This window comes from Schistocerca serialis, chromosome 2 (genome assembly GCF_023864345.2).
Source record: "Schistocerca serialis cubense isolate TAMUIC-IGC-003099 chromosome 2, iqSchSeri2.2, whole genome shotgun sequence".
Taxonomy (NCBI): domain Eukaryota; kingdom Metazoa; phylum Arthropoda; class Insecta; order Orthoptera; family Acrididae; genus Schistocerca; species Schistocerca serialis.
Genome location: NC_064639.1, coordinates 411977523 through 412236208, shown reverse-complemented (window position 1 = coordinate 412236208; position 258686 = coordinate 411977523). Strand labels below are relative to the sequence as shown.

Below are 258686 nucleotides of genomic sequence, written 5' to 3'. Positions count from 1 at the left end.
TTAAGCCAGCTTAAACAGTGCGTGCTTGTGTTGTTAAAAGAGTCGTGTTTGAAAAAAAGAAAGAAGAGAAAACTATGAAACGGACAAGACAGAAATCCCTTCTGGTTTTTTTCCCTAAAAAAGAGACACAGAATTCTGATGCACTTGTTTCGAAAGAGAGTGGCATGTCACCACGTGATGCGGGATCCCAGCATGAAGAAGCGGGACCATCCAGGAAAACTGAGGATGAAGCAAAGAAGGACGAGTCTCCTATTTACCATTATAAAAAGGATTATATGATTTTGAGCCGGAATTTTGTAAAAAATAAAGAATAACCTTCTAGTTTAACATTTAATTACAAGTGAACAAATGGGGCTATTGCAAAATACGTTATACCAATTCTGTGTTAGGCTATTATATGAGAGAATTTGGTTATAATGTTTAATAACTATTTTCTATTTATATTTATAGTAACAGTTGCCTGGATTATGGGCGTTTTCCCTAGGAACTACTCACTTCAAAATTCTCGAAACGTGTTAGTCTGATGTTGATGAAATTGGCACATGTATTGGCAGTGTAAATCTCAACTTACAGAATTATTCAATCACTTATTGAAAGTTTCCTATAATTTTTCTAAAATAAGTTTTCCATGGCCAATATAAACATAGAAAGCGTGTGATTGTTTTGTTGCTCTCTTTTTTCGGTACCTCATCTTGAAACTACGATCACTGAGACTGTACAGTGTGATATAATTCTATGAAGTTTAATATTGAATAATGGTTTCAACTTTGTCCATGTTGAAGTAGCTTTTTTTTTTGCCTGCAAAAATGGTGACTGTTCATTGGCTGAAAAGTAAATGTGACAAACAGTGGCGGATAAAAAAATTTTGCAGCCCTGGCGGTAAGCTATATTGTGAAGAAATTATTAGTAAGTTAGCAGCAAGACTTGAAAGGCTAAATATAGTACTTTAAATTAAAGTAATTAATGTTTATTATTAAATTAACTTACGACTTGAAGTTAGAGCCATATGCCAAAGTGTCACAATTCAAATACAAAGACTAATATAATAATATTATTGCTTAATATAAATGATTAATGATGATATTCAAAAATATATAATTACCTCCAATGTTAGTTTACAATAATACCTCATCAGCTACGATACATACATTTTATTTAAAGACGCTTGAATCAATTAGTGTTTCTCTACAGTTTTACCCTCATGTAATATGAATGCTAACGTATTTGTGGGTTTTTTAAATTTCTGCTTGATTGACTCTATTGGCGTTAACAGCAAAACCTTTTTATATGGTGGGCGAAGACAGGTTTACCTTCCTAAATGATAGTCTTGGACCCCTCCCATGCAAAAGCTGTAGGTACGTTCCTGTATCAGTGCAATGATAGCAGCAGCTGCCGACGGCTCAGTCCTCCCGACATACACAGTATATAGGGCAAAACACCTCTACGATACTTGGGCTGAAGGGGGCATAACTGGTGCAGGTTGTAATAAGAATCAAAGTGGTTGGTTTGACCTAACAATGTTTTAATCATGGTTTGTTGAAATTGTCTTGCCTTATGCCCAGCAATTAGAGGAACCTAAAGTGATTATAAGTGACCATCTCTCGAGTCATCTGTTATATAATGTGATTAAACTGTGCCAGGAACACGACATTAAATTTGTGCTTCTAACACCTAATTCTACTAATTTGTGTCAGCCACTTGATGTGGCTCTTTTTACACCTTTAAAACTCACTTGGAGAAATGTGCTAGATGATTGGAAAAGGAAGAATAGAGGAGTGGTGCCAAAATCCGAATTTCCTATGTTGTTGAAAAAAACCTTTGAAAATATAGTTATCACGTCCAAATCAAATGCAATATCTGGGTTCAGAAAAGCAGGAATTTTTCCTTTCTGTCCAGCTAAAGTCATTTCACAGATTCTAGGAGCAACCAATAACAGTGAACATGGAACCAGCTCATCAGAAGTTTCTTGGGCAGCAGCCTTCGAAATGCAGTTGAAACAGGTTCGCTCTAGTGAAACAAAAAGAAAGCCACGCCAAGCGGCTTCAATGAAAATGACAGTGACGGGGCTGCAAGCAGGGAGTCCCTATCCGGAATAGCCAACAGTGATCTAGAACAGCACTAGTCAAATATAAATGAAGAAATGGACAAGGAGAAGGATGATGGTTGGCATAAATTTAAAGAAAATGATTTCACCATAGTAAAATTTCCTACGAAAAAAAGGTTCAGGTTTTTTATTGGTAATATTGAAGTCTAATGACATCTACGAAATGACATTTCTGAGAAAGAAAGTTCTCGATGGTAATGTTTATGTTTTCTTTCCAGAATCTGACGATACAACTAAGGTAGAAAGAGCACAAATTATTAAAAAAAGTTATTCCAGAACACAGAAGGCGAGGTAAATTTGTTTTTGAAGTGCTAGATGATTATGACATTGTGTAAATACTTTTCACATTGATTATGACATACAATAACTAAAAATAAATATTTGTTTGTCGAATTTGTTGATTTCAAGTGTTTTTACAGCAAAAATCTCAAGTTTAATGTGCTTGTAAAAATTTGTTATGACTAGAAATTGTAAAATTTTGTTGCAAATACAACAATATATCTTTTAAAAATCAAAATAGTGATCGGATTCACTCCACTGGAAGTCTGATTCCGTTCCTCCATACAAAATACAATGATGATCGGAATCGCCCCAACTGAGTAGATGAATCCGATCAACAATTAAAATAACAACTGCAATTATAAACTAAAAATAATGTAATACACGAATTTATCATTATCAAGGCTGTGAAATTAACATACTGAGTTTTTATTCCGATATCACAACAATAAATAAACGAAATTTTAAAAAAGGTACCGTTTTCGATCTGATATTTCTCATTTTACGGTGTGCCTCTCGCTGGACCGCGTGAAGCGCCGTCTGCAAATTTTCTTTTATCTCGTCTGTCATTGCAAATCTTCGTCCTTTCAACGGGATTTTCAACTTCGGAAATAAGAAAAGTCTGTCAGAGTCAGGTCTGGAGAGTACGGAGGATGACGCAGCACAGTGATTGCTTTTTTGTGTAATACTCACGCACCAACAGGGATGAATGTGCGTGTGCGTTATCGTAATGCGAGAACTGTGAATTGTCTCGACACATTCCCGGCCGCTTCCTTCTCTCAATTTCTCGCAGGTTCGCAACACGTCCCGATAGTACCATCGATTAACAGTTTGTCCCTGTGGCATGAAGTTACAATGAACTAATCCTTAAAAATCAAAGAAAATTATCAGCATGGCTTTGACGTATGACCTGACCTGACGAGCTTTTTTTTTTGGTCTTGGACAACCTTTCCCGACCGATTGTGAAGACTGAACCATGGTCTCAACATCATAACCGTAGACCCACGTCTCATCACCAGTTACGATTCTCTTAAGGAACATCTCGTTCTCATTTGCGCGATCCAAAAGCTCTTCACGGATTGCGAGGCGAATCTCTCTCTGGCCTTGACTCATGAGCCGTGGGGCGAACCTGACGGCAACACGATGCATTCCAAGATGCTGTGTCAGAATTTCTTGACATGATATAACTGAAATGTAACATTCTTCTGCAATCTCTCGGGCATTCAGTCTTCGATTGGCACGCCCAGTTTCGTTGACATTCTTCACTTGAGCCTCTTCGATAGATGTCGAAGAGCGTCTTGGACGAGGGTCATCTTTAATTTCTGTACGGCCATTTTTAAACCGTGTGAACCACTTGTAACACTGAGTACGGCTTAAGCACTCATCATCGTAGTCATCCTGCATCATTTGGTATGTTTCTGCAAAGGTTTTCTTGAGTTTCACGCTAAATTTAATGCAGACGTGTTGCTCCTCTAACTCTACCGTCTCGAAACTCACAGTGTGACACAACGTTCTGCTCAATACAGCACTGAACAATAACGAACAGACATACAACAATGAAAATTCCGGAAGTTACACATTAAACACAGGCGTGTGCATTGATGCCAACCGCATTTCGTTCCAACATACCATTGGCGCGAAATTACGAATGTTCGCGAATTTTTTGAACAGACCTCGCAAACGACACTTACGTCACGCAGTCAAAATGGTGCCAGTACGTCACAGTTTCCTTCACATTTGAAAACGCGAGAATGCACGGACAAAATGTTGACCAAAAACACACATAAACAGTACGCACCTATCGTTCTGGGGAAAAAAGCGAAGTGCCACAGTGACTAATGAAGTGAATATACTACCTCACCTTGTCTATCAGAACTTGGTCTGTCTCTAATGACATCGTCGTCGGTTGGACATGAAACGCTAATCCCCTATTTATCCTCGGAACTGACACATCAATAAATGTTATGACAAAAAACATCCGCAACAGTGTGTGTTCAGTTTCACCTAATCTACACTGTCCCTTAAAAAAAAAGTGAAATCCCCACAAGGAAAGGAGGAAACGAAGCTTCACGGATGGAGAAGATATGTGATGTTCAGGGAATGATTACAAAATCGAGTTGAATATGATAGCATTTGGCAGTATGAGACCACATATCAGTATGACGTTGCACCCTACTTGGTCTGGATGCATGCTCTGATTCGGTTGGAAAGTGTGTAATAAAGCCGTTGTATCCTCTCGAGAGGCGAGCTGGCTCAGAACGTTGTAACTGGTCCTCGATATATTGGATACTGGCACAAGGGCAGAGTTGACATCCGAGCTGGTCCCTGGATCTTGCTGGCTGCGAAAATACCTCAACATCGCGCAGACATTTCCTGGGGTCAAGAGCCAAATGTGAGCCATCACTGTCCTCTGGATATGTGACAGCACGATACTGTCGCATGTACGTGAAGATGCAGGATTCCAGGAAGTACCGTTGTGCCGTTACAGTTCCCTCAGTCACAAGCAGCCTGATCTGAAGTCATACTCTACAAAACATTGGAAGAGTGGAACCTTCACCCAGGTTGCCACCTACATGCCGATGATAGTCATCTGGGGTAGTGCAGAACCGCGATTCATCGCTGAACGTAATGCGACGCCATTCATCAGCAATTCATGCTTCCCAGTCACGGGACCACTCCATTCGCAGCTGTTAATAACGTGTGAACGGCAGGCAACACATGGGACTCTAATTCCGTAGTCCCGCTTATAATAGTCTCCGATCAATGGTGCAGAACGACCTGGAACGTTGCAAGGAGTCAGTTACTTGTTCTCGAATGGCAGGGGCAGATGTGAAGGAGTTATGATGTGCTCGGTGCACAATACGGACGTCGGACCACTTTCACATCTGAATGCTCCACAAATATGCGTATTGTTTGGTTCGACCAGTCGGTCACATAGAGATACGCACTGAGGTCCCTTTAAAACTCCGTCAGGTGCTGATAACATAATCTCACACGAGTACGTGGCATCTCTGTGTCCTTCGCAGTGGCCACTCAACATCTGACGCTGTTTATGCTCCTTTTATACCCAACCTAACTGGTAACAATACTAAACACGAACAACGCTAATACACACTGGCTGCCATTCCTCTTGTCACAAAAAACTACAACTCTAATCATTGACATACCCACTGATGGTGTGTACGTGTAGGAAGCTACATTGGGTACTACACCTTGTTTGTCAGCCAGTGTCAGCCAGTGTATACAGTTAAGAGTAGTAACGATAAAATCAATTTAAAGAAGATTCTCGCGTCCTACACTAATTACAGTTTCGATATGAACTGCTGCTGACACGTATGGTGCATCTGCAAGCTTCTTCATTTCTGTAAAACTACTGCAACCTACATGCACTTGAATCTGCTTATTGTATTCATGTCGTAGTCCCTACAATTTGGAGTCTCAACACTTCCCTCCCTTACCAAAATGACGATTCATGCTCCAGAAAGGATCAAAATGTGTCTGATCAGTCGAACCCTTCTTTCAGTCCAGTTGTGCTACAAATTTCTTCTCGATTCGATTCAGCGCTTACACATTAGTTGTCCGATCTACGCATCTAATCTTCAGCATTATTCTGTGGCACCACTTTTCAATAGCTTCTGTTCCCTTCATGTCTGAACTGTTTACCGTCCACGTTTTACTTCCTTACGAGACTACACTCCAGACAAATACCTTCACAAACGACCTCATAACACTGATATTTATTTTCGACGTTAACAAGATTTTATTTTTCAGAAACTTCTTGCCGGAGCCACTCTGCGTTGCAGTATCTACATCGGGTATCGTGAATTATTTTGTTGCCGGCATAACAAAACTCATCTACGACCTTAAGTATCGGTACCGTATTTCATCTAATTCACTCTACGACGCCTGATTAAATTCACCTATCTAACAAAAATAAGTGGTCAGAAAGAGATGACAACTAAATCATCGCCAAAATTCAACAGCAGTGGTACGCCGTCAACTGCACTTGAGGTATGGTATAGAAAGCGAAGTAGTCAAAATTAGTTTAAATTAACTATCACATTCGAAGCTACTCAGCACTACCATATGCACTTCTTACTGTAAATGAGAATGATCAAAACAATATGTCTCCTACACCATCTATATGGCACCTACAATAATTGAGAAAGCTCAGTTGTAGGAACAGATACTGTAAAAATTAGTTTCCTTACTTTGCTGATGAGGCGGTTTTGGATAATATGTATCACTACAGATGAATATATGTTCACTGGAAATATGGGACGAGGCAGTAATTATCGCATGAAGAAAAACTTCAGAATTTATTTCTCGTTCGTTCATTATGTTTGTATTGTATATGACACCACAGATAAAGAGGTCTAGTGAAATGGGAGCACAATACTGTGTATCTTCGTCGCGGGCTTTTGGGTACCATCACCGCGCGGGGTAGCCACGCGGTTTGAGGCGCCTTGCCACGGGTCGCGCGGCTCCTTCTTCGAAGATTCGGGTCCTCCCTCGGGCATGGTTGTGTGTGTTATCCTTAGCGTAAGTTATTTTAAGTTATATTTTAAAAAATTGAAATTTGTGGTAAGGCCTTATAGGACCAAACTGCGGAGGTCATCGGTTCCTAAGCTTACGCACTACTTAATCTAACTTAATATAACTTATGCTAAGGACAACACACACACCCATGCCCGAGAGAGGACTCGAACCTCCGACGCGGGGAGCCGCGCGGACCGTCACAAGACGCCCGAAACCCAGCGCGGCAAGTTAGGTAGTGTGTAAGCCTAGGGACCGATGAAATGGCTCTGAGCACTATGCGACTTAACGTCTGAGGTCATCAGTCGCCTAGAACTTAGAACTAATTAAACCTAACTAACCTAAGGACATCACACACATCCATGCCCGAGGCAGGATTCGAACCTGCGACCGTAGCGGTCGCTCGGCTCCAGACTGTAGCGCCTAGAACCGTACGGCCACTCCGGCCGGCTAGGGACCGATGACCTCAGCAGTTTGGTCCCATAGGAACTTACCACAAATTTCCAAATTTTGGGTACCATTACTGAGACAGATGTGTTGTACATTTGTGTGTTGGCACATTTCTTCACTCTCTGGAAAGTGTGAGACAAGATTGCCTTGCTCAGTGCATTATCGATGAAAGCCGACTGCTTTTGTACGATGACGTGCTGAAGAATAATGCTCTTTTTAAATAAAACTAACTTTATTAATATCGTACATCTTTGTACATCACATGTACATATTTGTTACTCAACACTGTTACCCTGGCAACGAACACATTCTTCCCAACCGGTGACCAGTTTGTTGCTGGTGATATTGCAGGATCTTCGCTTTATTGACGGAGCCGCAACCTCACCTCTCCGTCTACTGGTACATCACTATGAAAGTGACATCCTCGAAGGAGTTCTTCAGTTTCTGTAAATAGATAAATTCGTATGGAGCCAAATCGAGAGTGTATGTAGGATGATCGATGACAATGAACCCAAGATGTCGGATTATTGCACATGTCATACTGAAGGAGAGAGTGCTCCATGTGTGTGTTTAAATAAGGGTCAAGGATACTAAGATTAGGAAATGAATATGCCGAAACAAAAATTTTCTTTGCCTTAGTGTTATTATTTCTTTTCAAAATAATAAGTTACATCAACTTGTGCCACCTGTCCTGCTAATATATTAATGAAGTCAGTATAATAATACTGTTAAGTGAGCTAATCGAGAAATGTATAATTTCATCAGATTTGCCCAATGGCTGAAGAGAGAAGAAATACATAGCAACAAAAAAAAAAAAAAAGAATGGAAGTCACGCGAAAGATTTGATGGACGGATTTCCATCAGAGTGCCTCCCTATAAGCAGATACTGTCTGTGCTAATAAGTAGAGTGCTCGACGTAAATATTAGCTGTGGTTAATCAAAACACTAACGGAACAGCGGCAAATATTGTATTATGAACAGATACTCACGTCTTTACATGCACAAAAAACGGTGTGATATGAAACGTTACTTTCGCAGCTGTTAGACATTTCTTTAAAAATTATGTGTGAAACCTCCCCTTAGAAAAATTTATGAATGATTTTGCTGATAAACCCCTTACGTTATTTGATTTTCAAACAGCTAAGCAAAACTGAACGTACTCAGACATTTCTCTCTTTACTTATTCTGATCATCACTAAACTGACACACAATATTTTTAGCGCAACGCAATCTGACTTTCAATAATCCCTACAAAAGAATGGCCCTGACTAACAATAACCTATAACATTCATGAATCACTTACCTCACAAAAATCTTCGTTACTCGAACTATTGCAATACAGCGAGCGCCAATACTGCCAGCTAAATAAAAGATTCTGACTACTGAAGGCACTAACTATTGATATGCATAGTTAGCAAATGAAAGATTTCGATAGAGAACAAACAATGTATTTACCTTAATAATGTTCAAAAGTCATTATATATATATATATATATATATATATATATATATATATATATATATATATACTACGCGCTCTTCACATCCAACTGCCCAACACTACAATAGCGAATATTACAATGCCAACCAGCCACAGACTGCACACAGCACAGCCAGTGATTTTCATACACAGCGCTACGTGGCGTTACCAATATAAAAACCTAAACAGCCTACTTACATGTGTTATATTTTTACCAAAATTTTCAGTTCCCAGACTTTTTTCTGTTCAATGATTCATCTCTGATAGAGAAGAAGTCGTCAAAGAAAAGTCCCAATCTGCTTTTAGAAGTATTTCTGAGGCCGATCAGGTATTTTCGTTCCTTGAGCGGTACCTGTATATTTTGCTCTGCCGTGTAATTTTACAAGTGAAGAATATATCTTTAGACGTCGTGAGACAGTCAGTAAGTTTAGATCGAAGAAACTCTTTTCCTGAGAGACTGCATATTTTGTATACTCCTACGGTCGTTCTCTATGTTGACATGTAGGTGGGGTTTCTTAACCCTTTCAGTTAAAAAAAATAATTCGGTGTACTGCTCTGAGAACTTTCATTGCAATTTTTTCCTGTATAAACTGTTTGACGTTCTTGAACTTCCGTTTATATGGCAAACGTGCTAGTTTCGGTGTTATTTATTTTGCCATTAGGTCTTAACTGTGCTTCTGATTTTTGGGTGAACAGACGAAAGAAAGTTTACTTGCTCAGTAGTACATTTTGTACTCACGTCATGTTAGTGGCGTTACGAACCAAACCACGTACCGGTACGTAATATGACATTTTTCAGTCCGCGGGGGCGGAGGAGGCGCACTCGGTTTGCAGCCGCCCACGTGAGGTCGTAGCTGGTTGACGTGTCGCAACGCCCTCCCCTCAGCCGTGCGTGGCATCGGCCACGGGTATTCTCGATTACCGCCGGCACCCGTTTCGGCCGGATGACAAACCCACGAAAAGAGAACCGTGACAGGCCGCAAGCGTTGCAGCGCCAGGGCCAGCGTACAGCCTACCATCGGCCAAGCAGGTGTAGCCGAGTCCGGGTGTGACGACCGTGCAACAACGCTGCCGGAGTCTTGTCGCCCACAGGGGTGAGTTTATAAGAACGTTGACACATCCAAAACGTATTTTTTCGCCTCAGTCTTCAATGTTCGTACTAGTCGTTCTGCTTCGCCTCCTCACTGAGGATGTAAAGGATATGAACTGGGGGCCATTGTCAACAACTAACATAAACGGAAGACCTTCCATTGCAAAAATTTTTGACAAAGCGGAAATTATTGCTACTGCAGAAGTAGACAGACACTGCACCACACACAGAAAGCTAGAATAAGCATTAATTACAAGAAACCTGTAGAAATTCAAAAAAGGTCCCCCAAAATCTACATGAATTCGTTCCTAAGGCTGCTGTGGACCTGGCCACGGTAACAAAGAAGCACGGGGAGCCACCTGATGGGTGGCACACTGTGGACAGGCTCCAACAACTCGCGTATTTTCCCATCAACGCCTGGACAAAAATGTCTGCATCTATTGCTTTTGTAGGTGACACGCCCCAGTGGTTCAGATATAATAAACGCAGAATGTCACGCCGAAGGGCGGACGGGACTGCAACTCGAAGAGGGGTGTCCTCTGCAACTAACAGCAGCACTCTGTCCCAAACAGAAAGACGATTTTTGTAATGCAAAATAATTTCTCGAAGGATTAGAAGCAGAGCCTGGAGGTTTGTCTGGCCAGCTATGTTGCACAAAAGAATCAACTTTAGTTGAAACAGGATCCGCGGCTACTGCAGCTGCAATTTTAGTGCTACTAATAGAATAACCATCAACAACATTTTGAGCTTTCACGTCTACGTGCAAACAAAGTAATTTCTCTCTATCAAATTTTGGATCCGGGCCAGCCGACAAATGCTATAAGGTGTCAGCCTTTGCACGTTGCGTGGTAAATGGTTCAAATGGCTCTGAGCACTATAGGACTTAACAACTGAGGTCATCAGTCCCCTAGAACCTAGAACTACTTAAACCTAACTAACCGAAGGACATCACACACATCCATGCCCGAGGCAGGATTCGAACCTGCGACCGTAGCAGTCGCGTGGTTCCAGACTGAAGCGCCTAGAACCGCTCGGCCACCGCAGTCGGCGTTGCGTGGTAGGTCGAAGATGTATCTCATAATTGGATCGTGGCAGGAAAAGCGCCCACCACTGTAAGAGGTTTGTGACTTTGCCCAGCAAGGACATCGAAGATATAAAAAGAGACACCAGTTGTTTGTGGTCTGGGATCAGGTGAAACTTTGGCCTGTACAGAAAAACATGGAATTTTGTAGGGCACACACAGTAGCCAAATCCTTTATCTGAGAATAACGCTGTTGCGCTGTGTTTAAGGATACAGTACAGCATTCAGAACCGCGCCAAGACCAAACTGACACCCGTCCGACGCTAACACAAGGCGCTGGCCCGGCTGAAACGTGACCAGACAAGGGGCCGACTGCAGCTTACATTTCTACAACTTGAATGCCCGGTCACAAGCCGGGTACCAGTTTAAAGGTGCAGCTTTACATAAGAATGCGTAGAATAATTGTGCCACAGTAGCGGCGTCCTGTATGAATCTATGGTAGTATACAATTTTGCCTAAAAATGTCTGTAAGTCCTCGGCGGACGTGGGTTGTGGCAACGCGGCAGTAGCATCAGTATGCTGGCGCATTGGTTTAATGCCAGCATGCAACACTTCAAAACCCAAATACATAATGTATGGTGAAAAAAATGTGTCTTGTCAAAATTCCACTTTAACCGTGCCGACTGTAAAACAGAAAATAGAGCATGAAAGTTCTGCAAATGTTCCTCCGTAGAGGCACAAGACACCAGTGTGTAATCTAAATAGTTGATGTAGCCTGGAACTGATGCAAGAAGTTGCTCTAGAAGCTTTGGAAAATAGCTTGTGCGGTTGCCACACCAAAAAGCAAATTCTGATATTGATAAAGCCCAAATGATGTACTGAGAACTAAGAGACGTTTAGAGTCCTCTTCGAACGGCAGCTGTAAATACATCTCTGCCAAATCAATCTTTGAAAAATAATGGCCCAGCGATAATTTTGCTTGCAGCTCGCCAGGGAGCTGCAAAGGATAGGCATCAATGATTGACTGTGCATTAACAGATTTTTAAAATCACCTCAGAGGCGTAATTTACCGGTATGTTTTTGACTTCCACCAGTGGTGCTGACCGTTCACTGGAAGAAAGAGGTCGAATAACATCAAGGGACTGAAGACGATCTAATTCTGATTTTAGTTGATCCCGTAAAGCTACCAGTACCGGTCGGGCCCGGAAAAAATGGGGATGGGCAGATTGTTTCATCGTAATATGCGCCTGAAAATCTGTTGCACACCGGGTCCTGGAGAAAGTAGACAGAAAAATTCTTCACAGAGAGCATGTGATTGTCGACAAGGAACATGATGAGAAACCAAATGAACTTCATCATCGATGGAGAATCCAAGTAGTTTGAAAGCGCTTGAACGAAATAGATTTTCAGTGCAAGCACTGACTACAACCAGGAATATTAACGAACGAACCACAGCCTTGTAAATCACAGACGCAGAAAACTGACCAAGAATTGGAGTCTGTTGTTTGTTATTACTCACCAGCCTCCTTGACAGGTGGGATCACAGTGGGAGAACCAAAATTCACATGTCTGAGAATTCATTAACGTTCCTACTGGACCCTTGTCCACTTCCATTCTCAATGATTTGTTGAACACACGCACTTCGAGGTATAACTTGCTTCGAGAAACCGTCACTGCTGACACACAGTTCACATTTACGTTCGACTCATCCTCACTCAGGTTTGGAAAGGAGTTACATACAGAAGCAATGTGTACTTCCTTATGGCACCTATGTGGTCCGTTCGCGTTGAAAGAAACAGCATAGGCATGAAGGCAGCGGAGCAAGAGGCTGTCGCTGTTGTGCCGCTAACTGTTGCTGTAGTGAACGACAATTACCTATACGACGCTGAGACGTCTGTTGGACGGCTGCAATAGCTTCTCCGTTCCCTTGGAAACTGACTGAGGGCTGGGAGGAGCGACAGGAACTGATTTATGAAATTTGGGTGTTTCTATCTGACTACCCGCAGCTCGTGAAACTTCAAATGACTGAGCTGTTAACACTTCCGAAACGGAGGATTTTTCACACTGTAGAGCTCGCTCGCGAACTTCCTTATTAGGAGCAAGAGATATGAATGCATCTCGAACCACCTGATCTGTATAGGATTCCTTATGAACATTTGTCACAAAATTATAACGACGACTAAGTTCACGTAGTTCTGCTGCCCATGCCTTGTATAACCGTTTTGGCCGCTTTTGGCAGCGGTAAAACTCCACACTTGCAGCAATAACGTGTATACGTTTATAGGGATAGGTAGAAAGTAACCAACACATCTGATCGAAAGAAAGACTTGAAGGTCTTGTAAGAGGGCAAGCTGACACAAATACTGATACCCATGAGGTGAAATTCACAACAAAAAAAGGACTTTGCACTAAAACGTCTGTCACCCCAAACGCCTGTAAATGTTGCCGCAGGCGTTTTTCTTAAGTTTCCCAGTCTTCTGCTGCATCGTCGTACGCAGGGAACGGCGGCGGATGTGTTGTTGGCGGGGCCGCTGGTTTTGCCAATGTAGTCGATAAACTGCAAATAGCAGCTGTCAGCGTCTGCTGTTGCTCGAGAATGGATTTAAAAACTGCCCCCCTGGAAATTAAACTCAACGGACTAATGACGGAAACGGTACACGTGGAGTCGAATGTCGTACTCGTCGTTAAAATGTGTTCTTACACAAAACACTTTAATTTATTGCTCTAACAGTACACACTCACACACGCGAGATAAGTTACCATACAATTAGCAATACACAAGTGGCCGACGGAGCCTTGCGCTCCGGCCTACGTAGCCTTCAGTTCCAACAGTGGGCGCAGCCGGCAGACTGCGCACGCAACCGCTGTCGTACTAGCAGGCTGGGTGGTCTCTAGTGGTCGAATCAAGCATAAACTTCACGAACCAACTACACTCATGTTCATAAATTAAGGATAATTGCAGAATGTGGTGCCACACAACGTGGCACTACACAAAACTGGCGCTAATAGCATAGGCACATAGGGAACACACACGACACAGATCTGTAAGTCCACGGAATTGGTGATAAGTTGAGAAAACCGTCCCGAAACACACGTGCTACAAAACGCCACTGTTTCCTGCGCATGTACCCCGACATCAATATGGGATATGATCACCATGCACACGTACACATGCCGCACAACGGGTTGGCATACTCTGGATCAGGTGGTCGAGCAGCTGCTGAGGTATATTCTTGCACCAGCGCTTGTCGGAGCTCCTGAAGTGTCCTAAAAGTGTGAAGACGTACAGCGATACGTCGAACGAGAGCATCCCAGACGTGCTGGATGGGGTTTAGGTCTGGAGAACAGGCAGGCCACTCCATTCGCCTGATATCTTCTGTTTCAAGGTACTCCTCCACGATGGCAGCTCGGTGGGGCCGTGCGTTTCAATCCATCAGGAGGAACCCCTGAAAAGGCGGGCATACTGGTGCAAAATGACGTCCCGATACAACTGACCTGTTACAGTGCCTCTGTCAAAGACATGCAGGGGTCTACGTGCACCAATCGTAGTCCCACCCCACACCATCAAACCACGACCTCCATACAGGTACCTTTCAAGGATATTAAGGGGTTGGTATCTGGTTCCTGGTTCACGCCAGATGAAAATCCGGCGAGAATCACTGTTCAGACTATACCTGAACTCGTCCGTGAACATAACCTGGGACCACTGTTACAATGACCATGTACTGTGTTCTTGACACGCGGCTTTACGGGCTCTCCTGTGACCTGGGGTTAGTGAGATGCACCTTGCAAGTCACCGGGCGAATAAACCATGTCTGTTCAGTCGCCTGTAGACTGAGCGTCAGGAGACAACTGTTCCAGTGGCTGCGGTAAGGTCGCGAGCAAGGCTACCTGCAGTAATCCGTGGCCGTCTGCGACCATTGATGGTAAGATATCGGTCTTCTTGTGGTGTTGTACACTGTGGACGTCCCGTACTGTAGCTCCTGGACAAGTTTCCTGTCTGCTGGAATCGTTGCCATAATCTTGAGATCACACTTTGTGGTACACGGAGGGCGCGTGCTACGACCTGCTGTGTTTGACCAGCCTCCAGTCGTCCTAGTATTCTACCCCTCATAACGTCATCGATATGTGTTCTCTGAGCCATTTTCAACACACAGTCACCATTAGCACGTCTGAAAACGTCTGCACACTTACTCGCTGCACCATACTCTGGCATGCACTAACACACCCCTGCGTATGTGGACTGCTGCCAGCGCCACCGTGCGACGACCGCAGGTCAAATGCATCGCATGGTCATACCCCGAGGTGATTTAAACCCGCAAACCGCCCACCAGAGCGTTGTTTCACCATGTATCAGCATTATCCTTAATTTATGAGCATGAGTGTATGTAGCGGCGCACACACAAAATTGGTAGTTACAGCAGAAAGCATTTATGAAGACGAGAAGTTTATTAACATCGAACATAAATTTAAGTGTTAAGTAGTCTTCTCGAAGGTGTTTATGTGGAGAAGAGACGTGGTGCATAAGCATACCAGAAAGCAGGGAATTGAAGCTTTTGGAAAATAAAAAGAAAACAAACCATCTCCAGTCACAAATCATGATTTTTATTTCAATAAATGATGCATGATGACGGCTCATCTTCAGGTGCTTGATCAGACTACATCATTTTTTTTGGATTTAGGTTACTACTAGTTTGTTTCCAACAGTGCTCACACAGTTTTTAAGTTCAATATGAGCAGACACATTTACATACATATATACAGTTCTTGTTTTATACTGAAATAAAAATCACAGTTTGTGACTGAAGACGATTGGTTTTTATTTGTTACGAAGATTACGTGTTGGCCCGATAAAAGGCCGCCAATGCATGTAAGGCGCACCCCTTAATTTCGAGAACGAAATAAAAAGAAGTAATTTGCACGAAAATAAGTCGCACAATGATAAAGAGGAGAAAAATTAACAGAAATTTGTTTGTACTTACATGTACCTTAAACATTTGTACTACAATAAGATACAAGACATTTGCACTGTACAGGTTATGCCACTTTGATCTATGTAGAATGGCATGGCGAGACGAGGCTCTAATTTGTACACTGACGATAGCTCTGCCTCCAAGACTAGATACACTTCGTCCCACTTAAATTTTAGTCCAAAATGTTTAATCGTTTGAATGTAATAGGAACTGTGCACAAACTACACATGCGACTAAAAACAGAAGTACACAGGTTGTATGTCCCTATCATATCGTACACTCTCTGTCAGTACTACACTCGTCAATATTATTGCAAAGCGTTGAAGTGGTGAATGGTCAACACACTTTAATATCGGTACTTCTCGTAGGATTTGATTCAGTCTTGGGCACACTGCACGTTATCTGAAACATAAATAAGCTCGTTCAGTGAGCCTTAACATGGGTTGTTACTGACAACCGCAGTTCAAAAATTCTCAGTAAAACTGCGTACGTTATAACCCGTAACTTGCGCCGACTATGGCGTTATCCTTAACAGTTTAAATGATTAAGATCTCTTAATGATAGCAACTTTATGACCCCAAATAACTATAGCTATTGCTGGTTACTTACGTTATTCACGTTGACGATCGGTGTTTACTACACGAAGATCTTACACTTACTACTACAAAACAAAATTACCTATAAACGTGTAATTAATATTCACCGTGAGCAAAGTTTCATTTATTTACGGTAAATCTGAATTTTGTACATCCATGTTCAGTTAAATTTAATAAACCGTTTCTTCTTACGATAATTCCGAACGTAGCAACCAAAGTTATAATTTCATTGCAAACCAGCGATATAAGGATAGCTGTCTCTGCAATACTATTAAGTCTCTTACGATCTGTAAAAGTTATTTCTTGTTGCCCCTTTTTCTTATTTCTTTCTCTTTAAACCCTTGAAATAAACATTAAATGAATAAAGAAGTTAACACCGTTGTCCTTTCTTTAATGAAATCTAGTTAGATCCTTTTTCTCTAATTCTCAATTCCTTCTCTAAATCTCAATAAGACATTGATTCTTTAAGTCTCGTTCTTTGACCTGGAGTAACTGACTTATCTTTGTGAGACTGGCTTGTAATCACTTTGCATCAATGTAGCACTTTATTTTTTACTCGCGTATCTTGCAGTGGGGAGTCAATCCTTTCCACTGTAAAATTATACTCCGAACTCAGAATTCAGTTTGACCTTTATTTCTTACGATCAAATTATTATCTCACATACCTCTTTCATGTGAACTAGTGACGTTTAAACAGTCTAAACCCCACACAAATTGGGATGGGGAAGACAAAACAGAAACACAAGCAAAAATCCTGTGCCACCACCATTTTTTACTAACTTTAACGCAGCAATCAAGGCTCATATACTTCAGTTATTGACAATCGCGTTCCCTCTAACAGTTCCTAAATTACATTTGCCACTCGTCACCGTACCAAGTTATGGAACTGAATACCTTCGAGTAATATTAATTAGTTCCGCTAGGGTACGAAGCCTACCTTTAAAGATCAGTGTCACAAAATTTACAGGCAACAATAATTTTGTCCTCTTTTACATAAGTCGTGCCGATCCTGGTTCCTGACTGTATAAAACACCAATTGAGACCGAAACTCAATGGTGCACAAAATTACAATTCTTACGCCACTAACCCTATAGTGCGTACTCAAAATGTGAACCAACATAAACCGCTCAACTATCTTAGAGTGGGCGTCCAGAATCACACAAATACCGCAAACGCTCAATTACCTTAGAGCGTGCGTGAAAACAATATCCAACAAATTAAACCACGACTTCTAGAGCCATGTACGCACCAGGAATATCACAAAACGTACTGTAAGTCCAGTTCAATGACTAACACCTTCAAACATCAACTTCTCCAAATATGTAACAGTTTCGGCGAAATTATAGCGTAGCTTTACACCAGCACTGTAGCCCGTTACTTTCTACACAACATTATCCACACTATCGCATCGTCAATTAACCAACACCTCCACATATATGATCGAAGCTAAAATCTCTCAAGTGCTACCACTCAAAACAAACTCAAATCAATTACTTAACGCACCCTGCTTTCTCTCGCGGAAGACTATAAACTGAAGCAGATACACTGCTAAACATGTTTAATAACTCAGTCACACTAAGTTCTGATCTACAATACCGACCGAATACTAACTCAATAATCCAATAAAACTTCTTGACGATATTCTCACAAAATTTATTAAATTTAATAAATATAATTATGACATCCAGTTACTAGGCGTCACAGAACATGCTAATTCAGATCTTCTATCCTGATTATCAGTAGGTCAGGATCCAGAATTTGATGAGGACCCAGTAGTATGTTTCCACTTAGACAATGAGGCAGAAGAAACAGTAACCAGCCTTCCTCTGGACACTCTGCAGATGACTCAGTCCACAAGAAACTCCTTAGTTTGGTCGAGTGGGAGTGGCCCTCAGCTCGCAGACACATCAGGAACCCGGAAATACAGGCATACTGGCACAGAAAACACGATTTTTCCACCCTCCGTGGCATGATGCTCCTGCAGGACGAGAACGACAACACCAGGATGGTTATTCTGATGTCATTACGACAATGGATTCTGGCTCTCCTCCACAATGGATGCTGCGAGCTAGTCCTTACCAAATGATTGTCTCACCAACATCTATACTAGTCGGGTATCGATTCCATCCTTATGCAGATGGCTGTGACTTGTACCACCTGCCAGAGGAAGCAGACCACACTACCTTGCCGATTTTCCCCATGGTTGAGACTCCACTTAGAGTATGCTTCACCATTTCAGGGTAATACCTGGCTCATAGCCACTGATACAGGTACAGGTTTTCCATGTGCGTCCTGTATGTCGAACACTTCATCCAGTCAGACCATCAAGACCGTGGTCAAAATGTTTTCTACAGAAAGGCACCCAGAGATCTTCGTAATTGGTAATGGGCCACAATTCACTTCGTCCAAATTAGCTTCCTTTTGTGAAAATACTGCCATACAGTTAATACAAACAGCAGCTTACTACTCGGCTTCCAACGGCCTCGTGGAACGATTTGTTCACACATTCACAAATCAAACATCGAAATTACTTCGTCATCACTCTCTGGATGAGTCCTTGACCTTGTTCCTAGCTTTATACCGTGTCCCTCTGCAAGATGAAGCCTCGTCAGCAGAAGAATTATATGGTCGACCTCATAGGTCACAACTTTCAATCATCCATCCGTCAGTCAATCAGAAACCGTCGCAAAAAATCTATCACCACCGTTACACTCCTGAAGATTGTGTTTCCCCCTTGTTTTTTTCTCAGGGACGGCAAAAGCGTCTTCCTACAAGAGTAACAAAACTCCTCAGCAGGGCCATGGCAGAAGCCACCCTGACAAATGGTCTGCCAGAAACACATAAACCAATTGTGACCCTCAAATTCAAAATCTCAAATATGGAAGAATTACCTCCCGTTCTTTTTCCAGAGATGGGGATCCAGGAGAGACCACATCACATCAGCACAAAGTCTTCTCAATTGCTGCCAGCCTACACCTGGAGAACCAATGCCAATGGAAGTGGATGTCATTTGGCCCCCTTACTGCCCATCACTGAGGACCCACGCCAACAGATCTCGAAGTGAGCTTCACACTTTCCACTCCTCCCAGGTTGGAGGAGGGGGGGAGAGGAAGAATGATGTTTCGTGATTTTATGCCTGCAAGGTCGACAAGACATCATAGGTCCCAACATGGGGGGGGGGGGCCACTAGAAGGCCCTAGCAGCGCCGCTAGAGGTTATGGGTCATGAGTCATGGGAACCTACTTGCTTCCACAACACGCGTGTCTAAAAATACACTCCTGGAAATGGAAAAAATAACACATTGACACCGGTGTGTCAGACCCACCATACTTGCTCCGGACACTGCGAGAGGGCTGTACAAGCAATGATCACACGCACGGCACAGCGGACACACCAGGAACCGCGGTGTTGGCCGTCGAATGGCGCTAGCTGCGCAGCATTTGTGCACCGCCGCCGTCAGTGTCAGCCAGTTTGCCGTGGCATACGGAGCTCCATCGCAGTCTTTAACACTGGTAGCATGCCGCGACAGCGTGGACGTGAACCGTATGTGCAGTTGACGGACTTTGAGCGAGGGCGTATAGCGGGCATGCGGGAGGCCGGGTGGACGTACCGCCGAATTGCTCAACACGTGGGGCGTGAGGTCTCCACAGTACACCGATGTTGTCGCCAGTGGTCGGCGGAAGGTGCACGTGCCCGTCGACCTGGGACCGGACCACAGCGACGCACGGATGCACGCCAAGACCGTACGATCCTACGCAGTGCCGTAGGGGACCGCACCGCCACTTCCCAGCAAATTAGGGACACTGTTGCTCCTGGGATATCGGCGAGGACCATTCGCAACCGTCTCCATGAAGCTGGGCTACGGTCCCGCACACCGTTAGGCCGTCATCCGCTCACGCCCCAACATCGTGCAGCCCGCCTCCAGTGGTGTCCCAACAGGCGTGAATGGAGGGACGAATGGAGACGTGTCGTCTTCAGCGATGAGAGTCGCTTCTGCCTTGGTGCCAATGATGGTCGTATGCGTGTTTGGCGCCGTGCAGGTGAGCGCCACAATCAGGACTGCATACGACCGAGGCACACAGGGCCAATACCCGGCATCATGGTGTGGGGAGCGATCTCCTACACTGGCCGTACACCACTGGTGATCGTCGAGGGGACACTGAATAGTGCACGGTACATCCAAACCGTCATCGAACCCATCGTTCTACCATTCCTAGACCGGCAAGGGAACTTGCTGTTCCAACAGGACAATGCACGTCCGCATGTATCCCGTGCCACCCAACGTGCTCTAGAAGGTGTAAGTCAACTACCCTGGCCAGCAAGATCTCCGGATCTGTCCCCCATTGAGCATGTTTGGGACTGGATGAAGCGTCGTCTCACGCGGTCTGCACGTTCAGCACGAACGCTGGTCCAACTGAGGCGCCAGGTGGAAATGGCATGGCAAGCCGTTCCACAGGACTACATCCAGCATCTCTACGATCGTCTCCATGGGAGAATAGCAGCCTGCATTGCTGCGAAAGGTGGATATACACTGTACTAGTGCCGACATTGTTCATGCTCTGTTGCCTGTGTCTATGTGCCTGTGGTTCTGTCAGTGTGATCATGTGGTGTATCTGACCCCAGGAATGTGTCAATAAAGTTTCCCCTTCCTGGGACAATGAATTCACGGTGTTCTTATTTCAATTTCCAGGAGTGTAGATCCGAAGATAAACCTGCCACTAGACAGTATTTACGCCTGTGTATGACAATCCATCGCAGTCTACTCTGAGCCAGGAATCCAGCACACACCGAGACCACCATCTCTGCTGCAGAACAGCCTCTGCTACTGTGGATAGTGTGCTGGCTCGCTGTGATGCTGCTGATGGATATCTTCATGGCTGTAAATGTCATAAAACGTGGGCCAAATTATTCTTGCTTTACACTGGCTCGAACTTTAAATCTGTGTTTAGATGGAAGAACTTGAACATTTTGATGTACTTAACTCTATGCACTAAAGGAAGAGCTGAAAACTTAGTTGGACTTTGTTTCAAGACAGTCTCAATGAGTCCTGGCATTTTCATTTAGTGTAATCAACTTGTTTGTTCTAAACTATGGCTTTATCTTGTTAGTTTGAATTATCGTGTGTTGGAGAAGATAACGGTGTGTCATGATTTTGAACATAAATTTTTTGAAGAATTTTTGACATTGTTTGATTTTTCAGAAAATGTATGGAGTTGTTGATATTGAACCATGGATCAATGGAAACATGTCGCCTGGTCGGATGAATCACATTCCTCACTACAACAGGTCGATGGTTGTATCTGGTTACACCATCATCTAGCCAAACAGTTGCTTGAAAAATTTGTTGTACAAGGAACCTGATAGAGATGGTACTATGCTACGGTGGACATTCTCCTGGTGTTCCGTGAGACCTGTTGTAGTAATCGAATGCATCATGACAACTGTGGAGTATGTGGACATTATTCCAGATAACCTGCGCCCCTTCCTGTTTGATGTCTCCCCTGTTGGTGACAGCTTCTTTCAACAGGATAACTGTGCTTATCACAAATCCCAAGGCCAGAATCGTGGTGCAATGGTTTGATGAGTATGAAAGTGAGCTCATGTCAATGTGTTGGTCGACAAAATCGCATGATCTGAACCAGGTGGGACTCATCAGGGATGCTTTCGGACTCCAACTCCATGCACACGTAATTTACTGGGACAGTGTGATCTGTGCATAGGTATCTGGTACGACTTACCACTGGAAACCTACCAAGGACTTATTGAATCCATGCTGCACAATATTGGTGCTATGTTTCACTCGTCCTAATGTTTTGGCCCAACAGTGAGTGTTGAGTGATACAGGGCTTACACACTTACTGCTTGTAAATAGTAGTGGATAGTAGTGATTATTGGATTCTGTATCGTACTGTATGAGTTTTTAAACAGGATACTTGTATTGTATTGTGTGAAATCTTATGGGACTTAACTGCTAAGGTCATCAGTCCCTAAGCTTAAACACTACTTAACCTAAATTATCCTAAGGGCAAACACACACACACCCATGCCCGAGGGAGGACTCGAACCTCCGCCGGGACCAGCCGCACAGTCCATGACTGCAGCCCCATTAGACCACTCGGCTAATACCGCGCGGCAAACAGGATACTTAGCAGTACATAAATTTTAACTTTGTTTTCTCTGTACTGTTATGGCACTGAATAGTAAAGAGTAGGAAATTAGAAATTTTTATGAAAACTCATTCACGTTGCGCAGACAAACTCAAGTCACGCCAGAGACAGAGGAAGTACCAGGAAGCAAGCCAGTATGTTGCAGGTGGGTCATGTGTCAACACATGACGAGACTGTAGTAATGTGTATGCATTCAGCAAAATGGAGACTGTGATTGAAAACCAAGGAAGCGAGACAAGCATATTCATTAGCTTGTAAGACACGCTGCAAGAAACTCTACCTCTTTCACAAGAGCACATAGCAAGGAACAGACATAGCAGTTAACATCCTATTAAGTGAATAAAGCAGAATAAGGAAGGCTCCTGCACTCGTTGTGAACAGAGCCTCATGGCATAGCTTGATGATGGCTCCCTTTAAATACTCCACATTCTAGCTCTCATCAGAAGTTGATCATTGGGATCAATGGCATTGACACTAATAGCACTCAATTCCATGATTATGATACTGTAGTGAATCTTGTCCATGATGCTCCAGTACAGTCTATGAACTAGCCGAGATAATGGTCTTCACCTGGTGAACTTCATGCTGCTCACTGCCTACTGATGGAGAAACTGACCGTCTTGCAACAACACCACATCACAGGTTGCTGTCAGCACTGAAGTCCACAACAGGGCCTCTTTCTGTCCCCACTTCTGCTCATCATCCAGGTGTCTCTGGGTGCTGAAACCTACCAGAGAGTAGGGAGGAGCTCAACCGACCACACGACTACCAACACAGGCACAGAGCAGATGAGTCATCAAGGATCATTGTAGTAATCAGAGTGGGACCGAGGACACTCCAGCAGCCATCGTGAGATCACTTTGTGCTGAGCAATGACTGTTCCTCCTCACTGGCAACCTGATGTGTCGCCAGGGTCGCTAATATCTTCTCCTGGGCGTGCAACCATTGAGCTGATTCAACAGATGTCAGGTAGAATCCAACACACAGCCGACCGAGCAATAGCTGAGGCTAGTGCAGAAGAACAGCGACTTTTAAATATCGTGAATAAATGATTGAATTATAATAACGTTTTGGTAGCGTCTAAGACACTTTGCAGGTTCCCAAGAGCTATTCTAACATCGCACAGAGGTGTCTGCAGTACATAAATTTTAACTTTGTTTTCTCTGTACTGGTATGGCACTGAACAGTAAAGAGTAGGAAGTTTTAAATTTTTATGAAAACTCATTCACGTTGCGCAGACAAACTCAAGTCACGCCAGAGAGAGAGGAAGTAGCAGGAAGCAAGCCAGTATGCTGCAGGTGGGTCATGTGTCAACACATGACGAGACTGTCATGAGACTTAAGTTATATGAGAACGAAGTCTTTCACGACGACACTACCGTATAAAACACTTTCGCAACTCTCGCCGTGTAACTGTAGAAACTGTCGAAAGCTCGAGGTTTTATCCTGAACTGATGCATCAACAGGTCCGAGAATGTTTTATATACCTGAGTACTGATAAAATTTTCGTTGAATATACTTGTGTGTGATCCTTTAAGTGCAATTCGGTGATGTCATTCATCATTGAGAGTACTGTAGGATACTGAAGAATTAAGTCGAGTTAAGTATCTTATATTTCCATCACAACAAAAATTAAAAACTGTACATTGTTACAAAAATGAACAACATTCTGGGACGTTATTCTGGCTCCTGTATAGACAGGAGTTAGGGGGAACATAACGATCCTTACCAACATCCATATCTGCGTGTTAAAGAGTAGAATCACCACAGGAGTCTGCAGTGGATGAGCATTGTACTTCTACTGACAGCATAATACGTAAATAAAACTTTCTCGGTTTTCAAGCCGCATCAATTCGAATAAAATCCTCGAGCTTTCGATGACCATCACCGTCATCGTCGTCAGGAGTTCACTGACTGCCGGGGCTGCTATGGTTTCTCGTTTATATAGGCATAGTGACATCATCAGCAGCCATAGACCCAATGTGGCGCGCGCGCGGAAGTCGACCCGGGCAGCTAGCGGAGCTATTGCCCGTGGCAGCACCGGTGACGTCAGATGGCGCCAGGGGCAGGCGCCACGTTTGAAAATGTCGCTCCCGCGTCGAGCATCTGTCTTTGGTTTCTTTCGATGTCCAACGCCCGCCCCCATGCCCTGCTGAGTGTGTACCCCTGGTCTCTGTTGAAATTGTTGTTGTTTAAACGAATCTCGGCCGCTTCCTTTATAACGGAGTCCCAATATGTAGATGCAAGAGCCAACACTTTTGTATTTTCGATCTGTATTTTATGTCCGTTTTCTAGGCAATGCTCCGCTATGGCCGACTTGTCAAGCTCCCTTTGTTTTATATGGCGCTTGTGCTCAGTACAACGCTCCGCAACCGTGCGAATTGTTTGTCCGATATACATACTGCCACATTCACAGGGTACACCATACAAGCTGGACACTCGAAGAGCAATGTCGTCTTTAACAGGGCGCAACATATCTCGTATCTTGGGGGCGGGCTGGAACACTGGTTTAACCCATGTTTCTGCAGCAGACGTCCTAACTTGCTGCTAGTTGCTCCACAGTATGGCAGGAATGCAGTCCGTTTGTCCTCTTCTACTGATTCACCAGGTGTCTTTCGTCGGTGGCCCGTGAAAGCGTTTGCGGCGGTGGGGAGGGTGGACTGCTGCGGTCTATTATGGGATTGTGAACCACTGAGGGCTGTGGCAGGATGAAGACTCTTCGTCGTTTCTAGGTCCCCAGTCCAACACACAAAACACAAAGTGGGTTAACAACAAATATTAAATGAAGGTACCACATCTTAAGTGCCACAGGATCATATTAGGGGACAAATTGTGTCCTCGAGGTGCAACAGGATGGAAAATAGGGGGTGGGGGCGTTAAATGAAAGAAGTGTCAGGAAAAATAGGTTACTGGATTGAGATGACGCACTTCCCTCCTTCATAGGTCTGCAAACTGAAGAGTGAGCAAACGATTCCCAACTCTCTACGCTCCACTATGTCACAAGCTGCAACTACAGGGTGTTTCACAAAGTTATGCCAACCCTTACACAGCTCGCATTATGAATCACTGCTGATCCAGTGGACATGACTGAAGGTGTCTGTATTCCACTACGTTGAGTACATAAATGAATTACTAATAGTAGTACTAACACAAGAAACGCGTAAGTACAGAATCTATGTATATCTTTGTACACTGTTCTAAACTACTAGAGGGGAATTGATTCTTAATTATCCTTTACGGTAGCTGTAGCGTTCTTCTAGGACACGCAATTTCATCTAAATCCACGTCATACTCCACAAGCCACCTAATGGTGTGTGGCGGAGGGTACTTTCGATACCACTGTCTGATCGCTCCAACCGTGTTCCACTCGCGAATGGTGCGTGGGAAGAAGGATTGTCGGTAAGCCTCTGTATTGGCTCTAATTTCTAGAATTTTCTTCTCGTGGTCAATACGTGAGATGTATGTGGGGTGAAGTAATATGTTGTCTGACTTCTCCTGATAAGTGCTGTCCCGAAATTTCAGTAGTAAATCTTTCCGTGATGCACGTCTCTCTTGTAACGTCTGCCAGTGGAGTTTGTTTAGCATCTCCGTAACACTCTCTCGTCAGCTAAACGATCACGTGACGAAATGCGCCATTCTTCGTTGGATGTTCTCTATCTCCTCTATCAGCCCTACCTGATAGGAATCCCAGATAGATGAACAATACTCAAGAATCGGGCGAACAAGCGCCTTATAAGCCACTTCTTTCGTGGATGATTTACATTTCCTTAAGATTCTTAAGTTGAATCCGAGTCTTGTCTCTGCTTTTCCCACTATCCTCCACCACAAGCACTGCCCGCTTTTCGGTTTACAGAAAAGCTATATTTATCTAGCATTTTCTGTCCAGTTCTCTCAAGTGAGTAGACAAAAGATCTTCACTAAGCTCTTGTTTATATAGGGGAGTTATTTTCAGTTTATTAAGTGATTATTTATTTGCAGATATTAAGCGAGCTATTGTGTAAAAAAGTCCGCAACTGAAGCCATCAATGGTCTACCAGCATGAAGAACTGTCCCAAATATAGCATACTTGCAAAATGTATTCGACGATATTACATTGCCTCCACTATTAATGGCTGAAATACTTATTTGCAGCATGAGGGGTATCAGATGCATCACCCCAACATCAGCTTTCCCAACATCTAAATAGGTCCAGAGGTTTAAATCAGCAACCTCTGTAACAGAAATAGGGGTTACGGAACTTCGGATCTTCGGCATAAGTCCAGCAATGTATTGCAGCAGATTACTGCTCTCGATATGAATCTGATCAGTAGACCCCGGATTATATGCACTTGCATGTTGCACATACATTTGGATATTTGGCTCCTTTTCACCGGTTATTGCATATCTTAACTAAAAACTAGTGATGATGCATATTTTCGCTCTACGTTTAAAATATTTTAAAAATTTAGACTGGCGGTCTCTAGCTCGATCCAGTTTTGATGTCTCACACATAGACCGCGATCTAAAACTGCGTGCAGTCGCTAACCGAGAGGCCACTGCCTAGCGAAATCGTTACAGAAGAGGAACAGGAACAGGCAGAGAGTCAATGCTCCTGCACCCGCGCCCCAGGTTAGTCCTCTCCGCTGTCATACCGTACGCGTCGGCAACAATTAATTAAACTACGCAAACTTTTAGTCCCACGACCAGTGTTTCAGTTTAACTTTAAATTTTCTTGTACGAAGTTGAATGTCTTTACGACATGTAGTGTCTAACGTGTTGTGCGCCATGCTGCCCGAAAAAAAGAATTTCGTTTCGTGGATAGTTGACCATCCTAGAACATTTACATATGTGATAGAATTGTTTTTCAATTTGTATATTGAGCAAGCAGTGAAGGAAACAAAAGAAAAATTCGGAGTAGGTATTAAAATCCATGGAGAAGAAACAAAAACTTTGAGGTTCGCCGATGACATTGTAATTCTGTCAGAGACAGCAAAGCGCTTGGAAGAGTAGTTGAACGGAATGGACAGTGTCGTGATAGGAGGATATAAGATGAACATCAACAAAAGCAAAACGAGTATAATGGAATGTAGTCGAATTAAGTCGGGTGATGCTGCGGGAATTAGATTAGGAAATGAGACACTTAAAGTAGTAAAGGAGTTTTGCTATTTGGGGAGCAAAATAACTGATGATGGTTGAAGTAGAGAGGATATAAAATGTAGACTGGCAATGGCAAGGAAAGCGTTTCTGAAGAAGAGAAATTTGTTAACATCGAGTATAGATTTAAGTGTCAGGAAGTCGTTTCTGAAAGTATTTGTTTGGAGTGTAGCCATGTATGGAAGTGAAACATAGACGGTAACTAGTTTGGACAAGAAGAGAATAGAAGCTTTCGAAATGTGGTGCTACAGAAGAATGCTGAAGACTAGATGGGTAGATTATATAACTAATGAGGAGGTATTGAATAGGATTGGGGAGAAGAGAAGTTTGTGGCACAACTTGACTAGAAGAAGGGATCGGTTGGTAGGACATGTCCTGAGGCATCAAGGGATCACCAATTTAGTATTGGAGGGCAGCGTGGAGGGTAAAAATCGTAGAAGGAGGCCAAGAGATGAATACACTAAACAGATTCAGAAGGATGTAGGTTGCAGTAGGTACTGGGAGATGAAGAAGCTTGGACAGGATAGAGTAGCATGGAGAGCTGCGTCAAACCAGTCTCAGGACTGAAGACCACAACAACAACAGAATTGTTTTATATTGTTGAGTTCGCGAGAAAAACGTTTCGTGCAAAAAAAAGTACCAAATAGACCAGCATGTCACGACAAGTCTTCATGTCGCAGGAATGCAGAAGAAAGGACCACGAAAAAGAACTTCTGACACAGTAAGTTGCAGTAGCAGGTATTCGTCCAAAAGTTACCAAAAAAGTCGGTTTCACATGGATCTATGTGAAGCATTCATTGCAAACGATATTCCCATTCACAAACTTACAAACTCTATCCTCAAAAGCTTCCTGCGCAAATATTGTTTAAATCAAAATACCAGATGAATCAACATTGCGTAAAAGTTATACAAACAATTTACGTAAATGTTCTGGAAGAAATACGCAGTGAACTCAAGGACAGCATTATCTGGATTTCAGTTGACGAAACGACATATATTTGATGCCATTACATTGTAAATTTAATTGTTGGTGCTTTAAAGGAAGAGTCTTCTTCTTTCTATTTAGCGACCTGCATGAACTTTAAAAAGTAAATCATCCTACAATCGCCAGCTATGTGAATGAGGCTATTAGAAAAATATTTCCAGAATCTTCTGCAAATTAAAGGGCGTTATGGTTTATTTCAGATGCTGCTCTCTATAGTATTCAGGCAAGAACAGCGCTCCGAGTATTTTATCCCAGTTTGATTCATGTGACTTGCTTTGTTCGTGGAGTAATTGCCTTGCTGAAGAAGTGCGTTCCACATTCGTGAATGAAAATTAACTGATTTCATCCACAAAGAAAGTGTTTCTAAAGGCTCCTGCTCGCATGAAGACCTACAAAGAAAAACTACCAAATTTGCCTTTACCTCCCAAACCAGTGGTAAATCGTTGGGGTACGTGGATTGAAGCTGTGTTGTTTTACAGTGAGCATTTAGAGGCCATTAGAGGGATAGTAAACGACTTCGACAGTGCAGAGGCTTTGGCAGTTTGCAAGGAAGCTTTTAATGATTCCGGTCTTAAAAAAGACATTGCTGTGTTTAGCACTCGTTTTTCCCATATACCTGCAAGTATTAAAAAGCTTGAAACTCAAGGTTTGGCCTTAAATGAATCTATTCAGTTAATGAATAAAATTATTCTAGTGAACTTCTCATTGCCGGAGGTATTCCCAAGAAAAGTTAAAGAAATGTTTGAAAACATTTTAAACAATGACCCAGGCTTTGAACATTTGTGACAAAGTGATAGTTTTATTAACAGGGCGGATGAACTTTTACCAGAAACAATAAATGCCAACATAGCACCCAAGTTAAAATATTGCCCAGTTACCACAGTTGATGTAGAACGGTCCTTTTGTGCTTATAAAAATGTTTTGTGTGATCGAAGAGACACTATCGAATATATGGAACCGTACTTGGTCGTTTATGTTTACAACAGCAGAAAAACGTAAAATAAATTCTAAATGATTATTTGGTCCAACAGTATTAACTGCTGTTCAAAAAATTTATGATTGTATGTTGTTTTTTAAATAAAATATAACAGAATTTTTGAGCATGCCCCTCTGCGTGCGATGTATCTCGAAGTTGGTCCTGTACATATGGATTGTTTCGTTCCTAACGTCTACCAGGAAGTATCAGCGTTCTAAATGTACCGATTTTTCGCATGGCTGGCGCTCTTTCTCGTAACTGATATGCACAGGTTCGACTTTGAGATATAATGCATGCAGTAACTACCATGTTTTTTATGATTTGATCTTGCATATTTGGGCACTTTTCATGCATTTTTAAGAAATTTTCATGCATATTTGAAGGTTTTTGTGGTGCGTATAATCCGGTCTCTAATGATCAGTCTTATCCCATCAGACATATTGACACCCATCTTGCAAGATAAGTTGTGGATGTGTGGTGAGTGGCTCCACTCAGTGCAGCCCACTCTACAAGTGCCAGCAATTACTGAATTTAAGATATTTATAGTGTCTACCGGTAACACAATTAATGGTGATAGAACTGCAGAGTAACAGAGAAATGTGTTCAATGTTTATTCAAGAAAGGGGAAGTGGCCCTAAGATATTCAATTAAAATACAAACAGAAAATATCCTTATCAAACGCTGTGAAGTCACGTTGAGAGCATTACGAGAATGGTCGCAAAATCCCTTAACTAAATATTCATCATAGATATGTAAAAACTAAGTACATTTGGTAATCAAAATACAAGAAATATTCATCAGCTCAAAACAGTTCAGAGTTCAAAATGATTATTTACAAATTAACACACACGAGATGATGAGTGGAAACTCATATTATGTCTATCCTCAGTTCTGTACACAAGAGAAAGAGAGTCCTACTGTGAAGCACATCCAGCTCTTTCGAGATATAAAGTCCCTTCAAATGTTAGAGTAATGTAGCTGCCTTTCACTGCCCAAAATCAATCACCCACAAGCAGGTCTGCATCCTTCAAGCACACACGTAAAAGTGCCCTGAATCGCTTCCTTGAGCTCTTCGCTCAAAAAAGTCCCAGTCTCCACTTTACTCGTATATGTTCCGCTGCTGTCTGCTTTTCCATTGGCTGAAGGCCGTCCCCATAAAAAAATACATCGTTGTTGAATTCTACAGACATGATTTGACTCAACTGAGAACTTCCCAGACCATACTAACATATTACAACAGCATTTAAATGATGAAATATTCTAAGCATTCAGTCACACTCAAATCATTCACAATAAATATAAATGAAGGGTTACCCGTAAATAAATAAGCCAGTATTCTTGCACAAGTGCACTCATGATGAATGACAACAGTTGTCGTTAAATATTCTTTAAACAATTATTTAGGCCTGCTTGTCAGAAGTATTATTTGCACTCTTTTACAACGGTAGTGTCAGCTAATACACGCAGTTGACCACTTCTTAAATTACCATGATTTTTTATCATCGGTTATAATTAATATTTAAACAAATTTACTGGCAATATAGTAAACTGCTCTTTAAACACGCAAGTGTGATAAAAATTTGAGGTATTCATTTGCTGTGTAATTGTGGAGGATACGATGCTCTGAAAACATTTGCATAATGAAAAGATATAATAACGTAGTGAATCAAGAAATAAAGAAGATACAGATATGTAGCTTTCAGAGATGATAGCTGTAGTGCAATGCTGTCATCTGAGAAATCGCTTGAAGCATTTAAAAGATGTTAAGTCAGAGTTCATTGTGAAATATTAACTACTGTAATTTTAAAGTTATTGAAATATTGTTGTGTCATTTAATGCGCCACATTTTTCTGATGTCACAAATGTATTCAGGTTTGCTTTAATACTTGACTGTGAATTATTATTGATTCTTGAAGAGCTGTAAGAAGCCATCTTTCAGCTTGTCCAACACTCTGCCATTGTTTGAAGTGTTGTCTGTCCTCATAAGTGTCAAAATTCCCCATACTGGAATTTACCCATTTCGGACGACGTTGCTCGTCTTTGTCCCTGGACACGCCCATACCGATCACCTATCCAGAACGGCCAGAGGGCGCCCTGAGCCTTGGGCCCGGTAATGTTCAGCTGTACAACAATTTTATCTTACCTTCTACCAATACTGGGCGGCTGATTTGCTGGTTACATATATGTAATGTTACATGTTATTGCATCTTGCTGCTGTCTGTCATTGAAAGCATATTGTAAAGCCATGTAACTGTATTGCCATAACTTGGTGGTGATATAATAAATAATCAGAAAATTACTGCAGTTATATCACCATTAATTACAGCCGTTAGAACAAAACCTGTGTCATCAAATTATTCGTTTATCTAATACTTTGTATTTCTATATATTTCGATAACTCGTAGTTCCAACCAATACACAGACTATCTGACTGCAAGATCACAGCTACAGGTTATTATTTGGAGCGAATTAGTCGCATGGCTTGCCCCTATGAGTACATCTAACTATTCTTTTTAAACAGAGCCGTGCATAGCCAAGTATCTAGGTACAACCACCAAAAATTAAGCTTTCCTCTGCCACTGTTTATTGTAAGGCATTATTGCATGAAATCTCACTTGCCAACTGCAAATAGGTACTCAACTATTGAACTTTAACTCCTCAGTGAAGTTATTTTGTCTATTTACATAAGACAACCGGACAGTAAATTCTGGAGAGGGGGGTATAGCATAGACATCTATCCATAAACTGAAAACCGAGCAGTACTTGTGATGGGGGAAGTTGCGTTTCCCGGAAGAACCTTACAGCTGGAGCACAAGTTGACCAAGAATTAATTTCTTCTCTAGTACTGCAAAGAAATGTGCAGAGATTCACGTAGAATCTGTCCACCTGATTTTCTTGTGTTAGTATTATTATCCCACTTGACAACCCAAATCTGTATTCAATTCACTGTTTTCACACATCGTCTAAAATTTTCACAACTCCAACACGATACTGTCACCACCCTGTGCCGCCATAAGACGGGCTATGGAATGGTCGGCACAACAATGTGAAATACCCTGTTGTGGGTATGAGGCAGAGAGAGTGGGGAATCGCCTGCTTACTCTGCAGTTCACAGACATAGAAATGAACGACGTGCATGACAACAGTCTGGGGACCTGCCTTCCTCCACACATCTCCTCTGCACCCACTGCGTGCCCTCCAGCCCATCAGAGCTTCACAACGCAATTTATCCTTTAATATGGTTCTGCTGCACTTTCATGCGATACACGCATTAAACGATGTTCTTAACCATTTTCATTTAACAATACGTCTCAGTTTTATATCATTCAAGTACTATTTTTAATAATCTGAAATTTTCCCATCCTCTGCAACGTGGAAAGTATTAGTTCTAGAGAAAAAATGAAGATCTTCTTTGTAGGAAATTTAACGCAGTGTAATTTTGTTCTTGGAAATATTTTCGCTATAGGTCGTGGTTTTCGAGATATTCAAGAGAAACATGAAAAAGTGATATTTAAACACCCCCCATGTCCGCTTACACCCCAAAAGTAAAGCTTTTTTCTGTTTTTTTTTTATGATACTCTCCCCTACCACTGTATCAAAATTTGCGACTACACGAACGTTTCTCTCCAGCCGTCACTTTTGATTTTCGTTGACTGCGCTATATTGCCCTGTTGGACAGCGACCTGGCGAGCAAATGCTGCTTCACCGTCTTTACTATAATCCGTTCATCATAAGAATAAATCTGATGTAAACAAACACAAACGCGATGATTGGTCGGAAGAGGTAGCACACGTCCACTCGTGTTGTTACGCTCTTGGAAGTAGGTCCTACTTATGTGTTAGATATCGGTTTACTAAGTTACGTTAAATGATACGTAGTTTTTTTTAAAAAATCGTGTACAGTCATAGCCTCTGCAGGATGTACTCTGATTGTCGCACTGTTAATGCGCAGTATAAAAATGACTGAGGCTACTTTCTGTTTCGTAGAGAAACACGCGCGTGGAACACGGTTAAAAAGTGCCGTGAAATAGGCTGTTCTTAATATTTTTCATAAATTTACGGAGATAACCAATTCTGAATTTTTTCCAGCCTTGTATACAATGCAGTACAATTACAATTCAATATAGTTTGTAGCGCAGTCGGTAGCATAAAGGGCTGTGAATAAAATATGTTTATTCCTGCCTTGGTTCAAATCTCCACAGTACCACTCTCTATTTTCTCGTTCAATTTGAAATATCTACATCTCGTAATTATAAAACTTATCATCATTTTTTATGAATAATGCACGTCTTCTTGTTTCTAATTAAATATTTGACGCGAAATTCCTGTTTCCATTTCAAATACAAATTCTTAATTATCGATGTTTTATGAAAGACTGTTCATGAAAGTTTTAAATTAAGAAAACATAAAAATTTAATTTTTTGAGGTAAAAATGAAAAAGCAAATCCTCTTTATTTGGACTATGTCCATCGTTTTATACCACAGAGGTAGATAAGTATCGCAGAAACATGAAAAACCATCATTTTCACAGCATAGAGCACACCATACAAATGCCGCATTTTTACATTTGCTACTGTACCATTACAATACGAACCCAACAGAACTGATCTGGAGCCAAGCTGCGGGATTTGGCCCGAGAAGTAAAAGACTGTACGTTACCAGATGTACCACAACTAACGTACGCAGATTTTTCACACGTCACTGCTGAACGCTGGCGGAATATACAACGGCTCGCCATAAAAGAAGAAAATGTTGCGCCTGGTTGGCTTCGTGGATTCTGTTGTTGATAGGCTCGTTATCAACGTAGCAAGTGACACTTCCAGAACTGAAATGTGTTTCTCGAATTCGGATAAGGAAGGAGCTAAGAGATTACCAGACTGACTGTAAGTGATACGGCACCTTCAGTGGCTTCAATATTTTACTATACGGTGAAATCCTTCAATACTCTTTTACGTTACACGCATCTTATGCAGAAAAATTACCCTGTGGTTAAGTCAGGAATTTTCATCATTCTTGTTTTTGATTACAACAGTGCGTTAGCTAAAAACGATAACGTGTTGCAATTTTCGTCTGGTCGTCTACGAAGCGTATTGGTGGAGATTTGCAGTGTATTATTTCATTCTGCTTAAAAATTAAATGACATTCGAAGCTGTATTGTTCCTCTGCTCTTCTCTTTTTACGTGTGAAGTTCAGCTGGCCACGTCACTGCAGGCTAGCTGTACCAGCTGACCGGCCAGTGCTGTCCAAATTAATGCACCGGTAAAACTCTTGTTCCGTATTATCGCACACTTATTGTCGTACTTGACAGTACTCGAGACAGCTTGGCTGCAGTCCCATGTGAAATGGCAATCCAATGACCTTCCAGCAAACGCGAAAGAATACATACTGCAATGTTTACATCAGGTTTATTCTTATGATGAACGGATTATAGACACCAATGCTGAGGTATGATTAATGAAACATTCGTTGATTCACAGACAATTATCCAACAGCACAATACCTACGGCTTTCAGGCTGTTAAGGCACAGACCCTTTTGAGGAACACTCATGGCGCCACCATAGTGTCCCCGTAGTGTACACTTCGAACAACTGTATCTGTGACAGTTCATTTTCGTCTCCACTTCCCGCGGACTTGAAATCCCGCGGACTTGAAATCACGCTTGCGAGTTCAGCGCGGCGAGCGCTCGTCGCTGTACTGCACACGACGGTGGTAGTAGACGATCTGCATCCACACTACGTCATCAAAAGCATCCGGACACCTGACTGAAAATGACTTACAAGTTCGTGGCGCTCTCCATCGGTAATGGTGGAATTCAATACGGTGTTGGCCCACCCTTTGCCTTGATGACAGCTTCCACTATCGCAGGCGTACGTTCAATCAGGTGCTGGAAGGTTTCTTGGGGAATGGCAGCCCATTCTTCACGGAGTGCTGCACTGAGGAGGGGTATCGATGTCAGTCGGTGAGGCCTGGCGAGAAGTCGGCGTTCCAAAACATGCCAAAGGTGTTCTGTAGGATTCAGGTCAGCACTCTGTGCAGGTCAATCCATTACAGGGATGTTATTGTCATGTAACCACTCCGCCACAGGCCGTGCATTATGAACAGGTGCGCATTCGTGTTGAAAGATGCAATCGCCATCCCCGCATTGCTCTTCAACACTGGGAAGCAAGAAGGAGCTTAAAACATCAATGTAGCCTGTGCTGTGATAGCGCCACGCAATACAGCAAGGGGTGCAAGCCACCACAGTGAAAAACTCGACCACACCATAACACCACCGCCTCAGGATTTTATTGCTGGCACTACGCATGCTGGCAGATAACGTTCACTGGGAATTCGTCATACCCACACCTTGCCATCGGATCGCAACATTGTGTACCGTGATTTGTCACTCCAAACAATGTTTTTCCACTGTTGAATCGTCCAATGTTTACACTCCTTACACCAAGCGAGGAGTCGTTTGGCATTTACCGGCGTGATGTATAGCTTATGAGCAGCCGCTCGACCATGAAATCCTTCTCAACTCCCGCCTAACTGTCATAATACTTGCAGTGGATCCTGATGCAGTTTGGAGTTCCTGTGGGGTGGTCTGGATAGATGTCTGCATATTACACGTTACGACCCTTTTCAACTGCCGGTGGTCTCTGTCAGTCAACAGACGAGGTCGGCCTGTACGCTTTTGTGCTGTACGTGTTCCTTCACGTTTCCACTTCACTATCACGTCAGAAACAGTGGATCGAGGGATGTTTAGGAGTGTGGAAATCTCACAAGTGACACCCAATCACCTGACTACGTTCGAAGTCCGTGAGTTCCACGGAGCGCCCCATTCTGCTCTTTCACGATGCATAGTGACTACTGAGGTGGCTGATACGGAGTACCTGGCAGTAGGTGGCAGCACAATACACTTAATAGGAAAACGTATGTTTTTGGAAGCGTCTGGATACTTTTGATCACATAGTGTACATCTACATGGATTACAAATCACGTATAAGTGCCTGGCAGAGGGTTCATCGAACCACCTTCACAATAATTCCCTATTATTCCAATCTCGAACAGCCAACGGAAAAAAACGAATACATATATCTTTCTGTGCGACCTTTGATTTCCCTTATTTTATTACGATGATCGTTTCTTCCTCTGTAGCTCGGTGTCAACAAAATATTTTCGCATTCGGAGGAGACTAATGGCGACTGGAATTTCGTGAAAAGATCTCGCCCCAACGAAAAACGCCCTTGTTTTAGGGATGTCCACGATCAATCCAGTACTCTCCCCTATATCCCCATAATACAAAACGTGCTACACTTCTTTAAACTTTATCGATGTACTCCGTTAATCTTATCTGGCAACGATCACAGACCGCGCAGCAGTACTCCAAAAGAGGACGGACAGGTGTAGTGTAGGCATTCTCTATAGCAGATTTGTTACTTTTTGTAAGTGTTCTGCCAATAAAACACAGTCTTTGGTTTGCCTTCCCCCACAACATTTTCTGTGTTCTTTCCAATTCTGACTGTTCGTAATTGTAATTCCTAGGTATTTTGATGAATTTATGGCCTTTAGATTTGACTGATTTATCGTATAACCGAAGTTTAACGGATTCCTTTTAGCACTCATGTGGATGACCTTACACTTTTAATTATTTAGGGTCAATTGCCTATTTTCGCACCATACAAATATCTTTCCTAAATCATTTTGCAGTTTGTTTTGATCTTCTAATGACTTTATTAGTCGATAAACGACAGCGTCATCTACAAACAACCGAAGACGGCTGCTCAGATTGCCTCCCAAATCGTTTATATAGATAAGGAGCAGCGGAGGGGTCTTTAACACTACCATAGGGAACGCCTGAAATCACTTCTGTTTTACTCGATGACTTTCCGTCAATTACTACGAACTGTGACCTCTGTGAAAGCAAATCAGCAATCCAGTCGCGTAACCGAAACGATATTCCATAAGCACGCAATTTCACTACAAGCCATTTTTGTGGTACAGTGACAAAAGCCTTCTGGAAATGTAGGAATATGGGATCAATCTGAAATCCCTTGTCAACAGCACTCAATACTTCGTGTAAGTAAAGAGCTAGTTGTGTTTCACAACAACGATGTTTTCTAAAGCCGTGCTGACTGTGTGTCAGTTCATAAAATTCGAACACAATATATGTTCCAAAATCCTGCTGCATATCGACGTTAGTGATATGGGCCTGTAATTTAGTGGATTACTCCTATTACCTTTCTTGAATACTGGGGTGACCTGAGCAACTTTCCAGTCTTTGGGTACAGATCTTTCATCGAGCGAGCGGCTGTATGTGATTGTTAAGTTCGGAGCTATTGGATCAGCATACTCTGAAAGGAACCTAGTTGGTATGCAGTCTGGACCGGAAGACTTGCTTTTTTTTATTTAAGTTACTTCACTACTCGGAGGACATCTACTTCTAAGTTACTCATGTTGGCAGCTGTTCTTGGTTCGAATTCTGGGATATTTATTTCGTCTTCTTTGGTGAAGGAACTGCGGAAGGCTGTGTTTAGTAACTCTGCTTTGGCAGCACTGTCGTCGATAGTATTTCCATTGTTATCGCACAAAGAAGGCATTGACTCTATCTTTCCGCTAGCATACTTTATATACGACCAGAATCTCTTGAGACTTTCTGCCTCGTTTTGAGGAAACTGTTATAAGCATCTCACATTGCAGTCCGCGCTAAATTTTGAGCTTCTGTAAAAGACTGCTAATCTAGGAGATTTTGTGTTCGTGTCCACCTACTCCACCCCCCCCCCCCCCCCTCTGTCCGCAAACTTCACACCCCACGCTCTGTTCTGCTCCCTTCCCCCACTCTCTGTCCATCTTTTCCTCCTCCCTCTTTCTGTCCATTCTCCCTTCCCTCTTAATCTCCTCCTCTCTTTTTTCTCTGCCCATCTCCTCCTCTTCCCGTGCAATCCATTTCGCGCTCCCCCTCCCACTGTCCTTCCTCATGACCTGCGTCTATCTCCTAACCTCCCCGGCCCCCCTCTTTTGAGAGGTGGGTGGTTCTTACGTCACAATGGTTCTCTTCCATCAGTAAGTGATACGTGATGTGTACAAAATTTGTTCTAAATCGATCCAATGGTGTAGGAGGAGATGTGGAACAAACTTACTTACATAACTATAATATGTATGGATTCGTACAGACTTCCCATTGACATTTATTTGAAACACAGTTGACCACAGGAACGGAGCGCCAATGAAACACTGAAAACTGTGAAACTTTATTTAATTTATTGTGAATACTGTACGATTTGGGTATTGCAGTTGTGAAACTGAAGCTAGACGAGTGCACAATCCCGACGCTATCGTCGTCAACAGTACGCGTTGATCGACTTTTTCGGCCCATTGCTTAACCTGAAACAAGGAAAACCAAAGCATTAGTGTTGACAATAAATTTTCTTTGCCATATGACGAATCTGTATCAAACCTTTCTCCTCTGCAAAATAATGGAAATCAGAGTAGATTTTAAACGTCAAAACTGACGATTTCGAACTCACTGTCATTACTATGTTTGAACATGCCGTTATCATCTATGAAATTCTGTATCGCAGAAGAAAATGCTCGTTTATGGAAAAGTTGAGGTAGAAGATTTATGGGACAGTGATTAAAATTCCTGCCATTCCCATGAGGTTTAGGTTTTACATGGGTTTCCTTAATTACTTAACGTAAATGTCTTAATGGTTCCTCTGAAGACAAAACGGCCAATTTTCTTCCATACCCTTTGCCAGTCCGAATTTTCCTGTTCTGTAACAACCTCGCCAATCAGCGAAACGTTTCATGTTAACTTCTGTGGCCTAGTTGAACGAGCTTTAGTAGTGATATGTGATTGTTTGACAACTCTATCGACGGCAGGAGTGGATTGCAAAACATTTCCTCCTGATCGTGTGAGGGCCGGCTGAGCTATGTGTGTGAGGTTTAATTATCGATTATCAGTGATATTAATGTTAGGTTTGTGCATAAGTTAGAAGCTTTCTTGTTTTGCATGGTGGTATTCCAGTTGCTATGGATTTACTTGTCGACTGTCAGTTTTTATTTGTAGTTCACTGTTGCTACTTGAGTTTACGTGTTGTCAATTTGTCATTTGGAGATAGAGAGTGGAGCTGTGGACGCTAGAAAGTGGAGTGCCAAGTGGAGAAATCGAAACACTTCCGACATAGTCTTCTGTTTGAGTTCGATAGAGAGTTGACAGCTGTGGAGGCAGCCAGAAACATTTGCGTCCCGTATGGGGATAACGCCATTCGACAGAGCACAGAAAGTTATTGATTTTCTCATGTTAAGGGTGTAGGTTCACTCTGCAAGGACTTCACAAAGGAAGACACCGTGGTAATAGTGGGTGGGGCAGACAACAGCATAGACAGGGACCCTAATTATCAACTGAGAGTGACCTGGTGAAGAAAGCTTCAGCGACGAGACATATTGGTGTTGATCTTGTGTTTGTTCTGAGGCACCATGACTGGGCTCTTTTAAACCCGTCTGTTAGGAGAATTAATTTAGATGTGGAACGGCTGCCTGGATCAGGTATGAGATTTCGTATTGGTGTGGTTCCTATTGACCCTATCAATAGGTGGGAATATATGAGCTTCACCTCAGCAGGAAAGAGGAGGGAAAACTACATGGGATAAGCAAATTACTTAAGGTGGGGATCACTATCGCATGTGGTAAAGTATCAGTCTCTACAAGTGACAGAACAGCAGCTTTTTGGGGCAGGGAGGAATGAAACAAAAGATGATCAGAGATAGGTTGAAAATGACATTACATTCATAAAAGAGGCAACCAAAAAGCAAATTATTATGTATGCAGTTCATGCTAACAGCCCTTAATTGAAACTGGAGATGTTCAGAAACTGACAGAAAAATTAGGTTCATCCATTTGGTAACTCAGCCAGTGTAAAAACTCACTTATCCTTATTGCATCAGAGGACCGAAGGGTAAGCTTGATGAATTGCTTATTTGAGGTGAAGAATTAGAGTTGAGCAAACCAACTGATATAATCTGCCCCACTGAACATCATGTGACCAGTGGTATAGATATGTTAAGTATTACAGAATTTAAGTTACCCTCTTACTTCTGTAGAGAAAAATGGAGAAAGGTGGAGTTGCCACATTTGTCAGAAACTGTGTTTATTTCAAGAAGAATGATATTAATAAATTTTGCCCAGAGCAGCACTTGAAGCTTGCGCCACAGAATAGGATGTCACTACCAGTCCTTTATAATAGTAAGTTTTTACAAAGCACCTTCAGAAAACTTTAACCTCTTCATAAAAAATCTGGAATCTCTCTTGTCCCATCACACAGTAAAAAAGAAGGAAATAGTGATGACTGGTGATTTTAGAGCGTATTTATTGAAAAGCGCTCTCAGTGAACAATTATAGCTATCAGCAACATTGTCATTCAACTTAATTCCTACTCTGAACTTTGGAACTAGGGTACATAAAAGCTCTGAGATTGCTATTGATAATATCTTTGTAGAAAAATCTAGGAAAAAAAACTCATGTCACAAAACCAATAGTAAATGAGCTCACTGATCATGGCATGCAGCATCTTGTGTTAAATTTTGAAACTTGTTAGGATAAAAAATCTGTTAATCTGAATACAGGGGAGTAATAAATCAGTCAAACTTGAGAATTTTAGGAGGCTGCTCAAAGACATGAACTGGATGATAGATGTTCACAGTACTTCTGACTCAAATGGAAAATACGAAGCATTTGTTAATAAAGTTACTTCCTCTTCTGAAAATTGTTTTCCTCTAATGGTAACTCAAATCAAACAGAAGTCTAAAAATAAACCATGGATTACAGAAGAAATAAAGATATCATGTGGGACAAATAGGAGACTGTATCTACTATCTAAGAACAGCTCTGATGGTACCATTGTAATGCATTACAAACAAGACTGCAAAACACTTAAGCAGGTAATCCAGAAATCTAAGCATCTTTACTATGAGAAAAAATAGTTACATCAGGGAACAAAAGAAACTATATGGGATATAGTGAAGTCAGAGACAAGTGGGGACAAAAAGGAAAAGAACAGACATCTCTAAAAATAAGTGAGACATCAGTAACAGGTGCATACAGTGTTGCAAACATTTTAACCAAGTGCTTTATTTCTGTTACTGACAGGTTGGGGTTATCAGATTTAATAAACAGTGCAATGGAATATCTGAGACCAGTCTCTACAAATAATTTCAGCAAAATGGAAATGACACTCACTTCTTCCAAAGAATTAGCATCCATCATAAAATCCTTAAAATCGAAGTATTCTAGCGGTTATGATAATATGGTACCAAAGTTAATTAAAGGGTATTTATGTGAGTTGAGTTCTGTTTTAAGTTATTTGTGTAATTAGTCTTTTACCAGTGGAGCATTTCCATACTGGCTAAAATGCTCGTCTTCTGAAGGTAACCTTTATTACAAGAAGGGGGATAAAGAGACCAATTACACTTCTTCCAGCTTTTTCAAAATTGTTTGGAAAGGTTGTGTACAAGAGTCTTCTTAAGCATCTGACAGGAAATAATATATTTTCCAAGTCACAACTTGGGTTTCTTAAGAGTTTTGATATAGAGAAGGCTAGTTACATGTACAGTGTGAATGCAGTTAACTCATTAGATAAAAAATTAGAGGCTACTGGCATTTTCTGTGACCTGTCAAAAGCCTTTGATGTGTAAATCACAGCATTATCTTGAGTAAATTACAATATTATGGTGTCACTGACAGTGCCGCAAAATTGTTCAAGTCTTATCTAACTAACAGAAAACAAAGGCTGTCATTGCAAAACATCTGTGGAGTAAGCAACCAGTCTTCAGCTGATTGGGAATTAATTTCATATGGTGTTCCTCAAGGTTCAATCTTGGGTCCATTGCTTTCTCTTGTATATGCTAACGACATCTTGCCTGTTACGATGCCAGATGCTAAGCTTGTTTTGTTTGCAGATGATACAAACACTGCAATAAATAGCAAGCTAAGTACAGGTTCAGAAATGGCTCCTAATCAAATTTTCACTGAAATTAATAAATAGTTTAAAGTTTATTAACTATCATTAAACTGTGAAAAGTCCCATTATATGCATTTCAGAAACTGTAAGAGATTTCTGTTCAGAACATGTATAGCATACGAGGACAAGCAGATAGATGAGGTTGGCAGTATTAAATTTCTGGGATTACCACTTGATAATAAATTTAGTTGGAAGGGCATATTACAGAATTGCTGAATCGCCTAAAAGAAGTCTGTATTTGGAATGCGAATGACTTCAGATATAGGAGATACAAACATAAAAAACTTGCACACTTCGGCTGCTTTATGCCGTATGGGATTATGTTTTGGGGTAACCTGTCAAGGCAAGAAAAATTCTTTAGAGTGTAAAAGCGTGTAATAAGACTCATTTGTAGTGTAAATTCAAGAACACCATGTAGAAACCTGTTCAAGGAACTGGGTATTCTAACCACTGAATCTTAGTGTAATTATTCCTTAATGAAATTTGTTTCATGTAACATGTCTATTTTTTCAACTAATAGCTCAAGACGTAGTGTTAATACTAGGAATAAGAACAACATACGTAAAAACTTAAATTCATTTACTTTGGTCCAAAAATTTGTCAAATATTCAGGAACACACATCTTCTATAAACTGCCAGCAACTATTAAAAACTTGGTTCCAGATCAAGTTTGAAAAACTTTTTGGTAGGCAACAACTTCTACTAAGATATTCATCTACAGATGAATATCTTATCAGGGACTGTTACATAAGCTTAAGTAAAAATGTCTGTTAGATTTCAATTTTGACAGCACTTGGTCACAATAGTCAAGATTAGGTGCTCTATGTATGATAAATTTATTAAAAGTGCGTAACTACGTTTCATTGTGACAGTTTATTAATTCTGTAAATATTAGCAGTTCCAGTTTACTGTAATGTACTGGCATATTTTTACAATCTCCTGACAAATGATCAGGGAAGTGGGTGTTATTTTCAAATGTTCTATGTTTTTTATGTTATACTTTCGGAAATGTTCCATACCCACGAGAATCACCTAATTTTTTAGTATATGCAAGCAAAACTGAATCTAGTCTAATCTAAGGAGTGTGGTATCGACATTAGTGATTCTCCACGTTCAAGAAGACCTTCGGGGTTTGATGAAGATCGTTTAAATGCAATAAACCACAATGATCCTCGTCAGTGTACTCGAGAACTAGTAAGTGTGATGAACTCTGATCATGCCACCATCGTGCGATATTTGCATGCAATGGGGAAGGTTCAAAAATCGGTTGTGTGGTTACCGCATGCGCTAAGCCAAAATCACAAAAATCTGTGGGTGGCCATATGTGCATCTCTGCTTGCTCGTCATCAGTTGACTCGTGAACAACATCGAGCATTGCTAACCTGTATCGTTACGCGTGACAAGAACTGGTGTCTTTAAGTTAACATAAGAAAACTGAATTAAATGCTGAGTCCAAATAAGGCAACAACGTCCCATACAAAGACCTGTGCACATCCGCAAAGGATAATGTTATGAATCTGGTGAAACAGAGACAGTGTGGTGTTCTACGAATTGGTTCCCCAGGCTTTAACCACGACTGCTGATGTTCATTGTCAACAACTGAGACGTCTTGCAATGCAATCCAAGAACAACGACCAGGAAGACTGCGTGAAGTGATGTTTGTCCACGATAACAGCCGCCTACATTCTGCTAGACTGACAAAAGACACTATACAAGAACTGGATTGGGAAGTAATACCGCACTCACCTTATTCATCTGCTCTTGTTCCCTCAGATTTTCATCTTTTCCGCTCTGTATTGAATAACGGACAAGGACTGAGAGAGAAGGAAGACTAATTGAGTTCTATAATAAATTTCAGCTGGTGATAGCGAATATTCTGCTCAAGAATCATAAGAGGAGAAGGTATACTTGGAAAAGGCCGGGTGATACGTCAAGATTTCAGTTCGATTACATGATGGTGAGACAGAGATAACGAAGTCAGATGCTGGATGGTAAGGTGCACTCGGGAGCAGAGATAGACTCAGATCACAATATAGTAGTGATGAAGAAGAGGCTGAAGTTTAAGAGATTAGTCAGGAAGAATCAATACGCACAGAAGTGGGTACAGAAGTAATAAGGAATGACGACATATGCCTCAAGGTCTCTAAGGCTGTAGATACCGCAAGAAGGAATAGGTCAATAAGCAGTGGAATTGAAGAGGAATAGACATCTCTAAAACGGGAAATCACAAAAGGGCAATCACAGAAGTTGGAAAGAAAAACATAGGTACTGCGAAGAAACCATGGATAACAGAAGAAATACTTCAGCCGATCGATGAAAGAAGGAAGTGCAAAAATGTTCAGGTAAATTCAGGAATACAGAAATACAAGTCACCGAGGAATGAGATAAATAGGACGCTCAGGGAAGCTCAGACGAAATGGCTGTGTGAAAAATATGAAGAAGTCGAAAAAGAAATTATTGTCTTGTGGACTGATTCAGCATATAGGAAAGTCGAAACAACGTTCGGTGAAATTAAAAGCAAGGCTGGTAACATTAAGAGTGCAACAGAAATTCCACTGTTAAATGCAGAGGGGAGAGCAGATAGGTGGAAAGAGTACATTGGCGGCCTCAATGAGGGGGAAGATTTGTCTAATGTAATAGAAGAAGAAACAGGAGTCGATTTAGAAGAGACAGGGGATGCAGTACCAGAATTAGAATTTAAAAGAGGTTTGGAGAATTTAATATCAAATAAGGCGCAAGGGATAGATAACATTCCATCAGAATTTCTAAAATCATTGGGAGAAGTGGCAACAAAACGACTATCCACGATGGTGTGCAGAACGTATTGAGTCAGGCGACATACCATCTGACTTTCGAAAAACTATCATCCACACAGTTCAGAAGACTGCAAGAGATGGCAAGGGCGAGAATTATCGCACAATCAGTTTAGCAGTTCATGCATCCAAGTTGCTGACAAAAGTAATATACAGAAGAATGGAAGAGAAAATTGGGGATGTGTTAGATGACGATCAGTTTAGCTTCAGGAAATGTAAAGGTAGCAGAAAAGCAATTCTGACGTTGCGATTGACAGTGGAAACAAGACCACAGAAAAATCAAGACCCGTTCATAGGATTTGTCGACATGGCAAAAGCATTCGACAATGTTAAATGATGCAAGATTTTCGAAATTCTGAGAAAAACAGGGGTAAGCTATAGGGAAAGGCAGGTAGTATAAAATAAGTACAAGAGCCAAGAGGGAATAATAGGAGTGGACGACCAAGAACGAAGTGCTCGGATAAAAAAGGGAGTAAGACAGGAATGTAGTCTTTTGCGGCTACTGCTCGATATATACATCGAAGAAGTTATGACGGAAATAAAAGAAAGGTTCAAGAATGGAATTAAAATTCATCAGTGATAAGATTGCTGATGACATTGCTATCCTCAGTGAAGGTGAAGAAGAATTACAGGATTTACTGAATGGTATGAACGCTCTAATCAGTGCCAAATATAGATTGAGAGTAAATCGAAGAAAGACGAAACTAATGAGAAGTAGCAGGAGTGAGTATCGCGAGAAACTTAAAATCAGGACTGATGGCTAAGAAGTAGGCAAAGTTATCGAATTCCGTTGCCTAGGCAGCAAAATAACCAATGACGGACGGAACATGGAGGTCATCAAAAACAGACTAGCACTGGCAAAATAGGGCATTCCTGGCCTAGAAAAGACTATTGGTATCTACCACAAGCCTTAATTGGAGGAATAAATTTCTTAAAATGTCCGCCTGCCTAGCTACGTGGTAACGTGCTTGCCTCCCATGCAGCGGGCCTGGGTTCGATTTCCGGCCGTGTTGGAGATTTTCTCCGCTCGCGGATTGGGTGTTGTGTTGTCCTCTTCGTCATTTCATCTCATCACCGGCACGCAAGTCGCAAATAACACTTGCACTCGGTGGCCGAACTTCCCCGGATGGGGCCTCCCGACCAAAAATGGCACACGCTCATTTGATTTCATTTTTCTTAACATATAAGTTTGGAGCACAGCATTATATGGTAGTGAAACATGGACTTTGGGAAAAAAGGAAGAGAATCGAGTGATTTGGTATGTGGTGCTACGAAAGAACGCTGTAAGTCAGTTTGACTGATAAGATAAAAAATGAGGAGATTCTGCACGGAAAGTGAGAGGAAAGGGACATGTGGAAAACACTGACAAGGAGAAGGGACAGGATGATATGACATCTGTTAAGACATCAGGGAACAACTTCCATGGTACTAGAGGGAGCTGTAGAGAGTAGACAGAGATTTGAATACATCCAGAAAATAATTGAGGATGTAGGTTGCAAGTGCTACTTTGAGATAAAGAGGTTGGCAAATTCGTGGCGAGTCGCATCAATCCACTCAAAAGACTGATGATTAGAAAAATAGAAAAACGAACAACTTTCAAGGAATTTCCTCTCCGGATGAAAAAGCGCTGTGAATATGATTCGACGAGTTCTTCGTCTCAAAACCTTGTTATTTCTACAGTAGCGGAATAGAAAAGTTATCCCGGTGTTGGCAGACTGTTATAAACAGTGGAAGAGAAAGCATTATTGGTGACTAAAGTCTCTGTTATGTGTACCTGTTGTGTTAAATAAAGTTACCGAAAAACGCTACTAACTTAGGCACCAACCTAATACAATCAACACGCGAGAACTCTGTAGTCATTTTTTTAGGTTAGGTTCCTCCCCACGCTAAACAAACCGTTGGCCTCAAAAATTACCAGTTCATGACACTGATGTGGGTGTGCCAACTAAATGATAAAAGATCTTTCTTTCTGTGTATCCGCAGCACATTACACTTGTCTACATTGATACTCAATAGCCATTCCCTGCACCATGCGTCAATTCGTTGCAGATAAATGCAGAATATTGGAGCAACAACAAGTAGAGTAGAAAGGTGGTTGCAGCACCTAAGTTGCAGTTGATGTTTTTAACAATGTGTCACTTAAAGTTTGAAATATGTATTATACCAACTGAACATAGGGGAAAGGCCGAAATGCGGGATCCTATGAATAAAGATATACAAAATATGGTTGGTTGTTGTATTTTTTCAAGTAATAGATAGTGGGTTATGTTGCAACTATAATGGCCAGCAGTGTATTTGCTGTCGATTTAGATGCAGTTATGGTTTCATCTGGCCGCACTTGCAGTGGTATATCATGTCGATCACAGCGCTTAAGTGCCTGTAAAAAAGAAGCTAACGTAGTCTGCGAAGATCATGCTCACTGATTTTGGCTGTTATCGTGGTATGCTGGTATCTACTGACAGAACGTGTCTCCAAAGGGCACAGACCTCTACAAAATCTTAAGCTATCTACTACAATAGTGTTTTGTTTTTGTCTTCTGCTGCTATAATGTTACACAGGATATCCCAAAATCATACACACAGTACATACCCGTTATATTATTTGACACCAGATAATAGAATTTTAGTCCTCGAAAATGCGCAGTGCAAAGAAAATGTAATAATTTGTCATTGGTATAAGTAAACTTGCAATTTAAATTGATGTCAATAACAGCGGAGGAAAGCCTAAGCTATTGACAATCTACCCAAAGAAGAAAAATGTCTGGCACACAGAACAACAGTTTTCAGATGTAGATCACAAATGTTTCCCCTTAACAGTTGTTTCTGTGCCGCAGAGTAATTCTTGAGGAAAAATAATTATTTTTCCAGAAAAAGCTCTGTAAATTTTCAGCATATAGCCATATCAATAATTTTATCTTCTTTCCTTTTTAGATACGTACATGTGTCTATCTTTGGGACACGTTTCACATCGTAACGTTTATCTTAAATATGATCTATAGAACACTAGGGAGGTGGAGCAGTTTCCGGCGCACTGATTTGTGACCTTACGTAAACAAACACCATCTGCCGCTTTTAATGTTACCCCCATCCCTCTCCCCTTTCTGAGGAGCCCAGCTGCATCCTTCCTAATGAAAATAACATCAATGATGTGATTGTAAACGTGTAATTTACGACCCTAATGTTAACAAGCTGTGCACCATTGCTCTTATCGTTTATTTGTTTCAATCCAAGATGTTTATCTCTCTGACCCATTTCCAATTGACACTTAACACCCCCCTCCTCCATCCATTAGCCACTCCCCCAACCCCCCCCCCCCCCACACACACACACACACTGCTAGGCCAATTGGGTGATGTATAAATGGTATGGCAGGTTGAATTTCTGTGATTTATGACCCCAAAAAACAACCACTTTGTCACTACAATGGATATGGGACAATCATATGAGTGTTATCCTACAATTTATGACACAGTACGTTATTCCAATTATTTAATTAATGTAATTTATGATCCACTATCAATACACAGCTGCCTATATATTCATGTCGCCCTTGTTTACAGTTTGTAGCACTTTTGGGGAAATATATTGCTACTTAGCCGATTTTCTTCCAGTATTCCAAATATACACTTTTCAAGATTATCATCAGCAGACACGATTTGTATGTTCTGAAACACCAATTTCAGTTTTCCCTCCTAGTCAGCGCTACAGTTGTGGTACTGCAGTTGCGTTTTGGAGGAAAATAAAACATCAAAGATTGCAGGCGATTGCAAAATAAAAAAAATATTTAAAAAATCAAAGGCGTTAAGACGAAAAATTTTAAAATCGACTAGAGCAAAGGAGTATCAGTGCCCCAGTGCGGAGTGTGAGGGGAGGATGTACTGTTTTCCGCATATCTGGTCCCCTGACCGCTATCGTACCCTACTTGGTGGGTGATGTAGAAGCCATTCCATCACTTTCGTCATCCAGAGGCTGAAATAGGCGTAATCCACTACGGTAGCACTAGTGGTGCTAATGTGTACACAGAAAACTATAGATGCTTGGAACCTATCTGACATGTGAGGGGTGGTGACCCTTCCTGGGTTATGTTCGTTTACTTAAATAAATGTTCCTGTTCCATTGTGTCCTTTTTTTTTTATGGTCATCAGTCTACCGACTGGTTTGATGCGACCCGCCACGAATTCCTTTCCTGTGCTAACCTCTTCATCTCAGAGTAGCACTTGCAACCTACGTCCTCAATTATTTGCTTTATTTGCTTGACGTATTCCAGTCTCTGTCTTCCTCTACAGTTTTTGCCCTCTACAGCTCCCTCTAGTACCATGGAAGTCATTCCCTCATGTCTTAGCAGATGTCCTATCATCCCGTCCCTTCTCCTTATCAGTGTTTTCCACATATTCCTTTCCTCTCCGATTCTGCGTAGAACCTCCTCATTCCTTACCTTATCAGTCCACCTAATTTTCAACATTCGTCTATAGCACCACATCTCAAATGCTTCGATTCTCTTCTGTTCCGATTTTCCCATAGTCCATGTTTCACTACCATGCGATGCTGTACTCCAGACGTACATCCTCAGAAATTTCTTCCTCAAATTAAGGCCAAAAATGCCTTTTTTTGCCATAGCGAGTCTGCTTTTGATGTCCTCCTTGCTCCGTCCGTCATTGGTTATTTTACTGCCTAGGTAGCAGAATTCCTTAACTTCATTGACTTCGTGACCATCAATCCTGATGTTAAGTTTCTCGCTGTTCTCATTTCTACTACTTCTCATTACCTTCGTCTTTCTCCGATTTACTTTCAAACCATACTGTGTACTCATTAGACTGTTCATTCCGTTCAGCAGATCATTTAATTCTTCTTCACTTTCACTCAGGATAGCAATGTCATCAGCGAATCGTATCATTGATATCCTTTCACCTTGTATTTTAATTCCACTCCTGAACCTTTCTTTTATTTCCATCATTGCTTCCTCGATGTACAGACTGAAGAGTAGGGGCGAAAGGCTACAGCCTTGTCTTACACCCTTCTTAATACGAGCACTTCGTTCTTGATCGTCCACTCTTATTATTCCCTCTTGGTTGTTGTACATTTTGTATATGACCCGTCTCTCCCTATAGCTTACCCCTACTTTTTTCAGAATCTCGAACAGCTTGCACCATTTTATATTGTCGAACGATTTTTCCAGGTCGACAAATCCTATGAAAGTGTCTTGATTTTTCTTTAGCCTTGCTTCCATTATTAGCCGTAACGTCAGAATTGCCTCTCTCGTCCCTTTACTTTTCCTAAAGCCAAACTGATCGTCACCTAGCGCATTCTCAATTTTCTTTTCCATTCTTCTGTATATTATTCTTGTAAGCAGCTTCGATGCATGAGCTGTTAAGCTGATTGTGCGATAATTCTCGCACTTGTCAGCTCTTGCCGTCTTCGGAATTGTGTGGATGATACTTTTCCGAAGGTCAGATGGTATATCGCCAGACTCATATATTCTACACAGCAACGTGAATAGTCGTTTTGTTGCCACTTCCCCCAATGATTTTAGAAATTCTGATGGAATGTTATCTATCCCTTCTGCCTTATTTGACCGTAAGTCCTCCAAACTCCTTTAAATTCCGATTCTAATACTGGATCCCCTATCTCTTCTAAATCGACTCCTGTTTCTTCTTCTATCACATCAGACAAATCTTCACCCTCATAGAGGCTTTCAATGTATTCTTTCCACCTATCTGCTCTCTCCTCTGCATTTAACAGTGGAATTCCCGTTGCACTCTTAATGTTACCACCGCTGCTTTTAATGTCACCAAAGGTTGTTTTGACTTTCCTGTATGCTGAGTCTGTCCTTCCGACAATCATATCTTTTTCGATGTCTTAACATTTTTCCTGCAGCCATTCGTCTTAGCTTCCCTGCACTTCCTATTTATTTCATTCCTCAGCGACTTGTATTTCTGTATTCCTGATTTTCCCGGAACATGTTTGTACTTCCTCCTTTCATCAATCAACTGAAGTATTTTTTTGTTACCCATGGTTTCTTCGCAGCTACCTTCTTTGTACCTATGTTTTCCTTCCCAACTTCTGTGATGGCCTTTTTTAGAGATGTCCCTTCCTCTTCAACTGTACTGCCTACTGCGCTATTCCTTATTGCTGATCTATAGCGTTAGAGAACTTCAAACGTATCTCGTCATTCCTTAGTACTTCCGTATCCCACTTCTTTGCGTATTGATTCTTCCTGACTAATGTCTTGAACTTCAGCCTACTCTTCATCACTACTATATTGTGATCTGAGTCCATAACTGCTCCTGGGTACGCTTTACAATCCAGTATCTGATTTCGGAATCTCTGTCTGACCATGATGTAATCTAATTGAAATCTTCCCGTATCTCCCGGCCTTTTCCAAGTATACCTCCTCCTCTTGTGATTCTTGAACAGGGTATTCGCTATTACTAGCTGAAACTTGTTACGGAACTCAATTAGTCTTTCTCCTCTTTCATTCCTCGTCCCAAGCCCATATTCTCCTGTAACCTTTTCTTCTACTCCTTCCCCTACAACTGCATTCCAGTCGCCCATGACAATTAGATTTTCGTCCCCCTTTACATACTGCATTACCCTTTCAATATCCTCATACACTTTCTCTATCTGTTCATCTTCAGCTTGCGACGTCGGCATGTATACGTTAACTGTCGTTGTCGGTGTTGGTCTGCTGTCGATTCTGATTAGAACAACCCGGTCACTGAACTGTTCACAGTAACACACCCTCTGCCCTACCTTCCCATTCATAACGAATCCTACACCTGTTATACCATTTTCTGCTGCTGTTGATATTACCCGATACTCATCTGACCAGAAATTCTTGTCTTCCTTCCACTTCACTTCACTGACCCCTACTATATCTAGATTGAGCCTTTGCATTTCCCTTTTCAGATTTTCTAGTTTCCCTACCACGTTCAAGCTTCTGACATTCCACACCCCGACTCGTAGAACGTTACCCTTTCGTTGATTATTCAATCTTTTTCTCATGGTAACCTCCCCCTTGGCAGTCCCCTCCCGGAGATCCGAATGGGGGACAAATTCCGGAATCTTTTGCCAATGGAGAGATCATCATGACGCTTCTTCAATTGCAGGCCACATGTCCTGTGGATACACGTTACGTGTCCTTAATGCAGTGGTTTCCATTGCCTTCTGCATCCTCATGTCGTTGATCATTGCTGATTCTTCCGCCTTTAGGGGCAATTTCCCACCCCTAGGACAAGAGAGTGCCCTGAACCTCTATCCGCTCCTCCGCCCTCTTTGACAAGGCCGTTGGCAGAATGAGGCTGACTTCTTATGCCGGAAGTCTTCGGCCGCCAATGCTGATTATTTATCTAAATTTAGGCAGTGGCGGGGATCGAACCCGGGACCGAAGACGTTTTGATTATGAATCAAAGACGCTACCCCTAGACCACGGGTCGAACATTCATTGTGTCCTATCACGTAGTAAATGATAAACATTAAAAGTCTCTACTTGTGTTCTGAATGAGGATTTAGAAAAGTAGATATTTGGAATACTGGAAGAAAAAAGCCCTAAAACTATACGAAAATACCGCAAAACTGTTACAAATTGCACTGTTGAACATTAAACGATGGGACATAGATGGATTTCTTTAACTAACTTCAAGGGTGCTAATTATTTAAAATTTAAAGTTTCATGTTTATGTATGTCTTTCGACGACTGTAGGTTTGGTATGCACTTTCTGGAACAATAGTTGCAGTTTCTACTGGTAGTTTGTGTAACAGTTGTGATGCTGCAGCCACATCCGAGATGATGGATGGTGGGAAATCAACAAAAAAGGGCAAGAAATATACGCAATCAAAGATTGTTTTGGTGGAACATTTAAAAATTGATGAGAAAATATCAGACTATCCCAGTTGTGATTTATGCCCTGTTCCCCCTCCCCTCTCCTGTTTCCAAATGAACACAGTGTATTTTTGAAAATTAAGAAGCTAGTCAACAATCTGAGATGGCCAAAAACCCAAATATTTTAATGGGGAATTAAAATCCCTCTCCCTTCCTCATCCCACCACCCACTCCCCTCCCTTCACCATAGCTCCACTCAATCAAAAAATCCAAAATGGCAGAACTTGCTCAACTGTGCTTTACGCCCTACCCCAGCCCCCTCTTTCAACCAATCACAGTGAAGTGTTAGTAAGTATTAAAACGGTTCAGCCAAGCAGATTTCAGCTTCAATGAACAAATTAACAATAAATCAACTAGCCCAGCTGTGCTTTGTACCTCCACACTCCCATCTCTTTCTCTTGCCAACCAGTCAGTGTCTAGTATAAAATGTCTAAAAGTGACACCAACTTGCATTATTTCGATAACATTTATGTAGAGTTACATTTACAAACGTACACTGCGTTTTAGTACCTGAATAGTGTAAATTTGCGTAGTCGTCTGTCTTCTGTTTCTGTTTTGAACGGGCAATGTCGGTTGGTCACAGCCAGTGTGCTCCCTGCCGCCGTTGGATAAGCAGCTGCCAGCAGCAAGTCGTATACTCTTAGCTCACTTATTTGTTACATAGTTTAATTCTTAGTTTCTTTGCGCGTTTTTGGGTACTTTCGTTGTTTAATTCATAAATTTCGGGTGTATTATAGTATTTGAGAGTTGTAGCATCGCTTTTAGTACCTGAAGAGTGTAAATTCGCGTAGTCTCCTTCTGCCGCCGAGCAGTGTGTCAGCAGTGCGGAAGTAGCAGCATTACTGCACTTACTAGGTAATCTTGTATTTTAATAACCGTTTAAATTTTGTGTCGAATTGTTTGTGCTCTCTGTAGATGAGTTCAGACGTTCTTTGCACAACAGTATTTAGCATGGACAAGGACTGCGACTGCTGTGTTCGGATGCGGACTGATTTGGCATCCATTCGCTCCCAGCTTCAGGGAGTGTTGGCTTCGGTCACACAGCTTGAGGCTGTTGCCAACGGACATCACTGTAGGGGGCCGGACAGGGGTTTGTCGGGGACGGCCAGCTCGTCCCACACATCCCCTGATCGGACTATGGCTGTGGCTGCCCGGGATACTGCCCACATTGAGGCTGACCCCTCACCCATGGTTGAGTGGGAGGTCGTCTCGAGGTATGGCAGGGGGCAAAAGACATTCCGGAGGGCTGAACGGAAGGCCTCTCCAGTTTGTCTGACGAACCGGTTTCAGGCTTTGTCTCCGGCTCATTCTGATCTTCGGCCAGACAAGGGTGCTTGTCTTGTTCCAGAGGTTGCCCCTCAGTCTGTAAGATCCAGGCGGTCGCAGAGGGTGGGCTTACTGGTAGTTGGGAGCTCCAACGTCAGGCGCTTAATGGGGCCCCTTAGGGATATGGCAGCAAGAGAGGGGAAGAAAACCAATGTGCACTCCGTGTGCATACCGGGAGGAGTCATTCCAGATGTGGAAAGGGTCCTTCTCGATGCCATGAAGGGTACAGGGTGTACCCATCTCCAGGTGGTCGCTCATGTCGGCACCAATGATCTGTGTCGCTATGGATTGGAGAAAATCCTCTCTGGCTTCTGGCGATCTGATTTGGTGAAGACTGCCAGTCTCGCTAGCGGGATGAAAGCAGAGCTCACCATTTGCAGCATCATCGACAGGACTGACTGCGGACCTTTGGTACAGAGCCGAGTGGAGGGTCTGAATCAGAGGCTGAGACAGTTCTGCGACCGTGTGGGCTGCATATTCCTCGACTTGCGCCATAGGGTGGTGGGGTTTCGGGTTCCGCTGGATAGGTCAGGAGTCCACTACACACAGCAGGCGGCTACACGGGAAGCAGGGGTTGTGTGGCGGCGACTGGGCGGTTTTTTAGGTTAGATGGCCTCGGGCAAGTACAGAAAGGGCAACAGCCTCAAAGAGTGCAGGGCAAAGTCAGGACATGCGGGGACCAAGCAGCAATCGGTATTGTAATTGTAAACTGTCGAAGCTGCGTTGGTAAAGTACCGGAACTTCAAGCACTGATAGAAAGCACTGAAGCTGAAATCGTTATAGGTACAGATAGCTGGCTGAAGCCAGAGATAAATTCTGCCGAAATTTTTACAAAGGCACAGACGGTGTTTCGAAGGGACAGATTGCATGCAACCTGTGTGGCGTGTTTGTCGCTGTTAGTAGTAGTTTATCCTGTAGTGAAGTAGAAGTGGATAGTTCCTGTGAATTATTATGGGTGGAGGTTACACTCAACAACCTAGCTAGGTTAATGATTGACTCCTTTTACAGACCTCCCGACTCAGCAGCATTAGTGGTAGAACAACTGAGAGAAAATCTGGAATACATTTCACATACATTTCCTCAGTATGTTATAGTCTTAGGTGGAGATTTCTATTTACCAGATATAGACTGGGACACTCAGATGTTTAGGACGGGTGGTAGGGACAAAGCATCGAGTGACATACTGAGTGCACTATCCGAAAATTACCTCGAGCAGTTAAACAGAGAACCGACTCGTGGAGATAACATCTTGGACCTACTGATAACAAACAGACCCGAACTTTCGACTCTGTAAGCGCAGAACAGGGAATCAGTGATCATAAGGCCGTTGCAGCATCCCTGAATATGGAAGTAAATAGGAATATAAAAAAAGGGAGGAAGGTTTATCTGTTTAGCAAGAGTAATAGAAGGCAGATTTCAGACTACCTAACAGACCAAAGCGAGAATTTCTGTTCCGACACTGACAATGTTGAGTGTTTATGGATAAAGTTGAAGGCAATCGTAAAATGCGTTTTAGACAGGTACGTGCCTAGGAAAACTGTGAGGGACGGGAAAAACCCACCGTGGTTCAACTACAAAGTTAGGAAACTACAGCGAAAGCAAAAAGAGCTTCACTGCAAGTTTAAACGCAGCCAAAACCTCTCAGACAAACAGAAGCTAAACGATGTCAAAGTTAGCGTAAGGAGAACTATGCGTGAAGCGTTCAGTGATTTCGAAAGTAAAAGACTATGTACCGACTTGACAGAAAATCCTAGGAAGTTCTGGTCTTACGTTAAATCAGTAAGTGGATCGAAACAGCATATCCAGACACTCCGGGATGATGATGGCATTGAAACAGAGGATGACACGCGTAAAGCTGAAACACTAAACACCTTTTTCCAAAACTGTTTCACACAGGAAGACCACACTGCAGTTCCTTCTCTAAATCCTCGCACAAACGAAAAAATGGCTAACATCGAAATAAGTGCCCAAGGAATAGAAAAGCAACTGAAATCACTCAACAGAGGAAAGTCCACTGGACCTGACGGGATACCAATTCGAATCTACACAGAGTACGCGAAAGAACTCGCCCCCCTTCTAACAGCCGCGTACCGCAAGTCTCTAGAGGAATGGAAGGTTCCAAATGATTGGAAAAGAGCACAGGTAGTCCCAGTCTTCAAGAAGGCTCGTCGAGCAGATGTGCAAAACTATAGACCTATATCTCTGACGTCGATCTGTTGTAGAATTTTAGAACATGTTTTTTGCTCGCGTATCATGTCATTTCTGGAAACCCAGAATCTAATCTGTAGGAATCAACATGGATTCCGGTAACAGCAATCGTGTGAGACCCAACGCGTTTTATTTGTTCATCAGACCCAGAAAATATTAGATACAGGCTCCCAGGTAGATGCCATTTTCCTTGACTTCCGGAAACCGTTCGATACAGTTCCGCACTGTCGCCTGATAAACAAAGTAAGAGCCTACGGAATATCAGACCAGCTGTGTGGCTGGATTGAAGAGTTTTTAGCAAACAGAACACAGCATTTTGTTCTCAATGGAGAGACGTCTACAGACATTAAAGTAACCTCTGGCGTGCCACAGGGGAGTGTTATGAGACCATTGCTTTTCACAATATATATAAATGACCTAGTAGATAGTGTCGGAAGTTCCATGCGGCTTTCCGCGGATGATGCTGTAGTATACAGAGAAGTTGCAGCATTAGAAAATTGCAGTGAAATGCAGGAAGATCTGCAGCGGATAGGCACTTGTTGCAGGGGGTGGCAACTGACCCTTAACGTAGATAAATGTAATGTATTGCGAATACATAGAAAGAAGGATGCTTTATTGTATGATTATATGATAGCGGAACATACACTGGTACCAGTTACTTCTGTAAAATATCTGGGAGTATGCGTGCGGAACTTTTTGAAGTGGAATGATCATATAACATTAATTGTTGGTAAGGCGGATGCCAGGTTGAGATTCATTGGGAGAGTCCTTAGAAAATGTAGTCCATCAACAAAGGAGGTAACTTACAAAACACTCGTTCGACCTATACTTGGGTGTTGCTCATCAGTGTGGGATCCGTACCAGATCGGGTTGACAGAGGAGATAGAGAAGATCCAAAGAAGAGCGGCGCGTTTCGTCACAGGGTTATTTGGTAAGCGTGATAGCGTTACGGAGATGTTTACCAAACTCAAGTGGCAGACTCTGCAAGAGAGGCGCTCTGCATCGCGGTGTAGCTTGCTGTCCAGGTTTCGAGAGGGTGCGTTTCTGGATGAGGTATCGAATATATTGCTTCCCGCTACTTATACCTCTCTAGGAGATCACGAATGCAAAATTAGAGTGATTCGAGGACGCACAGAGGCTTTCCGGCAGTCGTTCTTCCCGCGAACCATACGCGACTGGAACAGGGCAGGGGGGTATTGACAGTGGCACGTAAAGTGCCCTCCGCTACACATCGTTGGGTGGCTTGCGGAGTATAAATGTAGATGTAGATGTAGATGCAGATAGTGAACCATCTCCCTCCCCTCTACTCTAATCAGAGCCTAGTACTGCAGCTGACACTGAACTGAAATAGCCAGTCATAATGTAGTCCTGTTTTGGCTGTGCTCAAACGTACCAGAATGACCTGAATTATTTATTAAAAAAAATGATTACACACTTACGACAATAGCTCATTTGCTTAAAATGACGAAATTGTTATGGATTACGTTTTCATTACTGACTTCGAACAATCATTTATAGACTGGCTTGCGCACTACATCTGTGAGTTTCATTTAAATCTGTATGTCATTCGCTATGGACTCATAGAACGAGTATAAAACATATTGTCCATAAAACCGACATTTGCTTGTACAAAGTAGTTAATGAACTAGTGTTACATAGTTGCTAAGCATGAGTTTTACTTTCACTTTTTTGCCAAACTCCCAAAAAATGCGAAATAAAATCAGTTGCTGTTTTATGTCTCCCTGTTGCTTATCTTCTCCAACAGATGGCAGCGTTGAAAGATCGATCTGAGTACCACACTTGGAGACAACAGAGCCTCAAATTAATAATATTCCGTATCTACTACATTATGCTTTTAAATGTCACAATATTGTAAAATTTCTGCAAAAACGCGTCAGTGACACAAAAATGCAATGTTTTGTGGTAACAGTGTATTCAAACTGATGATGTGTTCTTTTAACAAATAAAATGTGTGTTATTTCCTAAAGGACCAAACTGCTGAGGTCATCGCTCCCTAGACTTACACACTACTTAAACTAACTTATGCTACGGACAGTACACACACCCATGCCCGAGGGAGGACTCGAAGTTGCAGAGTTGCTAACTGCTGTCCACCGAGCACGTATGCCTGTTATAGCTATTACGAGACCAGATAAAGGCACTGCTATATTTATAACACCAAGTTTACTGGATTGGAGCAGTTTAGGCCTGAAGATGACGAAATATAACGTCGAAACTGGTTGCCTAGAAATAACCCTATACAACGTCGATTGGTATTGTTTTTATTAAACATGGGAAAGCCGTTACTGTTTCCGACCCCAACATGTTTGCTTGCTTTCTACACCCGTTCCAGACTTTGGGATTACAAAAGTATATGTATTTTCACATGGTTTACTACAATATCATACCATTTACGCGATACTCCTCGATATCAAGCACATAGCAGTATGCTACCGATCGCTTGCACAATATAATTCCGAAGATATAGACTGGAAATTATTTCTCTAGAAACCCCAAACTTTAGCGAGGTGCAGCGAGGTGGAGCGTGCTGTTAACCACTAAGTAACTAGAAACTTATCTCGTCTTCGAAGACCTTTACGTGAAAACTCAAAAAAAAAAAAAAAAAAAAAGAGGAAACTGATATTTTCACTCACGGATACCGATATTGGTGATATAACAGATTCCCCATCCCCCATGAACCATGGACTTTGCCGTTGGTGGGGAGGCTTGCGTACCTCTGCGATACAGATAGTAGCCGTACCGTAGGTGCAACCACAACGGAGGGGTATCTGTTGAGAGGCTAGACAAATGTGTGGTTCCTGAAGAGGGCAGCAGCCTTTTCAGTAGTTGCAGGGGCAACGGTCTGGATGATTGACTGATCTGGCCGTGTAACACTAACCAAAACGGCCTTGCTGTGATGGTACTACGAACGGCTGAAAGCAAGGGGAAACTAAAGCCGTAATTTTTTCCGAGGCATGCAGCTTTACTGTATGGTTAAATGGTGATGGCGTCCTCTTGAGTAAAATATTCCGGAGGTAAAATAGTCCCCATTCGGATCTCCGGGCGGGGACTAATCAGGAGGACGTTGTTATCAGGAGAAAGAAAACTGGCGTTCTACGGGTCGGAGCGTGGAATGTCAGATCCCTTAAACGGGCAGGTAGGTTAGAAAATTTAAAAAGGGTAATGAATAGGTTAAAGTTAGATATAGTGGGAAGCAGTGAAGTTCGGTGGCAGGAGGAACATTAGGAAGAGAGGGAAACGTAGTAGGTGAATATGGCGTAAGGAATAAAAGAGGAAGCCACCTGGTTATAAATACAAAGTCAAATAGGGGTAATGCAGGAGTAGGTTTCATAATGAATAAAAAAATAGGAATGCGGGTAAGCTACTGCAAAAAGCATAGTGAACGCATTATTGTGGCCAAGATAGATACGAAGCCCCCGCCTACCACAGTACCAAAAGTTATATGCCAACTAGCTCCGCAGATGATGAAGAGATTGATGAAATGTGTGATGAGATAAAATAAATTATTCAGATGGTAACGGGAGATGAAAATTTAATAGTCTTGGGTGACTGGAATTCGATATTAGGAAGAGAGGGAAACGTAGTAGGTGAATATGGCGTAAGGAATAAAAGAGGAAGCCACCTGGTAGAATTTTGCACAGAGCATAACTTAGTTCAAGAATGATGAAAGAAGGTTGTATACATGGAAAAGGCCTGGAGGTACTGGAAGGTTTCATATAGATTATATAATGGTAAGACAGAGATTTAGGAAGCAGGTTTTAAATTGTAAGACTTTCCAGGGGCAGATGTGGACTCTGACCACAATCTATTGGTTATGAACTGTAGATCAAAACTGAAGAGACCACAAAAAGATAGGAATTTAAGGAGATGGGACCTGAATAAACTGACAGAACCAGAGGTTCTAGAGGGTTTCAGGGAGAGCATTGGGGAACGACTGACAAGAAGCGGGAAAAGAAATACAGTAGAAGAAGAATGGGTAGCTTTGAGAGATGAAATAGTGAAGGGGGCAGAGGATCAAGTAGGTAAAAAGACGAGTGCTAATAGAAATCCTTGGGTAACAGAAGAGATATTGAAAGAAGAAAATATAAAAATGGAGTAAATGAAGCAGGCAAAAAGGAATACAAACGTCTCAAAAATTAGATCGGCAGGAAGTGCAAAATGGCTAAGCAGGGATGGCTAGAGGACAAATGTAAGGATATAGAAGCGTATCTCACTAGGGGTAAGATAGATACTGCCTACAGGAAAATTAAAGAGACATTTGGAGAAAAGAGAACCACTTGCATGAATATCAAGAGCTCAGATGGAAACCCAGTTCTAAGCAAAGAAGGGAGAGTAGAAAGGTGGAAGGAGTATATAGAGGGTCTATACAAGGGCGATGTTCTTGAGGACAATATTATGGAAATGGAAGAGGATGTAGATGAAGATGAAATGGGAGATATGATACTGCGTGAAGGGTTTGACAGAGCACTGAAAGACCTGAGCCGAAACAAGGCCCTGGGAGTAGACAACATTTCATTAGCACTACTGATAGCCTTGGGAAAGCCAGCCCTGACAAAACTCTGCCATCTGGTGAGCAAGATGTATGAGACAGGCGAAATATCCTCAGACTTCAAGAAGATTTTAATATTTCCAATCCCAAAGAAAGCACGTGTTGACAGATGTGAAAATTACCGAACTATCAGCTTAATAAGCCACAGCTGCAATATGCTAATACGAATTCTTTACAGGCGAATGGGAAAACTGGTAGAAGCCGACCTGCGGAAAGATCAGTTTGGATTCTGTAGAAACATTGGAACACGTGAGGCAATACTGACACTACGACTTATCTTAGAAAATAGATTAAGGAAAGGTAAACTTACGTTTCTAACATTTGTAGACTTAGAGAAAGCTTTTGACAATGTTGACTGGAATTCTCTCTTTCAAATTCTAAAGGTAGCTGGGGTCAAATACAGGGAGCGAAAGGCTATTTACAATTTGTACAGAAACCAGATTGCAGTTATAAGAGTCGAGGAGCATGAAAGGGAAGCAGTGGTTGGGAAGGGAGTGAGACAGGGTTGTAGCCTATCCCCGATGTTATTCAATCTGTATATTGAGCAAGCAGTAAAGGAAATAAAAGAAATATTCGGAGTAGGAATTAAAATCCATGGAGAAGAAATAAGGCCGGCCGCGGTGGTCTAGCGGTTCTGGCACTGCAGTCCGGAACCGCGGGACTGCTACGGTCGCAGGTTCGAATCCTGCCTCGGGCATGGGTGTGTGTGATGTCCTTAGGTTAGTTTGGTTTAAGTAGTTCTAAGTTCTAGGGGACTTATGACCTAAGATGTTGAGTCCCATAGTGCTCAGAGCCATTTGAACCATTTTTGGAGAAGAAATAAAAACTTTGAGGTTCGTCGATGACATTGTAGTTCTGTCAGAGACAGCAAAGGACCTGGAAGAGCAGCTGAACTGAATGGACAGTGTCTTGAAAGGAGGATATAAGATGAACATCAACAAAATCAAAACGAGGATAATGGAATGTATTCGAAGTAAATCGAGTGATACTGAGGGAATTAGATTAGGAAATGAGTCGCTTAAAGTAGTAAATGAGTTTTGCTATTTGGGGAGCAAAATAACTGATGATGGTCGAAATAGAGGGGATATAAAATGTAGACTGGCAATGGCAAGGAAAGCGTTTCTGAAGAAGAGTAATTTGTTAACATCGAGTATAGATTTAAGTGTCAGGAAGTCGTTTCTGCAAGTATTTGTATGGAGTGTAGCTATGTATGCAAGTGAAACGTGGACGATAAATATTTTAGACGAGAAGAGAATAGAAGCTTTCGAAATGTGGTGCTATAGAATAATGCTGAAGATTCAATGGGTAGATCACATAACTAATGAGGAGGTATTGAACAGAATTGGGGAGAAGAGAAATTTTTGGCACAACTTGACTAGAAGAGGGTATCGGTTGGTAGGACATATTCTGCGGCATCAAGGGGTCACAAATTTAGCATTGGAGGGCAGCGTGGAGGGTAAAAATCGTAGACGGAGACTAAGAGATGAATACACTAAACAGATTCAGTAGGATGTAGGTTGCAGTGGGTACTGGGAGATGAAGAAGCTGGCACAGGATAGAGTAGCATGGAGAGCTACATCAAACCAGTCTCTGAACTGGAGACACAACAACTACACAACAGATTCCAAATCATCCTTCTAATTTACAAAGTCAACTAACGCGTTTCTCATATCTAGAGAAACAGCAAACGTGTCTTCACCTGCCAGATGCACACAACATACACCACAATCGATGTTCTCTCAACCAAATAAAGACAGGAAATGTGTAGAAGCAGTCAACTGGACAGTTTGCAAGGGAAAAAATAATAGTCCAGCGCAAACACTCGTCCATATTAAATCTTCTCAAATTTCCATGGAGAACACACACTATTAAGAAGGTTGTCCAACACATACTGAGTATTAGTTTGCTATTCAGTCGTCTAGAGGGCGGCACGGTTAGGTCAGCTCTATTCCTACACTCCACTTGATCTCTTCATTTGGATGACTCCATGACGGAAACGTGAATCATTCCCGTCACAGGCCACCGCCACCACGCGCCCCACAGCCCCAGACAGAATCGTCTTAGGAAACCGGCCACATGTATATTTGATCGCTGTAATTACAGTTAGATATTACGATTGCAGCCTCAATCGGACGACGTTCAACATTGAGCGAAGAATCGGAATTGCCCCTTCCTGACGACTGTGGCTCTGGAAATAGAAATGTCTATACCATTCTTATGACAAGTAAATGAATCTTTCATTCCCTTTGCGGCTATGACATCACTAATTTACCGCTCCACCTCTAGCTAACACTGATTCTCTGCAGTCCATGCTCCGTAAGGCTTCCCCCAGACAATGCTATTGTCTACATGAAAATCAGATACCCAACACCTACATACCAGTTTATGGTGTGGTCATTCCAAAAGAAGTATATGCAAGGAAAAAATTCGTGGAAAGTTCCTAGGGGACCAAACTGCTGAGGTCATCTGCTTAATCTAACTTAATCTAACTTACGCTAAGGGCAAAACACACACACACACACACACACACACACACACACACACACACACAGACCGATGCCCAAGGGAGGACTCGAAACTCCGACGGAGGAGCCGTGGCAAGACGCGGCGTATATGCAAGGAAGTAATACAGTGTGTAAACTTTTAGATGGCAGACCTCTCCCCAGTCCTGAATCGGTAGAAGTCGGTAAACGTCGGGAGGCTTCGATAGGCACGCAGTTTCGACTGCTGCCAACATTATGTAGCTGACTGTGTTGTACAAGGTAGCCATTGTCGTCTGCTTCGTTATTGTTTTGCGCTGTACTGTTCTGCGTGTTTTTATTGTGCAGTTGTGCTAAACATTATAAAAATGAGTGAAGAGGCAGTTGCTGGCCCATCTCGGGAGTCGCCAACAACCCCTACCGGTAGGCCTACGGTTATAAGGAAACCAGTATTACGTAGCGATGCTCGCAAAATTATATTGCGTGTGACTGAATGCTGCGAAAGGGAAAGGGAGCAGAAAAAATTGCTTCACCCCATTTACAAATCTTCAGTGAGAGCTGCTACATACACAGGACAAAGCATGCGTAGCATTGGAAGATTCAAAAAGTTTTCCAAGAATCATCCTGGCGTATCACCACAAACGCCTGGCAAGAAATGGTGAGTTTCCATTTCAGATATTTTGTTCGCGATCACTTTGAAGGAGCCCCCTATTTCGTCGGAATTACCTTATATTTCATTTTTCCTTGCTACTGTATTGCTTTGTATGGAAACATCACTGGTTACTGTATTATTTCGAAACGCATTCATATTACAGTACATTTCCAAATTCAAAAAAATACATGCAATGCAGAAGGCATTTTCTTATAAATCTTTCTCTCTCTTTTAACTTAGGAAAAGAAGTGGAGAAATCGAAGTAATGATCGATGATTTCACTGCATTCGGATGAGTGGTTTGTGAGCGCATATATATATATATATATATATATATATATATATATATATAGATAGATAGAGAGAGAGAGAGAGAGAGAGAGAGAGAGAGAGAGAGAGATTTTAATGTAGATGACGATTTCAGTTTCGTTTACGAACAACATCTAAAGCGAGTTTTACTTCCAAGCCTTTCGTCTGCTTTCGTGTAAGCAAGACGTGTAATTTGTAGTGCCAGCACTGCAACTGGTAGGCGTGCCTTGTTCCCCCCCCCAACGGCTCCTCTCCCCCTCGCCAGCCAATGCTTGCTTCCTCCTCTCCCCGCACTCCCCTCTAGAGATGGGTCGAACTCGTTGATTCCCGTGAACTACTTCATTCATTTCACTCTTTGCCGTGAAGCGTTCAAATGAAGTAGTTCATTCATGAAGTACGAAGCCTGGCGAAGTTGCCCAGTTCGCCGCTCAGCCGCGGCTACGCTCGCTTCGCCTTGCTCGTACAATAAAGGTTCGTAATACTTCATAATTTTACCAACAGATGGCCAACTATGCAGTAATGTGCACGCAACGTTTTACGCTCTTACAGCGTCTGAACTAACTTAAATAGAGCGTGGTCGAAGGGGACAAAGGAAAGATAAACAGAGAAGCCTGTCACATAAGAATGTATTACATTTACTCTTGCTCGACATTTTCTCATGAAACGCCCAAAAAGTCTTTATCAGCCAAGTGAAACATTATTTGTTGTATTCATGGACTGAAAAACTAGGGCTACCAACAAAATGCAGTCCAATTTCATGTTCCTTTTAAAATTTAATTCAAAGTAGAGTGAGTATGTTTACCACTGTCACAAAGTCTATATATCTACGTTTAGTAATTAATCAGAAGTTTTCCTGTAGATTTTATTTTGTTGAGAATAATATAACCCTCCAAATTCAAAACGTAAACTGTCACCTGTAGTAATTGATACGATTTCAGGTAAAATCCCTCTTTCAGTGTTATTAACACTGCCATTTTCCTTAACAAAACTTTTATTTTCATGTTGGCTGTGCGTGCTCACACAGCCAACCTCTTCGTTTGTATCTGTAATATTAATTTGGGTAGACGCGAAGTATAACTGAACTGCACAAATAGTCACGGGTAATGATGTCAGCACTGCAGGAAGCAGCTGACGCTGCCTTCCCATCGCCCCTCACCTCCCCAACTCTTCGCAAACCTATAGTTTCCCACAAACGCCGCGCGATTCGTCGACAGGCAGTAGAGGGGGGACTGAAGCGAAGGGAGAATGAGTGACGTAACGCCGATGCAATGGGATGAGGGAGAGGGGAAGAGAGTGAGTGAACTTGAAGGAAGTGTGGAGTGTGTTATCTGTGAAGAGTTTGAAGTAGCAGTTCATTGAAATTGAGTGGTTAGTTCACACTTCAATGGAGTGAAGCGTTCATTTGAACGACTCATTCACGAGCTCCCCATCACTACTCCCCTCACAACTCTGCCATTGTACAGTTAACACACTGTACATTATCCACAACATGCTCCCTCCAACTTTTACAACAATAAGCCTCTCCATGACACACAGTGTCTCTCTTGCAGCGACTGTCACTGGAGTCTGTTCAGCATCTTGCACCGACTAAACGACCCCTTGACAAAATACAAAGCCGTTCGTTCGCTCTTGTCTGCTTCGTCTATTAATACGACCTAGTAAGGGCCCCAGACTGAAACTGGTCAAACATGTCTCTTAGAAGTCACTTCTTTCAAAAATGGTTCAAATGGCTCTGAGCACTATGGGACTTACATCTGCGGTTATCAGTCCCCTAGAACTTAGAATTACTTAAACCTAACTAACCTAAGGACATCACACACATCCATGCCCGAGGCAGGATTCGAACCTGCGACCGTAGCTGTCGCGCCGTTCCAGACTGAAGCGCCTAGAACCGCTCGGCCACACCGACCGGCAGTCAGTTCTTTCGTGAATAAGATTCCCATCAGCTTGACGCCAGCTTTTCCTACTATTTGTCCTGTTAGTCATTACGCCCTAGGTCGGTCCGGACGGTATTTTATAGTTGTTACTGCCCCCAGTGATTTATCGCGAGCGGTAGAACGGTAGTGGGACTCTTCGCGTATTTACATGCAGTGTGTTCCAGTAGTTTACATTCAGCTCCAACCGCCAGTTCTCTCCAAGTCTTCCTGTATATCGCTATGGCCTACTAGTGTTGCAGCCACCCTATAGAGAACAGCATCATCTGCGAACAGTCTACATCCAGTCCGCCCCCGGTAGCTGAGTGGTCAGTGCGACAGAATGTCAATCCTAAGGGCCCGGGTTCGATTCCCGGCTGGGTCGGAGATTTTCTCCGGTCAGGGACTCGTGTTGTCCTAACCATTATCATTTCATCGCGATCGACGCACAAGTCGTCGAAGTGGCGTCAAATCGATAGACTTTTGGACCCGGCGAACGGTCTACCCGACGAGCGACGGGAGGCCCTAATCACACGACATTATATTACAGTCTACATCCAGACATGTATTCCGCAAGCCACTGTGGCGTTGAGTGGGGAGTGGTGCATCATAACAATGTTATCGATTTTTGTTCCTGTTTCACTCATGTAATGATCGAGGAAGAAATGATTAACCATATATGTTCATACCCTAATCTCTTTAACCTTATTCCTATGATCGCTGTGCCAAATATATGATGGTGGCAGTTGGAGCTCCCAACCCTATCACTGAATCAGTTATATTGATGCAGCTGCTTCGCAGGTCAGGTACAACCAATCAGGCAACGCGATTGATCAGTAAAAGTGCCTTATTAATTACTTCTGTCGTGGATGAATTACATTTCCCTATTATTTCTGTCGGCGTGGCATCTACTTTTGCTTTATATAGCCATTTCACTTTACGTCACTCCTGATGCTTACTGTTTCCAGCAATAGCATAATAAAATAGTAATGGATTTCTTCTCCTGTGTACGCACAATATGTTAATACCTGTGGAATAAAAGAATTTTTGGGATCAGTTTACGGTGATTTTCTCCTCATGACCTATGAAATAACAAGATGTACAATATCCAGTCCACCACAGATTGTCTGACAAAATTTGGCGGTAACAGCCCTCCCAATACTGTTATTTAAGCAACTGGTGTGATATACTGAATCCATGAAGTCTGTAGTTTTAATGGAGCATTTGTTACTTACGATAATATAGGGAGAGGTGGATTAATAGTTCTCCATAGCGATGACGAAGAACACATAGCTGCCGCAGCTTTATTATACATTGCTTATTATAGGCGGTCTGCCTTTTTTTGCAGTAGAAGTTGAAAGGTGGCTACACTGAGCCACTGCGCCAGAGATTGCGCCAAAGAGTATTATTAAGCCGCCTCCACAGTGCTTGTCGAGAGCTCGTAGTAGTGAGTGCCTGTCGAGGTCTCGTGGTAGTCTGTACTGAGATGTTGTAGCAGAGAGTGTTTGTTGAGATGTGCTATTAGGCAGTGCTCGCTGAGATGTGATATTGGAGAGTTCTGGTTGAGATATAATGTAAGGATTAGAATGATTTTCAACAATATAAATGAGGTAACTAACTCAGCTTGTTTTTAATTTCAGTATCCTAAATAATGCGTCATTACAGGTTCAGTCAACAAAGCATCTGGCGTGTGTTCTTGTATTAGAGTTCAATTCTGCTTTCCTTACGCAATTATAGTATTTGTAATTTTCTTTTATCACGTCAGTAAAATTGGTATTTAAAAATTCTTGTCTTGTTGAAGAAGAACCGTGCCAGATGTGCGTTGAGTCATACTTCCACATACAGAACAGTTATACTTATGCTTTGGTTTCGTAGGTTTCATAGTTGCTGGGGACTTAATTAATTAATTGTGTTAATGAAAATTTTCATTTCATTCTTTGTTGTTGTTCTTTGTAGTCAGATAGCGTAATAATACTAGTCAGGGCCAACCGATTACGAGACACAGCGTAATCGGACATACAGCTACTAAAAAACCAAAAGTATTTTGAATCATATTTAATTAAGCCCCCATGCACGTGGCGACCCTGCCAGGATCGTCCCTTGGAATTCTTCTGATTGTAAAAATAGTAGACAGTAGTATTGTTGTAGTAATTTGAGTTTAGTAATTGTAGTCTATTTTGCATGTGTAGATTTGGTAATTGTCATTCTTCTAATGGTATTTTCCAAAATTTAAATTTGTTGTCTTGTCTATGGGTTTGACAATTTAGTGCAATTATTTCAATTGTTCGTTAATCGTGTTTGAGGGAAACATCTCGGGTGTATGGTATTGTTGGAGATAAAGAGTCGTTGTGTGTAATTTTCGTACAGTGACTAATTTTTTATGTTTTGTAAATGATTACGCGGTCAATGAAACAGGCAAAAATGATGAATAGTGAGAATGACGAAATTGTTGACATGGCGAACTCGCCAACACAGGATAACAGTATGATGAATAATGGTGTGGAAAACAATGTAATAAGTCGGGAAAATAGTCAGGAAACAGTTCAAAATTTTTCTCAATCAGAAAATTCACAGATTACGTGGTTAACGACAGAAGAAATGGAGCAGTTGATGAATGCAATATTAAATTTGGGATCTGAATTAAAAACAGGGTTAGACTCACTACGATCTGAATTAAAAACAGTGGAATCTGAATTAAAAACAGTGGGATCTGAATTAAAAACAATGGGATCACAGTTACGATCTGAATTAAAAACAGAGACGGAAGCAATGGCAACACGGTTAAGTTCACGAATAGAGACATGTTTCAAAAATACGAATGATGAATCAAAGAAAGAAATTAGAGAAGAAGTACAACCGATTTTGAATGCTCACAATAATAGTTTAATTTCAACAGAAATCAGACTAGAGGAACAGGACAGAGAACAGGAAGAAAAAGATCGCGTGATAGTACAAGAATTTTCAGAATTAAATTTACAACGCGCATACGATAAGGAAGAAATAATTGAAAGAATCGAGGAATCCGTACCAAATGACAGAATAAATAACTTAACGCAACAGTGTGAACAGTTAACTACTAAAAGTGACAACACCGAAACCCGAGTCGCGACATTTACAGAAGACGTAAATAAGCAGAAAGAACAATTAAGTGACTCATCGGAAAGAGTTGAGGAGATCTCAGATAAATTGACAAGTGTTGGTTTAGCAGAAGGGTTTGAAGAAAATAATTTGTTTCATTTACGTGATGCAACAAGAGAGCGCCAGGCGCGTGAACTTGACAATAATCAACATTCGGACTGGGACAGACGCGGTAGGTCTTTGTCGCCACGAGGCGAAAACTTTGACTATAAACACTTTTTGACTGTTCGGAAATTTAAGATCTCTCGTAATTCTAAGAATGAGATACATCCATGTTCATGGTTAGATCAATTTATGTACGCACTTCCGCCAAATTTGCCATTAAGTCACAAACTGGAAATTATGTGCGGCTATTTAAGTCCTCAGGGGATTCACTACTCTAAGTGAATACGTGCCGTAGCGAGCATAGGGCCCCGAGTTGTAGTGGTGCTATTTCTCTTTTAGTTTTCTGTACCGCTGCCTACTCTTTTACTATTCCTTGCATCTGTCAAAACAACTCTTCGACTATCAATCTATCTAGACAGTAGATAAACAATAACCGGATATGACTGTTTTACCCAAAAGTGACTTTGGAATTTACCGTTTGGACTATATTTTCTACGGCATTCATTCGTAGTTTAAATGAAATTTTACCTGTTTATCTTCGTGACAACATTACTTCATATGTTGACGATATTCTTATTGCTAAACATTCTTGGAGTGAGCACAACAAAATTTTGGATTCATTGTTACGTATTTTTGCAAGAGTTGGCATTACAGTGAACTTAGAAAAATCTGAATTTGGTCGTTCACAGGTGAAATTTCTCGGTCACATTATTTCTACAGAAGGTATTCTTCCTGATCCAGAAAAATTAAACGCTATTCGTAATTATGCTGTTCCTACTACAAAACGTGATGTTCGTAGTTTTCTTGGTGTCTGTAATTTTCTTAGACGCTTTGTTAGATTGGACGATTTGGCCACACCTCGTTTATGTGAACTATCTGGAAAGAAATCTAATTGGTGTTGGGATGAGGAAGCTCAATCAGAATTTGAACAACTTCGTGATGCTTTAGTTGCAGCTCCACTTCTTTTACATCCGGATCTATCTAAAGATTTTTGTTTGGCGACGGACTCATCGTACAAAGGCCTAGGTGCACACTTATTTCAAGAGATAGAAGAAAACGGCGTTGTAGTACAAAAGACTATTGCATTTGGAAGTCGCGTTCTCTCTAAATCCGACAAGAATTATTCGATTACGGAACTTGAAGCTTTAGCTGTTGTTTGGGCTTTCACAAAATTTCGCACATTTTTGTTTGGCAGACATACTAAGGTTTACACCGATCATCGAGCTCTGGAATTTCTTATGTCAACAAAATTAACTCACGGCAGATTGTCACGATGGGCGTTGTACCTACAGGAATTTACCGAGCGAGGTGGCGCAGTGGTTAGCACACTGGACTCGCATTCGGGAGGACGACGGTTCAATCCCGTCTCCGGCCATCCTGATTTAGGTTTTCCGTGATTTCCCTAAATCGCTTCAGGCAAATGCCGGGATGGTTCCTTTGAAAGGGCACGGCCGATTTCCTTCCCCATCCTTCCCTCACCCGAGCTTGCGCTCCGTCTCTAATGACCTCGTTGTCGACGGGACGTTAAACACTAATCTCCTCCTACAGGAATTTGATTTTAGTATTGTTTACATACAGGGTTCTTCAAATATTGTTGCTGATGCTTTATCACGTGCACCTGTGGGTTTGAAACAAAGTGCTGAAGAGGACTGCATAGAAAACAATTATTGTTTGATGTATATTCAAGGTGTTGCGTTTGAGAACTTTATTTCGTCTTCGCTCCAGGACATCGCTAAGGAGCAAAATAAGGATCCAATCTGGAAGGACATTAAGGAGAAGTGGAGGAGAAAGGAAAGCGTAGCGATTAGACAGCATTATTTAGTCCGCAATGACATTCTTTTTAAACGAAAATCGGTCGACAACTCCGTTTGGTTAGTTTGTATTCCTGATGAGTGGGTCAATAAATTGATTTGGTATACGCATTTCAGTTATGCACACTTTGGTTCCAGAAAATGCTTTCATAAATTACGAGAAAATTGTTATTTCAGTAATATGGAAAAACGTATTCGATCTGTTCTGGCCAAATGCAAATTATGTCAAAAGGCTAAGCCGCCAACAGTTTCTCACAGAGCACCGTTGTTTCCTATCATTCCAGCGAAATTAAAGGAGATGGCTGCAGTCGATTTGTTCGGTCCAGTGGTTCGTCCTACTAATGGTTTTGCGTACATTTTCGTAGCAGTGGAGTTGACATCAAAATATGTGTGTTTTACACCGTTACGCAAAGCAACAGCTCGTTCAGTATCTAATGCTTTCATCAAACATTTTCTTAAAGAAGTTGGTCATGTTGATAAGGTTATATCAGATAATGGATCACAGTTTCGTTCTAAAATTTGGCTTCGTACTCTACAGCGTCGTAAAATTAAACCAATTTTCATTTCACTTTTTCACCCTCAATCAAACGCTTCAGAGAGATGGATGAAGGAAATCAATAAATTGTGTCGTCTTTATTGTCATCAGAATCACAGAACTTGGGATCAGTATCTTCATATTTTTCAAAACATTCTGAATGAACTCCCTAATGATTCAACTTCTTTACCGCATTTACTGATATTAAAAAACAAGGCTCCGACAAATCGTATATCTGAAATAGTTCCTTTTCCGCCTTCACGGAAACTGCGGCATTCTGAAGTTGTCAACCTGGCTCTACGAAATATTGCATCTGCGGCTGCTAGAAGAGAGAAATCAGCTAAGCGTCCTGGTCGTTCAAAAATCTTGTCAGTTGGTCAAAAAGTGTTAATTAAGTCTCATCGTTTGTCGCACAAAGGAAAAGGCTTGTGTCGCAAATTTTTTCTGCTTTATAACGGTCCATATAGAATTCGTAAAATTATTCATGATAACACTGTCGAAGTAGAAACTCTTAAATCTCGACGCTCTAAAGGAATACATCATATATCTAACGTAAAAATTTTTGTAGAATGATATACTTTTAAAAAATTTTGTGGAATGACATACTTGTGAAAAACTAACAGCTAGATGTAAACATGCGGAGAGTACAAGGATACCGCGCTGTGTTTTGGCGGCGGCACATACTCAAAGCAACAGTCAAGTCTGCGCGCCGCACAAGGCAGTCGTTGACCGCGAACAATTGCTTCCTACGTCACGCGCCTACAGCTGATCGAGCGCTCAGTACGAATGCACTGACAGCCGTAAACAAATACACAGTTTAATTTCTCCGATTAAATTCAGTATAAAGCTATAGTGACTTGATGAATTATGTTATTAACATTCAGTATTTTTCAGGATACGGTTCTATAAAATACTTAAGAACTTCAGGTAAATTCTGTGTGTCTCCGACGTTAAGACGACTTGCTATCGAGAAATTTTCAGGAAGAATGTAATTTCGAAGAAGAAACTAATAAACTAAAAAGGGTAACTATTAATTGAGTTTATTTTTCAGGTAACATATTTCCACTTAGGTACGTACTTTAGACGTAAATTGCTGCTCGCGATTACGTGATTCATACTTTGTGCTAACTTCATGTTCTATGAATTTACGTGTGAAGCGACGTGCTTGCGTACATTTGCTGATTTTTGTCAATGTTTTATTAATGAACAGGATTGTTATTTGTATATATTATGCATCGCTTAGCTGCACTCCTTTTTCACTGATGTCATACTTTTTAATTATGTGCCTGCTGTGCTTATTTATTTAAATTATAATTGTAACCTGATTAATTGTGCTGACTGTGATTATGTATGTAAGTTATACTTTGTGATTTATCTGCTTGCGCCTTCATGTTTACTTATTAAGATGACATATGAACATTTATTTGCTTATGCTGATATGATGCTAATGACCTGTTTATTATGTTAGATAACATATGTTTACTGCTTTGCGTATGGATTGCATATTTATACATATCTGTTGTTGTCATAACTACTCTTTAATTTGGTGTATAGAAATGCTGATATACTGTGTACAAACAGAGAGTTTAGGTCACACTATTGGATTAATTATAGATTGTTCGCTTGGCAGAGCCTCGTTGTAAGGATTGTGCTGCATCCACATTTTGACATTCTGTTCTCTACTGGTATATTTACTCGCTATTGCTTGTTTTGCTTACGCTCAGTGCCTTATATTTTTAAGATAGGAAAATGAACTGCTATAATTCGACGAACGACATTGGTACAAAGAACTTCATAGAAGTCACATGAACTGAGGTTTTATGGAAGCTGTATAACTTTGTGCTAATAGGAAGGAAGCTAACGACATGACATACCATTACTAGGTTTAGACCATTAACAATTATTACACTGCATTCTTCGTGAGCAATTGAAATAGGAAGTGACACTTGACACAAAAATACTCCACATGTTTGCTTCTGCCATAATTCTTGAAGTGGTGTACACACTGTGAAATATTATGATCATTCACATTCCGTAATCGTACTTAATTACTGAGAGTTATTCGAACTAAGTCTGTTAGAGGTCATGTATGCATTTCTTTTGTTTATAATTCATAATGAGTAGAAGATTTGGCTCAGATGGATTACACAGAGGTTGTGTGTTGACAATGTGTCTTCGGATTGTATGGGATGATGAGGTTTGCATTAGGATTTTATCTGTACTTGTTCGAGGAGACTGACTAGAGGAAAGAGCTGTTATGGAAGTGAAATGATATTGGTAATAAGGTTTATATGTATCGACGCATTGAAGAGGTATTATTGAGGTATTATTGAGATTGTGTGAAGTTGATGATTATTGGAGTTTTGGTGGATAAGAGGTAAAGTAAGTGAGGAGCATATATTGGCAATAAGGTTTATATGTATCGACGTATTGAAGAGGTATTATTGAGGTATTATTGAGATTGTGTGAAGTTGATGATTATTGGAGTTTTGGTGGATAAGAGGTAAAGTAAGTGAGATGCATATTTTTTTTGTTGGTCTTATGGAACAAGGAGGATGAAGATAGCAGACTAGAACACTAAAGTAGAAGGAAGATAGTCTATACACACACTTTGTTAAATCACTAAGCAGTATATACTTTTTTTTTAAGAGAGGAAGTATTTGCATATCTTGGCTCACTGACAGTTGTTCAACAACAGTACATTTGATCTGGCTTGGAAAACATTGGTCTTGACATGATGACTATGACATTGACCTAACTATTATTGACTGTTATACATTGCTGCCACTACTACTTGATACACTTGATGAACATCAGATTTTGACAGAATTACATTTACACAGTTAACACCATTCAATTACACAGTAGTACTTAATGTGGATGAAAGATGAATGAGTGTGTTTTGTGTGTTTTCCTTTCCTAATCCTACCCACCTATCTCGTAAATATTATTTTATTTGTTTGTAGTGGCTTGCACTGACACCCATAAATATTATAGGTTTACTGATATTTGAGTATTTGTAATAGTTAATATGAAAATTATCTGACATCATTTGTGTGTTTGTTATGATTTGTATGTTTAGTGTAAAAGCATTTGTATGTGCATTCAAACTATTGTTCATGCCTGAACTGTCTGATTAGTGAGGGTAAATATTATGAACTGTTACCTGCACTTTTTCAACATAATGTGTGACACTTAGGAATGATTAATTTCTGCTGATGAACTGTGTGATCAGTGATAGTGAATATTATGGACTGTTACTTGTACTTTTTCTACATGATTGGTGCCACTAGGACATGTTTAATTTCTGCTGATGAACAGTGTGATTAGTGATAGTGAATATTATGGACTGTTACTTGCACGTTTTCTACATGATTGGTGCCACTAGGACATGTTTAATTTCTGCTGATGAACAGTGTGATTAGTGATAGTGAATATTATGAACTGTTACTTCTTGCTGTCTGCACCTGCTCAACATTACTGGGTGCACAGATGAAGCTACTTCCATGGAAATGATGTCACTTGTTGGTGTCTGCACCTACTCAACATTGCTGGGTGCCACTAATGGAACTGCTTCTACTGAAATGATGTCACTTGTTGGTGTCTGCACCTGCTCAACATTACTGGGTGCCACAGATGGAACTGCTTCTACTGAAATGATGTCACTTGTTGGTGTCTGCACCTGCTCAACATTGCTGGGTGCAACTGATGGACTGCTTCTACTGAAATGATGTCACTTGTTGGTGTCTGCACCTGGTCAACATTGCTGGGTGCGACAGATGGAACTGCTTCTACTGAAATGATGTCACTTGTTGGTGTCTGCACCTGCTCAACATTGCTGGGTGCAACTGATGGACTGCTTCTACTGAAATGATGTCACTTGTTGGTGTCTGCACCTGCTCTCAACATTGCTGGGTGCAACTGATGGACTGCTTCTGCTGAAACGATGTCACTTGTTGGTGTTTGCACCTGTTGACCATTGCTGGGCTGGAATTATCAACTATTTGTTTTTTTTTTGAATAATTAAAAGTATTTTATGTGAACATTTGTATAAACTGATTTTTTATGTATTGTGTAAACTATTATGTAAAGCCACATGTATGAAAAGAATTTGTATTGCCTACTGTATTTTATATATTAGGTTATTGAAAGGTCAGTGCAAAGCCAAAATTTTAACTAATTATGTGATATTTAGGTATTAATATTATCTTTTATTTTTGTCTGTATTTTTCTGGACGAATTTGGTGGTATTTTCACCACCAATGCTGGCAAAAATACCATTAAATTCTGGCCTGTAGAGGAGGGGCATATGAAAGGTGGCTACACTGAGCCACTGCGCCAGAGATTGCGCCAAAGAGTATTATTAAGCCGCCTCCACAGTGCTTGTCGAGAGCTCGTAGTAGTGAGTGCCTGTCGAGGTCTCGTGGTAGTCTGTACTGAGATGTTGTAGCAGAGAGTGTTTGTTGAGATGTGCTATTAGGCAGTGCTCGCTGAGATGTGATATTGGAGAGTTCTGGTTGAGATATAATGTAAGGATTAGAATGATTTTCATCAATATAAATGAGGTAACTAACTCAGCTTGTTTTTAATTTCAGTATCCTAAATAATGCGTCATTACAGGTTCAGTCAACAAAGCATCTGGCGTGTGTTCTTGTATTAGAGTTCAATTCTGCTTTCCTTACGCAATTATAGTATTTGTAATTTTCTTTTATCACGTCAGTAAAATTGGTATTTAAAAATTCTTGTCTTGTTGAAGAAGAACCGTGCCAGATGTGCGTTGAGTCATACTTCCACATACAGAACAGTTATACTTATGCTTTGGTTTCGTAGGTTTCATAGTTGCTGGGGACTTAATTAATTAATTGTGTTAACGAAAATTTTCATTCCATTCTTTGTTGTTGTTCTTTGCAGTCAGATAGCGTAATAATACTAGTCAGGGCCAACCGATTACGAGACACAGCGTAATCGGACATACAGCTACTAAAAAACCAAAAGTATTTCGAATCATATTTAATTAAGCCCCCATGCAAAGTTTATATACTTCTGTTACGGTAGTTGGTTTCGCCGTATACCCCAGTTTTCTTTTTTCCTGTATTTGCAGTTTTTTCCTGTACACATAACATGTTAACTGCACTTAAAGGAGCAATATATTTAATAGGGAACAGTTTCAGTCCGTTTGACACATTCTCTCTTTCTCTTAAGACCTGCGGAATAAAACTTTTTATGGGACCATTCATAATTAGGTAATATCTATATTTGACGGTATTGTGGAAAACAACGTCCTAAAGCGATACATACTGCAAACTCTCAATCAATCTGTGACGTTTCTGATGACTGTGATCCACGATTACAGATCTGTATTTCGTGTATTGTATTATGACAATGAATCTGCGTGTCTTGTGTCGGAAGCTACTACTCTACTTCTCCTAAACACCTTCTTCAGACGTAAATTTAATGGCATGTAGTTATTGCAGTACCAGACTCGGTGTCTTTTCAGTGTGAGACAATCATTACGCCTCATCCAGGCAACTGTCAGAGTCACGATCACCTCACCCTGTTTAATATGTGGTGCTAGGAGTGTGAATGGAGGGACAACATGTTCGGGGACAAACTCGGAAATGCTTCGCCTAAATTTTGTTCTTCTGTGCTTGAGAGGTTAGTCAGCAGTCTGTTCCAGCTTCCCAGTTCTATTCACCTTATACAGCGTCCCCCTAAATCCTTAAGAGTGCTTGGTGGTGTAGTTACTCGGATGTTATGGGTGCAGGCATGCTATGTGGAGTTTTTGGGTTACTGATCTGTTTTATGGACTATGTAGCATACAGTTACACATAAGAGCCTACGATGGTCTCTTACACAATGGTCTAATCGAATTTAAAATAGTTTTAGCACTGTAGTTGCAGGCAATAGTCAGTTCACTACATCACAGTCACCATTATGTTCACAGAAACGTTTCCAGTCATCAGCAGTCCAATATCGGTGTTGACGGGTCCAGGCAGTCATCAAGGGTACACGAGTGGGCCTATGGCTCCGAAAGCACATATCGATGATGTTTCGGTGAATGATTCGGAAGCTGACACTTGTTGATGGCCCAGCATTGAAATCTGCAGCAATTTGCGGAAGGGTTGCATTCCTGTTACGTTGAACGATTCTCTTCAATCGTCGTTGGTCCTGTTCTTGCAGGATCTTTTTCCGGCCAGCAATGTCGGAGATTTGATGTTTTACCGGATTTCTAATATTCACGGTACGCTAGTGAAATGGTCATACGGAACTCAGAGATGCTGTGTCCATCACTCGTGCGCCGACTGTAACACCACGTTCAAACTCATTTATATCTTGATAAACTGCCATTGTAGCAGCAGTAACCGATCTAACAACTGCTCCGGATACTTGTCTTACACAGGCGTTGCCGATCGCAGCGCCGTATTCTGCCTGTTTACATATCTCTGTATTTGAATACATATGCCTATACCAGTTTCTTTGGCGCTTCAGCGTAAAACATCTGCTATAGAGTGATACAACGGGAAGAAATTACCCGAAAGGGAGGAAAATTGGTAGATGTGAGGCGTATGTACAGACTAACAAATGAAAACAATTTCAGAAAAAATATGAATGACTTATTCAAGAGAAAGAATTTCACAAATTGAACAACTCAGTAACACATTGGTCCAAATGGTTCAAATGGCTCTGAGCACTATGGGACTTAACATCTGATGTCATCAGTCCCCTGGAACTTAGAACTACTTAAACCTAACTAAAATAAGGACATCACACACATCCATGCCCGAGGCAGGATCGAACCTGCGACCGTAGCGGTCGCGCGGTTCCAGACTGAAGCGCCTAGAACCGCTCGGTCACACCGGCCGGCACACATTGGTCCATCTCTGGCCCTTATGCAAGCAGTTTATTCGGCTTGGCATTGACTGGTAGAGTTGTTGGATGTCCTCCTGAGGGATATCTCGCCGAATTCTGTCCAGTTGGCGTGTGGGATCTTCAAACTTTCGAGCTGGTTGCAGGGTGCTACCCATAATGGTCGAAGCGTTCTCAGTTGGGGAGATATCCGGCTATCTTGATGGCCAAGTTACGGTTTGGCAAGCACGAAGAAAAACTGTGGAAACTCTCGCCGTGTGCTGACGGGCACTAAATTATCGAAATGTAAGCCCAGGATGGCTCGCCATGAAGGGCAACAAAAGGAGGCGTAGAACATCGTAGACCTACCGCTGTGCTGTAAGGGTACAGCGGATGACAACCAAAAGGGTCCTGCTATGAAAAGAAATGGCACCCCCGGCCATCAGCCATGGTTGTCGGGCCATATGGTGGGCGACAGACACATCGCTTCCCAGAAATGACACGAAAAGGGCTCAGGGGGGGGTACATAAAGCGTGTCACTGAAACCTTCCCTTCCGTTGGGGCGTTCATTCGCATCCAGACATTCTGCCACAGGACAGTGTTCTTGACAACCTTTGACACTGTTGATCCTCCCCCCCCCCCCCCCCACCGATTCACTCCTACTCTAATGTTATTGTAGGGCTGCAGCCCCACTGAAAGTGATCTCACCCCTTTGTATTGTAGCATGACCACAATTTCTACTCTTGTATACGAGGTGAAACCTATGGGAACTGCTCAAAACCATTCGACATAAGCTAAATTTGATTTATTTATGCTTTTTCAGTTCTTCTGTTGTACGTCCTCCTGTGGTGTGATCTTGGGGGTGGGGAGGGTGGAGCTATTACATTAACACATGCGTGAATAAAGCTGCAATGGGTCTCTCTAAGACCCCTGTTCAGCAAAACATTTGGTACCACTTACTCACTTTTGTTGAGCGCTTAAGAAATGTACATGTACAGAGACAACCTATGGCGAATTCCTACATTCCTGCAGGCAACCACTCGACACCCTACAGCTGAGTGCCGCTACGTTATTCTGTGTATGGGTTGATTTGTCACATAGGCCCCCAGGCTATGGTATTGGTTATGGGTAGCGTCCAAAGTTGGATCCACCAGCGTCACCTAAACACAGTGTTTGGAGATGGATACGGTAAAGTTATGTGCAGAGTTGGATTCGCCAGCATCAGATCTGTGGTAACGTCTGGAGGTGGATCCACCAGCGTTTGGTCTAGGTACAGCTTGGGGGTGAATACATCTGCACTATATGTGGATGTGGTTAAGAAATGAGTTCACCTGTGTCAGGTTCAGGGTAGGGTCTAGGAGACAGCAGCAACCGTAATATAGCCAGGAGTAGCCGTCTAGCCTGACCTAAAATGTAGCGACCACATCAGAGAAATAGTAGGAAAAGCTAGTTCCAAGCTGATGAAAATATTGTCTTCAAAAGAAGCGGCTTAGAAAACAGTTGTTTGACCGGTTCTTAAGGATTCCTCTGCAGTCTGGCTTCCTAATCATGTCTAATTGATATAAGATTTAGACAACATACAACAAAGAGTGTGTTTTGTCAAGATGTCATTTAGATGGTGCAAAATGCTAAACAGATCCCAGTAGCAGTCACTGTGTGAGAGGCATTGTGTATAATGGACAGGATTACTGTTGCCAAAATTGGGAAGAGTATGTTTTAGGTACGAGGGTTGTCCAAAACGTTAAGTTCCGATAGGTCGCGAAATGGAAACCAATGGGAAATTCCGGTAAAGCTTTGCACAGATGTGTTGGGCAGTGTCTCTTGTATGCCCGTCGAGCGCGTCGCGTCGCTCTTTTCAGTTTTGAGTGAACAGTGAGCACGTAAAGATGCGTAGGGTATAGCGTCTCCCGCCAAATATGAGTGTCTGGTTAGAGATTTCGCCTGTGTCATGCAGCCCACGTAACACAACTACCGAGCAGTTCCTTCTTCATGCCAATTCTCGGCCGCACGCTGCAGGACCAATGAAGACGCTCCTGCAGCGTTTCCGATGAGAAGTGTTTGATCACCCACAATACAGTCCGTAATTGGCTCAGTCTCATCTCTGCTCACAAGATCCGCTGGCTATGAAGACAAAAGTTTCCACAGACAACGAGCTGCAGACCAGTGCAGATAACTGGCTGAAAGCATAGGCGGCCGCTTTCTATGACGAGGATATTGAAAAGTTGATACAATACTACGACAACACTCGAAGTTGGAACGGCGACTATGTAGAGAAGTAGATGGAAGGTGTACCTAACTGTTGCAAATAAAACGTTTCTGGTTTTCACTATGGTTTCCACTTCGCGACCCATCGGAACTTAGTTTCTGGACAATCCTCGTAATATATCGTAAAATGGTATGCAGGTGTTGGGCAACTGATTTTCAGTAAAGACGATAGTATTGTCTGAGACAAGCTCTAAGGAGCATGTAATGAAGAGAATCTGTGTTAGCTGGAGGTGGAGGAGTAACTCAATGTCCTTCTCTCTAAAGAGACATCATACCATACAGCAATACTCTAAAACAGCACTGACAGGCATCCTGTAGGCTATCTCTTTAGCTATAGATTTTATGGTACATTTTCTAAGAGATTCAGTCTCTTTGGCTCCCTTTCCACATCTATTGTTCAGGGTTATTACCCCATTTCTGTCTATATGCAGATGTTAGTTAGGACATGAAACAAACCAAGTAATGTATTATTATTACAAACCTCATATGATGGAAATTAATATACAATGTGGTATTGATGAGAGGATATATTCTCAACGTAGTGCACAAAATTTATGTTACGCAACTGCTTATCGAAAGCATCTTCGTATAGAGCATTTGGGGACTCCATATGGCTCATGCGATGTTATAATTTACACATTTTGATTAGTTCTTAATATCTACAAGGTATAAGATATAAGAAATCTCACATGGTTGTTTGTTATCAACTATAACTGCAGCCTCCTTAGGGCGTGGTGCAGAAACCATTCCACCTCTCATCAGTTGCCAAGATGTTGTGGCAGCCCATTCACACTATGGTAGTGGTAGTGGTGCTTCAGGACAGCATGCGAAATGACATGCAGCTGGTGGTGATCCTACCTGGGTGGTGTTTGCATCGTCAAATAAACATTCCTGTTCATTGTATCCTATCATATGGCAGTTAAAAAATAAAAGTCTTGTATTTATATGTGTGTTTGAATGAAGATCTAGAAAACCGTGTATTTGGAATACTGGGAGAAAACTTCCTTAAAACTGTAACATATTACCTAAAGTGTAACAAACTACCATGGGATACTATGCATTTGTTTATATTATACCGTGACATAATTGTTAAACATTTAAAGCCTTGTATTTTAAGTGTCTCTGGATGACGATCTTGAAAAGGGGATACTTGGAGTACTGGGGGATAATCTGCTAAACTGCAACAAATTACTCCAAAATTGTAAATAACGTTGTACTGGTAACGTATGTTATATCGTGCAACTACTGCAGTGTCAAATTGACTGGTGTCAATTTTGGGTCATAATTACACTAATTAAAATAAGAGTGAAATAAATGTAGATTCAACAATATTTTGATAAGCAGTCATAAATTATGTTAACTAAGATGAATAACATTTTGTGTCATACATTATACTATATAATAACTGGAATAACATACTGGATCATAAATTATAGGATAACACATATTTGAATTTTTCACATCCACTGTAATGTCGACGTGTCCGCCATCATTTTTGGATCATAAATCATAGTAATCCAGGCCTGGTGGAATGGAGAAGAGGGGAAGCCGAGGAGAGCGGTGGCAATTTGAAAGAGGTTGGAGGGGTAAGCATATGAAGCTTAAATAAATAAACAATCAAAGCGTTGATGGACAGTTTGTTTACATTAAGCTCATAAATTACGCCTGCATAAATGTGAGACTGATGTCATTGCTTATGTTAGGAAGAGCCCAAATAAGCTACTCAGAGATGGGAGAGAGGTGGGCGTGACCTTCTAAGTTACAGGTGGTGTTTGTTTACGTAAGGGCCATAGGTCAGTGCACTGGAAACCGCTCCAACCCCTATCTGGGACAAATAACTAACTAAACTGTTCCCTGTGACTTCTTAATCTTACCTCATATAGAGAATAATGTCAATAGTAGGCATTAGTGGGACGGCATTCAAGTGAAAGGAGAAGTGGATCAGTTCCCTTGAAGCCAAATAATGGAGTTACCCAATCAGGAAATCCATCAAATCGTCCACAGATGGGAGAAGTATGTGTTTTTATCTTCCTCTAGTGATGATCATAGTAACTCCTTGGCCAAAAGTCGCATGTAAATATGTATTATTCTTTTTTAAACACGACACTAGTGACCCCATTAAAGCTTTTATTTAATAATTGCTGAAATTCTCGTTCCTTTCATAGTATTTTGTTATTTTGTACAACTTATAGGGAAAATTGTATAGAACATAAACTTTTGTGGTGATGGTAAACATGTTGAATGTTCTTGTGTAGTATTATCACATCATTCCTGCAGAATCTTCAGATCCAATGTTCAACCTTTCACTGAGACTTTCTTCTGGACTCCTGGTGCTTACTATGAGCAGTACGTAGAAGAAGACCTCAGCAAGAAGATCGAAACGACATATCCAAAAATTCGGCAAGAATGACACAGTAACAACAGAAGTTGACTTTTAATGTAAACTGATTATATGACATGTACACTGAAAGTGTATTTTGCACTATATCTCACATAACTAATATTACAAAGATTCTGATGTACAATTTAGGCCACATTCTCAATAATAAGAACAAAGTTTGAATGTACTGATATTACATACTTTTAGAAGGCAGGCTTGAATCCCATACCTGAAGAAAGAAAAAGAAATGTAAATATATAACGTCAACAAATTCTGCCATAAGTAAATATAAATACAGAAAAGTAAGTGAGAGTAGTACATTACAATAGTGTAATTCTAAGTTTCTTGAGCTACAGTACTCCCTATTTTTACAACACTAAACATGTAGTTTTCTCATGATACAGAAAAGAAGCCGTTTTCTGATATTTTACAGACGACACTGTGAACAGATTTCGACTACTAACTCTCTAATTAACTAAGTTGTTACCAGTCTTAAAGTAAAAAGCGTACAATAACAAACAAAAACAGAAATGAAATAAATATAGTAAGTGTTAATTATCACAGTGCATACCTGAACAAGCAAAAGAAGTTTTACATTCAGTTAACATAAGGCAATGGAATTTATAAGGAAATAGGTGTGTACGATGTGGTTCAGTGATTGGATTACGAGGCTTCCAGTCCAAAGGCCACAGGTTCGATCCCCAGTCGGTCCTCGCATTTTTTCACTCTCTCTTAGCTTATTTCCCCTCTGGCAGTAATTTGTTAATGTGGGAAACCAAGGTTGACCATGATTTGGAGACCATGTTAAGAAGCAGGTTGCCCTATGAGCGACTGTACAGGTCCTTATCAAAGGTCGGGGAATGGCAAGGGTGGATCACCTCCAGCAAGACGATAAATGGCAACGAAATGGGATGTTCACACCAACCTAAGGGTCGAGAACAGTTTACAGGTTGTAAAAAATCGTAGGGAATTAAATTTGAAACCATCCATTGTACAAAAGTATGTATGACCTACATTTAAGAACTTAAGTTCTACTACTGGTAGAGAGACTTAAGAAGAGCTCCCTATAATGCGTGAGATTTAAGTATGGGTAGAGTATAACACGTGACTAATTTCTTCGAAACTTTTGACTACGGAATATTGTGAATGGAAATTTCTTGGTACTGTTAATATTATTACTGAGCAAAGGAGGATCACACATTGGACAATGATTTTCATCAATATTTAATATAAAATCTGTTTGTCAGACACAATTAAGCTTTGTCTTACACATTATACAAGGGGCGTTAAATAAGTAATGCAACAATTTTTTTGTCCACTAATTTCGGTTGAAAAAATGTGAAATTGGTTGTGGGTCAGCGTGGAATGTTCATGCTTCTGCCCCTGTAATTTCATGAACTCCAACTGGTGGAGGCGCTATTCGTAGCCTTCAACATGCAGTCCGTAACTGAGGTGCGTTCCAAGCACAGAGCTGTCAGTGAATCACTTTTGGCGCAAAACCAGAGCATCTCAGATGCTCATAGGCGCTTCCAGGCTGTCTACGGGGACCTGGCAGTGAACAAAAGCGCGGCGAGCCGTTGGACGAGGCGTCTGTCACCGTCGCAACAAGGTTTCGCAAACCTTACAATCTCCCGCGTGCCAGCCAGCCGCATACAGTTGTGGCTCCTTCAGTGTTCGCACGTGCGGATATTCTGCCTCGAGGTGTTCGATGGATCACAGCCAAACACTTCGCTGTACAACTGGACGTCTCTGTCGGTAGTGCCGACACACCTGTCCACCAGTTGGATCGAATATCGTCACAGACGCTGAAATATGAGTTCATCACTTCGAAACGGAAACTAAAAGGCAATCCATGGAGTGACGCCACACCATCTCTCCTTCGAAGGAAATGTTCAAAGCCGCACGCTCATTAGGTAAAGTCATGGAGACTGCCTTCTGGGACTGTGAATGGGTTATTTGTTTTATTTCCTCCCTCAAGGTGCGACGATCAACTCGGAAGTGTATTGTGCTGCCCTTAGGAAACTGAAGAAACGACTTTTGTGTGCTCGTCGCCACAAAAATGCAAACAAACTTTTCCTTCCTCATGACAGCGCAAGGCCTCACACAAGTCTGCCCATCCGAGAGGGGTTCACAATACTTCAGTGGGCTCTTCTTCCTCAGCCACCCTACCGACCGGATCTCGCACCTTCCGACTTCCATTTGTTTGGCCCAACGAAGGGTGCACTTCGCGGGAAGCAGCACGTGGATGATGCGGAAGTTGTTGATGCAGAAAGACGTTGGCTCCGGCGTCGACCAGAAGAGAAGTACCACGCGGGCCTTCCCAGTAAGGTGGCGTAAGGCCGTCGCATTGAATGGAGAATATGTTGAAAAGTAGGGTTTTTTTTTAGCAAAAGAGTGGGGAATAATATGCTGTCTTGCAATTCTGAATAAAACCAACCTGCTTTCAGAAATAAATATGTTGCAATACTTATTGACCGTTCGTCGTGTCAATAAGCTAATTATTCATATTGAAATATCCCCTTTGAAAAATTATAAATGGCTGTGCTGGTAAACTTCTACGTTATTTGATTTTCAAACAGCCGAGCAAAACTCAACATACTCAAACAGTTTTCTATTTACTTATTCTGATCATCACTAAACTGACACACAATATTTTTAGCGCAACGCCATCGGACTTTCAAAAATCCCTACAAAAGAATGGCCCTGACTAACAATAACCTATACCTTTCATGAATCACTTACCTCACAAAAATCTTCGTTACTCGAACTACTGCAATACAGCGAGCCCCAATACTGCCAGCTAAATAAAAGATTCTAACTACTGAAGGCACTAACTAATGATGGGCGTAGTTAGCCAATGAAAGATTTGTGACATCCAATTAAACAAATTTCCTTTTTCTGATGGACTCACGTCCAGATCGTCCGCTGAAAACTTTGGCATCTCTCTCCCCACATCCACTATTGCTGGCGGCTCACCTCCAACTGCGCAACGCTACGCGTTGTTCCCATCCAACTGCCCAACACTACAACAGCGAATATTCCAACATTGCCAACCAGCCACAGACTGCACACAGCACAGTCAGTGATTTTCATACAGAGCGCTACGTGGCGTTACCAACATAAAAACCTAAACAGCCTAGTACAATATGCTTTTTCGTACCAAAAAAAAGTTTATCACCGTCATGAAGGGCTTGTTTGTTGGATCGATTTGAAGCATAAACGTCGACGCGAAACACGCACACATGTATAACTTCTGGATTTCCCCTTACATCAACAACTACTGTCTTGAGCTACGATGCCATTCACGAATGCTTTAGGAGGCGCAGTACCGCATTCTCGACGAAAATAATACTACGCAATTACAACTGATTCAACTTGTTGAGATAGGGATCACAGAACGTCTTTTGTTGTTGTGCTAACGCCGTCGACAACACGTACACTGGGTAATGAACTAGCGAACTACAGGAGTTGAACAAAAACATGGAAACACTGCGAGGAATGAGTGGCTGAGCATAAATCCGGATTCTAGCCAAGCCTGCAGGTTGCGCTTGGTTGTATCTAACTAAGAACGGCGATATCCTCAATATATTGCAAGTGTTAGTCGTTGTCGGAACAGTGTTTGTGTAGCTCTGAGTGCTAAGTGTTTTCGATCATAGGAAAATTGCCGGTACTCGTGTGGTGAGTGCTTTCGGGAGCAGTCGAAGTGGAATGGTTCAAGAGGCACCGAATCGAGGATATATACTGCATACTAGGAAATCGGAAGAATATCATCCACTAAATCACAACGCAGACGAAAGTGTGTCTTGAGTCTTCGTGACAGACGGTCATTGAAGAGGACTGTGACGAAAAGTAAGATGACATGTGCAAAAGTCACTCCAGAACAAAATGTGGCACTTGGCGGACCTTGTCAGCACCAAAACAGCGTGAACAGAGCTCCATACGCAGGAATTGCAGAGCGAACTGGAATTTCCAAACCACTCATTAGCGATACAAATGACCGTAGCAGGAAAATGTGGTGCCAGAGTCACAAAACCTAGACTGTGGAGCAGTGGAAAAATGTCATTTAGTCGGATGAGTCTTGTTGGACACTGTTTCCAACTTCTGGCCGAGTTTTCGTCCCAATAGGGTAATGATTTGGGCAACCACATCTCGGTATTTGATAGCCGCCCGTGGCTACTGTGCCAGATCACATTACTGCCAAGGCTTATGTGACCATTTTGGCTGATACGGTCCACCCCATCGCACAATGTTTGTTCCCCAACGATGAAGCTGTTGTCCAAGACGACAAGGCACCTGCTCACACAGCTGGCATCGACCAGACTGTTTTTGTGAGCACGAGGGGGAACTAACGCAGCTTACGTGTCCACCACAGTCACCAGATCATTATGCTGCTGAGCCTTTGTGGTCTACTTTGGAGAGAAGAGTGCCTGATCGCTATCCACTCCACCATCATTACCTTAACTTGCCACTATATACTGAAAATCATATAGGACCTGTACTTTTCCATTTCGAGGTGAATGGAAGCTGTTTGGAATGGCAACGGTTTTCCCAAACCATACTGGATATAGTAATGTGTTGTGTTTGTGATGTTTCAATATTCTTGTGCTGCAACTGTAGCTGCAACAAAAATACCCCAACTGACGTGAAGATAAACATCTAGTTTCGATGCGTAAGTTAGAATGGTCTCTCTAGTCACCCAGGCCTTCGCTCTCTCAGAAGATATAGTCCTGTGAAATAGTATAAATCTTTTTTATTCAACCCGTAATAACTACACAACACAGTTAGAAACCCCTTTTTCTAAATTCCGCACTTGCCCCTCATTGCGACACAGAAATTTGAAATTTGGCTCAAAGGTGCCTACAACACTCCTCTGAAATTGTACAAAATCTTGGCGTCATGCGACGGCACCCTCGGGATCGGCAACGTTTCAAACAGCGAATGGGAAAAAGAAGAATCCAGAGTTCGGAAGTTCATGTGAGGCGTAAGGTGGGTTAATGATGTCACATTGGCAGCAAATTTCCCCAAAATTCTGTAAACGTCACTGCAGAGTACTACAAGATGGGAAGGTCGCCACGCCCCGTCTTACCGACACTTTGCCTTTCTTTTGACGCCTCTGGGATAGGGGTCAGAACCGTGTCGCTCAGTGTTGAAATCACGAGTTTTTCTTGTGGGTGGACGACGGAAACGTTTCAGACACAGAGCCGCTCGATATCGATAAGAAAAGGTCTCAGGGAGTAGCATAAAGGGTTTCAATGAAAGCACGCCTACCCATGGGGAGTTGATTTCCATACATTTCGTGGTCGAAAACGACAGCCCGCAGTCCACTGAGAAACCGGACGACGTTCTTGACAACCTTCGACACTGCTGAGACCCCACGGACCATTCAGCCCTTCTCTAAGGACATCGTGGGCCTGCAACCCCACTGACAGTGACCGCACCCATTTGGAGTGTACCGCGACCGCAATTTTTTCTCTGGTACACAGAATGGACCCACTAGGGACCGTTCATAACCATTCGACGCAATTCGAACATCATTCGAAGGTGCAAAGGGTTTTTATGCTTTTTAAGGCCTCCTAAGGCGCAATCAGGGTTGGGGGGGGGGGGGGGGGGCGGGAGAGAAGAGGGGAGGGGGTGTGTGATATTGACATATGCATGAATAAAACAGCAAAGGTCCCCTCGCTGCCACTCTTCCACTTTTGCTGAGCACTTTAAAAATACCTCTACAGGGACAGCCAGTCACTGATTACTACACGCCGGCGCGACCAGCATCCCTTTCGACACCCCTTACGTATCACATGCGGCCACAGCGCCGCTAAGCTCAGGGGTGTTGAAATGTTTGCCGGTCACACTGCTTCTTAGTATAATCAGTGACTGGCTGTCTCGGTACAGGTATATTGCTAAAATGCCCACCAAGGGTGCGCGGCCGGCCGCTGTGACCGAGCGGTTCTAGGCGCTTCAGTCCGGAACCGCGCTGCTGCTACGGTCACAGGTTCGAATCCTGCCTCGGGCACGGATGTGTTTGATGTCCTTAGGTTGGTTAGGTTTACGTAGTTCTAAGTTTAGGGGACTGATGAGGTCAGATGTTAAGTCCCATAGTGCTTAGTGCCATTTAAACCATTTTGAAGGGTGCGCGGGTGACAGCGAAGGTGTTACCAAAGTAGTGAGGGGGGGGGGGACTTAGAGCGGACCCTTTTACTGTTGTATTCACACATGTGTCAATGTCGCATCCCCTATTGATCACGCCACGAGAGGGCACGAAACAGAAGGGCTGAAAAATCATAAACACACTTCCATGCTTTGGATGACATTCAGATTTCGTCGAATGGTTTTGAATGGTCCGCGCTGATTCGACCTTGTATACCAGAACACGAATTGCAGTGCAGTTACTCTTCAAAGGGATACGATCACGTTCAGTTAATTTGCAGGCCCACGATATCCTTAGAGATGGGCTGAATTGTCCAGGGAGTATCGGCAGTATCAAAGGTTGCCAAGACCATCGTTCTGTTGCTCATCGCACTCGGAATGTCGTTTCCGACGGCAAAATGTATGGGAATCAACTCTCCAAGGGAAAGAGTAGTTTGATCGAGGCGCCAATCCCCCCCACCCCCCACCCGAGGCCTTTCGACGTCGATACTGAGCTCTGGTCTTTTTCTTCCTGCCTGAAGCGTGGTCGAGACCGTGAGTGAAGTGACAGGGTGCCACGCTTTTGCACCATTATAGAGGGAAATTGTAGGCACCTTCGAGTCAAATTTTAATCTTCTCCGTCGCAGTGGGAGATAATTACAGGGTTCAGAAAAGATAACGCTTTAATTGTGTTGCGTAGTGTACTTACCTACGAAGCGACAACATATTCTAAGAGCTCGTTTTATAAAACCACCAGTATACACTTCTCAACAACTTCTTTTCTTCATGTTCCTACTACGTACTGTGCCACTAAAAGCACACGTACTCAGCTGTAGATGGTGTTTCAAATATTTAGGGTCAAAAACATTCAGATGGTTGCGGGTTCTCAACTGAAAACTTTGAGATCGGGAACTAATGGGTGGAAATGGATACAATTTTTTTTTTTTTTTACAACTCACTCGTTATAGCAACAACGCACACCCCCAACAACAGTTCATACTACTGAAATCCAATATCAACGCTCAAATTGCAGCACATAAAGTTTCGCTACACCCTCCCAAATTCCCTGCTGTTTGTTGTACTGTGTACAGTTGGTAACTGAAACCCAACCAACTGTTGCTTCTCCATATTCTGTTGTAGGTTCATACAAGAAGGACTTCGTGGAACCATATGCGAAAACTCCGCACTGAGCACACATTATGGGTGAGTGCGGCTTGTTTCTCAAGTACATGCCACCATTTTTGATGCAGAAACATAAACAGATTGAAAACACGCACTGCATACTCATTATCTGTTCGAGACCTTGTGCTGCCTGAAATATTCATTTCAGTTCACTGGCTTCTTACCCTCAAGACACTCAGTTTAGCATCTCCATCGTCTGTGTAATTTTCAACATAAAGTTTTAAAACACAGTTGGTACTATTGGACGGAAAATCGTGATAAATAGGATAAAAAACCTAATAGGAGAAAGTTCTCTCGAGCTTCCAGTCACGTTAAGTGGTGTAAAATTTACGAGATTTCGACCGAGTACTCCTCGGCCATTGTTAAGTGATGACTGTCCGTTGGTTGCTGCTACCGTTCCTATACAGCAGCGCTGCCTCCAATGAAGTCATTGGTATTCGCTCCAGCGCCATTTAAGTTAATGTGTTCGTTGTGCACCCGCCGCGCACGTTTCAGCCTTCCGATGGCCGCGTCCCAAGCCGCGTTTAGCTGCAGGCTGTCGTCTTTATTGAAGGTGTTGTCACAAGTTTTAATTTCAAACGTTTAATTTCAGTCGTTTCTTTTGTCCCGTAACTGACCACTTCCGGAAAATCTTCAAGGAAAATGGCTACAACAGTCGCCAGATTTTGCAAGCCATCTGTAACATAACAGGTGAAACTGTGTATCTAAACAAGAGCCATTCACAAGTACATAAAGCTATGAGCCTGCATGGGTAATTTGTACCGATATTTCACTGTCTCTACTCATTAAATAATAATTTTATGTATTAGTAATTGTAGAAGGATTTGAATAACATAATGCAAAATGGGCAAGAAAGAATTAAGTAGTTGTTTTGATGAGCGATTGTTATTGCGGTTCGTGCAATATATTAAAATTAAAATAATTGTAATAAGAAAATATAATAGTATGTGACAGAATAAGTGTGCCAGAACTGTGTAATGTATTTGGTTTAAGTATTTGTATATTGTAAAAAGTGTTTGTAACAGAAAGACGGTCAGCTATATGGATGTAAATTTGACTAGAGAAGTGTGTCACGTGACAAAACGCAGGACAGAGACGCAAGACAGAGATCGTGGTCTTTTGTATCTTGGGATCCGTGTGGGTAAGGTGGGCTCGAACGGCCTGGGGCCCCACGTGTTTTATTTCCGAGGTACACTGAAGCGCCAAAGAAACTAGTATAGGCATGGGTATTCAAATACAGAGATATGTAAACTGGCAGAATACGGCGCTGCGGTCGGCAACGCATATATAAAACAATAGTCTGCTGCAGTTATTAGCTCGGTTACTGCTGCTACAATGCCAGGTTATCGAGATTTAAATGAGTTTAAACATAGTGTTATACTCGGCGCACCAGCGATGGGACACAGTATCTCCGAGGTAGCGACGAAGTGGGGATTTTCCCGTACGACCATTCCTCGAGTGTATCATGAATATCAGGAATCCGTTAAAACATCAAATCTCCGACGTCACTGCGGCCGGAAAAAGATCCTGCAAGAACGGAACCAACGACGACTGTCGAGAATCGTTCAATGCGACAGAAGTGCAACACTTCCGCAAATTGCTGCAGATTTCAATGCTGGACCATCATCAAGTGTCAGCGTGCGAACCATTCAACGAAACATCATCGATATGGGCTTTCGGAGCCGAAGGCCCACTCGTGTTCCCTTGATGATTGCACGACTCGACTGGGCCTGTCAACACCAACAATGGACTGTTGATGATTGGAAACACGTTGCCTGGTCGTTTCAAATTGTATCGAGCGGACATGGAGACAACCTTATAAATCCATGGTCCCTGCATGTCAGCAGGGGACTGTTCAAGCTGGTGCAGGCTCTGTACTAGTGAAGGGCGTGTGCAGTTAGCGTGATATGGGACCCCTGACACGACTCCGACAGGTGATACATACGTAAGCATCTTGTCTGATCACCTGGATCAATTCATGTCCATTGTGCTTTCCGATGGACTTGGGCTAATCCAGCAGGACAATGCCACATCCCAGACGTCCAGAACTGATACAAAGTCGCTCCAGGAATTTGCAGTGACTGTGATGTACTGATGTGTTTATTGCCAGCTAAAACTATTTTAGATTCTATTTGACCGTTGTGTGTAAGACCATCGTTGATAGTAAAGCAATTTTCTATGATAAAGTAACGATATAATTACCGATTTCATTGCTCAGTTTGCTCTTATATATCAGTATTTCACTGACTGACCTCATAGGCGAAATTAATAATCGTTAATCGTGTATGTAAGGGCATAAAGAAACGGTGTGCAACAAAACCCCTGTGGAGACGAGTGGTATAACAGGCTGTGCACTGGCCCTCTGCTGGACTGCTAGCATCAGTAGTTACCGCTGACCGTTGGTATCGTTGCACGTCTTTCTGAAAACACGTACCGCTACGGTCGCAAGTACGATTCCTACCGAGGGCATGGATGTGTGTGATGTCCTTAGGTTAGTTAGGTTTAAGTAGTTCTAAGTCTAGGGGACTGATGACCACAGATGTTAAGTCCCAGAGTGCTTAGAAGCATTTGAACCAATATGAACTCCGAGGAGGACTCCCAGAAGATTGAAGTGTTTCCGTTCTGTAGCTCAGAAACAGAAAAGATTAGTTGGCTGTTAAAGAGGTATAAAATCAATTCGGTCTTCAGGAGTTTAGCAAGAAGGTTCAAATGGCTCAAGGCGCTATGGGACTTAACATCTGAGGTCATCAGTCCCCTAGAACTTAGAACTACTTAAACCTAACTAACCTAAGGACATCACACACATCCATGCCCGAGGCAGGATTCGAACCTGCGACCGCAGCAGCAGAGCGGTTCCAGACTGAAGCTCCTAGAACCGAGCGGCCACAGCGGCCGGCGTTTAGCAAAAATTCGTTACAAAATTGTTAAGGCTTTCGTGGCCACTTGTTGACAAACTGCCTATTGGCTTATGTCTCGGGTTCTTCGGCCGACGTTCATCTAAGGATTTTTCTGACGTTTCGCCAGCACGAGTGGCTGGCACTGTCAAACCTTCACCCTCCATTGCCGGTGGTGAACTGGAGCCGAGCTCGCGGCCGCAGACTATATGTACCTGGTGCGCCAACGTCCGAGGGCTTCTCCGCGGTCATTTAAGGTGCGGTTCTCCTCTTGCTACCTGCGACGGTCGTTCGCTACAGTACGGGAAGCCAGGATCCGTTTACCTTAAGGCTTTCCTCTTTCTTGTTGAAACTGTTCTCCTGTTTTTGTATTTCTACAGCTTCTCTGAACAAGCGCGTGTGATAGTGCTTCTCTACAGCCAGAACTTCCGTGAGACATGGCAAGAACAGATCAGGAACTTCTGGACATTTTCAATCAACTAATTTTACATAATGCATCGGTACGACTGGGACAAGATCGACAGCATCACTCACAGGAGCATGCAGAACGAACTCGAGCGCTGCACCGAGCGGCAGAAGGAAAAGTTTGAAAGATGCCGAAAGCAGACCGACAAGGCGATTCCCGACATGTCACACACAGTGGTGAACCTCACTGAACGACAATTGACCGAAGAGGAAGTGCCTGTTCTTCAAAAAGGAGGGAATTTCGCTATCATCCCGAGAACTATACCTATGGAGGACATCATTGCCAACACCGAAGCAGCCATTCGGACCCTCCCTTGTGAAAGAGCAGAGGAAATACGCACTGAAACAGCCAGGATACTCCCCCGTGCAAAACCACCAGCTTGCAACCTGAAGAAAGAATAGGCACAAGCCATTAAGAATCTCAACGCCGACAAGAGTAGATTGGTACTGCCTGCCGATAAGGGGAATGCGACCGTCGTAATGAAGACCGAAGATTATGTGCAAAAGATCCGAGACCTATTATATCCGTCGACATACCGAAAACTAAGCACTGATCCGACGCAGCGTATCACACGGAATACGAATCGATTAATCAAGGCGTCTTCTCTGCCGGCGGACATACAGAGAAACCTGCGCAACACAGAAGCCCTACCACCTCGGCTGTATGGATTACCCAAGATCCATAAGAACAACGTTCCACTGAGACCGATCGTTAGCGCTCCTGGCTCACCAACGTATAAACTGGCAAAACACTTGGCCTCTCTGCTCCAGCCACACGTGGGGAAGACCGACACATACATTAAGGACTCAGGACATTTCATTGAGAAGCTGAAGAAACTGAAACTTGCACCAAACGACATCCTGGTCAGCTTTGATGTTGTTTCGTTATTTACGAAAGTGCCACTCAGTGACGCTCTGGAGCACATCGGTTCCATGTTCCCGCAAGACATCAAAAAGCTCTTCCATGCATGTCTCACCACGAGCCATTTCACGTGGAATGGCGATTTCTACGAGCAGCTGGAAGGCGTCGCCATGGGTAGTCCTCTCAGTCCAGTTGTGGCCAACATCTTCATGGAACAATTCGAAGCACAGGCACTGGACTCGGCGACTTGCAAACCTAAGGTGTGGTACAGGTACGTCGATGATACTTTCGTGGTGTGGAGCCATGGTGAAGAACAGCTCGGTGACTTCCTAAGACACTTGAACAGCCTCCATGCCAACATAACATTTACCATGGAAGTAGAAAAGGACAAGAAACTGCCATTTCTAGATGTGCTGGTCACAAGGGACGACGAAAACCTGGGACACAGCGTGTATCGAAAACCGACACACACGGACCGATACCTGCACAAACTGTCAAACCACCACCCGAGCCAGAAAAGAGGCATGATTAGTACGCTCGTAACGAGAACAGGACGAATATTTGAGCCGCAACACCTCAAAGGAGAAATGCAACACCTGGAAACTGTTCTGAGGAGCAATGGGGTACTCCACAAATTACATTAGAAATGTAACAGAGCCAAACACTCGGCGAAGTAAGGAACCAGAAAAAGAAATGTCGGGTACGGCCTTTCTGCCATACATCCCCAGTGTAACGGACAGAATCGGCCGTATATTGCGCAAACATGGGGTAAAGACGATTTTCAAACGACAAGGAAGATCAAAGAGTGTCTTAGATCGGCGAAGGAGAAAAGAGACCCACTTGCAATGTCGGGAATATACCGTATACCCAGCACATGCGGAAAAGTTATGTCGGAATGACTGGACGATCATTTAACACCAGGATCAAAGAGCATAAGCGACATTGCAGGTTGGGGCAGGTGGAGAAATCGGCCGTGGCATAGCACGCACTGAATGAGACCGACCACGTAATAAAATTCGCCGACACGGAAGTTCTGGCTGTAGAGAAGCACTATCACACGCGCTTGTTCAGAGAAGCTGTAGAAATACAAAAACAGGCGAACAGTTTCAACAAGAAAGAGGATAGCCTTAAGGTAAACGGATCCTGGCTTCCCGTACTGCAGCGAACGACCGTCGCAAGTAGTAAGAGGAGAACCGCACCTTAAATGACCGCGGAGAAGCCCTCGGACGTTGGCGCACCAGGTACATATAGTCTGCGGCCGCGAGCTCGGCTTCAGTTCACCACCGGCAATGGAGGGTGAAGGTTTGACAATGCCAGGCACTCGTACTGGCGAAACGTCAGAAAAATCCTTAGATGAACGTCGGCCGAAGAACCCGAGACAGAAGCCAATAGGCAGTTTGTCAAAAATTCATTAACTCACGAAGCCTATTATAGACGTCGTAGGCGTCTGAACACCAAGGCTATATAAGATACCATGTTGGTGTGGACAGTGTTATGATAGATAGACTGTGTGTACTTACGAACAACGCCGTGTAGAGAACGAGAGATGCTTTCGCCGTCGGCACCCTAAGAAGTCAGCGGTAGCAGAGCATGCTCTAGCAATCGGACACCGTACAGCATTCGACAACGTTTGTCATTACACGGCCTAATAGATTACGGGATAGCGTAATAAAAGAAACGATCGAGATAAAAATCTGTGAGCCGGCCGAGGTGGGCGAGCGGTTCTAGTCGCTTCAGTCCGGAACAGCGCTACTGCTACGGTCGCAGGTTCGAATCCTGTCTCGGGCACGGATGTGGGTGATGTCCGTAGGTCAGTTAGGTTTAAGTAGTTCTAAGTTCTAGGGGACTGATGACCTCAGATGTTAAGAGCCATCGTGGTCAGGGCCATTTGAACCATTTTTAAAAATCTGTGAGAAGAGCTTCAGTTAAAGTGGCCTGTAACTAAGCACGGCCTGGCAATCGGCACATCGGATGCGCTACGAAAACATTGCCTCACATGGCGCTGAAGTGAATCCCAGTGACCTCACTGGGTTGTATACCGAGGGCCACGAGAAATACAGGCCGTGGCGCGTACGTCGCGAAGGTAGTCCTGAACTCGCTCGCTCTCTCAGCTCAGCAGACAAAATGCGTTTCTAAACCTGTTAACTCGCAGCTGGGAGTGTAAGTACTAACGAGAATTGCATCTTCCACTGGAATATGCTATTGTGAAGTCTTGCTGATTAACAGTACTACAGCAAAATTTAATTTAATTTAATCGATATAAATGGTATAACGGTGTGTTCATAGCATTTAGTTTCTTCTGCTTAACAGTTCTCATTACATGCTGGAAGTAGTGCCTTATGCAACTGATATCCATTTTAGCATGATTTTATTTTATTGTACGCCAGTGCAGCCGTAACAAATTATAAGTAGGCGCATGGACTTCCCATCATTATAGGACTAATAGCAGTAAGATTCCATAATAGCGGATTCCAGTAGAAGATTCAGTTTTAGTTTGTACGGACACGCCTAGTTATGAGTTAACAGGTGTAGAAACGTAGTTTGTCTGCTTATTTGAGCGAGCGAGCGAGCGCAGGACTACCTTCGTGACGTACGCGCCGCGGCCTGTCTTTCTCGTGGCCCTCGGTTGTATACGAACGGTAGCAGCAACGAACTGACTGTCACCACTTGACAATGACCGAGGAGTAGTCGGCCGAAGGCTCGTGCACTCTAAATCACTTGATGCGGCTGGAAGCTCGAAAGAGTTTTATCAGTGCATATCGGCCGAAACCATGTATTTGTATACCTGATAAAGAAGTGTCGTATTTCTTCACACAACATCCATTTAGTTTGGTGAAGGTTGAGTGTTGTTACTTATTTGCATCTGTATAAGTGCAGATGACTGTGATGGCTGCTTGTATCCCATAATGTCATGTTTGTGTCTTTCAAGACAATGAGAGCAAGTGGAAACCTTGAAATAGTGTCGTGCGCTGACTGCAATTCTCAAACAGCACTACGGGGCGGGCTGAGCTCACCGATGAGATTACCAGTAGAGGGCTTCTGTACCATATCATACAGTGTCTGTCAGTCGATACTGTAGCTTCTACTTAAAGATTAATCTGTACCTTATGGAAGCCGTCATATAGCAGAAGATAAAGTCGCAATAAAAATAAGTATGTGTCTCTTCATATTAGAAGATGAAGGAGAATTCTTGCGGCTGCACACCCGAAAATTGATGGAATAAAAATAAGTATATTTGCAACTATACTTCCCTCTTCTTTTTTTACCTGAATAGCTTAGAAGAATATTACTAAAAATCTTTATGGGTTTGTGTTTGTATTTGCTGCCCATTACTATGACGTGATGTTATGATCAGTTATCATCTGCATGCATGTATGCACTAACATAAATTGTTTTCAGTCTTCAGATATACCGCTTATTTAGTATATTGCTAGCTAAGACGTATAATAATGTAGACCAAGAGAAAACAGACACCAATAATGCTCTCTTTTCTTGAGACAGTGTGGACAAGTTAGAGGCTTAATCATTGCCAAAAGTGCACAGTCTAGTGATCGGTAACTATAAGCAAGCAGTTCTTCTTCCATTGCCAACCATATGCTTGTAAGTTTAATTTATTCCATCAGCGCTATTCCTAATTGGTGTCTGCACCTTTCTAAAGATCATGAACACCCTCGGCTGTGGAAGTTAATGCTTTGCACAGATATAAGTAGTAGATAACAAGAGTTAAATAGGAAGCAGTTCCTCACCTTGGGAATTTTCAACTTCGTAGACAGAAGTAAGTGCCTGTGCACAGGCTAATCTTTCGCCGTCCTTCAGTCCCTTGAAATACAATTTGTACTTCCCGTAAGGAAACGCGACGAATTTTTCTAGAGTGATTCTTCTTAGCATAAACCGGTGGATGTGGTAGACTCCCTGTAAACAGAGGAAACGGTATAATTACACGAAGTATATTTTTTCTCTGAATTAAAAAGTTCCAGAAATGATGAACGTCGATTTCGGAATATTTACTTATTCTCTGATCTATATCTTTTTTCATGCCCCTTCGCTCACTTCTCGTATGGGATAAATGTTTTTTGGTTAACATATATTGGCATACATAAATTAAGGGAGTAACACATTTCTTCGAATTCACACTCTTATGGTTTACTTGGCAATGGGTGAAGATTCTGACAGTCAGGAAAACAGAAATCTCGAAGCATTCGCATACACATTATAAAAATGTGTGTGTGTTTTCCACATCTCCTCCTAAACCAATGGACCGATTTGAACGAAACTTGTGTGCACATATCCCTTACTGTCAAGCAGCAATCGCTGAGGAGGTAAGAACCACCCACCTACCATATTTCAGGAGATAAACACTGAGACTCGTGAAAATTCCGCAGTTTTTCACGAATCTCAGTGCTTATGTCATGCATTGCACGACTTCGAAATTTATTGCTTTTTTGCTACTAATTCTGCTCGCAACATATTTTGCAGACAGTGTCCACATACGCCGCCGAATGTACCCTGCACGAATATATCATTGTACGACGTATACATTGAGGTTGTAAAAGTCATGGGATACGTGCTAATATCGTGTCGCACCTCCTTTCGCCCCGTGTAGTGTAGCAACTCGACGTGGCATGGAGTCAACAAGTCGCTGGAAGTCTCTTGTAGATATTGCCACAGCATTGCCGGTGCTGGACTTGGTGGATTAACTAATCTCTCTATTACGTCCCATAAATGTTCGATGGGATTCATGTCGGACGATCTGGGTAGCTAAATGATTCACTTCAAATGTCCTGAACGTTTTTCAAACCAGTCATGAATAACTATGGACCGGTGACATGACGCTGTTGTTCGGTAATATGAAGTCCATGGTCCTGCAAATGGTCTCCAAGTAAGTCAACGATCGGCTCAGTTGTATCAGAGGATCCAGTCCATTCCAAGTGAACATAGTCCACGCCATTATGGACCCATCATCAGCTCGCACAGTGACTTGTTGACGACATGGATCCATAGCTTCGTGTGGTCTGCCCCACACTCGAACCCAACCACCAGCTCTTATCAGCTGAAACTGGGAATCATCTGATCAGGCGACGGTTTTCCAGTCGTCTAGGATCCAACCGATATGGTGACGAACCCAGGAGAGGCGCTGCAGGCGATGCCATGCTGTTAGCAAGGGCTCTCGCGTCGGTTGTCTGCTGCCATGGCCCACTCACTCCAAATTTCGCCGCGCTGCCCTAGCGGATAGATTCGTTGTTCGTCCCACATTTATTTCTACTGTTATTTCACGCAGTGAAGAGGAGCTGTTGAGTACCCACCACGGTCTCCAGACCTTACAACTCTTGACTTCTACCAATGGGGGAACTTAAAAAATGAAGTTTATGAACGAAGACAGCTACACTGAACGAGCTACGAGAAACCATCGAGGCGTCTTGCGCGACTATCACACCGGAAACACTGACGGCCGTAATTCGGTCAAAAGCTCAGTGGCATCGACTTTTTTGGCTGCTAATGAGGGTCACGTTGAACACATAAAATAACATTACCCCTTGCAAGAATTGTAACGACATGTCATATTGTTTCATTGGTACTGACTATTTTCCTGGACCCCTCTGCACATGCAAATACGTCCAGAGTATATATGCAGACAATTTTGTTGTAGCTACTGCGTAGGATGCACATGAGGCTGTGATGATGTTACTTATGTTGCAAATATTGTGATAATGAGGTGGTACATCACATTTAAAGGTGAATATTGCACCAGGTTCATCGCAGCAATCGCTGTGTGCGGGGAGGAGGAAAGGAAAGAAAAAGTGCTTGTAATACAAGTGATCGGTCCAACAAAGCTAAATTCTTTCAGGAAGGTATACCTAAGGGTTAGGAAGTTCGTAAAATTTGTGATATTTGAAATGTAATGTTTACAGTGGGTAAAAGGAAACGTCATGCAAAAACTGATCTTTGGCAGCATGCAGTGGCACTCGGCGGTGCGTTATTCCAACTGGGGAAGCTGTTGTAAATGACGTACTGGTGGAAGGCTCATCCGACGAGCCAACAGCGACCAACGTCTTTAAGACTCAGTTCGAACCACTAGGAAGCGTAGCACTGTGGAATGGAGTCAGACCATAATCAGCATTATAGTATGGGAAATAAGCGAAACTGCCGTAGTGGGCACTGGTAGTAGTTAAGAATCAGCTTAATTTTATGGATGAATTTCCTAGGAAAACGTGAGGTAAACTTCTGCTGTAAAAGCAGAGTACCGACGTATGTATCAAGACAGCGAGTTAAGAAGTTACCAAACAAACAGGCATAAGAGATAAATTGAATAGGACGATATGTTGTTCAGGATGATTTTGTAGGGGAATGTCTGAAGGGGAAAGAACTTTGCACTACTGTTTTATTAGTTTGTTCCACATAATTAGGATATGGTGATTCATTGTAGAGACTGGAAAACGAGGGGCTTCAGTGAGTCAGTAGTAATTCAAGAAAGGTGCATTACTGCGGAACAGATGCAATACTGTCATGATCAACGTCACGAAGTTGCAGTGGCATTTGTCTCAGTGGTTCTAACTCTGCTTAGTACAGGAAACACACACACACAAACTCACAGTGCTGCAGGTGTCACTTGATACGGTCAGCCTTAGAAAATAACGATTAGTAGGTAAACAGCCAATGACCTTGTGATTCGTATAAGAAAAATCAAAAAGTGTTGTATATGTATTTCAAACTGTGAGATGTGTTGTCAAGATTTTCTTGAAGAGCTATTGTTAATCTACGATCCAGTGGAGTATATCATCGAACGAAGGAGGCACGTTGCTCCTGATGTAGTAGCTGATCCCTGTGACCAACTTCACAGGAGATGCCACAGAAGTCATGACATATGAAACCCTGGCATCAAGGGTTCGGTAGGTGTTCTTGCGAAAGAAACCTTATTTGAGTTATTACAGGCTTATCATCAAGGGCATATGAAAAGAGAATCTCCTACACCACTTAGCACAGCCACAGCTGTGAAATTGCAGACACAAAGGAAACACTGGAGTCATAACGTCATAACTGACCTATAACCACACAAGGCGCCTTGGTTCTGTTATAGCTTGTAAGAGAGGTGTGGCACACTTCAGAAACATTAGTGGACCAAAGTCATACAGTTGTTTATTACTGTACACATGTAGTTTTCAGTCACTGGCAGCAGCCAGCTACGAGGGGAGTTCTATGGCAACCTAAGACTGGAAGTGGCTCAAGACGATTCCATCGCTAGGCGCTGACTTCACTAGCCATGGGTCTGCTATCCACACTAAGTCCAACTGCTGCAGACTTGCCGCCTTCCAGCTGGTGGGCTACCTTATGACTAACTGTCATTTGCTACTTGCCACCTCCATTTGGGGGACCATGGTTCATGCACTGAGCACCTAGCCTCATAGCTGCTATCGTCTATGCAAACAGAATTCACTGTGTTTGGTCGCCATATGCGGCGAACTCTGTTGCTGATCGACTCCCTGTGCTGGCACACATCACCACTGTGAGCCGCTGCTGCCTCCATCTGGCACAGGTGCTACTCCAGCTGCCGCTACCCGCCCTACTTGGTTCCTGAGTCAGCGCCACGTGTGTAGAGTGCTGGCCAAGCCGCCTGCTGTCCATGGGGCAGCTGGTGCTAGCCATCCCAGAGGGCCGCTTGCTGACCCAAGCACGTCGTCCGACCTGCGCCTTTGGGGCGTTGTCCACCACCTGGCACCACAACTGATGCATTCTGGCTACAGTGGAATATTATCTGTAAACACAGTCTACATGATGACACGTCGACCATCTCCTGGTGCTAACCCACCAAGCCGCTTGCAACCGCGCCGAGGATGGTGAACTGCAGCCTTTCCTGACCACTAGTAGCCTTGCTCCAAACCCGCCACAGTGGTCCACAACTTAATTCAGTGAAAAGGTATCAGGGCTAGATGAGATATCAGTAAGTTTCTACAGAGATTATGTGAAAGAACTATATACTCTTCTAGCAGCAGTTTATCTTAGGTCGCTGGAACACCGAAGTGTGCCTGGTGCCTGGAAAAAAGCGCAGGCTAGTCCCGTTTTCAGGAATTCCAGGGAAATGAGATAGGACCATTGCTGTTTACAATGCATGTAAATCATCTAGCGGAATGTTTCGGTATCTCTTTAAGGTTGTCTGCAGATGATGCGATTGTCTGTCAGAAGATAGCAACGCCAGAAAACAATAACGATTAGCAAAAGGAACTATAGAGGATTGATGACAGCTGTAGAGACTGGCAGTTGACTCGTAGCGTAAATAAATGTAACATATTGCGCATAAGCAAAAAATCCGCTACGAAACAATTGCGCTCATAACCATTTTACTGCCATATTATGATGTCCTTTGCGTCTCCATTTCCCGCAATCCGTTGCTTCCTTCTTAGTGTTGCTGTGTCTGCTGCCGTCCATCACATCATCCAAGATCTGAAATCTCTTCCTCCCTTGTCTCCTCTTTCAATTCACATACTCTCATAAGACCGTTTTCATAAGCCCCCTCATTCTTTTTTAATATATGTCCAATGTAGTTTCGTTTCCTTCTTTTTATTACATCCACTCCTCTCAGTACCCCTTCATTTTTCACTCCATCCGTCCAACTTACTATTTCCATCTTCCGCCATGTCCACATCTCAAAAGCCTCCAGCCTCGCTCTTCTTTCTTCCTCACTGGCCACGCTTCAGCATTATACAAAAGGTAACTCCATACAAAACATTTTATTAGCATTTTCCACAAATCATTGTCCACATTGCTGTAGAAAATTCTCCTTTTCTTATAAAACGTCTCTTTCGTCATTTCTTTCCTTGTTTTAATTTCTGTGTTGCTCATCCAGTCGCTTTCTATCCAGCTTCCCAGGTATTTAAGCCTTTGCACATGTTCTAATACTTCTCCATTCAGTATTATCTTCACCTTTTTATTTCCTCCTAGTGCCATTACTTTTTTTTCCTTTCCTTTAGCTTCAGAGGTATCCAGTATAATCTGTAACTGTTGTTTATCTGTTGCTAGGAAGACCATATCGTCTGCAAACCTCAAACACCATATTGTTCTTCCTCCAATTATTTCCCCCTAGTCGTCTGGTGGGCAATAGTTAATCATATTTTCTAAGTACAGACTGAAAAGTGTAGGAGACAGACAGCAGCCTTGTCTTACTCCTTTTCCTAGTTCTATCCAGTTGGAACGTTCTTCTCTCACTTTTAGTGACACCTTTCGATGTAAATATAATGATATCATGAGGCGTCTGGTTTTCCATATCACTCTATTTTCCCTAATTATAGTTGCAAGCTTATGAGTCTGTCCCAAACCTCACTGTCCAAGGTCTTTTCCAAGTCTATATAACACATATAGGTGATAAAATAAAAGACGGAAATATATCAGAATGCTGCTATAATTGTTAACTGCTAGACATTTTACATTAGCAGTAGGCCTACATCGGCATTAATGCCGTCTTCAGGCTCTCTGCAACCAAATACGCCTTGTTAAAAGTTGTAACATTGTAATTAATAACAATTTTGTTTTATTGTCTGCTAGTACTTACTTCCATATTGCATGGTGACGTTGTCGCTGTCCTATAATCTTACTGTTGAATAAGTCGTTTCTAACTGCAGATAATTTTTGAAATATTCATCTTAATCTCTGTTAATTTCTGTTGTTTGGAGATATAAGCTTATCACTCGGATATACTATTGTGGATTTGTTTTGCTGCGATTGACAGCTAATCCAGCGATGCTTTATGGTACCACACTATGGGGTACTTCCTGCGCATGATATGCATAAAACCATACAGCATCTCTGGATTAGCTGTCAGTCGTAGCTGTCAAACCAACAACAGTATGACCTGACTTAACATCTGCGAATAATAGCAATTAATAGAGATTAAGATAAATATTTAAAAACTTGGCTGCATTTGGAAACGACCTATGCAACAGTAAGATTATAAGACAGCGACAGCGCCATGATGCAGTGTGGAAGTAAATACTTGCACACAGTGAAACAAAACTGTTATTAGTTATAATCTCACAACTTATAACAAAGCCTATTTGGTTGCAAGTGCCTGAAGATGGCGATAATGCCGAAATAGGCTTATTGCTAATGTAAAATGTCTAGCAATTAACAATTATAGCAGCATTCTGATATATTACCGTCTTTCATTTTATTATGCCAGTACATCTGCCATTCTGAGGACCAAGAGAAAATAAAAGCATATATATATATATATATATATATATATATATATATATATATATATATATATATATATATCTTCCGCTTTCAGTAAACCGCTCACCCAAAACTCGCATGAATCCTTTTGTATTCCTTGCGCCTGTATTCTATCTACAAACAAACTGTTCTTTTGGTAGATTCTCCTCCATCAGCTCTTCCAGTCATTTATTAATGATTCTTAACATAGCTTTGGGAGAATGTGAAATAAGGCTAACATTTGTCCTGTGCTCACTGCACCTCTTGGTTCCTTATTTCTTTGGTACTGGAATCATTACTGTTGACAGAAAGTTTTCTGACCATTCACCACTGCCATATATTTTGTTACGTAACCTCGCTATATATGTTGGTCCTCCTTGGTTAAAGTATTTTAGTATTTTTCCTGGTACTGTAACCATATCTACTACTTCCCATTTCTTTGCTGTTATTGCATTCATTACTTTTTCTCTATGATTGTTGGTTCCTTCTCGTCGTCATTTACGCTGTTCGCGGGGTGAAGTTCACACTTGTTGATTTGCAGTCTGTATCATATAGCTCCTTTAAATAGTCTTAACCTCCCTGAAGGACGTCCTCACGATATTTGTACACTAAATTTTCATCTTTGCTGAGAATTTCCATAAAAGTACCTCTTGGTCTGTTTTGATCCTATGTAGTAGTGTTTACTCTGTTGTACAGTAAATCGTGTTTTCCCCTCTCTCCAGTTCTTCAGTTGATTCGCACTCCTCTTTTAGCCATTTTTCCCTGGCCTGTTCTGTTTCTCTGTGCAATGCGTTATTCAGTCTTCTGTACAGTTTTCTTGCATCTTCATTGTTTTTGTTTTTTAATTTCCTTCTCTCCTCCATCTTCTAAATTATTTCCTGTGTGACTCAAGACTTTTTAACCCTTTTCCAGTTTACATATCCCATACTTTTCTGTCCCCTTTGTAAGATTCCGCCTTTCAACATATTCTAATACTCGTTGACACTTTCAGATGGTCCTTTGTCTAGTAATGTGTGAATGAGTTCAAGTGAGAGCATTTCCAGAATTCTTTCTCTCCTGGATCTTATCTTCTCTAGGTTCCACTGCTTCACCATGGCAGCTATCTTCAGCTTTTTTTAAAATTTTTATTTCTATGCCTGCCATAAGTAAATCATTGTCGCTAATAATATCTGCACCTGGTAAAGTGTGCATCTTTTTGGTTCCATTTCTACACCTTCCTTTCACAAGTCGAAAATCGATTTGGTTTCTATATTTATCCCCTGGACATTTCCAAGTGTAGATCCTCCTATTGTGATGCTTGAACTACTAGCTGTCTTTCCCTGTAGAAGTCAATAAGCCGTTCACCTCTGTGATTCCTACTTCCAAAACCATGACTGCCTACTGTGGTTTCCTACTTCTCATCTCCCACAATGACTTTCCAATTGCTCATTACTATTTTGCTGCATTCTTGATTCTCATCCATTACTTTCTCTATGGGGCTAATTGTTTCCTTTATGGGTTGCTCATCATGTTCTGAGGTTGTTATATGCATGCGAATAATTAATATAACTTTTTTTTACTCCTTTCAGCCTTCACCAGTAACCCTGTCACTTGCATAATCTACATTTTCCATACACTTAGCCCGTTCCTGCGTCATCATCACCCCTACTCTATTTCTTCTTTTTATTTGTCCTCCTGAGTAGTATACAGGGTGTGCCCCAAAAGTTCCCAGAATGATTTTTGGTAGTTGGCAACTCTGGCTGATGGGGTGGAGCTTTGGGCAGAGAAGTTGGTAGGAGATCGAAACTAGACCGGCATCAGTGCCTGCGGGCAGTTGTTAAGGCAGAGTCACGCTCTGTGCAGAGGTATCTACTGCACACTCGTCGAGGAAACAAGGGACTAGTTTTTGGAGCGGCGTTATGCAATCAAGTTCTGTGTGAAATTGGGAAAAAACGGGTAGGAGACGCTCGAAATGTTTCAGGGAGCCTGCAGTGACAGGCCGATGAAACAAAGCCAAAACTTCATGTTCTGGGAAGGTTGGCAGCCCGTCAACGGCGTTGACCGCTCGGGACGCCCGTCGACATCACAAACGGACCACTCGGTGCAAAAAGTGAGTCAAGTTGTGGACAAGGACAGACGATTAAGTGTTCAGATGATTGCAGAGGAGTGTGGAATACCCGAAACAATCGTTCACCGCATTTTAATTGAGGAACCTCAAATGAGGAGAGTCTGTGCGAAAATGGTGCGTAAAGTCCTGGCGAATGATACGAAGGAGCAGAGTTTGTTGAAGTGCCAGGAATTGTGTGAACGCTATGAAACGGACCCAGAATATTTGGACAGAGTGATCGCAGTGGACAAGACGTCGATTTTTGAGTATGATCCCGAATCAAAGTGTCAGCGCAGTGGGTCGCACACCAAAGAGTTTCCTCACCCAAAAAAAGCAGGGGTGATGAAATTGCGAATCAAGGCAATGCTCATCGCGTTTTTTTGGCAGAAAAGATGTGGTTCACAGTGAATTTGTACCACAAGGACGAATAGTCGCCGGCCGCGGTGGCCGAGTGGACGGTCGCAGGTTCGAATCCTGCCTCGGGCATGGATGTGTGTGATGTCCTTAGTTAGGTTTAAGTAGTTCAAAGTTCTAGGGGACTGATGACCTCAGAAGTTGAGTCCCATAGTGCTCAGAGCCATTTGAACCATTTTGACAAATAGTCAACAAGCAGTTTTACTGTGAAATGCTCAAACGGTTGTGTAACAGGATTCGACGCATCCGAATAGAAATTTGCGACAATTGGCACGTGCACCATGACAATGCATCAGGCTACACCGCGCTCATTGTTTCCGAGTTGCTGGCCAAAATGGGTGTGGCATCACTGCCCCTGCCGCCTTAAAACCCCAATCTGGTACCAACGGACTTCTTTTTGTTCCCAAGGATCAAAAGAACCATGATAGAAACTCGGCATGGGCCGCTGGAAGCGGCAAAAGTAGCTTCGACCACCAAACTAAGGGAGATTCTGATTGACGGCTTCCAGGGCGCCTTCAGTGGTTGGGTGAAGCGTTAGCAATAGCGCATCGAAGCAGGGGAAGAATAATTTGGAAAGTGCTGAACAGATTGTAAACTAATATTGAACAAATGATTTAAAAAACTCATTTTGGGAACTTTTGGGAAAGACCCTGTATTATGTATTCATGTAACTGCAATTTCCGCATCCATCGCATCTTACCTTAAACTCCTACAAAGTTCGTATTGTTCTATTCGCCCTCTCTCTTAAGGTTTTCTAGTTTTCCTGCTTGTCACAGTGTTCTGGTATCCAGGTACTAATCCTTGCTTTGATACTACGCCTTCTTTCAAGTTTTCATACCCGCTCCTCTGTAGATCCGAGTGGGAGATTACTTCGGATATTTATTTAACATGAGAGGAAGCGATATTCTAAATATAAAATGGACACTACTTCATAATGGGAAAATAATTTGCGGTGGTATTCTGTTGCCTCCCGCATATCTAGAGACCGTACAGACATCATCGGCAGCCGTTCGCTCCGAGTCAGACAACTACACTATTGATCAAATATTGCTGGAAATAGTAGAAACAGTAAAATATATAGGAGTATCTATCTAGAGCATCCTTAAGTGGAACGACAACTTAAAAGAAATAGTAGGAAAATCAGAGGCTCTACTGAGGTTCACGGGAACAAACTTAAGAAAATGTAATTCGTCTGCTAAAGAAGAGGGTTACAATGCAATTGTTTGACCGATTCTTGGGTATTGCTCATTAACCTGGGTCCCTTATCAAATAGGGCTGACAGAAGAGATGAAGAAGATGCAAGAAAGAGCGCCGCGTTTCGTCACAGGATCGTAGGGCCGTTTGAGAGCATTGCGGAAATACTCAAAAAGCTCTAGTGACAGAGGCTACAAGAGAGAAGTTGTGCTTCACGGCAAGTTTTACTATTGAAGTTTCCATAGAGTACATTCCCGGAAGCGTCGGCCAATATATTATTTTGTCTCACACACGTTTCGTGAAATGACCACAACGAGAAAATTCGAGAAGATAGATCTAACATGGAGGCTTCCCGACAATCGTTCTTTCAACGTGCAATTCGCGAATGGGACAGGGAAAGGAGGGGGGGGGGGGGCATGGATCAGCACCACGACTACATGCACCACCTACCACCAGGGGTGTTGCGGAGTACTGATGTAGATGTACAACTGCAGCAAACCATTTGTATCTTTAATGGGTCGCTATGAAACTTCATCTACATCTACGTGATTACTCTGCTATTCACAATAAAGTGCCTGGTAGAGGGTTCAATGAACCACCTTCATGCTGTCTCTCTACCGTTCCACTCTCGAACGGCACGCGGGAAAAACGAGCACTTAAATATTTCCGTGCGAGCCCTGATTTCTCTTGTTTTATCGTGATGATCATTTTTCCCTATGTAGTTGGGTGCCAACAGAATGTTTTCACAATCGGAGGAGGAATCTGGTGATTGAAATTTCATGAGAAGATCCCGTAGCAGCGAAAAACGCCTTTGTTTTAATGATTGCCACTCCAATTCACGTATCATGTCTGTGACACTATCTCCCCTATTTCGCGATAATACAAAACGAGCTGCCCTTCTTTGTACTTTTTCGATGTCATCCGTCAGTCCCACCTGATGCGGATCCCACACCGCACAGCAGTACTCCAGAATAGGGCGGACAAGCGTAGTGTAAGCAGTCTCTTTGGTAGACCTGTTGCACCTTCTAAGTGTTCTGCCAATGAATCGCAGTCTTTGGTTTGCTCTACCCACAATATTATCTATGTGATCGTTCCAATTTAGGTTATTTGTAATTGTAATCCCTAAGTATTTAGTTGAATTTACAGCCCTCAGATTTGTGTGACTTATCGCGTAATCGAAATTTAGCGGATTTCTTTTAGTACTCATGTGAATAACTTCTCACTTTTCTTTATTCAGGGTCAATTGGCACTTTTCGCACCATACAGATATCTTATCTAAATCATTTTGCAAGTCGTTTTGGTCATCTGATGACTTTACAAGACGGTAAATGACAGCATCATCTGCAAACAATCTAAGACGGCCACTCAGATTGTCCCCTACGTCGTTCATGTACATTAGGAACAATGGAGGGCCTATAACGCCGGAAATTACTTCTGTTTTACTCGATGACTTTCCGTTTATTACTACAAACTGTGACCTTTCTGACAGGAAATCACGAATCCAGTCGCACAACTGAGGCGATACTATTTAAGCACGCAGTTCGGTTAGAATACGCTTGTGAGGAACGGTGTCGAAAGCCTTCTGGAAATCTAAAAATATGGAACCAATTTGACATCCCCTGTCGATAGCACTTATTACTTCATGAGTATAAAGAGCTAGTTGTGTTTCACAAGAACGATATTTTCTGAATCCGTGCAGACTATATGCCAATAAATTGTTTTCTTCGAGGTACTTCATAATGTTCGAATACAGTATATGTTCTAAAACCCTACTGTAAATCGACGTTAGTGATATAGGCCTGTAATTCAGCAGATTACTCCTACTACCCTTTTTGGGTATTGGTGTGACTTGAACAATTTTCCAGTCTTTAGATACGTATCTTACTGTGAGCGAGTGGTTGTATATAATTGCTAAATATGGAGCTATTTTATCAGCACACTCTGAGAGGAACCTGACTGGTATACAATCTGGGCCGTAGGCCTTGCCTTTATTAAGTGATTTAAGCTGCTTTGTTATACCGAGGATATCTACTTCTATATTTCTCATCTTGGCAGTTGTTCTTGATTGGAATTCAGGAATATTTACTTCGTCTTCTTTGGTGAAGGAGTTTCGGAAAAACGTTTTTAATAGCTCTGCTTTAGTGGCACTGTCATCAGTGACTTCACCGTTGTTATCGCGCAGTGAAGGTATTGATTGCGTCTTGCCAGAGGTGTGCTTTATGTGTGAACCTGACCTATCAGCGGTTAACAAATAGGTCAAGGATGAAAATGCGGAATATATCTGGTAATAATTTCAGAGGCATTGCAGACCATATGCCAAAAGCCTTGCCACAGTGGTAATACTAGTTCCCGTCAGATCACCGAAGTTAAGCGCTGTCGGGCTTCGCTAGCACTTGGATAGGTGACTGGTCTACTGACCGCTGATGGCGAGTGCGCTTGTGAGGAAAACTGAGTAACTACTTGATTAAGAAGTAGCGGCTCAGCTCACGAAAACTGACAACTGCCAGGAGAGGGAGCGGTGTGCTTAACACCTGCCCCTCTATATCCGCATCCAGTGGCGCCTATATCCTGAGGATGACGCGACGGTCGGTCAGCATCGCTGGGCCTTCCGAGTTGTGTTCGGACGGAGTTTTTGTTTTGTAGACCACATGTTAGACTCAGTGGTGCCTTGGAATATGGTGAAGATTAGGAAGGACTCACCACGGTTCAATAACAATATAATGAAGAAGCAGCTAGACTTAAAACGAAGACAAAGCCTTGCACACAAACAAAAATTAAAGAAATCAAAACAAGCATAAGGTTAACTGTAATCAACGTATTGGAAGCAAGATATTAAGCGGACACTAGACGGTCAATAACACTGTGGTTCAGACTGTTGACAAATACGCTGATGCTGTGATAATTGCTCTACTTTGTTGCAAGCAGAAACAAGTGAGGATGAAAAATTAGGTCAAGGAGGCTCAAAGTTCACTCACAAAAAATTGTTGAGAGATTTGAGATTGAATGAAAAGAAAAATGAAAGTTTACATAACTTTTTATGATGGCGCAACATGTGGTCCTTTACTGGAAATGGCTGTCAGAATACAAAGGCTCTTGCCACTCCCCCGCCCCCTTCCCCCTCTGAATCTGGAGTAAGGTGTTTTTATTCATCACAAAAATTTTATATAATTCTAGAAGTGATTTCGCATGCTTTAGCTAAACCTCTCGTTTACACGAATGTAGCACTACCTGGCCTTACGAAAGAAGCTGTGTCTCCTGATATGTCCAGTGGTCAGGTGCAACAGCAGTTAACTGAACCTGTACTGAGTTTGCCAGTGAGGCGGCGTACCATCTTGCCGCCAAAGTTCGGTGGTTCAGCATTTTCCAACTGAGCAAAGGTCCATAGTTATCGCGCATCAAGATAAGAAGCGCCAGTTACTGTTGCTTTACCAAAAAAGAAAATCCTATAAACTTTCCACCGGAATACGACACAAAAAACATTCAATTTTGGGGAGTTTCGTTGCAATTGCACCATTCTGTTAGGGTTTCTTGACCTCCAGATGCGCACATTATGTGTGTTCACATTTCCACTTATGTGAGACGTCGATTCATCACTAAAGACGACACGATCCAAACTATCTTCATCATCATGCAACAACGTTTCCTTTGCAAAATTGGTATGTAAACCTGTCTGCAGGTTTTAGAGCTTGTAAAAACTGCAAACGATAAGGACGTGGTTGTAAGCGTCTGTTTAAAAGTCTGCATATAGACGTTACTGGAACTGGTAATTGACGGCTAGCTTTCCACACTTTTTGGGGCTACGAGTGGAAGACTCTCTCACTCGTTCAGCGTATTCTTCAGTCACTCTTGAGTGTACTGTACTCTGATCTTTGAAAAGACAGCCAGTTTTTTTCAAATTGATGATACTGTCTATAGATGCCATTATCACTTAGAGGGTTGCAATGGAACTTAATAGGGAAAACACGTGCACTGGACCAACAGATTCAGTCCTTGCAAACTGTAAACCACAAAAATCTTTCTGTTCAGTAACTGCCATCTTTGTTGCTAGCGCTTTCTGACGGAAGACACAGGAACAGTGCATGGACATGCACGCAGAAGACAATTAAAACTGTTTGAGTATCTCTGTCATTTGATGCGTTGGTTATGAACTGGATTTAATAAATGCTACGAAGCATTGAAACCCCGCTATTGAAACACCCAGTATTCCTGGACATAGCAATGTATTTCAAAAGGTTTTTATGTTCTCAATACTACTGCGCAACGTCTAACATAACCCCCACATATTCCATGTTATTGAGCATCAAGAAATATTGCGCAATATTATTGATCATCAAGGGGACGATTTACCCACTGAATTGTCACAGAACGTTTTTATTATGCTTAAAATCAACCAGTGGAAGATGTCTGCCCAAATGCACCTTGGTAAAGGCGGATTACAAGCGGTAGACGACAAAATTAAGGCACAAATCTTAAATTATACCTTTCGACTGTGGCACGAATGCAAAAATGACACATATAAAAATAATTTAAAGTGAGGCACAGATGGGAGTCCACATTTCAATCTGTTCCATTCCAGTCTGATGCAACGTCATTCAAGAAATGCATCTTTTAAAATTTGAATTTAAAATTGAGCATATAATTAAAATCTCAGTGCAAAGGCTAAAGTAGCTCTGCATATGGCGCAAACTTCCAGTCATAGAGCAAAATAAACTCGTTATCCATAACTCAAAAATTATTTCTGGGCAGCAAATAAGGGACGTGATGATACTTTATGGCGGACAGAGCTGTTAGAAAGACTAATGATGAATTTAAAGCCCACAGTGCTACAGGTACAAAATCAGGGAAAGGATATGATGGTAATAATTGGGACACGCAAGTCACCGACATAGCATTTAACTAAAAGAGGTACACTTGGCCGTTGAGCGACATAAAATTATTATACTCGTAATAATTTAATTTAAAAAATAATTATAAAAAGTAGTGTGGTAAGCTAAGTTTTTCATTTATTTGTGTTTAAATACTTTTAGGCGCAGAATAGTAAGGGTGGAAATTAGAAAAATATTATCGAAACTCACATTGCTTCAGGCAAATTCAAGTCGTACCAGAAACAGTGGCGGAAGCAGGAAGCGCATTATGTCGCAAGTAGGTCAGGTCGATGGCACTGTCTACCAAGTAAGGAATAAGCATTTAGTGGTAAGGAGGACGGAAAACTGAACAAAGCAAGACAAGCATATTCGTTAGCTTGTAAGGCACATTGAAGTAAACTGTATCTATTTCATAAGAGCACATAGCGAGGGATCGACACAGCAGTTAACAGCCGGTTAAATGAATGTAGCAGAATGAGGAGGACACATTCGGTCATTATGCATATGAACCGAGCTTTGCGTCATGGCCTCTCGCAGGTCGCAAGACAGACGGACCTCTCATATGGTCCGATGTGCTGGAGAGTAAGCAGATGGCTGCTATTTCCCCTCAGTGTTCTCTGGCTGATGATAGTGGGCTTCTTTTGATCAATTGTCCTGGTGTTGTGCTCCTGTAGAAAGAAACCATGGCAGCAAGCAAGCTAGCGGTTAAATTAACTTCTTCTTCTTCGGGTTGTTGAAGTACTCGATGGCTGGCGTATCCTCAGGGGGAGGCTTCTTTCTTCTCAGCCGCCATTCCTCCTTCAACCAGTTTCCTGAAATACGGAAAATATGTACCCAGTTGTCAGGGTTGAATACAGGATTGGTATTTGTGATCCTAAGCTCCGTCTTCGGTATGACACCAACCGTGAGGTCGCGAACTTCGCCGACATCATGCGGTTTATGGGGAAGAGGAGGTTTAGGAATGTCCGGAGGGGTAAAAGGAAATGGGTTGTTTAGGCGTGGGTACGTCCCGTCTCGAAATGACACGGATGTCTTCTTTAGCACAGCCTGCACGCTGCGCTCGTTTGGGAGCGGCAGGCATTCGTGCAATTCTTCCTCCTGCTCTTCCTCATCGTGTGAGGTTGTCTCGGTGGGCGTCTCTTCGTCTTGCGTCTGCTGGTCAGTCTCTCCATCGAGAGGGGGAGCAGGCGTCTCCATAGCCTTACGCTAACTTCCTTTAAATACTCCAGTACTCCAGATTTTGTCACGAGTTGATCATTCGGACCGATGGCATTCGCAGCAATAGCCCTCGATCCCATGTTTACGATACTGTAGTGGATCTATCTCCTAGATGCTCCGGCACAGTCTATGAACTAGCCGAAGATGTACTCAAATTAATGGCCCCCACCAGGTGAACTTCACGCTGCTCATTGCACACCATCTACTGATGGAGAAACTGACTGTCTTCCGATAGTGCTGTCAATACCGGAGTGCAAGGTGGAAGGCAGCAACATTGCCTCTTGGAGTCTGCGTTCCTGTTTAACACCGAGAGACCTTTGGGTGCTGAAAGCTACCAGGGTTAGGGAGGAGATCAACCGACCATACGACTACCGACACCAGCTACATCGCGGATGGATCATCAAGGGTCATTATAGAATTCAGAGTGGGATCCGTGTTGGAGTGAACAGCCACCGTCCCGAACACCGCCAGGATTTCCGATATCACCTTCTGGGCCTGCAAACGCTGGGCTGACTCGGCGGAAGTCAGCTAGAACCCAACATGCAGTTGAATTAGCAACAGCCAAGAAGAAGGACGACTTGTAAACATTGAGAATAAAGAACTGAACTCTAATAATGTCTTATTGGCGTCGTTGGCGCTTAACAGCTTCCCAACAGCTAACCTGACTCCACGCAGAGGTGTCTCTGCTCGGCCCTTTGAAGTGCTTTCAGCAGTTCTTTTGAACTCAAGTTATGCAAAACAGCGTGCATCATGCAGCGTGTATCAACGAGCGGGTAGTTGCCGAAGAGTTTCAACCAGGAGGCAGAATAGTGGCACGCTGAACAGAGAGAGGTAAGCGCATTTTGTGATACCTGCCACAGCAGACCGTATGTGAGCCGTGCGTCGCTCGTGTTCCCGCCATCATGTATTTTACATCCTGTTTTTAACGTACTTCCACCTCACTACGTTGATTTAAATTACTACTGTCACTGAGTTGCTGCTTTGCCTGACCGTGACCAGCGGTAGCAAAAAATGGTTCAAATGGCTCTGAGCACCGTGGGACAACATCTGTCGTCACCAGTCCCCTAGGACTTAGAACTACTTAAAACCTAACTAACCTAAGGACATCACACACATCCATGCCCGAGGCAGGATTCGAACCTGCGACCGTAGCGCCAGCGGTAGCAGCGCATATCTATATATCCCCTCTCGTAGTATCTTTGCTTGACTGCTATTACTGCCCGATCGCTGTCTGTCGTAAGAGAGTTCGCGTCGGGAGTTCGGGATGCCAGTCAGTTGGAACGTGTCTGGAGCGCAGTCCGGACCTGCTAGTCGGGGAGTTGCAATGCAGCAATAGTGCAGTCGGGTTGGAGCAGCAGTGAGGTCTGCGTCGACATGGCTCGCCCGACCATTGCCGCCATGCATCACTTGAACCGGGCCACGGTCTTGGTCGATCGTCGGTCGGTCGTCCTAGTGGACGACGCGTTTTGGCTCGCCGATCGTTCATGAGTCGGCTGTGTGTGTGTGCATCGATTCCCGATTTGTCTTCGAGCGTGCTTAGTTACTGTTGTGTATCGTTCAGGTCTTTGTGTGTTTGTCAATTTGTGTGTGTAATTGGTGTTATTTTCACTGGCGACTATTTTAGATGTTGTCGGCATTCTAAGAGGAGTCGGTCGGTTGCTGCGGACCAGGGAAGTCATCTCCATCCGGTGCAGTCGGCTGGGTCTGCTGGGGGTCCCTGCGCAGTGTCAGAGCGTGTGTGGAGCTGTCTGATCGCTACGAGCTTCGTGGTTCACCAACCCAGAACGTCAAAGTTCAGTAGTGGTTTTAACTACCCAAGCCACGTCCATTCGTGTTGTGTGGTTCGTTTCGGTGGTTCGCAGTTGGGGATGTTTTCCTGTGAGCAACACCGAGTGTTTCTGTTGGGGAAATTTAGCTGCTATGTGTTGCAATTAACTATATTGCTTGATTACAATTCAAGTGCACTAGCGGAATTTTCTGCCTTGTGGCCGTTACTGTTCTGGTTACCTGCCCTGGCCACTAATGTAATTTTAGGCAGTGTCCTTTCCTCACCTGTTGTCGCTGTCCAACACGGTGTGTAATTTTGACAGCTTAATACATATACATATTTGTCTGTGGATAATCACGGCAGTCACATTTTGTGTTTGAATTCTCATGTACCGATTGGTGACAAGCAAATCGTTGTGTCGGTCGGTCAGTGGCTGTCCCCTGGTTGGGTTCCGACGGATCAAGTGTACTTGGGCTCACCACCTGCCTCACCTGAGTGAACGAGGGCAGACCGACCCACTGAAGGCTTCTGAGTGCTGTTGTCTTTACTGTCTTTCTCACCAATGTTTAATTGTCAGTTTATAATCTATCATAGCCAATGATAAAAGAAAAATTTCTTACTTTTACTGTGTTTTATGTAAAAAAGTTTGAATTCCAGCAAGTGGATATTTGCTAAAAGGTAATTGCCATTGTGTTGTCATTTCTTTTAGTCTGGTGTCAGTTACTTAAAATTTAAGGCTTAAGGTTATTTTTTTTAATTTTGGTAAATTAATTGTGGGCCTTCAGCCTTGGAAATTTGTTCTTAAAATTACCTTTCAACCTTAAACATTACAGCTTGGAACCTTATTCTAGAAATTACCTTTCAAGCTTAAACATTGCGTCCTTGCCTTTGAAAGGTTATGGTAATTTATTTTAAAATCTTGAAAATTTTATTGTGGGCCTTCAGCCGTTTGTATTGCACCTTGCATATGCCTGTTCTATCCACTTTTACCTTGAGGCTTTTTATGTTTTAATTATTTTACAGCCTATTTTAACTGCATTTTTATCTCGTTGATTTTTAAGATTTCTTGTTTGGAGGCCTTGCATTTTGAGACTCGTAGTTGTAAAGGTTCGATTATGTGCCTCTTTGGTTGTAAATGTGTAATTAGATTATAAAAAACTACAATGTTAACGTGAAACTTACCCCAACCTTATTTGGCCCTTTCCATAATCCTAGTCACCTGTTCTGCCCAACGGGTTTAGCTGGCGTTTCACTGGTAGCAGAGCGTGGTTACACTTAGTTACGGTCACTATCACTCTTGTTCCGATTGTGTCTGTGGCATCGTACTGTTTGGCTTGTTATTGTTTCAGGTGTTAAGATAATGGCAGTCAGACAGGGTCCGAGGATTGGCCTGCTGAGAAGAGAGCGTCTCGTTTATGAGTTGGCAGTAAGGCGTCAGCCGACTGAGGGCAGTGCTCCAGAACTGGTAGCACGTTCGCGCGCTGGCATGCTGCAGCCGGTTGGCGTCACGTCGGCTGTGATCGGAGAGACAGGAGCGGCAATTGGGTTTCCTTTAAGGCTATTGAAGGCCTTCAAGACACTATTTGTCTTCTAGAGGGAACCCAACCTGGTGACAGTCAGCTGGATTGAGTGCGGGCACTGGTAATCCGTTCAGACATTACCTTAAAGTTCTGGTAGCTCTTTGGTCATCTTGTGAGGCTTAGCTCAGTGCCTTCTACTGTGTAGGGCTGTCGGGTTGCCTGGGGAATGTTTCCACTGCATTGTTGAAGTTCGAAGAGTGTCTCTCTATTTTCCTTGTTGGCTTAGCAATGGCTGTGAATTGGTCGTCTTGCCAGACTTAGGTCGGTATCTTCCCGGGGCAGGGAAGTCAGGTAGCCAGTGGGCATGTTTCCTCTGCAGGGGTGGGTCCGACCGAGTGTTTCGCTTGCGGCCTTTGTCGACTATTTTCTTGTGCCTGCTAGTTAAATTATTTCGGCATATCACACCCGGGTTCTTGTTTGAGGGGTGGGAGGTTGAGCCGTGCATGGCTCGTGTTCCCGCCATCATGTATTTTACACCCTGTTTTTAACGTACTTCCACCTCGTTACGTTAATTTAAATTACTACTGTCACTGAGTTGCTGCTTTGCCTGACTGTGAACAGCGCTAGCAGCGCGTATCGATATATCCCTTCTCGTAGTATCTGTGCCGGATTGCTATTACTGCCCGGTCGTTGTCTGTCGTAAGGGAGTTCGGGTCGCGAGTTCGGGCTGCCAGCCAGTTGGTACCCGTCTGGAGCGCAGTCCGGACCTGCCAGTCGGGGAGTTGCAATGCGGCACTACTGCAGTCGGGTTGGAGCAGCAGTGAGGTCTGCATCGACATGGCTCGCCCAACCGTTGCCGCCACGCATCACTTGAGCCGGGCCACGGTCTTGGTGGATCGTCAGTTGGTCGTCCTGCCGGACGGCACGTTTTGGCTCGCCAGTCGTTCATGAGCCATCTGTGTGTGTGTGCATCGACTCCCGAATCGTCTTTGTGCGCGCTTAGTTACTGTTAGGTATTGTTTCGGTCTTCATGCATGTGTTTGTCAGGTTGTGTGTGCAGTTGGTGTTATTTCCACTGACGACTATTTTAGAAGTTGTCAGCATTCTGAAAGAAGTCGGTCGGTTGCTGCGGACCAGAGAAGTTATCTCCGCTCGGTGCAGACGGCTGGGTCCGCTGGCGGTCGCTGCGCAATGTCGGTGTGTGTGTGGAGCTGTCCGATCGCTATGAGCTTCGTGGTTCACCGACCCAGGACGCCAAAGTTGAGTAGTGGTTTCAACTACCCAAGCCACGTCCATTAATGTTGTGATGGTTCCTTTCAGTGGTTCGCAGTTGGGGAGGTTTTCCTGTGAGCAACACCGAGTGTTTCTATTGCTGAAATTTAGTCGCCATGCGGTGCAATTAACTTTATTGGTTGACTACAATTCGAGTGCGCCAGCGGAATTTTCTGCCTTGTGGCCATTAGTGTTCTGGTTACATGCCCTGGCCACTGACGTAAATTGAAGGAGTGTTCTTTTTGGGTGAAGTTAACTATATTACCTTATTTCAAATTCAAGTGTACCAGCGGAATTTTCTGCCTTGTGGCTGTTAGTGTTCCGGTTACCTGCCCTGGCCGCTAACGTAATTTCAGGCAGTGTCCTTTCCTCACCTGTTGCCACTGTCCAACATGGTGTGTAATTTTGTCAGCTAATACATACATCATTGCGGATTACCACGTTCGTAACCTTTTGTGTTTGAGTTGTCATGTACTGGTTGATGGCAAGCAAGTTGTTGTGTCGGTCGGTCAGTGGCTGTCCCCTGGTTGGGGTCCGACGGATCAAGTGTAGTTGGACTCACCACCTGTCTCACCAAAGTGAACGAGGGCAGACCGACCTCCCTGGAGGCTTGTGAGTGCCATTGTCTTTATTGTCTTTCCCACCAGTGTTTCATTATCTGTTTCCAGCTATTTAAAATTTAAGGCTTATGGTTATATTTCTTTAAAAATTTTGGAAAATTAATTGTGGGCTTTTGGCCTTGCAACTTTATTCTTAAAATTATCTTTCAAACTTAAACATTGCGGCATTCTGCTTTTAAAATATTATGGTAATTTATTTTAAAATTTTGAATTTTAATTGTGGCCTTAAGCCATTTGTATTGTACCTTGCATATGTTTGTTCTATCTACTTTGCCTTGAGCCTTTACACCTAGCTGTGATATGTTTTTTTAATTATTTTATTTGCTATTTTAACTGCATTTTTATCTTGTTGGTTTCTAAGATTTCTTGTTTCGAGGCCTTCAGCCGTGAAAGAGTTGCATTTGGTAAAGGTTCGGCTATGTGCCGCTTTGGTTGTAAATGTGTTATTAAATTACAATTAGAAGGTGAAACTGACCCCAAACTTATTTGGCCCTTTCCCACAATCCCAATTACCTGTTCTGCCCAGCGGGTTTAGCGGGCGTTTCAGTATGATCAGCAGAAAAAGTGAGATGGTGTCTAACTCAACTACACGTAAGGCCTCACAACCGCTACGTCACAAAACAAAGTAAACGCGAAATTTTAAAACAGCTCCTATCGCTCGACAGAGGGAAGGCCCCATTTCACAATGGGGTGTACGTAAGCTTCTGCATTGAATAAGTATGTACCTATCTCACAGACGTCCATTTCTTATACACTGTGCAACAATATTAAAGGATCACGTCTTCGAAACCCCGTAATTGTCTCCCATTGGGAAACGTAAGTTTGAAATTTGACTCAATGGTGCCTACAACCTAGCTCCGTAATGGTGCAAAAGCGCGGCGCCCTGTGACGTCACCATGGAGCTAGGCGACGCTTCAAACAGCAAGGTGCCAACACATGCGAAAAAAAGCCATAGATCAGAAGTTCATCTGAGGTGTAAGGCGGCTTAATGATGACTCATTGCCACAAAATTTCACCACAATTCTGCTCAACACCACCATGGCCGTGTCACACGATTGGAAGGTCGTCACAGCCCCTCTTACACACATTTCACGCCATCTTTTGACGTCTCTGCGGCAGAGGTTAGAAGCGTGACACCAAGCGTTGAAACCACGCCGTATTCTTATGGGTGGCCAAGGAAAACATTTCAGACCCACCGCCACTCAGAACTGACACGAAGAGGCCTCAGCGGCCAGTATAAAGGATGCTAATGAAACCACTCCTTTCGCTGGTGTGTGTGTGTGTGTGTGTGTGTGGGTGGGGGGGGGGGGAGGGGGGAGGATGAGGGTTGATTTCCACACTTTTCCCGACTGAAAGCTACAGTTCGCAATGCGATGAACAAGGGGGAGATCCTCTTGCGAACCTTTCACAGTGCTGACACCGTTGGACGTTTTAACCCTTCTCTCAAGACGTTGTGGGGCTGCATCCCCAGTGAACGTGTTCGCATCCCTTCGGAGTGCAGCGCGACCAAAATTTTTGCTCTCGTGTAGGAGCTGAAACCAATAGGGACCGTTTAAAACCATTTGAACGCGATCCGAAGCAGAAAAGGGCACCTGTGCATTTTCAGCCTTCATGTTTTCTACTCTCCCGTGGCGTTTTTACTCTGGATACACTTACAAATGGGTGAATAAAACGACAAAGGGTGCCTCTAAGATCTTCCAATTCGGTAACACCCTTGGTACCAACGACTCAACTTTCTTGTGCATTTTACAAATGTACCTGTCAGAAGCTTAGACGCAAATTCAGTCTGGCGACTGCTCTGTTGCCTGAAGGCAAGCAAACGCCACATAAGAGGTGTCGGACCGTCAGATGCTAGAGCAGCTCCTGAGCTGGTGTGAAATTTCCGAAGGTGCATTTCTAGCGTGCTCAACAAATGAGTGTGGGTAGCACCATGAATATTGCCAAACATGATGTATTCTTTTTGCAGTTCTCTAAAGGCATCGCATAGTTTCAAAAAAACACATTAACTAAAAAAATCTGCATCTTTTCCAGATGTACACATACTATTATGAGCCTAGCAACAACATTAATTTTTCAGATATCTTAAGTTCCGATTACTGTTCATCCTTCTTAAGTCATACTCATTTTAGTGTCCTGATGGAATACTTACAGGGGTCAGTGGCTTTTTGTCCATGCCTATCTCCACAAAGAAAAGATCAAAGACCAAAGGAAAATTAGTCTTCGTGTACTCGTACGGTTTGGTGTAGTTCAGGTGGTAAATTTGACTCCATCCACCAGTACTGCCCCACTTGAAAATGATGATCTCCACCTGCAACGAAACCACTGCAAGTCAGTTTAGAACTGTTGTTGAAAAACTTTCTGAGTGAAGGTCACTAGGAGACAAGTCTGGAGAACACTTAGTCCAAACATGTACAAATATGTAGTGACCTTCCAAAAGCGCAACATACTGCGTGTGAGCAAAAAGAAAGTAGTAAATTTAAAGAAATTGTTGCACCCGTCACTTAGCTAATGGAAACGATATACATCTCCGCAATACTTTCTTAACCAATGCAATGAAATGTCTTTACTACTCTGCAAACTCAATTTTCTGTATACATTTTTCAGAGATGAAAATGTGAGCGTTAATATATATATATATATATATATATATATATATATATATATATATATATATGCAATGCGATGAACAAGGGGGAGATCCTCTTGCGAACCTTTCACAGTGCTGACACCGTTGGACGTTTCAACCCTTCTCTCAAGACGTTGTGGGGCTGCATATATATATATATATGACAGAAGTTATGGGATAGCGATATGCACATATACAAGTGACCGTAGTATCGCGTACAAGAGGTATAAAGGGGCAGGGCATTGAAGGAGCTGTCATTTCTAATCGGTGATTCATGCGAGAAGGTTTCCGACGTGATAATGACCGCACGACAGGAACTAACAGACTTTGAACGTGGAGTCGTAGCTGGAGCTAGGTGCATGGGGCATTCCATTTCGGAAATCTTAAGAAATTCAGTATTCAGAGATCCACGATGTAAAGAATGTGCCAAGAATATCAAATTTCAGGCATCACCTCTCAGCACGGACAGCGCAGTGGCCGACGGCCTTCGCTTATCGACCGAGAGCATCGACTTATGCCCAGAATTGTCCGTGCCAATAGACAAGCAACGCTGAGTGAAATAACCGCAGAAATAAATGTGGGACGTACGATGAATCTATGACGTACGAATCGATGGCGTCAGTGGGCCTTGGCAGCAGACGACCGACGCGAGTGCCTTTGCTAAAATCACCGCATTGCCTGCAGCGCCTCTCCTGGGCTTGTGACCATATCGGTTGGATCATAGACAGCTGGAAAACAGTAGCCTGATCAGGTGAGTCCCGATTTCAGTTACTAAGAGCTGGTGGTTTGATTCGAGTCTGGCGCAGACCCCACAAAGCCATGGACCCAAGTCGTCAACAAGGCACTGTGTAAGCTGGTGGTGGCTCCATAATGGTGTGGACTGTTTACTTGGAACAGACTGGGTCCTCTGGTTCAAGTGAACCGTTCGTTGAGTGAAAATGGTTACATTCGGTTACTTGGAGACCATTTGCAGCCATTCACGGATGTCATGTTCGCAAACAATGGCGTCGTGTCACCGGGCCACAGCTATTCACGACTGGTCTGAAACACATTATGGACAATTCTAGCGAATGATTTGGCCACCCAAATCGCAACGACATGAATCCCATTGAATATTTATGGTAATCGAGAGGTTAGTTCATGCACAAAATCCTGCACTGGCAGCACTTTTGCAGTTTTGGACGGCTATAGAGGCAGCCGGCTCAATATTTTTGCAGGATACTTCCAATGTCTTACTGAGTATATACAACGTCAAGTTGTTGCACTACGCCGGCAAAAGGAGGTCCGACACGATGTTAGGAGGTATCCCATGACTTCTGTAACCTAAGTACACAAGTTGAAAGGAAAAACGAATACACATCAATAAAAGTTTTGCATCACCCCAGTTCCCAAAACTCCTGAAGACAGACGATGACTGTGGATTTTGTATCACAGTCACAATCCCTTTGACTGTTCAGAGACGTCATTAAACCCGCCCAAAGATGTAAACAACCATGCACGGCAGAGCCTATTAGACGGAGGCGGTCCGACAGCCGATGAGTTCCAGTCATTCCACCAGGAAGGAGGTACACAGCTCGTGTTGTCTGTAGTTCAACCATGCGTAGACGGTCAATACCGCGATTCGATAAAGTCCGCATTGTTACTTTGTATCAGGAAGGGCTCTCAACAAGGGAAGCGTCCAGGCGTCTCGCAGTGAACCAAACCGATGTTGTTCGGATATGGAGGAGATACAGAGGAATAGGAACAGTCGATGAAATGCCTCGCTCAGGCCGCCCAAGGACTACTACTGCAGTGGATGACCGCTACCTACGGATTATGGCTCGGAGGAACCCTGACAGCAATGCCACCATGTCGAATGATGCTTTTCGTGCAGCCACAGGACGTCATGTTACGACTCAAACTTTGCGCAATAGGCTGCATGATGCGCAACTTCACTTCCGATGTCCAAGGCGAGATCCATCTTTGTAACCACGACACCATGCAGTGCAGTACAGATGGGTCCAACAACATGCCGAATGGACCGCTCAGGATTGGCATCACGTTCTCTTCTCCGATGAGGGTCGCATATGCCTTCAACCAGACAATCGTCGGAGACGTGTTTGGAAGCAACCCAGTCAGGCTGAACGCCTTAGACACACTGTCCAGCGAGTGCAGCAAGGTGGAGGTTTCCTGCTGTCTTAGGGTAGCATTATGTGGGGCCGACGTACGCCGCTGGTGGTCATGGAAGGCGCCGTAAGTACTGGACGATAGGCGAATGCCATCCTCCGACAGACAGTGCAACCATATCGGCAGCATATTAGCGAGGCATTTGTCTTCATAGACGACAATTCGCGCCCCCATCGTGCACATCTTGTGAATGACTTCCTTCAGGATAACGACATTGCCCGATTAGAGTGGCCAGCATGTTCTACAGACATGAACCCTATCGAACTGAGGGATCTACGGCAAATCGCCGTTGGGGAGTGGGACAATCTGGAGCGACAGTGCCTTGATGAACTTGTGGACAGTATGCCACGACGAATACAGACATGCATCAATTCAAGAGGACGTGCTACTGGGTATTAGAGGTTCTGGTGTATACAGCAATCTGGACCACCTCATCTGAAGGTCTTGCTGTATGGTGGTACAACATGCAATGTGTGGTTTTAATGAGCAATAAAAAGGCGGAAATGAAGTTTATGTTGATCTCTATTCCAATTTTTTGTACAGGTTCCGGATTTCTAGGAACCGAGATGATGCAAAACTTTTTTATTGTATGTATTTTATTCTGTAAAGAAATACTCCTCAGTAATTTAAAGTCCTTCATCAATTAACCCGAACATTAGTTAAATGACTGAAGAGTAAAATCTGTAGTCACCATGCTGCGTTAGAATGTAACCGGTAGTAGAAACTGACCAATAAAACACTTCTAGTACATTTGCAATATTTTTCATTTTTTTTAAATCATTTCTTTGAGCTCTTTTCGTTGCCTCACTTTTTACTGTGTACCAAATACTTAGTATCCTATTGCTTATTGAAAACACACACACATCTTTAGACTTCCACAATTCAATTTGTACTGTGATACAGTATTGTAATAATCTGTATTAATTGAGGTTAAGTACGATATTCTTTTGGTTATTCCTTATGTTCACCATTCATTTGTTTACCGGGTTTGAGAAAAATTTGATCTTTAGATAGAGGTCAGTTGCTTAGGGAAACAACTGTCCGTGCAGCCTACGCTTGTCGCAGAATACATTACATTTGTAATTGTTGCAGGTATATTTTGTATGTATTTTCAGATTATATTTTAAAACTACTTCTTGAAGTCCTCAATTCCTATATCGTTAACTCCTCGAGTTATATTCTACGTATTTATTTATGTCAAACATCACAATCTCACATGCACACACTAGTGCACCGTTATATAAATGGCTATTATGTGCAGGATTTTCAGTATGCTTATGCACTCGGAATGTGTCTACAACAATGTTGCTAACTGAACTGCTGCTACTTCCCATAAGCCTGGTTGCGTACTGCACAGGCTGAGCTAGATTACGTGAAGTGGCGAGTTACTGTAATATAGCTGTAGAATAGATTACAGTGTATATCACCCAAAACTTGCACCATAAATTTTGCGGAAATGTGCTACTGAGGTGCGGTTTCCTGAAAATGGATTGGTAACCAAGGTCTCGTATTGTTAGCCAATCAACAGATTGTACACTATTGGTCATTAAAATTGCTACACCACGAAGATGACGTGCCACAGACGGGAAATTTAACCGACAGGAAGCAGATGCTGTGATATGCAAATGATTAGCTTTTCAGAGCATTCACACAAGGTAGGCGCCGGTGGCGACACCTACAACGTGCTGACATGAGGAAAGTTGCCTACCGATTTCTCATACTCAAACACCAGTTGACCGGCGTTGCCTGGTGAAACGTTGTTGTGATGCCTCGTGTAAGGAGGAGAAATGCGTACCATCACGTTTCCGACTTTGATAAAGGTCGTATTGTGGCCAATCGTGATTGCGGTTTATCGTATCGCGACACTGCTGCTCGCGTTGGTCGAGATCCAATGACTGTTAGCAGAATATGGAATCGGTTGGTTCAGGAGGGTAATACGGAATGCCGTGCTGCATCCCAACGGCCTCGTATCACTAGCAGTCGAGATGACAGGCATCTTATCCGCATGGCTGTAACGGATCGTGCAGCCACGTCTCGATCCCTGAGTCAACATATGGGGACGTTTGTAAGACAACAACCATCTGCACGAACAATTCGACGACGTTTGCAGCAGCATGGACTATCAGCTCGGAGACCGTGGCTGCGGTTACCCTTGACGCTGCATCACAGACAGGAGCGCCTGCGATGGTGTACTCAACGACGAACCTGGATGCACGAATGGCAAAACGTCATTTTCTCGGATGAATCCAGGTTCTGTTTATAGCATCATGATGGTCGCATCCGTGTTTGGCGATATCGCGGTGAACGCACATTGGAAGTGTGTATTCGTCATCGACATACTGGCTTATCACCCGGAGTGATGGTATGGGGTGCCATTGGTTACACGTCTCGGTCACCTCTTGTTCGCATTGACGGCACTTTGAACAGTGGACGTTACATTTCAGATGTAATACGACCCGTGGCTCTACCCTTCATTCGATCCCTGCGAAACCCTACATTTCAGCAGGATAATGCACAAACTCATGTTGCAGGTCCTGTACGGGCCTTTCTGGATACAGAAAATGTTCGACTGCTGCCCTGGCCAGCACATTCTCCAGATCTCTCACCGATTGAAAACGTCTGGTCGATGGTGGCCGAGCAACTGGCTCGTCACAATACGCCAGTCACTACTATTGATGAACTGTGGTATCGTGTTGAAACTGCATGGGCAGATGCATCTGTACACGCTATCCAAGCTCTGTTTGACTCAATGCCCAGGCGGATCAAGGCGGTTATTATGGGCAGAGGTGGTTGTTCTGGGTATTGATTTCTCAGGATCTATGCACCCAAATTGCGTGAAAATGTAATCACATGTCAATTCTAGTATACTATATTTGTCCAATGAATACCCGTTTGTCATCTGCATTTCTTCTTGGTGTAGCAGTTTTAATGGCCAGCAGTGTAATAATACTTAGAAAATGTATTTTTTATGAAAGCACATTTTTTAAATGGAAAAATGCCGTTGACATTAACAAACTAAAAGTAGCGTAAATCAGAATGTCAGTGGTGTTTGTTGCAGGATTTTAGTCCGAGCCGTTTACGAGATCTATTCTGAAAACTTCCCACCCCGACACTTGTACAATACCTGTGGTAGCACACGCTGAAGAACGACACGTTTGTATACACTTGTGATGCGGATTCTGACCATTAAGGAGACAACTGACCATCACAAGTTGTGTTGGAAATGACCACAGGAAGTGGCAATACACGCTTCGAGTCTGGTATGGAACGACTGCTGCACACCTGCTAGCATTTCAGAGGAGAAAACTGAGCAGGATGGAGTGATACGTCGTAGCATACCAACGGGTGTAGTTGGTACGTCCTTGTAGACAGAGTCTATGACTTTTCCCACAGGAAAATTCTACAGGCGTCAAATCCTGGGAACGGGTCGGCCAAGGTACATGTCCTCTGCGTCTAGTTCAATGATTAAGAAACAATTTGTGACGACATTGTGTAGTACTTTGTGCACTACTGACTGGACACTCATCATGTTGGTACGACAGGTTCCGCCTAGTTTGCAGAAGAACGTCTTCTAGCATCCGTGGAAGATGATCTGTTAGGAGGCTGCGATACTTGTGCGCGTTCAGTGTTCCGTCTATGAAAAACGGGTCTATGAGCTGATGGTTCACTATCATACACCACGCGTTTACACTCCATGGGTCGTGACGTTCCATCTGACGAAGCCAGCGCGGTTTGCCAACAGACCAACAGTGCACGTTTCGACGGTTTACTAGCCCATTTTAGTGCCCTTACTTTTCCTTGTGTATATCAATGATCTTTCATCAGTAACATCACCAGAAGCCAAGTTCGTTTTGTTTGCCGATGATACAAACATTGCAATAAATAACAAATCAAGTGTAGTCTTAAAAAGGTCAGCTAATAAAATATTTGTGGACATTAATCTCTGGTTCCTAGCCAATTCTTTGTCACTAAACTTTGAAAAAACACACTACATGCAGTTCAGAACTTGTAAAGGGTGTCCCACGAGTATATGCCTAACATACGATGACGGCCACTACTGACGGCCGTGGGAGAGCCAGTCTTGACAAAACTCTACCATCTGGTGAGCAAGATGTATGAAACAGGCGAAATACCCTCAGACTTCAAGAAGAATATAATAATTCCAATCCCAAAGATAGCAGGTGTTGACAGATGTGAAAATTACCGAACTATCAGCTTAATAAGTCACAGCTGCAAAATACTAACACGAATTCTTTACAGACGAATGGAAAAACTAGTAGAAGCCAACCTCGGGGAAGATCAGTTTGGATTCCGTAGAAACACTGGAACACGTGAGGCAATACTGACCTTACGACTTATCTTAGAAGAAAGATTAAGGAAAGGCAAACCTACGTTTCTAGCATTTGTAGACTTAGAGAAAGCTTTTGACAATGTTGACTGGAATACTCTCTTTCAAATTCTAAAGGTGTCAGGGGTAAAATACAGGGAGCGAAAGGCTATTTACAATTTGTACAGAAACCAGATGGCAGTTATAAGAGTCGAGGGACATGAAAGGGAAGCAGTGGTTGGTAAGGGAGTAAGACAGGGTTGTAGTCTCTCCCCGATGTTGTTCAATCTGTATATTGAGCAAGCAGTAAAGGAAACAAAAGAAAAATTCGGAGTAGGTATTAAAATTCATGGAGAAGAAATAAAAACTTTGAGGTTCGCCGATGACATTGTAATTCTGTCAGAGACAGCAAAGGACTTGGAAGAACAGTTGAATGGAATGGACAGTGTCTTGAAAGGAGGATATAAGATGAACATCAACAAAAGCAAAACAAGAATAATGGAATGTAGTCTAATTAAGTCGGGTGATGCTGAGGGAATTAGATTAGGAAATGAGGCACTTAAAGTAGTAAAGGAGTTTTGCTATTTGGGGAGCAAAATAACTGATGATGGTCGAAGTAGAGAGGATATAAAATGTAGGCTGGCAATGGCAAGGAAAGCGTTTCTGAAGAAGAGAAATTTGTTAACATCCAGTATAGATTTATGTGTCAGGAAGTCATTTCTGAAAGTATTCGTATGGAGTGTAGCCATGTATGGAAGTGAAACATGGACGATAAATAGTTTGGACAAGAAGAGAATAGAAGCTTTCGAAATGTGGTGCTACAGAAGAATGCTGAAGATTAGATGGGTAGATCACATAACTAATGAGGAAGTATTGAATAGGATTGGGGAGAAGAGAAGTTTGTGGCACAACTTGACCAGAAGAAGGGATCGGTTGGTAGGACATGTTCTGAGGCATCAAGGGATCACCAATTTAGTATTGGAGGGCAGCGTGGAGGGTAAAAATCGTAGAGGGAGACCAAGAGATGAATACACTAAGCAGATTCAGAAGGATGTAGGTTGCAGTAGGTACTGGGAGATGAAAAAGCTTGCACAGGATAGAGTAGCATGGAGAGCTGCATCAAACCAGTCTCAGGACTGAAGACCACAACAACAACAACAACGATGACAAGCAGATAGAAGAAGTGGACAGTGTTAAATTCTTGGGATTACAACTTGATAATAAATTCAACTGGGAGGAGCACACCACAGAACTGCTGAAGCGTCTTAACAAATCTCTATTTGCAATGGGAATTGTGTCAGACATAGGGGATATAAAAATGAAAAAGCTGGCATACTATGCTTACTTTCATTCCATAATGTCATATGGGATTATTTTTTGGAGCAATTCATCAAGCCAAGCTACAGTTTTCCGGGCACAAAAACGTGCAGTAAGAGTTATATGTGGTGTGAACTCAAGAACATCCTGCAGAAGACTGTTTAGGGAACTATGGGTACTAACTACTGCTTCCCAATATATTTATTCTTAATGAAATTTGTCATTAAAAATATATCACTCTTTCAACCCAACAGCTCAATTCATGGAATCAGTACTAGAAATAAGAATAATCTTCACAAGGATTTAAAGTCACATAGTCTTATACAAAAAGGTGTGCATTATTCAGGAACACACATTTTCAATAACTTGCCAGCAGCCGTAAAAAGCTTAACAACCAATGAAATTCAATTTAAGAGAAGCCTAAAGCATTTATTGGTGGCCAACTCCTTCTACTCCATTGATGAATTTCTCAGTAGAACTAACTGCAATTTCAGTGCAGTAACGTGTTCATTGTAAATAAGTGTGTGTGTGTGTGTGTGTGTGTGTGTGTAAGTACAATGTAACTTCTGCACCAGTTCAGTGCAGTAATGTGTTCATTATAAATAAGTATTTAGTAGTTGTATTACACATTTATTACCTTATAAATCAATAAAACCTTTTTTATTTTAAATTCAGTGCATTAGTATTTGTAACATGAGTCTTCCTTATAGCGTTCATTAAAAAATGACGACCATGCCACTTGGGACCTGTGAATGGTACATTAGCTTATTTGTTCGAGCTGTAAATATTTGTCATGTATTGTTGTTTTTCTGACATGTCCTACATCCTGGAGGGCCTCCTCACTACGGACCAATTGGAACGAAATTAAATCTAATCTAATCTAATCTTATAATCGTTTCCACGCCCCTCTTGATGGAGAAATGTTTGAGAGGGATGGAACCTATGTCGATGGAGAATGCATAGACACTAACCTGACTCATGCCATTTCTTTGTATGATTGCACGGGAACTAATGTGCTGATCAACTGCAGCAGTAGCAAGGACAATAATTTCCCTCTCTTCTGTTGACACTTGTTTCCTTCTGTTACGTTGCCTAGGTGTACACTGCCACTTTCACGTTACTGGTTGAGAGGTTGATAAACAATTGCCGAGCCGGTTGACGTCTATTGGGATATCCTGTTGCATACATCGTACAAGAACGAACTGCATTGTTTATACACTCTCCATACACGATGAGCCTGTCGGCTTTTTCTGCATTAGTAAATCCCATCACCAGTTCACGACCTGCTGCGTGGACTGTGACACACTAAATAAAGTTGCAATGCACTCAAGAAACACACAAGCACACTGTAAGCAAACATAACAACATGGTACAAAGCAACCATGCAGGCTGAGTGGCACAAACAAGTGTCGGTGTGCAAACTTTACAAAACGCGATATCTCGTAAACGACTCGCACTACAATCCTTCAAGAAACACTGCTGTTGTTGTGGTCTTCAATCCAGAGACTGGTTTGATGCAGCTTTCCATGCTTCTCTTCCTGTGCAAGCTTCTTCATCTCCCAGTACCTATTACAACCTACATCCTTCTGAATCTGCTCAGTGTATTCATCTCTTGGTCTCCCCCTACATTTTTTATCCTCCACGCTGCCCTCCAATACTAAATTGGTGACCTCTTGATGCCTCACAACATGTCCTACCAACCGATCCCTTCTTCTAGTCAAGTTGGGCCACAAACTCCTATTTTCCCCAATTCTATTCAATACCTCATTAGTTATGTGATTTACCCATCTAATCTTCAGCATTGTTCTGTAGCACCACATTTCGAAAGCTTCTATTCTCTTCCTGTCTAAACTATTTATCGTCCACGTTTCACTTCCATACATGGCTACACTCCATACAAATACTTTCAGAAACGACTTCCTGACACTTAAATCTATACTCGATGTTAACAAATTTCTCTTCTTCTGAAACGTTTTCTTTGTCATTGCCAGTCTACATTTTATATCCTCTCTACTTCGACCATCATCAGATATTTTGCTCCCCAAATAGCAAAACTTATTTACTACTTTAAGTGTCTCATTTTCTAATCTAATTCCCGCAGCATCACCTGATTTACTTCGACTACAGTCCATTATCCTCGTTTTGCTTTTGTTGATGTTCATCTTATATGTTCCTTTTAAGACACTGTCCATTCCGTTCAGCTGCTCTTCCAGGTCCTTTGCTGTCTCTGACAGAATTACAATGTCATCGGCGAACCTCAAAGTTTTTATTTCTTCTCCATGGATTTTAATCCCTACTCTGATTTTTCTTTTGTTTCCTTTACTGCTTGCTCAATATACAGATTGAATAACATCGGGGAGAGGCCACAACCCTGTCTCACTCCCTTCCCAACCACTGATTCCCTTTCATGCCCCTCGACTCTTATAACTGCCATCTGGCTTCTGTACAAATTGTAAATAGCCTTTCCTCCCTGTATTTTACCCCTGCCATCTTCAGAATTTGGAAGAGAATATTCCAGTCAACATTGTCAAAAGCTTTCTCTAAGTCTACAAATGCTGGAAACGTAGGTTTGCCTTTCCTTAATCTATTTTCTAAGATAAGTCGTAGGGTCAGTATTGCCTCACGTGTTCCAACATTTCTACGGAATCCAAACTGATCTTCCCCGAGGTCGGCTTCTACCAGTTTTTCCATTCGTCTGTAAAGAATTCGTTTTAGTATTTTGCAGCCTTGGCTTATTAAACTGATAGTACGGTAATTTTCACATCTGTAAACACCTGCTTTCTTTGAGAGTGGAATTATTATATTCTTCTTGAAGTCTGAGGGTATTTCGCCTGTCTCATACATCTTGCTCACCAGGTGGTAGAGTTTTGTTAGGCCTGGCTCTCCCAAGGCTATCAGTAGTTCTAATGGAATGTTGTCTACTCCCGGGGCCTTGTTTCGACTTAGGTCTTCCGTGCTCTGTCAAACTCTTCACGCAATATCATATCTCCTATTTCATCTTCATCTTCATTCTCTTCCATTTCTATAATATTGTCCTCAAGAACATCGCCCTTGTATAGACCCTCTATATACTCCTTCCACCTTTCTGCTTTCCCTTCTTTGCTTAGAATTGTGTTTCCATCCGAGGTCTTGATATTCATGCAAGTGGTTCTCTTTTCTCCAAAGGTCTCTTTAATTTTCCTGTAGGCAGTATCTATCTTACACCTAGTGAGATAGGTCTCTACATCCTTACATTTGTCCTCTAACCATACCTGCTTAACCATTTTGCACTTCCTGTCGATCTCATTTTTGAGACGTTTGTATTCCTTTTTGCCTGCTTCATTTACTGCATTTTTATATTTTCTTCTTTCATCAATTAAATTCAATGTTTCTTCTGTTACCCAAGGATTTCTACTAGCCCTCGTCCTTTTACCTACTTGATCCTCTGCTACCTTCATTATTTCATCTCTCAAAGCTACCCATTCTTCTACTGTATTTATTTCCCCCATTCTTGTCAATCGTTCCCTAATGCTCTCCCTGAAGCTCTCTAAAACCTCTGGTTCTTTCTGTTTATCCAGGTCCCATCTCCTCAAATTCCTACCTTTTTGCAGGTTCTTCAGTTTTAATCTTCAGGTCATAACCAATAGATTGTGGTCAGAGTCCACATCTGCTCCTGGAAATGTCTTACAATTTAAATCTGGTTCCTGAATCTCTGTCTTACTATTATAAAATGTATCTGAGACCTTCCAGTATCGCCAGACTTCTTCAACAACCACTACTGACATTTTATTTTGCCCTAAATTTAGTTTGTTAATGTCAATAGACATTGTTCCATTTAAAAAAGTGTATGCTTGCACCAAAAACACACTTTCTAAGTATTATTACAACTTGTTGACGGAGTGAGAATATGTGCCACTGAATACTAATTCATTCTGTGAAGACCGCACATCAATAGCACTTTCCATTTCCGCAACATTTGCGGTGCAAGTTAAGGTGATTCACCCTGTGTTCTAGAGAATTTGGCCTCTACTTATCGCTACATCTCTGTGAAGAGATATACAGCTGCAGCAAAGACTGACAGAATACGCTATTGCTACAGCACATGTAGTGACCGGTCGCATAACACTGGACATTAGAATCGCACGGAGAGGGTTACTGTCGCTCTAAGGTTATGATACAGATGTCAAAACAATGAGTCTGCATCATTAAAGAATATATTGAGGATCGAGTAAAGGACAAGATGACCAATCTTAGCTGCGGCTGTAGCCTTTGTAATGCATGGCAACCCACACTTTGATTACCAAGAGGAAGGAGCCACCCTGCAACATCAAAGAGCTGACGTCAGGGACGCAGAGAGCGCCGGCGCGCATGTCTCTACTGCCGTCTGTAGCGCGTGCTGAGGGCGAAGCAGGGAGTAGGGAAGGAAGATTAGCGTTTAACGTCAATAGAAACGGGCGAGGCGTAGGGATGCGACGAACAGACGTACAGTTTAATCCAAAAGTGGATGACGAATGTTCAACATGTGACGTCACCAGATGTCGCACCCCCCAGCATGTGCAGTGGTTGAACCTATCGGTATGTCGCATCTGATGATCTCAACTCAAGTCAAGTATTCATATCGGTGTGGCTCTCAGCTCATGCGCGCGACTTTAGCACGTGGAGCTCAGGTTTCGAATCTTGCGTCTGGCAGGTAGTATTTTTTTCATTGTGTTACACAATTTTGTATTTACATTGAAGTAAGATTTATTATTTTATTTGCCAGTCTCACGCTCTCCGTTGGTTTATTGCAAAGTACAGTACAACAAAAACCTAGCGTATTGCGTCACAAGAAAAGGTGTCGAAGCTTCCGAACTGCGTCGTTACCAGTAGATGACCTACTTATACTTTACTATATAACGTCCGTAAATAAAAAAAAGAAGGGACAAAAGGAAAGAAACACAAAATAAGAACAGCTTTTACTTGGTTACAGCGAGGACAATAATTTTGTAACATCTATATCTGCAAAGATCACATTTACAAATCGTGTTGGAAATTTACACCGATTGCTCGACTGCAACTATTTCATCACTCAGTGATCCCTTCACGCCAAAGCCCGCCCGCTGCAAGTGGAGTGAGATACGTCATCTGGTGACGTCACATGTTCAACATTTCTCATCCATTTTTGTGGTATTTCCCAACATATGCGAACCTACATGTCTTATATTACACTACTGGCCATTAGAATTGGTACACCATGAAGATGACGTGCTACAGACGCGACATTTAACCGACAGGAGGAAGATGCTGTGATATGCAAATGATTAGCTTTTCAGAGCATTCACACAAGGTTGGCGCCGGTGGCGACACTTACAACGTGCTGATTGTAGCCTATCGCGATTGTGGTTTATCGTATCGCGACATTGCTGCTCGCGTTGGTCGAGATCCAATGATTGTTAGCAGAATATGGAATCGATGGGTTCAGGAGGGTAATACGGAACGCCGTTTCCAGAATGAGATTTTCACTCTGCAGCGGAGTGTGCGCTGAATCTGCCAGGAAGTTTCACGGAACGCCGTGCTGGATCCCAACGGCCTCGTATCACTAGCAGTTGAGATGACAGGCATCTTATCCGCATGGCTGTAACGGATCGTGCAGCCACGTCTCGATCCCTGAGTCAACAGATGGGGACGTTTGCAAGACAACAACCATCTGCACGAACAGTTCGACGGCGTTTGCAGCAGCATGAACTATCAGCTCGGAGACCATGGCTGCGGTTACCCTTGACGCTGCATCACAGACAGGCAAAACGTCATTTTTTCGGATGAATCCAGGTTCTGTTTACAGCATCATGATGGTCGCATCCGTGTTTGGCGACATCGCGGTGAACGCACATTGGAAGCGTGTATTCGTCATCGCCATACTGGCGTAACAGCCGGTGTGATGGTATGGGGTGCCATTGGTTACACGTCTCGGTCACCTCTTGTTCACAATGACGGCACTTTGAACAGTGGACGTAACATTTCAGACGTGTTACGACCCGTGGCGTATCACCTACGCCGCTTCAGCGGGTTTTAAACATAAGCAAGAATCACGCTATATAAGCGAAAACCGTCATGATACCTCTAACAGTCGACCTCTTCTACTGCAAAATCTTTGCTTTCCATGTATTGTGAAGAGGCAGTATCGAACAAAGCAAGAAAAAATCCTCTAGCAAACATCGGCTTTGCTACTGTAAAAGACATCTCTTACTAAACAAATGCTCGCAGCTCTTAATATCTGCATTTTATAGCCCATGTTCACTAGACAATTTTTTCTTGTTTTGGTCCACCCAACTTCTTCACATAATATGGAGAGCAAATACCTTGCAGTTGAAGAATCCACTGTCTGACGTATCAGAATGATTTTCTGTTATATCCTAGCCAGTAATGCCACCCGAGCCCGCTGCCAAAAGGTTGGCAGCATCAAAGTCCGGACGCCGTCCGTATAAGCAGCGCCAGTGAGACAGGAAATCGCCGCAAGTCTGCGCGCGCCACCGCTGGCTTCTGGTTTCTTAAGCGCTGGAGTCGCGAGCGCTAGGACAGTTCTGTATTCGCCGCTCAGTTGTATACTCGCCACCGAATTGTGTACTTGCTAGTCAGTTGTGTGTTCATCGCAGCAGAGTTGTTGTTTGTCGTCAGCCGACGCTGACCTAGCCGCTCCGACTCGAACTAGACAGATTTCTGTAGACACGGAGTTCACTACTGTGTTTCTGTATCTTCGTTAATAAAGATAAGTATCGACTTTTATTTAATCAGAGTGTTTGGGTTTTCATCTTTCTGTTCACTGTTCCAGCGGACCGGTCGGCCCGCTATTAAAAGTGTGGCGGTGACTTCGTAAGCCGTTTCTACAGCGAATTGTTTGTCCCTACGAACGCCGCCACAAAACTGGCGACGAGGGCTTCCGAACTCGTGTGCAGGGCTGGTTCAACTTGTTTCTGGTTATACTAATTATAGCGATAAAATTTTGGGGGCTGGTTTAATTTGTGTTCACTATGTCTGCCGAATTACAACAGTTGATCTTGTTACAGAGTCAGCAAATACAAAGTCTGGTGGAAGCAATCGCCAAACAAGCGGCTAATCCTCCAACACAAAAGGAACAAGCACAGGCAGCACCACCTTTCCGTGCTTTTGATGCATCAAGAGAAGTATGGCGAGAATATTTCGCGCAGTTGCAGGCGCACATGACAGTCTACAAAATCACGGGTACTGAGCGGCAGCTTTATTTAATTTCCACTGCAGGCGTGGAAGTCTATCGACTACTTTGTAAGTTGTTCCCGGAATCCAAGCCAGAAGCTTTAGACTATGACGTTGTTGTTAACAAGCTTGCTGAGTATTTCGAGTCGCGAGTTCATGTGGCAGCAGCCAGATTCAAGTTCTTCAGATTAAAGAAACTGCCACATCAATCTAATAAACAGTGGTTAACAGATTTACGGGGCCTCACCCGTCAGTGCCGATTTAATTGTGTGTGTGTGGAGCTTCCTACAGTGATGTCATGTTACGAGACGCTATTACTCAAAACATTGCAGATTCTCGTATTCGTGCTGCTATCTTAAAGTTGCCTGACCCGTCATTAGAGACTGTGATGAACATCATTGAAGCCCAAGATACTTTTGACTATGCTGAGTGTGAGTTAGATCAGCCATGTATTTCTCACATTGCCTGTGCTAAGCAAGTTATGTCACGCCCGCGGCCCCACCGGCAGAGTCAGACTGTAAACACTAGCCGGCCGCGTCATGTTAAACACATTCGTCAGCCGCGTGTGCAAAATGATAGAGTTAAGTCTTGCCCTAAGTGTGTTCTTGCTCATCCTCGTGAACGTTGCCCGTTGAGAAACGCGGTTTGTCACTTTTGTCAAAGGAAAGGACACATCCAGACTGTTTGTTTGCGTAAACGCAAGAACAATTCTAGTGCTGCCCAGCCCATGGATATTCATGTTCTTCAAAGCCAGCCCGCCCAGCAGGTCGCGTTTAAAGACTCTTCCACGGTTCGTGTGGGTAATAAACTTGTTCGCAATAAGCCACCCACCCAGCCCTCTGCTATGCGACCCAGGCGTAATTCAAACGCTGTAAAAAGTAATGTACAGACTGCACGTGAAGCGGGAGTTGTTGTTCCACCCGCCCAACCCACGAGTTGTCGTAAGCAGCGAACACGCGCTAAACGCGCTGATTTTGTGTCTTCCGCCTCCACTGCACCGATCCAGAGACAGTGTAATAAACTATTTGTGAAGCTACGCATCCAGGATAAGACCTTCAATTTTCAATTAGACACTGGTGCGTCTGTGACTCTCATAAATAGTGCTACGTATGCGGCTATCGGCCGCCCTAAACTTTAAGCGGCAAAACATTCTTTGGCTACTTATAGTGGAGAACAAGTTCCTGTGTTAGGTGTATGTAGCGTGCCAGCCACATTCCGTGGCAATACAAAAACAGTTTCATTCACAGTGCTCCGCGCTACAGACAGTGTAAACATTTTCGGATTAGACTGTTTTGACTTGTTTGGCCTGTCTATCCAAGACAATGTGTTGCAAATTAATTCTGTTGTTGTTCCTCAAGACAGCATAACCGATTTGTGTAAACAATACAGTGACATATTTAAAGACGAACTAGGTTGTGCTGCGAACTTTGCCGCTCATATTACGTTAAAAGATAATGTTCAGCCTCGAGTTTTTCGTGCTCGTCCAGTGCCTCACGCCCTCCGGGCACCTGTAGCAGATCAACTTCGTCGTTGGCAAAACAACGGTGTTATTCAACCCGTTTCAGCGAGTCAGTGGGCTTCTCCCTTAGTTATTATAAAGAAACCGTCTGGCAAGTTACGTTTGTGTGCTGATTTTAAGTCGACAGTTAATCCTCAGACTGTCATTGATTCTTTTCCTTTGCCTAGACCGGACGAGCTGATGGATAAGTTAGGGGAAGCTCGTTTCTTTTCCAAAATTGATCTCCGTGAAGCATATTTGCAATTGCCTCTCGACGAGCAATCACAACAGTATTTTGTCATAAACACGTCGTTGGGGTTGTTCCGTTTTCTGCGTTTGCCTTTTGGTTGTGCGTCAGCTCCAGATGTTTTTCAGCGTTTTTTGTAACAACTTCTGGCTAATGTGCCATCGTGTTGCAACTATTTAGACGATATTGTTGTGTCCGGTCGGACGCCTGCTGAACATTTCCGTAATTTGGAGTGTTTGTTTACAGTGTTGTCTCAGGCAGGCCTACGTTGCAACATCGATAAATGTTCATTTTTCCTTACGGAGTTGGAGTATCTGGGACATGTTATTAATGCTCAAGGCATTCATCCCTCCCAGTCACATTTAGCAGTTATTCGTGATTTGCCCGCCCCTCGCAATCTGCAGGAATTGCAAGCAGTTCTTGGCAAATTGACATATTATATTAGGTTTGTACCTAATGCATCACAGATTGCTGCACCGTTGCATCGTCTCCGCCGTAAGAATGTTCCGTTTGTGTGGTCAGCTGATTGCCAATCAGCCTTTCAGCAGCTTAAAGAGGCTTTATTGAATGATCGTTGTCTGGTCCATTACGACTCTAACAAGCCTCTGGTGTTAGCTTGTGATGCCTCTTCTTTCGGCCTCGGTGCTGTGTTGTCTCACCGAGTCGGTAACACCGAACGTCCTATTGCGTTCGCATCTAAATTGCTAAACAAAGCTCAGTGTAATTATAGCCAATTGGACAAGGAAGCGTTGGCTATTGTGTTCGGTGTCACAAAATTCCATCACTACCTCTATGGTAGACCATTCTATTTAGTAACAGATCACAAGCCCCTGACGTCACTGTTTCATCCGTCTAAACCAGTTCCTCAGCGGACAGCTCAGAGACTACAACGTTGGGCTCTTTTGTTATCACAATACCAGTATGAGATACTGTATCGCCCTACAGCTCAGCATGCAAACGCTGACGCGCTTTCTAGATTGCCGATTGCTGCGGATGATGTCTTCGATTCCTCTGACGACTCTTGCCATCAGATTGACGCCGATGAGCATCAATCCCTCCGGGATTTTCCGATTGATTATCGTCAGGTGGCACGTGAGACAGCTACGGATCCTCATCTGAGTTTACTATTACGTTTTGTTCAACGTGGTTGGCCGTCCAAGGCAAAGGACATATCGGATCCTGTGGTTCGTAGCTATTATCCGCAACGTCATCTGTTGTCTGTTTCGCACGGAGTTTTGCTGTTACGCACCGAGAATGACCAGCTTCGTGTAGTGGTTCCCCAAGTGCTCCACTCCAAGGTCCTCGACTTGTTGCATCAAGGTCATTCGGGAGTGGTCCGCACCAAGCAGCTTGCCCGCCGTCATTGTACATGGATCGGCATTGATAAGCAGATTACGCAGATGTCTACAGATTGTTCGACGTGTGCCGAACACCAAGCTGCTCCGCCTCAACGCTATTTTGAGTGGGCACGCCCTGCCGGTCCTTGGCAGCGAGTACATATTGATTTCGCTGGTCGATATTGGAATTCTCGTTGGCTCATCGTGATAGATGCATTTAGTAATTTTCCGTTTGTTGTGCCCATGCAGTCTACAACGTCTGCACAAACTATACAGGCGTTGACTTCAATTTTTTGTATTGCGGGTCTTCCAGAAGTTTTAGTGTCTGACAATGGTCCACAATTTACCTCTGCTGAATTTGAAAGTTTTTGTTCTGCCAATGGCATTCGCCATGTTCTTACTCCGCCGTTCCACCCTCCATCGAATGGTGCAGCGGAACGTTTTGTACGCACATCCAAGGATCATATGGACCGCCTTCGTGCTACGCACTCTCGTCAGCAGGCCCTCATCACGTTCCTGTCGTCGTACCGGACCACGCCACGCGACGGCCCTTCGCCTGCGGAGCTTCTCCACGGCCGTCGTCATCGCACCCTACTACGGTTGTTGCACCCCCCGGATCGACCCGCCGCTTCTGAGCATCGCACGCGTTTTCAGCGCAACGACGCCGTTTTTTCAGAGTTTATCACGGTCGCCGTCGTTGGGAACGTGGTACCGTGATAAGTGTCCAGGGTCGCGGTTTTTATACTGTTCAAGGTGCTACTGGGGTGCACAGGAGGCATCAGAACCAGTTGCGCCGCGCTGGCCGCCCGGATTCTGGCGCTCGTTCTTTGTCCACAGATTTGGTCCGCGGCGGGTTCCAGCCGCGCCTTCCGACTTCGCTGCCGCCCCCAGGGCAGCAGCAGCAGCCGTCGCCGCTACCACGCCGACAGCCCGTCCCGTTGATGCCTCCTGCGCAGCTTCATCCGGGAGCGCCCCAGGTGGTCGCACCGGCGCCTGCGGTCCCTCTTCAGTCGCCATCGCCTTCGGAGCTGATGGACGTCGACCCCTCAGCCGGGCCGCCTTCCCAAGCGGTGGCTGTGCAGCCTGTCCTGCAGCCGCTTTCCTTGGGCACCCCCAAGGAGTCTGACACCGCAGCGCCTTGTCCGGCGCCCACTCAGCAGCCGTCGACGCAGCGTCAGGAGACGCTGCCTCTCTTCGTGGGTCCCGACGCCCCGTCGCGTCCAGTACCAGAAGCTGCGCCCGTGGTCACAGGCGTGCACCCTGACCTCGGTTTTCAGTCGGTGTTTCCCGAGGCCCCGCGCAGCCAATGCTGGGGTGCGGACCGGGGACTGCCACCGACAACAGTCTCCGCCCCGGTCTCTTCTGCTACGCCTGCGGCCAGACCCCTCCCCCGCCGTCGACGCTCGCCACGTCATTATTCAACGACGGTGCGGCGATTTGGGGGGGGAGGAGTGTTATATCCTAGCCAGTAATCCCACCCGAGCCCGCTGCCAAATGGTTGGCAGCATCAAAGTCCGGACGCCGTCCGCATAAGCAGCGCCAGTGAGACAGGAAATCGCCGCAAGTCTGCGCGCGCCACCGCTGGCTTCTGGTTTCTTAAGCGCTGGAGTCGCGAGCCCTAGGACAGTTCTGTATTCGCCGCTCAGTTGTATACTCGCCACCGAATTGTGTACTTGCTAGTCAGTTGTGTGTTCATCGCAGCAGAGTTGTTGTTTGTCGTCAGCCGACGCTGACCTAGCCGCTCCGACTCGAACTAGACAGATTTCTGTAGACACGGAGTTCACTACTGTGTTTCTGTATCTTCGTTAATAAAGATAAGTACCGACTTTTATTTAATCAGAGTGTTTGGGTTTTCATCTTTCTGTTCACTGTTCCAGCGGACCGGTCGGCCCGCTATTAAAAGCGTGGCGGTGACTTCGTAAGCCGTTTCTACAGCGAATTGCTTATCCCTACGAACGCCGCCACAAAATTTTCATTTATAACTTTCGACTCGGTTGTTTCCGGAGCAGTTTCCCTTACCTGAAATTGTGGCATTTACCTTTCTCCATCACACCCGAAAGTTTGTGACATCGTCACGGACTCACACTGTACACGGCTCTGCTGCCGCCTATATACTAATGGAAAGCTCTCTTACAGTCCCTAATATCAGCGCTATTAAGAATATTCAAATACTGCCTAACGACCAGCACACCACCTCCTGCCTCGTAATCAAGAAAGTCAATAGTGATTCCAAAATCGAACAAGCCTACGAAAAACTCATTCTCATATCATATCATATCCTGCTCGGCATAGTAGGGGAAATACACGCATCAAAAAAAAAAAAAAATTGCATCATCCCGGTTCCCAGAACTCCTGAAGATAGACGTTGACTATGGATATTGTATCACACAATCCCTTTGACTGTTCAGAGACGTCACTAAACCCGCCCAAAGATGTAAACAACCATGGATGACCAGCGCCTATTAGACAGAGCGGGTCCGACAGCTGATGAGATTCCAATCCTTACACCAGGTAGTAAGTTGACAGTTCGGTTGTCTGTAGTTCATCCATGCCTAGACGGTCAATACCGCGGTTCGATCGCGTCCGCATTGTTACTTTGCGCCAGGAAGGATTCTCAACAAGGGCAGTGACCAGGCGTCTCGGAGTGAACCAAAGCGATGTTGTTCTGACATGAAGGAGATACGGAGAGACAGGAACTGTCGATGACATGCCTCGCTCAGGCCGCCCAAGGGTACTACTGCAGTGGATGACCGCTACCTACGGATTATGGCTCGGAGGAACCCTGACAGAAGCTCCACCATGTCGAATGATGCTTTTCGTGCAGCCACAGGACGTCATGTTACGACTCAAACTGTGCGCAAAAGGTTGCATGATGCGCAACTTCACTCCCGACATCCATGGTGAGGTCCCTCTTTGTAACCACGACACCATGCGGCGCGGTACAAAAAATGGTTCAAATGGCTGTGAGCACTACGGGACTTAACTTCTGAGGTCATCATTCCCCTAGAACTTAGAACTACTTAAACCTAACTAACCTAAGGACATGACACACATCTATGCCCGAGGCAGGATTCGAACCTGCGACCGTAGCGGTCGCGCGGTTCCGGACTGAAGCGCCTAGAAGCGCTCGGCCACTCTGGCAGGCAGCGCGGTACAAATGGGCCCAACAACATGCCAAATGGACCGCTCAGGATTGGCATCACGTTCTCTTCGTCGATGAGTGTCGCATATGCCTTAAACCATACAATCGTCGGAGACGTATTTGGAAGCAGCACGGTCAGGCTGAACGCTTTAGACACACCGTCCAGCGAGTGCAGCAAGGTGGAGGTTCCCTGCTGTTTTGGAGTGGCATTATGTGTGGCCGACGTACGCCGCTGGTGGTCATGGAAGGCGCCGTAACTGCTGTACGATGCGTGAATGCCATCCTCCTACCGATATGCAACCATATTGGCAGCATATTCGGAGGCATTCGTCTTCATGGACGGCAATTCGCGCCTCCATCATGCATATCTTGTGAATGACTTCCTTCAGGATAAGGACATTGCCCGACTAGAGGCCGGCCGGAGTGGCCGTGCGGTTCTAGGCGCTACAGCCTGGAACCGACAAACCGCTACGGTCGCAGGTTCGAATCCTGCCTCGGGCATGGATGTGTGTGGTGTCCTTAGGTTAGTTTGGTTTAATTAGTTCTAAGTTCTAGGCGACTGATGACCTCAGAAGTTAAGTCGCATAGTGCTCAGAGCCATTCGAACCATTTGAACCCGACTAGAGTGGCCAACATGTTCTACAGGCATGAACTCTATCAAACATGTCTGGGATAGTTGAAAAGGGCTGTTTATGGACGACGTGACCCACCAACCAATAAGAGGGATCTACGGCAAATCGCCGTTGAGGAGTCGGACAATCTGGACCGACAGTGCCTTGATGAACTTGTGGATAGTATGCCACGACGAATACAAGCATGCATCAATGCAAGAGGACGTGCTACTGGGTATGAGAGGTACTGGTGTGTAGAGCAATCTGGACCACCATCTCTGAAGGTACAACATGCAATGTGTGGTTTTGATGAGCAATAAAAAGGGCGGAAATGATGTTTATGTTGATCTGTATTCCAATTTTCTGAACAGGTTCCGGAACTCTCAGAACCGAGATGATGCAAAACTTTTTTTGATGTGTGTGTTTTTGGACGTAGAACTAAAGTATTTCCAAACCCAAACCTAGTAGGCTTCAGGCTCCACCTCAGCACGTGTGGCTCGTTCTTGAAGCTGACCTTCAATGTCACAAAATGTTTCAACATAGCATTCTGGTCAACAGCAGTGTTCCTAGACATCAAACGTGCCTTCCGTATGGTATGGCGTACTGGCCTACTTCGGAAGCCACTAACCATCGTTCTACAGATGAAACTTGTCAGAAAAATGAATCGCAAATGGTATGTGCAAGGTTTGTATCGGTGTAAAAAATCTCCGAATCGTTCATAGGGATTCTTCAGTCCGCTATTGTGGGCCATCTGCTTTATTCATTTAGCTTATACACCACAAGCATCAAACACGCCGAAAAACAATATTCGTATGCAGATGACATAGCTTACTGTGCAATGAACTGAAAACAACGAAGTTAGTAACAGACAGAGAGATATCACCGCCAGCTTGAAAAGTGGATGACAGTGGAAAATCCCTCTAATCCAGCAAGAATTCTAACAATATTACTCTGTTTCAGGAGCCTTCACAAAAAGCGCCAACAACAGAAGAGGCACATAAAAGTAACCCTCTGGTACATCATTTAGACTACAATATACAGTGGATCTAGGTAAGTACATGAACAAGTGTACAGTTTGTACGATTGATCTGAAACCTCTTTCAAGGATGCTCAGCGAGGACAGCCATCCACACTTACAAAACATTCATTCGCCCTATTTTCGATTACACCAATGTCCCACAGGACGGCGGATCAAAATCGTGCGGCGACAGATCGTCTGTAATAGAATAGAGACTGCTGTGAAGTCTCGCGCATCTGCACGCTGTTGTGTACGATTCTGTACACAATGGTAAAAATAGGTGGGCTACAGAGTGGTGCAGCAACAAGCATCGCACGAAAGCTGTTCCTCCAAATGCACAAAGACGCATTACAAATAATACAGCAGGAAATAGAGTCCAGCTAGCTAAGGTAAACACGAACGACGGTGTAGTAGCGGTGAGGATTCAAGTGCAAGTGGGCTAAGCAGCAACCACCTGTCGCCCTATATTGCGCACGCAGTAATGATCTGCTGGAAATGTGGCCCAGAGGACTCATACCATTTGGTACGTCAGATCCCGCTCGAACACTATCGACATCAGACCTAAACTTGCCATTCCATTACTAACCTTGATACGCCATGGGGTGATGTCGGTATGTCATGCCATACATACTAGTGCCAAAAATGATGACGTTTCAAGGGCTGGACCCCAGAAACTGAGACTGGTCATACTTAAAGGGAGATACCGGTATCGCAGCCATTTGTTGAAAAGTAAGGCAGACACAGCGGACACTATCACAATCAAATCAGTACAACACAGATATACAAGCACATATACTGCATTCTGCCAGACGTCCAAAACACTGTACACACGTACCCAGACATCGAAATGGCATTAACACCACAAACGAAACACGAATTACCGCCCCCCCCCCTTCCTACAAATCTGACAACAGCAAGAACGAATCAACATACCCGCCCCCAAGACCGCCACATCGGAGGTCCAACAGTTCAAAGACACAGTTGACAGCGTTCCTTAATCTCAGATCAAGATAACGAAAAAAGAAAAAAGAAAAAGACGCTCCGAGAAGGACAAAATTGCAGCGCCAATCGCGTGAGTGGGTAGTACCAGGTCAAACATCAGCGTGTTATCCTGTCACAACAAAATCCACATACAACAAAACAACCAGAAACAAATACAGATACACACATCCAGTACCATTATTTTAGGAATACTCAAATATAGTTCTTTGGGCACACTCTAACAATATGCACAGTGTAATATTCATAAAGACACCCACTCATATGTTTACATTTCACTAACAATTATTTTACTTTGTTTAAGTCAAGTGGCAATAGTTATAATTTTACACAATCTTAGCAAACACTCTAGTCTTAACTAACTAACCATCTGATAACCTCTTCTCCCCCTTAGCTTTAACCCTGTTATTTCCCTCAATTTATAATTTCTTTACATCACTTAATAATTTTACTTCTTTGAATATATAACTCCAACCATACATTTTTGTAAATTTAGACAATTTCCACATGTACAATTTCATGTACATATATTTAATAATTTTTGTACACCTGATTTCAATCACATCCTATAAACTAAAAGCATGTTACCATTATTTTTCTACCTTATTAAATAATGTTTTTTTATGTGAAACAATTTATGTTAAAAATCGATAGATTGATTTCAAACAAATACAGGGAGAAAAATAGCAATATAGTTTTAAAACCTTCTGGGTGCAAAGGCTGTATTTCATGACCTAAAACAGCCATTTTCAGAAGTAGGAATCAACTGCAAAAAAGAAAACGAGACAATCAATTCACAAGGACACCCGATGATGGTAATGTGGTTGTCTAACGAATATTGTCCCTGTTGGACGCCGAAATCAGCCTGCATAATCGTGAAATACTCTGTCAACTTGAAAAAAACGATAATAAAGTATTTTGAATGTTTCAGATATTCCAGTTGAACCCTGTGTATTTTGACCAGTATTATTACCTTTCCATGAATGTGTGCTTGTGTAGTACAAACTTCAAATTGCTTATCAGTACAGAACCTAAGGATGTCGCTGTAATTCTTGTTGTGACAAATTATTCTGGTTTGCTTACTAAATTGTATCCATCAAAATACGTCATTCCTGTTTTGTGTTTAGATGAGAAAGACATTTTGTATTTATTTGATATGTATGTGTTACATAATCTGCAGCTAGGACAAAAAAAATAAGACAAATGTTGATGGTGTTGAGACAGGAACCAGCCACAATTTGTACAATTTTTTTTAACCTTCTAACATTTTAATGTAATGAAATTACTCTATCTCCTTTCTATCCAAGGCAGTATAAGCTTAAAATTGTGAAGTACATTAAATAGGTTTAATATTGGTAGCCCAATGTCTCAATGTACACTGGAAATGCTGCCCTCACTGGTGTGCTTTTCCTGTGGCTTTTGTCTATGAAAGGTGTAACGATAAACATATTAGTTTGTCAGAATCCGTCTTCGTTTCATGTGTTGACAACATGTCTGCATTACTTGCATTGTAAAAGAATGGAGACGGCATTATGGCTATTAGTTCTCTACAAGCCTACTACATCTAGCGGCAGTAGTACGAATTAACGAAGTGACAAATGACGCACGAATACAATACTGCAAGCTGCTGCTACCCTGCGCCAAAGATTTGAATGAAGCAACTGTATTATTTATTGCGTTTTATATAATAGTTATTAATGATTAAGATGTTTAATACTTAAATTATGTGGTATATAAGACAATTAAATGTGTTTTTAAAAATCTTTATATAGCTAATGAGAGTAATGGCTATAAAGAAACATCTATTACGCCAGTTACGGATTTATCACTGGCCAAAGATAGCGATATTTTCCCACCTTTATCGTAGTCTTTCTTTGGGTATCACTTGGTAACCATTTTAGTGAAAAGTTTACTAGGTGAACATTTGTGAGCAGATAGAGTATGCCTCGAAAAACTGTTTAAAAATGCTACTTTTGAAATCAACATTTATATATCAACTGTGCGTCGTACTGATGGAGTATTTTGGCCCAACTACTACAAGTAATTAAAAAAGCCAGTATTGCAGCAGTAGAATGGGTATCGTAATGCATCTTGTTGGTGATGGCTGGCTTTTGGTACAAAGAACTCAGTAGCTTATGTGGATTGCAAGCTGTTATATAGAACCAAATATTTAATGGGTACAGCTATGTGAAATTACACAGCACACGCTATTGAAGAAAATTAACTGCTCATTGAAGTAACTAGAAGTTTTCGTTTTGTGATGCCAGTCTCTTTCGCTGCTTTGTTTTATTCTGCATAGATAGTCTTACGTGTTTCATTGCCTAATATCTGTTTCCATATTCGCGAGTTACAACAGAAACCTGACATAATTTGAAATGAATGTTTTCTAAAAATCAACTAACGCGATGGAGTCAGCTAAATAATAATTCAGGTTCCTATATTAAATGTAGGGAATGGCTGATCTAAAGTTTAGTGGAAACATTACTTTTATGGCGTGTGACGAAATTAAAGTGTTATCCAATATCACCAGTACAGCGTTTGCATTATGCTCAGTAGAATATCGCCTTTCTCGCATTTACTGTCTATTGAACTGTTGTACATTCTCATATATGAAAAATAAATATCTCTTACACTTATAACTAAAGCACAACCCACTAAAGTGCCGATTTTGCCACCAGCGACACGCAGGTTAAACACATAACGAATTGTTGAGTATTAGTTATTTTCATATTGATCAGCCTGAAGTGCTTATATGTTCATATCTTCAGCTATCATAAATGTAGATATGCCCAAGTATGTCTGCTAATGTGTTTATTTGGTGTGTTTGTGCTCCACTCTGAGTCATCTCAAAATTGTGAAGTAATAATCAGCTCAATTAGTAACTCTGCTTCTCTTCAAGTTAAAATTCTAATTAATTATTTCATGTGTGGTAGCTTGTTTTTGCTCTTGTTTCGGAATGTGCACTATATAAGGACAATTACTGTGCAGCTACTGAATGTGGCAAATAAAGGTTATTCATAATTAGGAAGGGACCAATTAAGAGAAATGAGATGAAACCATTGCACGGAGATGGAGATTTCCTCCAGCCTGGACGGAGGAGCTGGTCACTCGTTAACCATACTAAATAGGCAGCACTCTGGGCATAACAGGCTGGCTCAAGGTAAAGTGATTTCCTGAGGATGGTCAGGGTTTTTATCATTCACTGCCAAGAAATTTGTAAATGTCCTTGCAAGAAACAGCTATAAACGGCAGCAGCAAATGACCACTGAAAATGTCTAAATTCTGCTCCTGATGCTGACTGGCTGAAAGGCTTACATGTAACATAATTTTATGGAGTAGTTAGGAGCTCATTAAATCGTTATTTCTGAAGTTGGGAGTAAATGATCCTTTGGGGACAACCAAGTTGCCTATTGCAGTATGGAAAACTGTAAGAATCCGAAGTGTGTTCCTGGGCACAGGCGTGAAATTCTGACATGTTTTCGTGTTTTTCTAGGCGAGTGTTGTGAATAAATGAGCGTAGAAATATTAAGTAAAATGAGACATCTCAGAACAGAGCATGGAACCTTAGGATAGTTGGAGATGTTGCTGGATAAAAGTGATGGACTCAACAAGGATTAATTCATACCAATAAATTTCATTTGCTTCTTTGAAAATTAGAGAGTGAGGTTTTTGTGTGAGTCTCCCCTGTTGACTTTGAATTGTATTCTAGTTTTGTGGTGGTTATCGTCAGGAATTGCTGGTAGCAGTTTCATGTGTTATATAGAGCTCTTAGTGATGAACATTTTCCATTTCAGTGATCTGATTTCTGAATCTGAAGGCAGTTAGGTATATACAGCAGTTTTAATTACTGACTTTGGAATTGTGTGAAAATTAACCCTGACTCGCAGACCCGAGTGAGGTTTCCGAAAGTTAGAGTGATTGATAATGTTGTGGAGCAGAGAATAAATCTGGGTCTGCTAGTAAACGTTTCCAATTAAATCTACTTAGCAGCAGGTAATTTGTATAACACATTCCACATTACCAAGACTGCGATGATTCTGGCTGCGGCTATGAGTGAGAGTTAGTGTGATGCCATGGAAACCCTGATGCAGGGACTAAGGGACATTTCACTGGACAATACCTCGTCAGGTCTGGAATCATCACACTTAATTTCATCTTCCCCAGCTGGAAGATCGACCATCACGCCAACGTCAAGCATCGTTCTTAGACTGTACATAGAAGAAAACACAGTAAGGTATATGCTATAGCCTAGTGTGAGCCATTCTGAGCAATCGATTTTTGTTGTCGTCTCAGCTGTCGTTTTCACTAGTGGTCCACAGCACTCAAAGTTTTGTCCAGTGTGAACGGTTTACTAGAGAAATGTTTGAGTAAGTACTTAGGAATTTCTGTTTCTGTAGTATTTTTGGAAGAGCAAGAAAATGACGATGGCAGTAAGTCCAGGAAAATCCAATGGAAGGAATGGAATGGAAGAAGGAAAGAGTCAAGCCATTTTGGTTTCCGAAGCCTAATGTAGGAAGGCAGATTTCTGACTATATTCTGGATGATACATTGAAAGACCAGTGCAGCGTAAAACTGAAAAGTATAGGAGTAATTACTCAGACACCAGGCAAAGAGGTGAACGAAAAGGTAAACATCAGGAACATTAAATGTGTCACAGAAAGAAAGAATAAATAAGAACATAAATTATTTTCTGCAGGCGCAAATGAAAACTTAAAAGACAGTTTAAGACAGGGATATTCAGATGGCAGAATTTATTGTTATGAGACAGAGGTAAACTACAGCACTGCAGAAGTAGTGAGCTATATGAAACCAAATAAGGAAGACTTAGTGCCTAACCATGAGTTACCAGAAAGAGTAGATTGAGAGTTTCTGCAAGGAACATAGTGTAAAAACTAAAAGGACGAATCCAAAGAGATGAATTTTGATTTTTAAACTGTTGCCACACAATCAGTGGCACCTGAAATACAAAGCAATTCTGATAATAAGGGCCTGTCAGAAATGAAGTTGGAACAAATATATTCAGCACCATCAGTAGGGGAATATACCTATGTCTCAGAATGTCTTCAACATTCGAAAGATGATCAAAAGAACGAGAATGTGTCAATTACGCAAGAATTGGATACATCCTTCACTCTCATGTCCACATTTATAAGTTGCAAAAACAAGAGAAGACAGATATTCGGCAGAATCAGAGGGTGAATTGCAGATGTGTGGCGAAACAGCTGTCTATTGTCGAGCACGGAAGACATTTGTGGGAAAATTACACGTAAGTGAAACAAGCACAAAGAAGAAACGAATAACATGGATGAAATGGAACCGAGAAGTTTCGGGAATGTAGGCGCTAAAGAAAGGCTAAATTAAACTCGGTAGTCAGTACAATTCCAGCTGTGTGGGGCTACTGAGAATGGCCGACAGGAATCGCAGTAGCAGACACCAGCGCGACTTGCTCAACTAGTGGTACAGCTATGACGTAAATGACTTACAGAGCAGAGATCGCTGCTGAAAGAGTTGTGAAGAGGAGTCGAACTTGGAGGAAAGCAGGTTTCCTATCAGTGCATAATCGTGGTGCGTCATCGATCAAAATAATCGAAAGAAAAAGCTGTAAGTCCTCTCTGGCAACTCTTTCGAACTCCACTAGGTCAGATATTTCACCTTCCCAATACATTTCGGCAGACTCACTAAATGTTAGGAATGTGCACCAAATACACAGCGGTGATAACAAAGCAGAACAATATAAAAACAGCTTCAAAGAAAGATGAGATATTATTTATATTTTTAGTGAAATACTATGTCACTAGAAATATTGAGTGACTGACTTTGGTGGTCTACTGACGCCTAAGAAATTATGCTAATGATGCGCTTACCGAATGACATTTACTAAAAAAGTAATATTTTCTTGTGCTGACTTGATATACTATTTCATTTGAATTTAAAATACTGATTTCCTTGATTTGGTAGGACAGAAAGACCCTTGTTTGGGCTCCAGCGATTTCTTCTTCTTCTTTCGAATGGGCCAGCTAAGAACCACGATATTCAAGTTTTCAGTCTGGAGGGGGACTTGATGTTTGCCCAGTAATCCCACATTCTCTGGCTATGTTTCTCCCTTCTCTTCTTTGTCCAAAGGGCGCCAGTCTATTTGCGGGATGATCTGTCCTGAAACCTCTTTTCTTTTAGTATCCTTCTGAGAAGTGCTCGGTTTCTAATATCACTTCCAGTTATGTTTAGTTTCTGGATGTCTTTCTTGATTTCTATCAGCCGTGGTGTCACCGTCTTCCTGCTCTTCCAGTAGTTGAGAAGTCGGTAAAGAGAGACGTCTCTTTCTGGCTACATTTGTGATTTTCTCGGTATGATTGTGTAGTTCCTGGTTTGATTGTCTTCTGTACTCACCATCTGTTCTGATCGGTCCCAGAATTTTTCTCATGATATTCCTCTCTTGAATCTGTAGATTATCTGTCAAGCCTTTCCTGTTCAGATTCAAGCATTCTGAGGCATATGGGGGTTCAGGGCAGATAACTGTTTGGTGGTGTTTTAGTTTGGAATTGCGAGATAGGCATTTCTTATTACAGATGTTCTTGGTTAATCGATATGCTAATTGTAACTTATTAATCCGAGTTATTAGTACTGTTCCTTCTGATAGATTAGGTTCTAGCCAGTCTCCTAGATACTTGAATCTGTCAACTTTCTCAATTTGACCTTGTTCCAGCTGTGGGAGTATCACTGAGGTTGGTGAGGTATTTTGTCTTTTCTAGTGACGATTGAAGTCCTACCTTGGCAGCCTGGAGTTTGAGCATATTGAGCTGCTTTACTGCTTCTTCCACTGAGCTTGCTATAATTGCCAGATCAACTGCAAAAGCTAAACCTATCTACTACTAGACCCTTCCGTTTGTGTCCCAGGTGCACAACTGAAGAGAAGAGGTGAAAGTCCATATCCCTGTCTAACTCATGTCTTTATCTCAAAGGTTTCTCGAAGTGTTCCCCTGAACTTTACTCATGATCTAGTTTTACTCAGGGTCTTTTGGCTAAGGCTATGGGTTTGCTGTTCCAGGCCCATTTCCTGCAAAATTCTCACGATTTATTGTTTATTTTATCATACATTTGAGGCAGTTACTTTTCTGGGCATCAATCGGATTTTAAATCATTCTGATTAATGCTACTTCCGTACAATACATTTACATAGTTTTCTTCCTTCGTGTATTTGTGTTTATAATAAAAAGAACTGTTTTACCAGTTCATTTCAAGTTTTGGAATCTGTGCATTGCTGCCACTTAACATTCATTATCACTTTAGATGCACAGATTTTTAAAATTTGTTCTTTTGCATAGCTTTATTAGCTATGCTTTTGGTAGTCGAAGCAATAGTAAAGCAGAGGTAAAGTATAGTGCAATGGCTTGAGGCTGGTTTTATTTTGACTATTAGACGTTGTGTCTTATGAACGATTGTAAATCTTACTTTTCATGCATCTCATCATTTTTAATTTCTCTTTCTCAGTAAAGTATTTAATGACATTAAGGAATTTGAATATGTGTATAATGTCTGTAAATTAGAATTGTATGTCAAGTTTCCGTTTTCGAACAACAGATTTAAAGAGTTGTATGTATGGCATCATGTGGACACTAACAGTTAGCCATTGCTCCCTTAATTTACTTCGATTTTCTGGCTTAAAGGGGATCATTATCCTGGCTAGGAACTTTTACATCTGTCGCCAAACATAGGAAACGTTCGTCAGTATAAATTTTCCAAAAAAAATGGATCTAAACTACAGGGAAAGGCAGGTAACATAAGATGTATAAGATTTTGGGAAGCTATCTTAAATGGTAAAGATCAAAGCAGTGCTTACCATCACTGACAGGACTAGTTGCAGTCCTTTGATATGTATAGAGCTGAGTGGAGGGTCTTATCGGAGGCTCAGATGGTTCTACGAGTGTGTAGGCTGCAGATTCCTTCACTTGTTCCAACGGGTGGTGCGTATATGATTCTGCTTAATAGATCAGGAGTCCATTACATACATGAGGCTCCTATGTGTAGCGGGGCTGTGTGGACTGTGAGGTTTTTTAGGTTAGAGGGTCTTGGGAAGGAACAGAAAGTGCTTCAGTCTCAAGGGTACAGCTCAAACAAAGGACGAAGGTAGACCAAGGAACCATAGAAGTAAGGCACACTACCTTCACATCACACCTGTAGAAGCCAGATGATAGCAGATAGCTTTATATGGACAATGAGTCACAGCTTCTGTGACAGATATAAGCTATGATCCTGCAGCAGTTCCAAGCATTAATGGCTGTGGTCAAATGATGTCGCTGTCATACAGACTGTGAAATCATAAGCAGTGAAAACAATATATTTTGGATACAAAACTTTAACTTCTATGAATATTATGTCTTTTATTAATTATTACTGATTTAAGAAGTTTTGTTATTAGTGTTAATGTGAATAGTCACCTGCGACTATGACAGACAACTGGATATAAGTTAACTTTGTTTGGTCTATTATATGATTTTGTTAAAAGGTTGGCCACAATGGAAGAAAGTGGTGGTTTTGTAAATGTGAAAGAAGGGGATAGGGCTCATTTCAATGAGAGAGCTAGTCAGTGAGCACTCCTAAACAAAAGCAAGCCAGTGCGTGAATAAATAATGACGTTCAGTTAATAATGTACTTCAGTTATTTCCAGTTGTAGGGATAGAATTGGAACAAAATGTTTCAACAGGTGCAGCTATCGAAGATAGTTTAAATTTTGACAATTATCTACAGAACAGCTGTAGTGGTGCTAATTTGTTTTGATGTTAGACCATTTAATACAAATTAACAAAACTGTGGAAGCAGATGCTAAACTCAGTCTGATGCCTGTCGAAAATAGAAAAGTAACATGCAAAGAAAGTAAATAGAGAACATGCAGGGAATGTTTCCTGATGGGCACCATGAAAATAAATTATGACATCAGTTTAGTCAGCTTAAAATTCAGACAGATACTCTTCACAAGAAAACTGAACTATAGTGTAGCAGTTTTAAGAGTTTGGCAATGGAGCTTAAGAAATTTAATTCAGAAATTAACGTAAAAGTGGAACACCAAGCAGTGATTTAAAGAAATTGTGAAAGGAGGATTTATATTTGTTTGACACAGAAGTTGATGAAAAATTTCTCACATTGAGGGTAAGAGTAAACCTCAGAAGTCTTTGAAATATGTAGAAACTCATTCAACAGAGATTGTTAAAAAGGTGATTATTGCAAACAAGCAAAGAATAAATAAGTTAAAGAGGATGTGTATCAAATAGAGCAGAGAGTTGCTGCTGAAGAATTTGTTTGTGAAAATGTCCACACAGCTTTAGACAGTAAAATTAATGAGGAAAGTGTACATTGTTTGAGATCTGATCATGTGGAAATGACGGAACTAATGAAAATCAGCTGACGAACCAGGTTGGGAATATGGAAAGTAAGTTGTATGAAAATGATAACCAACTATTTAAGCGAGAACACAACAGTAGAATTGTTAGTAACAGTGGAGGTTGTAATTTGATGACAAATTCATCTGAATTAGTTTATATTACTAACAGACAGTTTTTACATTTTGACGTACTGAGATAAGTGCATCCAAAAGAATTTTGCAGTGATACTGAAAATGTGTTGCCTAGTTTGTTCACTGACCGGCAAGAGTTTGGTTCTATTATATAGAAATATTCAGGTAAAGCTAGAACTTGGGTTTTGACTAATACTGAACAATATGATACGTTAGAAAAGTTTAAAGAAGCATTTTTAAAGAATATGGGGCAAAACAGAAACAATTGGAGTTAAAAACTAGTTTCTTGACAGGGGGAAGTTTAATCCCAGAAAACCAAGGGTGGAAAAGTATGCCTTAATATACATTACTAATTTATCATACTTAATGAATAAACTGGATCCTGAATAAATTATCATCGATTTAGACTGGAAATTCCTTATGAACAAATGAAACAAAGTAATTGCTGATCTCAGCGGTGACATTAACAAGCTTCTTATTTACTTGAAGAGGTTTGAGAAGCTATTGCAGAATATGAGCAAGCAAATAGTAACTTTAGGCACCAAAATAATGTGTAAAACAGCTAAAATGTAAATCTAAACACAATGGGTAAGTTCAGTAATAATTGGGAGAGGTCAGAGGACTGGCACCATACCTTGACAAACTGTTCATTTAACAGAGAGTAAGGAGCTGTTTATAGATTGCATCCTCCAAGATATGAAACGGTGATTTTCAAAACAGACAAGATGTGTGAGAACATGTTGGAAATGAGGTGGAATCACAGAGTGTGGGAAACTAGATTCTGTCTGTGAAGTGGCTAACATTTGCAGACTGTGTGACAGTAATTTGAACCCAGTAGCTATGCCTTCTATATGAAATTACCACAAAGTATCAGACTTTGAAACTGATCGCAGAAGGAATACCACTAAGGCAAATGAGGTTAATGAAGTCAAAATATGACTGTTTAGTTGCTTAGAGGAATTTTTGAGTTGAAATAAGCGAATTGAATACTGCAGTACCGATAAGTTGTTGGATGGTTTAAGTGTAAATGACAGAAAATCTGTTGTAAAGGAAAGCTTGTACAATGAAACTGATGATGAATCTTGCCTATAAGAAGGGGAGGACGCACATAATGAAGGAGTTCAGAATCTAGATGAGATAAAGATAAATGAAATATCGAAGGCAATTGAAGCAAACGTACTTGTAGTGATGGGAGATGTGCAGGCAGATGATAAACGTAATGGGTGACAGCTAGTAAGAGCTAGGAGAAGGATGGAGAGAATAGCGAATAAGAGGAGTTAGTGAACAGATGGAACAGTCTCAAAAGGGATGAGGTCGGTTTGGGATGAAGTCGATTTGTAATTAGTGGATAGGTTGACTAAGGTCAAAAAGATGAACAGTGAGTGCAGTCTAGACCACATGAAGGTTCTAACATAAGGGAAATTGCACAAAATTTGATGGAGGAAGATGAAGTCAACAATAGTGGAAAAAAGGCAGGACAGTCAGTAATAAATTTGTTGGTACGTGGTGAGTAAGTGTGATGTTTAGCTAACAGTGGTAGTGATCTTTGCGCTGTTAGTCATAAATGTTTAGAAGCATAACGAAATGGGGAAGAATTAGTGATGATGCCTGGATGGGTGATCAGGTAAGTGTAGCCACTGGAAATCTATTAAATATGAAGAGAAGTTGTCTAAAAAATCAATTAGATGAAGATTCTATGATTTCAGAAATAAATTGAAGAAAACTGACTGCACCATTTTATACGAAAAAGAAATTGAGAACTGCGGAAAAGAATAATATTCTTATAAGATATTGTAGGAAACAAGAAGAATTGGAAGGCTATAAAGAGTATGGTGAAGAAACGGGTTGAATCTGGAGGAACTGGTGTTGGTATAAAACAAAAAGAGAAAAATACCAAATTACATTAACTTATTAGATGAACACCATAAGAAAGAGTTAGAAAAGGTTCTGCTCAAACGTAAAAATGTTTTCTCATATCAACCAGGGTTAGTAGGAAACGATCAATAATTATCTGACTGTTGAAGAAGAATTTTTCAAAAAACCTACACCAATTGCTGAACAGCACAAGGAAGCTATGTGTGACTTAATTCAAAATGTGCTTACGTGGGGGATTATTAAGAAAGCTATGAGTGTACATAATAACCATTTATGTGGTAATTTAAAAAGATGCATCTGTGAGGTTAATGTTAGACGCTAGGACCCTAAATGAGATGGTTTTACTAGCAAGTAAGCGACCTGAAAAAACTAATGAATTATTAGAAAAATTCAAGGTAACAAATGCCTTTACACGAATGGCATGTGACATGAGGCTATTGGAACCTGCCATTAGCAAAGAAATCCCTGAAGTACGGGGCATTCTTGTTTGAAGGAAGGTGTCACCAGTTCAAAGTTGTACAATTTGGACTAAATTTAAGTGTCTGTGCATTTGTCTGTGCTGTGTTACAAGTCTTGGGTGATGAATTGCTAAGGTAATTAACAGTACATGTTGATGATGCTTTAATTTCCACATTTCCTTCAGAAGAAAATTACACGTTGTTAGACAAGGTTTTGGAATCAACTGAAAAGGAGGGAATGCAGTTTAAGTTATACAAAACCGAATTTTATAAAAAAAATGAAATTTTTAGGATTAGAATCACTGGGGAAGAAATTCTTCTAGATCCTGGAAAAATGAAAGCTAGAGGGAATACAAAGCTCCTGTTGACAGAAAGAAGATAACGGGTCCGTCTAGATTATTTGGAGTCCATCGCAGATTTGTGCCAGGACAGTCATTTAATGCTAAATGCTTAAGGAACCTGCTGAAGAACGATTTACATTATAAATGGATGGCTGACTGTCAAAACATATTTGAGAATCGTAAAGAGGTCTTGTGTAAAAGTAAAGTACTACAGCATCCATACTTAGCTAAGCTATTTTCTTTATTAGTAGATGCATGTGTATACTGGACAGCTGTAGATCTAATTGTTCAAGCTTTCCCGGCGAGGCTCAAAAAATGGCTCTGAGCACCATGGGACTTAACTGCTGTGGTCATCAGTCCCCTAGAACTTAGAACTACTTAAACCTAACTAATCTAAGGACATCACACACATCCATGCCCGAGGCAGGATTCGAACCTGCGACCGTAGCGGTCGCGCGGTTCCAGACTGTAGCGCCTAGAACTGCTCGGCCACCTCGGCCGGCCCTAGTGAGGCGTTGTCATGTTGATTAATCGGGTTTCTGCCGGTTATTCGCGTCTTTCCTGCACGATACGCGCACAGCGTTCGGAACAGCCGCGGCTAGAAGAAAGTGCTACAGCCATTGCTATTGGTCGGTGCTCACCACGGACAGAGCGCCAGACGCGGCGCGGAAGGCAGTGGGAACGCCTAGCACAAGGTAGGCATCAATACCGGACTCGTTCAGCACTGGAATCAGTATCAGACAGCACCTGAAGAAGACTACGAGTCACGCAGATGAAATATCGTGCAGAAAAGACGCGAATAACCGGCAGAAACCAGATTAATCAACATGACAGCTGTAGATCTGTTTCGGTGGAATAAAAAAGGCATGAAGAGATACACAACACCATAGCATTTGCTAGTAGAACTTTACAGCAATCCAAGCAAGCAGGGGGCATTAGCTATAATTTTTGTCTTATGGACATTTTAGCAGTAGTTATTGGAACACAAACTGATGGTTTACAGCTATCACATGGCCTTGAATTTCTTACAAACCTGCAAAATTAGGCACCCAAGGTTAACAAGGTGGGCTTTATATTTACAAGCAATTTGATACTGGGAGTAAATGCAGTAGAGATCAGAAATTATAGTCACTGATGCTTTATCCAGGAGCGTAGAGAAAGGTGGTGTAAATGAAAACCCACTGATCTATACAGAAAGGGTGCACATTTCTACTACGAAGATGGAAATGAATGAGCAAGGTCAACAGAAAAGGATTTGCAAAGAATTACAGCAGGAGCAGAATCGGGATAACGATCTTAAATTAGATAAAAGTTGACATCTTGGATATTCGGCAATCCAGCCGGATGTTCACGTCGTTCTCGCACGATATTTCGACAGCATGCCTCGCTGTCTTCTTCAGGTGCTACCTGAGACTGATCCTTGGGTCGATCGAGTCCAGTATTTATGCCTGGGAGGAGCTGGGCGTTCCCTAATCGGTCCGCGCCGGGTCGAGTGTTCCATCTGTGGTCCGCGCCCGCCAGACTCGGCTTCAATGGACCCCTCCAGTCGCAGATGTACCGACTGCCGTCGGCGCCAGTTCTGGCCGTCCTCAACGGATGTGGTTATCATCTGAGGTGTGTCAGACCTGGTCTGAGATGTTAGGTACTCTATCTCCTGACTGTTACTATGATTTCCACTTCTGTTTCGTGCTGGGCGCTCCCTAATCGGTCCGCGCCGCGTCGTGTGTTCCGCCTGAGGTCCGCGCCCGCCAGACGCTGCTACATTGTCCCTCTCTGGTCGCTGGTGTTCCCTCCGCCGTCCGAGCCCGGCCTGGCCGTCTTCTGAAGTCGAGTTCATGATCTGGGGTGTGTCAGATCTGGTCTCCAATGTCAGATACCTTGTCTCACGGCTGTTCTCTCGGTCTCCACTTCTATTTCTTGTAGAATCCCGGAGTGTCCTGCGTTGAGTTTTCACAAGCTCAAGCGCTGGATTCCAGGCAGTGCTGATTTGGTATCCCGAGTCACGGTTGATTAGATTGTCTATGACCTTAATCTCAATGGCTTCTTTAATGACACTGTCCCAAAATCTTGAGGTCTGTGTCACAATCTTGGTGTTATTGTAATCCATTGAATGTCCAAGTTCCAGACAATGCTCTGCTATGGCTGATTTAGTTGCCTGCCTGAGTCTAGTATGTCTCTGGTGTTCTTTACACCTGATGTTCACAGTTCTGGTGGTCTGGCCAATGTATGACATCCCACACTGGCATGGTATGCTGTAAATACCTGGCTTGCGTAGCCCCAGGTCATCTTTCACATTCCCCAGCATAGCGCCAATTTTGGTGGGTGGGCAAAATATGCTCTTGATGTCATATTTCTGGAGAATCCTGCTGATCTTGGCAGAGATAGGTCCGGCATATGGCAGGTATGCCATCTTCTTTGCCTCTTCTGGTTCTTCTTCTTGATCCTTTGGCCAGTTAGCAGGTTGAAGTGCCTTCTGGATATCTCTACAGGAGTACCCATTCCTGCTGAACACTGATTGTAAGTGTTCTATTTCTGTGGCCAGACTATCAGGATCTGACAGAGTTTGTGCTCTGTGGACCAGTGTTTTGAGCACTCCATTCTTCTGTGCCGGATGGTGGCAACTGCTGGCTTGTAGGTATAAGTCAGTGTGCGTAAGTTTGCAGTACACACTGTGTCCAAATGTGCCATCTGCCTTTCTCTCCACCAGAACATCCAAGAACGGAAGTAGTCCATCCTTCTCCATTTCCATTGTGAACTGAATGTTCGGATAGCAAGAGTTCAGATGTAGCAGGAACTCATCTAACTTCTCTCTACCATGGGGCCAGATGACAAAGGTATCATCCACATACCGAAAAAAGCACTTGGGCTGATATGTGGCTGAAGAAAGTGCCACCTCTTCAAACCTTTCCATAAATAGGTTGGCCACCACTGGTGATAGAGGGCTGCCCATAGCCACCCCTTCTGTTTGTTCGTAAAATTGACCTCCACATAGGAAGTACGTCGAGGTGAGTACATGCCTGAATAGATCAAGGAGAGCCCCATCGAACTTCTCTCCAATAAGCTCAAGTGACTCCTTCAGTGGTACCCGTGTGAAGAGACACACCACATCGAAACTAACCATGATGTCTGTGTCTGTGATGTGTTGCTGGCCCAGTCGTTGCAGGAAATCCTCTGAGTTCCGGATGTGATGTGCACATTTACCCACATGTGGTGTCAACATCATCTTCAGGTATTTTGCTGTAGGGTAAGTTGATGCGCCAATATTGCTGACAATAGGTCACATGGGCGCTGATGACCACGCTGTTTAGTGCCCGTAAGCCTCAAACACACACCACACAATAGGTCGCAGTGGAACCCCATCCTTATGAACCTTGGGGAGTCCATAAAGTCTAGGTGGTGCTGGCGCTTTGGAACGCAGCTTCTTGCTGACTTGTTCAGGCAGGCCCGTCTCCTTCAACAGAGCCCTGGTCTTTTTGTCCACTTTCTCTGTAGGGTCGCTAGCTATTGACCTGTATGCAGGATCCTCCAGAAGTTGTTGCACCTTTCTGTCATATTCTGTTTTCTTTAGGATGACTGTAGAGTTCCCCTTGTCTGTGGGCAACACCACAATGCTGTCATCCTCCCGGAGACGCCTCAGTGCCACCCTTTCATCACCTGAAATGTTGGATTTGGGTGGCTTGGTCTTGGTGAGCGCCCTGCAGGTCTCTCTTCGGATCTCTTCGGCCACACTAGAAGGTAGCGTGTTGGCTACTTGCTCAACTGCACTGATGAAGGCTGTGACAGGTACGTTTCTAGGGGTCACTGCGAAATTGGCCCTTGCTAAGTACTTTTAAGGTGCTCTCATCAAGCTGCTTGTCACTTACATTGACCACCGTGCGTGTGTCCCCAGTCTGTTGCGCCTTGTTGTTGAGGCATTCAAACTTGGCTAGTTGGCGTGCCATTGACTTCTTGCTGGTGCATTCTGCTAGAGACCAGGAGGCACCGTCAACCTGGTCCCAGTCTTGAGTGGTCAAGGAAGCTGCTATAGTTAGGTGAAGATACAGCAACTCCATGGACATGACATCCAGCTGGTGGCGCAGGTCGCGCACTCTCTCTCTAACCAGAGCGAGACTAGCTCGGTGTTTTATCCTGTTTGCCGCTCTCGAGTTAACGTGATGCTTGATCCTGGCGAAAACTGGAACTACCTCCCCCTCTCGGCATCTCTGCAGGAAACTGAGAGAACACAGCATCCTCCCTTTCCTTTGTCGAACCTTGTCCAGCTTCTTGATGTTACAGTACATCTTCTCCCCATAGAGTCTTCTGATGTAATTCTTCATGCTTTTCCGGCGATCTGTTGACATCTTGGATATTCGGGAATCCAGCCGGATGTTCGCGTCGTTCTCGCACGATATATCAACAGCTTGCCTCGCTGTCTTCTTCAGGTGCTACCAGTACTTATGCCTGGGAGGACTTGGGCGTTCCCTAATCGGTCCGCGCCGGGTCGAGTGCTCCATCTGTGGTCCGCGCCCGCCAGACTCGGCTTCAATGGACCCCTCCAGTCGCAGATGTTCCGACTGCCGTCGGCGCCAGTTCTGGCCGTCCTCAACGAATGTGGTTATCATCTGAGGTGTGTCAGACCTGGTCTGAGATGTTGGGTACTCTATCTCCTGACTGTTACTATGATTTCCACTTCTGTTTCGTGCTGGGCGCTCCCTAATCGGTCCGCGCCGCGTCGTGTGTGTTCCATCTGAGGTCCGGCGCCCGCCAGACGCTGCTACATTGTTCCTCTCTGGTCGCTGGTGTTACCTCCGCCGTCCGCGCCCGGCCTGGCCGTCTTCTGAAGTCGAGTTCATGATCTGGGGTGTGTCAGATCTGGTCTCCAATGTCAGACACCTTGTCTCACGGCTGTTCTCTCGGTCTCCACTTCTATTTCTTGTAGAATCCCGGAGTGTCCTGCGTTGAGTTTTCACAAGCTCAAGCGCTGGATTCCAGGCAGTGCTGATTTGGTAACCCGAGTCACGTTTGGTTAGATTGTCTATGACCTTAATCTCAATGGCTTCTTTAGTGACACTGTCCCAAAATCTTGAGGTCTGTGTCACAATATTGGTGTTATTGTAATCCATTGAATGACCAAGTTCCAGACAATGCTCTGCTATGGCTGATTTAGTTGCCTGCCTAAGTCTAGTATGTCTCTGGTGTTCTTTACACCTGATGTTCACAGTTCTGGTGGTCTGGCCAATGTATGACATCCCACACTGGCATGGCATGTTGTAAATACCTGGCTTGCGTAGCCCCAGGTCATCTTTTACATTCCCCAGCATAGCGCCAATTTTGGTGGGTGGGCAAAATATGCTCTTGATGTCATATTTCTGGAGAATCCTGCTGATCTTGGCAGAGATAGGTCCGGCATATGGCAGGTATGCCATCTTCTTTGCCTCTTCTGGTTCTTCTTCTTGATCCTTTGGAAATGGAGAAGGATGGACTACTTCCGTTCTTGGATGTTCTGGTGAAGAGAAAGGCAGATGGTACATTTGGACACAGTGTGTACTGCAAACTTATGCACACTGACTTATACCTACAAGCCTGCAGTTGCCACCATCCGGCACAGAAGAATGGAGTGCTCAAAACACTGGTCCACAGAGCACAAACTCTGTCAGATCCTGATAGTCTGGCCACAGAAATAGAACACTTACAATCAGTGTTCAGCAGAAACGGGTACTCCTCTAGAGATATCCAGAAGGCACTCCAACCTGCTAACCGGCCAAAGGATCAAGACGAAGAACCAGCAGAGGCAAAGAAGATGGCATACCTGCCATATGCCTGACCTGTCTCTGCCAAGATCAGCAGGATTCTCCAGAAATATGACATCAAGAGCATATTTTGCCCACCCACCAAAATTGGGGCTATGCTGGGGAATGTAAAAGATGACCTGGGGCTACGCAAGCCAGGTATTTACAGCATACCATGCCAGTGTGGGATGTCATACATTGGCCAGACCACCAGAACTGTGAACATCAGGTGTAAAGAACACCAGAGACATACTAGACTCAGGCAGGCAACTAAATCAGCCATAGCAGAGCATTGTCTGGAACTTGGACATTCAATGGATTACAATAACACCAAGATTGTGACACAGACCTCAAGATTTTGGGACAGTGTCATTAAAGAAGCCATTGAGATTAAGGTCATAGACAATCTAATCAACCGTGACTCGGGATACCAAATCAGCACTGCCTGGAATCCAGCGCTTGAGCTTGTGAAAACTCAACGCAGGACACTCCGGGATTCTACAAGAAATAGAAGTGGAGACCGAGAGAACAGCCGTGAGACAAGGTGTCTGACATTGGAGACCAGATCTGACACACCCCAGATCATGAACTCGACTTCAGAAGACGGCCAGGCCGGGCTCGGACGGCGGAGGGAACACCAGCGACCAGAGAGGGACAATGTAGCAGCGTCTGGCGGGCACGGATCTCAGACGGAACACACGACGCGGCGCGGACCGATTAGGGAGCGCCCAGCACGAAACAGAAGTGGAAATCATAGTAACAGTCAGGAGATAGAGTACCTAACATCTCAGACCAGGTCTGACACACCTCAGATGATAACCACATCCGTTGAGGACGGCCAGAACTGGCGCCGACGGCAGTCGGAACATCTGCGACTGGAGGGGTCCATTGAAGCCGAGTCTGGCGGGCGCGGACCACAGATGGAACACTCGACCCGGCGCGGACCGATTAGGGAACGCCCAGCTCCTCCCAGGCATAAATACTGATGGGCAAAGGGAAACGCGGGAAGCGGAACTCACCCGCGAAGATGCTAACTCGCGCAGACTTTCTCCGGTCGGACGGCACCGAGCGCAGCGTCTCTTCAGACCGACGCAGCAGCTCCGTCGCACCGACTACCCACGCTGAAGAAGAGGTGGTAGCATCATCATCCTGTCGACCCTCCGCCCAAGTTCTCCCTGTATGCATACGCTACACGGGTCGAGACTGGGTGGAGACATACAACGAGGTGGCAATGGATCTGCGCTACCACCCAAAAGTGCAGATGTTGGACAATGACGCTTCACTGTCCATCCAGCCACGTTCGCAGAAGGATCGAAAGATTCTCTGCGATAATTTGAAAGCGTACCTCACGGAGCCACCCACTAATTACAGCGGACCAAAGAAGAAAAAGCCGCTGCTTAAGGTCCTACTAAGGGGGCTACCCTGGGTCATGACGACGGATGCGGTGCGCAAAGTCCTGTTGCACCATAACTATGATGCCATAGTTAAGCTGCACAACAGGACGAACAAGAAGAGGCCGCCACTGTTCATCCTGGCTGTCGAGTCGCCTCATGTAGACTCCAGCCAAGAAGGCAGCAAAGACGTCGGAATCTGCGGGTTAACAACCCTGGCAGGTTTCGACGTGACGGTCGAGCCACTTCCGCCTGACCTCCACACGAAACCTCAGTGTTTCAAGTGTCAGAGGGAGGGTCACGTGGCAAAGCACTGCCGCTTCGAAGCAAAGTGTGCCAAATGCGGTGGCGGTCACGACACCCGCGAGTGCACTTTGTGTAGAGACGACAAGCCAACATGTGCACGCTGTGGCGGCGACCATGTTGCCAGCTGGCGAGGATGCCGGGCATTTACCGCCCACACAGAAGACGGCTGCAACGAGCAGCTGACGGCCACGAAGAAAAGGAGGAGGAGGAGGCGGAAGCGCGCCAGCGCTGAAGCCCAAGAGCCGACGAACAAAGCAGCAGCGCCCCGCCACAACGCGCGGCCGGCCCCTCCACCCGCCAGTGGCAGAGGTGTTGGTGGGGGGGGGGGGGGGGCCCTACGCGCGAGCAGGAGGGACGTCTAACCGCACGTAGCAGCGGAGAGAGCAACATCGACGCGTGGATGGAGGAAGCCGAGTCACGCTTCAGGATGGCCCTCCACGCGGAGATGGAAGCTGCCTGCCTCCTGCTAAGGGAAGCATGGGCTCTGCACACGCAATGTGACGTGCCGACGGCACAGAGCAGCGCGTCCGCGGCCACGCAAACGGAAGATAACACCGAGAGGCCGACGACGCATAGCAGCGCGTCAGCGGCCACTCAAACAGAGGACAACACTAAGAAGAAGAAGAGGATGGTGATCAACCGCGCCAGCCAGACCACAGACGGCGCATCAACCATCCCCACGGAAATCTGCGTGCGTGTCGAAGTGGGCACCCAGACGTCGTCCAAGCGGTACAAGCGCCATCGAGGCGCCCAAACCGAGACGGCGGATGCGGAGTCCATCGGCACGCAAACCGAAACCGAAATGGCAGCTATGGAGCCCACTAGGTCTCCATGGAAGATGCATAAGATCACAACGAGCAGCAAACCTCTCATTCCGAGATCTCCCTCACCAGAGGCAGAAGACCTCGGAATACGACGAATACTAGGCGACCCACAAGAACGTGGCCCCAGTACAACGCCGGCCGTGCCACTGAGACGACCTCCATACTCGAGGGAGTACGAGTATATCAAGCAATGGAAGCCTAGATAGGTTCAACCAAATCAAAACAGAAGGTTGCAAACAACCAGCAGCTCCAGCCGGGTTTTGCAGGTTTTCCTTGGGCTGTAAGGTGAATACCGGAGCTGTCCCCAAAAGTTCCTGCAAATAAATTCCCAACTGGGAGATACAAGCCCCCCCTCATACCCTAGACCAAAAATAAAATAAATTGAGCCAAAACAGAATTACATTAAGCTAAGGCTAAATAGAGCTAGAAGCTCTGCAGTAGCCCGCCCACTACCTCTCAGGCGTGGGAATAAAAAAAAAAAAAAATCCCAAGGATCAGTCTCAGGTAGCACCTGAAGAAGACAGCGAGGCACGCTGTTGAAATATCGTGCGAGAACGACGCGAACATCCGGCTGGATTCCCGAATATCCAAGATGTCAACAGATCGCCGGGAAAGCATGAAGAATTACATTAGATAAAAGTCATTTAGGTGATCCTGCATATCTCTAAGTAGTTGAACATTATTAGATACATAAAGGCATCTCGTTCAGAAGGAGAAAGAAAACTGAGAGTCAAAAGAAAATTTACTTTCCTGAGTAGCATGTGGACTTACTCATTGACTATGTACTTAAAAATTTTGCGCACTGTGGAGCAAGCAAGTGTATAGAAAACCTCAGTGAAACTGTCATATTTAACAAAATATCAAAACAATGGGAAAACCTAAAGAAATAACGTTGGAAACAAAAAAAATAATTGATGAATACGTGGGTTCATTGAAAGTAGTCGAAAAACAACGTCCAAATGCATACAGGTTGAAATATTGGAAATCAGGAATTCCCTTAGGATTATACAATATTGTTTTCTTAAAGAGTCGTCCACGCCAACAACAGGAGCTGGGTTTGTAAAGACGTCAGAGGGCCACTGCAGCATTTTGAATGCTAGGTGACTGAGGATTACTAGGCATTTGCATTATTGACATTATTACCTAATTTTGCTTTCATACTGTTAATCTTGTCAATCTTCCTTTATTATAATTCTGAGTTATATCTATCACCTTTAACATTCAGCACAGTCTAGAGAAAAGGAGAAGCATTATGTGGTGGTGCTTTTTTTAAAGTTAGCTATTAAGAGAGAGTAATGAAAAGCAGAACAAATGCATTTTGAGAATATGTATAATGAATATGACTGATGAGGAAAGTAATTAATGATGAGATAAGGTGACTAATCTCAGCGAGGCATGTCGTTGTGAGGAAAAATGATTAATATATGTTGAAATAATGGTGTAAAATTGCCAGATGTGATTCATAAAAGAAAGTAATTGGTTTATGGAAGCTAACGAGGAAAACACTAGTTGCAGAAGGATGCATTACAGGGACGAGAAATAGGCAATAGATATGAAACTGGTGATGTAAAGGCTACTGGATTTGAGTTGTAAAGCAACTAATTAGTATGCAGAAACTAATGATGCATCAAGATGACTTGTTGTAGAGAGATTCTGTTATGATGAAAGATTGTTAACGGTTATAGAAGTATTGATGTAAAACAATCAGCCAATATGACTTATACACTGAAGCGCCAATGAAACTGGTATAGACTTGCGTATTTTTCACGATAAAGGATGACAGCCAAAAACAGTTGCAGGATAAAAATTTATTAAAATTCTTGACCAAGGTTTCGGTACATATAAATATACCTTCATCAGAAGTAAAAAATCCTGAACAGGAAGACACTTTCATTAGAAAAGCCTTAGCATCGGAAGTGAATTTTTTTTCGTTATTGTGATTTTAAACACCTTATACAAAGGCGGGCTGTCAGCAGCACAATACGCCGCTCTTCAGCCTTGAGTTTGACAACAAGTAGTACATAAAGGTGGCACAGAGAAGACAGTCAAAACGGTGGGCAAAAAAAGTAGACACTAAAAATCGAAAAAACATGGAGCCGTTCACGCTGGACGAGAAACAGCACTAACACTAGGCGACACGGTGCACATAACATGGATGATGGCGACGGCATGTGAACGGTGGTGGCGTGACGGCGAACAACACTACACAAAAACGAAGGCACACACACGAAACACTGACGGCGACTATCTCCGGCGCGCGAATGTTCACTGAGCGTGTACGAGTCCGGGGACCTGCCAAGAGTGGAGGAGGAGGAGGAGGAGGGGGAGGGGGAGGGGGAGGGGGAGGGGAATGGGAGAGGGGAGAGCAGAGATGCCATGGGCAGAGAAGAGAGGGGGAGGGAATCGGAAGTGAGAAACACAAAAGCTTAAGTAATAGTGAAATTACCAGAGTAATACTGGCATAAAATCCTTAGATACTTACTAAAATTACATCGTACAATGGAGATTAATACAACAATTGTGCCAAAGGCGTCGTCAATAATTAAGACATCTTCTCCATTTGTACAACATGACTATGGGCACAGGGTCAAAGCGAACAGTTTAGCACCATTACTTCGCCTATGAACTATCGAGACAAGAGTGTGAAAGCACTAGGGCAGATGGTTTCGCCGAGAGAGGGCACTTGTATGTGCCAGACACTCGCGCATATTAAAATCCATGAATACATACATAAGCGCACCATAAATTATTAAAAGTTGTGTTAATTCAAACTTTCTGTCTTAATAAATAAAACATATCAGACCATTTAAAAACATTTATGTAAAATAGAAAATATAGAAACAATTTACCTGTGTCCTAGAGTCAAACAGATAAAGCTTGCGCTATGGAACATCTGACGAGAGAGGGCACTAGTGTAATGCGCGAGAAACTCGCGTAAAGTAGGCGGTGAAATACATACTAGCGAAAACAACCAAAATGTTATAATAAAACGAAACCATCTGTCGTTGTGAATAAAAACATACTAGTCAATTAACCACACATACACATCGAAAATCACAAACAACAAACATCAAATATAGATACGTAAAATCCCAACAAGACAGGAAAAGCTCAGTTCACCGGCATCAACAAGCAAGAAAACTAACTTCTTGAAATATGCACCTGCCCAGGTTTCAAAGGCTGTTTCGAAATACATGGACATCTATTTTAAAATCCTGAAAACAGGTATGGCTATTGACTTCACTAAACAGTGTGAGAGACGCCATTTAACACCGAATTACGTGAAGGCTTTTATCAATGTGAAACAGTGTAACAAGGTTCCGTTTACTAAAGAAAAACTGGTGAAACAAATTATGAGTGACAGAATCAGTGACCTTTATAAGAAGAAAGATAAACTAAATGCAGAAGCTTACTCTTTGTATCTCTTTATTACTAAAACTTTTAAAGATTATTTTAACTTTCACGTAGACAGTATTTGGCATGGTGTTAATGAATGATTACACAATCGTAGGGTTGAAATTCAGCGTAGGCACGATTTTAAACTTCAGAAGCTAGATAATGTCATCCCTAAATCTAATGTTGTTCATGCACAAAGAACTGTCAATTGCGAACACAAATTTTTTGACAGAGTACTAAATAAAACTTCCATAAGCTTTACTCCTCAAGAAAGCGCCATACTAGCGAAAGGTTTTAAATACAATTTCATGCCTAGTCTCAACGATCCTAATGTGGTAGATAATTTTATTGTTGACCTTAAAGTTGGTCTTGACTCCGTAAGAATAGAAAAATCCCAACAAAATAGGATTGCTCATGAATGTAGCGTAATTTTAGAAAGAGAGGTCAATTCGGTAAAACACAATGACTTAAAACAGAGAGGGGGTAGCATTATTACTAGTATTAACCGTAAATTAAAAAATAATGAGGCTCTTATCACTAAATCTGATAAAGGAAATTCCCTTGTTGTAGCCCATAAAAGTGAATATATTGCTAAAACTTTGGCTTTTTTCGAGGAAAATGGGATATTTGAAATCGAGCAGGATCCTACCCCTACATTACAAAAGCAAATTAGGGATATGTTAAGAAACACTAAACATCTTATGAAAGAGTTTCAAAAGAAAACTTTAATTAATATGAACCCTAGAGTACCTATGCTTAGAAGTCAGTTGAAGGTACACAAAAGTCAACACCCAGTTCGTCCCATCGTTAACGGAATAGAGAGTCCACATCATAAATTAGCGAGATTCTTACACACTAAAATTAAAGAAGCCTTTGTTTTTGGAAACAATTATTCTGTTAAAAATAGTGCTGATGTAATAAAGAAGCTAAAATCGATAGAGATCTCTTCTACCTCTCGTTTGGTTTCTTTTGACGTCGTAAGTTTATACACTAATGTTCCAGTGGATATCACTCTTAAGATTATTGAAGATAACATTCGACAACATAGAACTCTAAGTGAGCTACAGTTGTCCGGAACTTATGTCACTACTGCAGGTTGTACTAGATTACAATTACTTTCAGTTTAATGGCAAAATGTATGAGCAACCATTCCGCTTAGCCATGGGTTGCCCGTTAGCTGGTATCTTAGCTGACATCTTTGTGAACGCGTTAGAAGAAAATTTCTTCAAAAACAATCCTGCGTTGGGTAATATGATTCCTTTCTATGCTCGTTATGTTGATGATATACTCATAATATTTCAAGGGAGTGACCAAGATCTACAACAACTGTTTCATGTTTACAACAGTTTTCACGAGAAAAGGAAATTCACAAAAGAGATACAAAACAATGAGAGAGAACTCCATTTTCTCGACTTGAAACTTAAGTTATCGGGTAACACTATTAGCTTCGACATTTTTCGTAAAGAAACTTTTTCTGATAATATTATTCCAGTAGATTCTTGTCATCCTCAAACTCACAAAATCGCCTTCTTTCATTCTGCAGTTCATCGTGCTGTGAGCACACCTTTGGCACAGAATTGTTTAGAAAAAGAAATATCTTTATTAAAGTCAATGGCTACTAACAATGGATACGACCCTAAATTAATTGACCAAATTGTTAAGAAAAAAGCAGCTGTAAAATGTTCAACTTTAGGAGATAACAGGGCGAAAAAGAATGAGGGTAATAACTTTATTTCTATTCCATTTTTGGGGAACGTTTCATATAGGATAAGAAGACTTTTACAGAAACAATACGGTTACAGAGTTGCATTTTCCGTAAATAATAGCCTGAAACAAAGAGTAATTCATACCATTGGAGCACGGGAAGAACTCGGCATTAAGTCCGGTATATACAAAATTACTTGAAACGACTGCCCAAACTATTACATTGGACAGACAGGTAGACCCATTAACGTTAGGTATAAAGAACACATGTTAGGTAAAAATGGGGAAAACGTACATAATTCCACGTTTGCCGAACATCTATGGCTCTTACAGTATACGCCACGTGAACTGGACGACGTAGAGTTGCTCCATGAAGCCAATAAAGGTTACAAACTGGACTTGCTCGAAGAATTAGAGATTTTCAAGCATCTGTCTCTAAAAGATGGTTTTGTTCTTAATGAACAGGTGCAGCTTAGAAACAAAAATTTTTTAGACAGTTTCAAACCCCTCCTTGCCTTAATGTAATATAGTCTGGCTGACTAGAACTTAGTTTTCTTGCTTGTTGATGCCGGTGAAATGCGCTTTTCCTGTCTTGTTGGGATTTTACGTATCTACTTTTGATGTTTGTTGTTTGTGATTTTCGATGTGTATGTGTATGTGTGGTTAATTGACTAGTATGTTTTTATTCACAACGACAGATGGTTTCGTTTTATTATAACATTTTGGTTGTTTTCGCTAGTATGTATTTCACCGCCTACTTTACGCGAGTTTCTCGCGCATTACACTAGTGCCCTCTCTCGTTAGATGTTCTATCTGTTTGACACTAGGACACAGGTAAATTGTTTCTATATTTTCTATTTTACATAAATGTTTTTAAATGGTCTGATATGTTTTATTTATTAAGACAGAAAGTTTGAATTAACACAACTTTTAATAATTTATGGTGCGCTTATGTATGTATTCATGGATTTTAATATGCGCGAGTGTCTGGCACATACAAGTGCCCTCTCTCGGCGAAACCATCTGCCCTAGTGCTTTCACACTCTTGTCTCGATAGTTCATAGGCGAAGTAATGGTGCTAAACTGTTCGCTTTGACCCTGTGCCCGTAGTCATGTTGTACAAATGGAGAAGATGTCTTAATTATTGACGACGCCTTTGGCACAATTGTTGTATTAATCTCCATTGCACGATGTAATTTTAGCAAGTATCTAAAGATTTTATGCCTGTATTACTCTGGTAATTTCACTATTACTTAAGCTTTTGTGTTTCTCACTTCCGCCCGGAGATCATCGCCATCTGTGTGTTGTGTGTGTGCCTCGATTTGTGTTTAGTGTTCTGTGACCGTCACGCATTAACTTTTCACGTGTGCCGTCGCCGTCATCCGTGTTCTGTGCGCCATGTCACCAAGTGTTCCCTGTTTTTTCGAGTCCAGCGTGAACGGCTTCATGTTTATTGTGTTTTAAATCTCCTTTTTTTGCCCGCCGTTTTTACTGTAGTGTCTGTATCACCCATATGTCTTGTTATTGTTCCGCTTAAGGCTGAAGAGCAGCGTACTATGCTGCTGACAGCCCGCCTCTATCAGGTGATGAAAATTACAATAAAGGAAAAAAAAATCACTTCCGGTGCTAAGGCTTTTCTAATGAAAGTGTCTTCCTGTTCAGGATTTTTTACTTCTGATGAAGGTATATTTATATGTACCGAAACCTTGGTCAAGAATTTTAATAAATTTTTATCCTGCAACTGTTTTTGGCTGTCATCCTTTATCGTGAAGAATTTCAACAGTTGCTGTTGCAGCCATTTTTAAAATCTTGAGACTTGCGTATACAAATACAGAGATATGTAAACAGGCAGAATACGGCACAGCTGTCGGTAACGCCTGTATAACACAGCAAGTGTCTGGTGCGGTAGATCGGTTACTGCTGCTACAATGCAGGCTATTAAGATTTAAGTGTGTCTGAACATGACGCTATAGTCGGCGCAAGAGCGATGGGACACAGCATTTCCGAGGCATTTTCCCGTACGACCATTTCATCAGTGTACCGTGAACAGCAGGGATCCGGTAAAACATGAAATCTCCAGCATCGCTGCAGCCGGAAAAAAATCGTGCAAGAACGGTATGAACGACAACTGAAGAGAATTGTTCAGAATAATGGAAGTGCAACCCTTCCGCAAATTGTTGCAGATTCCAGTGCTGGGCCATTAACAAGTGTCAACATGTGAACCATTCATTGATATGGGCTTTCAGAGCACCCTTGATGACTGCACCACACAAAGCTTTACGCCTCACCTGGACCCGTTAACACCGACACTGGACTGTTAATGACTGGAAAGATGTTGCCTGATCAGATGAGTCTCGTTTCAAATTGTGTCAACTGGATGGACTTGTTCGGGAATGGAAACAGCCTCACGAATCCATGGACCCTGCATGACAGAAGGGGTTGTTCAAGCTGGTGGAGGCTCTGTAATGGTGTGTGGCGTGTGAAATTGGAATGATATGAGACCCCTGATATGTGTAGATACGACGCTGACAGGTGACACGTACGTAAGCATCTTGCCTGATCACCTGCATCCATTCATTCCATCGTGTATTTCTACGGACTTGAACAATTCCAACAGGACAATGCAATACCCCAAAAGTCCAGAATTGTTACGGAGTGGCTCCAGGAACACTCTTCTGAGTTTAAACAATTTCGCTGCCCACCAAACTCCCCAGACATGAACATTATTGAGCACATTTGGGGTGCCTTGCAACGTTTTGTTCAGAAGAGATCTACACCCTATCGTACACTCCATCGTACGGATTTATGCACAATCATACAGGATTAATGGTGTCGGTTCCCTCCAGTACTACTTCATACATTTGTCGAGTCCATGCCACGTCGTGTTGCGGTACTTTTGCGGGCTTGCGGGAACCCTACACGATATTTGGCGGGTTTCTTTGGCTCTTCATGGTAGAAAGATATAAATAGTACAATGAAGCTAATGGAATAGCTATTTGAGAATGAGATCGTAGTCTGGCATGAGATGTTTTTAGAAACAAATATTAACTTAAAACATTTTATTGCGTATGTGGAATAGATATTCTAGTGCTGACGTGACTAACCTGAAAGCGTGAGAGGGTGAGAATCAAAAAAAGTGATGTGAAGAATTTTGTAAATACTTTCATGATTCTTGATGAAAGCTTATAATGTGGTAGTTAAAAGTTCCTATTGTTAAGATTTTGGGAGGCATGGCAATCTGCCTACAGTATATGTGACTGCATATAAAATTTGAAGCTGAAACTGGTAAAATTTATGGTAACTATGTTATGGTATAAATTTTGAAAGAGACGTGACTTGTGCTAGACTTAAGTTCTTTCGAAAAAGAGAACAGTATAAAGTGAATACTATGAATTAGTTACGTAAGTATAGTAGAAGTTTTCACTAACAACTTATTTTGCTAAAGTCATTAATTTTTCTCTCTTTGAAAAGTAACGTTCCCAAGTAATTTCAATTTCTGCCGCTTGAGAGCACCAATTAAGGAAAATTCTCTGTTAATTTCCTTTCATTGGGGTTAATCAGTAAAATAACGAAAATATATAAGTTAGTGTAAAGAAACAGATTAATTTTAAGAAAAGCGAATGTACTAATATGTAATGGATAAAACTATAGGAGAACTGGAGCAGAAGTTGGAGCTCAGAAGAGCAACGAGGCGGCAGCTGGACAGCAGACACTGGCCTCTGAATTGTATGATCAGCTCCAGCATCCTCAGACCACAAGGGTTGGAGCCAGGCCACAGCCCAACATCGCATACTCAACTCAACTTGCTGACTTACTGTCAGTTACGCCAACCTCACAGCCAGTGGTGTGTTCCAGACAATTCAGTGCAGCACACTAACCAATGCAACCAGTGGAAATCAGTAGGGAGAAGCAGTATTTGAGCACAGCTGAACCAGCTAATGCTTATTCGACTGGTTGGGCAGTATATGGCGTCCAGTCTGTCTCAATAGAAGAAACTCGCCATATATCACCACTTGAAGCTACAATAGCAACATATTATGTGAAGGAGGAAACACACCACAATGACTGTTCTAGCTGATGGAATAATTAAGCAGTTGTTCATGTTGATGAAGGAGCCAAGTTGTATGATCCAATAAAGGACTGTTTATAAGTACACCGCTGGTCTTTCTGACCCTTACCCATACATCTCCCTTGTCTCCCAAACCATTTACGGACCTAGAGGATGGATGGCAGAAGACTGCAAACAGGCCGGCTACGGTCGCAGGTTCGAATCCTGCCTCGGGTATGGATGCATGGATGTTTGTGATGTCCTTGGGTTAGGTTTAAGTAGTTCTAAGTTCTAGGGGAGGCAACGGCCTTGCCGCAGTAGATACACCAGTTCCCGTGAGATCACCGAAGTTAAGCGCTGTCGGGCGTGGTCGGCATTTGGATGGGTGACCATCCAGGCTGCTATGCGCTGTTGCCATTTTTCGGGGTGTACTCAGCCTCGTGATGCCAATTGAGGAGCTACTCGACCGAATAGTAGCGGCTTCGGTCAAGAATACCATCATATCGACCGGGAGAGCGGTGTGCTGACCCCACGCCCCTCATATCAGCATCCTCCACTGAGGATGACACGCCGGTCGGATGGTCCCAGTAGGCCACTCGTGGCCTGAAGACGGTGTGCTTTTAAGTTCTAGGCGACTGATGACCTCAGATGTTAAGTCTCATAGTGTTCAGAGCCATTTGAATCATTTGACCTGCAAACAGTGATCAACAGGGACAGCAAGATATGGAAACAACAGCACAAACTGTCAGTCGTAAGATTCCTGTAGCTTGACCTTTCCCTACACACTTCCCAGAATGTCAGTACCGCTGTAGTGATCAGTAAGGGACTGAGGACCGAACCGTTAACTCCAGTAAAATGCATCCTATGCAGTCTGCCTGGGCACTCTGCCTCATGCACTTAGCCACATCCCACAATATGTTGGGTTTGCCAATAAAAAGGACATTACGCCAGCCAATGCAGAGAGTGTGCCTGACTCAGGTGTGGCAAACGTGTACCGAGCAAACTTCGGCATTTTTGGAATAATAGAACAGAAGAGACATAAGGATTTTTGCTTTTAATAAGAAATCGTAATACAGTAAACGATTTAGGATGAGAAACGACGGTAAGAATAACATGTTCAAAATGGTTCAAATGGCTCTAAGCACTATGGGACTTAACAAAACATGGTTCAAATGGCTCTAAGCACTATGCGACTTAACTTCTGAGGTCATCAGTCGCCTAGAACTTAGAACTAATTAAACCTAACTAACCTAAGGACATCACACACATCCATGCCCGAGGCTGGATTCGAACATGCGACCGTAGCGGTCGCTCGGCTCCAGACTGTAGCGCCTAGAACCGCACGGCCACTCCGGCCGGCCACTTAACATCTGAGGTCATCAGTCCCCTAGACTTAGAACTAAGTAAACCTAATTAACCTAAGAACATCATACACATCCATGCCCGAGGCAGAATTCGAACCTGCGGCCGGAGCAGCCGTGTGGTTCTGGACTGAAGCGCCTAGAACCGCTCGGCCATCGCGGCCGGCGGATAACATGTATTTCAGTAAAAAGTATGATGTAAGATTTGAGGTCACAGCTAAGGCAGAAATATTAGTAGGTGTAATCTGGAAAAGTTGACGCCCAGTACTACTTAGTTTCTTGAGACACTTTTAAGTTGTCGTACAGAGGCAATGGATGAGGGCTAGAGTAAATAGCCGCAACGGTGTTGATTGCTGAGGTTTTACTATCGCCACTGCCCATTGTCCGAAACAGCCATAGCACTGAGATTCCACGAGGATGTGAGACATTCCACTGGCTATCATGTCATCAATTTAACCACTACAGGTACCTCGAATAGACATGTTCGTGATAGCGGCAAATTCACCAGGAACATCCGACCAAGCGAAAGAAGTGACAGAATGGAAAAACCTATAAGATGTTGGAAGAGATTTGGAAGTAAAGGAGTAAAAGTTTTTTATTGTACTACTCAGGGGAGGGGGTGATAAATTTCCTTTAGTCGGGAAATTGTAGGATTATTGTACAACACAGGTGGGACAGTTATAGCACCTGTGGTTTGGAAAATGTTATGGTTTTGTACAGCATAGGTAGGGTTGTTACAGAGCCTGTATCTGGGTCAGTGGTACTGGATACCTCTTGAAGAGGGGCACTGGATAAATCTGTCAGAGTGTGAGGACTTTTGGATGGAATCCCAAGTCACAATGTCTTGAAACTGTGACCAGAGCAAGGTTACAATTTATCTCCTACTGTTTTAAAGAAACTTTGCTCATTGTTAAGGTATAAGAAAAAGGGGTAAAGAACAATGCGCAAACCACATAGTTCACGCACGTCACTATTGATAAGCGATAAGGCAGTACATAAATCATTCTGTTTGCATAGATCAATTCTGTTCAACCTAGGTTAAGTTAGAACGTAGCCCACAGTACATGTATTTTCTTTGTTAGTCAATAACGATAAACTGAAAGATATCATCGTAAACTTATAGACAAGTTCCATCAAAAGCTAGATCATAGTGATCAGTAACAGGACAGTACACGTGCAGCCCAACGAAAAGATAGAAGCGTACAGGACGACAGGTGTCTGGCTTTTTAAAGTTAGTGTTAGACAGCGTGTAATACTATTTATGTACATGTGAAATATGACTTACAAGGAAATCCTTCAGAGCGAGACCAACAATGTTTACGGCATTCGAGGCCCCACGTATTGTCTACCATGCAACCACAATATTGGCTGCTTATGGCAACAGGTGGCGGGATTGGAGGTATCCAATGGTGAGCACAGCATGAGATTACGGAGCGTAGTTGATCTGTTTAACGCATAAGAAAAACTATACATATTCAAGCGAGGACAAGGTGCACTTGTTACAAAAACTGATGTCTGCGCGTTTCAGTGATGCTCGATACAATTTACCGGATGTGCAAGGTAGTGACCTAGCACGTCATATGCGCGACGTAGATTGCAGTGATTTCAAGGGAAGCAGTGGATGGTTGCATAGCTACAGAACTGAGAGACGTAAGATAACGAAATTTCAAACAAAGCATCAGCTTGACGATGCACAGCAAACTGCGAAAATTTGTGGATGACACAATGAAAATTATCTCATCGTTCAGTAAGGAATTCGTTTTGAACTTCTACCAATCGGGATTTGAAGAAGAATTACTTGTGAAAGGAACCCTAGAAATTAGAGGTGCCACAAGGATCATATCAAGATCAGCTAACATCAATGTCGTAACGCATTCGTGTTCAATTATGCCGACTGTTGATCTGGATTGTAAATTGGTTGGAAAGTTATTTATTGTGCTGTGAGAAGTTGGAGATGTTCTGACTCCTTGCCATTCTTTCTAGTTTGCTTGATATTGCAAGGGCAGAATGGAATATTTACATCAGAGCAAGCAAGAATGTGTGTGTGTGTATGTGTGTGTGTGTGTGTGTGTGTGTGTGTGTGTGTGTGTATGAATTCCTAAGGGACCAAACTGCAGAGGTCATCGGTCCCTAGACTTACACACTACTTAAACTAACTTACGCTAAGGACAACACACACACCCATGTGCGAATGAGAACTCGAACATCAGACGGAGGGGCCGCGCAATCCGTAACATGGCCCCTCAGACCGCAAGGCTACTACGCGCGGCCGCAAGAATGGAAAAATTGACGTAAGACAACTACAGCTATGGTATGAGCACTGCTTTTGGCCTGTAGCTGCTCAAAGTAACTTGCTTTTGTTTTATTCCTGGTCGGCATATAAAAATCATATTCGCTGAAACTATCCCTGCTGAAAAGTGTGAGATTGGAATCCATACCACCTGGTACTACTAGACAAATTCAGCCCTGGATGTTTTTTTTGTTTCTGTGAATATAAAACATATTATTGAACTATGTGCAGCTACATCTAAAAGGATAAGCAGTTCCACGATAAGCTCAACTACAGACTACTTCATGATCGGTGGCATGCTGTCACATTTCATCAGTTCTCATCACCTTGTTACGCCAATATGATTCTATGTGCGTTCTTAAAGAGTGGATAACGAGATGATCGTCCTGAACGTTTGTGATTTACATGGAGATTCGATCTTGACGGTGTGAACCTTTGTGATCGCTGTGGAGCGCCGTTTTTCATTTGGTGTTCATGGTGCAAGTTAACGGTATTTTTTAACGTTTTAAGTATTTCGACGATGTCCATTTTGTGAAGTGTAATACAAACATCCCATAGAAGGTATAAAGTATAGATTAACTTCAATTGGTGGCCTATATTTTTTACTTGTTAGAAATAGTTTATCTTGTAACGAAGTTGTAGTAGATAGTTACCTGTGAGTTAGCATGAACATAAGTTGAGAATTGACAACAGGGATCAATTAATAATTGATCTCTTTTTCACTGATCCCCTGACAGATGATACAGTTGCTGAAAAGTTCAAAGAAAACTCCATGTGAGTTACATCTGAAGTAGTTATAGCTAGTGGTGACGGCAGTCTACCCTCGATATTTGGGCGAAAATACATGTTCGAATCTTGTGGTAGGTATAAAAGTATCATCGGAAATTATGCTAAATGCTTCCTCCGCAAATAATTTTGAATGGTTATTCTAGGGGCACGCTCGAAGTGTAAATGGTTGCGAAAGCCTAGTTGATGTCTCAGCATCAAATAATCCCGAGCAAATAGGGAGCATCATGATTGACACAGGGATTAGTGACCATGAGGTTGTTGTAGCGAGATAGAACGTCGTAACGTCCGCAGTCTAGTGGTTAGCGCTGCTGCCTCTGCATCACGGCGTCTCTTGTTCGATTTCCGGCCGGGTTGGGGATTTTATCCGCCAGGGAACTGGGTGTTTGTGGTGTCATTATCATTTGTCAACGTGGCGACACTGGACTGTGTAAAAATTGAAAATTTGTATCGAGCGCCCCACAAACCAAACATCATCAGACTGTCCTAACACCCAAACCTACCAAAAACGGGAGCAAAAAATATTTTTTAAAAAAATTCGCTCGACCCCTTCCCATTGGACAGTCTCTTTTCTTTTCCAAATAACCGTGTAGGCATAGATCAAAGTAGCTTAAATTCAGAGGAGCAGTATCGACAGCAGTTGAGAAATTTATACCAAATAAATTTAGATGAGACAGTACTTATCTACTACAGTTCACAAAACACGTCATAACATTTTTGGCGCAGTTTACAGAAACTCGAAATTTAGCGCATATTTCAAATGAGATTCTTTTAATAATTTCCACAACGAAACTCTGTCTCGAAATTTGGCACGAAATCTAACGAGATTCTGGTAGTGCATAAAGTACAGCAGTGTCAATTCGCAATCAATACCTTCACTGTGCGATAGTGGTGGTAACCTTATCGATCATAGTACCACTAATGCGGAGTAACTAAACAAGACGAAGTATATATTTGAGAATTAGGATCAACAACTGCAAAAAACATGAATATCTTAGAAGTAGATATCCTCGATGCAGCGAAGCGACTCAAACCACTTAATGAGGGTAAGTCTTCTGGTCCAGACTGCTTAACAAATATCTAATCTTCGTTGATCCATTATGGATCGTGGGACGACGGCTGGCATGAACTTCTTGTTGCAATAATTTACCAACAGCCGTATGTATTGTAAAATTTATTTTATTTTCTGAACTTCTATGTGCTACCAGTTTCGGCATTACATTGATACCATCTTCAGGCCCCACACAGACTGTGTCGCCTGGCCACCATGAGCTGTTGGATAACGATTTGATTCACGGATCCAGTTATATGGCTCCTTCCGTGTATAGCGATTTTACGACTATGATGAGTGGGGCTGTGACGTTATTGTTCATATTTTTTTTAAAAAAATTTATAAATATTTTATTGAAACTGTTAAAGCAGAAGTAGAGACATCTTGTTTGAAGCGAAATCGATACTGAAACTCTTTGATAAGATTAAAATGAATGTACATATTAAGAAAAAGGGGGTAATATTTACTTTTAAATATTGTAAAGATATCTGTTATAATTATTAAATGTAAAAAGGTGCTATAATGTAATTATTTATGTAATAGTTACTGGCACTTATTTAGGGCTGTATGAGATATGTGTAGTATAAAAGATGGAGTAGTTCCATCAGGAACGGAAAGCTGTGTAAGCGTAGGAAAAGGTGGGAGCGGAAACGTTTGGCGCGCTTTGGCCGGCGCGAACAAAGTCAGTCGGTGGCCAGCGATCTTAGAGGCAGCACGTACAGTGCCAGCATAGTGTGGAGTGCGCCATATTGTTGCATCTTGCCTCGGTTGGAAAGTGCACTTTATCACGGCCTGGTATGGGGGGAAAAACGGGCTATTGATTATAAGATGGATCATCGCTATGAAGAGGGAATAAGTCCGACATGGATAACTGCTCTTGGCCGTTCTGATATTAATGCAGTTGTTGCCACCAACGCCACCGTCGCTGATCACAGCTTACAGGGTACGACATTTTAGCTATGTATTATAGTGTGTGCCAGGAAGTAGAAATGTGCTTTAAGAATGATAACCATCATCCAAATTAACAATTGTGTCCACCTGGTAATTTATCCCACTCATAAACCAAGCAGAAATGTAACCTGGTAAATGAATATTCCGAGTGACCTGTATTCAGCCAAGACTGTGAAATCTTTAATATATTGTTTACAAATCAGTGATTATTCAGTGAAATAATTGATGGAAAGAATAACTGAGAATTTCATAAGAAACATTGCTATTGCTTTCTGTGTTAAAATGATTACGTAAGGTTCTGCCAGATTCAGAGACCACATTAGATAAATTGTTTGCTGCTTTCACATTACGTATTAATGAAAGGAAATACTAAGTTGATGATTAATGGTGATAAATAGTAACGTTAAACAGTTTATAGTGAATCAGTGAAATGTTGAGCACCAAATATGTTGATGGAGAACCCCCCCCCCCCCCCCCCCGACCAAATTTACTTTTGCTTTCATGAAATCAGTCTGTTTGCTTAAGTAATTGGGTACTGTAGTTTTGTTTCGAGCTGCTAAACTTTTCTTGTATTGCTGAACTATCTTTTATCTAAAGGAAATACTAAGTTGATGATTAATGGTGATAAATAGTAACGTTAAACAGTTTATAGTGAATCAATGAAATGTTGAGTTCCAAATATGTTGATGGAGAACCCCCCCCCCCCCCCTCCTGTCCAAATTTACTTTTGCTTTCATGAAATCAGTCTGTTTGCTTAAGTAATTGGGTACTGTAGTTTTGTTTCGAGCTGCTAAACTTTTCTTGTATTGCTGAACTATCTTTTATCTAAAGGAAATACTAAGTTGATGATTAATGGTGATAAATAGTAACGTTAAACAGTTTATAGTGAATCAATGAAATGTTGAGTTCCAAATATGTTGATGGAGAACCCCCCCCCCCCCCGCCCCCCTCCTGTCCAAATTTACTTTTGCTTTCATGAAATCAGTCTGTTTGCTTAAGTAATTGGGTACTGTAGTTTTGTTTCGAGCTGCTAAACTTTTCTTGTATTGCTGAACTATCTTTTATCTAAATCTAAAGTGAAGTCTTTTAGGTAAGTAGGGAGTTGCAATCTTTTCTGACGTCCTACTCAGCTTCATTACGTGTGCCTAATTAGACTGGCGAATGATAGTGTACCACCAACCACATATATTGTTATCGATGCAGAATAGTAGTCTAACTACTGTTATTTGCCATACCTCTGAACTAATGACTGATTTGAGGAAACGAGTTAAAGTCTGATGCTTATTCCTTAGGTTAACACACACGGTTATTACATTTGTTTTTGGGGTTCTGCTGTCCGGATAGGTAACTGTATTTCTGTTTGTTACATTGCTTATTATTAACAGTATGGTATAAGAATATTACAGATGGCTTTGCATTACAGTATGTTTTGTAAACCAATTCAGAGAATACAAAATACACGCAAGTATTACATCTAGTTTTACATATCAGGATAGTAAATAACACACACAATCAAAAGGAGGAATATTACAGGGCCTGAAGATGGAATCAATGTAATGCTGAAACTGGTAGCACATAGAAGTTCATAAAATAAAAAAAATTTCTACAATACATACGGCTGTTGGTAAATTATTGCATCAAGAAGATGCTTAACAAATAGGATCCTTTCAAAATATGCTGATGTCATATCTCTATATTAAGCAATCATATACAACCTCTCGGTCAATTAAAAACCCTTAATTAAAGGCTGCAAAACGAAAATTTGTATCGTATACATCTGACGTCAGTGCAGAGTCGCAGAATGCGGATGTATTTTGTGATAATAATGAATTAAGGATGGATCCACCCTTTTGCAAGTACACAAATTATTGTTCGGTTTTGTCACACAAACATGGTTCACCACAATTGCGATATTCTCAGTGTTTTTTTTATTTTTCTTTTATTTTACATTGTGAGTGTCCTGTGGCTGCCAATCAAAATCAGCCACACGTCTAAATTAGTACACCATGTAATCATTGTAGTATTTTACTAGTCTTTAGCTGTGACAAGTTTGTTTTTATGTACGAAACACGTTTTTGTGTACCTGAGCTGAACGTTTTCTTCTGCTTTTTTGTAAATACTGCGTCCTGTTTTGCGGATGTGGCTTGGACACAAGTTTCACTGCACAAATTTACATCTCTGGTGGGAGACATGAATTTCTGGAAACACAGACATTTCCGAAGGACTTTGAACTGTAAAAAATACAGACAGTGTAGAAACACAGACGTTGTAACCTCAGTCTTGTGTCCATACCCCGATGGGCTAAAACGACGATATAATATTTGCCTCCTTTTATGGGAATCACAGACTGTGCGAGCATAAGATTTGTGACTACGTGATCTATGGAAGTTTGGATTGTCTCTACAGGTGTTGTCGGATAGCCGAAGTGGTTGAGTGGAGTATCATGACAGAAAATGGAAGTGACAGGAGGAAGCTAGCAAGTACAATTCGTGCATTTCAAATTGCAACATCTGTTTTAGAGAAGACACCCAATGTAAGGTTCGATACGACAAAGAAAAGATTAGAGACCATTCTTCTGCACTCTACCACCTCAATTGGTTTTAATTTTATTTGCTCTTCCATTTTTCGCCACACTTCAGGTAGCCATACCTTATCCCATGTGTTCTTACTTAACGGCTTTTCCAACTTCCCTAATTCGGATTCTAATCTTTTGTAATTTATTGCCCTAAGCAAAAGTGTCGTAGAAGCACTTGTGTGTCTACAGTTCATGTTTTGTCTATTTAGTCAACCGTCACGCAGCAAGATGCGGCTGTCGAATAAGTTGGATGTGCTCTACGGCCTAAAGCCGATTCCAGACTTGCCTCAGCCCACTGACCTCAACATACTTATTTTAGGGGTTGTCATACTGGCGTCCCAAGACCTAAACTCCGCCCGAACAGGCAATGAAGGCCCAACGGTACCGACCGGCCGCCGTGTCATCCTTACACACAGGCGCCATTGGATGCGGATACGGAGGGGCATGTGGTCAGCCCGCCGCTCTCCCGGCCGTATATCAGTTTACGAGACCGGAACCGCTACTTCTAAATCAAGTAGTTCCTCGATTTGCCTCACAAGGGCTGACCTGCACCCCTCTTGCCAACAGCGCTCGGCAGACTGGATGGTTTCCCATCCTAGTGCTAGTCCAGCCCGACAGCGCTTAGCTTCGGTAATCTGCGAGGAACCGGTGTTACCGCTGTCTAAATTACTGATGTATACATACAAAAAATAAAAAGTTAAAGTGGAACTACACTCACGGCATTAACGGCGTCGCTGCTGGTGTGAACTGACAATTGAATTTTTGTGTTAACACCAATAGAGGAACTGTCTTTCTCAAGCTTGGATGGCCTAATGGTACAGAGATTGCTGGCAAAAAGCCCGAAATCCAAATGCGAGCTCTCCCACGGGCATACAATTTTCTTTCTGCACAAATGAAGTACACTGTTGGATCCAAACATTATGAGCACTGCCGACTGTAAGGTTTAGTGCCGCCTGTTGGTGTTGCGCGCCTGTTACGTAAGGGAAGTACTGGGTGGCAATAAATGAAGTGTTGCTACCGACAGATGTCCACCGTAGGCTGTGTAATCGTCATATGGCAGCGAAATTTGATATATATTCCAATTTTAAACATGGTTGCCAGGCAGCAACTGTGTAAATCTGAAGAGGTTGAAAAAAATCAGCCAACCAGTTGTAAAACAACAGCTTATTAGACCTTGACCTAGGTTTCGATATTTCTAAAAATACCTTCTTCAGAAGAAACCTACCTCAAGGTCTAATAAACGGTTATTTTGCAACTATTTGGCTGATTTTTTCAACCTCTTCAGATATTGTAATGCTTTAACGTGTAACGAATTTATGCTGGGAAAAGAACTAGTTCCAGTTTTGGCCAACAGGTACAAATCTGACGCTGTGAATGCATGAAGAACGTACAAAAATGGCTCTGAGCACTATGAGACTTAACATCTATGGTCATCAGTCCCCTAGAACTTAGAACTACTTAAACCTAACTAACCTAAGGACATTACACAACACCCAGTCATCACGAGGCAGAGAAAATCCCTGACCCCGCCGGGAATCGAACCCGGGAACACGGGCGTGGGAAGCGAGAACGCTACCGCGAAGAACGTACAGAAATGTTTTATTACGTTATGGATTAGGAACAGGATACAGGCACAGAAAGTCAAACAAGTGAGAAAGGCATAATGTTGATGTTATTATCAACCACTGCTTTTTAAATTATAACACCGGAGATGTCGACGAGATGCTGCACAGAGCGAGGTTTATTTGCACTCGGTGAACAAAATAGGAACTAAATTTTTCCAGCTTAAGTCGGTACTGCATTAACGCATTAGAATATCTACCAAGTTTTACTGTACAGGGTAATTACAGCCTTACTGGACCTCTCTGACTAGATGCAGTTTAATTATAGCCGCCTGGTATCATAGTGGGCAGGGGCTAAATGGGGAATATCCCAGCGACGGTACGACGGCAAAAGAGGGAATCCGCTGACATGTGGCTCAGGCGAAGAGCAGATTACTGTAGCTCTGTCCTTAAGGACATAGACAACGTGTTGGATGCCAGTGCCCCATGGCGGAATGTGGATGTTGCAGGCCTCTTTGCTCTCTAAAGCAGGATAGGTGGCGATATGTCGAGGGTCTGACGACAGATTATAATGAAGGAATTATGATACGAGGGGTCATTCACCTGGGCTCTCACGGAACCTGTGGTTGTAACGCAAGGCACCACGACTGCTGCAGGCCGGGGTGGCCGAGCGGTTCTAGGTGCTGCAGTCTAGACCGCGCGACCGCTACGGTCGCAGGTTCGAACCCTGCCTCGGGCATGGTTGTGTGTGATGTCCTTAGATTAGTTAGGTTTAAGTAGTTCTAAGTTCTATGGGACTGATGACTTCAGCTATTAAGTCCCATAGTGCTCAGAGCCATTTTTTTGAACCACGACTGCTGTGGATAAGTGAACGACACTGCGGATACCTAAATCCCTTCATTCTTGACGTCTTCCCGAAGCGATGGTGTCTTCTGATAGGGTAACTGCCCGTCCGTGTCACAACGTCAGAATTGGGCGACAGTGATTTTGAAGAGCGCGACACTGAATTTACGTTGATGTCTTGGTCACCATATTCGCCTCATCTGTGCCCGATGGAACAAATCTGGGATGCAATCGGGAGCGAGCTCCGCACCCACAAACCAGTGGCCCGCAGTTTGCGGGAACTGCCCGTGTCATGCAGAATCGCCGCTGTGTTGCTTTGGTTCAAATGGCTCTGAGCACTATGGGACTCAACATCTTAGGTCATAAGTCCCCTAGAACTTAGAACTACTTAAACCTAACTAACCTAAGGACATCACACACACCCATGCCCGAGGCAGGATTCGAAACTGCGACCGTAGCAGTCCCGCGGTTCCGGACTGCAGCGCCAGAACCGCACGGCCACCGCGGCCGGCTGTGTTGCTTTCAGATGGTGGTTCATACCGCTATTAATCAGGCGGTCCCAATGTTTCGGCTTAACGGTGGATGCGGGGTGTCCCAGGAGGAAAGGTCAATAGTCAGCGATATGACTGCAACCCTTATTTACAGTAAAAAACTTCGACATCTACATCTACGTCCTTACTCCACAAGCCACCTGACGGTGTGTGGCGGAGGGTACCTTGAGTACCTCTATCGGTTCTCCCTTCTATTCCAGTCTCGTATTGTTCGTGAAAAGATGGATTGTCGGTATGGCTCTGTGTGGGCTCTAATCTCTCTGATTTTATCCTCATAGTCTCTTCGCGAGATATACGTAGGAGGGAGCAATATACTGCTTGACTCCTCGGTGAAGGTATGTTCTCGAAACTTCAACAAAAGCCCGTACCGAGCTACTGAGCGTCTCTCCTGCAGAGTCTTCCACTGGAGTTTATCTATCATCTCCGTAACGCTTTCGCGATTACTAAATGATCCTGTAACCAAACGCGCTGCTCTCCGTTGGATCTTCTCTATGTCTTCTATCAACCCTATCTGGTACGGATCCCACACTGCTGATCAGTATTCAAGCAGTGGGCACACAAGCGTACTGTAACCGATTTCCTTTGTTTTCGGATTGCATTTCCTTAGGATTCTTCCAATGAATCTCAGTCTGGCATCTGCTTTACCGACGATCAACTTTATATGATCATTCCATTTTAAATCACTCCTAATACGTACTCCCAGATAATTTATGGAATTAACTGCTTCCAGTTGCTGACCTGCTATATTGTAGCTAAATGATAAGGGATCTTTCTTTCTATGTATTCGCAGCACCCTTACACTTGTCTACATTGAGATTCAATTGCCATTCCCTGCACCATGCGTCAATTCGCTGCAGATCCTCCTGCATTTCAGTACAATTTTCTATTGTTACAACCTCTCGAAATACCACAGCATCATCCGCAAAAAGCCTCAGTGAACTTCCGATGTCATCCACAAGGTCATTTATGTATATTGTGAATAGCAACGGTCCTACGACACTCCCCTGCGGCACACCTGAAATCACTCTTACTTCAGAAGACTTGTCTCCATTGAGAATGACATGCTGCGTACTGTTATCTAGGAACTCTTCAATCCAATCACAATTGGTCTGATAGTCCATATGCTCTTACTTTGTTCGTTAAACGACTGTGGGGAACTGTACCGAACGCCTTGCGGAAGTCAAGAAACACGGCATCTACCTGGGAACCCGTGTCTATGGCCCTCTGTGTCTCGCGGACGAATAGCGCGAGCTGGGTTTCACACGATCGTCTTTTTCGGAACCCGTGTTGATTCCTACAGAGTAGATTTCTGGTCTCCAGAAAAGTCATTATACTCGAACATAATACGTGTTCCAAAATTCTACAACTGATAGACGTTAGAGATATTGGTAGCTAAATCTGTTCGACATCCATTCTTGAAAACGGGGATGACCTGTGCCCTTTTCCAATCCTTTGGAACGCTACGGTCTTCTAGAGACCTACGGTACACCGCTGCAAGAAGGGGGGGGGGGGGGCAAGTTCCTTCGCGTACTCTGTGTAAAATCGATCTGGTATCCCATCAGGTCCAGCGGCCTTTCCTCTTTTGAGCGATTTTAATTGTTTCTCTATCCCTCTGTCGTCTATTTCGATATCTACCATTTTGTGTCCGCAGCTCGTGGTCGTGCGGTAGCGTTCTCGCTTCCCGCGCCCGGGTTCCCGGGTTCGATTCCCGGCGGGGTCAGGGATTTTCTCTGCCTCGTGATGACTGGGTGTTGTGTAATGTCCTTAGGTTAGTTAGGTTTAAGTAGTTCTAAGTTCTAGGGGACTGATGACCATAGCTGTTAAGTCCCATAGTGCTCAGAGCCATTTGAACCCTTTTTTGAACCATTTTGCCATCTGAGCGACAATCTAGAGAAGGAACTACAGTGCAGTCTTCCTCTGTAAAACAGCTTTGGAAAAAGACATTTAGTATTCGGCCTTTAGTCTGTCATCCTCTGTTTCAGTACCATTTTGGTCACAGAGTGCCTGGACATTTTGTTTTGATCCACCTACCGCTTTGACATAAGACCAAAATTTCTTAGGATTTTCTGCCAAGTCAGTACATAGAACTTTACTTTCGAATTCACTGAATGCCTCTCTTCGGACATATTCCCCATTCTGAATAGTTTCACAGGTAGAACACAATTTATTGTACATTTGTTTTTGAGCTAGTGGCACGCATGTACGTATCGAGCAACATCTTTGACATTTTGTTTTAGCCCAACGTACCTCGTTTCTTGCATCCTCACTGCTCATGGCGTCCATCTGTCATAAGAATAGTAGACCGAAAATTGAACCCTATGGAACTTCCTTTGTGATTCCTCCCCAGGCCTAAAATTTTCTACCTTTCCAACTTTGTTTGAATTATTCAGCACGTCTTTTGCATTCTGTTCGTTAAGTATGATTCAAACCAGTTGTGTGTAAATGTATTTAAGGGCAGACGTAGACCAAAGCACATACTGACATTTAAACATCGATATCACCAACAATGCTAAAGTTAAAACGTTAAAAGTTGAGACTCTTATGCAGAAAATAGCGTACCATATTGCGTACATATTTTGTATGATAATGTTCATGGAAATTCAGTTCATGAAGATTTGAATTTTTAATTACCTGTGTACATATGGTGTACCTTTTCTCAACAACTAATGGAGCGTTAACGCTGAAACTTTACAACTTACATCTGCAACAGATTTTTGCTTATGTTGATACTTACTTTCAAATTAATTTTTCATTTTTATGTTAACCGAACAGATCTGTTTTCCTCATATAATAAAGGATAATATTTCTCAGACACAAGATAAATGAAAAATGCTTCACAGAATTGTCCAGTAAGTGATTTTTAAGAATTGTGACATAGTTCAGGATGTTAGCTCTTATAGTTCCTGAGAAAAGGTGCACTGTAGCTAAAACAAGTCACTCAATGGCAAACCTCGTTTGAGGGTTTTTTCATTTTTTACCAATATTGCAACATCTCCATTTATACTCCTTGGGAATTGTCAAGCCGTGCTTCACTGATCCCTCTGAGTATCTTCAGTGTGAATGCGCCTGGATGGAAGCCTAATCTCTGCAGGCACTTCATCGTTCCTACATTTCCAGACACGCATCATATACAGCTTGTATTACAACGTCTGAAAACATAAATACTGTTTTTGGACAAAAGGTGATTGTAACTCTTATTCATACTTTGTGTTTCCCCATCTACATATTTTTTCTGCAGTTAAGGGTTGGCTAGGTATCTAGAAGTTGGCATTATAACATTTAAAACAACAAGTAGCAAATCATGCTTATAGGTGTATGTCTTTCCACTGACTTATGCCTGAAGATATTTGCACCGTGATATATCCCAGAGGAGTGCTACAGTAACGACTTTCTTCAGTGCAAAGTTTGTGAAAGAATATTGCCCACGCTGCTTAATGCGTTGTTTTCACGCTAAGTGCATTGTCCCTGATGGGTTTTCCATGATATATTCTTAATGTGTGGATTTCTTTATCTGCAAGTCTGTTAGCGCTTACCAGTGGCTTTCTATCGTCTAATTTCTTACCGTTCATTCCTTCACAGCCTTCTACGTAATACATCTGCAGTTCCTTTCGATTGTGTGATCGAAAAATTAACACAAAAATATCTACTACACAGAACATATGATTCATAGCACGGAAAAAAAGGGAGCGTAGCCGGCTCCGATGGCCAAATAACATTATGAAAAAAATATATGTTTCTAGGCAGATGTCGATTATGAAACTTTGAAATGTCATTCTTAAAGCATCAATCTAACAAATTAAACAATAAAAATTTCTATTTTTTCGCTTTTCTTCCTCTACATCTTTCCTTGACGTACAGTAAGTGTGTTCAATCTCGGAAACCATTCGCAATAGGACATATGTCCATATGAACGTGTTTTGCTTCAAACCAGCATTCCTGTCATATCCCTGAATGTTGACCATTCCTCCCGGGACGCCCTACATACCTGAAAAGCTGTGTACTTCTGTAAACGATTTCACAATGCATAATGGCGAAGAACGTATTGAACCAGGACTCGTTGACGAGTAGGGCAGCCTGTGTCTCACTGCTTTCTTTCAGAGCTGATGGTTGCAGCAGTGGATGCAGCTGAGCGACGTACCTCGTTCTCGTCTGCAAAAATGTCGTAGAAGACTGTGATGTCTCCTCTGTATGTGGTGTCGTTGGTTTTCTCGTCCAGGATCAGTGAGACATTGATTGTCACGCCTCGGTATTCCCCATCGTCGCAGCCGCCGAACTCCAAGAGGTCCACAGCGTACGGGCCCTGCCAACCAGAAACACGTACATTAAGACAGGTCTTCACTTGACAACAAAGAAGAAAATGTCCCCCACAACAGAACAGAAGGTAAAGCTAGACAGTCGCAAAGAAAGATGTATTTCTACATTATTAACGCAAACATCTTTCGGCAAAAATTTTCGATTAAACAATTCTACCAAAATTCGATGAGAAAAGTTCAGAAGTAGACTCTTTGTATCGAGCAAAAGTTGTATGCTTTGACAGCATAAATCCAAAGACGAAATACTCCAGAGTTAACTCTTCAGGCTTTCCCGGCGATCTAATGACATCTTGGGTTGTCGGGTGTTCTGCCGGATATCAGCGGCGTACTTGCACGATATTTCGGTCACGTAGCTCGAGACCTTCATCAGGTGCGACCTGAGACTGCTCCTCGAGTGAACCTGGTCCAGTATTTATGCCTATGGCCTTCCCCCTCCACCAACGGCTGCAGGCGCTTCCTCTGTGGTCCGTGCCCATTCCCTGTGACCTGCTGGAGCTTTGCTGCTCCGTTTTCCGTCCGCTGCGGTTCTAGGTGTTCCCTCTGCGGTCCGCGCCCACCAAACCCGCTCCTGGGGGTTTCATCTACGGTCTGGGGTACCAGGCGTTCCTCCTGCGGTCCGCGCCCGCTCACCACGACCTGTTGGAGCGTTGCCGCTCCGTTTTTCGTCTGCTGCGGCTCTGGATGTTCCCTCTGCGGTCAGCGCCCACCAGTCCCACTTCTGGGTGTTCCATCTTCGGTCTGGTGCTCCTGGCAGTCCGTCAGGGGCTCGTTTACCATCTCCATGTCTCTGGTTCTTCTGTTTGTGTAGTGTTGCAGCTGGCCACGTTGCTCCTTTAACAATTCCAGAGCCGGATCCCAGGCTCTGCTTAGCTGGTACCCTGTGTCACGATTCATAAGATCGTCAGCCATTTTAATCTCAATCGATTCTCTTATAACACTGTCCCAAAATCTGGGTGTTTGTGCTAGAATCTTGGTATCCTCATACTTCATGGCATGATCTAGTTCTAGACAGTGTTCAGCAATGGCTGACTTAGTCACCTGTCTTAATCTAGTGTGCCTCTGATGTTCTTTGCACCTGATCTCCACAGTTCTTGTCGTCTGGCCAATGTAGGACATGCCACATTGACAAGGTATATTGTAAATCCCTGGTTTTCGTAACCCCAGGTCGTCTTTGACACTCCCCAGCAGTCCCCCAATCTTGTTGGATGGACAGAAAACACACTTGAAATTGTGTTTATGCAGGATCCTACTGATTCTGGCAGAAATAGAGCCAGCATAGGGCAGATATGCCACCTTCCTTGCTTCATCTTGGTCTTCTTCAGGAACCTGTGGTATAGTGGCTGGTCGGAGTGCCCTCTCAATTTGTCTGTCCATGTATCCATTCTTGGAGAAAACTGTTTTGAGACGTTCTATCTCTATGGGTAGATTCTCTTGGTCTGATAGGGCATGTGCTCTGTGGACCAAAGTCTTCAGAACCCCATTCTTCTGTGCAGGGTGGTGACAACTGCTGGCCTGCAGATATAAATCAGTGTGTGTAGGTTCTCGTAAGATTTTCCAAACCGTCTGCTGTGGTACATTTAGCTCCCTGCTTGCTTTATTCGTCGACTTCCGCGGGCTACGCGTTAAACTTGCCCGCACGCGTTCAACCGTTTTTCGCTCACTGCAGGCCGACCCGTTGATTTCCCCTTACAGAGGCATCCAGAAGCTTTAAACTGCACATACCATCGCCGAATGGAGTTAGCAGTTGGTGGATCTTTGTTGAACTTCGTCCTGAAAGTGTCGTTGCACTGTTATGACTGACTGATGTGAGTGCATTTCAAGCACGACATACACTTTCTCGGCTCCTGTCGCCATTTTGTCTCACTGCGCTCTCGAGCGCTATGGCGGCAGAAACCTGAAGTGCGGCTTCAGCCGAACAAAACTTTATGAGTTTTTCTACGTATCTGTAGTGTGTCGTGACCATATGTCAATGAATGGAGCTACAGTGAATTTATGAAATCGCTTCAATCATTTGTAATAGCCCTGTATGTATTATTTGAAGTCCCCTGAGTGAGCGCGCCAAGTTTCCGTCACTTCCGACAGATAGCGTAGCTGCAGGACAGTCTCAAAATGGCGTCTGTAGGTGATGTGCATCACAAGCAACGTGCAGTCATTGAAATTCTCACTGTAGAAGAAGAAACTGTGGGGAATATTCACTAACGCTTGTGCAAATTCTGTTGGCCATCTGCTGACGACAGAAGTACAGTTAGTCGCTGGGCACAGAGGGTGAAGTCTTCAGAAGGCCGTTTGGCGTAGCTTCGCGATTTGCAGCGGTCAGAGAGTCCATCTAGAGCTGTCACACCTGACATTTTGCAGCGAGCTGATGTCATTCGCGAGGACAGGCGCATTAGAATCGGCAGTTGGCACTGCATCTGTCAATTAGCAAAGGAAGTGTGGATGCAGATATCCGCACTCTTGGTTATTGTAAAGTGTGTGCAAGATGGATCTCGCAGTGTCTAATGGTGGATCGCACAGAAAAAACTTTTGTCTTGATTTGTTGCAACGATTTCAATCTGAGGGGAAGGCCAGATTGTGACAGGCCGGATTGCAACAGGTGATGAAACCTGGGTTTACCATTTTGAGCCCAAAACAAAACGACAGTCGATGGAATGGCGCCATTAATACTCCCTATGGAAGAAAAAATTCAAGGAAACTGCTTTCACCAGTAAGGTCATGATCACCGTGTTTGGGGACTGTGAATGTGTGATTATCATTGATGTGATGCCAAGAGGTGTACCATTACTTCAGAAGCATATGTCCACATAACAACAAAACTCAATACGCGCTTCCAGAGACTTCAGAGCCACAGCAACCAAGGAGATGTAATTCTTCAGGCTTTCCCGGCGATCTGTTGACATTTTGAGAAAACGGAACTTCTACACTATCTTCGCATCGTTCTCGCACGATATTTCGACAGTGTAATTCGCTGTCTTCTTCAGGTGCAACACGAGAATGGTCCTTGGGCGGATCGAGTCCACTATTTAGGCCTGTAAGGTGCTGGGCGCTCCCTAGTCGGTACGCGCCGCATCGAGTGTTCCCTCCGGTGTCTGCATCCGCCAGACGCGGCTCCCATGGTCCTCTCTGGTCGCTGGTGTTCCCACAGCCGTCCGCGCACGGCTCGGCCGATCTCTGGGGTAGCAGTAGTCATCTGTAGTGTCCTGTACTCTATAATCTGGCTGTTTCATTGGTCTCCACTTCTGTTTCTTGCTGGGCGCTCCGTAACTGGTCCGCGCCGCGTCGAGTGTTCCCTCTCCAATGATTGCCTCTAATCGTTGGTTTTCCGATTGACATCCAGGCCTGACTTGGACGTCCTCTAGGGTCGTGGTCGTCATCTCGGGAGTGTCAGGACAAATCTGTAGTGTCTGGTGCTCTGTTTCATGGTTGTTTTCTCGGTCCCCACTCCTGGTTCTTGTGAAATCTCGATGTGTTTTGTATTGACTTTTCAGAAGTTCAAGAGCCGATCCCAGGCCGTGCTGAGCTGGTATCCAGTGTCACAGTTGATGAGGTTATCCGTGATTCTGATCTCGATGGACTCTTTTATGACACTGTCCCAATATCTAGGGGTCTGTGTGACAATCTTGGTGCGATTGTAGTTCATCGAGTGACTGAACTCTAGACAGTGTTCTGCTATGGCTGATTTGGTTGCCTGTCTGAGTCTAGCGTGCCTCTGGTGTTCTTTACACCTGATGTCCACAGTCCTGGTGGTCTGGCCGATGTATGACATCCAACACTCGCATGCTATGTTGTAAATTCCTGGCTTCCATAACCCCAGCTCATCCTTTACATTCCCCAACATTGTCCCAATCTTAGTAGGTGGGCAAAATATGCTCTTGATGTCATGTTTCATGAGAATTCTGCTGATCTTAGCAGAGATCGGTCCAGCATATGGCAAGTATGCCATCCTCTTCGCCTGTTCTGATTCTTCTACTGGATCCTCTGGTTGACTGGCAGGTCAAAGTGTCTTCTGGATGTCTCTAGATGAGAATCCATTCTTGCTGAACGCCTACTGTAAGTGTTCTATTTCCATTGCCAAACTGTCAGGCTCTGACAGAGTATGTGCTCTGTGGACTAGAGTTCTGAGCACTCTGTTGTTCTGTGTTGGATGGTGGCGCCTGTTGGTTTGCAGATATAAGTCAGTGTCTGTCAGTTTGCGGTGCACACCGTACCCAGATGTGCCATCAGCCTTCCCCTTGAGTGATACATCCAGGAATGGGAGTTGTCCAGCCTTCTCCAGTTCCATTGTGAATGTTATATTCGGGTCGCATTAATTCAGATGTTCCAGAAAATCATCTAGCTTGGGTGGCTTTGTTTTGGTGAGCGCTCTGCATGCCTCTCTATAGATCCCTTCAGCCACACTGGATTGTAGCGTGTTGGTCACTTGCTCAACTGCACGGATGAAAGTTGAGACAGGCACATTCCTGTGTGTCACTGCAAAGTTGAGGTCCTTGCTGAGTACTTTTACGGTGGTCTCATCGAGCTGCTTGTCACTCATGTTGACCACTGTATGGATGGCCCCATTCTGCTGCTCCTTGTTGTTGAGGTGCTCAAACTTGGCTAGTTGGCATGCTGTTAACGTCTTCCTGATGCATTCTGCTAGAGACCAGGAGGTGCCGTCAACCAGATCCCAGTCTTGATTGGTCAGGGAAACTGCTAAGGAAAGATGGAAATACAGATATGTGGATGATATCTTTGTCATTTGGCTCTATGGGAGGGAGAAAGTAGATGATTTTCTGGAACATCTGAATTCACGCCAACCGAATATATCATTCACAATGGAACTGGATAAGGATGGACAACACTAATTCCTGGATCTGTTACTCAGGAGGAAGGCTGATGGCACATTTGGGCACAGTGTGTACCGCAAACTGACACACACTGACTTATATCTGCAAGCCAACAGCTGCCACCATCTGGCACAGAACAACGGAGTGCTCAAATCTTTAGTCCACAGAGCACATACTCTGTCAGAGCCTGACAGTTTGGCAATGGAAATAGAACACTTACAGTAGGCGTTCAGCAAGAATGGATTCTCATCTAGAGACATCCAGAAGACACTTTGACCTGCCAGTCAACCACAGGATCCAGTAGAAGAATCAGAACAGGCGAAGAGGATGGCATACTTGCCATATGCTGGACCGATCTTTGCTAAGATCAGCAGAATTCTCATGAAACATGACACCGAGAGCATATTTTGCACACCCACTAAGATTGGGACAATGTTGGGGAATGTAAAGGATGAACTGGGGTTATGGAAGCCAGGAATTTACAACATACCACACGAGTGTAGGACGTCATACATCGGCCAGACCACCAGGATAGTGGACTCAGCTGTAAAGCACACCAAGGCACATCAGACTCAGACAGGCAACAAAATCATCCATAGCAAAACACTGTTTAGAACTCAGTCACTGGATGAAATACAATCACACCAACATTGTCACACAGACCCCTAGATATTGGGACATTGTCATAAAAGAGTCCACCAAGATCACAGAGAATCTCATCAACCGTGACACTGGAGACCAGCTCAGCACGACCTGGGATCCATTCAGCTCTTGACCTTATGAAAACTCAAGGCAAAACACATCGAGATTTCACAAGAACCAGTAGTGGGGATAGAAAAAACAGCCACGAGACAAAGCACCAGACACTACAGATTTGTCCTGACACTCCCGAGATGACGACCACAACCCTAGAGGACGTCCAAGTCGGGCCTGGTCGTCGGTCGGAACACCAACGCTCAGAGGGAACACCTGGAGCCGCCCCTGGCGGGTGCGGACTGGAGACGGAACACTCGACGCGGCTGGAACGATTACGGAGCGCCCAGCAAGAGACAGAAGTGGAAACCGAGGAAATAGCAATGAGACATCAGACATTACAGACCAGTTTTGACAGACCTCAGACGACGACCATGACCACAGAGGACGGCCGCACAGGGCGCGGACAGCGGTCGGAACACCAGCGATCAGAGGGGACCATGGGCGCTGGGCCTGGCGAGTGGGAAACGCGAACGAAACACTCGACGCGGCGCCGACCAGTTACGACGCGCCCAGCAAGAAACAGAAGTGGACACCAAGGAAACAGCCAGGTTACAGAGCACCAGACTCTACAGATAACTACCGCGACCCCAGAGAGCGCCCGAACAGTGCGCGTACGGCAGTGGGAACACCAGCGTCCAGAATGGACCATGGAAGCCGCGTCTGTTGGGCGCGGACTGCGGAGGGAACACCCGACGCGGCGCGGACCGACTAGGGAGCGCCCAGCACCTTACAGGCATAAAATAGTCGACTCGATCTGCCCAAGGAGGCACATTCCGAGTTAGTTAGCGGTGGCGAGCGGGTCTGTGTCGTAGGACGCTCCGCAACTGCCGCGTGAAGAGTAAGAGAGGGCGGTTCCGCGGTGAGTGCGCGCGTCTCGGCAATATTTTCGTGTTGCTCCTAAGCAAATTGTCGTGAAGAGACGCCGCACTCGCCATGGGCAAAGGGAAACGCGGGAAACGCAACTCACCCGCAAAGATGCTAACTCGCGCAGACTTTCTTCTGTCGGACGGCAGCGAGCGCAGCGTCCCTGCAGACCGTCGCAGCTGCTCCGTCGCACCGACTACCCACGCAGAAGAAGAGGTGGTAGCACCATCAGACTGTCGTCCCTCCGCCCAAGTTCTCCCTGTATGCATACGCTACACGGGTCGAGACTGGGTGGAGACTTACGACGAGGTGGCAATGGATCTGCATTACCACCCAAAAGTGCAGATGTTGTACAATGACGCCACACTGTCCATCCAGCCACGTTCGCAGGAGGATCCAAAGACTCTCTGCGATAGGCTGAAGGCGTACCTCATGGAGCCACCTACTACTTACAAGATGAAACCGCTGCGGAAGGTCCTACTAAGGGGGCTACCATGGGTCATGACGACCGACGCGGTGAGCAAAGCCCTGTTGCACCATAACTATGACGCCATAGTTAGGCTGCACAACAGGACGAACAAGAAGAGGCCGCTACTGTTCATCTTGGCTGTCGAGTCGCCTCAAGAAGACTCCAGCCAGGAAGGCAGCAATGACGTCGGAATCTGCGGGCTAACAACCCTGGCAGGTTTCGACGTAACGGTCGAACCACTTCCGCCTGACCTCGACACGAAACCTCAGTGTTTCAAGTGTCAGAGGGAGGGTCACGTGGCAAAGCACTGCCGCTACGAAACGAAGTGCGCCAAATGTGGAGGCGGCCACGACACCCGCGAGTGCACTTTGTGTAGAGAGGACAAGCCAACTTGTGCTCGCTGTGGCGGCGACCATGTCGCCAGCTGGCGAGGCTGCAGGGCATTTTCAATCCAAACACATGTCTGCAGCAAGAAGAATACGACGGCAATGAAGAGAAGGAGGAGGAGGCGCAAGCGCACCAGCGCTGATGCCCCAGTGAAGGCGAACAAAGCAGCAGCGCCCCGCCACAATGCGCGGCCTGCCCCACCACCCGCCAGTGGCAGAGGCGGTGGGCGGGGTGGGGGGGCCTCTCGCGAGCAGGAGGGACGCTACTCGGCAGGAGGCACCGGAGAGAGCAACATCGACGCGCTGATGGAGGAAGCCGTGTCACGTTTCCGGATGGCCCCCCACGCGGAGATGGAGGCTGCCTGCCTCCTGCTAAGGGAAGCATTTGCTCTCCGCCTGCAACGTGATGTGCCGACGCCACATAGCAGCGCGGTCCGCGGCCACACAAACAGAAGACAACAGCAAGAAGCCGACGGCACATAGCAGCGCGTCCGCGGCCACACAAACAGAAGAAAACACCAAGAAGAAGAAGAGGATGGTGATCAACCGCGCCAGCCAGACCACAGATGGCGCATCATCCGTCCCAACGGAATTCTGCGTGCGTGTCGAAGAGGGCACACAGACGTCGTCCAAACGGTACAAGCGCCATCGCAGCGCCCAAACCGAGGCGGCAGATGCGGAGTCCGTCGGCAAGCAAACCGAAATGGCAGCTATGGAGCCCACTATGACTCCATGGAAGCTACATAAGGTCACTACAACGAGCAGCAAACCTCTCACTCCGAGATCTCCCTCTCCAGAGGTAGAAGATCTAGGAATAAGACGAATATTAGGTGACGGCCAAGAACGTGGCGCCAGCACAAATCCGGCAGCGCCACAGAGAAGACCATCGTGCTCTAGAGAGTACGATTATATCAGACATTGGAAACCGAGATAGGTCCAAGCAAATCAAAAGGTTGGAAACAACCAGCAGCTCCAGCCGGGTTTTGCAGGTTTTCCTTAGGCTGTAAGGTGAATACCGGAGCTGTCTCCAGAAGTTCCTGCACACAAATTCCCAACTGGGAGATACAAGCCCCCCCCCCCCCCCCTTACACCCCAAACCAAAAAATAAATTGTGTCAAAACAGTATTCCACTAAGCTAAGGCCAGATAGAGCAAGAAGCTCTCAAGTGGCCCGCCCACTACCACTCAGGTGTGGGAATGAAAAGGTTAAAAAAAAATTTAAAAAAATGCCCAAGGACCATTCTCGCATAGCACCCTGAAGAAGACAGCAAGTTACGCAGTCGAAATATCGTGTGAGAACGACATGAAGATCTGGCAGAAGTCCCGTTTTTCCAAAATGTCAACCCAGCAGATGTTTTGCTCCAACACGATAACGCTCGGCCTCACATAAGTCTGAGGACAGCTGAACACATCGCAAAATAGGGTTGGACAGTATTACTCCATCCACCCTATAGCCCTGACTTAGCCCCCTCCGACTTCCTTTTATTTGGGCCATTAAACGATGCCATTCGCGGAAGACATTTTGAGGATGATGAGTAGGTGATTCACACAGTGAAACACTGGCTCCGCCACCAGTAAAAGTATTTGTACCGACAGGGCACACATGCTCTTGTTTCGCACTGGAGGAAGACTACAGGATGGGATGGAGATTACGTGAAAAATATGGTGTGTAGATAAAACACTATTCTTCCGTATGTGTAATTTTTATTATGTTCAATAAAGAATCGTTGAAGAAAAAAAATGCTGTGCACTTCTTTCTGGGAAATCATAATATTTGGCAAATACTTCTTTTGTTATGCCATAACGCCTTCATTCCTCTCACTAAAAGACAAACATTCACTCCCCTAGAAAATTCCTCTTTGATGGCATTTCAGTTCTATGTTGAGTTACATTTAATTTCTTCCATATTTGCACTCTCTCTGGTCTACTGTGCTCTGTACTTACTAGCTCTCTTGCCAGCACAAGTACCTGTGCTCATGACAGAAACACACAGTAATGGCGCCCATTCCATCCAGTCACACAAGGGCACTTGAGGCCCTCCTGGGCCACAATTGTCCAGCGATATTCCCTGTGTCGTCTTCGTGCTTCGCTACTATTCTCCGCCTGCCCGACATACTGCAACCTTACTTGTTGATAAATAAGTGAGAGAAGCAGGAACTGTCCCGCTGGTTTAGTGAAAAGCACCTGCTGTTGCTGGAATGCAACGAGACCTCCAAATTCACGGTATCAGTTGCAGATTTAAGTGTGCTCTTAACCGTAATTTAGCGCTGAGATATTCACTCCCTATCTGAGAGTTCAGCGTCTCTACCTACAATGTGGAGGATTGAAAAACAGTGAAAGTGAAGAAAAATTACAAGATCTGTTGAATGGAATGACTAGTACAATGAGTACAGAATATGGATTGACAGTAAATCGAAGGAAGACAAAAGTAATGAGGAACAACAGAAATGAGAACAGCGAGAAACATGACGTCGGATTTGGGGATCATGATATAGAAATTAAGGAATTCTGCCACCTAGGCGGTAAAATAACCCATGATGTATGGAGCAGGGAGGACGTAAAAACAGACTAGCAGTGGCAAAGCTGGCATTCCTGACCAAGAGAAGTATACTGGTATCATGTATAGGCCTTAATTTGAGGTAGAAGCCGCGCGAGATTAGCCGAGCGGTCTGAGGCGCTGCAGTCATGGCCTGTGCGGCTGGTCCCGGCGGAGGTTCGAGTCCTCCCTCGGGCATGGGTTTGTGTGTTTGTTCTTAGGATAATTTAGGTTAAGTAGTGTGTAAGCTTAGGGACTGATGACCTTAGCAGTTGAGTCCCATAAGATTTCACACACATTTGAACATTTGACGTAGAAATTCCTGAGAGTATGTAACTGAAATGGAAGGGAGTTGAAGCATTTGAGATACTGTGCGACAGAAGAATGTTGAAAATTTAGTGGTTTGGTAAGGTAAGGAATGAAGCGGTTCACAATGGAATCGGAGTGGAAGGGAATATGTGGAAAACACTGACAAATGGTTCAAATGGCTCTGAGCACTATGGGACTTAACATCTAAGGTCATCAGTCCCCTAGAACTTAGAACTACTTAAACCTAACTAACCTAAGGACATCACACACATCCATGCCCGAAGCAGGGTTCGAACCTGCGACCGTAGCGGTCGCGCGGTTCCAGACTGAAGCGCCTAGAACCGCCGGCCACAAAACACTGTCAAGAATATGGAACATGATGACAGGATATCGGTTAAGACCTCAGGGAATAACCCCGCGCGGTACTGGAAGGAGCTGTAGTGGATAGGAACAGTAGAGGAAGACAGAGATTGGAATACATCCAGCAAATATTTTACGACAAGTGCTACTCCGAGACAAAAAGGTTGGCAAAGGAGATGAATACCTGGCGGACTGTATCAATGAGAAGTAGCAGTTCCGAAGCCTGAGACGCTGCCAACGTCTGGGAGAGCGGTATGCTGATCCCACGTCCCTCAGTAAAACTTATAACTGATGAAATACACTTAGGTGACAAAAGTCATCAATCTTCGGATTGGTTTGATGCGGCCCGCCACGAATTCCTCTCCTGTGGAAATCTCTTTATGTCAGAGTGGCACTTGCAAAGTACGTCCTCAATTCTTTGTTGGATGTATTCCAATCTCTGTCTTATCTACAGTTTTTGCCCTCTACAGCTCCCTCTAGTACCATGGAAGTCATTCCCTGATCTCTTAACAGATGTCCTATCATCCTGTCCCTAATTTTTCTCAGTGTTTTTCACATTTTCCTTTCCTCTCCGATTCTATGCAGAACCTCCTCATTCTTTACCTTAGCAGTCAATCTAATTTTCAAAATTCTTCTGTAGGACCACATAGCAAATGCTTCTATTCTCTTCTGTTTCGGTTTTCCTGTAGTCCATGTTTCACTACCATACAATGCTGTGCTCCAAACTCACATTCTCAGAAATTTCTTCCTCCAATTAAGGCCCCTTTTGCAAGTGCTAGTCTGCTTTCGAAATCCTGTTCACTACATCCGTCATTGGTTATTTTGCTGCCCAGGTAGTAGAATTCCTTAACTTCATCTGCTTCGTGACCATCAATCTCACTGTTCTCATTTCTGCCACTTCTCATTACTTTCGTCTTTCTTTGATTTACTCTCAATCTGTATTCTGTATACCGTTCATTCCATTCTGTAGATCATGTAATTCTTCTTCACTTTCACTCAGAATAGCAACGCCATCAGCGAGTTTATCATTTATATCCTTTCCCCTTGAATTTTAATCCCACTTCTGAATCTCTCTTTTATTTCCATCACTGCTTCTTCGATGTACAGATTGAACAGTAGGGGCGAAAGGCTACATCCTTGTCTTACTCTTCTTTTTATCTGAGCACTTTGTTCTTGGTCGTCCACTCTTATTTTTTCCTCTTTTTATAGGTTCCCCCTATTTTTCTCAGAATTTCAAACATCTTGCACCATTTTACATTGTCGAACGCTTTTTCTAGGTCGACAATCCGATGAACGTGTCTTGATTTTGCATCCATTACCAACCACAAGGTCAGAATTGCCTCTCTGGTGCCTTTACGCTTCCTAAAGCCAAACTGTTCGTCATCTAACAAACCCTAAATTTTCTTTTCAATTGCTCTGTTATTATTCCTGTCAGAAACTTGGATGCATGAGCTGTTAAGCTGATTGTGCGATAATTCTCGCACTTCTCACTTCTTGCAGTCTTCGGAAATGTGTAGATGATATATTTCCGAAAGCCAGATGCTATGTCACCAGACCATACATTCTACACGTCGACGAGAACAGTCATTTTGTTGCCACTTCCCCCAATGATTTTAAAAAACCTGATGGAATGTTATCTATACCTCCAAGGCTCTTTTAAATTCTGATTGTAATAGTGGATCCCCTATCTCTTCTAAATCGGCTCCTGTTTCTTCTTCTATCACATCAGACAAATCTTCGTCTCAAATAGGTCTTCAATGTGCTATTTTCACCTATCCTCTCTCTCCTCTGGATTTGTTAGTGGAATTTTCATTGCACTCTTAATGTTACCATCTTTGTTTTTAATTTCACCGAAGGTTGTTTTTACTTTCTTATATAGTGAACCAGTCCTTCCAACAATCATTTTTTTCGACTTATCCACATTTTTAATGCAGCAATTTTGTCTTAGCTTCCCTGCAGTTTCTATTTATTTCATTCCCCAGTGACTTGCATTCATGTATTCCTGAATTTTCCTGGACATTTTTGTACTTCCTTCTTTCATCGATCACCTCAAGTATTTCTTCTGTTATTCTTGGCATTTACCTTCTTTGTAGCTATGCTTTTCTTTCCAACTTCTGTGATAGTTCTGTTTAGAGATGTCCATTCTTCTTCAACTGAACTGCCTACTGAGCTGTTACTTATTGTTGCATCTGTAGCCATAGAGAACTTCAAGTATATCTCATTATTCCTTAGTACTTCTGTATCCCACATCTTTGCGTATTGATTCTTTGTTACTAATCTCTTAAACTTTAGTCTACTCTTCATCACTACTATATTGTGATCTGAGTCTATATCTGCTCCAGGGTACTTCTTACAATCCATAATTTGATTTCGGATTCTCTGTCTCACCATGCTGTAATCGAACTGAAAGATTCCCATATTGCCCAGCCTTTTCCAAGTATATCTCCTCCTCTTGTGATCCTTGAACAGAGTATTCACTGTTACTAGTTGAAATTTATTACAGAACTCAGTAAGTATTTCTCCTCTCTCATTCCTAGTACGAAATTTTTATATAAATTTGGAGTCGTCATGTTCTTCCATATAATTTATGTAATGTGCCCGTTTCTTCTGCTTCCTCGTTCTAACAGATAATCTTGTCACCACTAATTCTGTAACTATTCCTGCCAGTGTCAAAATCCATGGATTTCGCTGCTATGCACCTAACTGTTTCCTTGTAAGAGGTATTCTCCGTTACTAACAATCATTTTATACAAAACTGATGTGATTTCTGATCCGTGATTGGATGTGGACAGTGGACGCTGTACATCTCCGGAAAGCTATATTGTTCATGTATCACACAGAGCCGCTGTTTGAAGGAAGTAGTTTTCTTGTTTTACCATTCGATACCATAGTTTATCGTAGAGAAACCTGCAAGAAGGATGTACATCATGAGCTGGAAATATATTTCTTACATTGGTATATTAACAGTGCTACATTCCTCATGACTGATAGGTCAGAAACTCAAGCGATTTAACATTATATCCTGTTTTAAGTGCGGAAAGTTGTAGCCTTAGGAGTGCGTGTGTTTATGTTTTCTCTTACCAATACCTTCCAGGTACTGATCCTAGTCTCTAGAACAATACTTTAGAGTTGGTAGTGTAGTTGATTTACCTAAAATTATTTGAACTCCATCCGTCTGGAACTCCATCATGCATAAAAATCACCCTATTTTGTTTTTCTTAACCATGTGCTATTACATCACAACACTTTCAAATCTGTTACTATAAACCAATAAGGTGTGCTAACCTCAAAATGGTTGAAATGGCTCTGAGCACTGTGGGACTTAACATCTGAGGTCATCAGCCCCCTAGAACTTAGAACTACTTAAACCTCACTAACCTAAGGACATCACACACATCCATGCCCGAGGCAGGATTCGAACCTGCGACCGTAGCGGTCGCACGACTCCAGACTGAAGCGCCTAGAACCGCTCGGCTACAATGGCCGGCTGGTGCTAACCTCCTCGACATGGGTGCATCTGGAGAAATCCTGAGTACTTGGATGGGCGAGGACTCGGCTAGCTCCATTCATTCACGAGACATGGAATGTAGCAGTCTACTTCTGGTCGGTTGCAGATTAAATCGGTAATGGTGCTGCAGGGCGGGTTGGTCATTGACAGTGTGAGGGGGTCTTTCAGTCTCTAATTTTACCCTGAGACTGCGAGAATGCTCTGTGCCCCCATCAGCATAGAGATAGATCGTAAATTAAGCACTACGCTCAAGGTGATAGAAATATGTAGAGCGCTGTCTGGTATACTTTGATCATGTATGTTTTCGACAATTAACAATGAGTGGACATACTGCACAGCCATCTATCTACATTCGCAGTGATACTCGAGAAGTAGAGAGGGGACAGCTTAGCTATGGTACTGAAATTGGGAAACATGCTGTTGCAGCATTGCTCAGTGTTGAAATTACTGTAAAATTGGTAAAATTGTTCGCCCTATCAACTTTGATGCTTATTATTAGAGTACATCGATGGTGTCTTTTCCACCCCATCCATCCACTGGTAGGCTGTTGGTTACCACATAGTGGTTGACTGACATCGCTTGTTTGAGTTGGAGAAAGAGTTTTGGTGGAGGCACAAAACATTCTGCAGATGGATAGCACCGAAACAGCGATCACGTACATGACTGCAATGTGAGGAATCAGTCGAAATGGAACGCAGAGCCATCAGCTCTTCCATCACTGTGACAGATATCACTGTGTCAGTTTGCAAACTCTCCACAACGCCGCCAAACTTTTCCAGTTTCCTTATGTTGCAACTGTCTTTTATTTAAAATCATCCAGTGTGTGTGGTGTGTTATGGTAACAACATGACTTATACTGTGCAATGTCTAGTATTCTGTGAGAAGCAATGGAGCAGAATGTGTTAAGTAAGTTTAGAACTTGACACAGACCTCGAAGTCTAGTCGATAACAAAATGTTTGGCAGTGTACAAAGCATATTAGAGCAGAAAAAATGACAATGTTTCAAACAACGACACAGGGTCTTCGACTTAGAGCGTAGTTTGTAGGGTACGGCACAGTACAGGTGATGAAGCTTTAAACTCGCCTCTCCAGTGGATCTATACCTGTATATTTAATAGGATCATCACATGTGCTCGATGCCAACACGCATGTGGTATTTTTTTTCGATATATGGGAGGAGAGAGATGTAGTAAAAATCTTATCGAGTTCTATATTGGACGAAAATAGTGGAGCTTTTATAGTACGTGATTTTTCTCAGTTGGATGGCACAGAATAACGATGATAGTATGTTGGGCTGATAGACGTGAATGGTTCCTGAGGGACGCGGATCTACTTCGGACTGTAGTATCTGTATGTACAGTAGTTTTGGGACGCACCACAATGCGCCCATTTCCACCAAATGGTGAAAACACGGTCCTGTCACACTAACTCAGGTCGCTCTGTTTCTAGACGGTTTGCAGAAGGTGGTGGATATGGCTTTCTCCGACTTGTGCTCGGTTACGATTTAATGGCAGCAGTGCATACAGGTTCGAGAAAGGTGACTCATTTCAAGATATGAGAGTGCCAGAAATATGATTCACTTGTGGCTGTAATCATTAAAGGTGTTCTCCATAGAATACAATGCAGGTATGTAGTTGAATGGAAAGACTTGATTCCAAATCATAGACGTCATTTCTAGCGGATAGCTTAACACTAGAGATCTGAAAAGGTAGTGTACATTTCTTACGACCTCAATCAGCACACCATCTAATACTCTTTGTGATCCTTCTCAATCAGTCATCGCCTATAACTCAGTGGATATATGGCAGAACCACTGACATGGTATCGAGACAGAATACATTACAAATACTGGAGATATATCTAGCGGCATGAGGGAGTTGCAAATAGCAGTTTCATACCACATTCCTTAGCTGAATCACTTTCAAAATTAGCGATTTTATGACGAGGTTGCGTCGTGGGCTACGTGTAACCAGACTGCTGGTCTGATAATATACAATCCTATGATCACCATCTCAGTATTTGTCTGGAAAAACTAATTTATTCGGAGGTAATGCCATACATCGATTTATAAAGCCAGTATAGCTTTTAACATGGATACTTGTGTGCACCTGTAGAACCAAGACCTCTTGTGACAGTAGCATACAGTAGTTGTTGCGATCGGGTTTTTTTAAGACTATTACATCTCTCTTTCTAAGACACAGTGGTACCACTCGCAAGAAAAACTTATGAGACATGTCCGTCCATTGCTGATTTTCTCTCAGTAGTATTTTGTATCGTCTGCAAGCATTTATTGACGAACTATTGTACTTAGTAGTCGGGGATGCGTGATAGGTTCACCTTGAGCATCAGGATTATAAAGTGTGTGTTTGTGTTCCGACATGTGCAAAGGAAATAACTACGTCCAGTCGTAAGGAAGGCACGGATTTGACGTGGAGTACTGTGATAGCAAAGGGAAGATTATGTCAGGTCATAAGAATGGTGCAGATATTTCTATTTCCAGAGCCACAGCTGTCAGCACGGTGTATTTCTGATACTTCGCTCATTGTTGAATGTCATTCAACTGAGACCGCAATCATGACATTTAGTTGTAAGTACAGGGATAAAATATATATGAGGCCGGTTCTTTTCCTAGGACGATTCTGTCTATGTGTTCTTGGCGTGCAGAACCAGTGACCTGTGCGGGAATGATTCACGTTCCCCGTTAACAGTAGGAGCCATCCGAATTGAGAAGCCTGTTGGAGTGTAGGAATGTAGCTAACTTAACCGTGTTGTCCTCTACAAGGCCGAATAGCGAACTAATACTTAGTATGTGTTGGATAGCTTTCGTGATCAAATGGAAATTTGAGAAGGTTGAATATGGGCGTGTGTTTGTGCTGGACCGTTATTCCCTTCCATGTAAATTGTTTGGTTGACTGCTTATTTGCATTTGACTCCTTTATTTAGTTGAAGATCAATTGCAGTGTGTGCATCTAGCAGGTGAAAGACACATTTGCTGGCTCTCTAGACATGAGAAACACGTTAGTTGACTTTTTAAATTATAGGGATGATTTTGAATCTGTTACATCACCAACATCAGTATTCGCGAGTGGAAATATTTTCCTCTATTTGTTTCGAGTTCTCACGCAAAGGTCTTCTCAGATGGGATAAGTTTCTAGTTACTCAGTGGCCTAGAGCATGCTCCACCTCGCTAAAGTTTGGGGTTTGTAGAGAAATAATTTCCAGTCTATATCTTCAGTAATATGTTATGCGAGTGATCGGTAGGATACTGCTGTGTGCTTGATATCGAGATGTACCGCGGAAATTGTATAATATTATGACAAACCATGCGAAAATAATTGGGTTGTTGTAATACCAGAGTATGGAGATAGGTGCAGAAAAGCAAGCAAGCAGGTCCGGACCAGAAACAGTAACACGTTTGTGTCGAGGGGAAACGAGCTCGAATTTGTAGAACAGTTCTAAGAGTGACTTCAGTCTTAGGACGCTCTGGTCACCCGTCAGAAGTGGATGACCACCAACCTAGCAGGGAAATATCCAGTGCTGCGAGGGGTATATACGGTTCTGTCTATCTTCACGGTATATGTACGAATGATGTAAAAGGGGCGATTTTGTAAGGTGCAGGATACGAATAATATGTTTATTACATCGACACAGTATGCTGGGTTGGAGATCGGTTTCATGCTCTAATATTCAACCTCCTGTCCTCAGTGGTAAAGCGGTGTAGTTGAGTAAGAGTATTTCCATATTTGACGATATGCAGAGGCACTTTGCAGGGTTTAATTGTCGTTGCAATATGGCGATCTGTGTAAAATAGTTTTTTGCCGCTGAAAGTCTCGTCTGCAGAAAGAAAGAAAAGGTGGACGGTCCTTCCACACCGGCGGCATCAGTAATTCAGAGGGTAAATTCGAAAAGAGCCAATCATAATGCCCAATTCGTTCAGAAGACATCCTTTGTGCCGGTAAGTAGGAACATCTACAAAGTGATTCGAACAAGATGTAGGCAAGATATGCTTGGAAAGGTCTGAGAAAGCAAGTGTTCAAAGACAAGTTGAAGCAGACCATCCATCTTTGGAGGGGATGCCAACACTCATCTGCCACTGTGGCATTAGAACATCTCCAGACCTGTAACTGTAGGATACCGAAAATTCACATCATTTTTCTCCTCTGTAAGACAGTGCTTTAAATTCTGTTTTCATAATTGTTCTGATTTCCTCCCACCTGCACTTAGACAGTGCTCTCTTTCCAAATGCTTTTATGATTAACGGTGTTTTTGCGAGCATGGTGAGAACGTTTAATGTTTCTGAGACGTATATTGACAGCAGGATGAACATTTCACAGCAATGTGTCAGCCACACTGGGTACACGTACATGGCTAGATGCAGCTCGCATGTCCCATTAGGATCGCTAGGAACAGTGCACCCTGTGCTGTTCTGTGACATCGGTATCCACAGGTATTGCATCAGCAATGGTAAACACACGTGCTGTCCAGAGGTGTCTCGCATATGGGACAAGTGTGAGCATGCCTTGAAGTTCTGTGACCTCAGTACAACACTCAAAGAACTCTAACTGTATACCGAAAATCGATCCAACTTCCACCTGCTTGCTGTAGGCAGCAGTGGCGTGAGAGTGATGGCTTGCATCTGGTGGTAGCTCACGGCGGTGTCGACACGCACTCGCCCTTGAAGCGTCGAATTTGTTGATGATAGTTCGAAAGTGTTTTTTATGTGCAATGAGTGTTTGAGGACTATATTATTTGCGGCTGTTTAAGCATTGTGAGTGTGTTGGCAGAGCGTTATATATGCATTATTTCGGTAATTTACGAGTGGTTTGCAGGTCTGTAGTCTGTGTGACATGACCCCAAGCATGACAGTACATGTGTTTTGTATCAGTGTAATAAATAAACTATGTGAAATTCGTCCCTCCATAAATTGCTAGAAAATAAATAAAGTACACTCCTTCCTTTCTCCAGCAGCCCAGCACAGGCTGAATCATTTCCCCACCATTTTTTCCCCCAGACCGCCATCTAGGGTGACGTCATTGGTGGGACGACAGTGGCCTCTGGTGGCAGTACTGTGTACTAGGTCAGTTGGACTCCAGACCTAGAGGTGGACACACTGTTTCCCACCATTTTCCCCCACCCCAGACCGCCATCTCGAATTACATCACAGAATGGACGACAGCGCAATCTGGTGGTGGTACTGTGTAGCAGGTCAGTTGGACTCTGGACCCCATGGCGACCACACTGTTTCCCGCCATTTTCCCCCACCCCAGACCACCATCTCATATTACATCACAGAACAGATGTCCGTGCCCTCTGGTGGCAGTGCTGTGTACTAGGTCAGTTGGACTCTGGACACCTTTTTGGCGACTACACTTGATGGTGGTACTGCCTCTAATTGTTTAAATAAATAGTGCATGCAAAATAGAGACTTACGTCCAGCAAGGTCAAGTCCTCTTCCCACCATTTCCTAGTAAGGAATGACTTAGGCTTGTGGAGGTCCCCCAAGTGCCCTGTTTCCCTGTGATTTTCTTAGGTTAGTGGAGGCAGCTGTGGTTTGTTGCATTGTCCTGATGGAATTTGAACTTCCTTCATTTTCTGGAGGAGGGGAGGTTCAAAAATGGCTCTAAGCAATTCTGACGTTGCGGTTGATAATGGAAGCAAGAATGGTTCAAATGGCTCTGAGCACTATGGGACTTAACACCTGAGGTCATCTGTCCCCTAGACTTAGAAGTACTTAAACCTAACTACCGCAAGGACACACACACCCAGGCTCGAATCAGGATTCGAACCTGTGACCGTAGCAGCAGTGTGGTGCCTGACTGAAGTGCCTAGAACCACTTGGCCACAGCGGCCAGTGGGAGGGAAGGAGTGGGGGGGCTACGTTACTGGAGGTAGATCAGTCGACCTATCTTCCCACCAAAATTCGAACTTCCCGCCATATGCCGCCATTTAGGATGACGTCACGGCCGCCATCTTGGATGTCGTCATCGCCGCCATGTTGGATAACGGTACTTGGGGTGACACCCGCCTACTGCCTCTACTTATATGATTTGACAGGCGCATTTCAAACTGAACTGCGCTGTAAACAGCCATAGCTGTGTGTAGTGGCATCCTGAAAATCCTTACGTACACATGGACAGACATGTTATTCTGCCACGTGTTAATGTGTGGTGTGGTCTGTCATCCTGCGGTTTGACTGGCCAATTCTTCTTTGGTGAGGTGTATCTTCATATACTGCAAACATCGATTTTACATGCCTTCAGAGAGGTGTTAAATTTTGGAAATGAAAGATTTAACCAACAACAAGATGGTGCTCCGCCTCACTACCACAGAGGCATCCGAGCTTAATTTGATGTAAACCTATCTGGAAAATGGAGAGGTCAAAGAGGAGTTGTAGAGGATCCATCACGGTCTCCAGACCTTACGCTTCTTGACTTCTACCTGTGAGTGACCCTGAAAAACGAAGTTTATCAACAGAAGGCAGGTACACTGAACGAGCTACGAGAAAACATCGAGGCGTCCTGTGTGGCTACCGCACCGACGACACTGCGACCCGTAGTTCGGTCAACAATTTAGCGGCATCGACGTTGTTTGGGTGCTAGTGGGATTCGCTTTAAACACATAAAATAACCATCACCCTGTGCAAAAATTGGAACACTATGTAATTTTGTTCCATTAATACTGACTATTAAAGAGTCTGTGTATTAGGTAAAATGATGTCAGGGTGAACCACAAGGCCAGTTTGTTATGAGAAATGGGATGATATTTCTTATTCATCTTTTCAGTTTGTTTGTCAATAATAAAGCTGGAGGACGCTTTAGTAAAATTGTGCGGTCTTTCTTCTTAGCTGTATGTGAGTTTACCAACGTATAGCTTAAAGCGACTTCTCAAGTTATTAGTGCAGAAAATACATCTTCTCACACAACTAGTTTAAGACAATGTAAATTTGTGCTAATGAGAATTACGAACCTTATTACGGAATTTCCAGCCTGAGGCTACTAAAGGATGTAGGCTGGAGACGGCATTCAGTTTTGGACCATGATTGTCACTGGGCCTGTGATACTCTGGAGTAAAGAACAGCTGCAGATTTATGTTCGAACTTGAGAGTTTTACGTGTGTAATAATTTGGAGTTGTGTCTTGCACCCAGACTGTGTTCCGCACCTTCTCAGACTCTGCTGACTTTTCAGTGCAGCCACCGATAATTTGTAACGATTAGGTGTTTGAGTAATTCGTATGTTAGTCACAGACAAGATTTGTGTTTATTTGTGGCCTGACGAACGGTCAGGAATTGTATCAGCAGAAATAGCTAACTGAAGTGCCACATGAACAATCCTAAAAGTCAAGTAATAAAGAAGAAACTTAAAACAAAAACTGTGGTGGCATCTATAACACTGTTTCCTTGCAAAAATTCACGTCAAATCACGTTAGCGGCTTTTTTTTATTACTTTAACCTTTATATCTATAAATGTTGACTGGCATGATTAAAGTTGAGCATAATGCGTTTCGAAAACTAACTTTTTAGTTCGTTTGGTAACCAATGTCTTGGGTACAACTAGTTCCTGGAGAGGATATTTTTTTACATCGAAATTTCAGACTTTTTCCCCTCTCTCAGTGCAATAACGCCGGTAAGCAAAATGGAATATATAATCAGGAAGCCATCATGGATCTTCTTCGTCCACATTAAAACGATAAGCTATTGTTGTGATTATTTGTGCAGGGAAGGCAGAGGACGTTATTTAACCTGCTGCCTAGTGTCTGATATGCAGGAAGGAATAACAACATTATTGTTGAACTGACATACTGTATTGTTGTCTGACAATGCGTGTATCGTTTAGCGGCAAAGGAAAACAGCAAGAAAGTTTAAGAAGCTGCTACAAACTGGAACAAATATCAAAAAAGCCATTAAAAATAATGAGAGAGGGACAATTTTGCTTATCTGTGGAATTATAGAAAAAAGGACGTACAGCCAGCCGTACACAAAAGATGCAGTGTTACAGAGGACTCTCACCCTAGCAGCATGCCTGACGTGCAGTGGTACAGGTTACATTAAAATAAGCAAAGTATAACAATAATAATGAGTAAATAAACTGCATTTAACTTATATGAAAGCATATCAGTCATCAGTATGTATTAAGTAATTAAAGAATAAACAAGCACCTTCTTACTTAAAATCAAAGGAAATAAATTACATTTAATTTCTTTAAAAACTTAAAAATTCCCGATACGTCTAAAATCTGAACTACTTAACTCTTTACAATAATACGTAATCGTTTACGTCACACCATTCACTTTGTGGAGGGAACACTGACTTAAAAGTCAGTTTGGCACATTCGGCTAATTTTACATCGATACCATGTCACGTGGAGTTTGGCTAAACAAGCGACAATATGAGCCTTGGATACTCAGCTTTTCCTACTAATGTTGTACCTAAAAGCAATAAATTACAAAACCTTGACACTAAGGACAGTTTTGTGAAATTGAAAGAGGAGTTAAATTTAATTATACAAGATACCGTAGGCTTATCACAAACGCAGTGGGGAAAAAAATAAAATAAAATGTTTTATAAGAGAGAGTAAGAAAAGGGAGGAAACGCAAGTGTGGGGTTCATTATAAACTTGAAGAATAGACAGATGTTGATGGAGTTCGGATAGCAACCAGCCACAAATTTACTTTCAGTTCCTTTATTCAAAGGGTACCGTTACCGGTTTCGAATCGTCGTGATTCATCTTCAGATGGTTTACACTCTTTCATTATGACATGTGGTGTGTTTTTTTACAGATTAATTGTCCTAAAATATAGATAATAAATAATTATAAGCACGCCATACACAGATGGTTGTGTTACAGATTTTCTTTGCATGTGACTTACGTGAAATGTCGGTTTGGAGTGTTTGTTTTCATAACATTCGTCCAACAGATGTCAATACATTCCCAGTGCATTCTCACTGTTGCACACGTAAATTTTTCTCGCTGAACGCTTTAGATTTTTCACTGAGAAGATTTCTACCACGCACCACATGTTTTGATACATACAAAGAGCTTAAAAACATACGAGTATCAAAGATGCTATGATATATCGTAACATTTGAAGATGTTCTATGTTTGGGAAGGATCATATATTCACTTACGCAACTGAAATGCCTTTTACACAGATACAGAGACATTGATTGTTTGAGTTGATACTGTTACATTAATTATAAAGTTTTTTTCTTTTTTTTGTACTGTATAGGTAAAATAGTACAGTATTTAATTACATTTAGCAGCATGAGAATTATAGTAACTTATAAATTTGCTACTTGACCTGCAGATTGGCATACTAATATTTTTATATTTTTTACTTTGGAGGTTGGAAAATACTTTTTGGAAATTTTTCATGGTAGGGGTGTTAGCTAACTCTGTTTGTTCGTTAAGGGTATAGTCTGGGGTGCTGTTTTTGTGTGTGTGTATTTCTATTTCTTCTAATATATTCATAGTGGCTCCTTTTTCTGCTAGATGTAAAATTTTTAAGTTGTTCACAATGTTTCCCACTGAATGGTTTTCTTCAGCAATATGGCCTGCAAATGCAGATTTGTTCAAGTTACCAAGTCTTAAAGCATCAATGTGTTCTTTGTATCTAATTTCAAAACTTGTGCCTGTCTGTCCAATGTAAAATTTTGGGCATGTATCGCATTTGAGTGTGTATATTCCTGATTTGCAGTGGGGCTCTTGGAGGTATTTACATCATGGATTAGTTTTTTTTATAACTTATTATTTGTGGAAAAGCTGATTGTGATATTTTTCTTTTTAAATACGTTTGCTATTTGGTATGATAGTGGGCTGATGTATGGGAGAGCAGCATATTTGAGTTTGGCTTCTGTGGCACACTACTTTGGCTTGAAGTGACTGCTGTGAAGTGGATCAGTGATTTTTGTCTGCATTTTGTTGTGGAGTTTTTCTATTATTATGGGTTTACATCCATTATTATGAGCAACTGTTTTAATTATATTGATTTCATTTAGTTGGTCTGTGTCACTCATTGGTACTTTTTTAATTCGGTGAAGCATTGTTCTGAAATATGCCATTTCTTGTTGGCGGGGGTGGCAGGATGAGTTGTCAATACTGACATCTGCGATGGTAGGTTTTCTGGAAATACTAAATTTATGTTTATTGTTACTTTTGCAAATTTTCAGGTCAAGAAACTTAATGCTTGCTTGTACCATCATAAAGCAAGATTGTATCATCAACATATCTTTTGTAGTAGATTATTTTGTTTGAGATGTGCTGGTTGGTTGAGAAGAATTTTTTTTCTGTACGGTTGATGTAAATGTCAGCCAATATCCCAGCTAAGCTACTTCCCATTGCCAAATCATCATGTTGTTGGCACAAATCGTTGTTGAAGCTAAAGTAATCATGTTCTAGAATAAGTGAAAGTATTTCTATGAGTTCACAGATCTCTGCAATACTAATTTTCTTATATTTAAGCAGATTGTTTCTTAAATGTTAATAGTATCTTTGACAGGGATGATCGTGTATAGGTTGACTATGTCTAGTGATGCTAATTTAGCTGTTGGTGGGATTTGGATATCTCTAATTAAGCTTATGAGTTCACGTGTGTTATGTATGGTGTAGTTATTTTCAAATGTATTGTATTTGGTAATGAGGTCTTTTAGTTTACGGCTTATGAAGTATGCAGGGCTGTTTCTTGAGTTAACAATCAGGTGAATGGGACAATTTTCTTTATGAACATTTGGCTGTGCATGCAGTTTTGGTGCTGAGGGATTCATTGCTATGCAGTTACATACTTCATATTTGTTCAGTAAAAAGTTAGTTTTGTAGTATCTTTTGGAGTTTAGTTTGGAATTTTATTGTAGGATCTGACTTTATTTCAGTAATATTGTTGCTATGGAAAAATTGCAAGGTTTTCTCTATGTATTCTCTTTCATGCATTACAATTATAGAATTTCCTTTGTCAGCTTTTACTATGAGTGCTTTACTTTCAGACAGTTTGCTGTTAAAATTTTTCAAATCTTTAAGTTCAGTGTTTTTGCGGGTATTATTTGTTTGTAGTTGTTTCATTATCAGTTTGTATATGTTGTATGCAAGTGCATTTTTCTCACATGTGTCTAGTATTGCTGTGTCACAAACAAGTATTGTGCAGGCTATGAGATTTTTAACACTGTGATTATTGAGATTTGTTCCAAGATTATGTTTCAGACCTTTATTTAATAAAGTAAGTTCACTGCTAAATTGGATGTCAGTTGTATTAAGAACTCTATCAAAAAATTTGTGTTGGCTTAGCTGTTTGTTTCTATTCCACTCTGAATTGTTCATAGATTTTAAGGCTTCTATTTTCTTTTTGTGTTTGGATAAGATAACCTTTTGTTCTTTATCTACTTTATCGTCTATGTGCTGTAGGATGTGTGAGAATTGTAAAGGTGAGAGGCTGTGTCCTAGCTGCAGATGCAAGTTGTACATGTCATTGTTTAAGTTTTCTTTTTTCTTGTATTGCATTTTTATCTCTGTTTTTAGCCATATATTTTCACATTTTTGCTTAGCAAATCTGGCAGCTTTAGTTTTGCAGTTAATTTTGACTTTGACATATTTCGGAACTATATTAAGTGACATACAGTCTTTGTTGAATTAAATGTTAAGAGACGTTTTCATCAGGTTAATGTTATGTTTCTTGAAAGCATGTATATTTTTCATTACCTGGTGAGGTAAGCTTAATGCAATTTTGTCATATCATGACATGATGGAGACCGTGTCTGTTATTTGAAGACAAATGTTGATGGTGTTGCGGCAGCAACTAGCCACAAATTTACTTTCAGTTCCTTTATTTAAAGGGTACCATTACTCGTTTCGAATCGTTTTAATTCATCTTCAGACGGTTTACACGCTTTCCTTATGACATGTGGTGTGTTTTTTACAGAGTAATTGACCTAAAATATAAATAATACATAATTATAGGCACGCCATACACAGATGGTTGCGTTACAGTAAATTTGTGGCTGGTTGCTGTCCCAACACCATCAACATTTGTCTTTAAATAAGAGCCACGGTCTCCATCATGTCATCGACAAAATTGTATTGAAGAATAGAAATGCTGAAAGAGACAATCTCACACCCAATGGGAACACTTATTTCAACGTAAACGATAGGTATTTCATGGACATAAAACAAGTTAATGCACGACAAACATAGTACCAGTCTGACAATCAGCTAGATGCAAAGCATTACATAAAAAGATAAGTGAGAGTAAATCCCGCTATAGAAAATTTTAATTCATGTGTAGGATAGCAGCTAAAATATTGTGAGAAAATGAAACACCTACAACCGTCCTTATGATTTTATTTATTTTACTGCAACAAAATAAATAAAACCATAAGAACGGCTGTAGGTATTTTATTTTCTCACAATAGTAAACGGCCGTCATCCCATAGATCTCCTGTCAGAAGGATGGACATACAGCAACTACACTACTGGCCATTAAAATTGCTACACCAAGAAGAAATGCAGATGATAAACGGGTATTGATTGGACAAACATATTATACTAGAACTGACATGTGGTTACATTTTCACGCAATTTGGGTCCATAGATCCTGAGAAATCAGTACCCAGAACAACCACCTCTAGCCGTAATAACGACCTTGATACGCCTGGGCATTGAGTCAAACAGAGCTCGGATGGCATATACAGGTACAGCTGCCCATGCAGCTTCAACACGATACCACTGTTCATCAAAAGTAGTGACTGGCGTATTTGCGTATTGTGACGAGCCAGTTGCTCGGCCACCATTGACCAGACGTTTTCAATTGGTGAGAGATCTGGAGAATGTGCTGGCCAGGGCAGCAGTCGAACATTTTCTGTATCCAGAAAGGCCAGTACAGGACCTGCAATGCGAACAAGAGGTGACCGAGACGTGTAACCAATGGCAGCCCACACCATCACGCTGGGTGATACGCCAGTATGGCGATGACTAATACACGCTTCCAATGTGCGTTCATCGCGATGTCGCCAAAAACGGATGCGACCATCATGATGCTGTAAACAGAACCTGGATTCATCCGAAAAAATGACGTTTTGCCATTCGTGCACCCAGGTTCGTGGTTGAGTACACCATCGCATGCGCTCCTGTCTGTGATGCAGCGTCATGGGTAACCGCAGCCATGGTCTCCGAGCTGATAGTCCATGCTACTGCAAACGTAGTCGAACTGTTCGTGCAGGTGGTTGTTGTCTTGCAAACGTCCCCGTATGTTGGCTCAAGGATCGAGACGTGGCTGCACGATCCGTTACAGCCATGCGGATAAGATGCCTGTCATCTCGACTGCTAGTGATACGAGGCCGTTGGGATCCAGCACGGCGTTCCATATTACCCTCCTGAACCCACCGATTCCATATTCTGCTAACAGTCATTGGATCTCGACCAAGGCGAGCAGCAATGTCGCGATACGATAAACCACAATCGGGATTGGCCACAATACGACATCTATCAAAGTCGGAAACGTGATGGTACGCATTTCTCCTCCTTACACGAGGCATCACAACAACGCCGGTCAACTACTGTTTGTCTATGAGAAATCGGTTGAAAACTTTCCACATGTCAGCACGTTGTAGGTGTCGCCACCGGCGCCAACATTGTGTGAATGTTCTGAAAAGCTAATCATTTGCGTATCAAAGCATCTTCGTATTGTAGATTAAATATCACGTCTGTAGCGCGTCATCTTCGTGGTGTAGCAGTTATAATGGCCAGTAGTGTAGAATATGTGAGAGACTTTGGGCAGAGTTACAGACACCATTTCGGGCATCAATGACCATGCATAGCGATTAACCGCTTCATTGTCCGCCCCTGGTAGCTGAGTGCAGTCTGCCGCCGGCAGTGCCAGAGCGCTGCGGGCGAGGCGCGCACCGTGTGTTTGTGTTTACTTCGGCCGCTGTTCAGTGCCGTTTTCCCATCTAGACCACCATGGCGCACAACTATCGGAAGAAGACATTACGTTTCACCTTTTGTTCCGACTTCGCCCGACCCAAGTCCCTGGAGGTAGAACGATTTATTCGCGATGAAGTTAAAATACCATCAGCGGATCTAATTGGTATCCACTTGTCCATAGTTAGCAGTACCGTCTACGTCAAAATGATCAACGATGCGGCGTGCGACAAGGTGCTTCAAGAGGCAAAACGGGGACTGCGCTTCTGCCATTCCGACGGTAACGTCGGACCCGTTACCGTCGATCACGCAGGTCTCGGCACACGAACGATAAGGATCTTCGAACTGCCGTTCGAACTACCTGCAGACGTCGTCATCGAGGCGCTCCGTCCCTATGGCAACGTACTGGAACACGTTGCCGAACGATGGGTACAATTTCAAAAATGGCTCTGAGCACTATGGGACTTAACATCTTAGGTCATCAGTCCCCTAGAACTTAGAACTAGTTAAACCTAACTAACCTAAGGACATCACACAACACCCAGCCATCACGAGGCAGAGAAAATCCCTGACCCCGCCGGGAATCGAACCCGGGAACCCGGGCGTGGGAAGCGAGAACGCTACCGCACGACCACGAGATGCGGGCCAATTTCAAACCTATCCCGTTTTAAACGGTGTTCGACAGGTCCGCATCGAGTTGCAGAAACACGTGCCTTCCTATCTACGTATCGGAGGCTGCCGTGCCATTATAATGTACGACGGCCAACCTCGGTCTGTTCCGGTTGCGGGAAAGAAGGTCACCTACGGTCTGAATGCATTCAACGACGTGTCGCGTAGCTCCCGTTGTCGGAAGCGTCCGTCACACCCACGATGACCGCCCTACCGGTTACTTACGCAGCGGCGCTTGCCACGTCTACAGTTTCGTCCAGTCCGTCGCCCGGTCCTTCCGATCGGCACGTCCCACCGACCCAGTCACCTATGGACGGTGCGGACGTCCCACCTGACAACCTTGCCGCCGAACAGGCTCCCACACCGGACGCCGAGGAGAACAGTACTTCTTCACAACACCTGTTTGACAATTTCATTGTACCCACCGACGCCTTCGAACCAGGTCGACGCTCCTCCTTGCCGTCGTCCGACACTGAGGAACACGTGCGCAAACAACGCTCGCCACGTAGGCGCTAACGCCGTCGCCGTTCACCCACGGGCTCTCAAAGCGTCGACACCCGCGACGACGAAGACGACACCCAACCAGCCGACATTTCCACGCAGAGGTTGGCAGACAACTTTCCAGATGATCAAGACGTTTCGCAGGATGGGACCACCATGGCGGTCGCCACGCACACTGTAACGAACGGTGAGCAGGTTGAGACGCCTGTCTCCCCGCCGACAACTCCAGATCTCTCCCACCACGACACAATTCCCATGGACATTGGACATACCCACGGCACAAGAGCATGGGCCGACGACGTTGAGGAAGATACGCCCCCTCCTCCGGATGAATTGCCTCCGCCGGACAAGACTGCCTGTTTACATCAAAAGCGAGGCACTGCAGCCGATGGGACGGGACTTCCTGTCGGTGCCCTCTTCATACTTCCCTTGGTGATGGTAGATGCGCGTCCACCACCACTGAAACAAACGTACCGGTTCGCCACACTGAACATCAACATGATCGGCACTGCACATAAGCTGCAACTCCTATGTGACATGCTTCGGGCCTCTGACGTCGACGTCGCCCTTCTTCAGGAAGTACGCGTTGCCACACTGCCACCAGTCTACGGCTACTACTCATACACGTCCAAATGTGATCAATCAGGGCATGGAGTGGCTTTCTACATACGCGAAGGAATCCCACTCAAGGACACAACAATCCTTCCCTGTGGAAGGGGCATGGCTGTTACCATCTTCGACACGCGCGTCATCAATATCTATGCACCGTGTGGCTCCACGAACCGTCGGCAACGGTCCATTTTCGTCGGACATGACGTGGCGCCCCTTTTTTCTGGACGCTATGATCGCCTTATCATGGGAGGCGATTTCAACTGCGTCCTCCATCCGCAGGACCAAATGCCTGGTTATTCGTCATGCCCGGCGCTGCTCACCTCAATCGAAGATTTTCATCTAGTGGACGTTTGGGAGAAAATTCATGGCAATACCCCCGGTTTTACCCATTATACAACACATTCTGCGAGCAGACTGGACCGGTTTTATGTCTCTGCCCACCTTGGCAATGAAGTCGCCCAAGCTGAATGATGGCCCCTTGCATTTTCGGACCACTGCGCCGTCATTTGCTCCCTGGCTCTGCCACCTCAGTCAGTGTGGCGCAGCAGAGGTTACTGGAAGCTTAATACCTCCCTCCTTAATGATCTACACTGCCGACAATGTATTGCCACTACATGGGCGTCTTGCGAAAGACGTCTCCCGCAGTACACATCCACATTCCATTGGTGGCTCAAATGTGCCAAACCTGCGATCAGAAAGGTCTTCATGCAATGTGGCAAGGAAGCAGCAGCATGGCATCGAGACACCACAAATTTTCACTACGCCGTCCTCCGTGTGCTCGATGCGCTCCCTCCATCGCCTGACACCCATAGGGAACGACAGCGTACTAAAGCTTGTCTCCTCTCTCTCCAACGTGCACGACTGCATGGTGTTGTGGTGCGTTCCCGACGACAAGACCTCCTCCACGACGAAGCCCCATCCACAATCCATGCCGCATCCGACCATAGTCGTCGACGTCGACTTTTCGTCCCCAACACCACTATCTCCGATGGTGTTCACCACACAACACAGGCGGCAGTGCTGTCTGCCTTTTCTGAACATTATCGCCAATTTTATGATGATGAACCGATGGCAACGCCAGTTCCTGATGATCTCCGCCCTTCCCCTGATCGGACCCTCACCGTAGTGGAGTCAACGTCCATGATGTCTGCAATCACCGCAGAAGAGGTGGTAGATGCGAACAACAAGGGGACCAAGAACAAATCACCAGGACTGGATGGTCTCCCAGTGGAGTTTTACCGGGCGTTCACCACGTTAATGCTTCCTCGCTGGACGGAAATGCTTCGGGAACTCTTTACTCCGTCCTTCCCAGTTCCACCCGAATTCGTCACTGGCATTCTTCTACCTGCACCTAAGCCGAATGGAGGGTCTCATGTTTCTGCATATCGCCCCCTTACACTACTGAATGCAGACTACAAAATCTACGCACGCCTCTTAGCAGCGCGCATACGCACCGTCTTACCTACTGTCCTTTCGCCGGAGCAGACTGCACGTGGTTGTGAGGCTACCTTACAAACAGCCCTAGGAGAATGCCGTGACCTCATCGCACTGGCGTCGGTTTGTCGCCTTCGTGCAGCACTGGTATCCGTCGATTTCACGAGTGCCTTTGATCACGTTTGACACCCATTCCTCCTCATGGTGGCGACACGTATGAGGTTCCCATTACTTTTTGTCGATGCCATTCGCCGGTTACTACTTCCCGCGGTCTCGATGGTACAAGTCAATGGGAGGCTTGTAGGACCGATTCCTATACGCCGCTCTGTGCGTCAAGGATTCCCTATGTCTACCTTACTATATGCCATTGCACTTGAGCCCCTCGTCACTGGTCTTACCTCTAGACTGCAGGGTTTCACTTTGCGTGACTACACATTTCACTGCAGGGCTTATGCGGACGACCTCCTCTTTCTCACCTGCTCCTCCACGGAACTCAATGACGCCATCCAATGGATCCACCAGTATGGACGTCTTTCTGGTAGCATTCTTAATGTCCGTAAATCGACTATGACGCACATTGGGCGCGGCCTCCCGGCTATGGTGCCGACCCCACTCCTAGTCAGTACCACTCTTCGTTACTTGGGTATCGAATTTACGAGCTCCACACACCGCACAGTGGCCCTGGCTTACCGGCGGCTTTTGCAGTCGATTCGGCACCATGTCCGCGGTCAAGTGCACCGTAACTTAAACCAACTCCAACGTGAGTCCAATGTCAACATGTATGTCGCCCCTAAACTGGTACAATTCGCCCAGATCCTCCCAATGCCGTTACTCCTTGGCCGCCGCATCCAATCAGCCTTTGGATATTTCGTGCAGCAGGGGCACTTTTCAAAGTCCGCTACAACACTCTAACACTGCCTCCTGCAAAAGGTGGCCTCGTCAACGTGCGGGCACGATCTTCTGCACTCTTTGTCCATACTCTTTTGCGGCACTGGCAGGGGCCGGTCCCATCCTTAACACGCAGTCTCTTAGATATCCTCCGACCAGCTTCTCTCGCTCCACCGATCAATGTGGCAACTATTTCTCCATTATTGTACCACGTCGCCGATTGTTTCATAGAACTCAGCTACGTTCGGGCCGATCTTCCAGTCACCCGTCCTCCCCGTACTAAAGATTATTATCGTTTGTTTATGCAGTCTAACCCTTGCGACCCCATGGTGCTACAGCATCCTGACATTAACTGGTGAACAGTTTGGGGGTGTGTGCATGCACCCTTTTTACCGTCGTCTGTGTCTGCACTCTGGTACGTTTTAGTCTATGGCAAATTCCCGACTAATAGTCGACTTTATCGCATAGGACTGGCTACCTCCCCTTTCTGCCCCGACTGTCAGCTGGAAGATACCGACGAACACCATCTTACGTGCCCCCTGAAACAAAACGTATGGCTCCTCATCCAACGAATCGTGGGCTTTTACCTCCGTGCCCCGCCAACGACGGTAACCCCGGATTTCCTGTTGTTGCCCCAGACATTTCACTACCCTCTTGCTAAGCACCATACCCTAATGTGGTTTCGAGGACAGGCTTTAGAATACCTCTTTCAGAGTGGTCCGCATACAGTCCTTGACTTCTGGTACAAAGTTGTGACGGCGCATAGCACCCTCACCCGAAAACCATCTTACCGACAAACTTTTGCCGGTTATCTCCGCAGCGTCTTCCTTGACCCCCCTCAAAGTTGGGGTGTGCCATGCCTACCTGTCACATGATGCAACACCCTTATCCACGTTCTCATGCATCGACCGAAAAAAAAAAAAAAAAAAAACAAATAAAAAAAAGGAAGAAGACCGAAATGTTATATTTTATTGTATGTAATGTTTTTTTGATATTTTTTTTGTTTAACTAAGTCATTTGTAAATGATTAAATAGTACCTTAAAGAACTCTTGCATAGTGAATATATATGTAATTTTAGTTTGTTCAATACAGATTATTAAAAAAATAAAAAAGGGAAAAAAACAGGATATGTTATATTTTGTTGTATTTAATGTCATTCTAATAATTTGTTTACCTAATACTCATTTGTATATGTTTAACTGGTACCTTGAAGAACTGTTGCTTTGTGTATATATATGTACTCTCAGTTTGTTCAAAAAAAAAAAAAAAAATATGGTAGAGCACTTGCCCGCGAAAGGCAAAGGTTCCGAGTTCGAGTCTCGGTCGGGCACACAGTTTTAATCTGCCAGGGAGTTTCATATCAGCGCACACTCCGTTGCAGAGTGAAAATCTCATTCTGGAAACATCCCCCAGGCTGTGGCTAAGCCATGTCTCCGCAATATCCTTTCTTTCAGGAGTGCTAGTACTGCAAGTTTCGCAGGAGAGCTTCTGTAAAGTTTGGAAGGTAGGAGACGAGGTGCTGGCAGAAGTAAAGCTGTGAGTACGGGCCGTGAGTCGTGCTTCGGTAGCTCAGTTGGTAGAGCACTTGCCCGCGAAAGGCAAAGGTCCCGAGTTCGAGTCTCGGTTGGGCACACGGTTTTAATCTGCCAGGAAGTTTCATATCAGCGCACGCTCTGCTGCCAATTGAAGATTAATTTTTTTTACAGCGACAGAGAGAGCCAGGTCGGCCTGCTGACTTAGCTGAAGTGGACAAGAAACTGGCTAATAAAGAGCAAAGGTCGCGCATCAGAACTATTGTGGAAGAAAACCGACGTGCTAAATATTTTTCCACATCAGGTCCTTTGACAGCATCTTATGAAGCATTACAAAATCTTCAGATTGTAATGAAAATCAGATGTGTTTGCAAGAAAATTTCTCGACTCTGATTGACGACATAAAATCTGGAACCAGTAAAACAACTATGCGGAAAAATTTCATTACTCCAAAATTAGTAGCAGCGCTACACAAGTGTCAGTTGAGTGTGAGAGATTCAGTGAATGTTCTTGAAGCTACCATTGGGGCACTTGGACTTAATACTGATGAATTCCTGTAGTCGTCGATTCAAAGAATTCGTACAGAGAAACGGAAAGAGCGTGCGAAAAAAAAGAAAAAAAAGTGGTCAGCGCGACAGAATGTCAATCCTAAGTGCCCGGGTTCGATTCCCGGCTGTGTCGGAGATTTTTTCCGCTCAAGGAGTAGGTGTTGAGTTGTCCTATTCATCATCATTTCAACCCCATCGACGTGCAAGTCGCCGAAGTGCCGTCAAATCGAAAGACTCGCACCTGGCGAACGGTCTACCCGACGTGAGGCCCTAGTTCAAATGGTTGAAATGGCTCTGAGCACTATGGGACTTAACATCCGAGGTCATCAGTTCCCTAGAACTTAGAACTACTTAAACCTAACTATCCTAAGGACATCACACACATCCATGCCCGTGGCAGGATTCGAACCTGCGGCCGTAGCGGTCGCGCAATTCTAGACTGAAGCGCCTAGAACCGCTCGGTCACACGGGCCGGCGGAGGCCCTAGTCACACAAAATTTACATTTACCGTTTCTTTATTTTTCTATGGTACACATGAAATTCGTCGTTGGTACATGAAATAACATGCACATAACAATAAAGAGAAAACCGAAGACTTCCGACATAAGAAGTCACCCTCATCTGCCAATAGCCTTGTCAAAGAGGGCGGAGGAGGAGACATAGTTTCAGAGCACTCTCTTGCTCTTGGGGTGGGAAACTGCCCCTAAAGGCGAAGAATCGGCAATGATCAACGACTGAAAGTGCAGATGGTAATGGAAATCACTGCATTAAAGACACGTAATATGTATCCACAGGTAACTGAAAAAAGTCATGATGAACTCTCCATTTCCAAAAGATTCCAGAATAGTCCCACATTCGGATCTCCGGGAGGGGACTGCCTAGGGGAAGTGACCATGAAGAAAAGATTGAATAACCAACGAAAGGATAACGTTCCACAACTCGGGGTTTGAAATATCAGAAGACTCAAGGTGGTAGGGAAGCTATAAAATCTGAAAAGGGAAATTCTAAGCACGAATTTAGACATGTGGGCGTCAGTGAAGTGAAATGGAAAGAAAACAAGGTGTTCTGGTCAGATGAGTATAGAGTAATAGCAACAATAGCAGAAAGTGATACAATGGGAATAGGATTCGTTATGAACAGGAAGGTAGGGCAGGGAGTGAATCATTGTGAACATTTTGAACAGTTCAGTGATAAAGTTCTTCTCATCAGAGTCGACAGCAAACCAACACTGACAACAATAGTTCAGGTACACACACCGACGTCACAGGTTGAAGATGAAGAGATAGAGAATGTATACGAAGATATAGAATGGGTAATTCAGTACGTAAAGGGAGATGAAAATCTTGTAGCCTTGGGGTCTGGAATGAGGTTGCAGGGGAAGGAGTAGGAGTAAGGATTATGGGAGAATGTGGGCTTGGTACTAGGAAAGAAACAGGAGAAATAATAATTGAGTTCTGCAATAAATTTCAGCTAGTAACAGCGAATACTCTGTTCAAGAACCATAAGAGGAGGAGATATACTTGGAAAAAGCCGGGAAGTACGGGAAGATTTCAGATAGATTGCGTCATGGTCAGACGGAGATTCCGAAGTCAGTTACTGGATCGTAAGACGTATCCAGGAGCAGATATAGACTCAGATTACAATGTAGGGGTGATGGAGAGAAGGCTGAAGTTTAAGAGATTAGTCAGGTAAAATCAGTGGAATACGGAAGAACTGAGGAATGAAGAAATACGCTTGAAGTTCTCCAGAGGTATAGATACAGCAATGAGGAATAGCTCAGTACGCAGTTCAGTTGAAAAGGAATGGACATCTCCAAAAAGAGCAATCACAGAAATTGGAAAGAAAAACATAGGTACAAATAAGGTAACTGCGAAGAAATCGTGAGTAACAGAAGAAATATTTCAGTTGATCGATGAAAGAACGAAGTAAAAAATTGTTCAGGAAAATTCAGGAATACAGAAATACAAGTCGCTGAGGAATGAAATGACTAAGAATTGCAGGGAATCTAAGACGAAATAGCTGCATGAAACACGTGAAGAAATCGAAAATACATGATGAAACTAAAAGCAGGGGTGGTAACGTTATGAGTGCAATGGGAACTCCACCTTTTAGTGCAGATGAGAGAGCAGATAGGTGGAAAGAGTACACTGAATGTATCTATTAGGGGGAAGATTTATCTGTTGTGACAGAAGAAGAAACAGGAATCGATATAGAAGAGGTAGGGGATTTAGTATTAAAATCAAAATGTAAAAGAGCTTTGGAAGACTTAAGATCAAATAAGGCAGAAGTGACTGGTAACATTCCATCAGAATTTCTTACATCGTTTGGGGAAGTGACAACAAATGACTACTCACTTTGGTGTGAAGAATGTAAGAGTCTGGCGCTACACTATCTGACTTTCGGAAAAAAATTATCCACACAAGTCCGAAGACTGCAAGAACCGACAAGTGCGAGAGGTATTGCGCACTCAGCTTAACAGCTCATGAGTCCAAGTTGCTGACAAGAGTAATATAGATAGAAATGGGAAAGAAAATTGGGGATGTGTTAGCCGACGATCAGTTTCGCTTTAGGAACGGTAAAGGCTCCAGAGAGGCAGATCTGAGGTTGCGGTCAATAATGGAAGCAAGACTGAAGAAAAATCAAGACACGTTCATAAGACCCGTCGACTTGAAAAAAGTGTTCGACAATGTAAAATTGTACAAGATACTCGAAATTCTGAGGAAAATGGGGATAAATAGGGATAGACGGGTAATACACAACGTGTACGAGAACCAAGAGGGAGTAATAAGAGTGGAAGACTAAGAAGGAAGTGCTCGGACTAAAAATAATATGACAGGGATGTAGTCCTTCATCCCTGCTGCTCAATCTATACATCGAAGAAGCAATGATGGAAATTAAAGAAAGGGTCAGGAGTAGAATTAAAATTCAAAGAGAAAGGATATCAGTGAGACGATTCGCTGATGACATTGCTATCTTGAGTGAAAGTAAAGAAGAATTTCAAGACCAGCTGAGTGGAATGAACTGGCTACTGAGTACAGAATTCGGACTGAGAGCACATCGAAGGAAGACAGAAGTAACGAGAAGTAGCAGAAATGACAGCTGTGAGAAACTTAATATCAAGATTGATGGTCACGAAGTAGACGAAATCAAGGAATTCCGTTACCTAAGCAGCAAAATGACGAATGACGGACGGAGCATGGAGGACATCTAAGCAGATTAGCTCTAGCAAGAAGGACATTCTTGGTCAAGGAAAGTGTACTAGTATATAACACACGCCTTAATTTGAGGAAGAAATATCTGTAAAAGTGCGTTTGGAACACAGCATTGTATGGTAGTGAGACATGGACTGTGGGAAAACCGGAAAAGAAGAGAATAGAATAATTTGATATGTGGTGCTACAGAAGATTTCTACATGCCACAGATTCGACAAATCCTTCGTAGGTTTCTGGATATGTGTGGCAGTACAGGTCAATTATCATAAACTAGCGAACCCAGCAACACTTCACAATTGCTAAATATGTATGGGAATTGCATATACATCCTAATTTTTTTGCGCCATTCTCTCTGCCCATCTTCTCATCCCTCCTCCCCCCCTCTCACTATACATTTCCTCTTCCCCATCTCTCTGTGCATAACTTTCCCCCCACTCTCTGTTCATCTCTTCCTTCCCTATGTCCATTTCCCTCTGAATCCTTAGTAGAGTATCGTGTAAAAATTTGAGGTAAATCAGTCAAGATATTTTCGAGATTTTTAGTAAAAACTTTTCGCCTTTATATATTACATACATACTTACAAAAGTATTTAGCCTGTGTCCCTCCGAATGTTCATTAGAGTATCGCGTAAACGTTGGAAGTAAATCTTTCTAGAACTTTTCCAGATTTGTGATAAGAACGCTTTCCCCTTTATTTATTACGTACATATGTACGCATTACATGTATTAAAAGAATATGCAGCTTATCTGCCTAAGCTCGTCCGAGTATTTATTACAGAATCGTGCAAAAATTTGAAGTAAATCAGTGAAGAACTTTTCGAAATTTGTGGTAACTACGCTTCCCCATATATATATATATATATATATATATATATATATATATATAAAAATCGGTCAAGAACTTTTCGATGTATATATTTTAGATATAACTGTCAACTGATATTTTTTTTTTTTCTTATGAGAACGTGTGACACCAAAACTGTCAATCTGAAAGCAAAGATTTTTCATTTTATTTTTCATACAAAAAATGCCATTACCATCCACAATTACATACACAAAAAAGAACAACCAAACCGGTCGGGACTTTCTCACGTGATGATCTTTCACAATTGATTCTAATTTCCGCCTTCTCTGGTGGATTTTCCAAAAACTTTCTTTCATAAAAACCGTGTCCTGACAATTATGAACACGTAAAAGAGAAAAATCAACCAAATATGTCGAGCAGTTGTGAATTGATGATATTTCATACATGTGGCAATTGATGTTAGTTTCCAACTTTTTCATTGGATTTTCCAAAAATTTTCTTTCATGGAAACCTTGTCCCGACAGTAACAAACACAAGAAAAAATAAAATCAACTATGTCCGCCATGCCGTTCTGAGGTGAGGATCTTTCGCACATGCGACAACTGACGTTTATTTATATAAATTACGTGATGGTGGTGTGAATGGCGGAGCTGCCGATAGTGTCCCCAGTGTATTCCATCGGATTCAGATTAAGCGAGTTTGGTGACCAAGAAATCAACGTGAGTTCATTATCATATCATGTTTCTCAATCCGCTCTAACACGACTCTGTCCTTGTGACCCGTTAGCTGTCGGGGAAGCATTCAGGCAAGAAGGGATGCAGGTGGTCCGCAATAACTTCCACGTTGTCCAGCATGTCTCATGATGCCTTTCATTACTAGTACAGTTCTCATGGTAGCTCGGGTGAATGTCTCCTACAACACAATAGTATCTCCCCTGATCTGCTTCCGCCAAAACATAATACTATCTCCACCTACCTGCTTCCGTGCCTGGATGTCGACGTAATCGGACGCTGTAATCGACCTGGTGCAACAAGAAACGTTATTGAAACGACTAGGTGACACGTTTGCATTTATGTACAATCCAGTGTCGATGATCCCATGCCCACTGCAATCGTAACGAAGTTTACCGTTGGGACGCCATGGGAGCACGTGGGGGCTGTCTGCTATGGAGTCCCGTGTTCAACAATGTGTGCTGAAGGAACCAGTTGTGCCCGCACCCCCAGCATTGTACACTGTCCTCAGATCTACCATAGGCCGCTGCCACTATTCATTTGCACAGACTGCGCAAGCCGACCTCCACGTTCTGAGGCGAGGCGCAGACATCCAGTACCTTGTCGCCTACTTGTAGTTTCACCGTAACTCAACCACTTTCCATAGACACTCACGACAGTAACACGTGAACGAATGAACACACTGGCGTTTCCGAGATACTCGTTCCCAGGCGCCGGGCAGTAGCAATCTGCCCTTTGTCAAAGTACACTCCTGGAAATGGAAAAAAGAACACATCGACACCGGTGTGTCAGACCCACCATACTTGCTCCGGACACTGCGAGAGGGCTGTACAAGCAATGATCACACGCACGGCACAGCGGACACACCAGGAACCGCGGTGTTGGCCGCAGCATTTGTGCACCGCCGCCGTCAGTGTCAGCCAGTTTGCCGTGGCATACGGAGCTCCATCGCAGTCTTTATCACTGGTAGCATGCCGCGACAGCGTGGACGTGAACCGTATGTGCAGTTGACGGACTTTGAGCGAGGGCGTATAGTGGGCATGCGGGAGGCCGGGTGGACGTACCGCCGAATTGCTCAACACGTGGGGCGTGAGGTCTCCACAGTACATCGATGTTGTCGCCAGTGGTCGGCGGAAGGTGCACGTGCCCGTCGACCTGGGACCGGACCGCAGCGACGCACGGATGCACGCCAAGACCGTAGGATCCTACGCAGTGCCGTAGGGGACCGCACCGCCACTTCCCAGCAAATTAGGGACACTGTTGCTCCTGGGGTATCGGCGAGGACCATTCGCAACCGTCTCCATGAAGCTGGGCTACGGTCCCGCACACCGTTAGGCCGTCTTCCGCTCACGCTCCAACATCGTGCAGCACGCCTCCAGTGGTGTCGCGACAGGCGTGAATGGAGGGACGAATGGAGACGTGTCGTCTTCAGCGATGAGAGTCGCTTCTGCCTTGGTGCCAATGATGGTCGTATGCGTGTTTGGCGCCGTGCAGGTGAGCGCCACAATCAGGACTGCATACGACCGAGGCACACAGGGCCAACACCCGGCATCATGGTGTGGGGAGCGATCTCCTACACTGGCTGTACACCACTGGTGATCGTCGAGGGGACACTGAATAGTGCACGGTACATCCAAACCGTCATCGAACCCATCGTTCTACCATTCCTAGACCGGCAAGGGAACTTGCTGTTCCAACATGACAATGTACGTCCGCATGTATCCCGTGCCACCCAACGTGCTCTAGAAGGTGTAAGTCAACTACCCTGGCCAGCAAGATCTCCGGATCTGTCCCCCATTGAGCATGTTTGGGGCTGGATGAAGCGTCGTCTCACGCGGTCTGCACGTCCAGCACGAACGCTGGTCCAACTGAGGCGCCAGGTGGAAATGGCATGGCAAGCCGTTCCACAGGACTACATCCAGCATCTCTACGATCGTCTCCATGGGAGAATAGCAGCCTGCATTGCTGCGAAAGGTGGATATACACTGTACTAGTGCCGACATTGTGCATGCTCTGTTGCCTGTGTCTATGTGCCTGTGGTTCTGTCAGTGTGATCATGTGATGTATCTGACCCCAGGAATGTGTCAATAAAGTTTCCCCTTCCTGGGACAATGAATTCACGGTGTTCTTATTTCAATTTCCAGAAGTGTAGCTTACGTCTGCACTTTCCCGTTTGCGGCCCGTGACGTCGCTACAATATTTATCAATTCGCCTCGCTCCGTTTTTATGTTTTCCTTGCCACTTAACCTGCCCGCAACACCAGTAGGTGACATTCAATCTTACGTCGTTGCACTATCCCTACTATGCCGTGAAGTTTATTTCTCTATGGACTTCTTATTATCTTACCTTTACTAACACTGGAAAAGTATATCTTTCTTCCCATTTTATTTATTTATTTGTTTTTGTTATGTGTCTTCTGCATGGTTTCATGTGGCCCACCAATCCCCCCTCTTCTGTGCAAACTTCTTCATTTCCAAAGTGCCATCTACACGCCAGGTTTCTCAGTTATTTGTTGGATATATTCCGATATCTGTCTTCCCCTATAGCTTTTACTATTTACGGCTCCCTCCTGAGCCATGGAAGTTATTTCATGATGTCTTAACACACATCCTACCACCTGTTCCTTCGTCTTGTCAGTATTTCCCACGTATCACATCCCTCGCCGATCCTGCAGAGAACGTCCTCATTTCTTACCTTGTCAGTCTACCTAATTTTCAACTTCCTTCTACAGACCCACATCTCGAACGCGTCGGCGATTGTCTTCTTTTCTGGTTTCAGCACAGTCCACGATCCACTTCTGTACAGGGCTGTGTTCCAGAGATATGTTCTCGGAAAATTCTTCCTCAAATTGAGGGCAATGTCTGATTGTTTTCGCCAGGTATGCCCTCTTTGCAGTGCGAGTGTACTTTTTGCGTCCTCCTTGCTTCATCCGTCATGCGTTGCATATTACGTGCCTTTCTCGTACATTACACCCATTTTTCTCGTAATTTCGAACATCCTTCGCCATTTTACATTGTCAAACGCTTTTTCTACATCGACTTACCCTATGAAGATATTTTGATTTTTCGTAAGTCTTTCTTCAAACGCAACGTCTGATCTGCCTCTCTGATCTCCTCACCTTTTCTAAAGCCAAACCGATCGTCACCTAAGAGATCCTTCATTTTCTTTTCCATGCTTCTGTATATTATTCTTGTTAGTAACGTAGATGCATGAGCTGTCAAGCCGATTGTGCGATAGTTCTCGTGCTTGCCTAGATGATATTCTTCCGATGTGTGTCCAGTCGCATAGATTCTACACACTAACCTGTATAGTCTGTAATCTGCCATTTCCTCCAACTATTGTAGGAATTCATGTACTTGTCTACATTCTTCAAAAATTTGAAGCGATTCGCCCAAGATTGAAACATAGAAGTATGCACGCGTGTAAAACTCAAAAAAATGTGTATTTTGTACGTAAAATACGAATGGAGCTAGATTTTTCAATTCTATCGTAAGAATACATTTTTTACTTACTTGATTCACTTTAAACCATTTCTGGGCCTTCAGTTCACGTAAGAAAGAATTTTACCTGCTACACTTAGCTCGACTTTAAATCATACTATGTCGACAATGGATAAAGATTAATGTATAAAAAAAATTCTTTTAGATATTATCCATTTATCTACCTTCGGGGAAACTCTGACTCGATTCGTACAAATTTTAAGTACAGAGGTGGTGCGCTTGAGACACCTCCCAGAAATACTTCTTTTTTTGCACGCAATATCCAAACGAAGTAAGCATTTTCAAACGGGTATAATTTATCTTACAACAAGTTGCGACACGCCGGAGGACCAAATTTGAACCATGAGTCTCGCTACACTCCGGTAATATTTAAGGGTGACTTATTGCACTTAAAATTCGCACGGCGCAGATACAAATTATGGCACTAGCTGAGCATTAGTTTCAACTCAATTAAAATGTTTTGGAAAAGAAATTAATCGATTCACGCAATCTGTCTAGGTACCAGCGCTGGCCATTAAAATTGCTACACCACGAAGATGACGTGCTACATACGCGAAATTTAACCGACAAGAAGAAGATGCTGAGATATGCAAATGATTAGCTTTACAGAGCATTCACACAAGGTTGGCGCCGGTGGCGAAACCTACAACGTGCTGACATGAGGAAAGTTTCCAACCGATATCTCATACACAAACAGCAGTTGACCGTCGTTGCCTGGTGAAACGTTGTTGTGATGCCTCGTGTAAGGAGGAGAAATGCATACCATCACGTTTCCGACTTTGATAAAGGTCGGATTGTAGCCGATCGCGATTGCGGTTTATCGTATCGCGACATTGCTGCTCGCCTTGGTCGAGATCCAATGACTGTTAGCAGAATATGGAATCGGTTGGTTCAGGAGGGTAATACGGAACGCCGCGCTAGATCCCAACGGCCTCGTATCACTAGCAGTCGAGATGACAGGCATCTTATCCGCATGGCTGTAACGGATCGTGCAGCCACGTCTCGATCCCTGAGTCAACAGATGGGGACGTTTGCAAGACAACAACCATCTGCACGAACAGTTCGACTACGTTTGCAGCAGCTTGTCTATCAGCTCGGAGACCATGGCTGCGGTTACCCTTGACGCTGCATCACAGACAGGAGCGCCTGCGATGGTGTACTCAACGACGAACCAGGGTGCAAGAATGGAAAAACGTCATTTTTTCGGATGAATCCAGGTTCTGTTTACAGCATCGTGATGGTCGCATCCGTATTTGGCGACATCGCTGTGAACGCACATTGGAAGCGTGTATTCGTCATCGCCATACTGGCGTATCACCCGGCGTGATGGTATAGAACTACTTAAACCTAACTAACCTAAGAACATCACAAACATCCATGCCCGAGGCAAGATTCGAACCAGTGAGCGTAGCGGTCGCTCGGCTCCAGACTGAAGCGCCTAGAACCGCTCGGCCACTCCGGCTGGCCTCTACCCTTCATTCGATCCCTGCGAAACCCTACATTTCAGCAGGATAACGCACGACCACATGTTGCAGGTCCTGTACGGGCCTTTCTGGATACAGAAAATGTTCGACTACTGCCCTGGCCAGCACATTCTCCAGATCTCTCATCAATTGAAAACGTCTGGTCAATGTTGCCGAGCAACTGTCTCGTCAGATACGCCAGTCACTACTCCTGATGAACTGTGGTATCGTGTTGAAGCTGCATGGGCAGCTGTACCTGTACACGCCATCCAAGCTCTGTTTGACTCAGTGCCCAGGCGTATCAAGGCCGTTATTACGGTCAGAGGTGGTTGTTCTGGGTACTGATTCCTCAGGATCTATGGACCCAAACTGCGTGTAAACGTAATCACATGTCAGTTCTAGTATAATATATTTGTCCAATGAATACTCGTTTATCATCTGCATTTTTTCTTGGTGTAGCAATTTTAATGGCCAGTAGTGTATATGGTGACATAGCTACAGTAAGACAGATGTGCCATGGCTACACAAATGGCCTCTAGTCTGGGCTAAACCAAAAATGGTTGTACCTCATGATTCTAGCTCAGATAGGAACCGAGCACCATGACCTGCGCCCCTCCCCCGTCCCCTAAACCGCTATTCTGTGCGCGTCCTTTCGGTGCACATTTGTTGCAGCGCTTCCGCGCTGTAACGATAAGCTACCTGGCAATTAGCTACTTCATGATATTTCCTGTATTTCTATCTATAATCTCGACTGACCAACGTTCGCGCGTAATTCAGTTAAATAGTTGGTAGAGGGCTGCATATTTTCGCTAACAATCGTATTAAGTTCCACGCGAAATGTTCATCTTTCACAGTGCAGAATAAAAAACAATAATATCAGTAACAGCTAAGATTAGTAAACAGTACATGTTTAAAATAAGAAATATTCGAATTATTTTGTTTTTGTTATGCGTACAGTCAACTCAAACAAAAGCTCTCTCGCTTTCGAAAAAGAAAATGACTGAACAAAACGTAACGTATTGCACAAGACAACATTCTGGTTACATATAGCGAAAGTCGTCGACTTTACTCTGTCCTCACGTTGTCAAATACTCATACAAATTAACTAGAGTAACGCTAAGTGAGACTGCTGGGTTCACTACCTTCACGCAAAACGTTACTGTTTATTTGGCTTTCTAGTGGATGGTGTAACGACCAGTTCCTCGCCACTTTGCAGACCCAGTTTTTGCGTTAGATCACGATTTATTAAAACGTACACGGCTAGCTGGACAAAGGAAAATCATTTTTAAAAGATGTGATTCACTTTACTCTGAACATAGCTGCTGCAACGGAAAGGCATCGAGTGACCTGTGACTGAGGCCCTCGCAACTTCCGCTGCAAGACCAAGACAAAGTAGTGACTTCCAAAACATCAATAATTGCTACAAACAGCACACATTATGGCATTATAAAATGAAATACTACTGGTTCAAATGTTTCTTTAATTGTTTGTTAATAAAATTCAGTCATTCTAATTAAACTCTATGCTGTGTGCCACGGAATACGGTCACAAGTGAACTGTTCTAATGTTCATTTTATTTTACAGCTTAAGACTATGTTCTTTTTAAATAAATGTGACTTTTCACAACTCGTGACAGGTTAGATCTCAAGATTAACTGTGATCTAAACTAGCTATCAATTGTGACATGCTGCAACTGAGCTGTAGCGGTAAATATTTTTAAAAAAATTGTACAGTTGCGGCGTCTCTCATGACGATATGCTCCTCATTATCAACAGAGAAAACTCTGCATAGTGCGTGCCGAATGGGCGCAAACATTATAAGAATTCCGAGTAGCGTTTGAATAGCATGCGCAAGAGCTCAGAATTCCGGTGAGAACAACTGACCTGTGTCCTTAAAGATGCTGAGAGTCTCTCGGACCCTGTCAGTTAATGATATTACTTTAATGGTTTACTAAGCTATCATAATTTTTTTCTGAGACATATTACCACAGAATTAAATTCAAAATTGTTCCAGTCACAGCCGGCCGCTGTGACCGAGTAGTTCTAGGCGCTTCAGCCCGGAACCGCGCTGCTGCTACGGTCCTGCCTCGATCACGGATGTGTGTGATGTCCTTAGGTTAGTTAGGTTTAAGTAGTTCTAAGTCTAGGAGAGTGACGACCTCAGATGTTAAGTCCCATAGTGTTTAGAGCCGTTTGAACCAATTTTTTTTTTTTTTTTTTTTTTTTTTTTTGTTCCAGTCACCCTCTTAAAAAATCTTGCCGGGAGGTCTGTTTGGTTGTAAGAGAAAATCCGGAACTGGCAATCCTCTTCCTAGTATTCAAAATTGGGTCTCTTAAGCCCTACTGCAAGCTCGCCTTTTATTTGACTGGTAAGACCCAAATTCGACAATGGGTCAGAACACGAGCTGCCTGTTCTACCTTTCGGTGTGGAGAATTGAATTAGAAATAAAAAATTAGGGGTGACAGGAGAACAGATGACCTTCAGCGTATGTCTAACACGCTATCGACAATTACTTCTTTAACACACACGAATAGTTACATGTACACACACTGGGTCCTTGCATTTTTTGCCTCCTACGTTGTACTAGAAATAAAGGAAAAATAGCTCCAGTCTTCTAATTTCAATCGCTCCAACAAATTCGTACCAAGATTTTGTGGAACCTTCGTTAAATGGAAGATGCAGGAACTTCGAATTCGCTCTCAAATATTATCAATGAGGAACCCTTCAGCCCAATATCAGGAAATCTTATGTGTGGTTTGGAAGAACCAAGGACTAAATGGGCAGTCTCTGAAATAGCTCTTCCTGTTCGTTCGGTCAGAGAATGAAAATTAAAAGCGAACATTGTAAAATATGTCTCAAACTCTCTAGATATTTTCCACACATTTGTCTTGACGAGACATTCACAACTGCTGATACTGATCATCAATCATAAAATCCGATACAGTTGCAAAAACTGTTAATTTCTAAAAGGGAAAGCACAACCTGCGTCGCGTCAACAGCTGCATTCGCAAAATTATAAATCAATAATACCACCTATCCACGTTGTTAACATATGATGGTGATGAGGTCCCATATTCCGAGGAGCGTAGGGGACGATGCGGGAAACCCGCACAACCTTACTAGGCAAGGTTCTAGCGGAGGTGGTTTGCCATTGCCTTCCTCCGACCGTAATGGGGACGAATGATGATGAAGACGACACAACAACACCCAGTCATCTCGATGCAGGGAAAATCCCTGACCCCGCCGGGAATCGAACCCAGGCCCCCGTTCGCGGGAAGCGAGAACGCTACCGCAAGACCACGGGCTGCGGACTTGTTAACAACAGAAACGCTAAAGAGAACCAACAGAAATTCTCAGAAAGAAAGTCCTTTACGTACATTAAGCTGTGAATTCATAAAGGATGCATAACTGAAGTTAAAATGGGTTGAAATAGTGCATCCCTGTTACGTGGCATGAAACAGTATATCCTCTTCAGTCGTTGGCCTGCCTGAAAGACTCCCACATAATATGACCTCCGTAAAAGGACAAAGGTCTTCAATTAAAAGAGCGGGAAACACCAATAAAATATAAATCAAATACAGAGTATTAGCTGATTGACAGCCCATACCCCCATTACAAAATTTAGAACTATTCATGGTTAAGGGGGTGTCACAGATCGATCCGCATGAAGATAGATCGGCGGTCAACAACTCAACAGCTGTAACGTCAAAAAAAGGTGGTTCTACAGAATGTGTGAAAACACAATGGAACTTCCTGAGTAAAATTTGCAACTAATTAGTGCTGCAAACACATGAGAGGTTAGTTTTCACTACAGTGAATATTAGTTTTTGGTTTCTTAAAGCTGTTGTCGGCGGTTTCATTGATCGAAATGTTGACCGTCAGATGGCGTGAGCAATCCACTCGCTTAGGTTACGGATGCAACTTGAGTTGTGTCTCGTATGAATCTGGTGGGTTTGTATTCAGTACTGGCGAGTTGCAAATTTTACTCATGGAATTACATTGTGTTTACACACATGCCTGCAGGCGCACAGTCTATACAGGGTGCTCGGAAATTCCCGTTACAAACTTCTAGGACTTGTTGAGGAGAATAAGTACGTAATGTTTTGATTAAGAACCCATGTCCACAAACGCCGTCCAGCGACTCCACAGAGCGTCAAAGTTATAGGCCCTGGCGCCTGTACATATATGAATATACATCGTGATTCCGTGATAATGCTCCAAACTTTCATTGATGACGGAGAAGGATGATTGTATCAATTCGAGGTAAGGGTCCCTGGTTCGGCAACGAACGAGTCGAAAGCTAAATGCGAAAATAATTCTGATGGCTCTGGCACCAACACATGTGTACCGGTACTGTTGTATGCAACTTTCAGAGGTGGTAGTACGAATATGGACCAAAACAAGAAAAAAGGTCTGATAAACGTGGCTGCGCGAAAGAACTTGCCCCCCTTCTAACAGCCGTGTACCGCAAGTCTCTAGAGGAACGGAGGGTTCCAAATGATTGGAAAAGAGCACAGATAGTCCCAGTCTTCAAGAAGGGTCGTCGAGCAGATGCGCAAAACTATAGACCTATATCTCTTACGTCGATCTCTTGTAGAATTTTAGAACATGTTTTTTGCTCGCGTATCATGTCATTTCTGGAAACCCAGAATCTACTATGTAGGAATCAACATGGATTCCGGAAACAGCGATCGTGTGAGACCCAACTCGCCTTATTTGTTCATGAGACACAGAAAATATTAGATACAGGCTCCCAGGTAGATGCTATTTTTCTTGACTTCCGGAAGGCGTTCGATACAGTTCCGCACTGTCGCCTGATAAACAAAGTAAGAGCCTACGGAATATCAGACCAGCTGTGTGGCTGGATTGAAGAGTTTTTAGCAAACAGAACACAGCATGTTGTTATCAATGGAGAGACGTCTACAGACGTTAAAGTAACCTCTGGCGTGCCACAGGGGAGTGTTATGGGACCATTGCTTTTCACAATATATATAAATGACTTAGTAGATAGTGTCGGAAGTTCCATGCGGCTTTTCGCGGATGATGCTGTAGTATACAGAGAAGTTGCTGCATTAGAAAATTGTAGCCAAATACAGGAAGATCTGCAGCGGATAGGCACTTGGTGCAGGGAGTGGCAACTGACCCTTAACATAGACAAATGTAATGTATTGCGAATACATAGAAAGAAGGATCCTTTATTGTATGATTATATGATAGCGGAACAAACACTGGTAGCAGTTACTTCTGTAAAATATCTGGGAGTATGCGTACGGAACGATTTGAAGTGGAATGATCATATAAAACTAATTGTTGGTAAGGCGGGTACCAGGTTGAGATTCATTGGGAGAGTGCTTAGAAAATGTAGTCCATCAACAAAGGAGGTGGCTTACAAAACACTCGTTCGACCTATACTTGAGTACTGCTCATCAGTGTGGGATCCGTACCAGGTCGGGTTGACGGAGGAGATAGAGAAGATCCAAAGAAGAGCGGCGCGTTTCGTCACTGGGTTATTTGGTAACCGTGGTAGCGTTACGGAGATGTTTAATAAACTCAAGTGGCAGACTCTGCAAGAGAGGCGCTCTGCATCGCGGTGTAGCTTGCTCGCCAGGTTTCGAGAGGGTGCGTTTCTGGATGAGGTATCGAATATATTGCTTCCCCCTACTTATACTTCCCGAGGAGATCACGAATGTAAAATTAGAGAGATTAGAGCGCGCACGGAGGCTTTCAGACAGTCGTTCTTCCCGCGAACCATACGCGACTGGAACAGGAAAGGGAGCTAATGACAGTGGCACGTAAAGTGCCCTCCGCCACACACCGTTGGGTGGCTTGCGGAGTATCAATGTAGATGTAGATGTAGATGTAAAATGAGCACTTGAAGAGCTATGAGCACTTGTTTATCTTCGCTAGTATGAAACACATCTCCTCTATGGAACAAGTGCGCATAGCTCTTAAAATTCGCATTTTACAGCCCACATTTACCAGACAATTTTTCTTATTTTGGTCCATATTAGCAGCTTTGAAAGTTGCATACCCTACATTTTAGCAACGACAGTACCAGTACATGTACTTTGCTGTCAGAGATATCAGATTGATTTCCGCTTGTAACTTCCGACTCGTTCGTTGCCGAAACAGGGACTCTTACCGCAAATTGATGCATTTGTGATTCTCCATCATCACTAAAACATTTTGTGACATTATCACGGAATCAACCTGTATATACACACATTTACACACGGCGGGGCCTATAACTTCGATGTTCTGTAGTGTTGTTGAATGACGTTTCCAGAAATGGGTTCCTATTCAAAATATTATGTACTCACTCCTCTCTACAAGTCGTAGAAATATGTAACGAGAATGTCCGAACACGCTATATAATCCTCCTTTTTTCGGCGTTTCAGTGTTCGAAAGACTACCTGTCTATCTTCTAGCGGATCCATGTGATATAATGAGTACAGTAGCACAAGTAATTTGTGAAGGAAAGATGAAAACTATAGTGTTTGCAGATGATCTGGTGATTTGGGGGAATAAGGAGAAGGAAGTACAAGAGCAGTTGTCCGGCCACTGTGGTCAAGCGGTTCTAGGCGCTTCAGTCCGGAACCACGCGGGTGCTACGGTCGCAGGTTCGAATCCTGCCTCGGGCATAGATGTGTGTGACGTCCATAGGTTAGTTAGGTTTAAGTAGTTCTAAGAATAGGGGACTGATGACCTCAGATGTTAAGTCCCATAGTGCTTAGAGCCATTTGAACCATTTTTACAAGAGCTGTTGGATGCATGGGATCGAACAGTACAAGAATATGGGATGAAAAGTATTATAAGTAAGAGTGAGATGATTATCACAACAAGAACTAAGGAGAGAGGAACAAATGGGATAACAATTGGTGGAGAACGATTGAGGAGCGTGGAGAGTTTCAAGTACTTAGGAAGCCTGATACAGGAAAATGGAGAAAACGACAGAGAAATAAACGAGCGGGGGAGAAAAGCAGAAGCATTTCGGAAAAGTGTCAGAAGCTTAATATTGACTAAGGAAGTAGCCCAAATCAGTAAAAAGGTTATATACCGGTTGTACTATGTCCCGATCCTGAAATATGCATCCAAAACCTGGGAGTATTGGAACAAGTCAAACACCTGTACCGTTATCCAAGTTGGCGGCGATGACGTCATCCAAGATGGCGGTGATGACGTCAATCAAGATGGCGGATTTTGCGGGAAGTTTCAATTTTGGCGGAAAAGTGCCACGCCCCCCTCACCCAGAAAAATGGCGCGAAATTCAAATTCCAACAGGATAATGCATCACACCTAAGAAAATGACGGAAAAAAGGACTTGTCTTTACTGTTTAACCAATTTCAAGCAGGAGTGTTCTCCACTGGGTCTGGACTCCAACTGGCTTAGTTCATATTGGTGCAACCAAGGGGCTCTCTCCTGACATCAGGTGATGATGGAAGTACTGTCATTCAAGATGGCTGCACCCAGTCTGTTCACCAAGAGCTCCAGAGCCCAACTGGCTTAGTTCATATCGGTGCCACCAGAGGGCACTTTCCTGATGTCAGATCATGACGCAAGTACCGGTATTTAAAATGACGGCACCCAGCGTATTCACCGCGAGCTCCAGAGCCCAACTGACTTAGTTCATATTGTGGCCACCAGAGGGCACTACCGTGAAGTCGAGTGATGACACAAAATCGTCTTCACTCTCGCGCGTGTTATACCCTGACACGCGACGCATCAGCGGCCCGTGAGCGGCCACTTACATCTCAGCCTCAAGACCGCACCTTTATACTCGGGCTGGACAAAGACATCTGTAAATATGCTAACTAAAGTAACACACACATTGTGCATCTAACCTATCAATTACGTAAGTACTTAATTCCATTTCAATTTTAATCATATTCAATAAGTCAATTTACAAGTTCAATATTCAATGATCAAATGAGAAGTTCCACATTTTCCCACTATCAGTGGGGTGTTAATTCATGACCTAGCACCCTCCACCCCTAGAATGCTGCACTCCTATTGACCACTGCATTAGTCATGTGATTCGGCTTCATAAAACCGAGGACTTGGAATCAATTTTTTCCAATGCCACACCCACCTGGACTTGGACTCAAAGAGTTAAATTCTCAGCCACGATCCTCAACCCAGCACCACACCGCTTTACTGACCAATGTTGGTGGGTTAATGTACACTAACCTGTACTAACGTGTACTAATGTGCACAGTGCACGGTAAATCCAAGAGGGTGGGGCAAAATGGCGGGAAAACAGTTCTGAACAGAAGTTTTTATTTTGCAGGCGGTGTCTCCACCACAAGGTTTACTGTCAAACTGACGTAGTACACATTACTACCATCAGATCATACTATCATCCCTCCTATGACTTAATCCCAGATGGTGGTGTGAGGGGCGAGAATTATGCTAAAATTACTCAGACTGCGCTAGGCTGCTGTGGAGAGTAAGGAAGGAGTCCGCTCTATTACTTTCGAGCATTTTGTTTAGAGATAGAATATATTTATCACACTGAAGCAAAACACTCTCCATCTTATGCTTGTGCTCACAATAGACAGTCTGCAGACACGCAAACAACTCCTAATTTATGTAAATAATTTAATTACAGACATTCATACTCCTCCTAAATAATTCAGCACAGGTATGTCTAGACAAGCTCAGTATTCGTAAACTGTCCAAATAACTCATAGCACTGCCTACACACCTGCTCCCAAAATATTTCAATCAACACCTGTAAGCACCCTCCGCCAACCCCTGCCCAGTAGAGCGCACATACAAGCCCACCAATGTGGCATGTCCATCAGCTGTCAAACCACACACTGGTACCCTCCTGGGTCCTGCAAGCATGAGGCGGCGACATCTCATTTATACGTCATTTCTGAGAAATTTCTATCGAAACACGCTTTCACCTAGACACACACGTTGACGTGATCAGGCAAGAGTGCAGCCGTGAGCTGCCCCCAAATGCAGGGGAAAGTTGTATGTAAGCACCATTGATGACTCGACCGGACAGGGGTTGGGACTTGTTTACAGTGCACACCCTCCAAGCAGGGCCGCACACGTGGGGCTTTCCTCGCTACCCTCACTCTAACTGCGGTCCGGCAAAGACCCTGCAGAAGTCCATTCCACAATAGCAGAACCTGCTTTCTCCTTAGCGATTCTAACAGACCATACGTGAAGTTTGACTGACGTTTCACCGCGGGTAGCCGTATACCATCGCAACCGCATCTAGCAACGTTATCAATCTTAAACTCAAGTCACATTGCTATCTAACATAATAACCTACTCGACCTCTCCCAAATTGTATATTCTTCCAGAAATAGTTAACTCTAGCTTTCTATATGTCCCAGCTTGTATGCATGGAAATTCCTACTCTGACAGAACCTCCTTACGAAAATAATATCGAATGCACTCATCCCAGCGCTCCTAACGACTTTCCCCTCCAGATTTCAACATACGCAAACGTTCCCTGCGCTATGCAGAGACTCCTATATCCCAGCACAAACGATGTCAATGAATCGAGCATTCTTATTTGCTCTTATCGAATTTACATGGCGAATTACTTATGCCGCTAGTGTCGAAGTGCCACCTACCTATTCTTTCTCGGACTTCCAGTGGTTATTTTACACAGATCGCTAAATTGCGTTGACAGTTAAACCCACAAATTTCTCCCCAAATTATCAAATACATACTAGACTCACAAATATTGCAAGCCCAGAATACATTTACCAATCTAACTACAATTAAATATTATCATTGCTGCTACCATCCGACACCAATCACTGTACAGGCAATGTCTCCTCTTGACGACTGTGCTTCAGTATCTATAGCACATATAATTTTTCACGTAAAAACTCTCTATCATACCCTCGTCGTTATCAATGTGCTGAATCTATATGTCCCTCACGATAGGACGCACAGTCATTCTGTCTGGTCATGCAATAACACATACCATAGTAACTTTACAATGCAATATATACATATTTTATTACAATACAACACATACACATTCTATAGAAACAATGCCCTTATCTTTTATATCTGTACAGCACCCGAAAAGATTATCATATGCCTACACTCACACCGGCTATATGTTACAATGCCATCCAGTCCTAGGGAAGCACCGTCAGCCTTTTCTTTCTTTCTACAGCCGCGACATTCTGCGGTAATAAACTACTTTACACTGATCACCAGTTCACACTGACAACTAAACCACGCAAAATTGTCTACAGATCATCAAATACGTAAACACACCTACTAATTTACACCCTCCTCCCACTGGAGCCAGGAGCTTGAATATTAGTGAGTGAAACCGATCTCCAACTCAGCAATATATCAACGCGTACGGTGTCGATCTAGCGAACATACAGTTCGTATCCCCCACCATACAAAATCGACCCTTTTACAGCAGCGGGCCGAAATCGCTCTCAGAACTGTTCTACAAATTCGCAGTCGTTTCCCCTCTACACAAATGTGTCTCTGTCGCTCCATCCTTGCCTGCTCGCTTTTCTATACACATCTCCAGACTCGGCGATTACAAGAACACACGTATTTTCTCCGTAATATTATACAATTTTCCCGATTCTTCTCCATATCAAGCGCTAGGCGGCGTCCTACCGATCGCTAACGCAACATAATTCTCGACAAACAGACGCGAAATCATTTCTCTACATACACGAAACTTTAGCTACATGGAGTGTGCTCTAGATCACTGACTAACTAGAAACAAACATATGAAAAATCATATTTCCACCCTCAAATACCTATCTCGCTAATCTAATATACTCCAGATCATCCATATAATTTACAAGCCAACTAAGGTCTTTCCCATGTCTGGAGAACAGGCAAACTTATCCTCCATGTGCCAGATGCACACACCACAATCGATCTTCTCTCAACTAAATAAAGACGTGAAATGTTCAGAAGCAGTCAACCAAACAATTTACATGGGATGGAGTAATGGTCCAGCGCAAACGCACCTCCATACACAATGTTCTCAAATTTCCACTTGATCATGAAAGCCGCCCATCTTACGATTGCGATCTCAATTGAACGTCACTCGACAATGAGTGAAGTATCATAAATACACTCTACTGAAAGCAGTGGGTCTGAAAAATGAAATATCTCTACCTGCCTTACGACTGGACACACTCTTCCCTTTGCTATCACAGTACTCCAAGTCAATTCCATACCTTCCCTACTACAGGGCATAGTCATCTCCTTTCCACAAACACATGCTTTATAAACCTAATTCTCAAATACGTACATATCATGCACCCACAGCCACTATAAGTATAAAAGTTCGTCAATAAATCATTGCCTGTGATACGAAATAATACTGACCCAAAATCAATGATGCGTGTGCTTGTCCCTTATGTTCTTCTTGCGAGTCCTACCACAGTCTCATAGAAAGAGAGACGTAATCGACCAGATGTTAAAGAAAAACACTCCATCCCAACAACTATTGCATGTTGCTCTCACAAGCGCTCTTTGTTCTACAGGTGCACACAAGTATCCATGTTAAAAGCTATACCCACTTTACAAATGGTGGTACGACATTACCTCTGATTGAGGTAGTTTTCTTTTTTCAGGACAAATACCATGACCATGATCGTAGGAATATGCAAGCCCACGATGCAACCTCAGAATAAAAACAATGAACTTTGAAAGTGATTCGGCTAAGGAACGTGGCGTGTACGCGGTATTTGCGACCCCCTCACACCTACCCCAAAGAATTATTATTTGCAGCGCATTCTGTCTCGAGACTGTATCAGAGGTTCCACGACATATCCGCAGAGTTACAGGCCATGACTCATTGAGAAGCAACACAAACAGTAGTAGTAGATGATGTGCTGATTAAGGTCGTAAGAAGGAAAATGTACACTAGCTTCTCTGATCTGTAGTGTTAGACTATATGTTAGAAATTATGTCCATCATTTGGAAACATATCTTTCCATTCAAGCACATACTTGCGTAGGCTCACAGCCACAAGTGAATCATATTTCAGGCACTCTCATATCTCTAAACGAGTCACCTTTCCTTGAAACTATCTGCTACAGTAAAATTAAAACATGTTTTTAGTCACACCCTACGCATCTTGCAACTGCTCCCATTTCTACAGCTTTCCGCATGTGATCGTTCCAATGTAAGTCAGCACTGAGCAAAAGTCGTATAAAGACATATCCACCACCTTCTGCAACTCATGTAGAAACAGAACGACCTTAGTGCAACAGGACCGTGTTTTGACCATTCGGCGGAAATACATGCAATGTGGCACGTCCCCAAACTACATACAAGTACTACAGATCCGCGCCCATTCAAATCAGCCAGCCCAACATGCTATCATCCTTGTTCTCTACATCCCAGCAGAGAAAAATTACGAACATCCCATTTAGAAGTCACCTAGGCACTTATGCTGGTGCAATGACACACAGCTGCGCTGCACTCCAGTGCGGAGAAAGATATTACACAATACTCCCCAGAATAGCGCAGCGTACAGCCAGCCAAGCATTCCTAGCGGTGTACACAGTCCCTCTGGGAATTGTCATCTCAAACTGCTGCTGCTGCTGCTAGTGCCTCCTGTGTCTTACGGCGGAAACCATAACACACCACACATCTGCTGATTTAAATAAAAGACACTTCCAACATAATCAAACTGGAAGATGGAGAGTGTTTTGCTTCAGTGTGATAAATGTATTCGAGCTCTAAGTAAAATGTTCGAAAGTAAATAGAGTGGACTCCTTCCTTACTTTCCCCAGCAGCCTAGCGCTGCCTGAGTAATTTTAGCATAATTCTCGCCCCTCAGACCACCATCTGGGATTAGGTCATAGGAGGGATGATAGTACGATCTGATGGCAGTAATGTGTACTATGTCAGTTGGACAGTAAACATCATGGTGGGGACACGGCCTGCAAAATAAAGTCTTGTGTTCAGATCTGCTTTCCAGCTATTTCGCCCCACCATCTTGGGTTACACCATGCACTGTGCACAGGTTGAGGATCGTGGTTGAGAATTTAACTCTTTGAGTCCAAGTCCAGGTGGGTGTGGCATTGGTGAAAATTGATTCCAAGTCCTAGGTTCTATGAAGTCGAATCACGTAACTAATGCAGTAGTAGTAGTAGTAGTAGTAGTAGTAGTGCAGTTTCTAGGGGCGGGGGGTGCTAGGTCATGAATGAACACTGCGCTGATAGTGGGAAAATGTGGAACTTCTCATTTGATCATTGAATATTGAACTTGTAAATTGACTTATTGAATATGATTAAAACTGAAATGGAATTAAGTACTTAGGTAATTGATAGGTTAGATTAGCGATGTGGGTGTTACTTTAGTTAGCATATTTACAGACAACTATGTCCATCGCAAGTATAAAGGTGCGCTCTTGAGTCTGTGATGTAAGCGGTCATTTGTGGGCTGCTGACGTGGCACGTGTCCAGTTATAACGAGTGCATGAGAGAGAGCAGACGATTTTGTGTCATCACTCGACTTCACGGTAGCGCCGTCTGGTGGCCACGATATGAACTAAGCCAGTTGGGTTCTGGAGCTCGTGGTGAACAGACTGGGTGCAGCCATCTTGAATGACGGTACTTGCTTCATCACCTGACGTCAGGAGAGCACACTCTGGTGGCACCGACATGAACTAAGCCAGTTGGAGTCCAGAACCAGTGGAGAACACACCTGCTTGAAACTGGTTAAATAATAAAGACAAGTCCTTTTTTCCCGCCATTTTCTTAGGTGTGATGCATTATCCTGTTGGAATTTTAATTTAGCGCCATTTTTCTGGGCGAGAGGGGTGTGGCACTTTCTCGCCAAAATTCAAACTTCCTGCCAAAATCTGCCATCTTGACTGACGTCATCGCCGCCATCTTGGATGACGTTATCGTCGCCAACTTGGATAACGGTACTTCGGACTGGTACCTGCCTAGCTGCAATACTTCTGGGTTATGAAAGGAAAAGAGAAAAGCAAAGTACAAGCTAGTGAGATGAAATTCTTGAGAAACAGTATCGGAGTGACAAAAATAGACAGGTTAAGAAATGAGAGGATCGGAGAGTTAATGAAGGTGGAACCATTACAGGAGGGGATAGAGAAATCAAGGCTTAGATGGTATGGGCATGTTAAGTGAATGGAGGAGAAGAGGATACCCAGGAGGATACACGAGATGAAACAGAAAGGAAAGAGACCAGGAGGAAGACCGAGAGACAGATGGCTGAAAGGAGTGGAGGAATGCGTCCAGAAGAAAGGAGAAGACTGGACCAAGGTGAAGATGGAGAGATGGTGGCAAGATACAACACGATGGAGAGACCTATGTTCGAAACAGACCCAGCCAGAGGCTGGAAACTGTCCAAGATGATGATGATTATACTCCACATATTCATTTGATTCGACGGTGTTTTCCGCTCTTTTAATTGAGGACCTTTTATGTGGCAGGCCTAGTATTGAAGCAGCTTTCACTCCTTAATACTAGGCAGAAATCAAATCTGCATGTGGAATGCACTTTCTTGACTCTTATGCAGAAACGAGTGCAGTATTCTGCTGCATCCATTTTCAATAAGCTACCACAAGAACTCAAAAATCTTAGCAGTAGTCCAAACACTTTAAAGTCCAAACTGAAGAATTTCCTCATGGCTCACTCCATCTATTCTGTCGAGGAACTCCTGGAAGAGATGAAAGATTAAGCAAATTCCAGTGTTACATTGTTGCTTTTCTATATTTAAACTTACGACTTGTCGCCTGAATATGTTTCTTATATTTCATTTTATCTGTTTCTACTATCGTGTTATGATTTCATGTATTGACTCGTTCCGTGACCATGGAGACTTGTCCTTAATTTGGTCCTACGGAACAATAAATAAATAAATACGGAGGATATCCTGTTTCATGCCATGTACCAGGGATACACGATTTTTATATATTTTAATGTATTTTAACAACAGTAATCTTTTATGGACTCACATTTTAAGGTACATACAGGTTTTTTTTTTTTTTTCTAAGAATTCTTGTTGGTTCTGTTTAGCTTTTCTTAGGTTAACAATGTGGCTAGGTGTTATTATTGACGTATACCGTACTTTTGCATATGCACATGAGGATGGGAAAAAAGTCCCTATACCAGGTTGGCCGTCCGGGGTGTCGAGCGGTTCTAGGCGCTACAGTCTGGAACTGCGCGACCGCTACGGTCGCAGGTTCGAATCCTGCCTCGGGCATGGCTGTGTGTGATGTCCTTAGGTTGGTTAGGTTTAAGTAGTTCTAAGTTCTAGGGGACTTATGACCTCAGAAGTTGAGTCCCATAGTGCTCAGAGCCATTTTTTTTTTTTTTTTGGACCTGTATCGGGTTGAGCTTTTCTTTTTAGAAATATATAATTTTTAGGACTGCAGAGGATTTTGTCATTGATGGTCTCTAGATATTCGTTCTGCTCTCTTCAGCTTTGGCCCAGTCAGTTGATGCTTGTTGTTTCCCACCCCCTTAAAAACTGCATGCTGCTGACGATGGTTTCTCGGCCCAATAGTGCCCGAAGTTTCTACTTTCAAACCACTTCACAAATCGTGTTTTAACGACTTCGACTGCGTGGGAGGGTCAAATTATGCAAACTTACAAAGGTACAAATGACGCTGGCACGTCGATTCGTGGAATAAAGAAACAGAGAAGCTACTCACCGCGGCCATGAGGTCTGCAGAGACGAGGAAGAATACCGTTACGCTGGCGACAGCCGCCACTAGCAGCGCTCGAGCCTCCATCTCGGTAGCGAGTGGGCCTCCACTCCGACCGCGCTCCGCAGCCCGGCGACCTCGCGTGACCCATCCGGCGCCGGTCTAGTAAATACGAAAAACCCTGAAAAGCGCTATCTCTCCGCGGCACGTGTGCTCATCGAGGCTACCTTTCCTCACCTGCTCGTCGATCCCATCTGTGTCCTCTTCCTGTTTCGCATCAGGCATCAGCTCTTTGAGCATAATTTGGGACTCAGGAATTAGCGTCGTTGGCTAGGAACGTAAGGTTGCCCCGCTCCTTTCCCAGTGATCATCTCAAATTTCTCTGATTTGGAGTGTCTGTATACGCGTCTACTCTGCCTCGTCACGTCAAATGAAAACCGAGGTGATTTATATGGCTTCGGTAGCATCACTCACAACGAAACGTTATAAATGGGACGTATAGCTCACTGAAAACGTCCTGGGATTTATGTTTCGTATCCTGTGTGAGGTTATTAACTCACTGATCGCCCCGCTGGGGCACATGCAGTACCTTACTGTTACATGGCAAGAGTTCTTTTAGAAGATAGTTTACCCTTTTTTCTTCTGAAACTTGACAAAACTCGAGTAAAAATACTGCGCACATTTGCTTCCAGGGTAATTAGATGCTAACGGTGAAGGCTAAAAAATATTAGGTCTACTACTTAGCTTCCGCTGTTTTGCAGAATGGGTCAAATGGCTCTGAGCACTATGGGACTTAACATCTGAGGTCATCAGTCCCCTAGAACTTAGAACTACGTAAACCTAACTAACCTAAGGACATCACACACATCCATGCCCGAGGCAGGATTCGAACCTGCGACCGTAGCGGTCGCGCGGTTCCAGACTGTAGCGCCTAGAACCGCTCGGCCACCCCGGCCGGCCCGTTTTGCAATACAGGGTGTTTATAAATGAATATCGGGGTTTTAACGCTTTATAATATTTATTACATTAAACTTACAGTTATAAATGGTATGTCAAATGAAAAAGCAACTCAAACAGTTTTACCATTTATCACACCGCACACATCAACTCTGGATAGGCTGCAAGAGGCCCAATGACAGGGATTGCTTTGCATGGCCTCCACGTTTACCCGACCTAACGTCATGCGATATTTTCCTTTGGGGCTTCATCAAGGATCGTGTGTACGTGCCTCCGCTACCAGCAGACCTCCGTGAATTAAGAAACCAGATTGAAGCAGCTGTTGCTACAATCACTGAAGACACACTTATCAACGTTTGGGGAGAACTCGGCTATAGACTTGATGAGTGCCGTGTGATAAATGGTGCTCACATTGAATATTTGTAAGGTTCTTGGTAAAACTGTTTAGTTGCTCTTTCATTTCATGTATCATTTATAACTGCAAGTTTAATATAATAAATATTATAAAGCGTTTAAACCCCGATATTCATTTATAAACACCCTGTATATGGCAGTCGCGGCACTTGCTGGTGCAGATGGCAGGTCATAAGTGTCATACAATAAGGTTAGGTATTTGTAAACATAACGCCATCAAAATATTAGTCGACTTGTGATTGCCTCATAAAGTTATTCTTGATTGAATATGTCAACATACGAGCCCAGTTCTCGTTATTTGCGAGCGGAAATCTGCGACTGAGGCTCGTAATACGCTGGGTAAGACCTATGGCAAGGCACCTGTTAGTGAAAGGAGCGCAAGAACGGTGATTTTGACGTCGAAGACCGGCATTGCGGTGGAAGGGAGAAGCTTTATGAAGCTGCTGAAACCCAAGGCTGGGTTCCCACGGGGCGCGAGCACGAATGTGTGCCACGCCTTCATGCTTGATTTCGTGCCATGACAGGAGTGAAACCATCAGTCGTGGGGCATGGACAGTTCACACGGAGTGGAGTGTCAACGAAAGCGTGATTCAGTTGATCGCGCGAAGCCGGCCATGAACGAGCTCTTTATCGAGAGTTGCGCTGTGATGAGTACGGTTTTTGCTACTGTTTTGGCACAGAGAATGAATCGGTTGGTGGAACCTCAAGAAAACGGAAGAAAAGACGATGGTGGATCAGGAACTGGATACTTCAAAGAACATCGAGGGCACATAATTTGGTTGACATGGAACTAAGAAACCATTATCCTGAAGATTTCAAAAACTTATTACGAATGTCACAGGCGCAGTTTGACTACCTTTTGGAACGCGTTTCACCTCTGATTTCAAAATCAGATACTAATATGAGACAAGCAGTAAAAGCAAAAATTAAAGTTCAAGTAACTTTACGCTATTTAGCCACAGGGGACTCTTTTAAAAGTCTGGAATATTTATTTCGTGTTCCGAAGAACACAATTAGTAAATTTATAACTAAAACCTGTTAAGCGGTCCACAAGGCACTTATGGAATGCATACAGGTAATAACAATAACATACAGTATACTACTTTTTCGTTTATTATTTTATTTGAATTTTCAGCACAGTAATGTACGAGTATTCTAGGTCTAAGTATTTAAGGAATAGAAAGAAACAATAATACGAAAATGGTTGATCAGCATAATAATATTGATCATTAAAAATGTTACCAGCATAGAAAGAAAGTAATCGTTTGAGTAATAAAATAAGATCGACCTATAACTTTGTCAATACATAGTCATGTGAGAAATCAGCATATATAGTTGCCATCTTGTTGTTCGTAGCACTAGATGTTTTAATCCGACACAGCCACAGACGAGGCAAACTCACGACTGTAAATCAAACACGTTTGATATGAAGCGTGAGCCCTCACGCCTGCCCGTGACGTCACAGTCAAACTCATGTCTCTTCGTTCTCACGGGTCGTGTTCGACGACAGCATGTCTCACGCTAGCGTGTCACGCCCCGTGGGAAGCCGGCTTAAGGAAACACTCGCCGCAGGTCATTGTCGAAAGCCGTCGATACGTTTGAGCCATGCACCGAAACACAAAAGCGCATAATGCAGCGGTAGAAATGAAAAGGTGATTTTTGCAGCATGACAGTGCTGGCGCCCTATCGCAAAACCCATCAAAACGTACTTGGTGTCGTATTCTCTCTAGCCGCTTTTATGTCGTCTCTTTGTCTCTTTAGAGCTGTACCACGGGAAGCAGGGAGACGATGTTGTTTGCTGGCCGGTATCCTCGTTGTATAACACAAACTGCACGCTATTAATAACTGGCTAAACTGTCTGGCTAAATTGGCGCTCCGGTCCGCGGCAGCGGTCCTAAATACTGGAGGGTGAGAGGGCATTAGCGGCTCATTTCCAGCGAGTCTTGTGGTTGGCCTCTATCGATACTCTCGTAACCTCTATGGCGCATATTCCGCTATCGCCAGTAAATGCCAGAGCACTTGGAAACATTGAAATGGAAAGTCCTTACTTTCCAGACATTGCTCCCTCTGACTACCACCTTTTTCGATCAGTGCCACATGGCAGGGTTGACCAGCACCTCTCGTCATGTGAACAAGTGCAAAATTGGATCGATTCATGGATCTCCTCGAAAAACGCCCAGCTCTTTCGCAGTGGGATTCGTATGCTGCTTGAAAGATGGGAGAAAGCAGTGCAAGCACTGTGAGTGTCTCACAATACTTCCTCAAACTTCGAGAAAAAAAAGGGCGAAAGCAGAATTGTAGACCTAACAATTAGCAGAACATTTTCTAATACTTCCAAATTAGCTATTCCATTTTCAGTCTCTCTATTTATTTACTGTCTTGCCAAAAATACAACGTGTATAATCAACAAAAGGAAATCGATGGTTGGCAGCAGTTTATATGGTTGGTAGAAAACTGGCCACGGCAGGTCTCTCATGGTACAAGTGGCTGCAAGTAGATGGGTGTTAGTCTGCACAGAGACTCACTTGCAGAAAACTGACTCCATAGGAAGGCCTCACTTCTGCAGGCTGGTCTTCCACCTCGTAGTACTACAGTACTTTGTTGCCCACTTTCAAAAATGTTCAAATGTGTGTGAATTTCTAAGGGACCAAACTGCTCAAGTCATCGGTCCCTAGACTTACACACTACTTAAACTAACTTACGCTAAGAACAACACACACACACCATGCCCGAGGGAGGACTAGAACATCCGCCAGGAGGGGCCGCGCAGTCCGTGACATGGCGCCTCAAACCGCACGGTAACTACGCGCGGCCGTCCACTTTCCTAAATGACAGAAGGGAGCTCTTCCTTCTGAACCATCCATTTCTCCAAATGCCGCCGCGTTGAGATTCTGGCTTGTTGTAAGAACTTCAGTGGTTGCCAGAAAGCGCTTTCTTGATTTCAGCAGAGAATGCGCTGGCTGACGGCCATACAATGTGCGGGGTTCCGCAGTCATAGCCTTGCCTTTCTCGCATCTAGGAGCTATCTAGCGTCTAATTTCAGGAGGGGCTACGCCAGCAAGACAGTGAAGTTTATATACGGGTGTATGTCTTAAAAACCCGATATAGTCGACAAGTTTCATTAAACGCCGCATCTCTGTTTCTGGCATGGCTGTACTTGTACCACGCCGGCCGAAGTGGCCGAGCAGTTCTAGGCGCTTCAGTCTGAAACCGCGCGACCGCTGCATCGGGCATGGATGTGTGCAATGTCCTTAGGTTAGTTAGGTTTAAGTAGTTCTAAGTTCTAGGGGACTGATGACCTCTGCTGTTAAGTCCCTTAGTGCTCAGAGCCATTTGAACCATACTTGTACCACACCGAACATGCATTTCGTGCGCGCAAGCGCAACACTGTATCAACGAGTCTAGTGCGACGGGAACTGAGCAAATATAAGGAAAGGAAGTATATCCGTAATACTTCTGCTCTTAGCAAACAACTTATAAATCAAATGAGCGCATAGAAAATGTTTCAGTAGTGAAAAGAATACAAAATCTGGACTACTAACCAATGTAAGGCGTAGGACTTCGTTTGTCACGTGACAAAATGGAAACGTTATTGTGAAGTCGCTTTTGATGTTATTTCGTAGTATAAGAATAGCAGGCACCGACAAAAAATGCGTTCAGAGACAACTTCAACGTTTACTAGTGATGTTATTACAGCCGTCAATCAGAAAAAGTGAATTAAGGGTGACAACTAAAAGAAGAGAAACGAAACAGTGCCGATAGTGAAGGTAACATAATGAGCTTTCAAAGAAAAAATACGTTTTAAAGTTTTATTGAAGTCGGTTTTCAAGTCGTTTAAGTGGAGAACTATAAAATAAATGTAATAAAGAATACAGCTGGAGCGTGAATGAACCTCGAATCAGTTTATCGGTGTGACCATTTTACGCAACAAGTAATGGGTGGCAATAATTAAAGTGCAGCTACTCGTAGAGGTCCAGCGTGAGCTGTAATTATTTAATGGCAGCAAAACTTTGCAGATGTGGTAACGCGTTAACGCGGAACCGATTTATGCTGCAAAAAAATTAGCTCCAGTTTTGAACAGCTGTTGCAAACCTGGCGCTGTCAGTGCCAGAAAGACATATGGAAATATTTCCATACGTAATGGGTTAGGAACGGGACGTGGGCCGGAAAAGACCAAACAAATGAGAAAGGCATATGTTGATTTTATTTTTAACCGCCTTTTTACGTAGTCTGTTCAGTATGGACATCGGAGACGTCGACGAGATGCATCCGTGAAATGACGTCATGAACAGTTGCTTGCAGCAGTTCTGGTAGAATCTGAGCAACTTGTTCCTGTGTACTGGTCTTCAGACCAGGTAGAGATCTAACGTATCCTAGTAATCTTTTAGATATCCCCAGAGCCAAAAGTCACATGGATTAATATAATGTTATCTTGCAGGCCATGCATCTGGGAAACACGTTGATGGCAGATTTCATTAGAAAGACCTTTCGCCGGGCGAGCGACATGAGTTGCTGCCTCATCTAGCATGAAAACAGTGCTTTCCACACAGATGCGCTCTTCCAAAGCAGGAATCACTTGCTGTTCGAGAAAGCCGAGCGTTTCTGGCGCTACAGTCTGGAACCGCGCAACCGCTACGGTCGCAGGTTCGAATCCTGCCTCGGGCATGGATGTGTGTGTTGTCCTTAGGTTAGTTAGGTTTAAGTAGTTCTAAGTTCTAGGGTACTTATGACCTCAGCAGTTGAGTCCCATAGTGCTCAGAGCCATTTGAACCATTTTTTTTTTTTT

General features: G+C 43.2%; 1 protein-coding gene across 3 annotated transcripts; it reads right to left on the bottom strand.

The window, feature by feature from the left end:
• Window positions 1-38998: 38998 nt before the first annotated feature.
• LOC126455578 (uncharacterized) lies at window positions 38999-252668 on the bottom strand. 3 transcript variants are annotated; one of them, XM_050091334.1, is made up of 6 exons: window positions 252536-252668; window positions 192904-193065; window positions 122850-123008; window positions 99287-99452; window positions 84216-84243; window positions 38999-39152 (listed from the first exon to the last, which is right to left on the bottom strand). In XM_050091334.1, the coding sequence occupies exons 1-5, from the start codon at window positions 252614-252616 to the stop codon at window positions 84218-84220; spliced, it is 594 nt and encodes a 197-aa protein (XP_049947291.1). In that variant the 5' UTR covers window positions 252617-252668; the 3' UTR covers window positions 38999-39152; window positions 84216-84217. The 3 variants fall into 3 exon arrangements, with proteins under 3 accessions (XP_049947291.1, XP_049947292.1, XP_049947290.1); XM_050091335.1 differs by lacking the exon at window positions 84216-84243; XM_050091333.1 differs by lacking the exon at window positions 38999-39152 and having other exon boundaries at window positions 83778-84243.
• Window positions 252669-258686: the final 6018 nt, after the last annotated feature.

Bases quoted from the DNA above. Each gene is read 5' to 3' on its own strand.
- LOC126455578 (XM_050091334.1), bottom strand. From the start codon at position 252,616: ATGGAGGCTCGAGCGCTGCTAGTGGCGGCTGTCGCCAGCGTAACGGTA. The intron at 193,066-252,535 runs GTGAGTAGCTTC...TCTGGTTGGCAG, and splicing joins CTGCAGACCTCATGGCCGCG to GGCCCGTACGCTGTGGACCT. The intron at 123,009-192,903 runs GTACGTCGCTCA...GTTTCGTTGCAG, and splicing joins TTTTTGCAGACGAGAACGAG to GTGGAGATCATCATTTTCAA.